Raw genomic sequence first — 288,358 nt, forward strand, 5'->3', positions numbered from 1 at the left:
GCTATGAAAATCTTGCTCCTTTTGGTTCTGCAAAGAAGTGATTTCATCATATATCTCATAATTCCAAATAACAACTGCCACCTCTTCCCTTTGGCAGTTTTAGACCTAGTCCATTTTTATCTGTTGACACTACTAGTCTCACCATCCCTACTGACCATAAATGGAACTCCCGCATTTTTGTTGCTCGATCAGCCTCCAAGATGCTTTATTTTCTCTTTCATGCCAAACACATATTTTCCCTTCAACAATTCAGCTCTCTGAAAAGCCCAAGTCGATCCACAACTCGAAGACTGTTACTATATCTGGGGATGTTCTTCAAAACATTGCTCTTACACTTCAGGAAAGGATAAAATAAAAACATTGACATCCTATAAACAATCCCTTGTTCCTCTACTAGTTTCAAACCTCTCTCTCTCTTTGCAACCTTTCTTGTCTTTGTTTTACTGACAGTACTGTGATCAGTGCTCCTCTGAACATTCCTCTCATTTCTCCTAAACTCCAAATATGCTGTTCGACACATTCTTCATCCTCACTGTGTTGAAATCAAGAGTCATCACAAAGTCTTGTCATTTCCCAGGAACTCAAAACCATGGACCTCCTTAAACTCTCTCAGACTTTCCTTCCTTCTTCTATACCCAGGCTTTCAAAATCCAAGCAATCCAATCTCTGAAGAGCATTACAAACATATATTTTCTCCAAAGACCATAAAGAAATTGTTGAAACCATTGTCATAGGACAAAATTTTCTTCGAAGAGTCTGTTCCTTTCCCAAATAATACATTGGTTGCTCCAGTAATGTCCCTTCCAGTTTAAAAGCATGGATAGGGGAGTAACTACAATTATGCTGCCAGTTTGTGCAGTCTAAAGTGTTAATTTAGCAATCATCTTTGTTTAGTAGAATCAAAGATGGCAGATGAAATGTGACTTTGACACAATTTTTACAAAAGTGATGTAACATGAAAAGCCTACTTTGGAAATTTTCCAAAAGTGTACATCCACAGCATTTTAATAACTAAGACTGTGGTTTCTTAGCAGAATTTCTGAATTGCACAAAAATAATGTCTTGATAATGTAAACAGTGTCTTTAATGTGTCTTGGAAGCAAGCAAAGCATCCCTTTTTTCCGCTGATTCCTACTAGGAAGGCACTGTATGAGGTTCCCCCAATGGCCTAGTGGGTAAAGGTACTGCCTCTTGCTCTCAGGCCTCTGCTAATGTGCTGGTTTGGCTCCGTTGGAAACACTCTCATCTGTCAGAAAGTCATGGTTTCAAGCCTCACTTCAAGATCTTGAGTACATAATCTAAACTGACACTTCAGTGCAGTATGGAGAGAGTGCTGCATTGTCAGAATTGCCATCTTTCAGATGAAATGTTAAACAGAGGTTCTGTCTGGTTCTCCAGATATAAAAGTTCCCCTATCACTATTTGAAGAAGAGCAGGGGAGTTCTCCACATGTCCTGTCCAACATTCCTCTCTCAATCAGTACCACTGAAACAGATTAACTGGTCAGTTTGTGGGATCTTGCTGTGTGCAAATTGGCGACTGCATTTCTCCACATTTCAAATTAATTCATTAGCTGCAAAGCGTTTTGGGATGTCCTGCGGATGTTAAAGGCTGAACTGAAAGTACTTTCTTATTGAATAGCCTGCCAATAGAAGGTATTCAAAAGTAGCCAATTATGAGTGGACCATTTATGTCTCTCTCCCTTCATGTGGGTAATATCTGGCCTCTGCTTTGTCACATCACAAATGGGACGATTATCATTGGAAAACTTGTCATGTGGGAAATCCCATTTCTGAATTTGAAACTTACCATCTGTGATGCAGCATGTGCTGAATCACCAAGTCACCCAACAGGATCCTCCTTCTTAATTACTCTGGTGTACTGACAAAAGAGTGCCTCTTATTTAGTTTTTCAACATGGTTAGAAAATTCATCTACTGGGCAAAACTGTCATGTAATATTTCACACAATCTTCCTTGTGGTGTCCCACTGAAATAAGCATTTTGAACAATATCGCAGAATCTGAGATAGAGTTTACCTATCTGCGAAATCTGCTGTCAGACAAAAACGACATACACGAAAATGTGCCATTGCATTTAATTTGCGCCTAGAGTGGAATGCCTTCTGGAAACACTTTTCCAGCACCATGTTGTTCAAATTTTAACCAAAACGCCTGTACTGTCATCTCACATAGCAACTGCCAATATACTGCTTTCATTACTTTGACGTGGTCTCAGTTTGAGATATAGTGCATAAGATATATCTTGGCAATGTTGTGCAAAGACCACATATGAAATAAAGACCTGTTGTGTAAACATAGTACATTGCCAGTACCAGTGCTGTTTACAATCATTTGGGCACATATGGCTGCTGCCCCTAAATAGTCTTCCTGCAACAGTCTCACAATATTCAGATATTGGTGTTCTTGCATGATCTATGTACTGATAGCCATCAATTTGGTATCTAGACACTGGCAAGGATGATCTATGAGTCGTAGCATTGGTGGTCAATGACAAGAAGGCACTAACCTAAGTCAGAAGGCATCGGAGAACAGCTGTCGTGAAGGCTGCCTGTCCCACTTGGCCAAACTGGGAACAGACTCACTGCTAACATTACAGATTGTAAAAATAATAATGTTTTATACAGATACAGTGTGACCTTTTACTCCATAGCTAAGTTAACTGTAATGTTAACATCACTCCAGAGTAAGAACTAATGGAAAAATCTGTATTTGCGGTTTATTTTGTACTTATGATATATCTCAGACTTTCTTTTATTTATTGTTCAAAGTTCTGTAACAGGTTTAACCCAGCAGATGCTTGTGAATCAGTGATATGAAAAATCATTTCAGTTGCTATTTACTCAAACTGTTAACGAAGATACAGAAAAATACAATGAGGCTTGAAGACAAAAAGAAATTAACTGAGGCTGCATATACATAAACAAAGAGCTTTAAAAGTCATTTATTTTTCTTATTACGGCAGTATGATAGTTTAATGACTCTTACAAAGAATTAAATAATCAGAGTCGTTTCTTACATAATTTTGATTTGTGAGTGATGCTTAGCTAAAGCTGGAAAAATGAACTTATCCAGTTTTCTTTGTGAATTGCTAATGAATTGGATTGGAATATCACATTCTGCAAACACAAATCAAACAACCAAATATAATAGATGATGGAGAGAAAGTATTATTCCGGAATGGGTGGGCAATTTCGCCGTAAAAGAATAAATGTTCAATTGATTTGTTTTCGTTTGAGAAAAAATTATATGAGGAATCAATATGTTAGAAAATTTAAAAAAAATAGTTATGGTTGGCTATGAAAACTATATGATGCATTTAAAGGATTACTTCAAGAGGAAGTTAATAAAGGCCTTATCCTAGAGTATTCCTAGTACTGTAAAACATATTCATGTTTTTTTCTATTTTATAAATACCATTGGGTCTCATCCAAATTGAAGTCGCCAGTTCCCAAGTCTACAAAGGCTGAGTGCTGAGGCTTAACAGTATGAGCACCCCACCTCTCCCTATATTCAGTGTAGACACTGACTGACTGCTGTATACAGTAAACAGTCTATTTGCAGCATAATTTCCTCAAGATTTGGATTCTCATTATAGCTGGCTATGTTCAGAAAAATTGTCCTCAACATTATGGCAGTTGAAAATTGATAAAATACTCTGGGGGTGTATTCTGATCCAGCCACCAGGACAATGCCACCGTGCTCCTAATCTCCCGGGACCTTGACAATTGAAAGTAGCAGTTCCAATGACCAACTGACGGAGGAGACGGAGAAAGAAAACTATTGCCAATCAATATTAATGTGAATAATCAATAAAGCAACACAAACTGAAGATATGGTTTCAAACGAAATATATACTCAGTGATGAAGCCATTACATAAAGCTGTGTGGAACTTTTCTGTAAAGTGTTTCTTTTACCTTAAATAAGGGCATGGTTTAAATATTCAGGCTAGCCTGAATTTCCTTGGCGTGTTCTGAAATGTCAGTGGTTGATGACATCACCAAATGACGCCATATATCACCAGGAGAGTGACGTCATTCCAGGGGGGGCTCCCAGAGCGACGTCACTCTTTTCCCAGGGCTGTGACCTCGGCAGAAAGTTCAGGACAATAAAATCCTGCCTGGGAGTTCTCGTCCTGGGCGGGGAATCGGAGGAAGAATGAACGAAATAGCGCGCAGGGCTGTATCCTAAATAGATCAATGCAGGGACGGTTGTTACAGCGGCAACATAATCAGAACATTAAATCCCCCCCAAAAAGCAGATGAGCTTTAGAAAGTAAACCATAATCAGAATAATCCTTGACGTGTGTCAATTTTATTTTTAATCTGTGGTTTCTTCTTGAAAGGCACGGGGGTTGGGGGAGGGTGCTGCTTTTATCGTAGTTGTGAATATTGGGATCCCAACAAGGGCCGAGTTTAGGAAGTTTGGAGAATTGCAGCTTCTCTTCTGATCAGAGAATTAGGAATTTGAAGAAAAAAAACATTCTCCGCCCCCACCCAAAAAAAAACAAATATCGACAGCCACAACAAAACCGTGGCGGAGGCGCCGGGCTTTGAAACAAAGGGAGCGGGGCTGCCTGGCTAAAGCGGGGACACTAGAACTGGGGGAAAGCGGAGAGGATCTGGAAAAGAGATTAGATTTCGCTTCTCTCTCATCAATTTTATGGTTAATGTCAAGCGGCTCCATTGTGGGAGAAAAGGCACGTCAGCTAAGCCATAAATTTGTGAGGAGAGTGGCAGCGCAGAGCGCATCTGTTTGACCGAGTTCATTCCCTCTCATACTGTATTGGAGACAGGTAGAATCCTGTTCGGGCACCATCTATCAGCAAAACAGAGTCAACCCGGGACAAAATACAAACCTACCAAATATTTACAGCGGGAGTTTCTCTAGGAAACCTTCTCGATCTCCGCCTGCGCCGTCTCGGTATGTCCTTTTGTGTTTTTTTTGATGGGGGGGGGGGGGGGGATTTATTTCCCCGTCGGCTGTTTATAAATAAACACTACAATGTATGGGAGGGAGAAAATAAACAGGAATGAAACGGCCCACTGTGTTATAAAACATCTGAACCCCGTCTAAATGATAAGATGTTCTAAAATCATTTGACCACACGGTCTCCTAATAACAAGCAATATAGGCTTATCATTACAATACTTGCAAGGGGCTCGCCTTTTACTCTGCAAAGGAATGTAAGGTGACCGATTCCTTTTATCATCAAAAATAACTTTCCCCCCCAATTCTAACCTAGAGTGCAACATGCGCACACATTTGAAACCATGATGAAAGAGACAAGGATATGGTTTTAGATTTCCTGGAAATCTAGAAAAAGAAATGTACAATTTGGAACTGGGTTTTGAAGGCAGTTGTATATTTCATACATGCTTGGTTTATTTTTGTTTCCGTTCGAAATGTTAGGGTGTATAAAGTGGCTGAGAATGGCGGAGCCCATGATTCTAGCCTTGGAATGTGATAAGTGCCCTTATTACTGAATTTAAACTTCAGATTCCGAGAACAATGTTTTTTTTTTGTACTTTAAAAGACGAGCCAAATGTTACGTTGGTGGAAATCTGAAGTAAATGCGCGAGTTTTCATTTATTGATGGTTTTGCTGTGCTAATTTGAAAGGATTATTTCGCCCGTGATATATATATTTAAATTATTGTTCCTGCCTTTCCATTACTGTCGGGACATGTTGATGCATTGGGAATCAAGGCAAAGGAACCCGTAACAAATAGCTGCCGAACAAAACGCCTGATATATATATATATAAAATCTCATGCCGGCGAAAATGTAGTTGATGCAATTCACACAATTAGGTCACATTTATGACAAATCCAGCAGGATGTGTGTGTGTATGGGGGGTATTTTTGCTAAGGTCCTATCCCGAGTTCTTATCCGGTACTGTGCACTCCTGCCATGTCATGCACTGCCTGTTTGGGTATATCCTATTATTTTAAAAAAGTGTAAAAAGCTGACAGCGCTTCAGTTGCCGGATTACAAATACATTGCCAATTAGATCTTGTTTTGCAGGCTTAAAGCAAATAGATTAAACTCTTTGGGTACTCGCAGTACATTTAGAACCTCAAAAGTCTTTTGTTTTTTAATCAAATTATAGCCAGAAATTCGAGTATTTTCTTTGGCGATGAACAGATAGTGAGTTGGTTGGCATGGGGGAAGTCAAACCATGCACAACGCTGTAATCCCTTCTCTATCTGCCCTGTCCCTTTAAAAAAAAACAGGTTCACATTGGTGAATAAAATGCAATCTTGATTGTAGGCACATTACGGGGAAAGAGAGGGGTGTCGGGTTGTAAAAGCAAAACATCTTTACCCTTTTCATTTATTTATTTTATTGCTTATTGTGTCTTAAACAACAAAAGAGGTGGAAGAAAGGCAAGCTTGAAAGGGATAGCCGGCGGTCGGGGAACTGTTTGTGATGGGGGTTGGGTGCAATCAGCTCTCATCTTATTGTATTCCGCTGACTGAAGGCTGGCTTGCTAATTATCGCCTTAAAATGCAGGGGGAAAAACACTAAAACAAAAAGCTTGCTAGGCAATGGAGGTTGCGTTTTCTTTAGCGCCTATGTGGGAACTAATAAAAGGCGGCTTTGCAAGCTGTATGGGATAGGATTCGGACAACCCATGGCTACTAATCTATGGAAGCAGTTTAGCATTAAGTAAACCTGTATAAATAAAATATGTGTGATAGATTTCATCTTGGTATTATTGCAGTTTGAAAAAGAATGATCATTGCAACACGTGCAAGGGTGCCCCAGCAGACTGTTGTTACAGGTTATATAAAATAACTTTGCTATCGAGGTATTTGTGTTTAAGAGATGGAGAGAGTCGAGTCTGTACGAGTGTGTGTGTGTGTATTTTAGGATTTTATTCCCGGAGTTCTGCCGTGTGGAAATGGTGTGGGGGACTTCTCCAGCGAGTAGCCGGCTCGGAGCCCACTCAAAGCGGGGTAGAGAATCTGCAGCGGCCGGGCGACACTGGGAGCAGGCTGCAACTCCACAAACAAGCGCTGTCAGCTTACAGGGCCGCTCCGTCAGATCAAACATCACGAGGATCTACTTATATTGTAAATCAGAGTGTTATTCAATTGTAAACAGGGGCTGCGTTTTTGCCATTTTACATTCGCAGCTTTGCAATTCATGTCCGTGATCCACTCTGCAAAAGCATTATGTCTCTTTAAAATAGATGGCAAAAAAAAATCTGGCGCATAGTCCCAGATAATGGTGAAATGTAGCGATCTTTTAGCACATGAGCTGAGACACTGATGTTGCAAAGATCTTGCTCTTTGTTTAACGTTTCAATATGTGCAAGCATTTATCGCATAGACACATATATAAACACACACCTATATATAGAGAACATATACACACACACCTATATATAGAGAACATATACACACACCATATATATATATATATATATATATAGAGAGAGAGAGAACATAGAGTACAAACACACCTATAGAGAGAGAGAGAGAACATATATACACACCTATATATAGAGAACAAATTGTGTGTATCGTTGACATTGTTTTTCTCCACTTTAGGAGAAAGAGGTTAAATAGTAATTGCAGAGGAATGAGTTATCATTCGGACAAATAGTTCGATAGATGCACGGGCACCTCACTCCTCGCAGACCCCAAAGAACACTTTACACTTTCCCCCCTTTGGCTCTGTGTCATATCATGTTGGATTAAAAGAAACCCTTCGCCCTTTCAGTGCAGAAAACGAAGTGGGCATTGGGACTGCAGCCTTGCCCCAGCTTCCCCTGCTTAGTCGCTGCAATCAATGTCTTTCGCTCTCTCTTGGCTTTTTCTGCCTGCTCTACAGTTTTTTTTTCTCTCGTGTCTTTTTTCTGCCTCTATCTCCTTTCTAGTTCTCTCTCTCTCTCTCTTTCTCGTGCTCCCACTCCAATTTGCTCTATAAAATAAACACCTTTTACTGTGATAAACTGCAGATTTCTAGCCACAGCCTCCACATCTTCCGATTGATAAGATCTGAAACAGAAAGTACATTCAGGCGGCGCGGCGCCCGGCGAGTTCAGCTCCCCGTCCGTTCCGCAGATTTACACCCTGTCACCGAGTTTCAGTGTCTGATGGGTGGTATATTCCCAAAATAAACTGAAACCCCATCAAGTCATTTTACAATTGCCTGGAAAATATCGGTCCCGGAGAGCTGCGGGGGGGAGGGGGGGGTGGTGTAATTTAAAATATGTTTTAAGTCGGGGGGGGGGTTTGCAGCAGCAGACAAAAATAGAGAATGTTGATTTTCCAAGTCCTTGTATGTGGTAGAATAACTTGGGGATTTTATATTCACAAACACACAGTCACTTCGGCTCCTTATTCAGATATCGCTTCTTGAAATATGAGCCGTCCCCGAATGTTTTAGGGAAAGTCACTCAAAGGACGCGGCCATCACCACCCGACTGGCTTCGGCTGCAATTCGAACCGGGTGCAGGGCTTCTTATCCGGGGGGAAGCGCTCACGATTCGCCGCTCTCAGAAACGTCCCAGCAGCCTCCGGCTTGGGATTAAAAAAACGCGGAATAACCCGATACAATATTAAAATGACCATCTGCGTGCAGCGTATATCATTTATTTAGGTTCGGTAATTAAATTCATCACAATACATAAATTCATCAGCAGATAGCGATTGCTAATGGCCACCTTACATCGATTGTGTTTTCGTCATAATGTTGAATAGTAAATTGATAATTAACAACTATGACAAGTCAGAAAATGCTTTTAGTTTGAGCACGAACCCTTCGGAAAAGTTGGTGATGGGAACCCTGAAGTTTATTTCCCTACAATTTTAAAAGTAGCGACCAATAAAGTGTTATGTACATTGAGCGAGAGTCCCTATTAAAAACTGACATATCGTCAGAAATAGGACCTTCGATTGTAAAACAATATTTCAATTAATTACCCATGGGTGCGTAGAAAAATTATATTCAAAGCACAAATCTGTATCTGAATTGTTAGCCCACCTCGCATATATTTGGAACACATGGATCCTCCCAGAAATGGTCGCGCACGTAAGGGTTTATTCAGAAAACGCCAAATCCATTTGAACAAATCTGCCATATTCACACACAACGTAAATGGCAACCACGTATTCGAATGCCCGAGGCTACCCTGCTGTTGGCTCGCTCTCTGCATATAATGGTCATCAGACTTTGTAATGAGGAACTAAACACAACTGACCAAGCTAGCAACAATTGTATCTCGGAGAATAGGAGAGTCTGCTTGTAAATGTATGGCAAACTTAATTGCTAGAGCTGGGGAGAGTTAAAACTATTTTACACTGCTGGACTTCAAACATAGGTGAAACTCTTGTTTTGAGGGGTTCGGGTTGTTTGAATATTAACTGGAGAAATTATTATATACGCCTGAAAGTAAACATTCTCGACAATGAAACTTAGCAACGAAGGTGTGAGTTCTAACAGTGAATATCAGATGAGCGAGCGGGTCTAATTTTCTATGGGAAATATATGGCAAAGGAATCCGGATTGGAAACCATGTAATTTATTTTAAATAAATATATAGTCCCAGAATTTGCTGGAGAGGGGATCTCACCTTCTCGAGTTGGTTCGGAAGCTCACCGTCGAGTTCACATTGTAGTAAACTCCCATTACTTTGTGCTTATTTAAGCAGCAGGGCGATCAGGCAGTGTGCGTGGTGGATCCTTTACCACATTCGAACTTAGAATTCAGCCCTGGCATCAAAAATCAGCCGGCAGACATGCCCATGTCAAGGGAGAGATACTGATAAAAAATTCACCGTCACACCATGTTCATCTGTTTTTGCGGTTTTTTGTTCATTGACTGTATCCACGTGTACTGTGTTCTTAAATGTGGAAACTTGCTACATGAAGAAAACGGGGAGTGGGGAAGAAAGTGAACTATTTCAGCAGAAATAGACCAAACTGCGCTTAAAATGGAATTGATTCAGTTCTGCATGATTTGATCTCTTTGCACGTCTGCTTTCTACTCCCCTTAGAAATACTCATTTTGAAAGAAATTACCAGATATCTGGGTTCCTGGTTTTAAAAAAACCCTTCACCGTTTTAGCAAATTGTCGCGTGCTTTACAGATTAATTTCTAAAATAAATAAGGCAGAATTTAGTACAACGTCGTTTCAAAGACGCCGAAAGAAAGGGTTTCTCAGCCCTGGAAAGGAATTGCTGTCTTTATTATTTTCAATCATTTTGGCAAGTTTCCTACATGCGTTTACACGTTAAGTTACTTTATGATACCGTGTGAGAGCACCACAGTACAATAAAAGGCCCACTGTGCAAATTGTATTCTTTATTTTTTTTGATAAAAGCTGTTCGAGCCTAAAGAAGGAAATGTCTGACCTTATGAGGTATTTCGGGTTTTATGTGTTTTCTTTGATTTGCCGTTACAGTCACTTAGAATTGTAATACTAAGTACGGGCAGACATCTGGTTTACCTTTGGAACACTTTCTCTTAATTGAGGTTTAAAAGTGGTCTTTATGGCTATCGGTAGGTTCCAACTTATTAAAGCTAAAACCAGATTCCCCCCCCACCCACCCCCACTCCAAAAAAATGCACCACTTTCTGCACAGATTAAAATCTCCGAAAATTCCACTTAAACACACGATTAAAGAAAGCAAAAAAATTAAAATAAAAGCCCGGACTAAACGTCCGCTGACTGTAGACCGCTTTCCAGTTTTTTCGAGCCCTGTTTACTTTTACGTTTTTCTTCAATAAAATGCCTCGTAATGAAGCAGCCGTGCCAATAGTTTCTACCATTTACGAGCGACCTCAACAGCTTATAATTCAACACAGATGCAGTACCCTATTAGAGAGATTTCTCACATTCGCTCAAAGCTAGGCGGATTAAAGTAACAGTCTCCCTCTTTCCGAGGCTCTTTTACAACCTGTGTTGAAATCGCACAGCAAAAATAACGGGCTTTTGCCTTTCGCCATTTGAATTTGTCATTTTGTTTTGACCGGACGCTACTTTCCCTCTGAAATGCACTGCCATTTTATTGCAGTAAGCTGCTTTCTGACGGTCACGCTTCCGAATCAGATCCAAAGCCCAGGGATCACTGGTTGGTTGGTTCTGAATTCATGAAACCGGACTAAAATTGACAATTTATGACAGGGGAGAAAACGAGATGTTGGCACTGTGGATTTTAACGCGTTTAATTCGTATTTATCTCAGTAGATCAGATCTGTGCAGTCAATCTATACAATCGGGTGCTTACTGCAAACCCTTGTGAACTATAGACTGAAAAGTTTCTAAAATATATACGTACATTAAATACAACATACAATATCTGCAAACAGTTATTTCCATTCTCTCAGATGTAACTACTTTTTATACCTATCGTTTCCTCTTGTGTTCTCTTTTTTTGTAAAATTGCGTTTTTAAGAAGCGTCCTGTTTCTCTTCCCCTTTTTTTGTGTTTTTCCTTGCATGGCAAGCATGTATAGAGTAGCCTCCGGCCTCTGGTGGCAAATCCTCGTTCCGGTAGTTGGATCTGGGTGTAAGATTGAAGCAAACTGTCAGTCAGTGATGCTTCATTGATCACGCACAATCCTCTTTGCAGGACTTGCCTTCTTCAACAGCCATCAGTCATTTTGCATTAATTATCCTATCCACTGGTCCTCCAGGCTTCAACAGGGCGCCTCTGTGCACTGTCGGTGTAAAGTGAGAGAGCGAGAGAGAGAAAAGGCATAAAAGAGAGGATTACAAGTTAGAAAAAAGGAGAGAGAGAATCAAACAGATGCACAGGTTTACACATACACACACACAGAACTATATATGAACGAGACTGGTATTGCTTCAGAAGTAGGGGGGGCGGGGGAGAATGACGGACAAAAATAGAATTTGAAAAATAAAATAAACCCACCTCGAGTAGTCTTTTTCCTCTTTCTTGAAACTCCTGTAGTGAAGAATGAAGTATGTCCACGCGGATGCCAGCAAACAGCACCATGTGTTTTCTACATGCACATTGCCTTCCAAACTTGCTCTTCGCGCCAGGCATCTTGTATTGAATTTCTTCACCCTATCGAGCACAATTGGTTATTCTTCCAACTTGTTCAGATCTCACATTCTTTTCCCTTCTTTTCGATCTCATGTCTTGTGTCTCTCCATTTAAGCTGCAGCAGTAAACTCTGAAATCACAAGCTTCCTTTTTGGTCATATTTATCCCTGTTCTTTAAAAAAAAATCTTTCTCACACTCACCCTCAAATATGTTAAATTACTTTAAAGAATTCGTCTATTCTAACCCTTTGTTGTTTCTCTGGTCATTTCATTCAGTCGCAGTAATCTTTGTACCTCCTTCCTGGTGTTGGAAAAGTCTGCTACCTCGCTCTTCCTGTTTCCTTTCAAGCACCTCTTTTTGTCTTGTAATTGTTCTTTCACATTCTATCCTTGTCTTCCACGTTGCTTATCACTCTGACTCCCTCTCTGTTCTGAAATCCTGCTGCTTTATGCTTCCACTTTTTTTTTTCTCCATGTAATTGCTTTTTTTTCCCCCCTCACTCAGTATTTCTCTGTAAAGATCACCTTCCTCCTGCACTACAACTCCACTCTTTCACTCTTCCCCTTTTCTGCTCTAGGGCCATTTGGGTCTCTTTCGAGGCCGCCGCGAAACCGTCACTTCCCTTTATATCTCGCTCCTTCAACTCTGAGCAAGGGGCGCCCCGAAACCGTCGCCGCGCCCTAATTGCTTTTCATGCAGCCCGGTGCGGACTGGCCGCCAGCCAATCAGAGGCTTGTTTACACAGTTTGATTGACAGGAATCTGGCAAGCCGCCAGCCAATGGGAGTCTTGTTTACACAGTTTGATTGACAAGAGCCCAGGATTGCTAGCAGTGCGTGCCTCATTGTACAGACAAGTTGTTGAAGCAAAGAAATCTTTTACTGCTCGTGCTCCACTGCAACCTTTTCAGAAGTGTAGCATGTCACATAGCGTCCAGATAATTAAAAATTAGTATTTTCTTTTGCTTTTTTTCACAATAAGGCAGTGTATACTCGGAACTCCAGTAAGTACACGTTTTTGCTACATATATACAATAAAAGTCAAAATACAAACATAAAAATTAAAATATTTGTTATTTTAAGTGTAACCTAATGTATTTCCGTCTTTGTTTGTTATTAAAGCAATGTAATCAATAAACCGTATTTTTTTTTTGGGGGGGGGGGGTTGTGAAATCCCACTTTTGTCTGCAAAAAAAAAACCGGAGGCAGAAGCTCCAAGCGGCACGCTGTGGTTGTGTAGCCGCTCTGTGCGCTCTCTAGCCCGGTTGCAATCGTGAGGACAGTGCGCTCTTAGATCAGATACCATTCACCTATAGCTTCACCCCAAAACACCTTCTCAAATGCTTCCCGAATTCTCAAAAATGAATCAATCTATAAAGTCTCGGTAACGGCCGCAGTGCCGTTGATATTATCAGGAAGACATTGAGCAGAGGGAGCGGGTCTTAGCCGAAGCAGCCTTATTATCGCGCTGTGGTGATACGGAATGTCTCATTCATATTCGGTATTTTGAGAGACGGCATCATTTTTAAAAAAAATCCTAAACATGCAAGAGCAGTAAGATCAAGTGCTAACTTTCAGCGCTGTTTTGTCGGCGAGAAGCAAAACGCCTCGATTTTAATTTTAAAGCACGGCAATGCTAGATGGAGAATGAGCCGGAACACACCGGAGAAAACAGTGGTCATGTTGTGCTGTGAATTGACAACTCGACTCCCCACATTACAAACAACGGGCAATTTGGTACACAATCCCACTCTAATTATTTTTAAAATGTATACCGTGATCGGTCGATTAATTGCTACACCTTTGCGGCCAATACTTTAAATTGCAATCTATGTAGAGTGGGTAAGAGCATGCATTCGTGTTAGCTGTAGGACGCATAATACAGTCTACTTTTTAGGGTTTATATGCATATTTTACAGTCTCGAATTTTATAAATAAAAAGCGACATTTGAGATCATTTTGGTTGAGATGAGTAATCTTCCATTTAATTTCTTTAATAACATCTCCATTTAGTATTAAAATATTTCAATCTATGTAATTATTAGCGTGTTGTGGCAGTGGTAACTTCATCTTGAAATTAATGTCAGATGGAAACAGAAGAAAGAGGGCAAGAGAGGGAAAATGCTGGAAAATAAAGAGGGAGAATGAACGACAAATTACGAGCATCCGAATAAACGATAGCTCTTGTACTAAATTGCCAATACAACACAGTCTTGCCTAAAAGCGGGCGTGTAAATATATGGTGCACATATAACTGGACAAAATGGCAAAGAAAAATACAGGAGAAATTCTGCTGCATAAACCAATTCGTCTTAGAAACAGGGGCCGCCTTTAATAAACATTTCATTGTTTAATCCTCTGAATGTCATGAGTAATTTATGTCCCCGGGAGTCGTGCGCTGAATGCAGGCTCTGTAAGTGTAGATATTTGGTTTAATTTTCTTGTTGGAACTGCTAAGTGTAGAGGTAAATTGGTGTGATTTACAAGGGAGTGGGCATTTAAAAAATATATATATTATTCAAATGGTCTCGGGCGGTCGTTCTGCTGTTGTTAAAATGTCTGGTTGAAGAGAGACTGTGAGTTTATCTGTGCATATTCTCTGTTATTAGAAGGGAGCTGGAAGTGGAGTGATTTTGAATGATCAAGAAGGCTGTGAGTTTTCATTTGATCTTATTGTACTTGTTGGTGCAGTATGGCGGCTGCGAAAAAGACAGGAAGGAGCCGGCAATGGTTCTCCGCTCTGGGCTTGAAGTACGGTGTATAGATGTGCGATTGATGGCTGATTCTCCCTCTCTTGCAGAGCATGGGAGACCCGGCTGGCTGGAAAGCAAGGACACTCAGATGAGCTTGGATCCGCCTGATTCCCTCCCGGAGACTCGTTGGGCTTTGTGGATCTGTACACTGGGGTGATCTCGGCCCGTTATGGACGGCAGGGAATTCGCTCCTCCTCCCCACCTCCTCTCTCATGCGCTCGGCGTGGAGGCGGCCAGGGAGCGGGGCGCCCTGGCGCATCGAGCCGTCGGACGGATCGCCTCGACCGGCCACAGCACCGCACCGCACCCGGCTCACTTCCAACCTGCAAAATACTTCCCATCTCCCCTCCCCATGGCTACACATTCAGGTTAGTGAATCTCAACACGAACTCGCATGTGTGTGTGGGTATATATATATATATACACACACAGACACACAAGTCTAGACTGATCGAAATAAATAATTTTGCAAATAGCCCTGAATTTTTCTTTTACCCAACGCATGGTCTCGTGAAGACTCTTGTTAAATAGCATTTATCATTGTCGCAGAACAGCAACGACGTTTAGTATAAAAGGAATCGATGTCTTATTGGCATTAAATGCTAAAATGTTCCTCGGATAACGCTTAGTTTGAACAATAATGCTTTATAGTGTTTAAAAAAAACCCTGATAAGCGTATCACATTCTATAGAAAAGTAAGCAAGAGTGCATATTCCAGTACAAAGAGACTGTAGTCACCTTGAATACCGAGGCTGTTCGCAGGAGATGTGTATATTGATACAGGGTAATGCAATAGGAAAATTCTGACCGTTATATGTTCTGCATATTCTGCAGAAATGTAATAGTGCAACCCCCATATTGAATGGAGCTATTGAACAAGAGATGATCGTCACGTTTCGCGTTAAGCTAAGTGGCAGTGTATCTGTCTGCGGGGTGTGCAATGCTGTGTGGTGTAATGCTCGAAAATCCGGTTTCTAAAATGGTTTGCGAAGTGTGAGGGTGAAAATGGGTTCACTCGACATTCAGAGGCTTGGTCAAGTGTTTCTGGTATTCTGTTAAACAAATACTGCACAGGCGTTGGAGCAAGAAAAAAAAAGTATTCTACCGTCTGCTGTGCAAAAAGGAAACAGAAGGCAGAATACTGAGCTTGGGTTGGTGTGGAAATGCACGCCATGTCCTTGGAATGGTACTAATTATATATATATATATATATATATATTTATAGTTTTATTCATATAGGACATTATTGTGGAAGTCACAGGCACAGAATTCCACTGTACCATTCCAAGTCACTTTTTCCAAGGAGAAATTCAGATTCAAGCATAGCAGTACTTCACAAATGTTGGTACTCGGCATTCCTGCGTAGTAACAGCAGTAACAATAATAAAGAGGTTGTCAGTTCTTGGTTTTGTCAGAGCAGATGTTTTGAATGTCGGTGTTTCTGATTTTTTCTCAGTGATGGTTTCTAAGTATATAGTTTGGATCAAGTTTCATCTTAAAAAAGAAAAAAAAGCACACACGCGTTCCTCCTGGTGCTGGCGAGTGCAGGGGTTCGGCGGGGCTTGCTAACATTTCTGGGAGGGAAAAAAGCACATAACTTCAGTCACCGCCGAGAATAGTCAGTGAAGATCTTCCCCCCCACCCCTTCACACACCCCAACCCCACCCCCAGCCCCTGAACAACAAGCCACTCACCGCTACCTTTGCGTGCATTGACAAGTTTGGGAGATAAATAATACATTTGCTGGGGTTTAGGAGTGTATAAGAGGTGACGTGATTCTTCATGTGTTACATAGGAAAATGCTTAAATTGCCATCATTGAGGTAGCCTACAATAACACCCGGTCACCGTCTGCACTGCGAGACTTCTGGTGAGTTGCAGAGTTTTAGTAAACCACATGGAAATTAAAAAGCAACATTTCGAGACCTAAAAAAACAAGTCATTTTCGATTCCATGTTATTTTCGCTTGGAGGCAAATGCCGAGCAGGTATTGCATTAGTCAAATGAGAAGGAAGATTGTTGCCTGTAAGTGTTTGGATTGATAGATCACTCTTAGTTGGAACATATTTAATACCGTGTGATGTGAGTTATAATGTGGCGGCAAATTCGTGTTTGGAAATGGTCAAATCGGTGGATTAAACTCCCAATTGTGAATCAGGGTCTTTCATTGGGGATTTAGCCAGCAAGATGACAAGGTTGTGAGGAATATTGAAATCTCGACCGTGTTTGAGAAGACACGGATTCTGAATAGACCAAGTCCTGTAATGTGTGTGTTTTTTTAACGTTTCGCTTGATGCACTTGGCACCGAGTCAAGACGTTTTATTAATCTAACTGCAATATAAACCAATCTAAGCAGGCGGGCTCTACACTTACACTAAAGTGACCGGGCGCTCGCCATTGATTCAACCTGAATAGCCTGTCCATTTTCACCAATGCACGTTACGTAAAGATCAGAAGCGAATGGTGTGCGGAAATTTTAAGAGATATGAGTTTTTAAATATCTCTTTGTTCAGGATTTTAACGAGCAATTGATCTTTGTACTGATGAACAATAATCGCATCACGTCGAATGAAGCCGTTCAGAGTAAATACTTGCTTCCTTTTTAACAAAATGTAACAACATAAAATTAGGCCAATTCACTTGAATTTTGTGCACAATCCCTCCTTTCCTGTTGGGTTATAGATTTCAGTGGAGTTTTACCAAAGTTTTTTTTTAATACATGTCCCCAAACCTGACTTCTTTCGAATGAACTATTAACAGATTTTGTTTTTTTTTAATCACCGGGCAATATCTTGAATAAAACGCTATTCCTATTGCCCAAATGTTCAGTGAGCTGAATTCGATCGTTGATGTTCCGAATCTTCCCCACCTCACACTTTACTAAACGTTATTAAATACCAGGGACCAAAAGTATCCCGGAATTTGATCAGCATGCCCATCGCAGCGAGTCGTGCAGCTGATAAAATGGGAATCTGCGAAAACAGAACCGAAAAGTTGTGCCCCAACTGAATTGTCTGAGGAAAAGTTCTTGCCATTATTGGCAGCTACCTGTTTTCGGGTCAGTTCCGGTTCAGCATGCACCCCAGACACACAGATATCAATGCCCGATTGATTGCCAGCCTCCACAAAGTATGTTTGCCATTTCTGCACGGCGTTTGCAGACCTTTGCTAACAGGAATAGTAATGCTATATTCAGAGGCGGGGAATGTGCGCATATACTGACACTGTCACACATGCAGTTCTTTCCAAAATGGAAACAGCGGGAACGGTCTGCGGTTACATGGCGGGGGAACGTTTAATGCAGTTTTTTTGGAAATGATTAATTTTTATTCCATCTTAGGTTAAAACTGTAAACCCGCACATTTCTCCTATCACTAGATCATTGCAAACGAGATTGTACAAGAATGAAACTAAATCTTTAAATCCACCATTTACACACACGAAGCCAAGTGGCTTCACCAGGTTAAATCAAGCGATCTCTCGATCTCTCTGACAAACAGACAGAAGGAACTTCAATCGCGCCTATTTTATCTCAACACAATTTTCATCTTTGCCCTATTGTTTTTGACAATTTCTGTACTTTATTTTGTTAATGTCCCCATCAGCTTTTGTTCATGTCGATACAAAGAATCTCAGTTTCCACCACTCGTTCCCCCTGCTTTCTCTCTCCTATATCTTTAGTCAGCCTCCAGTCATTATTTCTCTCTCTGTTTCTGCACCGGTGTTGTCAGTCTCTCTGGTTTTGTTTCTCACTGGCCGACAACACACTGCCCGCTTGTAAAGGTTTCCCATTTTATTTGTGAAATTGCCTGTCAATGGAAAAGTAGATCAATATTTAGATAGTTTTATTAGTCAAATAGATTTATTGGACAGACAAGTCGATAGACGAGTTGATTTATTACTTTTATCAGATGAAACAGATAATGGAGCGATGCAGATAGATAGGTATGTTAGTGTGTATGTTGTACCTTTCAGAGAGATATGTACATAAAGCTAACGTTTCATTTAAACCCAGCAGAAACAATAATGGGTACAGGTATGTACACAGGCAGGCAAATCTTTGTTTAATATCACGAACGGATAGGTCGTATCTACCCAATATATTGACTTAGAAATATAAATATAGCCGATTACTAATATAGATACTGGACTTTAAAGACGGGAGCCATTGGTTGGATAGGTATAAGTTTAGGTTATGCTTAACATGAAGCAAATACTGATATTATCCATTTGGGAGAACTAGGCAGTACATGTAAGTGAAATAGACGGAGTTGAAGCAGGCAGTTTGACTGTTCTGGGAGTACAGGGTCCCCTGCCTTTCTTCGGGTTGTGCTTCACTCAGTAGCTTTCCTCAGTAGCTGGGCGATTGGACACGAACGCCTCTCTATCACTGGGTTGTGAAGTGTCCCGTCGCTATATTTTGCCTTTTGTGTTGGTGCTGATTTATCGAAGGGTTTTGCCAAGCCCTGAATAACCCCCACGCCCCAATCTTCCAATATATCCTCAGCCCCTTCTTCAAGTAAAAACGATTTGGGGCATTTAAAACATAGATTGCCTTGGATGTTTTGACACTTGGCAAAGATGAAACAATGGTCGCATTGAAAAATAAAAGTTGGTAAATTTAGATTCGATGCTGGAAAAGCCACCATCCGATTCTGATGGTAATTGCGCGTCTGAATTACACCGTTTGCTCATGAAACCTTCCTGGTCTAAAGGGTTAATTGCTTCTGGAAACATAAATACGCTCAGGCGTTTGAAAAGTTTTGGAAGGAGGAGGGACAGAAAGCAAAAGAAACATCAAATAGTGACGTAATTTCTTTCATATTTTTAAATGAGAAAGATTACAAATGAAGATCACGCCATTGAAAGACTCATTTACTTCATTCTTGTTTGCGGCATTTACTTTATTATGGACAATGAAGCATCTGCTGAGGAGAATTTCGTTTTGCTTTCTAATGCTTAAACGGCCAGTACTCGAACCTATTGATGCAGTAAGCGAAGGCGTGCAGAATCAACACACATATCAAGAAATGCCATACATGAAAGTAGCTAGCAACTATTATATAGATATAAAAATCCGGTGTTGCACATCGGAGGAGGTCATTCGCAAAAGGCGGGGGAATGTCTGACTGAAACTGACCGATTAACCAATTTCGGTCTAATTTCCAAAACACATTAAGAAAGCGCCTCGCCCTGACGGGACGATCAGAGGACACTGTTTATCTTCTAGTCTGAATCTTACTGTACTGCAAACACCTAAATAGAGCCGGGCTGTTTTTATTTTGTCTGTGCTTTACCTATGGACCGAGTTTGCAAAAACTAAACAATTAAAAAAAAAAGACGCCCGGGATTGTTTGAGATTCTTAATTCTTCTGGGTTCTGGAATCAACTCAAGGATTAGATAAGAGATTCCGAAAGTGTATTACAACTAGTCTTTTCTTTTTACAGCTGTAACATTCAGCATTTATCCCTTAATCATTCTTTTCATTTCGCAATTACTGTACTTCCTTTGGAGATACGACTTGAGACTCAATTCTGGCATTAAACCGTGCAAACTCGTCAAGTCCCCAAACCAGAGGCTGTGCTATCGATTTTACAGCTTTCCAACCTATCGCGTACTCGAGAGACTAAAATATATGATGAAGTATGGCATAAAGCAGAAATGAAAGATACAGGCTGAAATTAGACAGCACAGGCTGCGGCGTGCTGTGGGATTGAATGGCTAATTCAGTTAACGAACAATATCATAAACGGAGGGAGTGGAGGTTATCCTAGATTTCTACCTCGGATTACCAAGTCAAACACTAGAGATATTTAACTTCCAATTGTTAAATAATCCGACGTTGTGTTAAATAAGAAGAAATCCCCTCAGCTCCCAGCTTCTACAGCGAACCGCTTTTGATTTAAAAGAAATTTAAAAAAAATAAACCATCCTTGGTCAAACCCTAAAGGGATTCTCCTCCCAGTTAAAATCTTTTGCCGCTTTTAGATAAGACTCGAGCGTGTTAAAGCGGTTACATGTCTTTCTGCTTTATCCCGCCGAGGCAGGCGATGCACCGAACTGCTAATTTGAATTTTCTTTGGAATATACTGTTTAAAAAAAAAAAGTGAGGTCCTGGCGGCCGGTAAAGCTTCTGAACTGTTGTATTGTGCTGGGTTTGAATTGATATCCCCGCTTTCTCTAATCTCACTATTTATTTACTCTCCAGCTCCTGCTGATCTTATTCACTCAGTCTGTTTAGAAAAGCATCGGCTGTTTTATTTTCTCCCTCATTTACAACAGCCTGCCCCCCATTATATATCTCATTTAAAGGGGCTTTAATGAGCACATTCTTATATTGGTTTCTTCTGATGCAGTTTAATCGGCGCCTTTACTTTTTAAATTAAAACACATTTTTACTTCAAATTGTCCAACCGGAGCGAGAATATCCGAGCGAATTTCTTTTCCGAGCCATCTCCAATCGCGATCATTCCAATCGCAACTCGATTCAAACGAGAGGCTGAGATTTTTTTTTAAACACTAAAATGTTTAACACAATTTGCCAGTTTTAAAAGGCGTCACTAAACGTCCAAACCTTTCGTTGCAACAAATTGTAGACATTGGGGGCAAATGTGGCCAATGGTTAGCATATTTACTGTTTACAATATTTAGACATGTACTCGACAAGGGGCTGTACACTTTAATCATTGTAATCCAATCTATCCACTTATCCGTATTAGTAAATTAATTGCAAATTGTTCTACAACATAAGCACAATTATGTTTGGAGGCAAAGGCTTTTGTAACATATGAGATTATAATTCTGAGATTTTTGGTGGTCGTTATCATTTTGCAACAACACAGGCTTTAAAGTCAGTGTGTAGTTCAGACTTCAATCCTCAACTCTTCAAACTGATTGCAGCAGTTGAAGACAGCAGCAGGTTTCTGAACAGGGGGAGGGAATTGGCAGAAAAAAAGCTAAAATCTTTAGCTATTTTGTTCTCCTTTTCAAATGACATCCTCTTACAGTGATCTCGAAATCCTATATTCTTGATTAGAATCTGTAAACAATATTATGTTAGATTCACCTAGCTTTAGAAATCTCTAAATTATTTAATTCTGATTTTTATACATGTTAAAAGTTTTGCTAGAATGCCTTCAATGATTCCATTTCAACCTTGGCTTCAGATAACACATAGATAATAAACTTGCCTGGGTATTTCTTAGAAGGCTTTAATACAGATAAACTGAATGTGGTGTTCAAATGGTTATACAGTTATCCAAGGCATGAGAATATGTCCCAGCCTTGAGTTATTTCCAAATATGTCTTTTTAAAATCATATAAATGACTCTTTCATTATTTTATAGTTTTCTGAGATTTTATTTATTGGGCATTCATCATTGCATTTTGTATTGCCAATTACTATGGTTAACTACTGCCATTATACCTCTTAATTTTTTTCATGTCATGTGACAGGAAGAGGGCGTGTTTTCGTATATGGTGCCAGGGTATGATGAGGTCTGCAGACAGGAAGAGAACATTTTATAGAGAAATAATCACATTTTCAGGATTAAATGATTTTGAATAAACTATATATATTTCTATTTACAGTGACATTTCTATGATTGTTTGCTGTTTTCATTATTTGCCAACAAACCACCTGTGACTGTACTGTAAAAGTGATTCATTGACTGTGAAGCACTTTGGGATGTCCTGAGGATGTGAAAGAGGCTATATAGTGCAAATTCTTTTTTTCAATACTGCTTCTGAAGAGCATTTTCAAAAGTACCATCATTTTGTAGTTGCTTTTTATCAGTGTTGATGCTTCTATTTCATAAATGTCTTGAAATTGGTGATACCATTACAAAAATAACATTGTTTCTGTAATTTATCCCCAAACTAATCTCCCTTTACAACTTTCAGAACGCATCCATTTCTTGACTTAATGTATTTACCAAAATGACTTTTGGATGCTGGATATCATAAATATGAAAGCATCATGGGCAACAAAGCCATTCTCTATCTGAAATGTTACTGAAATCTGAAAAGAAACCTTTGTAACCTTGCTATATTGACTCTTTTGGAAAAAAACATTTGACTTAGTTTTCACAAATTACGGTCTGTTATTACAAGATTTCAGTTCTTCCTGAGTGCATTTTGAGCTGTAAATGGACTGTGTTGGGAGTTGACTTCAGATAATTGTTGGGAGCTGTTTTTGGAGTGTGTGTGGGGAGTTGGGGATGCACATTGAGAGCTGTACTGGGATGAATTTTGGGATCTGTGTTGGAGTTGTGTTGGCCATTTTACCATTAGCTGTGTTGGCAGCTGTGCTGCGCCAGTATTGGGAGTCCGTTTTGGGAGCTGGGATCTGTGGCAGTAGCAGTTCTGTAACCTTGCTGGAACCCAGGCAACTGACTGCATAAACATCTACCACATATCACACGACATGTATAGCACATAAAGTATTCATTGACACAAAACACCTAATACTGTTAGACCTATTATGCTGTGGTTTTCCTTGGGGGCCAGAGTGACCGACTATTTGATTTAGAGTGTTTACATGAGTGTGATTTGAATTACTTTGATTTGCAGCTGGTTTTAAGCTCGTATCAGGAAATGAACATTTTACTCCAAACTAAGGTAGGAGTAAATAATTCGGCACTGTTTGCACTTATAATTTTACTCGGAACTAGTTAGCTAATCACAATATAGATTTAGAGTTGCAGCATAAATGATGCTTAATGCTTCTCTGATGACTTGAGGATAAATGGTACGGTCATAGAGATTAGGAAGGGCCCAGTTTGATCTTTTGTCTACACTGAATTAGTTGTTCTCAGCAGACGGTGACTGTGCAGGAGATACAGTTGGCCCCACTATCTCTAGGCTAGGAGGTAGGCGGGGGGGGGGAATTTGCCAGTGTTCCCATTCATGATCACTGTCGAGTGACCCCTCTTGGAAAGTGCTTGTGGGTGGACATTGGGGAAGGAAGAATTGAGCTCAGTTGGTTGCCTCTTCGGGTCAAATGGACTGCGAACACTTATTGAATTGGTGAATGCCGATACCCATTATATAGGATGGCCTCTTGGGTGAGGTATTGGAGGGTTGCCAGGGTCTGTGAAACCACACCCCAGAATGAACGGCCACCGTTAGTTGATGAGGGGAGAAAATGAGAAAACAAATGGACTTCACACTGCAGCATTCAATTCTATTTGCTGTGAATTAATGTCTGAAGATTCACTTAAGACTGATTCATTAAAATAAACTTGTTAAATTTTGTATGTAGTTATAATTGCTTCATATTCACAGTGTGCCACACAGGCACAAAATGTTACTGTTTGCACAAAATAAGTCAGATTTTGCCTCAAACCATATATGGATCATCATGCGCGAGCCAGGAATTGTCTCATTTTCAAATCCATGTACATGCAGAAAAGCATCACTTTTAGACAATAATCTTAGTTGGTTTGGGCACTGTTGTTGACAGTACAGGAGCTAAATTCAGAGGCGTGCCTAGAAAGATAACTGGCAAAGTTGATCAATAATGTGACTGGGAAGACCTTGATTACTGAATAAAATTAGCAGAGATATTTTACCGGAGAAGTCTGAAAATCATTGATAGAAGTCAGTAGCTTTTTAACTAACTTTCCCGGTCAGTGTCCTATTCTGCAATATACAACACATTTTTGAGTTATTAGCTTTTGCACGGATCTGTTGCACTTTGTGTGACATTGTGATCTCTGAAGTTTAAATTCCGTAATGGACCTGAGAATGGCCTGAGTGGAGGAGAAGTGGGATGACTTGGAAGCAATCTGGTAAGATTGCTGCTACAGCAATATATCCGTTTTATTTAATAACAGAACATTTAATTGGTGGAGGAACAGTGCTGTGATTTTGTCAAAAATGACTGGGCAGATACGCAGTGATCTGTGATATACTAGCTGATCTCCATTGTTGTAGCTCAAGCACAAAACATTAAAAAAGTTTTGTGCATCTCTTTCTGGGACCTCTCTTTCCTTCTACTTTCTAATTCTTGCTAAACCCTTTCTGTTTGTTTCTCTCGCTGCATGTGTCAAAGATATTTTCTTTTGTTGACATTGCTGTATTTATTTGTACCAACACTGTTTTTTACTCTCTCTTGGTGTAAATCTTCGTTGTCTCTGTCTCCTCGCTTCTGTAACTCTGTGCACGTGTATCATGCAGTTTCTGTCTTTCTCTCTGTGTGTCACTCTCTGCAGGTCTTTCCCACTTTCTTTATGTTTGGCAGTCTTCACACACCTCTCGCACATTTTCTCTCCATTTCTTTCTGAATGTCCTGTTGTCTATTTGTATTTAATGATCTTTCTCTTGTCATAAGTCATGGAGATCAAGCTCAGTGCCTCGCCAAAATAATCTCTCTCTGTGAGTGGGGAATTACCATTTAGCATATTGCTGCTTTAATTTGAGGGAGTGTGAGGCAGGGCATGGGTTGGGAAGGACCGGTGGGCTCAGCCTCAAAGGGAGTGGGGAGAAGGACAGAGAGAGCAGATGCTTTCTGGAGATTATGGAGCAAAGTACAGATCAGGATATGGCTGTTCAGCAGAGCTAAGGTTGGGCTTACAGCACGGGCCAGAAGAAAAGCTGGACCTTATACCAGGAAGCTGATCAGAGACTGGGCCCATGTAGAGGAGCATAATTTGACCAAGCCCATTGAGGAGAAGTGCTAAATCTTGGACAATGGGGATATGGGTAGCTGACAATGGGAAAGCTGGAGGCACACCGAACATATGGGAAATGGCAAGAGGGTGAAAAGAGCGCAGTCGGAGGCCCAAGGCTCTCGAGGCAGAGACTGATGGTCCCACATCAGTGACGTGAAGGCAGGAATGGGGCCCAGGGCTTGGGAGCGCTCAAAGCGGGTGTGCAGTCTGGGAGTACTCTGTTGGCAGATTATTTTCCTTGTGCAGGCACAAAAGGCAGCCAGCCAAGAGAGGGAATAATGAGGTCTTTGTGCATATGTGCTTTCTTTTATGTGCCACATAAATTGGGCCAATGCTGAGGGAACCAGGCTTGTGCCATGAAGTATTGGGGAAGGACATACCACAGTTCAGGGTTATTGGTGAGGGATAATGGGTCATGTGGGAAAAATCATATAAGCAGTTGCAAGATGCAATGGATAAGTTTGTGATTTTTTATGAATTGTTGATTTCTTTAATGTGTTTATGCTACAAATATTTTTAATGGTATATCGTGGGATGATGAGAAACTGTCATGGTAGCTGTATCTTTGTTTTACATTTTTCAAAACATTTTTGCTTATCAAAGCGAGGGATGTTCAAGATAAAGGAATATAAATTCCCATTTCAGCACCCAGTGCCAGTATCTAGAACTTCCAGGTCAAGTATAGAACAAGCAGATGCAGAGGAAAGTTCTCACTACTCTGCTCCAACAATGAACCTCAACCCCACACTAAGAAGAACATCCTCTACTGCACCAGAGCAACATTTTTCTATTCTTCACATCACCCAACCTGTGGTTCCTTTGGAACGACAGTGCCAATTAGTGCTGAATTAGGAGCAGTTTAGTGCTGTATGCCCACACCCACTAGGAACTGGATCGAGATTGTCCAAAATCATTTCACTTAGATCACTTACAGCCAGAAAATAGAGGGAACCTCCATCCTATCAGCAGTCTGGTCTAGACTTATGCTCAGGCCTGACCCCTGAGGGGTGAAAGGTCAGCATCTAACCAACTGTGTCACTAGTTCTCCAGAAAGATTTTCTTTTGCTACAATGAGATTGGATAGAATTTTATTTCAGTGCAAGGTGATTTGAGAGAGAGGTTATTAGTGAATAACAAAAGTGGAAAATAATTAGACTAACCAATTAGTAAGAAGAACAACAAAAAGGCATAACCGATGAGGAAGAAGAAAATTGAACTGTCATGACAGACACAAAAATTGTTATTTTGAATTACATGGAGATTACAGCACAGAAGCAAGCCTTTCAGCCCAACTGGTCTATGTTTATGCCACCCTGCTTCACCCAATCCTATCAGCTATATATGAAGATATATTCATAGATACATAGATCGTAATACAGATTCTGATATAGAACTATATCAGGACTTGACAACTATCCTTTCTATTATTTGTTTTAGGGAGTGAAAAGGGAATAAATAGATACTCGGGCTATGGGGAGAGGGCAGTGGGAGTAGTTTTGGATTGCTCCAGCAAACAATCTGTTTGATATGATGGGCTGAATGCCCTCCTTCTGTAAACTCTTATTGTTCTAAATAATAAGAATAATCGTTGTCTGGATTAAGTTAAATCTTAGATCAATTGGGGTAAAGGTGGATACATTTCCTTCGATCAGGATTAATGTAAAAACGTATCATGACATTGGGACATTTGCACAGCCTTTTATTTTTAAGCTTCTTTTAAAATCTGTCCATTTGTTTAAACATTGATGGAAGGAAGGATCAATGGTTAACTTCATTTTTCTCAATGTACAGCACCATATTGAGTAAAAGAAAGTCAGTTATATTGAACTGTAAATCGACAAGAAAAAGTATACTTTAATTGTTGGAAATGCAGTTCAATATTTAGACACTCAGTCAGAGTCGGAAAATAGCATTGCTGTTGTTAGTTGGGTGCTGTCTGAATTGTGTACAGTAACAGATGGGTACAAGTAACTTACACAATCAGGGGTTCTAGTTACATTACACACTATGAGGACATGGTTTGAGAATCACTGAGTGTGAAACTAATGGATTGCAGTCATGTATTTGAAAGGAATCGTCAGGACAATGCACAACCAATGAAGATAAGACCCTCTAAACATCGTTATAGACCTTTATATATGAAAACTACTGTAAATTCATATTATTTCAGACATTAATGGAAACTGTTGCTGCACATTTTACTGTGATAGAATGCACTATATACCTAGGCAGAAACTTTTCGTACTTAAATGCTGTTTTTACTTTTAATTATTGAAGGTCACTTTGTCTCCCCAAACCAAGTACCTCAATACTCAAAGTATCACTCTTTGCAAACCATACATTGAATTATATTAGAGTGCACTCATGTGGGATGCATAGAACAAGTAACTTAGGTTCAAAATGTACTGAATGTAGGATTATCCTTTGTAAAGCTACTCATTGTGATTAATTTTTTTTTAGAGATTCATGAATGAAGCTTACAGAAAATGCTTGAGTCACTTCTGACAAAAAAGAGCGTAGAATGAATACACAACCCAGTGGGTGGTGCTGATTTTTGTCATTACCTGACCTTCGATGAATGCCCTCATGTCATCAGGAATTTCTTGCTAGCGAGCAGGATAGTTCTGTGAACATGCTGTTTCTGGAGCAGCATGTTTAGTTGTAGTAAATGCGACACACATATCTAATCTGCCATGATATTACAACCAGACTCAGTGAGAGTATCATTTGTAACAATGAAAACATTACCTTAACTTTGAATATTCACGTGAAATTCCTGGCAATATAAAGAGCTTTAGTGCTTGTGCAATCCTCTTGTGAATAATTCCCAATCATAAATGATGTAACGGTAAAATATACTATTGCTGCCTGTTGAATAACATACAACCAACATATGTTTGAATCTTAAAGGGAATTGTTACATGCACATCCTTGACATTTGATATGTACTTCCTTATAGAAAAGGGGACATTCCTTCTATTCCATTCGGAGATTTGTAACAAGAAATCCCACTAAAATATTAGTGAGACAACAAAATAATTTGAAGAATATCTTTGCATTCTTCAGAAATACTGTAAACGTTTTGTGCAATGACCAGTTTTCCATGTGAACTAAAAGTGGGAGCTGTCTGGACCCAAATGGAAGGTTGTGTCCTCAAGGACAGCTTTATGTATTGAAAGCGGAAAATCCTATGAAAGCTGAACACAGTTTAAAAATCTTTTATTAATCAGAAATACTTTCTTTCAAGTAAAATTGGGCATTAGAAAATAGAACTTCTGCCTCCAGCAATTGTGAACAGCTGCAGAAATCGAATGGGAGAAGAGGCATTACTTTGTGCGACGTTTAATGACCACACTTCTGTTTGTAAATTGTATGAGACAAACTTGGTTGTTGAGCATCGCATCACTATCAGGAATTTGATGATCTGACTTACTATGGCAAGTTTCTTTTTTATGTTTGGCAAAATTTTATACAAAAGAGATTTCTTTTTCAATTGTAATGTGCTTATTGATTTGTGGCCTTTATTGAAGACTTCAATATCCTTTCCCATATGTCTATCTCTTCATCTTAGGTTGGTTTCATATTTTCTAAGAATATTGTATGCGCGGATCAGCCCCACGTGTGTTACTGAGCTGCCCCTTGACCACTGAATCCAAATTTTAACCCTCCCAAAAATGATTATAACAAATCCCGTTACTATTCTCCAAGTTACTTTGCAATATTCAGAATTGTAGTTCTTTAATCGTTACTGTATGATATCAGTTACAGATACTTTGAAAGGGAAAAAAAAGCATATACAGTGCCCAAAGGGTTACTAATATCATTTAGTTGCTGAAGCTGATTAACTGCTTTTGAAATTTAGCAAAACAAACTTTTTTTTTACAATCTATCCATTTCTTTAATTTAAAAAAAATTCCACTCTCCTGAAGGCATTGGCTCTTTGCTGTGGGTTAGTTTCTGATACTTTGTTTATTTGTGTATTAGCCATGACAGTAAGTCTCTTTGACCGTGAGGGATATCAGAGTAGATAGAGAGCAATTTTGTCTGGATCCAGCATCTAAACACACAACAGTGCTCGCTGGACAGAGACCAGGTGCAGGTACTTTGGCTGATACACTCTTCTTCGATGCAGGCCACTAGGGCCAATTGTAACGTCTCTCCTGCTGCTTGGCTGCAAATAGCTAACTCAGCACAGCTCAGACCTGGAGCCTTCCTGATCTGTATCGCTGGCTAAGCTCACCGAGTCCAGGGAATCTGGAGACCTGTTTGTTTTGTAATTTCATTTAAAAGAATAAAGCCTGAAATTTACAAATGGACCAAACCGGAAAACATTTGGTGGTTTGTGAATCACTGTGAAGTTAGCAGCACTGTGACGTTAATAAAGAGGACATTACCAGGTTTTAGAAGTACTGACTATGTAAATAAATTGTACTATCACAGTATCCCTTCCTTTTAAAAAAAAACGTAATGTAACAATTTGAGGAGATTCTTGTAATTTAACTGGCAGTGCACGGTTTTTGTATCAGTGTTCCCTTCGATTCTCTGTGATTCAACACTGCAATTAGGTAACGTGTTTAAAGAAAGAAGGGTCTGGACTTACTTCATTCCACGGCAGATGCAAAGCTTATACAGATTTCAAATGATAATTATGGCTTTGAACAGGTCTCACACATGACATAATTAGAACTGAAAATATAAACATTTAAAATATATAGCAAGTCATTATTTCTGTCAACAATGCAACCCATTTTAGTTTTTAATCAAAACAAAACTGCAAATGACCACATTTATCAATGTGATGATGTAAAACAAAAATAATCTTGAACCTTTTTTTTCAAGGCATGTCGTCTTGGGTTCCCTTGGGTTTTCTGTTAAAAGTATAACGTCACAAAATGACATCCTTTGTCTCCTGTATGAATCCCTTTAATTGCCGTCTGTGGATCATTTCTCATTTTACCCTCTGAGTACTGAATATTTCTACCAACTTTCAGAATCCAGTACACCAGCATTCTCCATAGTAGTGTATAGGAGACAGATAGCCAGTGCTCTTATTTTTAACCAATGCACTTAAAAATAATGTTGCATGTGTATTGGGGTGGGGGTCAGGGGGAGGAAAACATTATCCAAAGCGTTTCAGATCATGTTTATCTGTCAATAAATGTTTAAATGTGTTAATTGCAGTTATGACCTTTTAATCATTTTTTAAAATACAATATTGACAGAAAAATAATAAAATATTTCAAGTAATATTATCCACTATACTAAAATCTCATATAGTCACCGCTAGTAACTGTTGCTCTCGCCCTTTCTATTTTGTTGGGTGAATGCTCATTTGCACTCTTTCTGTTTATTTGCACTATATTTTCTATGGAGACTTTGACTCGAGTCATAAAATATTCTGAACCAACCCTAACCAGCGTTCTGAGTTATATACACTTTAGCAGGCATGACATCGTTCTCACGAGCTTTTGGGTGTTTTTGCTTTATCCATTGTTAATATCGTGCATGGCCCTGAATAGAAGTTCAACTTTTTAAACCAAGAAAATTACAAAAATGTAGGAGGTGCAGCATTTAAAATGGTATTATGGTCCAGCAAACCTATGTACAATGGAGGACCAGATTCTGTCATGATAGGTGATGATAACACCTGTCAGTAGTCTATCAAATCTTCTGCCGAGCTACATGTTGAATACAGATTGTATGAACCAAAAGGAAGCTTATGATGAAATGGATTTTTTTTTTTGCTGAATCAAAGGATACTGTAAAGTGCGAAGTGTATTGAGCTACATTCTAATATTTTGCATGGCAGACACGCAGACAACCATTTTTTTTGCAGATGTTACATGACAGCAAATATGTGTACACTGACTGTAACAAGGGCCACTCAGCACGCAGAGAATTATTAGCCAAGATAAGTACCATCAATGCAATCTACAGTCAAATTCAGCTGTAAGATAAATAGGGAAAAAAAAATGTTGGCCTTTCTTTTTGCCTGTTCCTTCCCACCATGAATTCATAACAGTGTTTATGCATAACCGCCAACATATTTAAATGAGAAATGCTGGCGCTCAATATCAGACCAGATAACGAGAACATTTAAATTGGGTCTTTTTGAAAAAGCATAAAAAATGTGATTATTTAGTGTTTTGCATTTCATGACCCAAGTTGTGGAATTACATCCATTCCAAGATCATCAGTTAGTTCTGTTGAATACATCTTTTATAAATGCATCTCTGAAGTATATAAATGCAATTGTGAATAGAATGCTTCAGAAATAAATTACAGCTTTTATTTTTATGTGCAGTCTTTGATTTTGTTTTAATGTTATTTTATTATTTTGTTTGTCATTCCTCTGGTGCAAGGTCGGAATGGAAATCAGTTGCTCTTGACTAATTGGGTTATTACATTTCTTTTGAATGCAAACTCTGTATACATATCTTTAAATATAATAAAATATGTGAGGATTTAAAAAATAAAAATGAATGTCTTGGCAGTGTTGCTGTCTTCATTTGAATAAATTAATTTAACCTCCTCCCACTCAGAAGAGCTGAAAGCAAACCGTGAACAGTAGTTCCAGATAACTCCAGCACCACCTAGATTTGTGTGTTTTTTACATATAAACTTTCTTATACAATCAGTTGGAATTGTGCATCATTGTAAAGCAGAACCTTGCAGCTACTAGTTATTTAATTGCAGGTTCTGGGCATTTTACTATTTGCTATTGATGCTGTGAAACCACATTGAGCTCCTTGTATGCATTCCAGGAATAAGAAAAGGTGCAATTGGAAAATCACTAAGAAGGGGGTGGGGAGAAGGTTAAATGATCCCAGATTTAAAGGAACAGTTGAAATATGGAAATGATGCTGTACATGTTTTACTGCTGTTCGATTTTATCCCAGCGTGTGTAGAAGAAAACCAATCCAAAACAGGTAGCGTCTAGACGGTTTTGACTGCATTTTTACATTTTTCATTACAAAATCATGTGAAACACCAACTTTGATTCTATTGTATTAAAACAGAAAACGCTGGCAATGCGCACCAGGAAAAGAGAAACGGCAGCTTCATGTTTTGGGTATGAACATTCGTCAGAAGCTTGCAATTCTGACGAAGGGTTTACACCAAAAACATTCACTTGTCTTGGCCCGTTTCAGATTCTGCTTGTGCATTTGTAGAATTTTCTGTTTTATTTCAAAATTCCACAATTCATTTTTTTTTTCTCCCCTTTTTATTTCAACCTGTTAAAATTGTAAAATAAATAACGCGGGGAAAAAAAATCCTGGAAATACGCAGAAGGTCAATCGCCATCTGGAAGAAAACTGCATTAGCACTAGCATTTTGTGTTCTTTTTTTTCCAAATGTTTTACACTCACAGCTTTCCTTTTCATCTTCCCCTTGTTAAAATGTGCCAGCCACACATTTCAAAAGAAATTCATATTCGACTGACTTTTTTTTTTAAACAAAAGCTTTCCAAACATTTTCATGTGTCATCTCATTTGTAAAATTATTCGTGATATTCCTTCAGAGAGCAGAATTGAAGTTGGTGTTGTGGTTCTGATATATTGAAAGCAGTTAAAGGAGATTCATTATTCATAGGCTAAAATGTGGCTAGTCGGCTTTGACAGTGTGTTGGTTTTGAACTACAAGATAGCTGTTTTTCTGTCTGTTCAAGAACCCAGCTGTTACCACTGGTGGGTATCCAGATCAAAATAAAAAAACTCCTGGCGAATCCCCTTCGCCATTACACAAGGAGGTTAAAAAAGAAGAAAATAAAAAAGCTTAATTTCCCTTCAGAAGTCAATGTTTCCTTCTGTCCCAAGACTGTGGGCTTGAGCGGCAGATACACAGCACACACATACACTTGTGTTCCGATTGAAAAAAGAAGTTCAGAATATTGCAGGAAAAACAGGATATCGTTTGCAGAGGATGGGAAACTGGCAGCGAACTCTGGACTGCTGGAGTTAAGTGAGTGTTGGGAATGAGATTGGTGCCAGGAGTTTGAGTCAGATGTTCAGTGGAGGCAGGAGAGAGTGTGAGAGACTACAGATGCAATTTGTCTCAGGGCTCGAGCCAGGATCCCGGAATTAATTCAGCAGAGTCAAAATCATTTGGGATGGAATGATAGGGCTGTACTCATTCCTAAAATGAACTGTGCTGTATTAGCAAGACTGTGGTAACCGAATCAAACTGGACATGTAGAAGTAATCCAGACTTGTTTGGAGGTTTTTTGATTGCATGAAGGTACGTTGTACCTTTTATTCTTGAGACAGTCATCCTTGAAACGAGGATGTGCATTTATATAAGAGAGTGTGGAGGAGTGCGGAGCATCTCGTCTGCAATAACCCTGTGAGCACTTGTCAAACAAATGCAAAGAATCTGAAAGACTAACAAAGAACACTTCTTATGTGTTGAAGTGCTGTGTGATATTAGCAATAAATGTATTAAACCATCCGATGAAATTCCTGTTTTAACAAAGGCATCAAACCATTTAATTTATACAATTTAGTCTTTTATTAAATTAGCAGAGGGATTTCGTACTAGCACGCTATTGTGTTTGTCACTAATATTACACAGCAAAGCTTGAAGCATAAAAGTCCTTTCTTCCAATTATATTTTTTAAATGTCTTTTTAACTTTTACAAAGAAACAACAACATTTTATAACGCAGTTTAATCTTAGAAGTAAGTGACAAACTGAGATGCTCTGCGGTTATACAGTTGTGGCCACAAACCCATGTGGTCTCTCTGCATCATGCACTGTCCCTGGCTCAGAAGGTGGCAATCCCTGATCACATGTGTATTGCCCAAGCTGCTCTAAACCTAGCCACCAATAAGCGTGGTAGCATCCCAGGACGGATCTCACTGTGAACGAGGTCCTGGCTTCTGCTCAGTGGCCTCTGCATGACGGCTTGGCGGGTTCAGGAATGGTTCTTGCGGGGAATTCTATAGGGAGCTAATTTGCACCCTCCCACTCCGTGGCACAGACCGCAATGTGTTGCACCACCCACAGCTGAGCAATTCTATACATGCAAAGAAAGTTGAGGGAAAGCACTGTAAACAAAAGAAAGATGGTAAATTGCACCAAAAATAAAACTTTCTACAATTTGTATTTAATTGTGAAAAAAGGCAGCTGGGGTTGACATTCCTATCTTCACTAATTTTAACCAAATAATTAGACCAGAGTATAAAGTGCTGGTCCACAAGTTATTACTCAAATCTAGCTTTTGGCTAAAGTAAGGAACGACAGCCCCATGGAGACTAATAGATGGGTGGGAGAGAAAATAATCTTATTTGGTGTTTTTCTAACATCAGAATCATGAGTGAAGCTGAAGCAATTTTTTTGCCATTGTAATCGCTCCTAACCTCCACTATCCATCCCATCTGTATAGATCCAGATTTTCCTGGAGACTTGTGCCATATAATGTAAGGATCCTTGAAAATCTGGAGTACGTGACTTGCCCTGTTAATTACGTCACTCTATATTGTCTTTGTACTTTTACACCACTCCGCCATTACCCTCGCCGAAAATAATTAGGAGGTAATCATCATAGCTCCACCCTTATTACAATTAATAGCGATTGCGATCTTCCTGCCTTTTGAGACAGTTTTCACGCTGCTGCCATTTAGACTGAAAAATAATAGCACTGCTGGCCTGGCAGCAGAATGATTTATTGATTTTAAATGTATTCTCTGATTGCATTTAAATGACATGCTAATGTGTTTGCTGATCGGGACTTGTAGGAAGACAGGTTCTTAAACCTGTCATGTCAATGTCATGTCAATAAAACAATTCTTTTCTGTATTTTCTAAACTATGTTTCCTTTTTGAGCATTTATTGATGCTAATTTGCTACTTTACAAATTTGTTTAACTAAAAGCTACATTGAAATAAATAAATGCCAAAAAAAAAATCAACAATTGTGTGTCCAAATGTTTAATCTATGGTAGGCAAAGCCAAGCACCGCGCGACAGTTTTAAGTGAAGTTACCAGGAATCCTCTATAGAATGATGGCAGTAGAGTGACCATTGGCTGCACTGCTTCTGATTTGCCATTATACTCTAGCAAATCAGGAAACTATGGAGGAAGTTATCACTGGTCAGATCAGCATGCTAGATGCTGAAATTTATGGTCTATGTCACTCATCTCGTCATTGCAGTAAAGTCTGGGCCATAATCACTCGCACTGTCTATTGTTGGTCTGTCTATATAATCACTCCCACTGTCCATTGGTCTATCTATATAATCACTCCCCCTATGTATTGTTGGTCTATCTATATAATCACTCCCACTGTCTATTGTTGGTCTTTCTATACAAACAAAGAAAGATTGTCACCCTCCAAACATCATACTTGATTGTGTCAAAAGTATTAACCAGTATAAAAAGTATTAGAAAGAAAGGACACTTTTTTCTGACCTGGAAGCTGAAATGTACAAGCGCCTGCCAGTCTGCTTGATCGCAGGACATATTTCGGACAGTTCTCACTTGGGGCACCGGAGCATTGGCTTAAAGGGAGAGACGCGGTTAGCAGCTAAACATCATAATAATGTTCGTGATCCCAGGCTACCGCTGAGCGATGCCATGGGAGAAACATATGGGTGGTTATTCATTGTACCCTCTCTTTTTTTTAATCAATTCTCTCCTGAGTTCTCCCAAACGTGCTAACTCTTTGCTTTAGTTTGCTGCCATGGGCACCAGTCATGCGTTGATACCTCTCCCAAGGAGCAATTATCCATGTGTGAGCCGTGGCTGTGAGAATCAACAGGCTACTGAATCACAGAGGTGTGATTCTATCCTCAACTGACATGTGGAAATGCGTAGTTACAGCAAGAGGCTCTGGATGGTGATTAGGAGCAAGAACTCTGTATGGTTTCCCTTCCTATCTAAGTGCTGCTTTGGCTGAGAGCAGCTAACTTGACACAGATTGCGGATTATATCTGGGACCTTCCTGCTCTGTCTGCCTCAGCTATTGACTGGATAATACCATGGGGCCCTTGGGGAAGCCTTTACCTTTACCTGTTACCTTTAACCAGAAAATATGAGTCGCAGCTTCCCATATCGCTCAGTTGATTTAGGAAACCTGTATCTGAGCCACACAGACTGAAAGGTCTCAGATTTAATGCCAGTCTATGCCAGGTTAGTTGATTTTACCCAGGTTGGCAGTGGCTGTACTGCAGTTTGTCTCGCCTCCCTGCGATAGAGGGTAAAATCACCCAGAGTTCCTGTTCCTGAGTGCGATTCCGTGAACTCTGCTGGATCGTGCGCAAGTGTGGACTATCGGGTGACAACAGGATCAGGCTCACTCTGACAATCCCCGTGCTCAAATTCACCAGAATCGTACCAAGGCTTCAAGGGTTACATTTTGAGGACAGGTTGCATAAACTTCATTTGTATTGACTTGAATTTAGAAGGTTGAGGGGTGATCCAATTGAGGCCTTTAAAATGGTAGAGGAATTCGATAGAGTAGTTACAGAAAAACGATTTCCTCTGGTGGGAGAATCCAGAACACAAGGGCATAATCTTAGAATTAGAGTTAGGACATTTAGAAGTGAGAAACCGGTTTTCACACAATGCGTAGTGGCAATCTGGAACTCGTCTCCAAAATACTACTGGATCAAATGAATCTTCAAGACTGAAATCAATAAATTTTATTCTCTAAGGGTCTCAAGGGATATGAAGCAGAGGTGGGTAAATGGAGTTGAGGTATAGATCAGCCATGAATGAATTGAATGGCAGAACTGGCTCAATGGTCTATATCTGTTCCTACCATCCTACACTTAAAAACCCCACTGACTCACATTGTCACAAGTGCTCACAACTGAAGAATGGTCAAAGAGGAATCAGTTGGCGAATGGTCCCAATTGAACTGTAACTCAGCAGCGGGCAATGTCTCCGGGAGAGGACGAAGAGGGGAAAAGGGAAGAAAATTGTGTCTGATCTGTCACAGTCACCAATGATATCCCGACAATTCATTCAGTTAATGCGTGATGATATCCTCACTAAGATTACATTTGTGAAACAATCATTGCGTGATTACTGGAATTCAATCTGCAGTTGATGACTAAGATATAACACTGCTCTATATATTACAGTTTGTGAATTTGAAGCCTGCACTAGTTCATCACATCACAATATATTACATCAAATTGTGGTTCCTTTTGAGAAAGCAGCAATTGATATAGTCCTGTGGTTCTTGCACAGTAATACAAACATGTGGTGTGGAGTGGAGTGCGTTACATCTTGACTGAACGGAGTGGGGTTATTGGCAGAGGCCCAGGAACAGGTTGGCTGGTTAGTCGGCTGGTTGGTAAATGGTGCATGGCATAAGGAGAACTGAGAAAGGGGCAGGAAAAATATGGAAGAAAAATTGAGTGCTGTCATGTGCAACAAATGGATGTGTCTGATTGGTAGGGGTAGATAGATGATTTATAGGACACTGATGGGTTTTGGAACCTGCCTTTGATCTCAAGCCTACGCTGAAATGAGCTCAGTTGGGTTCAGTTTATTTGTCCATAGCCTTGAGTCTTAGAGAATTTACAGATGCAAATGGTGGTTGTCATCCAAACAAATAACATGTCATGTGATCCTATTCCCATCAGCAAGTCTGGGAGTCAAGATGCCATTCACTTTAATAGCAGCAAGGGAGATCAAAGTGATTCTCAAAGAAGAAGGAAAAGCTGAGTGACGTTTTAAATATATACCCGTCAGGTATTCTGTTTTTAACACTAGGCGTCTGATTTTGTTACTTGTCTCCTGATTGCCACCGTGTGTAAAAATTCAGTTATAGTGCTCTCATCTTAAAAAAAAAACTTGTTACCTGCCTGTGTGGGGCAAGGGGAGTGAGAAATCGAACTTGTCAATCTGGAATGATAAATCTGGGTGGGGTGATCCAACTGTCACAACCTTTATAAAATATTTGACGAAAGCGAGCACTTAACTTTGGTTTGGCAGTATTCCTTCAGGCAGAGCTTTGCCAGTTTTGTTTCTGTGCCAGGTTTTACGAGGTTTTTGTTGTTGCCCTTTCTCTGTTGCGAACCCTTGCTCCTTTACTGCGCTGTCACCTTTCACTTTTGCCAATTCTTCTCCTCAATACTCTGCTGATTTTCTGTTTCTTTTTTTTACTCCAGTTTCCTCCCTCCCTCTTCGAAACATGCTACCCAACAGCCGATGTAGTGTCCCAGCAATCCTGTTCAAGTGTCCATTCTTGGTGACTGAGCACAGGCATCGAGTGCATCTAAGGTACTCCACTGTAGGGACATCCTTGCCAAGCCTAACCCTATCCTCACATAGGGGCAAATCTTGACTTTGTGTGATAATGTAAACCTGGTGCTAGCGAGTCAGTAGGCCGTTTTACATTGACTTAGGAACAAAGGAACAGGAGAAGGTCATTCGACCCCTCAAGCTTGTTCCGCTCGTGGAACCTCAAAGGAATTAAAAATCGGGAAAGATGTAACATGAGCTGCCAACTCGCTTTCACCCATTTTACACTGTTGCACAAAGTCAAGATCTATACCCATACACTGGTACTTCTAAGAGGGGTTATCGTGCAATGATCAGGAGTGGGGAAACCTGACTGATCGTTTTCCCTCCAGGGCTGCTGAAACCCCTATAGCTGCCACAGATAAAGTCGGCTGTCGCAGTACAGATCAGTTATCGAAGCTGGGATTCTCCAGGTGTCTCAGTGCCAAACTGGATGATACCTTTACCCACTGAGCCACATGGTCCATGTCCTGATAGCCCTGCTGCTTTGCTTGTTTTTTCTTTGTCCTATTGTCCTGCACACCATTCCCCCAGCTTTCTGCTCCTTTCCTTTTATATTTGCGGGTTCAAGACCCACTCCAGGGACTTGAGCACAAAATTTTAGGCTGATACTCCAGTGCAGTGCTGAGGGAGCACTGCACTGTCAGAGGTGCCGTCTTTCAGATTAGATGTTAAACAAAGTTTGCCCTCTCAGATGGACGTAAACAATCCCATGGCACTATTTTGAAGAAGAGCAAGGGAGTTATCCCCAGTGTCTTGGCCAATATTTATCCCTCAATCAACATCACTAAAAAAACAGATTACCTAGTTATTATCACACTGCTGTTTGTGGGAGCACAAATTGGCTGCTGCCTTTCCCACATTACAACAGTGACTACACACCAAAAGTACTTCATTGGCTGTAAATGCATCAAGACGTCCGGTGGTCGTGATAGGTGCTATATGTCTTTCTTTCTTTACTGCACATCACCACGAATTCTTTTTTGATACCTCCTTTGCCACTATTTTTTTCTGACTGCTCCTTGGTACAGAGCAAGAAATGGGCAGTAAAGGAAATGGCACTGCAATAGAACAAAAGAAGAGATTTGACTTGAGAGGAAGTATAAACATTCACGACAGAGAAAGGCAATGCAAATGTGCAAAAATTTTAAAAAAGGAGAAGAAAGATGGAAAGTAACCATGGAAAAAGATTTCAAGATCAGAGAACAATGAAAAAAATGTTAACATAGAAAATAGGTGCAGGAGCAGGCCATTCAGCCCTTCTAGCCTGCACCGCCATTCAATGAGTTCATGGCTGAACATGAAACTTCAGTACCCCATTCCTGCTTTCTCGCCATAACCCTTGATCCCCCGAGTAGTAAGGACTTCATCTAACTCCCTTTTGAATATATTTAGTGAATTGGCCTCAACTACTTTCTGTGGTAGAGAATTCCACAGGTTCACCACTCTCTGGGTGAAGAAGTTTCTCCTCATCTCGGTCCTAAATGGCTTACCCCTTATCCTCAGACTGTGACCCCTGGTTCTGGACTTCCCCAACATTGGGAACATTCTTTCTGCATCTAACCTGTCTAAACCCGTCAGAATTTTAAACGTTTCTATGAGGTCCCCTCTCATTCTTCTGAACTCCAGTGAATACAAGCCCAGTTGATCCAATCTTTCTTGATAGGTCAGTCCCGCCATCCCGGGAATCAGTCTGGTGAACCTTCGCTGCACTCCCTCAATAGCAAGAATGTCCTTCCTCAAGTTAGGAGACCAAAACTGTACACAATACTCCAGGTGTGGCCTCACCAAGGCCCTGTACAACTGTAGCAACACCTCCCTGCCCCTGTATTCAAATCCCCTCGCTATGAAGGCCAACATGCCATTTGCTTTCTTAACCGCCTGCTGTACCTGCATGCCAACCTTCAATGACTGATGTACCATGACACCCAGGTCTCGTTGCACCTTCCCTTTTCCTAATCTGTCACCATTCAGATAATAGTCTGTCTCTCTGTTTTTACCACCAAAGTGGATAACCTCACATTTATCCACATTATACTTCATCTGCCATGCATTTGCCCACTCACCTAACCTATCCAAGTCACTCTGCAGCCTAATAGCATCCTCCTCGCAGCTCACACTGCCACCCAACTTAGTATCATCCGCAAATTTGGAGATACTGCATTTAATCCCCTCGTCTAAATCATTAATGTACAATGTAAACAGCTGGGGCCCCAGCACAGAACCTTGCGGCACTCCACTAGTCACTGCCTGCCATTCTGAAAAGTACCCGTTTACTCCTACTCTTTGCTTCCTGTCTGACAACCAGTTCTCAATCCACGTCAGCACACTACCCCCAATCCCATGTGCTTTAACTTTGCACATTAATCTCTTGTGTGGGACCTTGTCGAAAGCCTTCTGAAAGTCCAAATATACCACATCAACTGGTTCTCCTTTGTCCACTTTACTGGAAACATCCTCAAAAAATTCCAGAAGATTTGTCAAGCATGATTTCCCTTTCACAAATCCATGCTGACTTGGACCTATCATGTCACCATTTTCCAGATGCACTGCTATGACATCCTTAATAATTGATTCCATCATTTTACCCACTACTGAGGTCAGGCTGACCGGTCTATAATTCCCTGTTTTCTCTCTCCCTCCTTTTTTAAAAAGTGGGGTTACATTGGCTACCCTCCACTCCATAGGAACTGATCCAGAGTCAATGGAATGTTGGAAAATGACTGTCAATGCATCCGCTATTTCCAAGGCCACCTCCTTAAGTACTCTAGGATGCAGTCCATCAGGCCCTGGGGATTTATCGGCCTTCAATCCCATCAATTTCCCCAACACAATTTCCCGACTAATAAAGATTTCCCTCAGTTCCCCTTCCTTACTAGACCCTCTGACCCCTTTTATATCCGGAAGGTTGTTTGTATCCTCCTTAGTGAATACCGAACCAAAGTACTTGTTCAATTGGTCCGCCATTTCTTTGTTCCCCGTTATGACTTCCCCTGATTCTGACTGCAGGGGACCTACGTTTGTCTTCACCAACCTTTTTCTCTTTACATACCTATAGAAACTTTTGCAATCCGCCTTAATGTTCCCTGCAAGCTTCTTCTCGTACTCCATTTTCCCTGTCCTAATCAAACCCTTTGTCCTCCTCTGCTGAGTTCTAAATTTCTCCCAGTCCCCAGGTTCGCTGCTATTTCTGGCCAATTTGTATGCCACTTCCTTGGCTTTAATACTATCCCTGATTTCCCTAGATAGCCACGGTTGAGCCACCTTCCCCTTTTTATTTTTACGCCAGACAGGAATGTACAATTGTTGTACTTCATCCATGCGGTCTCTAAATGTCTGCCATTGCCCATCCACAGTCAACCCCCTAAGTATCATTCGCCAATCTATCCTAGCCAATTCACGCCTCATACCTTCAAAGTTACCCTTCTTTAAGTTCTGGACCATGGTCTCTGAAATTACTGTTTCATTCTCCATCCTAATGCAGAATTCCACCATATTATGGTCACTCTTCCCCAAGGGGCCTCGCACAATGAGATTGCTAATTAATCCTCTCTCATTACACAACACCCAGTCTAAGATGGCCTCCCCCCTAGTTGGTTCCTCAACATATTGGTCTAGAAAACCATCCCTTATGCACTCCAGGAAATCCTCCTCCACCGTATTGCTTCCAGTTTGGCTAGCCCAATCTATGTGCATATTAAAGTCACCCATTATAACTGCTACACCTTTATTGCATGCACCCCTAATTTCCTGTTTGATACCCTCCCCAACATCCCTATTACTGTTTGGAGGTCTGTACACAACTCCTACTAACGTTTTTTGCCCTTTGGTGTTCTGCAGCTCTACCCATATAGATTCCACATCATCCAAGCTAATGTCTTTCCTAACTATTGCATTAATCTCCTCTTTAACCAGCAATGCTACCCCACCTCCTTTTCCTTTTATTCTATCCTTCCTGAATGTTGAATACCCCTGAATGTTGAGTTCCCAGCCTTGATCATCCTGGAGCCACGTCTCCGTAATCCCAATCACATCATATTTGTTAACATCTATTTGCACAATTAATTCATCCACCTTATTGCGGATACTCCTTGCATTAAGACACAAAGCCTTCAGGCTTGTTTTATTAACACCCTTTGTCCTTTTAGAATTTTGCTGTACAGTGGCCTTTTTTGTTCTTTGCCTTGGGTTTCTCTGCCCTCCACTTTTCCTCATCTCCTTTCTGTCTTTTGCTTTTGTCTCCTTTTTGTTTCCCTCTGTCTCCCTGCATTGCTTCCCATCCCCCTGCCATATTAGTTTAAATCTTCCCCAACAGCACTAGCAAACACTCCCCCTAGGACATTGGTTCCAGTCCTGCCCAGGTGCAGACCGTCCGGTTTGTACTGGTCCCACCTCCCCCAGAACCGGTCCCAATGCCCCAGGAATTTGAATCCCTCCCTGCTGCACCACTGCTCAAGCCACGTATTCATCTGCGCTATCCTGCGATTCCTACTCTGACTATCACGTGGCACTGGTAGCAATCCCGAGATTACTACTTTTGAGGTCCTACTTTTTAATTTAGCTCCTAGAAAAGAGAAAGTGTAAGTGTAAGCAACAGGACGGCGCAGTTGCTGAACAATAATATCCTCACATAATATGCTGGTTTGCCTAACCTGTTGCATTGGGGGTAATGTTATAATTCCATCCCACTAGCAGGGGGTCAACCCTCTGGAGCGTGTTGTAAATTTGAGCACATTCTACCCATGATCTTCCGACCATTAAAATGAATGGTTAGAAAAACATGTGCAGTGCAGCCAATGCAATCCCGCCCGGTAAGGCTCAACGCAAGCAGTGCGGACTGACAAAATTACTCTCGTAATGAGAGTAATATTAACTTTTGGCGAGTTTGACTCCAACTGAAACAAAAATGGGGAGGTGTATAATGGGTGGCCGATCTGATATCGTCCCATTTACATTATCGGCAACATTTAAGACGAACCTGAATGACATAAAAATGCTCCTGGATGACCTCCTACACCCCCATTCCCTTACATGCACCTAGGGACTGCCTATGACAATGATGATGACACACCCACGCCAGACACACTCACACACCTACACCAGACACACATACACACCTACACCAGACACACACCTACACACGCCTACAACAGACACACTCACACACCTAAACTAGACAAACACACACACACCAGACACACTCACACACACACCCACACACACTTACTCTAGGCACACACATTCTCTCTCACACACATCCACACACATCTACCCACACACACCAGGCACACACACACACCTACACCAGACACACTCTCTCTCACACACACACACACACACACACACACACACACACACCTACACTAGGCACACTCTCTCTCTCTCTATCACACACACACACCCACACACGCCTACACCAGGCACACACACACAGACACACACATGCACCTATACCAGGCACGCACGCGCACACACACACATACACTAGGCACACATACTCTCTCCCACACACACCTACACCAGGCGCACACACGCACACACACCTACACTAGGCACACTCTCTCTCTCTCACTCACACACACACACACACACACACACCTATATACTCACACACACCCATACACACCTACACCAGACACACTCACACACACCCACACACACCTACACCAGACACACACACTCTAACATACACACACACACACACACACACTTACACTAGGCACACACATATACACACACACACACATACACACATACATACATACACACACACACACACACACACACCAGGCACACACTCACATACGCACACACACCTACACTAGGCACACATATACACACACACACACACACACACACACACTCTTACACTAGGCACACGCATATACACACACACACCTCCATATATACATACATATACACACACACACACACACACACACACACCTACACCAGGCACACTCTCACACACACACACACACACCAGGCACACACACCTACACTAGACACACATATACACACACACACACACATAGTTGGCCCCAACTTCTCCCTTCCACTCTGCCCTTACCCGAGCCACATCCAGATCTTTCCTTCCAAAAAATTGGCAAGTACACCAACCGGGATAACGTTCCAATCGAGACTTACTGAAACATTACAACAATCTGTGAAGTTCATTAGTTAAAAGAACATTCCCTTCAGTCTCCAGCCACTGTTAAAATGACCAGGAATGTTCCTCTAATGTAACAAATAAATGTTTGGCTGGGATATTGCACCATCGTTTAAAAAAAAAACCTACTCACATTGCCTTGTGTCTATTGATGTTATATGGTTTTAAACACTGTGGGAACAGAGCTTACTGATGCATCTCACTGTTGCAAGAATCTGGAATCACTCTGGCTGAAGAAAGTGAATGTTCCCTTTAGAAATGCTGCAAGTCTTGGACATTGCAATGGAAAAAACACAACCGTATGAATTTAGGCATTTCTACAATGGCGAACTGGTGGTCTCTAAGCTCTGGATAAGGAGTCCTTTCCTTATCTGGCATGTTTGTAATAGAGAAGCATTGAAGAGCAATGTGTATAATATTGTAAGGCTTGTGATTTAAAGTACTACTGCATTCATAACTGCAGTGTCTGATAGCTTTAGCCATGTCTTTATTCCAGTCATATCTAAAAGTATGTATTACTAAACATGACTGCATCATTGTGGCTCTAATGGTTTCAAATAATTTCTCATCTAAGTAATGAATTGAGTGAAGAATTGGGTGTGGTCAGTGTGGAATAACATTTCAATCTGAATGCATTACCACACATTCTTTATGCCATACTCCTTGTCATCCCACTCCTCTTTCCTTTATATAATTCATCTCCCACTCCTGTAACCCCAGCTCCCTGTCATACCCTGTCCATACTTTGATGCCCTAAGTTCATTGTACAATATTTAAGTAAGATATTAGACTATATTTAATAATTCTAATTTAAATAGTGTCAGCTGTGGCTCAGTGGGTAGCACTCTCGCCTCTGAGTCAGAAGGTTGTGGGTTCATAGTCCCACAGCTACTTGAGCACCAAAAAAATCTAAGTTGGCACTCCAGTGCAGTGCTGTACTGTTAGAGGTGCAGTCTTTTGGATTAGAAGTTAAATCGAGGTCATGTCTGCTCTCTCAGTTGGACGTAAAAGATCCCATGACATTATTTCGAAGAAGAGCAGGGGAGTTATCCCCAGTGTCCTGGCCAATATTTATCCCTCAATCAACATAACAAAAAACAGATTATCTGGTCATTATTACATTGCTGTATGTGGGAGCTTGCTTGTGTGCAAATTGACTGCTGCGGTTTCCACATTACAACAGTGACTACACTCCAAAAGTACTTCATTGGCTGTTAAGTGCTTTGGGACATCCGGTGGTCGTGAAAGGCACTATACAAATGCAAGTGTTTCTTTTTTAACATAAAAGGTATGTTTTAAAGTCTGCGTCAATACCAGAAGGGGCAGGAGCAGCAGTGGCAGCTGTGGTGACACAATTGTGCTTTCTGTGTTATTCATTAGAACCATTTGTTTTGCTTGTTATTTTTAGCATTGTACAGCCGTTGTGGCTTTTCTTAGTTGAGAGCAGAAAGGCAACTATCTAGTTATAAAGGGCGCTATACTAGGAGCACAACCTCCGCGCGTCTGAGAAGAATGTAATTACGGCAGTGCAACCCACCCACTCCTGATTTAACAGAACAAGTTGGCGGATAGTTTGTCCGTAACTTTCTGCATTTCCACGTTGTTGTTGTTGTATTCAGACTAGCAGTGTCACCACACATTGCCACACGCCCATACTCCTGTGTTTTCCACCCACTCCTCATCCTTTTCCTGACTTCTGTAATCCTCCTCCTGCCCCTGTAACTCCTACTGCTCGTCCCACCCTTTATTCCTACTTTTCCTTTCATTCTTATGGACATAAGCCAGATTGATTACAGATTCGTAAAACAGTGGGGATGCATCAGCAATCTCTATTCCCGTTAATGTATTTCGGTGCCAATACCCCAAGCAATATATCGGCCATATGCTGAATTATTATTAATTACTCATTTCAGATCTTCCAGTAGCGGGTGAACATTGGCTCAGGCTGGCTGCTGTTTATCGGCATGTCCTTCGAGGGAATATCCTACACTGTAGAATGAAAGCAAAATCTAGTTATTTTTGAGATATTGCGCTTTGGTCTCTAAAAGTGCGTTTTAATATTGTCTTTATATTTGTGATTGTATAAAATGCGTGAAAGTCTGCAATACCCTGTACAATAAAGTATCTTTATTCATGGGCAAAGTAGTACCAGAAACCAGCATAATTCCAGTTTTGAAAAAAAATCAGGCCCTGTACGTCTCGTAAAGAAGGAATGGAGATTTGGATATTGGCTTTTTAATGGACGTCAAGCATTAGAATGAAGATTGTTTCAAGGGGCTACATTACAGAAAAATAAAAATATTAATATTGTAGGAAAACCGAGCTTTAATATAGGTACTGGAATTGACAAGTCATCAGAGAACAATTCCAATATGAATACTACACTACAAATTTTATTTTTATTTAAAAAAATAGAATGTGGATGAAGCATTTACTGGATGTCAGTGGATTTTGAATTCATTTCTTGCAACACTACCTGTATTCTAATATCAGAAAGTTGTTATTTTGCAGCTGATAGTTTAACCAATGCCTTTTACAAGCCATTTCCCATGCTTCTGCCGGTAATCTGAGTAATGGCTTTCTCCATGACTGTAACCACTGTTGTTACATTATTGGCTGACAGAAGGCATGATTCAAGGTGGTGTGTCGGATAATGTCACTTTTTCCTCCTTTCTTCTCTACTTTCTGGCCGTTTGACAAAAAAAAGCAGATAAAACTCACCTGATTGAGATGGGAGGATTTAAGTACCAGGCAGCCCTTCTGGTCAACAGGCCAATTAAAATACTGGCCATTCCTAGCTGTTTATTAGTAATAATATAAAAATAGATTCAGCACAAAGCTCAGACCAGTAACCCGTGGTTTACAAAACCTCCACTGTTGTGGCTTGTAACTCAATCGCATGTGGGACGTGTGTTAGAAGATAGACTGCCCCTCGGTCAAATTTCTTTTGCAATTCGCTGCTTATTGATGTGCATCATCTGCATAACTCATTTTTATGTCATATGTTTCTCTGTATTTTTAAGGGTACCAGTAACTGGGAATTGGAAGGTTAAAAGGAATTCTCAGAAACTCGTGAATGAATCAGTATTTGTGGCATGAAATTCTAAACCCAAGAAAACCTGAATTCAATTTTGTAATTGAACACATATACTGTAGTAATGTGAAGAATCCAATGTTCATGTTTTTTAAAAACCTGATCTATCCTTTGTGGTGTACATTTGAAGAAGTATTATATATATTTAATATGACAGTTTTCCTTTCCAGGCTCCCAGAGCAGCCTGTAGAATCCTCCCCCACCCCCACCCCCCCCACCCAAAACTGGGGTATCATAAAGAGGGATATTGTGTGGTATATTTTCAGGACGAATTAACAGAACGTCTCCAGATTGGCAAAGGCTAAAGTTGAGATTTGCACTTCTTTCTTTTTTTCTGCACACAGCGATATTTTTCTTTCACGCAGAATTTTAGAACAGGCCCATCGTATCCAGTTATCTTCACTCATTTTGGTGAAAGATATGACTTATTTCCGTACATGTCACATTCTTTAGAGGTAAAATTTGCTCGAGTATCACCATTTCTCTTACTGGGTTTATCTCACATCTGATCCTGGCAAAGGTCGCTCCTTAATATATTTACTGTGATTTAATGATTCTAGCCTAGAATTTACAGTTCGGCGGATATTAGCACAGCAACACTTTGTATGACATTCCTCTGTCCACTATGTTAATGAGGGCATTAACCTGTTTATTTTAAATGGTTTAACACCGCTGCTGAAATAATGGATAGAAGAGTGTCATCCAAGTGTTCACCCGCTAATGCTCGGCAACACTCATTTCTAGGCCCATATCTAAAAGAAATGGCATTTTACAAAGACTGTGACAACATTTACTCTTGAGTCATAAAGTGGGTACAATTAATACGCCAGCAGCTTGAGCGCCTCGGTGTGCAAAATGGTTTGGTGAAAGCAGGTACTTTAAAGGCTGGGGTGGGGCTACAGGAGCCTTGATCGTATTGATTTCTAATGGGGAGGGAATGTAGACGTCTCCCTCTATCCTTGCAAATAGTGACGATGGAGTTAATTGATCATTTCTTTTTCCTGCACAGTTAGTGTTTCTAAATTAGCTGCTGTAGAGCCTACAGGGCTGTTTTAGACATGTCTTAAGCAAATGGCTTTGTATGGAAATCAGACACTATTCAGTAGGGAAGGATTCAGTATACTCGAGTCTCACATCTAATGGGTGAGACTTGAAATATGGGTCTGTAGAGAGATTGTATACAAACTCAGGGTATATAGCTTCCTGTGTTTGGTAAAGTTATACATTCTTTTGCTGAAATGTTTCTGGTTTATAATGACAGATAAGTCAAAAAATGTTTCCTGAATTTTATACACAGAGGGAAATATAATCACTTAGTAAGTACTTTTCATGTTTACCCTGCCCAGGGTGAGCGCGGGGTGTCTGCAAGACCTACAGACTGCAGAAAGACAGGGGAGCAGCCACTCATTCAATAAATCGATCAGCAACCATGAAAAAATTATCTTAAAAATTACTTTCAACATGAAAATCTGAAATGAAAGGCCTCTCAGACAATGAGCAAAACAAGAACCAATTCTCCTAGTTCTACATCTACATTCCAAGTTCAGTTCACATAATGGGATTGGACTCTTGTTTTCTGGGATAGGGCACTGGGCAGGGTAGCATTGCCCTGTTATGCCTGCGAGATGGGTTTGAATTCCGTTCCTGATGGGAGAGACAAAGGTCTTCAGGGCTGGATTTTCGGTTCTGCTCGCTAATGGCGGCGGGGCGGTAAAGTTTGCGCCCGGGAACAGTTTGCGCCTCAGTCAGCAAAGTTGATTGGCTGGGCCCTGAGTGTGAGGGTGTAGCGCTAAGGGAGGCGTTGCACACCTCACTGCGGCCGATACAGCTCGGACCGCCAGCTTTCACGGGCGGTCCCAGCATGGACGGCAGCCAAAAATCGAACCGGTGTCGCAACCAAGTGTGTTGCACACCGGCTCGTCTCTTCCAGGCGGGTAATGCTCCGCGCCCCACCAAAACCAAATGTCCCGGCGGGGTGCTGGATGCTGGCCGCCCGTCCAGAAGTGCTTACCACCGCCATTGCCGCCCCTCTGGGGCGCTAACGGGTGCGACAGAAGACCGAAAATCCCAGCCCCTGATGTTTCAGTCAATACGGGTTTTATTCAACGAACACAACATAAAGTTAACAAAAGAAGTCTTAAGGATATGGCAGCAAGATAGTTAACAGGGATGACTTATTCCAGGGCTCTACTTTCCAGCTTTTTAACGCTGAGTCATCTGCTGCTTCCAAGTCCTGTCAGGGGCTGGCACAGAATGGAAAGGGCTGGTGATCACATTGGGGCTTGTAGACAGCAGAGCCAGGTGTGGAGACTGCTGTGTCTGTAGGTGTAGGAATGTAACCACATCCAGTAGAATCATCTCATTGCTATTCAGCAGGCACAAGGCCTGATGTGGGCGGTAGCTGGCAACAGGTCCACAAAACTCAGATCACTTCCTTACTTCTATACTGAATTAATCTCAGACTCTTAAAGCCGCATGAGTCCGTAGGAAGTTATTATTAACATTCGCTGCAAATGGTGTGTGCCATATTAACACTTTCAAGACCAAAACAGCACTTTTGGGCTAAGATAAAAATAGAAACATGCGAATACATCTTTTTTCAGTTTATTAAGACAATGTTGTGAGTTGGTGCATTCTCTGGCTCTCATCGCTGAGAGCGTGCAGAAATCAAGCGCAGGCAGCGGAAAGAGCGTGCGGTAACCCTGTCCCACCCACCCCTTCCCTCAACGACTATCTGTCCCACCTGTGACAGAGTCTGTGGTTCTCATTTTGGACTGTTCAGCCACCTAAGGACTCATTTTAAGAGTGGAAGCAAGTCTTCATCGATTCCGAGAGACTGCCTATGACGGTGACTCATGTTTATCTTAAATCTGCTTTACAATATTCAGTACTAGAAATGTGACAACACTTATTTTCTCGGGTATAATATTTTCTAATTAAATATTTTCAAAAGTTACTCCGCATTCAAAGAGTTAAAGCAGTCCTGACTATTGGCAAGCCAGGTGAGTTGGGTGGGTGTTTGACAAGGCAGCCCCTCGAATGGGGGAGGGGAAAATAGCTGCGGTTACTTTTCATTGCAATGTTATCACAGGCAGGCAAGACAATGATATGTTTGTGATGCAGGGGCTCATGTGGCCTGCAGAGACCCAGGAGACTGGTATTTAAAACATGGGAGCAATCAGTAGCATTTTGGACAACATAGAGGTTACAATATCTCAAATTATTTAACATCATTCGCTTTATATTGCAGCTGTGATGTTACCAATTTTCAGATTGCATCCAAAAGAAAGACTTGCATTTATATAGCACCTTTCACCACCACCGGTCGCCCCAAAGCACTTTACAGTCAATGAAGTACTTTTTGAAGTATATTCACTGTTGTAATCCAGCCTGTATTCATACCACATTCAGTGTTCAGACTACATCCAAGCCTATATTCAGACTACATGGCTGTGAAACATACACTATCCTCTTAAACCAGTGACTGTAGTGGAAAAGATGATAAATGACATATTTTGTAGTGAATGAGTTAAGAGTAATTCATCCTGATGCAATCTGATTGAGATCAAATAGCAACATTGAAAGGCAGAAGTATTCTTAGAATATTTGTTTTGTGGAGAATCCTTTTGCACAAAAGGAAATATAAAGATGTAAAAATATGTTTATAAAATGCAAAGTTCATCTCAAGAGGCAGTAGTCTAACTTATAGACAAATTGGTATTAAGAATCTAAGAATTAACAATCTAAAAAGATCAGAATATAATTGCATTTACTATCACAGAAACATTGGCAATATTCATCTTGAGATGCTACTGATCTTATCAGAAGCAAGCTTAATTACTGAAATACTGGGCAGAAAATGAGCAATATACTAGAGTACTGTGAAATATAAATCCATTGAGATTGTCATATTTGTGTCTCTTATCGTGACCATTGTAAACTGGAGTGATTTTGACAGTAATACGGGATGGATTAGACAGATCATGAGAAAACTAATTTACTTGAACAAAGAAGGTTCAAGTTACTAAAAGACTGCAGAACTGATTGTATTTGTAGAACCACAAAAAATAGTATTTCACAGAACTTCAAAATAATGATCGTGCCAGCATCCATAAGTCAGTCAAATGTGATCAAATTCATTCATATTTTTCAAACTTTTGTTAATGGCACACTCTCTTTGTGATAACACACAGCGGCAGATACTCCTACAGGCCAACAGTATCTTAAATGCGAGGGGATTAATTTTAAAATGTCATGTTAATAATTAAAGTTTTGTGGAAATGCATTTAATTGACTTAATTTGTGTCCTTACCACTTTAATAACAACTTGTAGGTCTGGCATCCTTAGTACAAATGGTATGCTGTAGTACAGTAATTATAGACAAGGGCTGGATAATAGATATACAATGAATACAGAGGAGGGAGGTTTCTGGATTGGAAAGATACACGTGCGACCCTGAAGACTTTAAGTATTAATGAATATTATGATGCTGTTTCAAGGAGCAAAGGTGGTTGAAACAGGTGTTCGGGGTGAATTTTTTAATTGGTCTCTAGTTCTTCAGGGATGAGCTCTGAGTAAAAAGGGTCCATGTTCTTCATTTAACATTGCACTCAAATCAATAACAAGCCATTTATTTGCTAATTTATTTTCTTTCTTTATGTAGAATGCGTCTGGGAAATTGCCCAGCACGACTAAAAGTTATTCAATTTGTCTTCTACAGAAGTCTAACTTTAAAATTTGTCTTGCTTCCATTTTAATCTGATACCAAACGTTCATTTTCCTTTCAATGTTCAGCATTTGAATAGCGTTGGCAACAAACAGTTAACAGATACAGTTGACTGGATGGGGAGTGGTGTCGGCAAAGCTTCTTATGGATTCAGGAATTTAGAAATGGTGGGCAGGGAAGGCACAGAATAGTACAAATTCAAAATTCCTGAATCTCAAAAGAACTCACTTAACAAGTCCTGATATGGGCCATACTGTCTAGCAACCATCTGCGATATAGTAAACATTAACTATAGTCATATAGTGAAGCTGTTGGTAATACATAAGGGACTACTTTTAAGTGTAAATTATGAATTTGAGGAGAAGTTTTTAGTAGTAATTCTATAATTTGAACCCAGAAACAGTTTGAATTCTGGATGAGGACAATTCTTTTCCTGGCAGTTTCTCCCTATCTCTTACTGAGCTGTAATTACACAGACACTGACAGTCCTCGCTTGGCTCGCTCAACAGGTTATTCTACATGTGGTAGTCCAGGCAATTTGACTATGGTGTGTGTCCACACATACGCATGCTCGAGGACTGGATAACAATCGGGGTGCTTTAATCTGTAGGCCAGACATGTTTTGGTCAATCGTAGCATACAGCTTACTGCCTTTGCAGAGATCAGCAAAGTTATGTGGACAGTTCTAATCAAATCCTCTTGATATATACTACGATTGGTGTCTTGATATGGATAACTGCAGGAGTTTGTAATGCATTGTTGTAATCATTTAACCTATTTGATGACATTAAAAAGGATGTGATTAAAAAAAGCTAAAGGAGAATACGAAAAAGTGACAGCACTTTAAGGACGACCAACATAGGCCATTCTGGGGAAAGTCTTGTAAGATTATTGCCAGACTTCACCTGAAATGTATTCTGTCTGGACTAAAACACGTAACTTTTGGGATCAGGAGCTCTACATCCTGAAGATTCTACTTCGGCCCTATGGTTTAAATTTTACATTTGGTGGCTCATGGAATATATAGCTCGTGCACTGATACTCTACATTGCTGGAGGCTCAAGCAACCACCACTTGTGCCAACTAGGTCGAGGCGACTGCTGGCTGTAGCAGCGTACCATCAATGCATGACTAGGCCTGTATTCACTAAAGTTTAGAAGAATGAGAGGGGATCTCATTGAAACATATAAAATTCTGACTGGGTTGGATAGACGGGATGCGGGGAGGATGTTTCCCCTGGCTGGGAAGTCTAGAACAAGGGGTCACAGTCTCAGGATACGGGATAGGAAATTTAGGACCGAAATGAGGAAAACATTTTTCACTCAGAGGGTGGTGAACCTGTGGAATTCTCTACCACAGAAGGCTGTGGAGGCCAAGTCACTGAATATAGTTAAGAGGGAGATAGATCCCTGGAAACAAAAGACATCAAGGGGTATGGGGAAAAAGCGGGACTATGGTGTTGAGATAGAGGATCAGCCATGATCATATTGAATGACGGTGCAGACTCGAAGGGCCGAATGGCCTACTATTTTCCATGCTCCTATTTTCTATGTTTCTATGTTTATATGCACAGAAGCTTTGCTGTGTAGCGCAACGTTCTGCTACTGATGCCCAGGAAAGGAAGCCAGGATTGCAAACCTAAACATAGATTAATCCCGAGATGGAGACGCTTTGTTCGAGGGCTTTATCTGCCCAGCTGGAGTCCCTTATCTCAGATTTGATATTCTCGAGGTTTCCTCCCGCGCTTTTATGCTGCGGGGTTCCGCAGTTGAGTGCAGCACTGAGAGTCGGTACTATCAGATCAGTGGAGAGCCTTTAGCAGCACACGTAAACCTTTTAAACTTATTATCGTCTGCTCAGGAACAAGGAGTGGTGCGACCGCTTTCCAAAGCCAATCCTTTTAGTGATAAGAAACATTACTGTCTCCCTCAAAACAAAGCAGGCTTATAATGAGGGGACAGTCCCAGCACTTAGTGTAGAATGCAGCCTGTTTGTTGCTTAAATGCCTGTTATCTGCATATGTATCTTAACTAAGAAGCTCATCTGCATAACAACCTGTATTTTGCTTTATGTTGGTGGTGGAAGATTTCACGACAGCTCTGAAAACTTACTGTAGCTGCACGTCTGCCCCCAATAGCTAGATGGGTACATTTACCATGTGCTACTCAGCCTTGCAGGCCAGGAGGGTCAGTAGATTGAGTCTATGGTCTGTACTGAGTCAGCCGGGGCTGCAGAAGGGGTCATAGAATTGGGCTGGGGAGGGAAAATGATCCCAGTGATTTACACCAGGAAGTACATGTATCTGGTCTGTAGGTGAGGATGGGATCAGAGCCCATCTTCGTGGGGGTTGGGGGTGTGGTTGGGGGGTGGGGGGGTTGCAGTGAGTTACTTGTTCTTATAATGTACCGCACAACTGACACAGGAGACCTTTACTCCATCTGTTTGGGCTCGACGTGAAGCTAGATACCAATGGTCAAAAGATGTTGTTCACTCCATTTGTGTTCACTACTCCTGGATTTAATTATTGTGAAGTTACCTGCAAGTACCTGTAATATATGCACCTATGATGATGCTCACAGATTTGCAGAGCTGTTGCACTGTGAGTGGCTTAGCCAGTCACATGATGTTCACAAGACTCAATAAAACCCCAGTCAGTTGGGTCTGGGTCATCCACAATGAGGTATGCAGTTGTGAGCCTAGTGGGTGAACTGGTAATGTGTAGTGTGATTGTTAAATCTTTGTTAATAAACCAACTAGTTCTTAATAGCGATGTGTTGCTATGAATTCTTAAGCAAAGAACCCATGAAGCAAATACATTACAGTACCCTTCATGTTACCTCTTAAAATTACTCTGTTCAACGAGATTTACAACAACGTAACCAAATAGTATAAACTCTGGTAAATGTTATTCATCCAGTAGTTGTAAGTTATTATCCAGCGTCACAAACAGCCTGTCTAAAACGGGTTGGCTTGCAACATGTGCGGAATAAGAAAAGTTTGAAAAATAGTTTAAATACCTGTTGGGAGCATACCAATGAAGAGATGGTGTTTGATGTGTGAGATTCACGAATGAATGCCTGCGTGCCCATTTAAACAGCCAGAACACTCTCTAATCGACCTGCAGTGACAGACCTTGAAATGTTGCCAGCTGCCTTGGCAAGATTCAAGCAACTTTTGAGTTCAGGTGCACTGGTCCTTTAGTATTCCAAACAGATTCAGCAAATCACCTCGAAACTCGGGTATCCGTTCATAGTAACTAAGTCCAGGAGTACGGAACACGCCTGGTGTGAACACTTCCTTTTGACCATTGGGGTATAGCTTCACATCGAGCCCAAACAGATGGAATAAAGGTTTCCCGTCTCAGTGGAGCAGTGCGATATAAGGACAGTGCCCTTTGCCTCCACTTGACCTGTCTTAAAATCCAGCCCAAAGAGGGAGAATAAATATATCCTTTTGCTGATGGCTATTAACCCCTTGAACATTAAAGAGGTAATATTTCCCCATTTGATTATTTTAACGAGAAGGTTGCCACGATTTGCCACTTTGACATTTACCAAAACTATTCAGGGGAAGGAACTCACCCACACATGTCATGTACCGCCGTGGACATATTTTACTGTTTAGACGTGACTTTCTGTAAATTGTTGAATATTATAATTGTGTTAGAAAAATTTACATATGCAAATTTTAAGGGGCGAAATTTGCCCTCCGCCCGAAATGGGGCGCACCTTCTGTTTTTTTAAGTGTTCTGGCTGCCACAATGCATGGGGTGGAGAATCTGGGAAAATTCAGTTATTTGGCTTTTTTTTGGAGTATGGCGGATGTGGGGTGGTCAGCGGGGCAGAAGTTTGGGTGGGTCGTAGCGGCTGTTGCTCCGGGTCATCTGCGTCGCACTGACGCATCACAATGTCCTTCCCCTTTAATTAAACTCTACAGCCACTTTAGTGGCAAACACTGTGCCACCAGGGAAGGTTTCGGCTGACTGCCAGGTCGGCCCGGCCGAACCCGTGGCCACCATTGTTGGGCCGACCTAGCAGTCGGCCGACAATTAAAATAAAAATGGCGGCCGCGGCAGTGTGCCCTCCCCTTTAAGGGCGGACGCGCCACCCAGCCACAAGAAGCTTGCTGTCGGGGGCACCGAATGGTGGCCGCTCCGCTCCCGCGGGACAATTTCCCTACGCGCGGCAGATAGGGGGTTGCCACCGGTTGGCAAGGGGTCAGCGCATGCCCGATAGGGTGGGTGGATGGGCCGGGCGGTCCTGTACATCGTCCAAAAATAAAGGAGAGCAATTTTCTAAATGGCGGCCCCTGCGGGCCAACCGAGTGGTGAGTCCTCACCGACCCCTGGCCATCTCTTTGAGGCAGTTCCGACTCTTATAGAAAGGGGCAATTTCGGCCCCTAAATGTACTTGCCACAAAAAATATTTCTCCTGGCCTTAAGATTAAACCATTGGTGAAATGTCTTTGGGCAGCTTCAACCCTGTTCAATGGCACAAACCACAGGTGGAAAAGGCTCGAGGGGCTGAATGGCCTACTCCTGTTCCCAAGTTGCCGGGTACAGTAGCATAGTGGTTATGTTACTAGACTAGTAGCATAGTGGTTATGTTACTGGACTAGTAGCATAGTGGTTATGTTACTGGACTAGTAATCCAGAGAGCTGCACTAATAATCTGGAGACGTGAGTTCAAATTCCACCATGGCAGCTGGGGGAAATTTAAATTGAGTTAATTAAATAAATCTGGAATAAAAAGCTTGCATCAGTAATGGTGACCGTGAAACTACCGGATTGTCTTAAAAACCCAACTGGTTCACTAATATCCTTTTAAGGAAGGAAATCTTACCTGGTTTGGCCTATATGTGACTCCAGAACCACACAGTAATCTGGTTGACTCTTAACAGCCCTCTGAAATAGCCGAGCAAGCCATTCTGTTGTACCCAACCGCTACGACAAAGTCAGCGCTGTGGGAGTACCGCCACCACACGGACTGCAGTGGTTCAAGAAGGCGGCTCACCACCACCTGCTCAAGGGTAATTGGGGATGGACAATAAATGCCGGCCTGGCCAGCGACGCCCACATCCCGTGAACGAATAAATAAAAATAAAAAAATTTCCTCAAAACATCCCTCAAAATTTAAGGCTAGCACAAAAACTAAATATTTCAGATGCTTTTTAAAAAAAAAAATTCCACCAAATCGAGTATCGCCTTTAAAAGAAGATTAAACTTTCTGTGTCACATTCAAGGCAGATATCATGCAAGCATTGCTGACAGCCGGGGTCAGTTTTCTTGGATGGAAATGAGCTGTGAATAGTGAGAAATCATTTCTCGGCAGAAACCTGACAAAACAGATAGCAGATAATTGCTGTTTCTTTATCGTCTAAGTTCAAATGTGTAGTTTGTGCAATTAAGTGAGTACAAATGCACAAAATTCACAGGATTTGATACCTGCACTGCCAGTGAAAATAAGTAACATTAAGAAGAGATGTACCTCAAGGCTGCGTTATTGGAAAGGGTTCGCATAAATCCAACAATTTAGCACTCAATAGTTTTCAAATCTGTATCTGAATTTTTTGAATGGATTTTCTCCACTCCAAAAATAACGACTGTTTTTAAATTGAATCAGACATTGTCATCTGAAATTAAATGTATCTTTTAAAAACACAGAGCGAGAGAGAGAGAGAGAAAGCTGTTTTGTCCATTTTGCTAACCAGCCCCAGAGGAGTTTTGTGTTTTTCTTCCATTGGGAACAATGGGCGAATTGACTGTGCTTGGTAACATGTAGTTCGTTGTGTAGCATTTGCTCAATGTCTCCTCCTCCTTCTGTTTGCACTGTGAGTTGAGACATATTCTTTGTTTATTTATAGAAAAGGCCTTCAGTCTACAATGAAGGATGAGTGAACTGTATGTATTTGATTTTGGGGAGGGGGAATCCCTTTGCTTCTGTACTTCCAAACCACAGAACTATACTCAGTAAAATAATATTGATCTGTGATAAATCTTTTAAGGAGTCTATTGTGAAGTTAGGCAGGCACAGCACTGCTTTGAGATAACGGCAGCAAGATAAAACGTGTTTCTCCACGGTGCTTTCCACTTACAGCACTAATCACTGTGTTGCGGTGGGGTTATCGTTTATTCAGTAGGGTTAGGTTAAAGAAGGAAATCAAAATGGCACCGTTTGGTTGTCCAGGTAAACTGAGGCTCAGATTTCCATTTGAGAGCTGTAGTATTCTTGATGTACAGTGATGCTCAGGCCATCCGTCCTAATGACTTAGATTGCTGATTCCCCATACGCTGCATTGCTGAGGATGAGGCAGAGAATAAAGGGACACACCATCAGTCGGTAAAATCAAGAAACGGCACAGTAGGGGGTTCCGCTACCTTTTTTTAATCTCCCTATAACTGACTGTTGAAAGTGAAGCAAATTGTTATTGCTTTAAAAATAACTAAATGGTAAATGGGTAATAGCATGTCCTCTTGTGGTACTGAACCGCACAGACGAAGTGGTCCCAGATTTGACCCATACTTAGTTGATGTCAGTCATAGCAGGAGTTTGGGCATTACAGTCCTGCTCATTTGACTGGGATGATGAAAAACAGCCAGGTTTCCTACTTCTGATTGCTATCCACAGACTCCTGTTGGAAAGTGTGCAAGCGTGAATGTACCGGAATCTTGGTGGTTTATTTGTGGCATGTACCTGAGACCTGGTGGTCTAGTTATGGAGTGCATCAGATACTTGGTCCAGTTGTGTGGTGTATCTGATACACAGTGGTCCAGTTGTGGGGTGTATCTGATATACAGTGGTCCAGTTGTTGGGTGTATCTGATACACAGTGGTCCAGTTGTGGGGTGTATCTGATACCAGGTGGTCCAGTTGTGGGGTGTATCTGATATACAGTGGTCCAGTTGTGGGGTGTATCTGATACACAGTGGTCCAGTTGTGGGGTGTATCTTATACCAGGTGGTCCAGTGTGGGGTGTATCTGATACCAGGTGGTGTAACAGTAGGATTGTATCCAGTTACCTGGTCTAATGATGGAGGAGCTGCAGGTCTTGACTTGTTGACTGATTGATTTATGATGGGTAGAGAGAGTTTATGCACGATACTTGGCCAGCTAGAAGTGAATAGGTGCTGGTGTTTTATGTTATAAAGTGTGTATTTTGGAGATGAAGGGATTGCATTTATATTTCCTGAAATATAGGGAAGTTTGTTTTGGTAATTGGCAATGTGTTCACAGTCAATTCACAGGTTTGAACTTTACCAAGAACCAAAACTTATTATAATCTTCATACTTTCTGCATCTCTAATAGCATTAGGTTTTTAATTATAAAAGTAAAATTATTGATATTTTTTGCATAAAATTGGAAGCAGCCAGAATTAAAACAAGAAGGTATCAGCTCTGATTTTGATTGATGTTAGCTGATGGGATTGATTATGGGAAGCTCTGAGTTTCTCTTGCTTCCTGCTTTCCTTTTGATAGCCAGCAGTTGGGGATGTTGCATGTTTTGTGTGCGAAGAGGAACAGGCTTGGGAAAATCACAAGTAAAGATAAGATAAAGAGAAGTGACAAAAGAATGCCTATCCCTAAAGATGTTCCCTATACATTAGGTGATCACTGCACAACGTGGATGATTTTAATATCTGAGCACGCACTCGGTCAATTTAACTAAATTAATTTGGAACTTGTCTAATCAGAATAACCACAGCCAGAATTGGTGTATATTGAATATGACAAAAATGCATTTTATGTTAAATAGCAAAATAGTAGAAGCCATTGACCTTTGCTGGTACATGGTAGGATAGTCACTTACTGCCATGTACTATGAAATGCCAGTGATGTTTACCATTTCACTGTTCAACATAAAAGACTCTTTCATTATAACATAGTCATTACTATTCAACGGCAGTGCACAGTGCACCTCAGCACCGCTAGGCACAATTTAAAGGTTGTGGCTGGTTTTTAGTGCAACATCTGCTCAGACCTGCGAATGCCTTGGATCCGAGTTGTAGATATTTTCACTGTAAATGAGTCTGCTGCATCGCTAAATTAAACACACACAGCGGAAATGCAGACTTTATTTTTTATCCCCAGGTTAAGTTATAGTCTTGCAGCAGTGATGAAGAATGTATTTAATGAGGAGTAATAAAAATATCAGGCGCAATTCAAAATCGGGGAGTCATAAAAACAAATTGGTGATGAATGTATTTGTGCAATCTCAAAGCTAAACGTATTGCTGTGACTGCACATTGCGATGAATGGAAACAGTAGCTGGGAACACGGGCCGTTGGGAATGTTGGCAAGTCTTCCTTTATAATTACTTCATGAAAAAATCTCAAATTGGTTAATATTTAGTTACCACATGATTGACATTTTTCAAATATCAAATTACATGTTATAAGATGTATTTTCAACTCACAATCTATATTGAATGCACTAAATAAAACTTTTGATTCAGTAGCAATTGAACATGTGCGTTGCGATTACAATTATATTTTCTATATATATATATATTTGTAGCAATAGACCAACAGTAAATGGACTTTCACAGACTCGGGACAATATAAGGCAGATAAAATATATAGACACGCATTTGCATAGTTTCTGTCTACATTCGAGATTGCTGCATCAGAGAAAGTTCAGAACAATCAAGAATGTATTTTCAGTATATAGAATATAATTGCACTTGGCACCAAAACACACAACCTAAGATGAGCAGAATTTCCTAGGATCTATAAATGTCACGTACATGTGGATTAAGGTAATATGCGTCTGAACTTTGTAATTATCAGAGACAGGTTCTAAAATGCAGTCTTTGGGAGCATTACATAAAGTATGCTGTGTGGTGAAGGGGTGTCACGAAGATTATGTTTCATACGGTCTCCTTATTAGCCATAAATAATGTTATACCAGTAATCGGGGTATATTAGAGAGTATTAGTAAAGGACCACAGCGCTACCGTTTTTCAGAGAAATTGGATAGAGGTTATTGCTTCAGGGGCTGCCTCTTCTTGTCTCACCACCTGCATCTAATTTCTTGAGCTTGAGCTACCAGGCCGGGATTGCTATTTTAAAGATCCCATCGGGACACCTTTTCCATGGATTTCTTTTTGTACTTTTTCACAGAAGGTCCATAATGAAATCCCTGTAACTAGTCAGACGCAAGGCTGTAGTAGCTAATATAACTAATTTAATCATTGGCTTGAGCATCTGACGTCAAAATATCTAACATGAAGCCATCTGATATGGATCCTGCCAATCAGGCTGCAAGGCAAACTGCAATTCATTCTGAGCAGAAGCCCGAGAGGCAGATCGAGATGATGGCGCGATGAGGTAGATCCAGATAGTACGACTGCTGAGGCAATTAAATGGATTAATGCATCCATGGACATGGATGGCTAGTGACCATTATAAGCATTGCAACCTTCAGCTTCAAGGGGCGTCGAAACAAATGAGAGGCAATAAAGATCGTGAACTCTAGACGGACAAAAAACAGATTGGGCGAAGAAATATTGGCGCGCGAAGCAAGAGGCACAAAGTAAAGAGACGGGTTGAGAGTCGGTGGGATAGACGGGAGCAGAACAGAACCCTCACACGAGGATGCAAGTACAATGGCAGAAAAGGGAAGACATTTGAGCAGTCACCGAGGAAACTGTGCGAGGAGGAACAGGAGAATAGTTAGGAGAGATCAGAAGAGACTTTTCTTTGAAAAATTAATCAAGTTGCTTGCAGAATATTAGTGGTTTTTGTCAAATTTAAATTTGCTTTGAATCGCCCTTCCAGCCGCATTGAGCAGACGCAGTTTCCCAGGTAACAGCAGAGAGATTAGACAATGCCGCAGTGCAGGCTTCTCCAGTGGTTCCACCGATCTGGAACTGAGCTGTACCATTCACCAAAGTTTCAGGTTCACTCCGAGGCCTGCGTGGAGTTACCTGCTTTCAGCTAAGGGTGGTGGTGGGGTTAAAGTTGGCATCGGCGCCTCCAGCGAAAAATCAGCCCTGGTTGCTCGCACCTGGTAGATTATAGACCGAGCCCCGCTGTAGGCTGTACACGGGTGAAAGTTGGGCAAGAACAGGAGCGAGCGGGATGTGATGCTTCCACAGTTGAACAGCCGACTAACACTTATTATCCAAGCTTACACATAAGAATGGCCACATAGGTGCTAGCTGCTTGTACCTGTGCAACCATACAGAGGTCACCATGTTTGGCAAAGGAAAGGACAATGTTTAAAAATAAAAGACTGGATTTCAGTGACCTTGCTAATGATAACCATGATGCTACGTTCAGGCCTGTTATCAGTTTCAAAGAGGTAACTGTACAATGGTTGACAAGTACAAGGAAATGTCAGAACTGCCAGCATCAGGAAATTTCAGGATCTCACTTTACTTTTTGTCGTGATTTAGTGTTGGGGACGAGTGCCAAACTGAATTACAAATTCAAAATGGCCTGAATAGCCATTTCAGTTTGATTCCAAGACACTGGCTTAGTTCAGACCATGGGTCTAGTGTGCCTGGCCCTTTGAAGTTCCCTTCTGGACATGCACAGTACCACTTTCCTCTGGGACCTTACTTCTGTCACCAGGGCTAGAGGAGCAAAGGTGGGAAGGAGGGTTTTATATTTATGAATTAATGAAAGAATATATATTCCTGATAGCCTTGCTGTTTGATGGGAGGATGTATGTTACACTGTTGTGTAAAAAGCTTTGCATGCGGCTCCTTGTTGTTGAACTTTACAATGAGCTGACTCTTAGGTTAGTTCATCCTGACTGACAATGAGCCTGTGGATCTGCATCTGTGACAGACTGTGCTTGCAATTTGGATACATCTCTTATACAAGAACATAAGAAATAGGAGTAGGCCATACGCACCCCTCCCCCCCCCGCCCACCACAATCCCACTCCCCGAGCCTGCTCCGCCATTCAATAAGATCATGGCTGATCTTTGACCTCAACTCCACCTGCCCACACTATCCCCATATCCCTTGATTCCCTGATTGCTCAAAAATCTATCGATCTCCGTCTTGAATATACTCAACGAATCAGCATCCAAGCCCTCTCGGGTAGAGAATTCCAAAGATTCACAACCCTCTGAGTAGAGACATTTCTCCTCATCTCCGTCCTAAATGGCCCCTTATCCTGAGACACTGACCCCTAGTTCTAGACTCCCCAGACAGGGGAAATATCCTCCCTGCAGCTACCCTATCAAGCCCTCTTAAGAATTTTATATGTTTCAATGAGATGAACATCCATGATGTCAAGCAAATTGTTAGAACACTGCAATAATGATTGCTTCTTATTAAATCTGAGGCCACTCTGTTGCAAGGAACTTTATTTTTTCAAGTACAACAATAGCACTGAAATTCATTAGGTGTCATGAGAAGATAGTTAATGTGCTGCGTTCTGTATTCCTTTGTCCATTTTCCTCCCCAGTTCGGAATGCGCTCACTCATGCTGACGTATGGTTGCACAGGTGCCGGTCATCCTCTGGTACGTCATCATTCTTTATGTGTGAGCTTAGACAGTGAATGCTGGCAGGAGTTTCGACCATGGATGGATTACGGGTCACTGATAGAAATCATGAGTAAGAACCCTGGCAGCAATGTCCCCTCTAATTGTTTTAGGGGCTGCGCAGCCATTCAAAATGCCACGCATGCGCGGTTTTCCTATTTAAAAGTCGGATGCGCGTGAGCTCCAGAGCTCTGCTTAAAGGGAACATCGCCTGGCAGTGCCGATTGTACCCTGTTTAGCTTGGGTACTGCAATGTATGTACTTGTATGTATGCTCACAGGTTTGGCCCTGCCTCTCTTCCACGGTTACGTTCGAGCCAGGGTGTCCCTGGAGATGGAGCACGCGGTGTCCACCGGTACGCTCACGGCCTTCTGCGAGAGGTGGGCACCGGAGCGAGTGGAGTGCATCATCACCCCTGGCAACCACATTTTAATTTGACCATAGTTTTCAAAAAAGTATAATGTGTTAATTTGTCAGTTCGGGTGCCTCTTTAACAAGGGGCACTTGATTTAAAGTTTACTTAAAATAGTTGTAGGGCTGTTGCCCCCAGCAACCAAATTTTAATTTGATCGGTTAAAGTTCCTTTAAAGTTTTATTGTTAATTTGTGGGTTCTAGTATCCCTTTAATAAGGCTCCCAAAGCAAGCGCTCTACTCGGAATTCCTACACGGCAAGCGAGCCCCAGGTGGGCAGAGGAAACGCTTCAAGGACACCCTCAAAGCCTCCTTGATAAAGTGCAACATCCCCACCGGTACTTAGGAATCCCTGGCCCAACACCGCCCTAAGTGGAGGAAGAGCATCCGGGAGGGCGCTGAGCACCTTGAGTCCCGTCGCCGAGAGCATGCAGAAAACAAGCGCAGCCAGTGGAAGGAGTGTGCGGCAAACCAGACTCCCCACCCACCCTTTCCTTCAACAGTGTCTGTCCCACCTGTAACAGAGACTGTAATTCCCGTGTTGGACTATACAGTCACCTGAGAACTCACTTTTAGAGTGGAAGCAATCCTTCCTCGATTTCGAGGGACTGTCTATGATGGTGATGAATAAGGGGGCATTTGGCTTTAACTGTTAATTAAAATAGTTGTAGTTGCTGTTGCATTGTGAGTGGCTTAGTCACGTGATGTTCACAAGACTCAATAAAACTCCAGTCAGTTGGGTCTAGCTCATCTATGATGAGGTATGCAGTTGTGAGCCTAGCAGATGAACTGGTAATGTGGAGTGTGATTGTTAATCCTTGGTTAATAAACCAACTAGTTCTTAATAGCAATGTGGTGCTATGAATTCTTAAGCAAACAACCCTTAAAACAAATACATTACAGGTACTGAGGCCAATTCTGGCGACGCAGCCTAGGGAGAGAAAATGTGGTATGAACGAACTCAGAAATTGAACCTGGAACCATCTGATCTACCATGCAGTTGCCTTTACATTGCCTTTACCAATTACCACAATGGAAAAGCCCACACTGTATGGTTGAGCCCCATCCACAACATGTTGGGCTCACAGTGGTGTCATACGCCCCTCACTACAGTCTTGCTCCAGTTCACTTCATCCATTTTTCCACGGCTTGCTGTCACCTCAGACTGCAAACTGCAGATGTGTGTTACTACTGTACCAGCAAACAGTAAAGCGTCTGTACAACTGGCTCAATGTGCCTGTGTCTTCAGCATCTGCATTCTGTGGAAAACTGTAATGGGTGTACGAACTGGCAAAGTTGGATTCCTTCATGCCCTGTACCCGCTGACCCTCTCCCTCATTAACAATCACTCACAGTCTTGCAGTGAAATGATAATTACTTAAATTGTTCAGCAAAAAAGCATTTGGTGTGTCCTGCATGTGTGAGCGCTGACTACGCATCATTGGATAGAGCAGATACTGTCTGACAAATGCTACATACAAAGAGGTTCTGCTGGGGGCCCGAAGGCATGCTTCCCACAAACATTCTTAAAATATTGCATGGTTGTAAAAACTGGCTGATGTATTTTAGAGTACCAGTTTAGCCTGAGGCTACATGAAGAATGGACGCCTGAATCTAGCTAAACACGTTCTTCCCCTGTGTATCCATGCTGAAACAATGCCAGCAAAAGTAGGACATATGATACCAGCTACACTTCATTTTATTCATTAACCATGTAGTGTCTGCAGTATTGTCTGGTGGTGACATGACCTTTTTTATACTTAAAGCGGATTTATTTTTCCTTCCTGTTTTTCTCTCCATTGTAAGCCGTCTGTCATAACACAGCTTCCTCCAAAAGGGATACAGAAGGAACGTGCATTTATATAGTGCCTTATCACATCTTGACAGATTCCCAAACCACTCTTCAACCAATGTGTTAACTTTGAAGTGCAGTCAGTCACTGTTGTGACATGGCAACCAATTTGTGCACAGCAAGGTCCCACAAACAGCAATGAGACAAATGGCCAGTTAATCCGTTTTTGATGTTGCCACATGAGAAAGGAGTGTCAACCAGATAACCAAGAAAACTATTGACTCACTGGTAGCACTCTTGCCTCTTGCCGCAAAGTTAATGGGTTCGAACCCCACTTGAGCACATGCTTGTCAAACACCTCAGTGGGAATGCTACATTGCCAGAAGTGCTGTCTTTCAGATAAGATGTTAAACTGAGGTAAAAGATACCATGGCACTCGAAGAGCAGGGGATTTTTCCTGCTCTCCCAGACAACATTTATCCCACAACCAGCAAAACAGATGAACTGGTCATATGTCTCATTGCTGCTAGTGGGAATTATAGATTAGTTTCTGTGCTTGTCTCCATAACAACAATGAGTAAAAGTGCGAGATGCTTTGGGAAGTGTTTCCCGGATCCTCTTCAAACGGTGCCAGGGAGTCCTTTCACCTGAACGGGCCTTGGTTTTAATACCTTATCCAAAAATTGGCACCTCATACACTCCTTTAATACGTTTATATGCTCAAGTCAGCCTTGAACCCACACGCTTCTGACGATGAGGCACAAAGTTCCCAACTGAGCCAAACTGAGATTTGGGCTGGATAGTCCTGGATGCAGATTTTTTTAGGTCCACAAATAATATTGGTCAATAGCTACAACTCATTTCGGACAATTTGATCCTGAATAAAAATGATGTCAATGTCCAGATGCCTGTTGGTTATATCCAGCAATTTTTGTTTTTAGATTTTCACCATTCGCAGTTTTTTTTGTTTAGTATTTAGACCGTGTAAATGTGGGCTGGAGTCGTTTCTCACATTCAGATCTACAGTACACTTATTCATCTGGCTTTCAAGGGAGCTCTTTAAACTTGTGCCGTGGCCAAAAAGGAGCAAGCCAGCGACCCCAATAGTTATGGCCAGGTAGACTCTGCTGCTGACCACATCAGGGTATGTGGCATCAGGGGGATGGTCACCCAATTTAAGTACCATCAGTGGACACCCGAGACGTACCCGGGCACACCAGACTTGCCAAGGGGACTGGTCTAAATAATTTATTTAAACTTTGCAGGAACCTCCTCTGGTGTCGGGGGTGGGGAAAAGGCTGGCCACCACCCAAAGTGGACCTCACAACTGCACTCCTGAGGCCAGAATATTAATTCCTTCTGGGCATACTGGCCATCAATCCCTTGACTGCCATTTTCTAGGCCGGGGCTGTGAGAACTCCCAGACTTGGGAGGTCCCCGTTCCCAGCCCTACCCCGACCCAACTTCAATAGCCTTATTTAAGATGGACGGAAGCTCTGCCCCAAACATGGACCAAAGGAAACTCCTGGGCAATGTCAGTACGCAGTGTCTCCGGACCCAGTCTAGTTTATGGCACTTCTGGGAGTGAGTCAGAAGGGCCCAGGATTTTCGGCCCCCGAGTTTGAATCTTAATTTTGCTGCCTAATTTACATGTTATTGGCTCTGCGTTTTTCCTTAAATCCCACAATATTGACCGCCTGGTGCATCGTTTCTGCTGAATATACAATGTGTATGTGTTGTGCTCATCAAAGAGAGGGATGTCAGTGTGAGGGAATTAAATACATTTCCATTTTAGCCACTCGGGGTCAGCATCAAACTCTCCCAGTTCAGATTTAGCCCAGACAGATGCAAAACAAAGCTCCTTTTTCTCTGCCCCATGTTGCCTTAACCCCAACCACAGGAAAAAACGATCTTCCAATCCCAGCCATCGTTACGGTCTCTCTGAATGAGAATGCAAATTTGTGCCAAGTTGTGGGCAGTTTTGTGCTGTGGGCCACACGAAGATCTGGGCTGAAAGTGCCCAAACTCATTTCAAGTAGGACCCTTGAGAGCTGGCTTTCATCCCAGAACTGTGCAATTTTAAATACAAATACAGACTCAGATCAAATAGTGAAGCAGAAGTTAGATTTGGTGTTTACAGAACCTAAAAAGAACAGTGGTCATATAATTTAATGCAGTGGTTAATAGTTAGAGGTGGCAGCAACCCACCTCACCTCAACTTACTTGCGCTAAATGCTCCACGCTTGCCTTGGGCTGTTTGCATGTGACAAACCCATTAAGATAGCAGCAATATAAACATTTGATAAAGATTGCTCAAAGAAAGTTTGTAGGGGAAAAGAAATGTACGATTGAACGACTGAACTAATCTCGTCGCTGTTTTTCTTTGCTTTGGTTGGATCAGGCAACGCACTGATGGGAAACTCATCAGCCACATTCATGGGAAGTTTCCTCGCGAGCAGCTTGGGGTCAGCACCTGCTCATCCTGCAGGACCCACGTCTTCCCCCTCGGAGCCCGCCTTCCGAAGTCCCCACTCGGCGACATCACAGATCTGGTTTTCCCACTCCCACGAAGGTAAGAAACACGGCCGAGGAGCATCCCAAGCGGCCCAGCAAATCTTGCGCATTAGTCTAAATTTAAAGCAAGCTTCCCACTTTCAGCTGGAGCGATCCTGTGTGCATCACTGTGTGGAAGTCTGGGTGGTAAGACAGCTGGTGGCCCAGGGCCTAATAATATTACTCTCAGTGGGATTCCCCAAACACATTCACAACAGAGGCTGGAAACAGAGAACTTGGAAGATTTATTCTTAGCATGACTGTGGTGTGGAGTCCTTTGAACTGCGAGCTTGTGTGTGCTGAGCCTTCCTCATTGATGCTTAATAGAGTGATGTCACAGGCAGCAGTGTCCAGGAATACAGGAATGCATAAGTATGGTGCGAATATCAGTAAAACATTATCAACGTAACTAGCAATAATTTTCAAACGATAATTTTTTTTTACAAGTCAGCGACAATCCTGATAATGTAAAAAGCAGTACTTCTTTCTGTCATTTATTCAGGTATCATTTCCATAAAAAACTCTAGTCTTGAAACTGCATTTGGTCCTCTTACTGATCAAAAATCAATACATTTGCAGGACATTCACTGTTCAATGTTTTAATTCAGTCTCTGCTAATATATATTTATTTATTTATATATATATATATATATATATATAATTTAAAAATATAATAATTGGGTAAACCTATAGAGCAGTGACAAGAATGGGAATTTATTTTCCTAAAATGCACCTCATTACACAATTTAATTAGAAAATGTACATAAGACTCATAATGTGGTTTCATATCATTGAAACCCGTTCTGTATCCCTATTTTGGCCAAAATCCCAATCTATAGTGATGCAAGCACATTTGGGTGAATAAGTGACTCATTCATTAACATTTGTATAGTTGCTGAGCATTTGAACACACACCACTTGCTCTGGAGGCCACCATCTGACTGTTTAACTGCAGATACCATCACTTGATCAACAGACCTGCAGTTAGTAGCCTACATCATATTTTCATTCATATTAAATTAATTCCTTTGCTGCATAATACATTTAAATAGCTGGTGTTGACATTGTATTGGAGCACCTGACTGAGGCTGATTTACAGTGACGTGTAGCTTACGTAAATCCATTGATAACCGTTTATTTCATAGTACATGGATATATTCATGTCATTTACCTAGCTTGGTAAAGAAAACTAATTTTCAATGCCTGAGATCACAGTAAAATGTATTGTATGGCCTCGCCCCTCCCTATCTCTGTAATCTCCTCCAGCCCCACAATCCCCCGAGATATCTGCACTCCTCTAATTCTGCCCTCTTGAGCATCCCTGATTATAATCGCGGAACCATTGGTGGCCGTGCCTTCTATTGCCTCGGCCCCAAACTCTGGAACTCTGGAATTTCTACTTATGCGGCTCAGTGTCAATACTCCTGTGAAGTGCCTTGAGACGTTTCACTACGTTAAAAGTGCTATATAAATACAAGTTGTTGTTGTTGTTGTTAAATCATCAAAATTTCAAAGTGGAACAAGTTCTTGGAACAGAGGAGGCTGAGGGAAGATTTAATTGAGGTGTATAAAATTAGGAGCGGCCTAGATACAGTGGATAGGAAGGATTTATTTTCCCTGGCAGAGAGGTCATTAACCAGGGAGCATAGATTTAAAGTAATTGGTAGAAGGATTAGAGGGGAGTTGAAGGGAAGTGTTTTCACATAGAGGGTGGTGGGGGTTTGGAACTCACTGCCTGGAAGGGTGGAAGAGGCAGAAACCCTCACCACATTTAAAAAGTACTTGGATATGCACTTGAAGTGCCGCAACCTACAGGGCTACAGAACAAGAGTGGAAAGTGGGATTAGGCTGGATAGATCTTTGTCAGCCGACACTGACACAATAGTCGAATGGCCTCCTTCTGTGCAGTAAACTTCTCTGATTCTATATGAAGGTCATTTGGCATGTCTGGTCTGTGCTGGTGCCAACTGTTCAACTATGGTTGAATTAATTCCATTTCCCTGCCGTTTCCCTGTAGCCGCCTTCCTTTTTAAAATTGAGCTGCAGTCTCTGCTTCAATAGATACATGTGGCAAATCGTTTCATTTCTAAAATCTCTCAGTATGAAAACATTTCTTTTAATTTTCCCCTTATTCTTCTAGTGATAATTACAGAATTACCTAGAAATTCCAATGTGGGAACCAGCCGTTCTGCCCAGCCAGTCCATGATAGTGTTTATAAGAACATAAGAACTAGGGGCAGGAGAAGGCCCCTCGAGCCTGCTCCGCCATTTAATAAGATCATGGCTGATCTGATCATGGACTCAGCTCCACTTCCCTGCCCGCTCCCCATAACCCCTTATTCCCTTTTCGTTCAAAAATCTGACTATCTCCACCTTAAATACATTCAATGACCCAGCCTCCACAGCTCTTTGGGGCAGAGAATTCCACAGATTTACAACCCTCTGAGAGAAGAAATTCCTCCTCATCTCAGTTTTAAATGGGTGGCCCCTTATTCTGAGACTATGTCCCCTAGTTTTAGTTTCTCCAATGTGGAAATCTGCATCCACCTTGGCACGCCCCCTCATTATCTTATATGTTTCGATAAGATCACCTCTCATTCTTCTGAACTCCAATGTTTATAGGCCCAACCTACTCAACCTATCTTCGTAAGTCAACCCCCGCATCTCCGGAATCAACCTAGTGAACCTTCTCTGAACAGCCTCCAATGCAAGTATATCCTTCCTTAAATACGGAGACCAAAACTATACGCAGTACTCTAGGTGTGGCCTCACCAGTAACCTGTACAGTTGTAGCAGGACTTCTCTGCTTTTACACTCTATCCCCCTTTCAATGAAGACCAACATTCCATTTGCTTTCCTGATTACTTGCTGTACCTGCATACTCACATTCATGCACAAGGACCCCCATGTTATGGTCACTCATTCCTAGAGGATCCTTTAATACGAGATCATTTATTAATCCTGTCTCATTACACAGTACCAGATCTAAGATAGCCTGCTCCCTGGTTGGTTCCGCAATGTACTGTTAAAAGGAAAATATCCCGGATACATTCTTATCAACTCTTCCTCAAGGCTACCCTGGCTAATTTGCTTTGTCCAATCAATATGAAAGTAAAAATCGCCCATGATTATTGCCGTTCCTTTATTACAAACCTCCATTAGTTCTTGATTTATACCCCGTCCAACAGTGTAGCTACTGTTTGGCGGCGTATAGACTACGCCCACCAGCGACTTTTTCCCTAATTCAACATCTTGATCCTCTGAGCCAATATCGTTTCTCACTAACGCACATCCTTTATTAACAGTGCTACCCCACCTCCTTTTCCTTTCTGTCTGTCCTTCCAAATTGTCAAATACCCCTGAATATTTAGTTCCCAGTCCTGGTCACCTTGCAACCACGTCTCTGTAATGGCTATAAGATCATACCCATTTGTATCTATTTGTGCTGTCAACTCATGTATTTTGTTACGAATGCTACGTGCATTCAGATAAAAAGCTTTCAAATTTGTGTTTTTACCATTTTTTCCTGCTTTGACCCCACTTCCTGATTAACCTTTATGTTTATACATTCTGTCCTTTCCTGGCACGCTCCAGTTCTGAGTCTAAGCTCTGTTGGTGATTCGGCAACCAGTGGAGACAGTCTTTCACTATTTACTCTCTCAAAACCTTTCCTAATTTTGAAAACTTCTATTTGACCTGCCCTTAACCATCTCTGTTCCTGTGAAACTTTTCCTAGTTTTTTCCAGTTTTTCTTTATAACTAACCTCTTATTTCCTGATACAATTCTAGTGAATCTTTGTTGTACCTTTTCCATGATTCTGATATTCTTCTTATAATCACATGCCCAGAGTTGTCTGCAATACTCCAACTTGACCAAGTTTAATATCACTTGGAGTGTGATGGAATACTCTCCACTTGCCTGGATGAGTGCAGCTCCAACAACACTCAAGAAGCTCGACACCATCCTAGACAAAGCAGCCCGCTTGATTGGCACCCCATCCACCACCTCAAACATTCACTCCCTCCACCACCGGCGCACCGTGGCTGCAGTGTGTACCATCTACAAGGTGCACCGCAGCAACTCGCCAAGGCTTCTTCGGCAGCACCTCCTAGAACTCTTTGCTCCTCCATTCTGTTAAAGAAGCTTACGATTTAGGGTATAGTTAGTGCTTCACGTTTCTCTGCATTGATCCTGTTCACTTCTGCTACAAAGGGTTGCACTGGCATACTGCAGAATACATTGAACTGCATTCACTACCTATCTGCCCACTCCACAAACCTGCCTGTGACCTCCTGCAATCTCCTGCATTCTTCCTTATGGTTTGCCATGGCCTCTATTTTGGCATTGTCAAGAAACTTCAATATAATTCCTTTTGTGCCTAATTCCAAATCATTTATATAAATGGAAAATAAGAGACATCCAAGCACAGATCCCTGGGGCATGTGACACCCACATTCCATCAATCTGAAAAACATCCATTTACTCCCACTCTTTGTTTTCTGTCCCCTTGCCATTCCTCTAACCATGCAGCTGCCTTCCCGTTCACACACTCTCTGCTATTGCAGTACAGAGATATCATAAATATGGATCGAATGTCATAACTAATATTCTATCGGAAGTTTCCTGTAAGTTTTATGTTAGCCAACTAACCCATGAGGATAAATGGAGAAATAGTAGCATGTGAGAAAGAAAACCCAAATAAAATCTTATCTCACTTAATACTATTTTTGAATTGTACTTTAACCTGATTATAATTATTCAACCATCGTTGGCCGTGCCTTCAGCTGCCTGGGCCCTAAGCTCTGGAATTCCCTCACTAAACCTCTCTACTTCTCTCCTCCTTTTAGACTTTCCTTAAAACCTATCTCTTTGACCAAGCTCTGCAGTAATTTCTTCTTGTGTGGCTCGGTGTCAAATTTTTGTCTTATAACACTCTTGTGAAGCGTCTTGGGACGTTTTACTATGTTAAAGGCGCTGTATAAATACAAGTTGTTGTTGTAGCCTTATTCTTGATGGAATCAATTCTGCATATTGGCCCTCATATTAATGGGGAGTTGGGGAGAGTGCTGGAAACCGAAATTGACCAAAGAACCCGGCCAGGCCAGGGGCGTGGAGGCCCTGCTGGTCTTAACGCCGAGGCCTTATTTGCATAATGTAGGCCCGCCTCCTGCCCAGCCAAATGACAGCCTGGTCGACGGTGTGTGGGAACATAGACATTTGGCCAGGGACGGTCCCCGGCACTGGGAAAGGAGAATCAGGTCCATGCCGTGATCGGGGCGGGGAGGGTATAGCGGGAGGGAGGCTGGCTATTGGGAGCCAGGGAGGTTCCCCATCACTCACTGCTAAATTTAACTTGCTGCTTCATTGATGTCATCAGGCTGCGACATGGTATGTTAATTAGGCCCCCGTCTGCTTTTTGTAGGAACCTCGTCCATTGCCTGATTTCTTCATGTTGAAATATAAAGGGACAAGAATGGGATCGGGTTGCCCTACCCTGATACTTTAACCCCCTGACCCTCTCCGGCCCATCAGTGGGAGTTAAAATCAAGGCCATTGATTCATTCACCGGAGCGCTCGAATCACGCCTATCCAGGGTTGCCAAAACAGCTGAAAACTATCTCCAGAACACTGGAAATTCCTGATATTTCTAAGCCTCAATCGTTGGGGTTTAAACATATTGCCGGTCAAAGCAACAGAGGATACTCTTCACCATCACTGATTTATTATAACATTTTTCTTATTGTGTCTTAAGCATAACTAATATAATTTGAAACTTTATTAGTAAATGCTGCAGACAATTCCAAGATATATTAGAATTGAATATCAGTGCACAGAAACAACGAGCACCAGCATTAATTTTACAAACTAAACTACTTTTCTTGGGCAGTAAAATACAAATTGACATTGAACAGGGTGGAAAGGACACTTGCTACAGCTCTTACTGAATAGGGATTTATTTCAGATAAGGATGGGTCTGCACGAATGCACTGTACATGCTTTAGGGGGAGCAACTGTTACAGAACCAGATTCTCGTATATGTAGCCAGCAGGGATCCCTCTGGAATGACAGATCAGTGACAACATTGAAATTTAATTTCAGGTAAGTCAAAAGCACATTTCTCATGATGCAGGGTAATTCTGTGCTGATACAAAATCATGTTTAATATGAAGCATTGCAGCTTTCTCTTCCCACTCACATAAGCCTGGTAATGACTGTAAGCGATGTTATCATCTGAACACTTAACACACTTGTATCAAGTTCCTCTTCTATTTTAATGGAAGCGTTAATTCATTTAAAATATATTGTTCACGCCTCCAGTACAAAAGCAGAGAGAGGAATTTGATTCGAGCACATTAAGCATTTGTCATTTCCAGGCAATCATCCTTGTATTTTATAAAAATTAATTCACAATCTATAATTGATCTGTATCAAACAATGAACAAGAAATCAATATTTTGAAAACACAAAAGGCCAATCAACCTCATTGTTCTCACTGAGCTAAAGGTCTGATACAACCATACCTCTCATAATTTCCCTACCATGAAGCTTTAACTTACAGGTATTTTTTTTATCCCTCCGAAGATTGATAAGCCCAGCTGCCTTAAATTTTGGGAATGTATTTCCACTCCATTGTTACAGCCAAAACGATCTTCTGCTAAATACAGTGCTTGTTTGTGTGTGATTGTGTAAATGTGTGTGTGTGTGTGTGTGTGTGTGAATGTGTGAGTGTGCATATGTGTGAATGTGTATGTGTATGTGTAAGTATGTGTGTGGGTGTGTATGTGTTATTCCCAGTGGTTTTTGCTGGGGATTCTGATAAACGCCTGTCAAAACCCCCATGCTTTGCCAGTGCCACAAGTGCACCATGTGACATTTCTGGTCAAACTGATGAGAACGTCTCACTTCCTGTGAAACCAACTGACTTTCCGAAACAGTTCCCATTTAACAGCTTTAAAGAAGCATGCCTCCCTGTGAATGACCCAGGTTGTATCCCGAACCTACAGGACCCCTTTTGTCCAACCGTCTCCTTGTCAGTTTAAAGGGGAACTTGATCTTATCTACGGGATAGTGCATTTTAATAGTTTACTAACAAACACAATTCTCTGCCAAACATTCTTATGTTTCTGTGTTGTGGAAATATCAGGATGGTAATGTTGTGCCTGTGTGGGAAACCATTGTTGCTTCTTACTGTGGAAAATTCATTTCTGACATGTTAAACTTCTAAATGTATTTGCAATTTTGAATGGAGAAATGCATCCATTTACATTCATTTTATGAGCCAAGGATTCTGTGGAAAGTTGTATGGCAACATTACAGACCACATGCAGTCATGCCATCACTCTGGAGTATTACTAGCAATAGCAAGGCAGCAGTGTCACCCGGGACTAGACACTGGCAGAGGATTTGTGTGAGTAAATGAATGAAAAATGCTGTTTTTCAAAATCGGCTTGAGTTCCCCCCTTTAAGGTTAGTGCCAGAAACATATACTCAGCCAAGTAGTGAACCCTACGCATTCGGGCTGATTTACAAGTGAAACCATAAATCTTTACATTTATAAAGTTTGCTGGAGAATCTCACATTCATTTCGGGAAGTGCATTCTCTTGGCTCTCTCCTGTACTTGAAAAACGATTTTATAAATCATTACTGCGTACCCGGAAAGTAAATGTGCAGATGAAAAGGTTCATTAACAAGACATTTCAGATTGAATTTTAGATTAGCAGTGCAATAAAGAGACCCCACCCAATGCATATAGTGAGTAGATTCTTGGAGTGGTTTACAGTACGTAAATGCATAATGCGAGTGCATGAAGGATTTCACAATGCATTCTCATGTTGCAAAAGGTCACTTACTAATTGCCTTGGTGTGACATGGTGATTTGTAAAACATTACTGCTATAACAAGCTTCACATAATAAATTAAAATACACAATAGTTAATAAATTAAAAACATTTCTAATAAAAGTTTTCTCATAGTTTTGAAATCACTTAAATGAAAAACTGTATCATAAGGTTCTGACTCCTTTAGAGGTTGCTATTGGTTATTATTTTCATTTCGGAATGTCGTGTGCGGGTCGTTTAAAGGGGCGATGGTGCCGTACTAGGGATTTTGAGTAGGCCCAGATCCTAGAAGAGCCAGGCACAGCCTATGCCTGACAACTTCCCGCTGCAGCATTGTCCTGTTGGCTGTGACAGCACGCTCACGATGATGACCACACTAGATGCTGTATCTGCTGCAATACAGGCGTTTACAATGCGGCATTAATATTTGTTGGACTTCGTCATCAACCAACACTGCCTTCAGTGCGCCAGTGCAGCCTTCGGTCGCCTGAGGAAGAGAGTGTTTGAAGACCAGGACCTCAAACCCGACACCTGAGGATCCTTGGCCCAAGACCACTCAAAGTGGAGACCCACCTGTCCCTTCAACCACCGTCTGCCCCACCTGTGACAGAGTCTGTAGGTCCTACATTGGACTAGTCAGGCATCTGAGAACTCATATTAGTGCGGAAGCAAGTCATCCTCGACTCCGAGGAGCTGCCTAAGAAGAATAATATTTGTGCAACACATTGTAATCACCGCATGTCATTTCTTCACGTCAGCACTGCTAGAAAAGGGGATCAGATAAAAGTAAATGCTGTGCTGCTTGAGAATGAAAGGGAAGGACAAAAGAGGAACCAAAAGAGAGCTTGTTAATTGTGATTGTTAGTCGTAAAAGAGAAGTGTGAATTGTACGAGGATGATCAGTAAGTGCACATGGTGATGACATTGGTCCTGTATACAATGATGCATAAAAACCAGTGGGTCCGAACAAGGGCAGCACCTATACAGTCTGAAGGACTAAAATAACTCATCTCTCTTGTTCCATTTTAAAGAACTATTACCACATATCGCTGTAGGCTTTTACAAACAATGCTTGAAAATCAACCCCTGCAATGTGCATGGCACCCGAAGCATGTAGTAAAGACGCTGATGCAATCATTTTTCCATGTTTGTCACTTACCCATTTTAATTTAAGAGCCGAAAAAAGTGTGGGATAAGGACAAGAAATTTAGTCCATCGTGCTTGCTTTCTCTGCAGATCATGGACAATCTATCCATGGATTCTGACACTGGCTCTACTCCTTCTGTTTAATCTCCATATGGAGAGTCCTGCATAACGGTTCCTCGACTCTGAGAAATGATCAGGCAAAACTCCAGTGTACCTACTCACAGCTCAACTATTCATCTCTGGCTGCCTGCTCTCCACAGGCAACATCCTCTCCCCAACACCAGAAATGTAGGAACCATTGCGCCCCATGGAGTGTTTGATAATCTCAGTTTATACACACCCCTATAACCCTCAATCTCATTCCCAACCCGATATTGGTCCTGCTAATTTTTGAAGGAGTTAATTAAGAAATCATTAACTGCATTTTGCTGAGAGTCTGTTTCAGATCTTTATTACTCATTGGGGGAAAAAAATCTAATGTACAGCCTTGTCTATCTACACTCTGGTTTTGTGTTTACTGTGCAAGCTAAATCATCTGCTCACATCTATATCACCTGCACTTCTTAACATTATAAAGACTGTGATCATGTTTCCCTCAGTGGCCTTTCCTCCAGTGAAAACAATTTCTCTTGTGCAAGTATCCCTATGTAATTTAAAGCTCTAAGTCCGTCACTCTAGTCAGAATTGTGTCTAATGAGCCAATGTGCTTTTGAATATTCAGCACCTAAGCCTGCAGACATATTGCACATGTGTCCTCTCCACTGATCAAAACAAGGTCAGAATAATGTATTTGGATCTACAGAGATTAAACAACAACAACAACTTTTATTTATATAGTGCCTTTAATATAGTAAAGCATCCCAAGGCGTGTTACAAGACAAAACTGATAAATTTGACACCGAGCCACATAAGAAGAAATTAAGGCAGATGACCAAAAGCTTTTAGAATTTAAGGAGCATCTTAAAGGAGAAGTAGCGAGGCGGAGAGGTTTAGGCAGGGAGTTCCAGAGTTTAGGGCCCAAACAGCTGAAGGCACAGCCACCGATGGTTGAGCAGTTATAATGAGGGATGTTCAAGGGGGCAGAATTTGAGGAGCGCAGGCACCTTGTGGGGTTGTGAGGCTGAAAAAGATTACAGAGATAGGGAGGGGCAAGGCCATGGAGTGATTTATACACAAGGATGAGAATTTTGAAATTGAGGTATTGTTTAACCGGGAGCTAATGTAGGTCAGAAAGCACAGGGGTGATGGGTGATCACGACTTGGTGCGGGTTAGGACATGGGCTGCTGAGTTTTGGATGACCTCAAGTTTACGTAGTGTCATCATCATAGGCAGTCCCTCGAAATCGAGGAAGACTTGCTTCCACTCTAAAAGTGAGTTCTCAAGTGGGAATTATAGTCTCTGTAAAAGGTGGGACAAACAGTGGTTGAAGGAAAGGGTGGGTGGGGGGCCTGGTTTGCTGCATGCTCCTTCCGCTGTCTGCGCTTGATTTCTGCATGCTCTCGGCGACGAGACTCGAGGTGCTCAGCACCCTCCTGGATGCTCTTCCTCCGCTTTGGGCGGTCTTGGGCCAGGGATTCCCAGGTGCCGGTGGGGATGTTGCACTTTATCAAGGAGGCTTTGAGGGTGTCCTTGAAACATTTCCTCTGCTCACCTGGGGCTTGCTTGCCGAGTAGGAGTTCCAAGTAGAGTGCTTGCTTAGGGAGTCTCGTATCGGACATGCGGATGATGTGGCCTGCCCAACGGAGCTGGTCGAGTGTGGTCAGTGCTTTGATGCTGGGGATGTTGGCCTGATCGAGAACACTGACGTTGGTGCATCTATCCTCCCAATGAATTTGCAGGATCTTGCGGAGGCAGCACTGGTGGTACTTCTCCAGCGCATTGAGATGTCTGCTGTATATAGTCCATGTCTCTGAGCCATATAGGAGGACAGGTATGACTACTGCCTTGTAGACCATAAGCTTGGTGCCAGATTTGAGGTCCTAGTCTTCAAACACACTCTTCCTCAGGCGACCGAAGGCTGCGCTGGCACACTGGAGGCAGTGATGGACCTCGTCATCGATGTCTGCCCTTGTTGATAGTAGGCTCCTGAGGCATGGAAAGTTGTCCAAGGTCGGGCCATGTTTTTTGATGACCGGGGAGCAGTGCTGTGAGGCGGGGTCAGGTTGGTGGAGGACCTTTGTCTTACAGATGTTTAGTGTAAGGCCCATGCTTTCGTATGCCTCGGTGAAGGTGTTGATGATGGCTTGGAGTTCGGCCTCTGAGTGTGTGCAGACGCAAGCATTGTCCGAGTACTGTAGTTCAATGACAGAGGATGGAACGACCTTGGATCTAGCCTGAAGGCAGTGAAGGTTGAACAGGTTCCCATTGGTTCTATAGTTTAGTTGCACTCCAGCGAGGAGCTTGTTGAGAGTGAGATGGAGCTTTGCAACAAGGAAGATTGAGAAAAGTGTTGGTGCGATGACGCAGCCCTGCTTGACCCTGGTCAGGACGTGGAATGGGTCTGTGGTGGATCCATTGGTCAGGATCACGGCTTGCATGTCGTCGTGGAGCTGGCGGAGGATGGCGACAAACTTTTGGGGGCAGCCGAAACGGAGGAGGATGCTCCATAGTCCCTCGCGGTTGTCAGCTCAAAGAAGGCCATGTACAAGGGTTGGTGCTCTTCCCTGCATTTCTGTTGTAGTTGTCGCGTGGTGAAGATCATGTCATAGTGTAGAATGTGAGAGGCCAGCCAGGAATGAGTTGGAGTAGTCAAGTTTAGAGGTAACAAAGGCATGGATAAGGGTTTCAGCAGCAGAAGAGCTGAAATATTCACCCTAATAGTTGATCAGCTTCGACTTGGCTGGAAAGTTTCAGTGAATGATCGATAGTCACACCCAAATCCTTTTTGCGTTCTACATTTGCATGTGGGCAGTACTGTTTCAATATGCAGTACCTTGCATTTATATTTATAAAAACATACATATGTCATTTCTTAGCTCATCTACTTAATTGTTCCAGATCTCCTTGAATGCAACCCCTTGTCCCCAATACTTGTCACCTGCCAATGCTGTTTGGTAATAGTCAGCAGATATACTATTCATCATCATCTTCATCATAGGCAGTCTCTCGGAGTTGAGGATGACTTGCTTCCACACTAAAAATGAGTTCTCAGGTGGCTGTACAGTTCAATGCAGGACCTACAGCTTCTGTCACAGGTGGGGCAGACAGTGGTTGAAGGAACGGGTGGGTGGGGAGCCTGGGTTGCTGCTTGCTCCTTCCGCTGTCGACGCTTGGCTCCAGCTTGCTCTTTAGATATACTATTATTATAAGAAGCACTCTTTTTAAACTATTCATCAACAGTGGGAGCAGCAGAGACTTCAGACAGACCCCTGTGGAGCCCCACTAGTCACTGCTGTTCCCCACCCCCCACCAGCTCAGTGTTTTACATTTAGCATCACCTTCTTTGCCAAACCGGTTTTCAATTCAGCAAGCTAATTTAGCATTAATTCCACGAGCCTTAAGAGACACACTTGAGACATTTTATCAAATGTCTTCTGAAAATCCAAGTAAATTATAACCTTTGGCTATTCCTCATCCCGTAGTTTAATTATATCTTCGAAAAAAATTCAAAACTGTGATTAAAAACTACAAATGTTACAATATTATTATCACTGATAGTTTCATTGTGCTCTTCTCTATGTATTAGTTTGTACAGTGGCTTGCAAGATATGCTACAAAGTGTTATACTAGACATATTGGTAACAAAGCACTAAAGGAAACATCTCACTTAAGCCAAAATCCTTTAATGCTTTGATATAGACTTCTTGTGCAATACACCTAGTTCACAATCTCAATTTGCTTCCATCACTGTCACCAACAGTGACAGACCTGTAACCACCGTGTTGCATTAAAATGGGGAGGTCATCCATAACTCTGCTACCCGTGCGTGTCCTAACTTGCACCAATTCCCATTCACTCATCACACCTGTGCTCACTGGCCTACATTGGCTCCTGGTTAAGCAACGCCTCAATTTAAAAAATCTCATCCTTGTTTTCAAACCCCTCCATGGTCTCAGCCCCTCTTTAGCTCTGCAATCTCCTGCAGCCCTACAACCCTTCAAGATATATGTGCTCCTCCAATTCTGGCCTCTTGAGCATCCCCGATTTTAATCGCTCGACCATTGGCGGCCGTGCCTTCAGCTGCCAAGGCCCTAAACTCTGGAATTCTCTCCCTAAACATCTCTGCCTCGCTATCTCTTTTTCCTCCTTTAAGATGCTCCTTAAAACCTCCCTCTTTGCCCATCATTTGCCCTAATATCTTCTTATGTGGCTTGGTGTCAAATTTTGTTTCATAACGCTCCTGTGAAGCGCCTTGGGACATTTTACTGTGCTAAAGGCGCTATATAAATATGGAAAGCAACATTTGGTCAGGCAGAGTCAGCATGGATTTATGAAGGGGAAGTCATGTTTGACAAATTTGCTGGAATTCTTTGAGGATGTAACGAACAGGGTGGATAAAGGGGAACCAGTGGATGTGGTGTATTTGGACTTCCAGAAGGCATTTGACAAGGTGCCACACAAAAGGTTACTGCATAAGATAAAAGTTCACGGGGTTGGGGGTAATATATTAGCATGGATAGAAGATTGGCTAACAAACAGAAAACAGAGTCGGGATAAATGGTTCATTCTCTGGTTGGCAATCAGTAATGAGTGGGGTGCCGCAGGGATCAGTGCTGGGACCCCAACTATTTACAATCTATATTAACGACTTGGAAGAAGGGACTGAGTATAACATAGCCAAGTTTGCTGACGATACAAAGATGGGAGAAAAAGCAATGTGTGAGGAGGACATAAAAAATCTGCAAAAGAACATAGACAGGCTAAGTGAGTGGGCAAAAATTTGGCAGGTGGAGTATAATGTTGGAAAGTGTGAGGTCATGCACTTTGACAGAAAAAAAATCAAAGAGCAAGTTATTATTTAAATGGGGAAAGATTGCAAAGTGCTGCAGTACAGCGGGACCTGGGAGTACTTGTGCATGAAACACAGAAGGATAGTGTGCAGGTGCAGCAAGTGATGAGGAAGGCCAATGGAATCTTGGCCTTTGTTGCAAAGGGGATGGAGTATAAAAGCAGGGAAGTCTTGTTACAGCTTTACAGGGTACTGGTGAGGCAATGGTTGCAGTTTTGGTTTCCATATTTATGAAAGGATATGCTTGCTTTGGAGGCAGTTCAGAGAAGGTTCACTAGGTTGATTCCGGGGATGAGGGAGTTGACTTGTGAGGAAAGATTGCGTAGGTTGGGCCTCTACTCATTGGAATTCAGAAGAATGAGAGGTGATCTTATCGAAATGTCTAAGATTATAGGGGGCTTGACAAGGTGGATGCAGAGAGGATGTTTCCACTGGTGGGGGAGACTAGAACTAGAGGGCATGATCTTAGAATAAGGGGCCATCCATTTAGAACTGAGATGAGGAGAAATTTCTTCTGAGGGTTGTAAATCTGTGGAATTCTCTGCCTCAGAGAGCTGTGGAAGCATTAAATAAATTTAAGACAGAAATGGACAGTTTCTTAAATGATAAGTGGATAAGGGGTTATGGGGAGCGGGCAGGGAAGTGGAGCTGAGTCCATGATCAGATCAGCCATGATCTTATTGAATGGCGGAGCAGGCTCGAGGTGCCGTATGGCCTACTCCTGCTCCTATTTCTTATGTTCTTATAAGTTGTTGGTAGGAAGCAGGTTGCAATCTCGTGCATGACACAATGGTAATCTCTCACCACCATGAATTAAATTTAGCTAAAGGCTAGTTTTAAAATGTAAATCCGGTTTTTAAATGCTTTGGAAGATGTTTATTAACCCGTTTGAGCAAAGACAGGTGTGTTGGAAAGCCTGTTGTTTGGCCTGAGTGTAGTACTCAGAGGAAGCAGGCCCGTTGCTCACTGTCACAGGACGGGAGAGTGGAGAGCACCAGTTCCCACTGTCACAGGACGGGAGAGTGGAGAGCACCAGTTCCCACTGTCACAGGACGGGAGAGTGGAGAGCACCAGTTCCCACTGTCACAGGACGGGAGAGTGGAGAGCACCAGTTCCCACTGTCACAGGACGGGAGAGTGGAGAGCACCAGTTCCCACTGTCACAGGACGGGAGAGTGGAGAGCACCAGTTCCCACTGTCACAGGATGGAGAGTGGAGAGCACCAGTTCCCACTGTCACAGGAGGGAGAGTGGAGAGCACCAGTTCCCACTGTCACAGGAGAGAGAGTGGAGAGCACCAGTTCAAACTGTCACAGGACGGAGAGTGGCGAGCACCAGTTCCCACTGTCACAGGACGGAGAGTGGCGAGCACCAGTTCCCACTGTCACAGGACGGAGAGTGGCGAGCACCAGTTCCCACTGTCACAGGACGGGAGAGTGGAGAGCACCAGTTCCCACTGTCACAGGACGGAGAGTGGCGAGCACCAGTTCCCACTGTCACAGGACGAGAGAGTGGCGAGCACCAGTTCCCACTGTCACAGGACGGGAGAGTGGAGAGCACTAGTTCCCACTATCACAGGACGGGAGAGTGGAGAGCACCAGTTCCCACTATCACAGGACAGAGAGTGGAGAGCACCAGTTCCCACTGTCACAGGACGGGAGAGTGGAGAGCACCAGTTCCAACTGTCACAGGACGGGAGAGTGGAGAGCACCAGTTCCCACTGTCACAGGAGAGAGAGTGGAGAGCACCAGTTCAAACTGTCACAGGAGCATCCAGTCGTGCCCCGCTAACTGCCCCCAAAGGAAGTGGAGTGTGGGAAATTGCACTCTTCTTCCATTGAGGGGTGGTAAGGCCAATTCTGCAGCGGGAGCTAAAATTCCCTGCCCCAGAAGGTTACCGCCCCCAAGATGGGGGCCTGTGCGGGGAGGCAGAGGGAAGATGAGGGGAGACGGGAGCGGGGAATGGAGGGGAGAGTGGTGGAGGTGGGGGGTGGAGAAACCCAGGGCGGGGGACAGGAGGGGCCACATTGCAGCGGAGATCTGGGGGGGCGAAGTGTGTTGGAGGGGCGGGCCTGGGGGCTCTGTGCCTCGGTGCGGAGAGTGTTCAGAGTGGGGTGGACGGGTTGACTGCGCAGATGGCGGTTGGTGGATGTGGTGTGGTTGGCGTCGCGGGGGCGTGGCTCCGGGGTGGCCGGTGCTGGGGGCTCGACATCCGGGGGTGTTCGGCATTTGGGAAGGATTCTGACGGGACGGGGCAGGTTGGGTGCGGGGGGGAGGAGTGTTCCCGGTGTTGGGTGGGTCCGGAGCCAGGGGGGGGGCGGGGCATGCCACGCTCTTGGGATGGGGGGGTGGGCTGTTTGGGGCTGGGATTAGGAGAGTTGTTGGCCTGTGGGGTTCCCTGCCGCAGAGATTGGTTGATGCCAGTTCATTGGATGTGTTCGGGAGGGAGTTGGATGTGGTTCTTGCGGCTGGGGTGGGTGATCAGCCATGATCTTGTTGAATGGCGGTGCAGGCTCGAAGGGCCGAATGGCCTACTCCTGCACCTATTTTCTATGTTTCTATGTTTCATCTCATCCTTTCAGAATAATAACCGTAGCTTATTATTTTCTTTAAATTCCTGTGGGTTACATGTTAGGTAAATATACATGATCTCTATGAATATAAAGATCACATTGTTTGGTTGTAACCATCGTATTTCAGTGTGTCAGAAATCTGGTTTCAGGAGTCACCTCCACCATGCCTCAATTAACTTGCATCTGATTGGCTCAGCTGACGACCTTTGATCTTGGTGAACCAGGGTTAATAGTGTTTCTTTGTTCACAAGTTCCTTTTTCCTTCATTTTTGCTTCAACTTCTTTCGTTTGGTTTTTTTTCTTATTTGCTTTATGCCAGTTTTCTTTTACTGTTGTTTCCCTTATTCATCCTTTTATTTTATCCTTTGTTTCCCCTGCATGTTATTTTTAATCTCTTCTCTCATCATCTTTTTTCTTTCATCCATTGTTCATACTTTGTGCTGCAACCTTTGTTGGACTATCCCGTTCGCTTTAAAATGAGCGCTGCCTATGACAGATGTTCCTTTCATTTGTTGTGCTGTTTACTTAATCGTCAGGAAAAGAACAGTTTATGTACTTAAGCCCTGCCCACTGCATTCAAATGTAATTCAAGGGCGGCACACCTTCCAACATCCCTTTTCATTGATGCAGTCCCAGAATGAATAGCTGCTTGATTTTTCGGAGTTTTTAAAATGTAGTTATGTTTAATCCATGACTGGGAGAGATTACCATTGTTGTTAACCTTGTTTCACAAGATCACAAGATAAATACTGATGAGATTGCCTGCATGGCCCACTTTAGCTAATCCATCCAGAAAAAGTGACAATTCCCCTCAGCACGGTCTCTTAAACGATTCCAAGATTTTCCCCCCTCTCTGTCCTATCCAGAAGTCCATTGTAAATGTTGATCACTCTTTGTTAGAAAAACAACTTTTTAACACCAATGACATTATTTGCCTTTTACCAGGTTGAACCTATGCCCCCTTGTCCTACTGTCTCAGTTTAACTTGAAGTAGTTACACGCACATATCCAGAACACCCCACACCTTCACATATATATGGAAATGTTTACTCGATGAATTGACTTGAGAGTTTCTAATTGGCCGATTTTGTGCAGTTTGATGTGAGGTGAAAAAGTGGCATTGTTCAAAGTCATTTTTGCTGCAAAACTGCACAGTAAGGCTTTGCCCAGACTGTTTCCTTAATAAGTTAATCTTCCCCACCAGCCATTCATTTACAGAATAAATGAAACTATTTGAAAGGAAACATTGTGGCTTATTATTCTGTTTCCTTTAATTAGGAATTTATTTAAATTGTAAGCAGTTCTGACATGTAAACATCTTGGTGTCATGAAGACATCAGACTATTCAATTTTACAGCTCTGTTAGAGTATTTTAGAGTTCTCTTGTCATTTGGTTATTCAATGTAGCATTTTATCTTTTTAAATAGTGACTTTTTTAAACAAGTAGAACAATGAATATAAAATGGCTTGTCTTATGAGGAAAGGTTGAGCAGGTTGTGCCTGTACTCATTGGAGTTTAGAAGAATGAGAGGTGATCTTATTGAAACGTATAAGATTCTGAGGGGGCTTGACAGGTTAGATGCTGAGAGGATGTTTCCCCTTGTGGGGAATCTAGAACTTTCAGAATAAGGGGTCGCCCATTTAAGACGGAGATGAAGAGGAATTTCTTCTCTGAGGGTCGTGAGTCTTTGGAATTCTCTACCCCAGAAAGTTGTGGAGGCTGAGTCATTGAATATATTCAAGGCTGAGGTAGACAGATTCTTGAACTATAGGGGAGTCAAGGGTTATGAGGAACAGGCAGGAAAGTGGAGTTGAGGCCAAGATCAGATTAGCCTTGATCTTACCTCAGGCTCGAGGGACCATTTGACCTACTCCTGCACCTACATCTTATGTTCTTAAAACTGTTCTGAACAACACAAGCTGCTGTACTTTTTGCACAACTAACTGTGACACATATATAAAAGTAGAAATGACTGGGAAAGATGTTATCATATGAATATTTAATACCATCATCAAATGCCTCTCTGCTATTTTAATGCAGAGATTAAGTCATTTGAAATAAATGGTAACACCTGCATTAAAATTAAAAAAATATGGGCATGAGCATTTTTACAAGAACATTTTTCGCAGTCACTTCGATGTTGTCGGGTTACGTTGATAGATAAAAACCTCGGTAGATTTCGTGTCAGATTCAGAGGAAATATTGCTGAACCATTTTAAAGTGCTTGAAGTACATTGTTGAACACACACAGTTCTTACACACAGAGCCTCACGTTTGCACATATGACAAAAGTAATCAATACTCACTAGGAACTGTCTTCTGGAAACCTGCACTAGTACAAGTGGTGCAGTATCTAGTGCTTCTTTTCGTGCAATTTTGCACTATTTTCAAGTCTCTATGAGATGAGGGAAACCCTTTAGCAATGGTTTAGGATGTCAGCTGTGGCTCAGTTGGTGGCACTCTTGCTTCTGAGTCAGAAGGTTGTGGGTTCATCGTCCCACTGTGGAGACTTGAGCACACATTTTAGGCTGACACTCCAGGGCAGCCCTGTTGATGGTGCTGGCTTTCGGATGAGATGCCAAACTGAAGCCCTGTCTGTCTGCCCTCTCAGCTGGACGTAAAAGAACACATGGCAATATTTTAAGAACAAGCCAGGGGAGCTGTCCCTGTGGCCTGGCTCATACTTATCTTTCAACCAACATCACTAAAAAAAACAGATTATCTTGGACCTTGCTGTGCGCAAATTGTCTGCCGTGTTTCATTCATTACAACAGTGATGACACTTCAGAAGTACTTCATTGGCTATGAAGGACTTTAGGACGCATGAAAGACACTGTAGAAATGCAAGCCTTTCCTTTCAGATAAAGGAGAGCTGCCAATAGAGCTGGGACCCACTGATTTTAAAAGGTCTGTGCTGCCACAAAGACAATTTTCTCCTGTTTTAGTTCTGGAAGAGTAGCTTTAGAGTCAGTGAAGCATAAGCCAATTTAAAAGCTGAAAAAGAACCAGAAACCTTTTGAAAAGCATTTAAATTTAATTTCTCAATGTAAATCTGTTTTTGAAATGCTCTAGTTGATGTTTATTAACCCACTTGGGAGCGAGGGATAACTCAAAAATGCCATTTGAAATTTGTTTGACAGTCTGTCGGGAAAGACCAGAATTCCCTGTTTGTACAATTTTCAGCCGTCACAATGACACATTTGTTCCAGGTCAGCATATCATGTAGAATTTAAACATCATTTTTATGTCATGCCTGACAGGTCAAGCAGAAATTTACAATTCTGCAAAGGTAGCAACCCCCACTGAAAATAGAAATTTTACACATTTATGCTTTTTTAAAAAATGTTTTATTTTTATAATAATTGCTGTTTCAAGGTAAACATAAATTATGTTTGAGCCACAGTAAATTGACAAAGATCCATGATTTAGAATATCTTCTTGGAGTGAACTTTTTAACATTTCCCATATTTCCCCAAACTCGGCCACTCATCCACCACCCCCTGTGCTCGCTGACCTACATTGGCTTCCAGTTAAGCAATGCCTCGATTTCAAAATTTTCATCCTTATTTTCAAATCCCTCCATGGCCTTCGCCCCCTCCCTATCTCTGTAATCTCCGCCAGCCCCACAAGCCCCCGAGATGTCTGCGCTCCTCTAATTCTGCCCCTCTTGAACATCCCTGATTATAATCGCTCAACCATTGGTGACCGTACCTTCTGTTGCCTTGGCCCCAAGCTCTGGAACTCCCTGCCTAAACCAATCCGCCTCTCTACCTCTCTTTCCTCCTCCAAGACCCTTCTTAAAACCTACCTCTTTGATCAAACCCTGCCCAAAATTCTACTTATGCGGCTCGATGTCAAATTTTTTATCTCACAAGACCATGTTGCTACTGTTGGCGGGTGCCGTTTCTATTAGCAAGTTACCTGGTACCGAGTCCTTGATAACACTGACACAATCTGACTGTGTCGTTTCACTACGTTAAGGGCGCTATATAAATACAAGTTGTTGTTGCTGTTGGGGTTTACCTGATTACTGGTTCATAAGACTAGATTTCCCACACACTTGCAGCCTGAGGTCAATGTGCCCTGTAATTTTTTTTTGGTGCATGGCCCTTTAACTGGCTGCGCGGCCCATTCTATTTTTTGTGCATGCGTGGTTATTTACATTGAAAAGCCGTGAATAGCCTGCACGGTATCTCCAGATGGCCACGCAGCTTGCCCGAGGTATGTTGTAATTTCCCACCTTGAAATATTTGCAAATTCCTTTTATCAACTAAACTTTCAAATAGACAGAAATAATGAGTAGAAAAGTGGTATCCTCCAGAGAAAGTGTAGAAAGTGTATTTTTCGTCATCATCTATACATTACAATCCAAAACCTATATTTGTTTCAAAATAAAGGAATGAAAAAAAAGTGAGGGAGCAACAAAAATGTTTAAGAATAACAAATCAAAGAAATTGCATTTATATAGTGCCTTTCACGACCACTGGACGTCTCAAAAGGCCTTACAGCCAATGAAGTACTTTTGGAGGGTAGTCACTGTTGTAATGTGGGAAACGCGGCAGCCAATTTGCGCACAGCAAGCTCCTACAAACAGCAGTGTGATAATGACCAGATAATCTGTTTTTGTTATGTTGATTGAGGGATAAATATTGGCCAGGATACTGGGGATAACCCCCCTGCTCTTCTTTGAAATAGTGCCATGGGATCTTTTACGTCCAGCTGAGAGAGCAGATGGCGCCTCAGTTTCACATCTCATCCGAAAGACGGCACCTCCGACATTGCAGCACTCCCTCAGCACTGCACTGGAGTGTCAGCCTGGATTTATGTGCTGTACCAAGGTATTGAAGTTTACAGCACAGAAGGAGGCCACTTAACCGTTTGTAACAGTGAGAAGTATTTCATCCTCACGACAAAGCCAGACGGCCAGCTGGACAGAGAAAGAAAATGCTATGAAATTTGAAAATCACCCAAATAAAAGAGTAGAAATAAACCACCAGAAATAATAGGCTCAATTCCTGTGTAAACACTATCCTATATTCAGCTTGTGTGTAATAGGAATTGCTGATCAGTTTGGAGAAGTGTACCACAGCGGCATGCACACACCTGCTTGCGGCAGTCCTTTGATGCCTGTTCCTTTCCTTCCACAATGCATTTTTCAGCCACTACAGTAGGAAATACGATCAGACAGCAGTAATCAGCTTGTTATATTCCTATAGAATGTAAAACAAAACCGTCCGAAACAACACAAAACACAGCAGGACACACAAAAGGAACTGACTCCCATACCCAACCAACAGCTAAACAATGTTCGAAACATCACCTAAATTACCAGAGCTTCAGACCCAGGCAATACAGCGCAGAGCAGCATATTCAGAGCTCTCAACTTCCCCGATTCTGCCTTCCAGTTTAACTCTTTTTCCAGATGTCTTTTGAAACTCTCTAGCCGGATTGTCTATATAAAAAACAGAGCCATCAGAAAACACATTATGGGTACCTGTGGGGACAGTTACCCAATCTCAGAAATGATCTGATAGACACTGGATAAATGATGTCCCCGTAACCAATGGAAAGACGAGTGAGTTGGTTCCCTTTGTGGTGCGGCAGCTGATCCAGTTTTTAAAAGTCAAGCAATTGACAGCAACAAAATGTTTCTTCTTTTTTTGGAAGCTGCACTTCATTTCCCAATGGATTGGATCGGTTTGGGCAGGTTTCGATGACAGCATGTTTATCCCTAGCTCCTGCTGCACCAGTCCCTGATTTGATTTAAAAGGGGTTAAAGAGCAGTAACATCAGCAGGGAAATAATTTTTTATTATTGATGATATTGCGTCAAAGTCACCCTCATGTAGAGAGACTAAAACATCTGGCAAATAATCTGCTCCACAAAATTGTGCAATTGTAACCCACTTGCAGTAAAATAAAAGCCAATTGAAATGATCAAAGGCTGGTATATCAAAGCAAATTCCCCAATTCTGAAGGCTGTAGCCTAATTTTGCACACCCTTCGCCACAGGCATTTAAGAAGAATAAACAGTGCCACATCTAAAAATCAAACTACAGATCAGAAGAATTATAAGGTATGTGACTATAGACATGCAAATAAATGACTTGCCTTTCTGCACATGTGCAAATAATGCCCATCCCTCAAGGTAATATATCATTCCTGCAGCTCAATTTCTAAATTAAGGAAAAGAAAATGGACTAAAGGGTGAGGTAAGTTCCGTCAGGCATGTGCCAAGTGCAGTTAGTGCATAAAGCCTACAAACCATTTTTTGGCTAATACGTCTCCTTATTCATGTATGTGGGGATTGTATGTGTGACCTTTTAGGGTGGATAAGTGGCTGGCACATCAGATGACTTGTCTTAATTGGACAAGTCAAAAACTAACCATTTGCCTATCGCCACCAGATTTACTAACTAGGTGTACTAGACTGATGAATATTAGGAGCAGCTTATCACTGGTATTTTTCCTATTGTAAGATCTTAGGGCATCTCAAATCTTAGACTGTGTCCTTTTTCTTTATTTCTATATACAAAACTCAGTGAATCTTAATCACCTCTGTTCCCCACTGAAGCATGTCATCATTAACACTAGGGCGCTGACTGCCCCATTCAGGATGATTACTCTCCACTGCTCCGACAGACTGGGATTCAATGAGGACTCCACTAATACAGTTTAGGCAGCCACATGCCTCATACGAGCAGGCCCGGCATGTAGGAGCCAGCTGGCAAATTGTCAAACTGGATTTGGGCACATTGCCAGTGCTCAGTGCACCGTGCCAACATTGCCTGTCTTTCTGTCTATCAGTGAACTCATTTCAGGGGGTAGCGTGTCTGAGGTGTTAAGGGCATTGTGTTGATCCCTTAACTCTTTGGTGACCAATATCAAAATAGCCAATAGGATATAAGAAAAAAAAATCCTATGAAATGTAGGATTGAACTAAATCCATTGCTCCTCATCATCATAGGCAGTCCCTCGGAATCGAGGAAGATTTGCTTCCACTCTTAAAATGAGTTCTCAGGTGGTGGCTTAATGCTCTTACATGGCAAGTAACTAAACGTTGTTGAATTTCTAGTTTGATTGGCTCTACGTAAGCGAGTTGTAAAATTTATAGCACATTTCCTGTATCTTAAATAAGTGTATAAATATACTGTATCACAAATAAAAAAGAACATAGAGTTTCTACTATATCTTATCCAAGTCTAAATCTGTAAGATTTTATAATGGGCTAGCAAACATGATCGCAAATATAGTAGCACCCCTGTCTCCCAACCAGATGAGTCTCAGGGCCACTCGTCACTTAGTCAACCTGTCATTATTGGGAGAGATCCTTTTGGTTTTCAGCTGAACTTTGGGATGGAACACTTCGCTAATGCAGGACCTCTTCTTAGTGAAGTAGAACTGACTTAACCCACCGCATTGCAAGATTACCTTCTGTCAACTGATTGATGGCAGTTGTGAAGTATGCAGTGCAACACAAGTATCGAGTGTAGGGAAGGGGTCTCTGCTGACAATGGGTCAGTGGGCAGTTTGGATTCAACTTGTGATGTTTCATGTGGGTCACTTTGATCTTTCACCCACATTTTTCAAACTGGAGCTATTACTATTAACACGGAAGTAGTTAGGACTACATTATATTTTCAGCAGCATCTTTATTTTTGAACATGCAGTTAAGTCACTTAAGGGGAAGAAATCGTATCTAGTAATCTGACTGCAAATTATTGTGAAGTAACAATAGTGCCTTAGATTTGGAAGAATACAAAAGTGCTTGGTCCTGAGCCCTGAGAAATGTGACAGCACCACCGGCAGTATAGATATTGGTAAATCAATGGATCGAGATAATAATATTAACTTTGTTAAATAAACTGAGAATTATATTATTTCAGTGAAAGATAACAATTCGATCAAAATGTGGTATACTAATAAAATGCATTTTGTTCAGAGTGCATGTTTTTAGTTCTAAGTGATGGGTTCGGACCATAGTCCAGTGGACCAATACCTTCTAATTCAGTTAGTCATGGATTAGTGACAGAAAAGTGAAGTCTTTTTAACCATCTTTCACATGACCACCTCTCAGGTGGACATAAAAGATCTCATGGCACTATTTCGAAGAAGAGCAGGGGAGTTATTCCCAGTGTCCTGGCCAATTTTTATCCTTCAATCAACATAACAAAAACTTATTATCTGGTCATTATCACATTGCTGTTTGTGGGAGCTTGCTGTGCGCAAATTGGCTGCCGCGTTTCCCACATTACAACAGTGACTACACTCCAAAAGTACTTCCTTGGCTGTAAAGCGTTTTGAGATGGCCGGTGATCATGAAAGGTGCTATATGTTGGGGCCAGTTCGCTGGGTGTATTCGGGAAGGAGTTAGATGTGGTCCTTGCTACTGGGAGGATCGGGGGGTGTGGCGGGAGGGCAGGAATGGGGTATTGAAGTTGCATGTTCAGCCTTTAACTCATTGAATGGCGGTGCAGGCTCGAAGGGCCGAATGGCCTACTCCTGCACCTATTTTCTATATTTCTATAAGACCTGGGTGTCATGGTAATCAGTCATTGAAGGTTGGCATGCAAGTACAGCAGGCGGTTAAGAAAGCAAATGGCATGTTGGCCTTCATAGCGAGGGGATTTGAGTACAGGGGCAGGGAGGTGTTACTACAGTTGTACAGGGCCTTGATGAGGCCACACCTGGAGTATTGTGTACAGTTTTAGTCTCCTAATTTGAGGAAGGACATTGTTGCTATTGAGGGAGTGCAGCGAAGGTTCACCAGACTGATTCCCGGGATAGCGGGACTGACATATCAAGAAAGACTGGATCAACTGGGCTGTATTCACTGGAGTTCAGAAGAATGAGAGGGGATCTCACAGAAACGTTTAAAATTCTGGCGGGTTTAGACAGATTAGATGCAGGAAGAATGTTCCCAATGTTGGGGAAGTCCAGAACCAGGGGTCACAGTCTAAGGATAAGGGGTAAGCCATTTAGGACCGAAATGAGGAGAACTTCTTCACCCAGAGAGTGGTGAACCTGTGGAATTCTCTACCACAGAAAGTTGTTGAGGCCAATTCACTAAATATATTCAAAAAGGAGTTAGATGTAGTCCTTACTACTAGGGGGATCAAGGGGTATGGTGAGAAAGCAGGAATGGGGTACTGAAGTTGCATGTTCAGCCATGAACTCATTGAATGGCGGTGCAGGCTCGAAGGGCCGCATGGCCTACTCCTGCACCTATTTTCTATGTTTCTATATAAATCTAAGTCTTTCTTTCTACTTTTTATCAAGGAAACAGAACATGATTCGTTATCTCGAGCCCAGTTATTGTTTGTACTGAGCATTCTTGTCTTCTGCAGTCCTAAAAGGGGTTAAACGTGTCACCAGTGCAAAGATATTTCAGACCCGTGGAAAATTCTGAGTGTTATTATAACATTAGTACTCTAGTGACTGACTGTCATTGTGAACATGTGTCGAGCACTGGAGCAGTCCTGCAGAGTAAATCGTGGATTGAATCTAATAACGGTGCATTCGAACTCGGGCTTTGAGGTTTTTCTATTGCACTTATATCAATCTTTACAAAATCATAACGAATGTTCAGTCAGGCTAGCATTCAAAAGATTCAACTTGAAAAAATATTTTGCTGCGCAAATTTAATTTAGCTTTGTTTAAACCGCTTGTTGTTTTAAATTTTTTTAGATATAATTGAATCATTTTTGCCCTGGACGTATTTATCTAGCATTCAAAGAACAATAAACAAACTGGTTGCTGCTCCTGCTTTAAAGTAAAACCCTGCTAGTTTCTCCAATTTGGCACAGTGGAAAGGAGATAGGGAAGTGAAGCCGTTTTGTGGGAATACAGTGGGGCTGTGCATTTGCCAGTTTATACCTGACCTCCGAATGCTTTTCACCGGGTGCAGAATGAATCAATGTATTGAAGGAACTGAACAGCCACCAAAAGCACAAATAGAGCAATGTTGAACAAGTAAATATTTAGTGAAATGAACAGTTAGATAACTCCCTTGTAGTAACTTCTCTGAATCTCTAATACATACAAAACCTCTGCTTTGCTGATAGTGAAGGAATTGATAAATATTGTTCTGCTTAAGCTTCGAAAGTATAGCGGCTTTTCAAGATTAGATCTAATATATGAAATGGTGACAATTGAAGGAATGTCATGTTATATCTCAAAGTGGCAATGACACTTCTTTAGACATTTTAGAAACTTGTATAATATTAAAAATGACTGAAAACAAATACATTTTTCTTAAACTGAGCACTGTCTGCACACATTCCTCAAATGTCTGAGGAATATGTTTCTTATTGACTGGCACTGCACTAAGTTATCATCGTGGCCAGTTTCATTGTATATATCTGATACTTTATTGGATTTTTCCACATCCGAGTTAGATGATACTGTAATTTGTACCATTCTATGTCATTTTGTTCTGCAACTTGAGTGGAATGGCTATGTGCCCGTTTATAAAGGGATCATTCAATCTTGATTAAAAAAATATATGTTTAATAATGAAAATAGTAATTATTGGGCTCTTGTTCCTCTGGGATGGATCTCTTTACAGAAACTTTGATAGCATTACTACCAAAATCTGGTTTTATTAAAGTTGTTGTACAATCCTTTGCACGACTTCCTCGCCAAGATCTCCATCTTTCTCTCCTTCCTGAGCCGCTTTTCCAAGCAACTCCTTATCCTCTGTGATTTTAAGCTACTGCCAAAATTCCCCTTCTCCCTGTCCATTGAATTCTCTGTCCTCCAGACTGCGCTGAATGTCACCCTTCACGAAAACCCTCTCATCCATATCCAGGGCTCACAAGACTTCTGCAGGAGGAATAGGAGTGCAAGAGAACTGGTGTTATCTGTCTCTTCCAGCTACATCTGCCAGTTCACATGCACATAGGATGGCATTAACAGCAGCTTTCGAAGGCATTCTCAGCCTGACCTCCGCTGCCTCCTAGATAAATGTGATTTTGGACACAAGAAAGGCTTTTATTAGTAAGACTGGCAAAAAGCAAGGTCAAAAAGTAATGAAAGAGAAATGAGTGATGTATGTCTGCCAAAGCATTTTGGTTCTGAAGCAGTTAAAATCTTTGACATGATTGAGAATATTTTCAATAGAAAATTCAGTCCTCAAAAGGTTAATTGAATTTTCGTTCTATAATCTCCATCTTGTCTAAAATATGTTCATTGTGAGGAGACAGGGGCAGAGGGTTAGATTTCAGTTATAAGTTTTCCATCCGAATGCCCCTGGCTCTTGGTGAAAGGGATTTTTTTTGTTGGGGTTGGCACTTCACTTGGCAGACTTTAGTGCAGTTATAGTAAATAATAACCTCCTTTAGTTTTATAAATATTAAGCTGAATGTTCTCTTGCTGTACTTCTTATTACCGTTTCTGTGAATCAGAAACCCAGTTTAAACAGAGACGATAGTTTATATGTGGTTCAAATTAATAGTTGATTGCGATTCAGGAACAGTGTGTAGCAGGTCAGAGTTAGTAGATTGAGGACGTGCAAATTAAAATGCGCCCTGGAGCAGTGATAGGCTTCCCTTTAAAGTGACAGAGCACCTTGTAATTAGCATTTAAGATTTACAGTAAATCTTATGAAAGAATGTTTTTTAAAAAAAAGTCCACATTACAAGTGGCTAATTAAATTATAGCTGATTGGGATATAGTTAAACAGAAATATACCACCTTACAGTTTCTAAACATGCACTAAACAAAAAACAAAGTGCTGTTTGTACACATTGCTGCACTGGTCCAGTCAGCGACTGAAGGCTCAGCAGGTTGTTGCAATCAGAAGGTACCTTTGTGTTTGCAAACTGCGATATATTTCAATTTTTAACATTTTCTTCGCACTCTTTCTTCCTTCCACACTGTGCGTCTCTCTCTCTCAGCTTTCATGTGGTGCTGCAAGCACTTTGACTGCGCTGCTATGTAACCCCGCCACTAGGAGGTGCCCACCAATGTTTGAAGTTGATTTCTCCCCCTTCCTCACGGGGAAACGCCTTGAATTTGTGCCATACCCTGCCTTGATGGCACAGTTGAGGTCATTCAGCCCCTCGAGCCTGTTCCACCATTCAGTTAGATCAAGGCTGATCTGTATCTTAACTCCATTTACCTGCCTTGGTTCCATAGCCTTTAATACCCTCACCGCACAAATATCTATCAATCAAACTTTTGACTGTGGGAAAATTATTAGGGACACAGATCCAAGTTCTATTACTCTGGCATGTTGTCATGACAACCTGATGGTCACTGGGATAATTTATACAAGATTTCTCAATTTTGAAGATCTCCAAATTCGGTGCAACTATTCTTTTTTGGGAGGATTCTTTGACTGCCTATTTTTCAGACATGATATTAATTTGTTAGTCTTCCTGGTGGGAGGTTCATTGCCTTTTCAGCAAATTTGGATCAAATTCATGAAAACCCTGGATCTGAATCAATTCTTAAATTCAATCTGCAAAGTATTGAGGACCATTTCAATGGGAGCAATACAACACCTACGAAACTCATAGTAATGGAGATGTGGACAAGTATAGGACCTGGAACCTGCATAAAAATTGGATTTGCTTGTTCTGATTCTTCCAATTTAAACAGGGATTCCCAGAAATCTGTGTTTTTTTTATATGGCGTTTCCACAAAGCTCCCTGGGAATTAAACGGGCAGATCGACCACAAGAATAACGACAGTGATAGGCGAATTGAGAATGGCGCCAGAAATGCTTCTGCGTGTACCACTTGGCAACGCACACAGGAACTGCAGTGAAGGTTGGGGAGAAATGAAATTGAAAACAGAGATCTCTGGGTCAGTCATTTCTGGAATGGTGGCTGAGTCAGGATTTGTGGTGAGCAACGGGTGAGCAACTCTGGATCTGTGGTGGTTGAAGGGAACAAACTGGGATCAAACAACAGGATTACATTTGCTAATTTCTCAGCATACGGAGGAAGGAAGTAAAATCGGCAGAGAAAAGGGGCATGCAAAAGAGAGATCGATAGAAAGATCCCTGCTTAAACACGCTAAGATGGTGCAAGGGGATTAGTTGGTTATAATTATAGAGACTTGAGAACTTTTTTTTTAACCACTGGAGCTGAGGTTCGGGGGTGTGGCAATAGAGAACTTGAAGATTAGGAAGGGTCAAATAATGATTTCCTCTGATCGGCAGGATAGCAAACTTAAGATGATCAATAAGTTCACTTGTTCCTACTGATTGGGAGAACGAGATCCAGGAGTTTCTGATGCGCGTTGCTCTTTAGTCAACACGTTGTGCCTAAATGCCCCTCTTTTTACCTTGGAAGTTTTCCCTCCAATCCAACGTGTCATGTATTCAACTGTCATTGTAACCCATGTATAAACTGACCTAAGTTGTACACCGTGAGAACATTGACCACTCGGTGGTGAACTTGTGGGAGACACTCCTAACCTGGACTTTCAGGTATAAAAGGGGAAGCTCCACCCATCTTCATCACTTCACTGCTGGCTAATAAAGGTTACTGGTCACACAGTGACCTTCTCTCAAGTATGGGCCTCGTATGCATTTATACTGTATAGTAAGGACATATTGGCGACGAGAAACTGGGATTTAAACCATGCGAGCATGGCCACTAGCAGCACAAACGAGAGGTACTGTGTTGGTGATGATTGGGACGACTTTATTGAGAGACTACAGCAAAGTTTCGTCACCAAGGAATGGTTGGGACAGGATTCGGCCGACCAATGCAGGGCTCATCTCCTGACGGTTTGTGGGTCCAGGACGTACTCCCTGATGAAGGACCTTCTAGCGCCAGAGAAGCCGGCGGACAAGACTTTTGAAGAGCTCAGTAAGTTGATCGGGGAACACTTTAAACCGGCGAGCAGCATGCACATGGCGAGACACTGGTTTTACACGCACCGGCGGCGAGAAGGGCAAAGCGTTCCAGACTTCGTGGCAGACCTCCGGCGACTGGCGAGCCTATGTAAGTTCCCAGATGCATGCAGAGTGGAGATGCTGCGAGACTTTTTTATTGAGGGCATCGGGCACGCTGGGATTTTCAGGAAACTGATTGAGACCAAAGACTTGACCCTGGAAACGACGGCTTTGATGGCCCAGACATTTATCTCAGGGGAGGAAGAGACCAGAATGATATTTGACAAAAATCTTGGCTTAAATGCAGCAAATGGACAGGGAGTCAACATTGTTAACGCGGTACACAGTTCTCCAGGCAGGCAAAGGACAATGCGGCCAGTAATGGGGCCATCAACACCTGTTAATGGTGCACTTAAGGACAGTTACAGAGACAGTCAGAGACGATCGACTGGTAATGGACCTTTTGTTTCCAACAACGGGGCCTCCAGCTCATGTTGGAGATGTGGAGGCAAACACCCAGTCAGAGCTTGCAGGTATCAGCAATATACCTGCAGAAACTGCAACATCAGCGGTCACTTGGCGTGTATGTGCAGGAAGCCTGCAGCCAGGTTGATGTACGAGGAGGATGGGCCCGATGTAAGCCCTACGAGGCCAAATGAACACTGGGGGAAACCGCTGGAAGCTGAAATTTAGCGAATTCATGTGGAGCACATATACAGTTCATACACCAGGACGCCACCAATAATGATGAAAGTGCTCCTCAATGGCATCCCAGTACAGACACAGGGGCCAGCCAGTCCCTGATGAATATCAAACAGTTCGACAAGTTGTGGGCGTCCAAGGCCAGGAGGCCAAAATTATTGCCGATTGACGCACAGCTAGGGACATATAAAAAGGAGATCATTCCGGTGCTAGGCAGCGCCACGGTAGTCGTGACCCACAAAGATTTGGAGAACAGATTGCCACTCTGGATTGTCCCGGGGGTCGGTCCTGCACTACTGGGGAGGAGTTGGCTTGCTGTCATGAACTGGAAATGGGGCGATGTCAATGCAATTTCTTCTGTGGAGTGAGTATCATGCTCACAGGTCCTGGACAAATTTGACTCATTATTTCAACCCGGCATTGGCACTTTCATGGGAACCAAGGTAGTGATTCACATAAACCTGGACGCCAGGCCAGTGCACCACAAGGCCAGAGCGGTGCCGTACGTGATGCGGGAAAAGATAGAAGGCGAATTGGACCGTCTGCTGAGGGAAGACATCATCTCACCAGTCGAATTCAGTGACTGGGCGAGCCCTATTGTGCCTGTGCTCAAGGTGGATGGTCGGTCAGGATATGTGGTGATTACAAGGCCACCATCAATCATGTGTCACTCCAAGACCAGTACCTGCTACCGAGAGCGGAGGACCTCTTTGCGACACTATCTGGTGGCAAATTTTTTTCAAAGTTGGACCTGACCTCAGCTTACATGACCCAAGAGCTGCCGAGTGAGTCGAAGAAGCCGACCACCATCACGACACACAAGGGGTTGTTTGAGTACAACAGATATCCATTCGGGATTCACTCGGCCGCCGTGATCTTTCAACGAAATATGGAAAGCCTCCTCAAGTCGATTCCAAGGATGGTGGTTTTTCAAGACGACATCCTCATCACAGGTTGCGATACTGAAAAACACCACCACAACCTGGATGAGGTGCTACGCAGACTGGACCGGATAGGGCTGCGACTGAAAAAAGCGAAGTGCGTCTGCCTAGCTCCAGAGGTAGAATTCCTGGGGAGGAGGGTAGCAGCAGACGGGATTAGACCTACTGTGTCCAAAACGGAAGCGATCCAGAGAGCACCCAGACTCCGTAACACGATGGAGCTGCGTTTGTTCCTGGGGCTCCTGAACTATTTTGGTAACTTTCTTCCCAAATTGAGCACGCTGTTAGAGACGCTACACGTGCTCCTATGCAAAGGTCACACTTGGGTCTGGGGGGACAGCCAGGATAAGGCTTTTGATCGAGCACGCAATTTGTTATGCTCCTACAATCTGTTAGCGCTATATGACCCATGTAAGAAACTTGTTTTAACGTGCGATGCGTCGTCCTATGGTGTTGGGTGTGTGTTGCAGCATGTTAATGCCAAGGGTCAGTTACAGCCGGTAGCTTATGCCTCCAGAAGTCTGTCCCAGGCAGAAAGGGGCTACGGGATGGTAGAAAAGGAAGTGCTTGCAGTATATGCAGTAAAAAAAATACATCAGTACCTGTTTGACAGGAAATTTGAGCTGGAGACAGATCACAAACCCCTAATGTCCCTTTTGGCCGACAACAAGGCCATAAATACAAATGCATCGGCCCGTATACAGAGGTGGGCACTCACATTAGCCACCTATGACTATACAATTAGGCACAGGCCAGGCACTGAAAACTGCGCCGATGCACTCAGCAGGCTCCCACTAACCACCACCGAGGGGGGGCTGCTGAGATGGTCATGGCTGTTGAAGCTTTCGAAAGCGAAGGCTCACCCATGACAGCCCGTCAGATCAAAGTCTGGACAAGTAGAGACCTGCTACTGTCTTTAGTCAAGAAATGTGTCCTGAATGGGGACTGGGCAGAAAGGTATGGGGCATGCACTGAGGAATTTAAACCATTTCACAGGCGCAAGGATGAACTGTCGATTCAGGCCGATTGTCTACTGTGGGGAAACCGCGTAGTCGTGCCCCAGATGGGCAGAGAGGTGTTCATCAGAGAACTTCACAATGAGCACCCGGGCACTGTCATGATGAAGGCAGTTGTCAGGTCACACATTTGGTGGCCAGGGATAGATGCAGACCTGGAACTTTGTGTTCACAGGTGCAACACGTGTGCCCAGTTGTGCAATGCGCCCAGGGAAGCCCCCCTTAGCCCCTGGTCCTGGCCCGCCAAGCCATGGTCACACATCCATGTGGACTACACAGATCCTTTCATGGGAAAAATGTTTTTGGTTGCAGTAGACGCCTACTCCAAATGGATCGAGTGTGACATTCTTAATTCAAGCACATCCTCTGCCACGGTAGAAAGTCTATGGGCAATGTTCGCCGCCCATGGTCTACCGGATGTCTTGGTCAGCGACAATGGCCCGTGCTTTACAAGCATTGAATTCCAGGACTTTGTGGCAGGAAATGATATCAACCTTGTCAGAACGGCACCGTTCAAGCCGGTCTCAAACGGCCAGGCAGAATGAGCAGTGCCGATAATCAAACAGGGGATGCTCAGAATCCAAGGGGGTTCCCTACAAAGCCACGTATCATACCACCTGTTGGCCAATAGATCCCGACCACACTCGCCCACGGGTTCCACCCGCAGAGCTGCTAATGAAAAGGATGCTCAAAACCAGGTTATCCCTTATACACCCCACCATGAAAGAAATTGTTGAGAGCAGGCACCGGTCACAGTATGACTACCATGACAGGAATGCGAGGGCGCGATGTATTGATGTCAATGACCCTGTCTTTGTCCTCAACTACACTGCAGGGCCTAAATGGCTCGCAGGCACTGTGATTGCCAAAGAGGGGAATAGGATTCTGGTAGTTAAACTTACCAATGGACAAATCTGCCGCAAACACGTGGATCAAACAAAAAGGAGGTTCAGCAACCCCATAGAAGAAGCAGAGGAAGAACACGATGTAGAGTTCACTCCACCACAGGTGACCGAACACCGGAACCAAAGGGAGGAGAGCCCAGTCACTGTGGGCAGTCCAGACAGGCCTGAGGCACCACAAACAGCAGACACTCAGGCCAGCGCCCAACAACCAGAGCCCCAACTCAGGCGCTCTACAAGAGAGCGTAAACCACCAGAGAGACTTAACCTGTGATCCCAATAAGACTTTGGAGGGGGGAGGTGATGTCATGTATTCAACTGTCATTGTAACCCATGTATAAACTGACTTGAGTTGTACACCGTGAGAACATTGACCACTAGGTGGTGAACTTGTGGGAGACGCTCCTAACCTGGACTTTCAGGTATAAAAGGGGAAGCTCCACCCACCTTCATCACTTAAGTGCTGACTAATAAAGGTTACTGGTCACAGAGTGACCTTCTCTCAAGTATGGGCCTCGTGTGCATTTATACTGTATAGTAAGGACATATTACAATGCTTGCTGGTTGGAGGCACTTAACAACAATGTAAATCACGTGGTAGTAGTGCCACTGAAGGAGGGGAGGCTGCCTGATGGTGTGTCTCTACCGCCAGTGCCTTCAATCCGATGCATGGGGCGCAGCTCGTGGCCCTTCCACACATCATCATGCTCGCGGCACTGCTGCGTGCTCCCAAGTGCGACAGACTGATGGCAGGGAAACATTTTGTTGGGCGAAGGTTTTGGTACACGCAGGTCTCTTCTAGTCGGATCAGGTTTTGTTTGCTCACTTCTTCCGATTTCCAGGTGAGCGGGAGTTTATTGTGCGATCTAAACGATGCGGAGACACAGGAAGTGGTGTGTCAAACGCCTCCTCTTGGGAGCGACTTTGGAGGTGTGGTGTAAAAGGGGATTAAGACACGTTATAACCAGGAATACAATAAACTGTTCTACCAGTGGGATGTAGACTTGAGTGCTGGTCGTCGTACCCTGAGTGTGAGAGCAGGCAACATTCTTGGTCCGCTTGAGTGAGTTCAACGCTGGGGCTGGTGTAAAATCCTGACGTGAATGTGCAGCACATGTTTCTTTTCTGACTGTTGCACTGGTCCTCTGAGTAATTCCAAATGAAAGACACAATCCCTGTTTACGGTGCAGCTGCAAACTTACCTTTGTTCTAAATGTACAGCTGTTTCACATCACTTGTGTAAATGTAAAGGATGCAGTGAGCACTCTATCCTCTGGTCCTGGTTGTGTGATGCCAGTATAAAGGCAGAGAGCAGCAGCAAGATTTCTTTCAAAGTGATACAGGCAATCTGGTTCAAATCCCTGGTCACTGAGCACAGTCGCTGACCACAGCACATGTCGAGCTGATAATATGGTATTGTCGCACACACTGGGTCAGAAGAGATGCACGTGAAAGCAAAGAGTTTGTGGTCAGTTCAGGTCCATGTAATGTGAACTAAATGAGATCTCTCAGGGTAAAAGAGGGTTTAAGATAATTTAAGGTATGACCAAAAAAAGGTCTTTGGAAATATCCATTGTTCTGTCGTGGCTTATCCAGATTCACCTTTAAAACTCTCTTCCTACTTTGGAAGGTCCCTGAAATCAAAGAAGGATTTTATCTTTAGATTTTTAGTCCAAACTGAGAGGCAAAAGAGGCACAAGGCTTGGAGAGAATTTTTCCTATCAACACTGATGGGGGAGACTAGAACTAGAGGGCATGATCTTAGAAGGGGCCGCCCATTTAAAACAGAGATGAGGAGAAATTTTGAGGGTTATAAATCTGTGGAATTAGCTACCTTAGAGAGCTGGGACATTGAATAAATTTAAGACAGAAATAGACAGTTTCTTAAACGATAAGAGAATAAGGGGTTATGGGGAGCGGGCGAGGAAGTGGAGCTGAGTCCATGATCAGATCAGCCATGATCTTATTGAATGGCAGAGCAGGCTCGAGGGGCCGTATGGCCTACTCCTGTTCCTATTTCTTATGTTCTTATGTTCTAACAGAATCATTTGTCTTACTGTTTCAAATTTGGCTTTGCTAACAGCCTCTAGGGCTGCCCTTTACCAGTCGCAACTTCATTCACTGCATCAATATATTAAAAGTATTAATCAGCTTGTTACACTCTATATCACTCATGTGGCCTTTAGGCATATGGATTAAAAAGTTGTTTTTTGTTACTTGTCAGGTAATATTACAACTCCTTTCATCCTTAAGCCGCTGTTTGAATAAAATATTGAAAATCCCCTAATGCTGAATTTAGATGGAGACCTATGAATTTGACAGACCCGAGTGTAAGATTGTTTATATATCAAATATTAGGTGATCATACAGCAAATAAGTGTGTTTATTTCCCTTACTCAATACAAGTTAAAAAATTTGCCAATGATCATTCAAGATGTGGGTGCTATAAACACTGACAGTGCTGTGTTTGTACTGGCATATACAGAGTTTATTTTGAAAGCAGCATCAACATTAAAAGCATCTGCATTTTGGAACCATAGAACCATAGAAATTTGCAGTACAGAAGACGGATATTCGCCCCATCGTGTCTGTGCAGATTCTTTGCTGGAGCAAGTCGAGATTAAGGCCTGCTGCCTCTCCATAGTTCCACAACTTCTCTGCTTCAAATGTTTATCTGCTCTTCCCATAAGAGATGCAATGGTCGCTGCCTCAACCACTGCCCGTGGCAAAGAATGCCATGCTCTGACAACTCTTTGAGTAAAGATGTGGAAGTTGTTCATCCAATTTCAAATTATTTTGGTAAGCTACTGCAATATGTTTCCTGAGTCAGGCTTTCCTGTTAACGGTTTCTTTGTCGAAGTGTCAAATAGCTTGTATTTTACCCCCCAGCAACCAGATCCATGGTGCTAGCATCGATGGAATGATCACACTTCTACTGTCTGCTCCCTCCCCTTTCTGCCTGCTGATTCTATTCCCCATACTGAAAACTAATTAGGATTAAAATGGAACTGGTAGCGTGCTCGTGTACGAGCCCAGAAGACAATGTTAACATCGTTTTCATTTTTCATGTTTATTACAACCAGCTGGTGTAGCAGGGGGTAATGATACAGAGGAGAGGTAATGGATGAGAGTTTGGTAGGAGCAAGGTTGCACGTTCAATTGCCAGCTCTTACTGCCAGTTGCACATTAGGGCTGAACTGGCATGAGGCTGAGGCCTATACGTTAGGTCGAGCTCACTGATGTTCGGAGCAATGGTAAACACGTAGCAACAAACGGAGCTCGGATTTTCAGACGGACTCCAGTTCACTTTGCCCCGCTCAACAAAGCCCTTGTTGGTGATTGGTTCAGAACTTGTTAACAGTGTGTGGATTCAAAAAGTTCAGCCCAGTGTGTGTTGGTCTTTGCAAATGGGGCAGTTTCAAGTGCTTTTATAGTCTGGTCTGCAAAGGACGGAAAAGTGGGTCAGAGTTTTCCCAGCGCGCACCATCCATGTCAGATTCTGTCAGGCTGCGGTGGTTTAAGAGCAGTTTGTGGGGACACCCAGCTGCAGTGAAACCACAGTAAAACTGAGCTGGTTTCTCTATTCTGTTTTGCCCCCCGCAGTATGGCTGTTATAATCAACACAATTTGAACTCGACAACAGCTGAAATTTTAAGAGAATGCCTTTGAGGAAAAATGAAATGTTTTGTTCTGTAATGCCATGTTTCAAGCAGGTTTCTTAATAGGGGCAGCTGTATTCTGGGGAGGAGTGCTCCATTTTTGTGCGAGGTGTCTTTCTTTAAAAGTATAATGGATGCACGGTGCACTGGCTGCACCGTTAGGAACAGCCTTTGCTTTGCACAATCCACCCAATGCCTTTGCAGGGGCTGGAAAAATATTACATTTCTCTCAATAAACAATTAATGTTTGCATGACCCCACCTCCCCAAGGTGCCCACGAGCAAATGTTTCTGCACAGGTACTTCTAGTAAACAATGGTGTTTGAAATCCTTCAATGTTAAAAACCTTGTACACAGTCAAACTCTCAAATGTGTTTCTTTCTCCTCCACTTAAAAAGCACAGTCACTAACTAAGGCTGTGCTAGAGGGAGTTTGCTTTGCCCGACTCTTGAAATTCAACGAGAAAAATTGGAAAAGCAGAGATGACTTTTTTTCTGTGAGATTTACTGAAGGGAGTACCAAGCTATTTTGCTCACTAAAGCCACTAACTGAAGGGCACTGCCTTGAGAGAACATGTTGCTCACTACTCCCAGACTTGACGTGAGTCAGAGTTCCTGAGTGGTTTACTAGTTCCATTTGAAATAAACTACAGGCATAAGTTAAACAAAGAAGTACACGTGTGCATTGAAAGATTCAGCCTGACTTGGAATGGGCTTGAAATTGATTGGGGCAGATGGACATCATCCAGACGTGAGCTGAGATGAGCACCAGCCCCACCCCGAAGCTACCTCCAATGCCACATGTGATGGACTGGAACCAGGGGGTCAGTGCTGCCCTGAGAAAATTGGCGTAGAGTTAAAGGTCAATTTATTGGGAGGTTCGCTTGGAGCTGCAGGGGTAATGTTGCTGCAAACGTGTTCACTAAAATCATAAAAGAGGAGTGCAGCAATGAAATTCAATGTATGAAATAATAATGGATCAGCTAAACAAATTTGTGTCTTAGCTCTCACGAACTCGCTCTTAATTTCAAACTGGCTAGAGTTTGCCTTTGTGGAGAAAAATATTCTTCTGCAGGGAAAAGTTACTTTTTTTTTCGACAGCCAAAATCTACGCTTAGTCAATTAAATCTTGAAGTCTTGTTACTTGGGAACAACTGTGTTTTATCAGGTTTTTCCTCCAGTGGCAAATAACAAGTTCAGAGGTAATGTGGCCCACATAACTGGCAACGAAGTAAGAGTTTAATTGAAAATATATAGAGTTTCTGAGTTGGCAATGAGTGAATTCTAACAACAGACCCGTGCCAATTATGTCTAGGTTGCTAGTCGAGACCCAGTACCAGTGTGTGCGATCCCAGCTCTGGTCTAGATTCAGTAATGACAGCATGTAACTAATTGCTTCTAAAAGTATCATATTTTTACAGACTAGTCTCCAAATATTATGATAATTCTACCTCAAGCCCAAACACCGGACCAACCCTCGGGCTGACTGCTGAAGAGACAGGCCCTAGTGCCCTGCTCAACACCAACATGGACACACTGCTGCCTCAACCTAATGTGAAGCTCACACACCCCCTGCCTACTCCAGTGAACCTCCAGTTCGCTTGACAAGGAATGACCGTGCCCTGTCACTGAGCACTCAGAGCCTAAAGCGTAAAGCTGTATAACAATATACAACCCTCGTTGTATTAAGTAATTGCAGCTGGACTGGGTATCAAGCCATGTGCTTAAAAAACATGTTAAAAAAAAGTTGGAAAAGTATATGCAAGGTTTCCTCCTGGTAGTCCTAAATGAGTGCATGATTGCAGTTATACTGCCACTTTTATGTTGCTGGGAGGCTCAGTCGTCCGATCCCAATCCGAAACCAAATGACGTGGGACCTCCCTTATATGCTGTTTCACACCACCGAGTTTTGTTTTTATTCGTTCATGGGATTTGGGCATCGCTGGCAAGGCCAGCATTTATTGCCCATCCCTTTGCATTGGGTGGTATAACTCTAGCCCAGTGCAAAGCTACATTTAAATATACACACATGACCCCAACCTACTTTTAGATATTTTTAATATGAAGAGAAAATGAATGCTCCTTATCTTCTCCCTTTCCTGCCCCAACTTACTCCCCACTATCATCCCACCACCCTTTCTCCCTACCTTCCCCTTCTCCACTCCTACTTTCTATCTTCCTCCCCACCTTGAGTTCTCAACTTTAAACAATGAGCTAACTGGGGAGTGCAACACAGAGGTGGCTTGAGTGCTTGCGACAGTGATGTGTACTTTGCAGTCTATTCCTGAGTGCACATCACACTTGTCAAACACCGCTTTATGACCATGGGCTGCAGTACAACTGGTACAGGTAGAACTTCCCTTATCCGGAACCCTCGGGACCTGGCCTGTTCTGGATAAGGGATTTTTCCGGACGAGGGGTGGTCACGTTAAATTCGATGGTACAGGTACTGAGCAAGGGGATAGCGAGGCCAGCTGGCTTGGGGCTGGGAGTGCGGCAGAGAGGAAGGACTTTGGCGGGGGGGGGAGGGGAGGCGGCTGTGGATCGCGAGGTCAGGCCAGCGACTGCGGGAGTCGGCAGCGAGGAAGGACATCAATTTATTCATGTCGGAGTTCTGCGCATGCGCCGCCCAGTGGCCTGGAATGGTTCTGGCTGAGGGCTGATTCTGGATAAGGGAGTTCTGGATAAGGGAGGTTCAACCTGTACAAATGAGTTAACAGTATTTCTAAAGAAAACATATTTGCAATACAACCTCAGTTGTAACATTTTATTTGTCCAATTGTTTTAGCGGATGTGCAGTCCTTTAAGGAATGTTAGCGTGATTGTTAAAATGGTTCCGGAACACTGCAGGCAGCTGAGGTGTTAAGTGATAATTCACTCTAATGTATTTTTCTTTTTAAATAATGAAGGGTTTTGTATTTTAATTTGCATTTAGTTGTAGAGGTACACATTTTGCAATTATTTATTTTTCCTTTGAAAACAGTCTGTAGAAGTTTTGATCTGACAATTCTTGACTAGCTAATTTAACTTGTCAGGATTAACGTTTTGAAGACATTTTTAAACGAGATTATTTTTCCTCTTCAGTTACATAGCGAAAACAAATATCAATCAGAAAATCTGCTGCAAACTTCTTGGGAATCCTTGTTATCCTCTCCCCACTAAAAAGAGACTCAGAAAGCATTTGAATCCAGTTTCCAGTGTATTATTGCTCCAGTATTTTCATGAGTATATAATCACTTGTCCAGATGATGAAAATAATCATCACTCCCACAGAAAAAAAGATTTCTTTGGTATCTAGGGAACAGGGATTTTTTTTCTTCTAACGGTTCTGTTATCCCTGCTACTTGAACAATTTCATCATTTTATGGGGAAATGGAATTGCAGTCCTTCCCGAATTCTTTTCTGGAACATAATGATGGGAACACTTTATTTAAAAAGGGGATTTCTTCAGTGTCTGGGGAAAAGTGAATTTCTCGCGCATGTTCTGGTCAGCGTTGGCAGTTTTATCAACTTTAGTCATTTATGAGTCAAAGATTCTTAATAGAACTCCAGCAGTTTTATTTTCCAGAACAAAAGAACATTGAAGCAATTAGGGACTAGCACAGTATTATTATCTTGCCTAAGAGGAGGCAAAATGAAGAACAAGATTAAAGGACAGGACTCTCCTACTTGTCCTGTCTTAAATTTGGTACGAAGCAGTCCAATAAAGCTATCAATATTTAAAAAAAATGGTTGCATAAATGGTGTACTTTATAATTCTGCCGACTTATTTTAGATGAATCTCTCCTTTGGTTCATGCATGACTTTTAAATAGCTCAATTATGGACACGTTTAACTAGTTACCATTTGACATGAATTGGAGTCAAATGTGTAAATTCTTTTATTTTAAAACTTGTCCAGTTAAATTATTCTCCACTGCTGGTGTAGACGCATATAATTTCATCCAGAATTTTCTCCCTCCTCTGAAGTTCTAACTTATGCCAGGAGTTCAGTTCCTTCGCCAGCAGTCCTCCGGCACTTCACCCATGTGGCCATCCATTACGCTCGAGTCAGGGCAGTAGAGCTTAAATGTTCTAAGTATGTGCTGGTGGTGAGCAGCCTCACTGGCCACTCTCACATAGAGGAAAATCACAGGTGTGTTGAGCGCCACTTTCTGATATGCAAAGGCAATGAGCGAGATTCTTCACCTTGATTGCATGCTCATAAAATGTACCCCTAAAGTGCAGGCAAGCTGTTCTGCAGTTGGGAGCCTCAGAACCAGGTGCAACTATGTCCTCACCCAATCTTCGCCATAGGCACCTTCCAGCTGATTCACTATCAGGAACAGCCCAGGAGGTACTCCACCTATCACCCTCCGTATGAACCAGGCATCAAACCCAGGACTTTTTCAATCCAGCTGGCTCCATGCCACGCTGGATTGTGCATTTATCACCGAACCATTGGGGTGTCTATCCCTATACGAGTACAGGTACAGCGTTGAGAATCCGGAACCCTCGGGACCGAGGCCATTCCGAAGTCCGGAAACCGGAACGTCTTGCTGACGTCACTAATCTGGAAATACCCAAGCCGCCGAGGAGGTGTTCGGGCGGGCCCCGTCGTGGAGGTGTTTGGGCGGGGCTGACGAGGTGGTGTTCGGGTGGGCGGGCCCTACCGTAGAGGTGTTCGGGTGGGCGGGCCCTGTCGTGGAGGTGTTGGGGCGGGGCCGGTGAGGAGGTGTTTGGGCAGGGCCGGCGAGGAGGTGTTCGGGCAGGGCTGACGAGGAGGTGTTCGGGCAGGGCCGACGAGGAGGTGTGTTCGGGTGGGCGGGCCCTGTCGTGGAGGTGTTGGGGCGGGGCCGACGAGGAGGTGTTCGGGCAGGGCTGACGAGGAGGTGTTCGGGCAGGGCCGACGAGGAGGTGTGTTCGGGTGGGCGGGCCCTGTCGTGGAGGTGTTGGGGCGAGCCCTGTCGTGGAGGTGTTGGGGCGGGGCCGACGAGGAGGTGTTCGGGCAGGGCCGGCGAGGAGGTGTTCGGGCAGGGCCGACGAGGAGGTGTGTGCGGGTGGGCGGGCCCTGTCGTGGAGGTGTTTGGGCAGGGCCGGTGAGGAGGTGTTCGGGCAGGGCCGACGAGGAGGTGTTCGGGCAGGGCCGGCGAGGAGGTGTTCGGGCAGGGCCGACGAGGAGGTGTTCGGGCAGGGCCGGCGAGGAGGTGTTCGGGCAGGGCCGACGAGGAGGCATCGAGGTAAGAATAGCAGTGGCGAGGCGAGGCCCAAGGTTGGCAATGGCGGCGGGCCCAGATTCCAGAACATTTTATGGATTGCGGACAACCCTGCCACCGATCGTCCCGGAGTCCAGATTCTAGAACATTCTGGATTCTGGAACTCCGGAATTTTGACGCTGTACCTATACAACATTATTCATTTAAAGATTCCTGTTTTTTTTAATGACTTTGTCCGTCCGTCCGTCAATCCATCCATCCATCCATCCTATCTATCGTTATACAGTGGACTGCATTGAATCCAGGACGTTACACAGCTCTGCACAAACCGAGGCACCACAGCTGTCTATGAGCAGGGGTTGTGGAGGCTGTCATGTGCCGAGAGCCAAAGGAGCTATTTTATTGCAGTGATGACTGGTGTTCTACAAGCGGAAGATTTTCTGTGTGATTCCGATGCATGCCCCTATTTGTAGAGCTGTTTCTGAAGTTCTGTGTTTTGTAATTGTCTACATAGAATAAATCTTTGATACTATTGTCTGTAAATATCCATCGACAAACAAATACTATTTTAATAAATGCTTTGTGAAAAGACGTCTGTAGCGGAGTTGCTTTAGGTACCAAATGGAAGATTTGTTGAAAAAACGTCAAATGGTTTGGCTGCTGTTTGACTTTGTGTGTGTGAGTTTCTCATACTCCAAATGCATTAAGTACAGATCTTCCACCAGTATCGATGCTGCTGTGCTCCAACTACTGAGATCGTGGCGGTGAAATATCCTGGCCACAGACACCGTGCCAGTCTGTCTGCTGCCCTCCCACTTAGCATCCACTCTGAATATGAATCAGCCTTTCCTTCTCATCATATAAGAATTCAGGGGAGAAAGTGGGAATTTAAAAAAATGATACCTGCCAATGCACAATGTCGACGCATTACCTGTTGTCACATGCAGTCCATTTGCTTTTTAGCATTTTTCTCTCCACTCTTTTTGCCTCTTGATTGTAACATGGCCAACAAAGAAAAGTTAATTTAAAATAAGAATGATTAACTTTGACCTGAGTACAGGAGTGAGAGGGCTGGAGATGGGTAAACTCGCAACAGACATTTTTCTCCTGTTGACTGTATAAAAGAGGGATTTTTCATATGTATGAGAGAGGTGGCACCTTCAAATGCTCAGGACCAGATTCCAGGTTATCTCGGAGGCTGTTGATGTTACTGGAGGTGCATGACAAAAGGGGCGACCAGGGAGAATTACTGCCTTGAGTTGTATCAGCATGAGCAATGGATCCTGTGAGGGTGTTTTTGTTTAAAGCATTTTCCGACAGGTTACTTCTGGGATGATGAAAATTTAAAAAGAGTAGTTTGATGCTATTTTTGGAATAATTTTTGTTACAGAGTGACAAAGCTTTAATTTGTTTCTAGTATGCTGTGAATAAGCAGGTTGTGGATGCCAAATTATATAGTATTAGGGGCCTATACATATCTATTATACGATCACTAAGTGGAAAAAGTACATATATTGTCAACAAGTATGATGAGATCATGATTCAGTTGTCGTATGGATCTTGTACAGGGTACTACAATCAAATCTTTCATCGCGTAAGTTGAAAACAAACTGTTGTAATGCAGTGAAAGGAATAGTTATTTTGTAGTTTTGGTTGTTTTCAAAACCAACAACACAAGATCAAGATAAAAAGTGATCAGTCCCTACATCAAAGATACAAAAATTGCTGTCACAGTTTGGGTCTATTGAACAAGCAGCGTGATCTATGTGTTCTGTTTTTGGACCCAGACATTGCTCACATTGTACTGGGAAGTGCAAAGTTATCCTTTCACACTGATCTTAATCTTACTCAGAATTCTGATAGAATTAAACGAGATGTAACCACATTGGCTTGTTAAGATGTCACATGTAAATCATGCAAAAAAAATCGTACAGCTTGTTTTTAGCCTCTCGTTACATTTTGTATGGTGTTATGGCATGTTCCCTCCATCAGAATTCTTGGATCCGAGGACTATGCGCGAGCAGTTTGCCTGTGTGCCTGTTGAGAAGCATCATTAATCATAGGATTAACCTGTTGAACGTTGAATTTTTGTCAGTTTTCAAATCTCTGTGTTTTAAATCATGTTACGCAAATAAAATCATTTTCTGTGCCACTGTACGACCCAGCTCCACCTCATAATCTGGTTTTCTAATGGTGGACATTGTTATGAAATAGAATTGAAGAAATGTGCAGAATATTACTGGTTTATGCATACAAGCACATATATATATATAAACACACACACATACATACACACACACACATATATACTCATACACATATATACATACACACAAATGCGCATATATATATAGTCACACACACACACACACACACACACACATACATAGACACACATACACTTGCATATATGTACACACATACACACACATGCGCGCACACACACATACAACTATTGAAATGCCTCTCCAGTACTCAAAATCACACTGATAAGTTAATTGGAAAAAGTCCTATTTATGGCCTGGATGGGCCCAGGGATGTTTGCACACTTGTGTGTCGTTATTCTTCTGTGTTAGAATTATTTTGACCCCTAAGAGTTAATCTTTGGCTTCCGTAAATCAAAATTCTTGTCTCCTATTCAGGACATGTGCGTTAATCTGCCTGAACTGTAAATGAGTTCCCTTGCACAGCTGCATCGGTGCTTATTCTGTCACTCCTTGAAAGAACTTCAGTGTTCCAACGTTGTGAGGGTCACGGCTCCAGGGACAGCTGTTACTATTAAAAATGAATTTTTTTGATGCAGACTTGTTCTCTCTCGCACTCTCCCTGTTTGAATACAGAAGTCATTGTTCTCTGGTGTGTTAGTGGCTGCCAGTGAGTGCTGGAGCATGCTCTTGGCAGGGCTTGTGCATCATACAGTTTCTCTTCACTCTTAAAGCTGTAGTGCTCTCTCGTGGGAAAAAAAACTTTAAAATGACAAACGTGTTAATTATAGGTCATGATTCTCTATTAGTCATTGTAAAATAGCGGTTAAGTCATTGTATGAGAATGTAACCATTTTGTTACGATTTGCCAGCAAACCTGATGTGTGACTTTCTGTATGTGTGATCTGGGGCAGTTGAAGACATTCAACTTGAATGTACAGCTTATTCTGAATTTCTGATTGTTTTGATAGCTTTTGAATTATTTAGGGATATTGATGCTTTTCCACCTACTATTCCTCCCCCCCACCCCCCTCCACCCCACAATTAGACCTGTTGTAATGTAAGAGAGTCTTAGATGTGCACTGCTGGATGCAACCATGGCCATCTCTCTCTGTCTCATAAATAACGTTGGATTGGACAAACTAGGGCCAAAGTTGCAGTAAAAATGGATTCAACACAGCAGTAATGAAAAATGTTATCACTGATTGATTGAAACTAGGGCCCAGAATTTGCTGTCGGAGGCTTACCGCGGATGGATGCCTCCAACCGCAAACATTTCTATGAAAATACCTGTTGTTCCCGGAGTTTCGGAGACTTGTGGTCCTGGCCCTCTACTCGAAGGCCTGCGAAGACGCCCACGTATCCCAGCAACGTATGTGCTTCGTACGTATCACTGGGATCACTGGACCCGCCCAACCTATCAGAGTAGTGGTATTCCCATTCATAATTATGGTGACGGAATCACCAATGGAAATACCACCAAAAACACACAAGCACAAAATCACATAAATGAATCAGAATGGAATTTAATTAATTATTTAAAACAAAAATACATTTACATACTTTAAAGGGTCTAAAAATAAACTTACCTTATTTAATAGGATTTTAACTGTTTCAGTTATTTAAAAACTGTTTAAATTATTCTGTGTTTTAAAAGTCTTACACTGACAAAAGCGGGCCTTACGCCTGCTTTTGTTAGTCATAAGAATTGCAAGGACATTCACTGGTCGGGTGTTGGCAAATAACCAAACTCTGCGCCCACAGAGGCCCTTTTATTTTGGATGGGTGCGATCTGTCAAGAGAATTCTTGACAGATTGCAAGTTCCGGGTTTAAGTGTGTGCGCTTCGCAAACCTAAATCCGGAACTTGTGGGGCCCCTACAGGCGCGTGCACACCTTGTACAGTCCGTATGGGCTGTGAATTCAGGGTTTTTTTCCCTAAAAGGAAGAAAGATACATTCCAATCATTAAAGAGAACAAATGAAATCCTACTGTTTTGCCAAGCTTCCATATTAGAAGCATGAGATGGTTGGAATCTGCTTTTCCGTCAATCGGCAGACTGTCCAAATTCACATTATTCACCAACAGCCATCCCTGCCACTTGATTTAGATCCTTTAACAATGAGCAGCTCAGTGTTGAAAGTTTAAAACAACATAGATAGGGGACCAGACTACATTTTCAAACATAAAAAGCTGGGATTGAATAGTAGGGTTTGCAGTGCATAATAACCTCGATAAGTTGCATCCTCATCCCTATTGTGCCCTATTACACATCTGTTTACAAATTAACCCGCTTGTTCAAATGTGCCAATGTATACTCTCAACCATTATTAACCCCATTAAGAATACTTTAAACAAATCGGTAAGGGTCAGTCTTCCCCAAAAGGTTGTGTAGTTATCCCATCCACAATTCCAATCATCATCACATCTACAGCTTGTTTGTAACATACCTTCACATTAAGTTTAGAAATTACAGTTAATGGTGCATCAACTACAGTTTCACTGTGGAACTGGTGCCTTGTATGTCTTATGGTACTTAGAGATGGAGTTGTTACATTGTGCTTTGAATGTAGCAGCACAGATGTTTAATGTCCAGCTGTCACAATGGGAGTGACTTTCTGAGGGGGAAAGATGACTCCATGTGGGAGTCAGGAATTTACAGACTCTCATTTACTTTAGTGGAACTAGTTAAACTTTTAACAACCCTAATTAAAGGAGACAGCTTTAATACAACAACTGCGCATTAACCCTTTCAGCACGTGGATTTAACTGCAACATGTGAATGAATACCCATTGGCTTGGAAGCTGCTCATTTTGGAATCATTTTCATCATATTTTCACCCCCACACATCACAGCACAGCTGCTGCTTAAGCTACACACCAGATGAGATGGAGCAAGATTGGCTCAGTTGAGGTTTCACAAGTGTAACTATTTAGACATAAATATAATTTTTTTTAAAGAAATGCACATATGTTAAAATAATTAATATATTAACTTTTAATGGATTGTTCAGCTGATAGTAAATTGAATCCAAAGCATGCACAGTTTATGTCAACGTATAACAGACTGTCCAAAGGTGGGCGGAGAGAGTCGATGAGCATCATTTGGACAATGTAACCTGTGGTATAAATCGAGAATTGTGAATCTTAGGGCTTTGGGTCTTGCCTCGATCAAAAATATCTAGTTCTGGTCATACCTGTGCTTTTTGAGCAGATCTAAATTATGAAGTTACTACACATTTTGATTTAGTTTGTTAATTATTGATATCGTTATCATTTTGTTAAAATTAATATTGAATTGTTTAAAGGAAATTATTATCAAGTAGCTTAACGAGAAAGATGAAAGCAATGGTGCAAACATGTGGCTAGATGCTGCACAGTGACAAAAATTACAAGTATTTTCCATGATGGATTACTTATTTGATACCGTCTTGCTGATTACAGTGCTCACAGGATTAAAATGAAGTGCTGATTCATCAAGTTGTGGACAATATGCATTACATATGCATGCTACAATATTAATATTCATCCGTACCTTCTTTATGTGGAACAAAAGATAGTTTAATATGCTCATGCAAGTTAACTGCAGAACTATTAATGTCACCTTGTTCGGCAGTATCCCTGCTTGCTGTCTGAATAAGTATAAATGTCCAAAATTACAAGCCTCGAGCTTCAAAGAGTGCTGGAGATGACTGTGATCAGGAAATATCCTTTGTATCTGCAATCCTGGGAATGGCGGATGTAACTACAGGAGATACAGTTTTTAATGTCCCTTTGTTCCAAAATATTTTCAAAGAAATCTGAGAGTTCGTTTGAGGTCATTAGATGCATGAGGTTAATCGGAGGATGTGTGGTAACAGATAGCCATGTCTGAAATATGCAACTGCGCCTCAAGGGGCACTTTTATGTTGAAGATTAGCACAGGAAAGCATCTGTTGTTTTAGCTATTTCAAGAATAGTAAAGTTTGTACTTACTGTAAATATACTTTACGTTGAGTGCTGTACCTGTTTAATATTCAACAAACCTGACTTGTAGCTTATAGCTTAAACCGCACTTTTTATTCTTCTGCCTTGCAAAGTGCAGAAGATCATGAGGCAACATCCCGGAAGCGGGAAAACTGTGACAAGGATGTTCTGTTCAACCCTTGTGTCTCACAACATGCACCTAAATAGCAGGCAGGTGAAGACACCCTCTGGTTCACGGGGGTGAGCAGTCTGGTCATACTAGTTGTCAGTGATGTTGTAACCAAGGAAAATATCTAGAGCAAAAACTCAAAAAGCATACTGTACATGTCAGCCAAAAGCATTTTGTCACCCATCAATCTGTCAATTTATGTGAACACTTTGCAGTTTGTGTTGTAACATTCCTGCAGTTTTAAACCCAAAGTTTTCAAAAAGCTTTGGTACGAATGAAGATCGGCTTAAATGCTTCGTTTATTTATTGATAATTAAGGCAAAATTATCTCTGGATTGCAATAAGACAGTACAAGTTCCATCTTGAAAATAACACAAAACTACACATTCATGTCAGTGAAAGGGTTAATAGGAGACCCATTAGTGCTCAATAAGAATCATGTTTTAATCTTGGGGAGTAATGGTATAGAACAAATGTGAAAATGAGGTGGATTATTGTAAATTTGGAATTCATCCAGATGAAAATGAATCCCAAAAGATGGTGTTCCTACAAATTAACAAGAGAGTGAGTTGAGGTGAAACCTGGCCAACTAACTCATTGACCCACATAAATTGAGTTGCCACGATTGGATATCTTAATATGCTATTGTAAATAACATTTCTGCTGGTGCTTTTTAAAAGGGCAACAAAGCCTGAATTCTAACTATGTGTGGGCTGAACAGTCTTTTAGCATTATAATCATTTTTCTGTTCCTGTCCAGCTGAGTAATGTTGCTGGCGCATGAAACTGCAGACAACTGGCCCAGGATTTTGAAATGTACAACACTTCTACTGAGCCTTCTTGATAGTGATGTAGCAGAGGACAGGAAATTCCAAATGCAAGTACTTACTGTGGTAGACAGGAAATCTTTTTTCAATGATTTCCTCAAATTCCTTGTTCATAAATTTTATTTGTGCAGTCATTTATGAAAATGAACTTAGAATTCAATCATTTTTCATAACTATTGCCAGTAGAGGGAATGTCTGTAAAATGAGCTTCCTGTCTACTCTTAGATCACCACTCACCCTCCCCATCCCTCCCCAGGAAGATGACTTGCTAATTCTAATTTTATACATTCAGGTGAACTGCTGGTAATTTCAATGGCTTGTATTTAAACTAGGTGTGAGTTTAAACTTGTAAGCTCTAAGGGTGGAATGAAAAGATTTACTGTAAGAACATAAGTGGAGGAGTTATGACTAAGCATAGTTAAGGACAAAGAAGTCTCAATAATTAAGTTGAAGGGTGGTTAAAAGGATAATGGTGGAAAGATTAATAAAATGAAGGCAAAGCGATACTGAGGAATGTGAATGGATCAGAATTGCAGTGTTTATATGCAGATGCACAAAGCATTAGAAATGAAATTAGGAATTAGAGGCACTAATTAGAGTGGAGGGATTTGATGTTATGTCCTTTACTGAAATTTTGCTTCAGCTGGGGTGGGATTGGAAACAAAATATTCCTGGCTATAAACAGGAGAGATACCAAAGGAAGAAATTGCCTTGCTAATTACAGAACTGTTTGCAGCCATTGAAGGAAAATAAACATTTTTATCAATGGGAATGCTTAGATGTGCTCTGTCTGGGATGCGTTAAGAAATAATAAAGGAGTATGTTGCCATATTAGGAGTACATTATAAACCCTCAAATGGTGGAAAAGAAATTGAGGATATGATTTGTAGCCAAGATGTTTGCAGCAGGAGCATCTAGATAAAATTGCATTTAAAATTGTTGTAGGAGCGGTGTTGTAGGGCTGGAGGAGGTTACAGAGATAAGGAGAAACAAGTCATGAAGGGATTTAACTTTGAATTTGAAGCACTGAAAAACTGGGAGCCATTGAGAACAGGGACAAAGGAACAACAGGACTTGGTATAGGAGGATATGGGTAGCAGAGTTTTGAATGAGTTGAAGTATACAGGGCATTGGAGGCTGGCCAGGAGAGCATTGGAATAGCCAAATCTAGAGGTGACAAAGACATGTACGGATGTCGGACAAGCAGTCTAACAGCCAAAAGAAGATGGAAAGGGCAGGAGAAGCGGTGGAGAGATAGAACTGAGTATCATCAGTGTACAAACACCTTTTTATAAGCAGATTGAAGTAAAGGAATAATCAAAAAGGATGGGACCACTTAGATATGAAGAGAACCATCTTGTAGTTGAGCGTGGGGAAGTGGCAGTGATAAGTACTTTGCCTCAATTTTTATACAGGAGGGTGAAATTAGGCCTGTAAGAGTGCCTGTGCAGGATGTGGAAGAGCCGCTACTAGGGATCACTACCCGGAAGAAAACTGCATTGAATATAGTTAAGGAGACTGATAGTAGAAAAGTAGGCTCAGGTAGAAAGCACCCAGAATACTGAGTGACATGGGTGTGGGGTGGAGGGGGGGTCGGCGGGAGATGGGGTGGATGTGGGGGAGGGGAAGAGTTAACGGAAACATTAACCATCATTTTCCCCAAAAAGTTTGGAAATGGAAGCTATGCCAAAGGACTTGAGGGTGGCAAAGGTCAGGAAAGGGGAAATGGATAAGCCGGAAATTAAAGGCCAGGTAAGGATAAGCTTCTAGGGCTGCATTTCCCTGCACGTTGCCAGAGGTGAGGAGGACTTGCCACAGCTCCCTTCCCTCCACGACCCTGATCCATTTTCCTGGTCCGGGGTTTGTCATACATGCAGGGAGTGCTCCCTGGTGGCATTGCGCTCCATAGGGGGAGCTCACCGCCCCCAACATGTAAAATCCAGCGATGGTGTGGCTGTGCACTCAGTGCGGCATCAGAAGGAGGAGGAGCTGAAGTTAAAGGGGGCACGGGCTCCTTGAAAATGAAAAGATCTTTCACTGTTGAAGCATGTGCCGGGCCCACACAAAAGCTGCAGGGCCTTGCCCTCCTTAAGTGCCTTTTGCACTACTTCTGCCGCTGACTGTGCAAGTACTGCACCCTCCCCTTGTGTTCTTGCTTGCGGTCAGCAGCGCACTGGTGGGAAAAGCTGGGAAATTGACTGGTTCCCATAGCCCTGTCTCCAGCTCTCCCTTAAATACAGCGGGCAGCCAAGGAACGTGTAATCTTTGTGGTGGGGAGAGGGGCGAAAGAACATTTCAAACAACGTTTTTAGCTGGTAGGTCCCCCTCCCCAATTTTCCCAGCTCCACTGCCTCTTTGCCACTCATATTTTCAGGTTGTATAGTGGAGGCAAATCTAAGCCGCTGAGCCCATTCTGCGAGATGAAATAAATGAACATTTATCCAGGCATGGGCTAATTGGGGACAGTTAGCATGGACTTGCAAAGGGCAACTAACAATTGCATTTTTTAAAGAAATTACAGAAAGATTAGATAAAGGGAATGCAGTAGATGTTGTATCGATGAATTTTCAGGAGGAATTTGATTTGGTGTCACACATGAAACTCGTTACAGAAAGTAAGGCAAATGGTGTTAAAAGTGCATGAAGATGCAGGGATAGAAAACAAAAATCTAAATTGACCGGATGTGGATCATGGTGTGTCCTAAGGATCCCTTGTTTTCTATTTATAAAACATAATTTAAAAGGGAATTAGGTAAGTATTTGAAAATGAAGAATATGAAGAGGAACAGTACAGCGAATGGATTAGAGTAGCTTGCTTCAGTGAAGGAGCTGGCACCAGTACAGGCACTGTGGGCCAAATGGCCTCTTTCTGTCTGTAATCTCTATGATTTTACCAGCATAGATAAGAACAGATTATAATGGCCAGTAGATTTTTAACTTGCCCTTAATTATAATTTATTGTTCGTTGCCATTCGGTATTCTTCCGAGAGAACGAGAAGTGACCTTTTTGATAAATCATCCCCAGTTGAACTGAGTTTCAGGCTCTCAAAGTGAAGGGCAACATGCCAGACTGCTCTGTGGAAGTACAGTAGTTGAATCCACTGTATCGGTCATAAATAAAATACAGGGACTGATGAGATGATATCTTTTGTTATTCTTTTTCTTCTTACACAGAAGCATTAGAAACTTCAGTGGTTTCTTTTTCATGGTCTGTTTGCAATTACGAGACATTTGTTTGAAAACCACTTTATTGCTTGAACTATGATAACTGAAGTATAGTCTAAAAGGAAATATTGGTACCCTCTCTTAAACTGTCCTATTCAACTCTAACCTTCTATTTTCTTTAGTTCCAGGATATTCCAGGTTTTCAAGCAGTTTGGCCTCCACTTTCCTTCCCATGAGCCACCTGGATCACCATGGAAACAGCAACGGTGTACTTTATGGCCAGCACAGGTTCTATGATACCCAAAAAGGCGAGTTAAATATCCAGCATAACAAATGTATTTTATAATTAGCTTACATAGTAGTAATGCCAATAACATTTCTATGTTTTAATTTTACTTTGTTTCAATTTAACAGAAGTAACACTTAACTATTTCAATTATGACCATTTATTTGTCTAGCAGAGTACTGTGGTATAAATCATTCTCATATTTCGAATAAGTTGAGAGCCTAATTTTGCTCTGCAACGTGGCACTTTGTTTTAACCAGAAATATTCAGCTGAAGTACAGTTGCAGGGTGTGTTACTGAACGATGGACTATTTCATAGAGCTGTAGTTGTTACCTTGCATTTTAATATTTATTTCAAATAAAATCCAAGATTCTTTGGAAAAAAACAATCAGAAGAAAATCTTATTGATTCATATTACATAGTGAACATTAAAGTTAGAGTTTAATCCTGATATTTATGATAATACACCACATATGGATGTAAATTCAAAGAAACCCATTGAACATTTGTACCAGGCCTTTAGCTAAATACCATCCTGGCTGGTGTCATTGCGTTGATAGGGCCATTTTAACCCCCCCACCCCCCCCACCCCATAAAGGCAGAATCTCTATTATTTTCTAAATGCTGACGGTAAATTTTACCACCGTGTACAGTGCCTCTGAAATCCTTGGATTTTCCCCCTTTCTTTTACCCCATATCTACTGACAGAGGTGATTCATGTTGTGGGACTGTCCTGCAGTGTGTCATCCTCCAGTGCCTTACCCAAATGTCCACCTTGCATGAGTGTCTCTGGATAGTGACTGGTGCTGAGCTGTTTCATCTTGGGGTAGAGGGGTGGGGGGGGAAGGGGAGGGATGCGGGGGGAGAAGGGAGGGGTGGGGGAGGAGGGGAGAGGCGTGGGGGGGGTTCAGTGCTGGGACCCCAGCTATTTACAATATACATCAATTATTTAGATGAATGAATTGAGTGTAATATCTCCAAGGTTGCAGATGACACTCAGCTGGGTGGCGGTGTGAGCTGTGAGGAGGATGCTAAGAGGCTGCAGGGTGACTTGGACAGGTTAGGTGAATGGGCAAATGCATGGCAGATGCAGTATAATGTGGATAAATGTGAGGTTATCCACTTTGGTGGCAAAAACACAAAGGCAGAATATTATCTGAATGGCGGCAGATTAGGAAAAGGGGAGGTGCAATGAGACCTGGGTGTCATGGTACATCAGTCATTGAAAGTTGGCATGCAGATACAGCAGGCGGTGAAGAAGGCAAATGGTATGTTGGCCTTCATAGCTGGGGGGTTTGAGTATAGGAGCAGGGAGGTCTTACAGTAGTTGTACAGGGCCTTGGTGAGGCTTCACCTGGAATATTGTGTTCAGTTTTGGTCTCCTAATCTGAGGAAGGATGTTCTTGCTATTGAGGGAGTGCAGCGAAGGTTCACCAGACTGATTCCCGGGATGGCAGGACTGACATGAGGAGAGACTGGATTGACTGGGCCTGTATTCACTGGAGTTTAGAAGAATGAGAGGGGATCTCATATAGAAACATATAAAATTCTGACGGGACTGGACAGGTTAGATGCAGGAAGAATGTTCCTGATGTTGGGGGAGTCCAGAACCAGGGGTCACAGTCTAAGGATAAGGGGTAAGCCATTTAGGAGCAAGATGAGGAGAAACTTCTTCACTCAGAGAGTTGTTAACCTGCGGAATTCTCTACTGCAGAGAGTTGTTGATGCCAGTTCGTTAGATATATTCAAGGGGAAGTTAGATATGGCCCTGATGGCTAAAGAGATCAAGGGATATGGTGAGAAAGCAGGAAAGGGGTACTGAGGTGAATGATCAGCCATGATCATATTGAATGGTGGTGCAGTCTCGAAGGGCCGAATGGTACTCCTGCATCTATTTTCTATGTTTCTATGGTGGGAGGGAGAGGGGAGGGGTAGGAGGGTAGGGAAGGGTGGGGGTAGAGGGGTGGGAGAGAGGGGGGAGGGGTGGGGGGGAGGGGAGGGATGAGAGGGAGAGGGAGTGGGGAGAAGGGTGGGAGAGAGAGGGGAAGGGTGGGAGAGAGAGGAGAAGGGTGGGGGGAGAGGGGGGTTGAGGGATAGGGAGGGAGAGGGAAGGATGGGGGGAGAGGCGTGGGGAGGGATGGGGGGAGGGGAGGAGAGGGAAGGGTTGGGAGGAAGAGGGGTGGGAGGGAGGGGTAGGAGGGGGAGAGAGTTGGAGGAGGGGGGGGAAGAGTTGGAGGAGAGGGGTGGGGGGGAGAGGGGGGTGAGGCATGGGAGTGAGGGGTAGGAGGGGAGGGGTGGGGTGGGGTGGATGGGTGGGAGGGAGGTGTGGCATTGTGGCTGAACTCACCTTGTTCTTACTTGACATTCCACCCCCTTAACACACACACACACACACACACACACACATCACTATTGCATAGCCACCAGTGAGCTGGAACCCTTTCTTCTCCCTAGCTCAGGGACACCTAAGCACCTTCATTGTTATCCAGACTGAGAGCAACACAAACCAAGACGGAACATGGACCCTTCCTGGGCTCTCTGGTTATCACTCACAAAACGCAGTAGTTCACAGTCAATTGTTAATACAAAGTTGTCATTTGCATTAACACAATTTTTTTTCCATTAATTCAATCTAAGCAATGCAAATAAAACAGCACTGTGCAAAAAGAATTTCAAATGAACAAATTATTCAAATGAAGTGACTTTATATTAACAATAGACTGTACCTACCGAGCCATTCGGGGAGGCAGAATGAATGAATTCCCTGATCAGAATTGAAACCAAGCCATGGCAGTGAGTTGCCAAATCTTATCCACAAGGCCACTAGGAATGAATAGCTCTAACAGGGCTCTGCACTTACAGCAAAACAAAATTATTCAGTGTGATTATTATCCACTTCATCGAGAAGGAATGGCACCGAACGATGAGAGAGACAAATACAGAGAAAAAGATAAAGCCAAAAAGGATAAGAGAGAGATGAAGCACGGAGAGAAAGAGAGAGAGAGAAGGAAACAGATGTAGAAAGAAAGGGGAAAATCAAGTCAGGAAGAAAAATGAAAGATTTTTTTTAAAGGAAAGTAGTAGTGAGTGAAAACATTATCATGTTGCACCCTGAGAACGAGTTTGTGCCAGTGATGTTTCTCACCTGGCCATGAATTAGAATAATCGAATCATAGAATGATCCCGCACAGAAGGAGGTCATTCGGCCCATCGTGCCTGTTGCGGCTCTGTGAAAAAGCGATCCAGTTACTCCCAGACCCTCGTTCTTTCCCCAGAACCCTCCAAATGTTTCCTTCTCAAGTATTGATCTTATTCCCTTTTGCGAGTTACTATTGATTCTGTTTCCTCCACCATTCCAGGCAGCGCATTCCAGATCATAGCAGCTTGCTGCGTGAAAACAAATTCCCATCTCCCCTCGGATTCCTTTGCCAATGACCTTAAATCTGTTTCCTTTGGTTACCAATCCTCCTGCCAGTGGAAACAGTTTATCACTCTAACAAAAGCAATCATAATTTTGAACACCTCCAAAAATCTCCCCTTAACCTCTCTGCTCGAAGGAGTGCAAGCCCAACTTCTCTAATTTCTCCACATAACTAAAATCCCCCATTGGTGGAGGAAGAGAATTCAAGATGGCTGCTTTACGAAATGGAGAGAGGGCAGACTATCCCTTGACTAGAACATATATGATCTGTCTTTGGCATACTGAGAGATACATTCTGGCCTCTGAAGTTTAACAAGTTTGATCTAGGGTATTAGAGCCTGGGGCATTTCCTTGGTAGGTGATAATATCGAATGGATCAAATTCATTCCTAAATGTTCAGTTTAACTTTGTCCTTTAAATACTTAAAAAGAACAGAGCAAAACATTAGAGGCATTTTTCATCTAATCATTTGATAATTCCTGCTATACAAAATCTTCAATGTTAATTTTATTTTCACACCTCTGCTTTATGCTGCTTTTTTTTAACCAAGCCACAGTCTTACAACAACAACTTCTATTTATATAGTGCCTTTATTGTAGTAAAACGTCCCAAGGTGCTTCACAGGAGCGTTATCAAGCAAAATTTGGTACTGAGCCACTTAAGGAGATTAGGACAGATACCCAAATGCTTGATCAATGAGGTAGGTTTTACAGAGAAAAATTGGAGAAGGAGAGAGAGAGAGGCAGAGAGGTTTAGGGAGGAATTTCCAGAGCATAGGGTCTAGACAGCTGAAGGCATGGCCGCCAATGGTGGAGCGATTAAAATCAGGAATGCTCAAGTGGCCAGAATTGGAGGAGCACAGATATCTCGGAGAGTTGTAGGGCTGGAGGAGATTAGAGACATCGGGAGGGGGAGAGGCCATGGAGAGATTTGAAAGCAAGGATGAGATTTTTATGTCAGGCCCTTCTCCATTAAACAAAAATTAATTACAACGTGCGGCAGGAAGATCCAAGGTTCAAATCCTAGTGTGTGCTGAATTAGCTGAGCGAGGCCGGGCAGCAGTGCATCATTACCCTTACTGTCCCGGGTTAGGAAAGGACAAATCAACTCGGCTTCCCGCTCGTGTTGCAGCTGCTGAAAACAGGATTAGGCTTGGCTGTGATGCCTTCTGTGGCCAAATAACCTGTTATAACCTTCAGGGCTGATTTTCTAAATGCACACCCTTAACACTGGACCTTGCTGGTCTGGAGCATATTTTATGCACTAGCGGGCATGCTCCCTGTGATATTTCTGTCCATAATGAACAGAAGGTTTTGAGGAGTACCCCCATGATTCCCCAGTTTGTGCTCCCAGTCCTGGCAGAAGCACACATTCGGAAATCAACCCTTTACTGTCAAAGCTCACACATGAATAATGGTCACTTGGGTGAGATACTAGACGGTGACTGGTGTTTTCGAATTGTCCTCCAGCACAAAGAGTCAGTGTCTTCAAGAGAGGAAGAAAGGGAAGCAAAATGGCAGAGAAAATTTTCAGGCAAAATATGTTGTATATAAAAAAAACTATTCATCGTATTTTATAGAGTGACATAAATCGAAATGTGGGTTTTGAGTTGAACAAGGTTTTTGAGGTGTACAAGAAAATAGGAGGTATGATTATTGACGGTGATATAATATAATGTACTGATCTTATGAGGGTCTTTCTCAACTTGTAGATGGTTTCTATCTGAGGAACTTGCCTGGACAGCCAACTCTGCTCTCAACCAATCATGGTTTTCCTTCCATTTCCCGTGCCGCACCCAGCCATCCCATTGGTTCCTGCAGCCGAGACAGAGAGATGAGCCACTCCCACAAAACCATCAAGGAAACTGACAGACTCCAAGCTGCTAAGGAACCGAGTAAAGAAAGAATGAGTAAAAATGAAGCCAATTCTATGAACAGTCAAAGGACACACAAGGAGAGACATGCAGAAGAAGATGGAAAAGACAGACATAAAATAGTGCTGCCTCTGATGCCAGATGTTAGATGCAAAGAAGACATAACAAATATGCACAATAGCATGTGTGAAAACAGAAATAAACACTTCAATAGCTGTTTAACAAACTCCAAAGTTATGAATGGAGATTCCAGTAAGACTTTATTAGCAAGCTGCACTAATATTGGTGGGATTCTACCGAGGCAGATGGACATCCATACTCCAGGCAGGTGTACCAAAGAGAGCTTAAGGTTTGAGAGGGAGTTCAGAGAAAATGGTCCCTCTGGTCCAGTGCATATCGAGTGCTCGGACAGTTGGCAAACACCGCACCATTCTGTTGCATACTCTGTTCCTTCTTCACTGTCCAACATTCCTCCATCATCTAGCACAGCCTCCGGAACATTCCCCTGTTTGCAGGTTCATTCCAACTTAGACCTTTTTTACCCTACTCAAGATAAGGCGGGCCGGGAGCTCAAGGTCACTGGGCCTACGTACGTGCCTTCAGTGGGACACTTCAGCGACAAAAGTAGACCTTTTCAAGTCGCTGCAGAGAACTGCAAGGTCAACAGAAACATAGGGAAGGAGAAGACGCATGACAAAAGCACAGAGCGGTCTGATATTGGGACGGTTCCTAATTCTCACACACATCTGAAGTTAGATGGGAAAGGAATGGACTGGCCCCACAATTCAGCCATCAAATCCAAACAACAGTGTGGTAGCAGCACTGGTGCACAGTTGGTGATGCCGTTCACACCTCAGGCAGCCAAGGGCCCCTCAGGGAAAGGTAGCACTTATGTTATGCCGCAGTCTCAGGATTGTTTCTGTTCGAAGGAGCTGGAGACATGCTGTGCCAAACTCACCCACCCCAGTTATATGCTGGACCGGGAGCACGGCAGTGACGCACATGAGAAAGCTTCTAAAGACTCGCAGGGGCAGAAAGTGGCCAGGATACGTCACCAACACCATAAGCTTCCTGAGGTGGAGCACATAGGAAGTGGTTCAGAAATGAAGCGAAGGCCCCCGGAGCTCAGTTGTATGAGCTACAATGGATCTCACATGCCATCGTGGCAGGGCCCTCAGATTCCAATGGGTGAAGACAGGAAAAACTCCTATCTTGACCCCTTTAGTTCAAGTTTACAGCAGGCGGCAATGTTGTCACAAGGCTCTGTGCTAAACCAAGACATGTTAGGTCAAACTGATGAGGTCTCAGCCATGAAGAGTTTGTTAAAATACAGCAGCTCTTTCCCTCCAGGCACGCAGGCCTTGATTGTTGGGCAGAAGACCCCTTTTGGAGGTCTGGGAAACATTCGGGCCAGCTGTGTCCATCAGGAGATTAAATTCCAAGGTGGGAAATCGAGCCTAGATTTGGAGCGTCTAGACTGTGCCAAAGGAAGGGAAAATGAGTCATCTCAGGGCGACGGAGAGGTACGGCAGCCTCCAGTTGGGATCGCCGTGGCGGTTGCAAGGCAAAAGGACAACCAGAACAAGCATGAACTGCCTTGTAACACTGAGTCCAGCAGGCAGCACAGGCATCTCCCCGGTTTGAAAGGTGAGATACTGTTAAAGACCCAAATAAGTAGTTAAACAGGGCTTCTGTTAACAACCCTGATTTCTTTTTTTAACTGTTTTCACGACATGATTATTGTCAGAAGTATTGTGTTATGGGACGACTGGTAACAGCTGGCCAGTAAGTCACCTTTCTTTCTTGGTATGGGTGACAAGTCACATGGGAATGTTTTAAGTGCAGTGTTGTTACTAAACGACAATGGTAGGACAGTATTTAATTCCCAGAATAGTTACATATTCGCGTTGCAGGTTAGCCTGTAATTCATATGGCCTTGCTTTGCTTGCTTCAGCTTCAACTTCAGCCAGGCTTGTTTGTTAAACTGAAGTGTTTCATTTGTGGCTAAGAAAACTTGACATTGGCCAACTCGGTCTAGTTGAGTCACTGGTTCCAGTAGCTGATCATGTACTGTAATGTTAGCAGTTTGGAGAAGCCCTTGACTTTGACTGTCCTCACTTTAGGGGTAGCACGGTGGTTATGTTTCTAGACTAGTAATCCAGAAGCCGGAACTAATGATCCGCAGACATGAGTTCAAATCCCACCACGGCAGCTGGGGGAATTTAAATTCAGTTAATTAAATAAATCTGGAACAAAAAGTTAGTGACAGTAATGGTGACCATGAAACTACGGGATTGTTGTAAAAACCCATCTGGTTCACTAATGTCCTTTAGGGAAGGAAATCTGCCGTCCTTACCCAGTCTGGCCGATATGTGACTCCAGACCCACAGCAATGTGGTTGGCTTTTAACGGCCCTCTGAAATGGCCCAGCAAGCCAGTTGTATAAGACGGCTCACCACCACCTTCTCAAGGGCAACTAGGGATAGGCAATAAATGCCGGCCTTGCCAGCGACGCCCACATCCGATGAATATCAAAACACTTTCAGTATGAATATGATTTGTGCTGAATACTGCTAATGCTGACCCCAAAGTATCCAAAATCAGACCCAAAAAAAGTGGTGATATGCCTGTTTGAATGTCACCTACTTTAAGTTATCACTTAGAGGAGGACTTCAGACATCCAGATGAAAATATAAATGATCAGAATTTTTCGAGCACTTCAAGCTGTCCCCACATATGTTTGCAGTTCCATGTTATTATCAATTCCCTATTAGTTTTCAACTTTTATGACTTTGTGCAGATGTTTGACCCAACATGTACTTAAAATAAAATGTGAAAATGATCTCAGTACTAAAAAGTTAATTCCTTCATCCTCTATGTCATTTAAGTATTTTATCCAGCAAAAACCGGAAGTAGAAGTTGAAATTTTCTCTGAAAGGCTATAAATGAAGTAGCCCCCTCAAACATCAAAAGTAAATAGTTTGCCACAAGACATCACATACGTGCACGGTTTTCTTGTGAATGACCCAGAAATATGTTAGTGCAGTTGCTGATCACACAGTGCAGTTTAAATGTTTGAAAATGGAGACATTTTACGTTGTATTTCTTTATTTGGCAATTAGAACAGTTGATTTTAACATGGATTTGCTTTGACTAGATTGCATATTATGCTGTACTACTGTAATAAACTTGGTGTGAGTCATCATCATCATAGGCAGTCCCTCGGAATCGAGGAAGACTTGCTTCCGTGTGAGTGCATGGGTGCTGGTTTTTGATGTGAGTGCATGGGGTGCTGGCTAGCTTCAAATAATCCTTTCTCGTCAACAGGATCATCGCGCTCTGCCTACGTCATCGACCTGGAAGCAGAGGAAGAAAACAATCATTTTCGTGAGGAAAGAATGGGACTGGCACGTTTGGATAGGGAAAGGGACCACTTACTTCGGTAAGATCTTTCGCGGATTAATACAGCATAAAATGAGTCTTTGATAATACACTTTTTATTGTCCTGTCCCAAAACCTGAGCCCAAATCATCAGAATTGGTTACTTGGGATGTTGTGATTCGTGAAATAGTTTGCGAGCTTGGGCGACTTTTACAGTTCCACTTTGCTCCAACATTCATCCATAGAAACTATATAATCTGACTGGATTATCTAACATAACGAAGCACAGTACTTTTAATCCTGAATTAAGAATTGTTAATACGTCCATATGTTTATTTCATTCAACATTATTATATTTAACATCAGAGAGAGATACGTTTAAAAAAAGAAGAACTTCAGAGTTAATACTCAGAGACCTGGTTATGCACTGGACTTGTGGATCGTGATGTTCATATCCCAGGGCGCTGCTGGTTGCTTGTACATTTGGCCAGAAGACCAAAAGTGGAACAAGATTTGTCAGTTCTCTGCAAGGCAGCTAAAATGGATGTTCCACCTCATGGAGAATAAGACAATGAACATTTAGCTAACCTGACTCACATAAATCAGACTTTTGGCTTACAGATCATGAAATGGAAGTCCTTGAAGGGGAGGGGAGGTCCACAGACCAGGCTACTCCAGCTATTGAGTGGAGGAAGCTGTTTCGTGGCAAATAACCGACAGGCGTAAAGAATAAGAGAAAATGGGGAAACAATATATATGTATTAAAAAAAAAATTGGGTTATTGAAGTGAAGTAAACACTTTTGGTCTGCTTGGTGCCTCATTACTGAAGCAGGACTTAGATGTAAAGATTAAAGGGTACCACGACAGTGATGTCACACAAAAAGTGTGTGGCTGGATTCAAAATCTATTAAAGTTATGAAAAGGAAACTTGAGATACATATTTTTTAATTAATTCTTGGGATGTGGGCATTGCTCGTAATTGACTAGCTGCCCTTGAGAAGGTGGTGGTGAACCTTCTCCTTGAACTGTGACAGTCCATGTTGTGAAGGCTCTCCTTGTGGGAAAAAGATGTTGCGACTGTCACTAATTCAAAATATTTCCATTGAATTCAGAGAAAACAAAGAACTTGTGGAGTTTGCACGAATCCGTCCATCAAATGGTTGTCCTGGAGATCTAAATCCAAACCTGATGGTCACTGGAGGTTCGTCTTTACAAACCAACCAACTGGGAACTGATCCCAATGCACATCCTCACCTTACTCCTCCGCATTGGCTTCCAAGGACGGGCAGCCCCTCAGTGTGGATGGGTGGGCATTCATACGGTCAGTCTTCCAATCTTTCATTTATTGAGCAGCAACGTACACATTTATGGGTTCAGGTTTTCTATGACCGGCACACCTTGCACATTGATAACCAATGCATAGTTAACACAACAGACATCTTATTTTCTATTCTTTACCCCTAAAGCACAATAGCAAGGTTTACTTTTTTCCAACTCTTGGCTTGTTTACATGAAAATATATTTCAAGTAATATTTGAAAGAGAAAAATCAACAATAACAAGTTTGAGAAATGCACTGCAAAAAATGTAGCAATGCTGCACTTACTGCCCAGATATAAACCTTGAATACATCTGTATTGTTCATATTTTTTTTCTCATTTTCATCCGACCAGCAATCCATCCATCTATCTAGGTTTGGATATACACTGACTCATCTGCCCATCTATAATTCTATCCAAGTACTGATGGAAGAAGTTTAAGAATTGAAAGTACAACATATCGTATTATTCTCTAAATGAGAGGGTGCTTTGGTGTAGGTAGATAGGAGAGTTACCACACATGTGTGTTACTGAGAGTAGAATATAAAAGCACAAATCAACCAGTCATGGGAGATTGCCAGTGCTGAAATAGTGTGCGGTTACAACAGGCCAAGAAAACATTCTGACATCTGATGCAGCTGTCGAGATGAGCAACTTTATTGGAGAATTATAGTTAGGATGGAACAAAAATAAAACTTTGCATTTTGAAAGTGAATAATGTATTATTCATGCTTCAGTCACAAAATGAAAGACATCCTTTGTCAAGTGAAAGTCTGGAGTTACACTTTAAATGCATAAATGTGAAGGAAACTAGGAAGTTCACTTGGTACTGTCAGCTGTTTAGAATGTACACAGGCTAATTTCCACATGAAAACAGTTGCACAAATACCGAAATTGTCTACAACCACTGAAATTAGGTGTTGGGGACATCTTGTGACTTCAAACTTGATATTTGCCGTAATTCTATCCAGACAACTGAGATTGCCAGAATATATACACGTTCCAATGGAATTATTCACAGGAGTTCCGAACCAAACTACTGAAAAATCAGCAGGGGTCCAGTTTCTGCTTGCCTAATGTAGAGGGCACAACTATTTACCCAAGTCCAGGCTTTGGAAGTCCCAAGGGTGTGCAAGGGTATCGAAGAATGCAGAAGCCAAATATACCCTGTGGAGTAAAGAAAGGAGGCAGCCTCAAAAGGAATGATTCTTGACATCTACTGCTCCTCATTAAAGTAAATGTCCCTGTAAAATGTCGCTCCATCGTGTTACGTGTAAAACTAAAATGGTGCTGATATCCACCCTTCTCAGTTCTTTATAGACTGTTTGGAATATATTGCCATTATATGAACATTCCCATTTTCAAGTCACGGTCAAATACATGCATGTATTTTTACTCTTTACTCAGTGTTGAAAACTTCACAAACATAACATCAAGCATATACGTTTCTTACAGAAACATAATGGCTGAATATTATTATACAGGAAGGCCAACTGACAGGAGAAAAGAAAAGGAGAAGGGTTTGTCAAAATCAGTTACTGACCTAACCCATCACCATCTCTAGTAATAAAAGTAGTATCTCATTCCCAAAGGAAAAGCATAAAAGGCTGTTATATTTGATCGAGCTGTTCAATGAATTCTAGATTTCCAAAATGGGTCCTTTCATATCCCACTACATCTGCCGCCAAAGTAATCCAGTCATTAGAATCGGGGAGTATCTGATTACTACTCCTGCGGGATAATCCTTTTTGCCGGAGCACACAATAAATAATAAGTAAGGCAGTTCTCATTATTCAGTTTGGAAATGCAGCATCTGGAACGTCTAAAATGAATCCGGCAATAGAGTTAGCTGTGCTTAAAATCTGAACAGTACCCTAAACAGATCATTAGAATATGTCTTGGATTTTACCACAGTATAAAGAATCATCAAATGTTCCTGCACAGAAACAGGCCATTTGACACATCCAGTCTGCGCTGCCGTTTTTCTCTGAATGAACCATTTAATTCTGAATCCGCGCTCTCCATATACTCTAATATTCCTCTGTTCAAGAAACAATCTAATTTCCTTTTAAAAGAATTTATGGGCTCTGCTTCAACAAAGGTTTGTGGCAGAGAATTACAAAAACTAATCTCTATGTAAAGGCATTTCCTAATTTCCCCCTTAATTCTATTGGTGATTATTTTAAATTTATGTAGTACTGCTTGAGTTTCTTGTCCCCCATATTCATCAGTTAATAATCCAAGACATTAAAAATCAGAGCAGACAAGCGTAACAATATTTCTAGTTTTAAACTGATTTATGCGTTCTACTCCAAATATTTCTCCAATCTAAGTGAGAATTTTAAGTTCTGCTCCTCATTAAAGTAGATTTATTTTCCTGCTGCATTATGGATAGTCACTGCCTTTCATAGCCATTTCTGATTCGCTGACAATCACTGCCTTTCATAGCCATTTCTGATTCGCTAAGTGTCCTTGAGCTTTCCCAAGGAGTGTGACTACATGGTGCTAGTATCATCTTTAAATGTCAGTGGAAATTTCATTTCGATTGGATTGACAACCTTTTCATTTATCTCCCTTAAACTCTTTATTCGACAGTTGGAACCAAGTCCATCTCTTGTGGTGGATGGAATAATCCAATACCAAAGCCAGGCCGGTCTCTGGTACTTAATGTACTGCGGACGATTAAGCACCCAGCCTGGCTCACTGATGGAACCTGGAGAGGTAGACCCATCACTGAGAGCTGTGAATCTTCAGTAACGGCTCCAGATAACCCTGTACACCAGTGCCCTACTGGGTAATGTGGTCCTGGTTGAACAAACAGCAGGGAAGCTTTGCATTTCTCTGTACTGGTAGAGTACATGGGTTTTAACTGGTAAAACTCTCATCGAAACCCCTGCACACGCTTGGGACTCTCCAAGCCTAGGCTCTTCCAAGCTCTCTGGATTTGGGTAAGTGGGGTGTGCCCTCTATGTTAGCAAACAGAAACTATACCCATGCAGATTTTTCTGTAATTTGGTTTGGAAACGCATCAGCATGTGATGGCTTGCTGTACATGTCAGATTCATCACTGACCAAAATATATTTTTTAAGTGGTGCCTCGCCTCTACATTGAAGTATAATTCACCCAAATCTGCTACAGCAGAATAGACATAAATATCATTAAATTATTCATAAAAATGAAAATTATTCCAGAATATCAGTACCAGTTGTATTTTCGTTCACACCACCCAATAGCAATAACCCACCCACTGTGTTATTACAACTGATCGCAGCAATTTCCAGAAGATTCCGACAGTGCAGTGTTACCAAATCCTTCCAATTATTATTGTTGGTAGTTAAAAATAATTAGATCAAATTGCTGATGTGCATTTATTTATGGTTAGGAACTAACCTGTTTTCAGGGTAGTTACATTCACTTGTGAAAAATATTCAGTTGAAAGTGGTTATGCTGAACTACCGTTTCACCTGTTTAAAAAGCAAAACCTGCAGTCTACTTTCAACTACAGCCACAAGAAATGTTAAGGGTAGCACTTTCCTATTATTTTAGTTTTCATTCTCTGTATTTTGGGAGCCTGTCAAAATAATCTCACAGAAACCATATAAGGGATTCTGCAGAACAGAATTATGTGTGACTTGGACAGTAAACAGGATAAATTCTATAATTGCTGCGTGACTCATTCTGGGTTTTCCCTATTTTTATACGGCTCCTTTTTCTAATTATATTTGCTTATTTCATCAGTCTTGCATTTCGTTTTTTTTATAAGAACATTTTCTTGTCTGATTTTTATAGGATTATACAGCAATTTGTTTTTCTTTCGTTTTGATTTATTCCTGTCATTCCTTTTCGTTTTCCCCTTCTAATTCTTTTTGTTTTTTTAATTATTTGTGGAATGTGGGCGTCGCTGGCAAGGCCGGCATTTATTGCCCATCCCTAGGAAACTTTAGCGGACAGTTATAGGCCAGACTGAGTCAGCAGGCAGGCTTCCTTCCCATAAGGACATTAGTAAATCAGTTGAATCAGACAGCTTCATTTTCACTTTTACTGATACCAGCTTTATCCCAGTTTTTAAAAATAATGTTCAGATTCTTAAACGGCCATGGTGGATTTGAACTTGCATACTCAAGATGATGCCCAGTCTCTGGATTGCTAGTCCAGCACCATAACCAATAAAGTACACAATGGTCTCCAGTATAAAGACCATTTGTTATCAAAACTTTTTTGTTTTCCACAAAAAAAATTACATTACACACAAAGTGGCCAGTCTGGAATATGGAAACCACCAAAGGAATTGGCAGTCCACATATTATTTACGACAGAATTCTTTCTTCAAATAGTTTGAAACTGTTGGGGAAGAAATGTTATTGCATGGATTTTGGTTGGATTTTCACTTTCTGGCGTTTCCAGTTTTAGCCGCAGCAACAACAACAAGCATTTATATAGTGCCTTTAAAGTAGAAACATGTCCCAAGGCACTTCACAGAAGCATAGTCAGACAAACATTGTGGCTGAGCCAATGAACATAAGAACATAAGAAATAGGAACAGAAGTAGGCCCCTCGAGCCTACTCCGCCATTCATGACTGATCTGATCATGGATTCAGCTCCACTTCCCCGCCCGCTCCCCATAACCCCTTATCCCCTTATCGTTTAAGAAACTGTCTATTTCTGTCTTAAATTTATTCAATGTCCCAGCTTCCACAGCTCTCTGAGGCAGCAACTTCCACAGATTTGCTGCCTCAGTGAAGAAATTTCTCCTCATCTCTGTTTTAAATGGGTGACCCCTTATTCTAAGATCATGCCCTCTAGTTCTAGTTTTCCCCATCAGTGGAAACATCCTCTCTGCATCCACCCTGTCAAGCCCCCTCATAATCTTATATGTTTCGATAAGATCTCCTCTCATTCTTCTGAACTCCAATGAGTAGAGGCCCAATCTACTCGACCTTTCCTCATAAGTCAACACCCTCATTCCCGGAATCAACCTAGTGAACCTTCTCTGAACTGCCTCCAAAGCAAGTATATCCTTTTGTAAATATGGAAACCAAAACTGCGCACAGTATTCAAGGTGTGGCCTCACCAAAATCTTGTATAACTGTAGCAAGACTTCCCTGCTTTTATACTCCATCCCCTTTGCAAAAAAGGCCAAGATTCCATTGGCCTTCCTGATCACTTGCTGTACCTGCATACTATCCTTTTGTGTTTCATGCACAAGTACCCCCAGATCCCGCTGTACTGCGACACTTTGCAATCTTTTTCCATTTAAATAATAACTTGCTCTTTGATTTTTTTCTGCCAAAGTGTATGACCTCACACTTTCCAATATTATACTCCATCTGCCAAATTTTTGCCCATTCACTTAGCTTGTCTATGTCCTTTTGCAGATTTTTTGTGTCCTCACACATTGCTTTTCCTCCCATCTTTGTATCATTAGCAAACTTGGCTACGTTACACTCAGTCCCTTCTTCCGCCCCTAATCTGCACAACATGAATACAATGCATTCCCGAGGTGATGAGGAGTTGGATGAGGAGGAGGAGATAGTGGGAGTGGTAATTAAAAGCTTGGTCAAAGAGATGGGTTTTAGTAGGAGTAGGAGGTGGAGAGGTAAAAAAGGCACGATTGCAGTGGTAACATGATCCCATAATTTGCTGTTAATCTGTGGAAGGATATATTTCTCTAGTCCTTCTTAATTACTTTCATTCTAGTTTTACTCCCCTTCTCAGATTTATCAAATGAGTAAACCTAATTGACCTTAAATGATATGGAGGAGGAACATTCTTGTAATATTAAATTTGCTGATGTCACATGGCCAGCAGTTTAATGAAGTTTGGTGAAACTCAAAGTGAACTAGACAACCAAGTGGAAAGGTTGTGACACCCATCTTGTGTGCACATTTGAGGTTTCCTGTTCCAGAATGCATAACCTAGCATTCATCCACATTTGAATTCCATTTGCGCCATCTGTTTATGTTAGAGTATTGCAATACCCATCTCCTATTTTGTTTATAACTAATGTGAACACCATTGAAACTCAGGAATACACTTTGCATAACTTCCCTCAGTGAGGAACCAAGGGAGACAGCAGAGTGTCCATCATCTGTGGAAGGAGTGGGTTTTGATAGATCAAATGTCCTTTGTTTCTTCCCATGCTTCCTTTTGTGTTACTGCTGAGACATTTTATCAGCGGTGTGCTCAGGAAGAACAAGTACTGTACTAGTTAGTGAGTGATGGTTAAAGATGAGGAGGCGATGCAACTGCTAGAATACGTGAGAGAAGAATTGTTCTGGTTGCTTTGTACAGTGACACTGTAAATGCATTAAAAAAAATAAGTGCTCAAGACTTCACCACAAATAATGACCAGAGCACTTGGTTCCCTATAATTGTGCATCACAATATTTACATTTTAACATTTCTTTGCTCAGTTTGTTTTTACAAATGATCTGTTTTATATTCTCGAACACAGGAATCGGTCACCCAGCTCTGCATTCAAATCTACCACCTGGATTTCCAGCATCGATGCCAAGTGCCATGCAGACAGTATTCCCGCTTTCCCAAGATCCCTCAGCCCAGCTGGTTATCCTTCCCACTGAACCACCAGCTCCTCACCCAACTCCTCATCACCTCGGTAATGCATTGTATTCATGTTGTGCAGATTAGGGGCGGAATATTAATTTGTTACATTGACTATATTTTTTATATGATCTATTCTACTTTATACATTATTTGAACAAGATAAATAGATAAAACTTGATGAAATTCAACTAGTATCACAAATCACTGTGGCTGAAAATTCGCAATTTCCTATCTCCAAACATTTTGTTATGGATACATATTGCTTGATTTCACTGTAAATAGATATGGCTGTGGGATGTCTTCAGGATGTCTTAAAACATTTTTAAAAACAAGTTTAGTCTTTTTCTTTCTTTTATTCTATTTTCTCTCCCTCACACTCACACACACACACACACACACACACACACACACACACACGCTGTTCTGTTTAAAAAAAAGAAAGATGTGCCCTATAATAAGGGAAACCTCAATGTGAAAGAGATACAATGATAAAACAATAAATTTGATATTTCCTTTCCTTTTTATAATTTAGAACAATAAAATTAAATGTATTTAAAAATGTCTATATAATAAGGACCAGATGGGAAGAGATGTCCTTCCTGGAGAATATTAGTCATGTGAACCCTTGCATGTTATTAGATTTGATAAAAGCTTTATTATTTCTCTGCTGATTGTATCATTTTAGTCCAGGTAAATTGGACTTATTGTGGTCTTCCTATTGTCCTCTGTATTAAGGGTCACAATGAACATAGCAAATAGCAATTGAGTGAAAAGTGCCAGGACGACTATTAGTTCACGATGTCATGAAGAGGTGAAACATATTCCCTTTCAAATCCCGGAATGGCTGAATACTTCTCCTTTTGCTGGATTTAATTCTATATCATTTCGGGTTGGCATGTTTAATTGGAACATATTTAGAAATGCATTGAAAATCAGATCCATATGTTTTGTGTTTAACATCATCACAACCTTCACAAACACATCTTTATTAAAAGTATAAATAGATTAAGTAAAATAACTTTGAACAGAAAGATATGATTTTTCATATGGTTTAAGATCATAGTATCCATTTTGAATATATTTTTTCCAATCAATTTGTGTCATATATTCCCTAATCAGTGACTTCTGCATATTGGCTTTGAGAGGAGGAGGAAGGAGGGGCTTGAGTCTGAATCCAAACTCAAATCCAGAGGGTGCAAGTCATGACTTTATTGGGAGGATGAAGACCAGTGCTTCCATTGAGTTCCCAGTAAAACAGGAATCCCTATCAAAACTGCCTGTACTTTGCCTCTAATTAACATAAGTTCTGCAATCTCATTCAGCCAGCCTCGAATGATAGAAACTCGACACTGCAAAAAACATTTGCTCAACCTGACTTGGTAGTAAGTGCAACCAGTTCCATAAAGGAAAAAGATTTTCCATTCCTCAGTGTTTATCTTAATGCACAAACAAATTCACCAAGATACTCTGTCATAAAACAAACAGGTAAACTCAGCAATCCTACACACTCAGTGAGGAGCCATGCTCAAAGGGAGCATTGCGCCTTGAGAGTCAGGACTACAGCTCTCTGCTTCCTTTGCGTACGGCTCCCGATGGGAGCCTGGGGCTGCTGAATTTATACTAATATAGTCCATCTAAAAATGTATCCAAGCAGGTGATTTACATTGTTGTGGAAGTTGCTAATATAGGGGTTCTTGATACCAATCTGTAAAACATAATAGCATACTAATGGATGTCTTGTGGCAATGCTCTGGCAAGTCAGGTGATGCGCTGCTCGATAAGAGTTTTATATCAACTATGCACAATGCATTATTCTGCTAAGTTGGGTAGTGTCGCTTTAAGGTCATGAAAGTCTAAGTGTTGTTAAGTAAACAGAGGTTTCGGTCAGTTGGTGTCCCATTGTTTGGACAGGGAATTTTATAGATTGCGATGTGCTTGCCAATTTCAGATTGTGGTTCAGAGGCACTCAGCATTTTAAGATTGTAACAAAAAGCATGCCATCTCAAGGGTGACATCTCGGCATGACATCTGAGTTCACCATAGATATTGTTTTTAATATTTTATCGATATGAAAAATGTCTCGACATAAACACTGCTTGCTGTGGCGTGATGTTCCCTTTACATTTGAAATTTGGGTTCAAATTGAGTTGAAATATGTGGATGAAAATTCCCACTCTAGTGGCCATAAAAGTCCAAACAGCAATTAGTTTCACCAGTCTTAATGGGCACTGTACAAAACCATTCATATTTTGGCAGTAAATTCTCTCAAATTATCACTTGAATGAATGTTTTAGAAAATTGAAATGTTGTATTAATAAAGTAAGGGGTGTTATTTTTACTGAGAGATCGAAGTGAAGGATCAAGGTCCATGATTAACAAGGTGAATGCATCATTAGTGATTGGGTGGCTCTAAGCCTGGGTTTTAACAGCCTGTAGATTGCAGGAGTAGGGAAAGACTGAGGGAGATCAGGAGTTCTACAATGTTCAGGCCCTGAGGAAAAATTAAGTTAGAGCATGTGCAGTTTTAGATCAGCCATGATCTTATTGAATGGCGGAGCAGGCTCGATGGGCCAAATGGCTTAATCCTGCTCTTATTTCTTATGATTCAACTCAGTGGGGTTGTGGAGAAGCGGAACAACATGTCGGGCAACTTATTTGCAGTTTAGAAGAAGTGTGGAAGAAATGTTCAGGAGCGTACTGACTGTGGTAATGTTGAGAACCTAGAGAAAAATGGTGCAACAAAGATTGCAAAAACTGGAGGCCATAAACAAGGGAGAGATTGTCTCAGATAATAAGTTTCTTTGTCCACCTTCCATTTTTGATAGGAAAGTTGAATCCAAGTATCTTGGAGGAAGCTTTAGTAATGGAGGACATTGGGAGTTCCATTTGAGGGCAGATAATAAAAGAAAGAAAAGGTAGACTTGGATTTATATAGCGCCTTTCACAACCACTCAAAGCGCTTTACAGCTAATTAAGTACTTTTGGAGTGTAATCACTGTTGTAATCTGGGAAACACAGCAACTAATTTGCGCATAGCAAGCTCCCACAAACAACAATGTGATAATGATCAGATTTTTTTTTGTTAAGTTGATTGAGAGATAAATATTGGCCAGGACACTGGGGATAACTCCCCTGCTTTTCTTTGAAATAGTGCCATGGGATCTTTTACGTTCATTTGAGAGAGCAGACGACCTCGGTTTTACCTCTCATCTGAAAGACGGCAACTCCGACAGTGCAGCACTCCCTCAGCACTTCACTGGAATGTCAGCCTAGATTTTTTTTTAGTGCTCAAATGCTTAAATGTTGATAGATGAAGAAGGACCTAGCGTAGACTCATCAAATAGAGGTCACAGCTCTTGGTTAGACTTGAGGGATACCTGAAGAAACTGACTTTGTAGAATTGAAAGAACCCAGATGTTCATTGTCCATTGAAGGAGAGCAAACGATCTAGCTGTAGTGGATTAGCATGTGCGCTGAACGAGAATTGGAGGTGGTGAGCAGCGAGGTTGTATGATCGGAAGGAAGTTCATGAATGTGAAGTGAAATCAGCAGCAGAAATCTAGATAGGGCTGAATGATTTGTGAAAAAGGAACAGATTGGGAGAGAAGACCGAGCCCTGGGGACTTCTGAGTTAATGATGAAAAAAAAACAGAGGATGAGCAGCAAAGATAGAACAATTTGAGAGAAAACTAGATAGTTATGTACATAGTTCTGGTTGGAGGCCATATGGTAGTAACCTATTCAGAAGTATACAGTGCCAGATTTTTCAACGGTTGGGTATAATACACGTTGTTTGACCAGTGTTGTGTGAATGCTACATCGAACACATACTGATTATCATCATAGGCAGTCCCTCGGAATCGATAATTAATCTGGCTGCGGGTATCGGCTGCAACTCAGTGCAGCAATAGAAAGATGAGCTATAATTCAGCATTGCAATTTCTCCTATTGTCTCACCATTCAAGACAAGGTCATTAAAATTCTGCTGTGATATGAATGTCAAGAATCTCTGACATGCTCCCCATACAACATGACTGATGATGTCCACTGGGTACTAGATTGAGATAGACTTTGTATTTGGTTCTGAAGCTCAGCCTTTTGTTTTTGGCAAATTTTTATATCAAATCACTCAATTTTAATAGGAACTAAGTTGGTTTCTACATTAAGTTGTATATTTTGATAATTTCTTCATTGATTGTAATGTAAAATGATCTCAAAACGATAGCTGCAATATGTCGGAACAACAGGGTGTCTTTTGAATGAGGAAGATGCTGCCGTGAAATTAACTAAATGTAATTTGTTCTTTTCTGGGGGGGCCTTGCAGCTGAAGTGATGGATCCCGCACACTCTCTCTGGCCACCTATTTATCCAGCACGAGCGCCCGCATCTCACATGCAGCACCCAGGCCAGCTTTCAGTATACCCTCGCTCCCAGCTTCTTCGGCAGCAGGAACTCTACATGCTGCAGCAACAGCATCAGCAGCATCAACAGCATCAGCAGCAGCAACAACGGGCACAAGCACTTGAACTCCAGCGGCACTCACAACTAGTGGTGAGAAAAGGATGCAATGAATGAACTTTGCTTGCGTAGCTTTTTCCTTTCACGCTTTATATTTTGTCCTCCATTCCCTTGCTCCCCACATTTTTCACAGCACCCTATGCTCCGCTGGAAATCTTTTATGAGGAGTGACTCTCCTTTGGTAGCTGTAAATTTATTCTGAATAAATATTCTGGTGACCGACGAGGGTCATACGATATTTTACCCGAGATTGCTAACATAGCTCTAATCTCAGCTGGAGGTCCGTACCTCCGATTTGGTCGTGTCTGTCTTCTCTCCGCTCCCTCCCATGCTACCAAACGACAGTAACTGAGTGGTGCCGAGAGTACAAGAGGAAGTTTTGAGAAGGCACTATCAAAACTGGAGGTGAGAGTCCCCAATGTCAGTGTCAGCTGTGGCTCAGTGGGTAGCCGTCTCACCTCTGAGCCAGAAGGTCGTTGGTTCAAGTCCCACTCCAGGGACTTGAGCACAAATAACCTAGGCTGACACTCCAGTGCAGTGCTGAGGGAGTGCTGCACTATCGGAGGTGCCGTCTTTCGAATGAGACGTCTGCTCCATCAAGTGGGTGTAAAAGATCCCATAGCACTTTTTTGAAGAAGAGCAGGGGAATGATTCCCCATGTCCAGGGGCCAATATTTAACCCTCAATCAACATAACAAAAACAGATCATCTGGTCATTATCACATTGCTGTTTGTGGAAGCTTGCTGTGTGCAAATTGGCTGCTGCGTTTCCCTCATTATAACACTGACTACACTCCAAAATACTTAATTGGCTGTAAAACACTTTGAGACGTCCAGTGGTAGTGAAAGGCGCTATATAAATGTAAATCATTGGGCTCAATTTTGCCCAACCCCTTTTTTCGGCACACTTACCTTAAGTGTGCCGACTTTGCGTGCTGGAAACGACGCCGGAAAAAAGTCACCCCATCCCGGCCGCTCTTCCTGGAGTCCCAGCGTGGCGTGCATTGTGAAGTGGGGGGTGGAGCAACAGGCCAGTGCCGAAAACGGTGCCCGCACCTGCGCGCATGCGCAGTGAAGCCTGCGCGCATGTTCCTGCCCTCCCAGCGTGTCCTGCGGGTTGTGAGCAGGACCTGATGCTCGCCGCACCCTATCCCCGGCTGAGTGGCCTCCGGCACCGGCCAGCCCGCTGAGTTCCCAGGCCGAGGTAGGACTTCAGTTTTATTTTTTATTCATTGGTGGTTGTGCTTGAGAGTTTTGATTGGGGGGTGGGGAGGAGAGAGAAAGAGTGTTTTCGGTGGGTGAGGGTGGGAAGAGAGAAAGAGTGTTTTGCACGGGAGGGGGGAGGGGGGGGGACCTTTTTTAAAAAAAAAAAACTTGATTCTGGCATAAAGGTAGGACTTCTATTTTTTATTTGTTATTGATTGATTGCTTATTACTTTTTGTGCTTTGTTTAGTGCTTTGTAAGTCTTGGTGCTTTAAATGTACTAATCTGCGCCAATTTCTTCACTGCCCGCAAGGTTTTTCAGAGCTGGCCACATACGCTGACCTAAGTGGATTTGGAGTAAGTTTTAGCTGGCCAAAGTGGCATAAGTGGCCAAAACTGGCCTAAGTGTCTGGGAACGCCAGCTTTTGAAAAAAAAAGGAACTAAAAAAAATCGTACCTGACTGACTTACTCTGGAGCAAATATTTTGGGGAAAATGGCATTTTTTAACTTATGCCAGAAAAAACAACTTATTCCAAAAAAATTGTTGCAAGTCATGGCCAAAATTGAGCCCTTTCTATCAATGGAGTTTGTAAACTTAAGATATAAATGCACATTTCATTGATAAAGTATAGCTCTATTTGAGTTGGATAGCTGTCTCTCTGTTACCAGTTTAAGATTTAACCTATTTTTGCTAGGCAAGGTTATTAAGGGCTACGGAAATAAGATGGGTAGATGGAGTTAAAATACAGATCAACCATGGTCTAATTGAATGGCGGAACAGGCTCGAGGGGCTGAATGGCTTACTCCTCTTCCCACATAACCTAATGTTTAGATTTGATCTAACATACTTGAAGGAAAATAGAATGAAACAAGCTTGACTCTTTAAGATAGAAATCTCAGTTAATCACCTGAATTCTCTCTTTTCCTCAGGATCATCGGAAGGCAGAGGAGCGTCGGATAGAAGCAGAAGAACATACTCTAGAGAGGAATAGGAGATCACACAAAACAGTTGCCTTAAACTCTCCCAAGAGTCTTTCTTCACCTGTCATACTGCCATCTGGCATGTGTTCTGCCAAACTCTCACCATGCCACCATTCTCCTTCTCTAAGACCCAAGTCAGGGTGCCCCACCCCCCAGCCCACTGCTATATGTCCTTTACCCTCTTGTCCTTCTTCTGGTCCTTCCATCATCTCACAGTCCTCAGCAGTCAGCCCTCCTTCTTCCCAGAATTCCACAGGAAATCGAACAGCTGAAAAGAGAATAGAAGGACAGCCACCTCAACATTATCCAGAATCCTTTGAGCCAGGTATGGACACAATTATCCCAACAACACAAATAAGGTATTTAATGTCTTTCACAACTTTGAAAGGCTCCAGTTATTGCGAGTCGTGGTACTGCAAAACCTGACAGGATCACTATAATGCAGATATTTCAGTGTGGCAGTGACCGACTGACCAGTGGGTTAGTAAATACGATAAAAAAGATAGACTTCTTGATATTTCCTACAATGAAAGAGCACTGGTGTAAAGGTGTATGACTCTGTGTTCCAACAAAAGCTCCTCTCTATTTTCTCCTTTCTGGCAATAGAACTACCGGTGTTTGGAAGAAGACCATTGAGAGACTGATATAAAGATTGATCAATACATCAATGGCAAATGGATACAGACTGTGTGCCAGTTTATCCAGCTCACACTGTCCCCTTTTCTCAGAGGCAACACTCTAGTTGTGCGTTCTGGCGATAATTGGTAGAAACTAATGCAAATAATAAAACCTCGGGGAACGTGCAGAAAAAGCAGCGGTCCAACATTACTGCACATAGGGATATTCGATCAACAACTCGAGTGTATTTGCTGGGCATTTATACATTTACATTTTGTGGACACGACCAGGAAAATATTGATCAACAGACAGTTTTGAGTCACTACCAGCTATTGAGTGGACAATCCGATAAACACTACATTGTTTGCCACTCAGAACAGGGTGTTAAAGTCACCAGGTTTCAGCACGTTATCTGCCAGCTTTCACCTGGGCTCTTGGATGAAGCACTTTGTGACAATAAAGTACTCAACCCCACGTGTGTGGAAAAATCCATGACTCAGACCTCCCAATTTCTCTGGAGTAAAGAAATGTGAAATAATCATAAAAGGAAAATATTCTATAGACATCCCTTGTTCTGTTTTCTTTAAAATCTCAAAGTACTTTACATGATGCTTAAATCTTACAACTTGTCAAATAAAAATCATCTGGTAGTGCCTTACAGGCCCCCTCAAGCCCCGCTATTATGTCTAACTACACACAAGACACTAAAATCCAATATATTTCCGTATAATTTTCAAGGTTAGATGATATGCAGCTGTTGAAATTCTTTTGTTTTATGTTGGGAGAGAAAAGGAGGGAAAAGCCCAAGCAGCCTGGGAGATAGAAACCTCTTTATCCTTCAGCAGTCCTTGGGAAGGAAGCAGTTTGGTGGAAGGCTACATATTCATCTGGTGGTTGTGTCAAAGAGGCGGATGGATACCATTAATTACACTCAGTTGATGACACAGTAGTCAGGATGCTGCCAACCAGGATAAAGTCAGGGGCACCTTCAGAGTTCTTGGGGAAGGCAGAGTAATAACATTTGTTTTGTTGCTTGAGCTCCGTGTCGGCTATACAATCAGGCGTCAGGGTGATTATCGGTTCAGGGTGGAGGGCGTTGCAGTGGCGAGGCTTAACCCTTTCACCCTTGTAAACACATTGATAACCTCGCACAATGTTTTCGAGTGTAGCACAACCTCCGTTCCCACTGCAATATGGTTTTATTTCAGTTAATAAACTGTCACATTTTTGTAATCGTTTATGAACATCTGAACAGCAAAGATTTTCGATGGTGGTTTCAAAGGTTGATGTAGAGTGTGCATCATGGCATTATGATTACAGTCACTATAAGTGATGATTCGTGCACTCAGGCATGTTCAATTTATCACCATGAAAAGGAGAATAAATTAAAACGGACTTAACACAGCAACTGCATTGAGCTATAGGCCCTACAGGTCATGCTTCCTGTTTTGTAGAACAGGATCAAACACCCAAAAATCGCCATGGAGAGTTACATACCAGAAAGATCTGAGCAATTTCAATGGAGTTGGCCCCATCATGGTAGAAAGGAAGTCGAAATCATTAGAAAACTATCTCTGCTGGTAAAACCACGTTAAAACACACAAAATTCCGACAGGGTCTGACAGGGTAGATGCAGAAAGAATGTTTCCCCTGGCTGAGGAGTCTAGAACCAGGGGTCACCGCCTCCAAATAAGGGCTTGACCACTTCAGACTGAGATGAGGAGAAATTTCTTCACTCAGAGGGTGGTGAATCTTTGGAATTCTCTACCCCAGAGGGTTGTGGAGGCTCAGTCGTTGAGTATATTCAAGACAGAGATCGATAGATTTTTTTGATATTAAGGAATCAAAGGATATGATGATAATGCAGGAAAGTGGAGTTGAGGTAGAAGATCAGCCATGATCCCATTGAATGGCAGAGCAGGCTCGAGGGGCCGAATGGCCTATTCCTGCTCCTAATTCTTATATTCTTATTATGAATATTCTCAAATTCTGGTGAACTGAGGGGGGTTAGAGATAGTTGTGTTGGATTAAACACGTTCCTTCTCGCTCTCTGTTCCAGATCTTCCACCTGGCTACACATACACCACCGTCGCCATGGGCTACAGCTCCCCTACTCCACTTGTGCACTCTGCCGATCCCGCAGACCCTGAAACTATGCAACCCGTCACCACGGCGGCTGAACCAGAGCAGTCCAGAACCTTTACGCCTGGTGCGAAAATTCACTGTGATACTCGGTCGAGCATGGTGGCGGAGGCAAGCCCCACCGACAAACAGATCGCCACTAACGACCTGGATGTTGTCGAGCAAAATACACACAAGGTTCTCTGCACCTCAGAAGAAAAGGAGACAGTAAATGCATTGCCAGCAGAGAATTCAGCTGTGGAGCAACTTGAGTCATCTGTGAAAGAAAACATGGATTGCTCAAGGCATTTGATTGCTTCTCAGGGAATTGTCGCTGATGGGGGACTTACAAGTGAAGGAGGACAAGAAATTTCAGTGACGGAGTCACCTCACTCAACCAGTAAGACCACAACTTTAACCAATGACGCATTGGACGTAAGGAACTCTGATCACTTGGGTTCAGTAGCTGAGACTGACTTAAACCAGGAGTGCAAAATTGTTGAGGAAGCCAAGCAAGTGAATCAAGACGAGGATTCAGAAATTCGCCATGATGCCTCAGAGAGGGATGAAGTGTTCAAGTGGCGGTTGGACTGCGTGGCAGGGATGAATGCCCTGGTGGCAGCTGGCCTCAGCATGGGAGAGCTCCTTGTTTTAGAGCCTGAGGTTCCCAGCACCCCCGTGCCACCTTCTCGCCCGACAACCGCGACCGTTTACCCCTGCTCAGGGATGCATGGAATAGCTCTGCTGAGTGAACTGGCTGAACTCGAACAGCGGCGACAAAACTATGACGGCACCGGCCAAGGTAATTGCTTTAACTTGCACATCTCTACTCTGCTTTGGTATCACTGTATGCGTAATGACTTTTCAATTAGTCCATTATAGTTTCTCTCAATCTTTTGCTTTGATGGTTCCTACAATTGGAAAACATACTCGCATCCCCCAAAAAGTTACTTAACTGGAAGAACCTGGGTGATGGCAAAATTTATGGGGGTGAGGGGAAATTGCCCCCTTCTTTAAGGCCCATCACCGCCTCTTAAGTGAAGGGGAGGGACGTTGCGATGCATCAGCACGACGCGGCACATCCTTGTCGTGCTGACTTCATCATCGCCCCGTTCCCTCGCAAACCCGCCCCGATACCGCCTCAAACAGTGTCACAGTTCCGGCTGCCACTTACTACTCAGTGACGTGTGTTGGAAGTGTGTGTGTGTGAGGTCGGAATTGTGCTTGGCTCTCGTGTTGCGTAGCCTGTCAACACGCACTATCATGACTCACGCAATAAATAACAGACACTTGTCTATGGGACTCGGCACCACCAAGTAGTCAACACCTTCGAGGAGAGCAGAGGAGAACATTTGATGAAAAAAGGAGCAAATATATTATCTTAAATTTTCATGAATTCCTAATGGAGGGAATTGCCAAATTTCTGAAATTCAGAGATTGTGGTTTTACAATATTTGAATCAGAAAGTGGAACTGCAGGGGTGCATTTAATAAAATGTTGTTGTTTACTATTGTTGAAGTTCAAGTTATAATAGAATGCGACTTCTAACTAAATATTCTATTTCAATTAAAGGTAAGATTTGTGATGATACTTTACACTGAATAGGGCTTATTACTCAATGACAAAGCTGCCAGGTATCATCCTTGGCTCAGTGGTACCACTCTCGTCTCTAAGCCGGAAGCTCATGGGTTCAAGCCCGATTCCAAAGACTTGAGCACGTAATCTAGGCTGGCACTCCAGTGTGATACTGAGGGAGTGCTGCACTCTCAGAGTTGCCATTTTACAGATGAGACGTTAAACTGAAGCCCTGTCTGCCCCCTCAGGTGAACATAAAATATGTCATGGTTACTCAAAGATGAGCAAGAGAGTTCCCCTGGTGTCCTGGCCAACAATTATCCCTCAATCAACAGATAATATGGTTGTGTATTTCATTGATATTTGTGGAACCTGACTGTGCACAAATTGGCTGCCACATTTGCTACATTACCACACCTTGAAAATGCTTCGATGGCTGTAAAGCACTTTGGGTCGTGCTAAATGCAAGTTCTTTCTTGTACAAAATGAATGCATATAAGTTGAAAAGCACTTCTTTAGTTGGGACATATGTGTAAGGGAATCATTGCCCAATAACTTGTGTAGCGCCTCAAATGTAACACAATTCCTATGAAGCTTCACAAAGAGAGATAGGAAAATGGACACTGACCAGAAGTTAAAAGATTTTACATAGGATTACATTACATGGGATATACAGCACAGAAACAGGCCATTCGGCCCAACCAGTCCATGCCGGCGTTTATGCTCCACTCGAGCCTCCTCCCGTCTTTCCTCATCTAAATCTATCAGCATAACCCTCTATTCCCTTCTCCATCATATGCCTCTCCTTACATGCATCTATACTATTCGCTTCAACCACTCCCTGTGGTAGCGAGTTCCACGTTCTCACCACTCTTTGGGTAAAGAAGTTTCTTCTGAATTACCGATTGGATTTCTTGGTGACTGTCTTATATTGATGGCCCCTAGTTATGCTCTTCCCCACAAGTGGAAACATTCTCTGTCTGTACAAAGTATCCACTCTACAAAGAGTTAAAGAGACGGTTGAAAATGTAAGTTTTCAGGACATTTTTGAAAGTGGAGAACGATGTAATCATGCAGAGGGGTTTAGGAAGAGAAGGCCATGCCACCAAAAGGAAGGGACAATTGTTCAGATTCAATGGAGAGAAGGTTGCAAGCTGGGATGTAGGCCAATGGGAAGTATCAGAGACAGGGTGGGGCAAGGGCTTTTGAGGGCAATTTATAACTGAGGATAAGAACTTTGAGATGATATCAATTCATTCACATATTTGGAAGTGTTTGCTGAATAAAAGCTATTTCACAATGAGATACTTTTGCTTGCCAGACCCAGTTGAAATACATGTCGTGGTTTGTAACCTAGTTATGGAGCACATGATTAGTTGTAGTACCCGCCTAAGCTTTTCACTATGATTGATTGTTTCCCTCAACCTTGTTCAAAACAATTTGGTCATTACTATTCACCAATGATACTAAAATGCTAGATATATTTTAACTGGAATAATATAATCCATTTAAAATGAAGTTACTTTGGAACTGAAGCTGGGAATGTATTCATGTAAAAACAGACCATTTAAAAAGAAAAAATATTTTTTTATTGCAGCACAGTCCACAAAAGGATGTGGTGCGAGGGATCAACTTAGTGTATCTTTTCTTTTTTGGTATTTATAGAACAAACACGGGCACAATGCAACAATGACTTATTTCCTGTATATCAAAACCTTCAAACTGTGCCAAAAAAAATCCTCAGTGCCTGAAGCCCCCCTCTCTTTGTGTTACCAAAAGATAAAGAGTTCGTCTTGTATAACAAATCTCCCCAAAGGCCTGTATTTCACTCTGGTCTCAAAACACAGAGAGGAAACAATGGCAAACGTCTGTGATGTTGGCCCAGCACAATCAAACGCTTCCTCCTGCCCCCATTAGCATGGCAGAAGCCCTCTCTGATCACTTCCTGCAGCTTTCGTGCGGCAGTTTCACACAGGGAGCGACTTTCCCGTGAAATCGCCACTTTACAAGCAAAGCAAGAAGTAAAAGACTCGTTTGGAAAGCTGAGCAAGAGGCAGGCGAGCTAATCGTTTAGATTTAACTAGTGTACAGAATGAGTGGTGACTGTTTAGTGGAGCTTAAATAAATGTAGCCAGATGCAACGGGGAGCGGGACAGTGTTTTGTCAAAAGATGTGATTGCAAGTGAGTTTAGAGTGTGGTCAGTGTTCTCGCTCAGGCCAACATCCCCAGCATCGAAGCACTGACCACACTCAACCAGCTCCATTGGTTACTTTTTGTTGAAACTACCTCTCCTTTATTTAAATATAATCATTCGCCAGGAGATGCATTAATCTGCTGCAGGTTGCTGAAGGCCCACATTCTTGTTCATTAGCTATGGGAACCTTATGGTGAAAAGCAATTTTTTTTTTAAAAAGCCTCGCAGGTTACCTATAAGCTTGTGCTATGTAAATGTCACCTTTAGGTTTGATACATTTTAGGAGTTTTCGAATATTGCTACACTGTCCCTAACCCCTCCGCCCTCCACCCTTATGTTACATGTAACAGAAGTCAGGGCTGCCATTGGTGGCAACATTTCAATATAAGCACCTTTCATGATCTCTGTATTTCCCAAAGTGCTTCCCAGCCATTGAAGATGCTTTGCAGCTTAATCATTGTTGTAATGTGGGGAAACACTTTGCACGCAACAAGTCCCGCAAACAGCAATGAGATAAATGACCAGATAATCTGTTTTAATGGTGTTGTTTGAGGGGTAAATGCTGGCCAAGATACCTCCCTTGCCCTGCTTCACATAGAAACATAGAAATTTACAGCGCGGAAGGAGGCCATTTCGGCCCATCGCGTCCACGCCGGCCGACAAAGAGCCGCACGACCCTTGGTCAGCAGCCCTGAAGGTTACATATAAACCTATGAACAATGACGGAAAGGCAAAGAGCACTCAGCCAAACCAGTCCGCCCCACACAACTGCAACACCCCTCATACTGAAACATTCTACGTTCCACCTCAACCGGAGCCATGTGATCTCCTAGGAGAGGCGAAAACCAGATAAAAACCCAGGCCAATTTAGGGAGAACAAATTTGGTAAAATTCCTCTCGACCCATCCAGGCGATCGAAACTAGTCCTGGAGATCACCCTGGCCATATTCTATTCCCTGCAGTACTTACCATTATATCTGCGCCATCCAACAAAAGGTCATCCAGTCCAATCCCAATTACTAGCTCCAGGTCCGTAACCCTGCAGGTTACTGCACTTTAAGTGCTCATCCAACCATCTCTTAAAAGTGGTGAGGGTTTCTGCATCCACCACTCTTCCAGGCAGAGAGTTCCAGATCCCCACAACCTTCTGCATAAAGAAGCCCCCCCTCAAATCCCCTCTAAACCTTCCACCAACCACCTTGAAACTATCACCCCTCCACCAATGGAAATAGACCCTTACTATCCACAATGTTCAGGCCCTCAATATTTTGTTCATCTCAATGAGGTCTCCTCTCAACCTCCTCTGTTCCAATGAGAACAAACCCAGCCTATCCAATCTGTCCTCATAACTAAGGTTCTCCAATCCAGGCAGCATCCTAGTAAATCCCCTCTGCACCCTCTCTAATGCAATCATGTCCTTCCTATAATACGGCAACCAGAACTGCTCACAGTACTCCAGCTGTGGCCTAACCAAAGTATTATACAATTTATGCATAATCTCCCTGCTCTTATATTCTATGCCTTGGCCAATAAAGGCAAGCATTCCGTATGCCTTCTTAACCACCTTATCCACCTGGCCTGCTACTTTCAGGGATCTGTAGACAAGCACTCCAAGGTCCCTTTGTTCATCTACACTATTAAGTGGACTATCATTTAATGTGTATACCCTTTCCTTATTAGCCCTCCCAAAGTGCATCACCTCACACTTCTCTGAATTAAATTCTATTTGCCACTGCTCTGCCCACCTGACCAGTAGATTGATGTCCTCCTGCAGCCCATGACTTTCCTCTACATTATCAACCACAATTTTAGTGTCGTCTGTAAACTTCTTAATCGTACTCCCTATATTCAAATCTAAATCATTGATATATACCACAAAAAGCAAGGGACCCAGTACTGAGCCCTGCGGAACCTCACTGGAAACATCCTTCCGGGCACAAAAACATCCATCAATGATTGCCCTTTGCTTCCTACCTCCAAGCCAATGTTGGATCCAATTTGCCACTTTGCCCTATATCCTATGGCCTTCATGACCAGACTACTGTGTGGGACCTTATCAAAAGCCTTGCTAAAGTCCATATAAGCCCTGTTTCCTCTGTCTTACAGATTTGCTTTCTAGATACTTGCTATCCAATTTCTGCTTTACTTGCTTCCCTTTTGAATTTGTTCTCGGGTTCCCATCCCCCTGCCCAACTAGTTTAAACTCTCCCCAACAGCACTAGTAAAACTCCCCGCGAGGATATTGGTCCTGGCGCTGTTGAGGTGCAACCCGTCTGGTTTGTACAGGTCCCATCTCCCCCAGAAGTGGTCCCAATGCCTCAAGAATTTAAAGCCCTCCCTCCTACACCAACTTTACAGCCACGTGTTCATCCTCTCTATCCTTCCATTCTTATTCTCATTAGCACATGGAACCGGTAGTAACCCGGAGATTATTACCTTTGAGGTCCTACCTTTTAATTTTCTTCCTAGCTCCCTGAATTATTTTTCATCCCTCATTTTACCTATGTCGTTGGTCCCGATATGGACCATGACCTCTAGCTGTTTACCCTCCCCCCACCCCCCTCCCCGCCCCCCACCCCCCTCTCCAGGATGTCCTGCGTCTGCTCTGTGACATCTGTGACCCTGGCACCATGCAGGCACAAAACCATTCGGGAGTCACGTCTACGGCCGCAGAAATGCCTGTCTGTTCCCCGAACTATAGGATCCCCTGTCACTAGGGCACTTTTGTTCTTCCTGTGGAGCTGAGCCCACCCATGGTGCCTTAGAATTGGCTCTGGCTGCACTCCCCAAAGGCACCGTCGTCCTTACCGATACTCAGAAGTGCATATCGGTTTGAAAGCAAGATGGACTCACGGGGGGGAGGGGGGGGGTGGCTTCTGCGTTACCTGCCTCGCACACTTAGTACGTCTGGTGGTCACCCATTTCCCCTCCAGCTGCACGCCTTTAAGCTGCGGGGTGACCACCTCCTGAAACGTACTATCCACGTAGCTCTCAGCCTCGCGGATGCACCGTATTGACTCCACCCTCTGCTCCAGCTCCAAAACACGGAGCTCGAGCAGTTGAAACTGGAGACACCTCCTGCACGCACAATGCCATGGAATATTTTACATCCAACAGAGGACAGGTGGGGTTTGGGTTTAACATCTCATCTGAAACCAGCACCCCTTCAGTATTGCACTAAATTGTCAGCTTAAATGATCTACTTAAGTCTTGGGAGTCAGGCTTGAACACGCAAACTTCTGATTCAGAGGCAAAAGTGCGACTGACCACTGAGCTATGGCTGACGTTTAGGAGGTGGTTTTCAGAGGTTTCTTGAGAGGCTGTAGTATTGCTGACATCAACCAGATTCAACAAGTGACGTTGCAAGCTTCCTCTGACTGCGGATGGACACAAACTGTCAATGCGATTTGGCCTTCAGACAGTTCCTCAGATCTCAAGCATGCAACAGTTGTTTTTTAGTTGCCACCAGTGCTCAGAAATCCAAGCCACAATGTAAACGGGCTGGTCATCAGGGATTAACATGTGGTGCCATGGAATGGTAGAACACAAAGTTATAGCCATTGTTCCTTGTAAAGCAAGTCCCCAATTCTGGCAAGCACAGTACTTGATGCTCCAAGTGGAGTCCACCTGCATCTTAACCAACAGGGATAGTCATCCAAGACCAATATCACATAACTCTTAGAAACCAGTCAGTAAAAGCTCGCTCAAACCCACTCACTTAGCCAAGGGATGGTGCATTCTATAGAAAATAGCAAGAAGGGGAAACTATGACGGAGAAATTCACTGTCGCCCCGTTTGGGGCGCTAACTTTTAAAAGTTTCAAAAGTTAACGCCAGGTGCAAACGATTTCAAACTTTAAAAAAAAATTGTCGTTTGCGCTCCAAGAAGGAAGTGAAGCGCTAAATCAAGCGTTTCACTTCCTTCCTGGAGCGCAGGCGGCAGCAGGCGGGGTGGTGAGTGGAGCAGTGCAGCACACTGGGCCGTACAGTGCTGCCGCGTTGAATGGCTCCTTCCCTCCTGTAAAGGGAAGGACATCGCTGCAGGCTCTGCAAAATGAAAAGTACCTACCTGGACCAGCACGGCAGCTGCGATCCCGTGCGATCAGGCCCAGCGCTCAAGCAGGGTGCCGAGCTGATCGATTGCGGGCAGGAATCGGCAAAAAACCTGGCCACCTCGCCTTTGAGCATCACCCCCGAAGCAGCCGACCGCCCGATGCATGGCTCCTGCAGCTGTCGGTGTTTTCCACCGGCGCTGCTGCAGGGAGTGGAACTCAATTTCGGGACCAGGGCGATGCACATGGCGATGACGTCAGGATCCCCGGGCGAAGGAGATCGGGATGCAATGCTGTCGCGCCGTCGCAAAACATGCAGCGAGTTTGGCGGGAGTCGATGTCATCGCCGCGCCCGGTCGCAAATCTATTTGTGCCCTGGGGGCGCTAATGGGAGGCACAAAGACACCCAATTTTGCCCCCGATGAATCTAGTCTTCAGTGCTATTCGATGGTAACGTTGGATTGTGCAACAGCAGGACAGGCTGAGACCAAAGTTAATCTCTTCAGCAGCCATTTGTCTTTATTCTTTTTAGAACATTATATACTAATATAAGATAACACTTTTGGAAATTCTGACACCCAGTACTCTCCAAATGCCAGCAAAAGACTGGAATACTCACACAACAGGTCTTTTGCAACATAACATTTTCAAATTTATCTCTCTGGTATATTTAAAAACATACTATTGTGCAGCCTGACACCTTTTTATAATTAATTTGATAATGATGGGTTTTGTTACATAAATGTTGGTATAAAAGCAGATTTGTATTAAAAAATAATGCAATAAATATACTGCCAGATATGATTCCTGCTATAGATGGAAATATAAGCATGTTCACATATAGATTGCCATATACACGTACTCAGCAGATTAATCACCAAAGCTATCATATAATATGTATCTACACACACAGATTATCAAACAATATGTAGCCAATCACACAAATGTATCTTATGATACACACAGTATCTTGTAATAGATATGTATACACACACTGATTATCATTTAGTGGCCTAGATATTCCTGGTGATTGGCACCATTGCAATGGCCCGTCCAAGACATAGGGACTCTTGAAATTACACCATGCCATATTTTCCTGGTACTTTGAGCTGCTCCTCCATTACCCTCTGTGTAAACAGTGAGAAGTTAATTATCATAGCTCCGCTCCCCATTAAAATAAATGCCGAGCGCCAGTTTTCCTGGATTAACGCCAGTTTTCACGCCGCTGCCACTTAGACTGACAAGTAATTACACTGGGGACCTGGCAGCAGTAAAATTGACAATAATCAGGAAACTAGAAAAGGGACACTACAGCTTAAAGTAAATCATAACTAGCAAACATTGTGTCACTTAATAGCAAAATGTGTAAAGTGCCGTCTAAAATTAATTGTACCTACTTCCCGATAATTTTTTTAACAAAAGTAAACATCTGCGGAGTCCGGTTTCCAGGTCTCCTCAGAACAGATAAACAAATGTGGATCATTAATCCTTGTCTCATTGTTCATTAGAAAAAGGTTCCGTTTCTAGTTTTCCATTTCTTTCCTTCAGAGTTAGATGAAGCAGGGTGGGAGGAGGCTCGTGTGGAGCATAAACTCCGGCACAGAACAGTTGGGCTGAAGATAATTCTAGGTCAGGAATACAGACTTACAGAAAGACCAAGAAAGGACAGCGCCATATGCTTGCACTCCCAGACAGGGCAAAATAAAATCTCTCAAAAGAGGCGGCTGGGTTACTTAACACTTTGAACTCCACGTGTCGGTCATTGGCTGAAAATAACGTCCTTTCCCCCAAATACACCCAGTTATTTCCCGTGACGTTCACGTGTGGTAGGTTCATTTCATGGTGGTTGTAACTGACTGCAAATTCCCACCTAAAAATGAAGTTCAACACCAACAACCCCCTCAAAAATTCACAAACCTACAAGTGAGGCTTTCTGTGGGGGACAGTTAGGTCAGTGGCGTGTGCAGTGTATTTGCGTGATGATGCACTCCAGTCCCTCCAGTGCCCACCTCTCGCGGAAGGCCATGAGCGTACCGGTGGACACCACATGCTCCATCTCCAGGGACACCCTGGCGCGAATGTAGCCGCAGAAGAGAGACAGGCACCCAAGCTGGGATTTGAACTTCAGATCATTCATCCAGGTTGATCAGATCACTGGTAACATTACCACTGCACCATAAACCTGTGAACATTCTCACAGGTGCATACATTGTACATGCATTACAGGGTTGATGAAAGAGACAGACATCGCAAACCCTCTGCTCCCAAAATGGGCGCAACATTACAGCTGCTGTACTCGAGTGTGCACTATTCGACACGAGTTTAGGTTTCTGATGTGCTCAATAATGAGTTTATCATCATCATAGGCAGTCCCTCGGTATTGAGGAAGACTTGCTTCCACCCCTGAAGTGAGTTCTTTGGTGGCTGTACAGTCCAATACTAGAGCCACAGTCCCTGTCACAGGTGGGGGAAGAGGTGGGTGGGACAGGTTTGCCACACGCACCTTCTGCTGCCTGCGCGTGACCTCTGCACGCTCTCAGCATTGAGACTCAAAGTGCTCAACGCCCTCCCGGATGCACTTTCTCCACTTAAGGCGGTCTTTGGCCAGGGACTCCCAGGTGTCAGTGGTGATGTCGCACTTTATCAGGGAGGTTTTGAGGGTGTCCTTGTAACGTTTCTGCTGCCCACCTTTGGCTCATTTACCATGAAGGAGCTCCGCACAGAGCACTTGCTTTGGAGTCCCGTGTCTGGCATGCGAACTACATGGCCTGCCCAGCGAAGTTGATCGAGTGTGGTCAGCACTTCAATACTGGGGATGTTAGCCTGGATGAGGACACTGATGTTGGTGCACTTGTCCTCCCAGGGGATTTACAGGATCTTGCGGAGACATCGTTGGTGATCTACCTCCAGCTACTTGAGGTGTCTTCTGTACATCATCCATGCCTCTGAGCCATACAGGAGGGCGGGTATTACTACAGCCCTGTAAACCATGAGCTTGGTGGTAGATTTGAGGTCTTCGAACACTCTTTTCCTCGGGTGCCCGAAGGCTGCTCTGGTGTACTGGAGGAGGTGTTGAATCTCTGCATCAATGTCTGCTTTTGTTGACAAGAGGCTCCCGAGGTATGGGAAATGGTCCATGTTGTCGAGGGCCGCGCCGTGGATCCACTTTGGTGGTTATCCACTTTGGTGATAAAAACAGAGAGACAGACTATTATCTGAATGGTGACAGATTAGGAAAAGGGCAGGTGCAAAGAGACCTGGGTGTCATGGTACATCAGTCATTGAAGGTTGGCATGCAGGTACAGCAGGCGGTTAAGAAAGCAAATGGCATGTTGGCCTTCATAGCGAGGGGATTTGAGTACAAGGGCAGGGAGGTGTTGCTACAATTGTACAGGGCCTTGGTGAGGCCACACCTGGACTATTGTGTACAGTTTTGGTCTCCTAACCTGAGGAAGGACATTCTTGCTATTGAGGGAGTGCAGCGAAGGTTCACCACTCTGATTCCCGGGATGGCGGGACTGACATATCAAGAAAGACTGGATCAACTGGGCTTGTATTCACTGGAGTTCAGAAGAATGAGAGGGGACCTCATAGAAACGTTTAAAATTCTGACGGGGTTAGACAGGTTAGATGCAGGAAGAATGTTCCCAATGTTGGGGAAGTCCAGAACCAGGGGTCACAGTCTAAGGATAAGGGGGAAGCCATTTAGGACCGAGATGAGGAGGAATTTCTTCACCCAGAGAGTGGTGAACCTGTGGAATTCTCTACCACAGAAAGTTGTTGAGGCCAATTCACTAAATATATTCAAAAAGGAGTTAGATGAAGTCCTTACTACTCGGGGGATCAAGGGGTATGGCGTGAAAGCAGGAAGTGGGTACTGAAGTTTCATGTTCAGCCATGAACTCATTGAATGGCGGTGCAGGCTAGAAGGGCCGAATGGCTTACTCCTGCACCTATTTTCTATGTTTCTATGTTTCTATGATGACTGGAGGGCAGTGCAGTGCGACGAGGACAGGCTGGTGGAGGACCTTTGCCTTACGGACGATTAGCGTATGGCCCATGCTTTCTTATGCCTCAGTGAATACATTGACTATATCCTGGAGTTCAGCCTCTGTGTGTGCACAGACGCAGGCGTCGTCCGCGTACTGTAGCTCAACGACAGAGGTTTGGGTGATCGTGGACCTGGCCTGGAGGCGGCGTAGGTTAAACAGCTTCCCACTGGTTCTGTAGTTTAGTTCCACTCCAGCAGGGAGCTTGTTGACTGTAAGGTGGAGCATGGCAGCGAGGAAGATTGAGAAAAGGGTTGGAGCGATGGCGCAGCCCTGTTTGAGCCCAGTCCGGACGTGGATTGGGTCTGTATGGATCCGTGGGTAAGGATCACGGCCTGCATGTCGTCATGGAGCAGGCAAAGGATGTTGACAAACTTTTGGGGGCATCCGAAACGGAGGAGGACGCTCCATAGACCCTCACGGTTGACAGTGTCAAAGGCCTTTGTAAGGTTGAAGAAGGCCATGTATAAGGGCTGGTGCTGCTCCCTGCATTTTTTCTGTAGCTGTCGCACTGCAAAGATCATGTCCGTTGTGCCCCATAGGGAACAAAATCCACACTGCGACTCCGGGAGGAGCTCCTCGACCACAGGGAGAAGATGGTTGAGGAGAAACTCCAGCGACAACTTTCCCAGTGGCTGATAGCAGGGAGATTCACCTGTAGTTGCCGCAGTCGGACTTGTCCTCTTCTTTAAAGATGGTCACGATCGCTGCATCTCTGAGATCTCCCAGCATGCTCTCCTCCCTCCAGATGAGAGAGATGAGGTCATGTATCAGCGCCTCCCCGCCATACTTTAGCACCTCAGCAGGGATTCCATCCGCACCCATAGCCTTTTTGTTCTTGAGCTGTTTTATGGCTTTTTCTACCTCGTGCAACGTTGGGGTCTCACTGAGGTGGTGGCGGGTCGCATGCTGCGGGATGGAGTCGAGAACACTCGAGTCAAAGGCAGAGTCTCGATTGAGGAGATCTTCGAAGCGTTCCTTCCAGCGGTGTCCTTGATGAGTGTTTCCCTGTTTTTGGCCAGCAGGGGTGTGGGGCCTTGGGAGTTTGGATCATAGATGGCCTTGACTGCGATGAAGAATCCTCGCATATCATGGCTGTCGGCCAGTTGTTGTATCTCCTGTGCTTTCTCCATCCACCACCTGTTCTTTAGGTCCTGGATTTTTTGTTGGACCTCGGCCTTGAGCCAGCTGTAAGGTTGCATTGCTGCTCTTGAGTTGGGTTGTTGCTTGAGGCTCAGAAATGCTCTGTGCTTGCGATCTATTAGTTCTTGGATCTCCTGATCATTTTCATCAAACCAGTCCTGGTGTTTTCTGGTTGAGTGACCAAGTGCCTCTTCACAGGCACTGGTTATGGAGTCCTGGAGGGCAGAACAAGCGCTGTGGGCTTTCAGTATCTCTGGGTCATCAAGGCGCGCCACGTTAGCTGTGAGGCGCTGGCTGTATAGGGTTCTCTTAGCTGGGTCTTTAAGTGCCCCGGCATTGACTTTTTTGCGGCACTGCTTCTGCTGTCCCCTCTGCTTTGGGGCTATGTTAATGTCGATGATGGATCGGATTAGGCGGTGGTCCGTCCAGCAGTCGTCAGCTCCTGTCATGGCATGGGTGACATGCACATCCTTGGAACCCCTGGTTCAGATGATGACATAATCGAGCAGGTGCCAGTGTTTGGAGCGAGGGTGTTGCCACGATGTATTTGTCCCTCTGGCGGAACAAGGTGTTGGTGATGAGGAGTTCATGTTCTAGACATTTTGTCAGGAGTAGGGTACCACTGGAGTTGGCTTTCCCTACCCCCTCTCTGCCAATCACACCTCCCCAGAGGGCTGTGTCTTTGCCGACCCTGGCGTTGAAGTCACCTAGGAGGCTCAATTTATCGCCCGTGGGGACGCGGGACAGGGATGTTTGGAGGTTCGAATAAAAACCCTCTTTGGTCTCATCCATTGCATCAAGTGTTGGGGTGTACACACTGATGACTGTGTCACATTAGTTCCAGGATAGGGTGAGTCGGAGAGTCATGAGGCGTTTGTTAACCCTGCAGGGGGAGTCTTTGAGGCGGTCGACCAGCTCATTTTTGTTGGCGAAGCTGATTCCGTGAAGGCGGTGTTCTTCCTCTGGTTTCCCTTTCCAGAAATGGGTGTAACCTCCACCTTGTTCCTTGAGCTGGCCTTCCCTTGCCCGTCGGGTCTCGCTTAGGGCGGCGATGTCGATGTCAAAGTGTCTCAAGTTCCCAGGCGACTATGGCGGTGCGGCGTTCCGGCCAATCGCTGTTGGTGTTGTCCATGAGGGTCCTGACATTCCAGGTCCCAACATGTTAATGAAGTGGACGATGCCTGTGCGTGAGTTCTTTTAACGTGGGGTGGCCGGTGCACATCGGCAACCACACGGGCTTGACAGAGCTAGGTCTTGGTCCAGTGGCAAGGGGGTCCAAGACGACTGGAGACCTGACACTGCTGTATGAGCCTCGTTGCCTACGGCGCGATGTTGGCTGCAAGCTCGGCGCCAAGTAACGCCCTTGATGGTAGATGGCCCGAGGCTTGGTTGGGGGCAGGCAGTAGGAAGGTCAGTTGTCCACTGGAGTTCCGAGGAATGTTTTAAACGTTACTTCCAAAGTTTTTCAAAGTTATTTAAAAGTTTCTCCGGAGGTTTCAAAAGAAAAATTCTCCAAGTTGTTTAAATCTTTAAAAATTTTCCCAAATTGTTTAAAAAGTTTCTCAAGTTGATTAAAAGTTTAAAAGTAGATTAAAAGTTAATTAAAAGTTGATTAAAAGTCTAAAATGTAAGTCAATAGTTTACAGCCCAGTCAGTGTTCACCGCTAATGGCCTCGGGTAGGTCCGACTGGCTGGCTGAAGAGACCCAGAGTGCAAGGCTGGGCCGGGCCCTCTGGCCGAAGGGACCTGGAGTGGGAGGCTCGGTCAGACCAACTGGCTGAAGGGACCCAGAGTGCATCGTTGGGCCGGGCTGGCTGGCCGAAGGGACCTGGAGTGCGTATTTGGGTCAGGCCCTCCGGCCGAAGGGACCTGGAGTGCGTTGTTGGGTCAGACCGGCTGGCTGAAGGGACCCAGAGTGCGTAGTTGGGTCAGATCAGCTGGCCGAAGGCACCTGGAGTGCGTTGTTGGGCCGGGCCGGCTGGCCGAAGGCACCTGGAGTGCGTTGTTGGGCCGGGCCGGCTGGCCGAAGGGACCCAGAGTGCGCTGTTGGGCTGGGCCGTCTGGCCAACGAGCTCTTCTACCAGCTATCGGCTGCCTCTCTGCAATTGGCGAATGAGTTTAATAAAAAGCTGTGACACATATAGGAAGAGAGCCCATTCAGATTCAGTGGGATTTTAAAATCGAGATCATGTAGCCTATTAATTAAAGTTGCTTACAGTTATTGGAGTCATGCCTTGTGCATTAAAAACAAATTAAGGTAAAAAGTTATATTTCTTTAGCCGCTAGGAGGTTTGATTTATTTATTGCAGTTTTTCAGTTCGAGAATATATTGTTCACACTCAGCTATTGTCCCTCTTTAATTACTTCAGGATCGCATTTGCAACTGATCGGAAAGACACTAAATCAACGCCGACAGCCTGTGAACACTTGTTGTTCGATGGCCATTGGCTGCGTTGCTTATGTTTTGTTGTGTGCTCGCTGTATTCGAATTAGAAATACAGGAAAATCTAGAGTAAGTTATCAACAGTGAGATGGGCACGCTAGGCAGCAAAATTTAGTGTACATCACCGATCTCGTCATTGCAAGAAAATTTTGGGCCAATATCTACACACACGCATGTAAGATGTACCCAGCAACACATGCATGATCGTTTAATATGTACCCATCACACTATTGAGTATTATATTTTATGTGTACACTACCTGGAAAACACACTTGAGTTTTCAGTTACTCACACTTAACAGAATATAAATCGCATTATATGTTTATACACAGGCTATTAAATTATTGAATCCATGTCGTCTCATTACTTTTTTTAATCAATAAAAACTTTTACCTACTCAATTGATCATTTCTGGCCAAAATGATTGACTGTTCCTGAAGTATCTTAGGACATATTGAATCCATTAGTGATTCTTCTTTGGGGAAAAAGATGATGTCATTCCTATAGGATGACCAGGGAATCTGAGAACAGGCATTGTGTTGCAATGTTTTATGACATCATGCCGGTTGTCTTTTTTAAGACTAGATGACATAAATTGCTTATTTTAGTCAATGACCCTTTTGAAGAGCTACACCAGCACTTCCCTGAAATTTGATTTTAACTCTTTGAGGACAGCTGCAGTTTCCACAAGAAAACTGGACTAAGATTACTCTTCGTGAGTTTCTTCAGAGAGTTCTGCAGATCAAAAATTATTCTGTGGTTCTGTGCATTTTCTAACACTGGCTGTCTAGTACCACGTGTCAGCCTTGGCTTAGTGATAGCACTCTTGCCTCTGAGGGATTTGAACACATAAATAATCCACGCTGAGGGAGCGCTGCACTGTCAGAGGTGCCATCTTACAGATGAGACGTAAAACCAAGGCCCCGTCTGCTCTCTCAGGTGGACTAGCTGTAATGAAGATGTGTTCCTTACATACACCTCCAGGTGCTTTCTACCATTTGATATTAAACAAATGCTGTTACACTGTTATTTGGGACTGTGATCAAAGATGGAGTCCTTTATCGGGGGGGTGAGGGTGGTGGGGGAGTTTTGTACTGAACACCTTGGAGTTTTTTTTCAATCTGAAGGTGTAACTGGATAGTGAAACATTCTTCTATATTTATCCAAAAAAGTTACTGTAGACAGAAGATTTTCCTGACTTTGACCCCGTGGGGGCATCCATTTTCCTGGGAACAAAGGACAGGATAAAGGGACGAAGTTTCATTTCACCAGGACTCTGCCCCCTTTTAGTTCCCCTTGCTTGAGGTTTTCCAGAGCTTCCTTGAGGTTTCTGACTTCCCGTCTCACTTTCCCAGGAGACTGTTCACTCATGCCCAATGAAACATGGTGCTGTGGTCTGGCCAGGGAGTTCTGGAAACAGGAAAATAGATATTCTCTTTTGTTGGTTTAACCAGCCCGCCCCCGAGAGATGTTACGCAATTGGGCTTTTCTGACAGCTGATTGCCATTACGGCAGCAAACCTGAAAGGCCTGCAATAGCCTTTAAAGGTCCTGCCACTTCTGCCAGTGCTAAGCCCTGCCAGGGAATGTGCCCACACTTTAGGTCTGATACGAATACTGAAGATTCATTTATTTCAGGCACCAACATTGATGGTCTTGTCTGTACGTCACACTGGAGGTTTTATGTCTAGGCTCTATTGGTCTGGCTAGACTGGCTAGAGGAATGTTTGTCACATTCAACAGGGTTTTAGGGACTGAAAAGTATCAGCCTTCAATCAGTGGTAGCACTCTCGGTTCTGAGTCACCAGGTTGTGGGTTCATTGCGTTACTCCAGGGACTTGAGCACATATCCGAGGCTAACATTTTAGTGCAGTGTTGCTCTGTTGCTCAGAGGTGCCATCTTTCGGATGAGGCATTAAATCGAGACCATGTCTGCCCTCGAAGGTGGATGTAAAAATCCCAGGGCACGGTACAAAGAAGAGCAAGGGAGTTCTACAGTCCTGGCCAAATTTTATCCATCAAGCAACATCATTAAAAACAAATTACCTGGTTGCTTATCACATTGTTGCTGGTGGAACTGTGTGGTGTGCCAATTGGCTGCCAAGTTTGCCAACTTTACAACAGGGTTTTTTTTTTAGGATGTCCTGAGCTCCTGAAAGGCACCATATTAATGCAAGTCCTGCCTTTTAAATGGGGAAATGCAAGAAAAATAGTAATGCTGTTTCTGGAAAATGACATGGTGCAGACTGTATTGCCAGAGAAATGCCAAAGGTGATATTTAGTGTTTCGCAGGTTGCCAGGGGCTTGTGGAGTGTGGCCAAGCTACTTGGAACAGGTGAAAGAGTGAGGTTAAGTTAGCAGGAGAATGCTGAAGATGAAAAGGATTGTACAGTGTTTGATATATTGGCTGGAAATAAGGATGTTGTGACCTGATTTTTAGATTGAGAGGAAAGTTATCCAGTGTAGAATATTGATACTTCAGCATGCCATTATGTTTCTCCGTCTTTCCCATCCAAGAACGTAGCCTCCATTTTCAAAGGTAAAAGACTTTATTTGCTTTTGAATCTTTTAATCTTCTTGCCTGGTAGTTTTCCAAAATGGGTGCTCTGAATATTTATTCAGCTTCCAGCAGTTCCCTGTTCAATAGCAGCAAGTAAAGAATAAAATCCCGAAATGACTCGATTGAATAACTGGTATAAGTTAAAAGGAACTACTTTTAGTCATTACGCAGTGAAAGAGACTGATGGTGAACATGTGGCCACTTATAAAATGCGTGACTGCTGCCTTTTGTTAGGCGTTTCGAGAGGGAGAGCGCTGAAGCTCGAATTGGACACCAGCGAGGTTGTATTGCAAAAGATAGTCTACAAGATAATGTATCAGTGCTAATGAAATATGAAAATGTTTCTTTTACACAGGGGAGGACGAGGCTGCGCTTACTCACGATCTCCAAAGCTTGGCAACTATTGCGGCCGCCCGCTCATTGGTAGAAGCAGTACCCATAGAAATGGGTGACCCCCATAATGACACAGGGTCAAGCAGATCCTATATAGTTCGAATCCCGCGGGTGCTGAATTTACGGAGGAAGTACTCATGGAGTCCAAAAGCAGAAACGGTGAGTTTTATTTAAAAAAAACAGCCCGACATTATTAGGTCTCAGCCTCATTGGGTCACATTATCCATCTCCTTTCCTACAAAATGAAGAACCTAACTCGTTGCTCAGTGTGGTTCCCCAGCACTGGTCGTCCCCTGGAATCTCACCCATCTCAGTCTTCCTGCATGAGCCTAGACCATAGGTTATTCAACTGCAGAAGGCATCAAGGCCAACAAATCCTGGGCCAAATGTTTCAAGGCTCTACATACAGCTACAGACTCGCACAGGAGCTGGGCGCAGTGGGAAATGGGGCCTCCGACCACTTGCAGGACATTACGTGCGAAGAGCCCATTCAAATTGAGGGAAGAGACTAAAATCAGAAAGCGGATCAAGACAGTGCCCAATGGTACTGATTCTGCCAGGACTGCGACGTTTGGCATTCCTGCTCTCACCCAATGCATGCGAATCATGGTAATGTGATCCAGAAACACAGATAAAACAAATGTAAACGGGCTGATCCGGGTTACATGTAGGACAACTTATTGAAGTACCAATCTGTGACCTGCTTCAGCGACAAAGTGAACAACTGGGTAGAAGAGAGAATTTCGGCTGGACTTGTATAACTATTTTATTTATTGTTTGCATGTTAACTTTGTGAGAAAAGACTTTCATGCAGGATGTTTTTAAATTTGGATTTAAAAATGAAGAAACAGGAAAGCCAGCAGATTATTATGACATTTGCTTCCACGTACATGGTGTGAAGTCGATATTTTTACACCAGTAAAAAAGGATATGTGTAGGATGTAGTCAGTATAGTAAGAATATATCAATAATTATCATTAAATGATTTTAAGTTGGAAGCATAACCCTTTAGCAGTACGGTTAATTATTTTATAATCGACTCTTTATCTTCAAGGTTTGTCCTCTAAAGGCTGCAATCGATGGAATGGATACACAGGAGCTGGAGATGAGAATGAGGCTAGCTGAGCTACAACGCCGCTACAAGGAAAAACAACGAGAACTGGCAAAACTTCAGAGGAGACATGATCACGAGTGGGTGCTTTCTCACATCACCCATTCAAACATGTGATATAGCTGGAATCAGAAATACAGTGAGAGATAGAACATTGCTCCCAGGGAACTGCTGCTGCACTTTTGAGTGTTTTGACACAGTTTTGTTTTGCCAGTGGTATTGAAGAATAAGATCCTGTTCAGATCAGATTCATTCTGCTAAAGTGTACTTTCCCCTAGTTAACTCGGCCTTTGTATCTTTCTCCACCAACCCTCGCCCCCCCAGTCGCTCCCCAATTTCCTTCCCTGTCTCTCCCTGCTCCGTTGCCCTTTTGATTCCCAGACATTTGAACTGACGGTGTTGCCGGCTCCTGCATGACCTCATTGAGTGGTTAGCCAGTTTGGGGTGTGCTCGAACCTTGGCGTGTTATGTCTCCGCACGCAGCATCGTCTGCACAAGAGCAACTTGCGCAGGCTGCGATCCAACAACCACAAATTTATTATTCTTCATATAAAAGGGAATTAACTTCACACAAAGGCATAAGAATATGATGAGAGGGCGTGATGCAGCACTATTTTTAACAAAAATAGCTGAAAGGTATTGGATGGAATTATCAAAGCAGCCACATCAAATCAGCCGATATCTGCATGTGAGAACTCCGAAATACTTGCTAATTTTATACAGAACGAAGGCTGCAGTTGGAAAAATATTACGACACACTTAAGTTTAAAAAAAAGTACTTAACTAGACTGTTGTCATTCATGGAATTCGATCAAATTTTTATGAACCATTTCAGTTTCCCATTTAAGCAAACACCAGTTGAGGGAGTAAGCACATTACATTGTAGGATGCTGAGCTCCTCAGACCATCCAGATCCAAAGGCGGAGCTAAATTGCTGCTCCCAGATAAGTGGCAATGGGCTGTTACAGTTGGACTCAGTGTCGTCCAGCTCGGGAGGGGACAGTCAGCCAGGATTCCCACTTGTGATCCCCATTATACATGTGCGCATCAGATGTGAACAGGATCAGGCTCTCGACTGGGACGCCTGAGCCCAGAGCCTGCTGTCACTCTCTGTCGCAGCTCATCAACAAAAAAATGCGATGCACCCAAAGACATTCCCTGCCCATGGAGGACACCGTTGAGTAGAGGAGGGGAAAACTGCATAAAACACTTGCACCACGCAAACATATGACAATGACAGACAGGAAAAGACCCACTGGCCAGTCCCACACACAACTGCGATGCCCCGCACATCACGATATATACACCCGGCATTGTTTCCCAATTTTCACCGTTTCCCTCCAAAAGCCAGTGACTCCTGCTGGGCTACGGTTCCATCGGCACCAGTGGCCCTCTGATACCTCTCCGAGGTGACCATTGTTCACCTGTGAACCCAGCCAATGCAGTTGTAACTGTTTGGCAAGATCTCTCCGACAATAAGGTTGAGCAGTGTTGAATTCCTTTCATCTTTTCATTACCTCTCTATTAATCGACTTACAGTAAATATATTTTTCCTCATATTACATGAAAGCCATCTTGGGCTTGCTACTTAAATTGCAAATGACCTTCATTCTCATAGGGTCAGATGCATCTTACCTTGTAGTAATTTGAGTATATACGATTTGTTATGGTATAATGTTCATGCAGAATTGCTTGCTCATTGCATGACGTCAGTGTCTCTCGCTTTGTCTCCACCTGCCAACTAAATTTCTTGATGCTATTGCCTTGAAGCAGAAAACGCACTTGAAATTTGTGAACATTATCTTGAGTGGATTTGAGTTTTGAATTGCAGGCTGGGGAAAAAGGATCACGTTAAAAATATTAAGCTTCTGTCTGTCAAAGTGTCCCAAGTGGCTGAGAACTTGATGTCATATGGTTGAGTCCCAGGACTTTGTTTCACTCTTAACTTGCCTGCTTCAGTTGATATCATTTCATCAGCTTTCTCCTTGGCAGCTAGCTAAAGCACAGCAAAATAATGAGGTATTCCATCTCATGGTGGGAAAAAAAATGGCCATAATTCATCTCAACTTACCAAATCATGCTTTTTCCTAGTCAATCACAGTGCCAGTTCATTTACAGTGATGGAAGGGGTCACGGCCCAGATAATATCACCATCCTGTTGGAGGATGCTTGGTGGTTGCTAAATGGCCTGTAAAAGGAGATGATGGGGAGACACATAAATGAAAACATGAGGTGAAAATCTGGAGATGGCAAGTTGATGGCTTTATTTGTATTCCGGTTGATAGGAGGGATGAAAACTCAAGGAGCCCAGCAAGGCGAGGACCTGGGCGACCAAGAAAACGCAAGCATCTTTCCACTGTCCTGTCATCCCTTGGACAGCTTAGTGAACTAGAAAAATGTGACAGCAAAAAAGCTAAGTAAGTGCATTATTTACTGTTTTAAAAATTCCTTTTCCATGGTGTATTCTGGGCAATGCCAAGTGCTCCAGATCAGATGAAATTCTGGTCCATCATGCTGCTTCACTCAGCCTCGAATTGTGGAATATTCTAATCGGAACTTACATGGAAATTAAGCAAAATAAGAACTTTCTCCTGTGATAATACAATAAACAAGCGTCACTTCCAGTTCTAGAATATAGCCACCAGAAGCTAGACTTAAATGAAAGCACAAATACAGAGTTCAGAAAATTCGGACTCAATCCATTCAAATACTGATTTCTGTTTAGGACAGTGGTCACTTAGAACTCCTTACAATCCAACATAATCAACTTAATGAATAAACTTGGCAAAGTATTCGAGAGCTGCTTAGCTCACTAACAGCCAGAGCACATGGTGGCAACCAATGGCAAGCTGCTTTGGAATTATTTTGCCATTAGAATCAGCACTAATGTTAGCTGAAATGCCGATGCAATGTAAATGTAATTGACAGCATAGGCAAATTGAAATTTCTTTGGGACCAATCAGATGGAATTCATACTGATTTAAACAGAGTTGAGCTGGGTTGGACTGGGGCTGTTTTTGTTTTATTGATTGGATGTGAACATCGCAGGCAAGGCCAGCATTTATTGCCCATTCCTAATTGGCCAGACCGGGTAAGGACAGCAGATTTCCTTCCCTAAAAGACATTAGTGAACCGGATGGGTTTTTACAACAATCCAGTAGTTTCACAGTCACCATAACTGGTACTACTTTTTTATTCCAGATTTATTTAATTAACTGAATTTAAATTCCCCTGTTGCCGTGGTGGGATTTGAACTCATTAGTCCAGGCCTCGGGATTACTAGTTACAAGATGAAACAATCTATTGTTAAGGAATTCATTAACATAAGGATTTAGACATTTTATGCTGTCAATATGGTTTGCAGGACATTAGTTTGTTTCCATTCGATCCTGTATTCAAATCACAAAAGATTGTTGGTATTTATTTCCAAGTCACATCTTAGCTTACCTATCCAGGAAACCCTACAATTCCTCTATCATAGCATTTAATTGTTTCTTAATCGATTGCCGGGCTTTGTCTCCAATTTTCCATCCTGAAGTCTATCTCCTGTATTGATCACAATTTGTTTGATAAAGATCTTCCCAATAACCGTCTCAAATTTGTCTTTTACCCGTCTGAACCAGCGTCACTTGGTCCTACTCTCACAGTTTGAAGTAACAAAGTAACTTTCTGGCATCAATCTTTTCCACACATAGAAACATAGAAAGTAGGTGCAGGAGTAGGCCATTTGGCCCTTCGAGCCTGCACCACCATTCAATATGATCATGGCTGATCATTTTTACTACTTCAGTACCCCATTCCTGCTTTCTCTCCATACCCCTTGATCCCTTTAGCCGTAAGGGCTACATCTAACTCCCTTTTTGAATATATCTAACGAACTGGCCTCAACAACTTTCTGTGGCAGAGAATTCCACAGGTTCACAATTCTCTGAGTGAAGAAGTTTCTCCTCATCTCGGTCCTAAATGGCTTACCCCTTATCCTCAGACTGTGACCCCTGGTTCTGGACTTCCCCAACATCGGGAACATTCTTCCTGCATCTAACCTGTCCAATCCCGTCAGAATTTTATATGTTTCTATGAGAACCCCTCTCATTCTTCTAAATTACAGTGAATATAAGCTCAGTCGATCCAGTCTTTCTTCATATGTCAGTCCTGCCATCCCGGGAATCAGTCTGGTGAACATTCGCTGCACTCCCTCAATAGCAAGAATGTCCTTCCTCAGATTAGGAGACCAAAATTGTACACAATATTCAAGGTGTGGCCTCACCAAGGCCCTGTACAACTGCAGTAAGACCTCCCTGCTCCTATACTCAAATCCTCTCGCGATGAAGGTCAACATGCCATTTGCCGCCTTCACCGCCTGTTGTACCTGCATGCCAACTTTCAATGACTGATGTACCATGACACCCAGGTCTCGTTGCACCTCCCCTTTTCCTAATCTGTCACCATTCAGATAATATTCTGCCTTCCTGTTTTTGCCACCAAGGTGGATAACCTCACATTTATCTACAGTATTCTGCATGTGCCATGCATTTGCCCACTCACCTAACCTGTCCAAGTCACCCTGCAGGCTCACAGCTCACACTGCCACCCAGCTTAGTGTCATCTGCAAACTTGGATATATTACATTCAATTCCTTCATCCAAATCATTAATGTATATTGTCAATAGCTGGGACCCCAGCACTGAACCTTGCGGTACCACAATAGTCACTGCCTGCCATTCTGAAAAGGACCCGTTTATTCCCACTCTTTGCTTCCTGTCTGCCAACCAGTTTTCTATTCACGTCAATACATTATCCCCAATACAATGTGCTTTAATTTTGCACACTAATCTCATTTACTATCTTGTATACTTCTGTAAGAATTTCTCTCTATCCACTCCTTTCCAAACTGAACGTTTTCCTATTCTTTCCTCATACATCTGTTTCCTGATGCTAGGGCTCTTTCCGAACTGCCTCCTTGGCTTCAGCATCCCCCTCGTGCCTCAGTGACCAGTACTGGCTCAGTACTCTAGGTGTGGTCTGACTAGCACACTATACAGTTTGAGTATGACTTCCACTGGTCTGTACTCCTTTTTTGGCTATATAAATGTATTGTGTTGTATGGCTTTCCACAATCCACTTGCTGCCTTAAAAGAGTCAAGGGCATTGGTCAAATAGAATCTTCTCCTTCTGAATTCACATTGGCTGTTGTTTACGAGGTTTAACATTGTGTGTTATACAAGTAATCCTCACGTTTACACCTGATTGCACTGATTCAGGACTGCACCCCGTTTTTTGACTTAAATCGAAAAGGCAGATTAATATCATGCTTTTCCTTCTCAGTACAAATAAACAGATTGTCACGCCATTTTCATTGCTAATTATTTTAATTGACTTGACCACAAAATTTGTAAGCATTCCAATCTTAGAAAGTGATGGTACTTGTATCGGTGATCCAGGGTTAATACGGCGATGTGGCAATCCTCTGATGATTGCACCTCTGCCTGTGATATAGCTTGTTATGTCGAATTCAGGATTATGAACTTTTGCATTGCCAGATTAGTTGAAAAGTAAAACTGATTTTGGCTAAAGTCTGCAACGGAATCTGTAGTGTATCATAGTACGACTCAGTTGTACCAGTAACAAAACTCTTCGACTGTGATGGATTTTATTGATGTCGGAGAATGTAAACAAATACCAGGAGCAACAATAAAGTTTACTTTTGATCTATGCTGCCAGGCAACAGGGATATCAGTGCACTGATCCTTCCTGCATGTCTGGATGAACAAACTACAGAAGGTCAGAGGTCAGCAGTTGTGTAAATGCCACAGACCTTGGTTCTTATCGCAGGCACACCTGGGATGAGAGCTCGAGTTGCTCCTTATACACTGCTGCTAATGGCTGTTAATGCAGCATTTCTTTCTGAAGTCCACCAAGTCAGCTGCCTCGGCCCTAAGCTCTGGAATTCCCTCCCTAAACCTCTCCCTCTCTCTTCCTCGTTTTCCTCCTTCAAGACGCCTCTTAAAATCTATCTCTTTGACCAAGTATTAATGTCTCTTTATGTGGCTCAGTGTCAAATTTTGTTTGATAACGTTTCTATGAAGCACCTTGGGATGTTTTACTACATTAAAGGCGCTGTATAAATGCAAGTTGTTATGTTGAGTTTTACAGATTTTCAGCTCAGACTAAGAGCTGAAACCTCATTTATCTTGTTCAGCAGCAAAGATACCTCCTGACTAAAGAAATAACATTAATTTTGCTGCACAGCTTTCCAATAACTAATCTGAGAGAGAACAGGATAAAACTTAACCCACTGAAGGAGAATGAGTTTAAACTGTCCTTGGTGGCAGCTTGGTACTTACAGCCCTTGAAGCTGGAAGTTCATTGCTCAGGTCCTCTATACATGATTAGTTAACAGCTATGACTTATTCCAGTTTATGGGAATTACTGATAAATATAATATTACCTGTAGTAATTTTGTCACGAGTTATTGTAATTAACCTCATCATAATATCAAATTAACGTTTGCACACCCTCATTATGATGGAAGCTTTGACAACACACACAATCTGGAAATGAAGCTTTTTTTAGAACAAATATTTAGAAGCTAAGTTGCTACAAACTGGAAAAAAAGTCTTTTACTCTTTTGGGAGTAAACGACGTGTCCAATGTGCTGTTGGCACACTCATCACACTGCTCGATAATGTAACTTGGAAACAGTGACCAATCTTGCATAAAGCCCCCAGCACTGCAGAAGATAAAGCCATTGGTTACGCTGTGGTAGTGCTCATTATCACAGGGACTCATTATCATTCATTATCTACGCAGGGATGGCATTCCCACACTGGAAGACCCTCTTTGATTGGATCTTTTCTGATACAAATTGCCCCTCTTCCCACCCACCCCCACCACCCAGCAGGCTTATTTGCATAATTCCTTAAAGCTAGTCAGTAATGTGATTGGTGTATGCAATGTATCAAACTCACTGATTCAATGAAGATAGTGCAATTTGTACAAAACGGCCAATCACATTAAAGCTGAACAAATGGTTTAGTTTCCCAGTAGGAGACTTTGTCAAAAGTAATAGTTCAGGGAAAACAAACCTCAGTAAGCATAAGACCACAGAATCTCAATGACTAATTACTTTATTTTATTGTCAATAAATGCAATCTTGCTTGAGATTCTGAAAGAGCTTCCAACAGATAGTGGTTTACAACTCTTGGGATAATTTTGAAATTATTTTCACAATATTTTGAATCACGAGATTCTGAAACGTCTGTTTAACAACTACAAAGGTAATGTTTGAGACTCTCATTGGTGTTCATTACAGTTGGTCATAGCCACCTTATTAAAAGATTAGGACCAAAAAGTTGAGATAAGTTTGTGGATAATTTTAGTGTCGTACTACATCCAACTCTTAGCTCGGCAACCTCATTTCTTGGGGCTCTTTCTTGTAGAGCCTTGGTAAGATTGAACGCAGTATCAGAGATAGGGTTGCAATGTTGTAACGCTGGCTTTCCGACCCATGATCACCATTAGTGAGACTCCACTTCTGGACCAGACAAATGTATTCTCCCCAGTTTCAGCTGGCTTGAGTTTCTATTTAGGGTGCATTTTGCAGCCACAGTAAGGAGGGGAAGGAAATCAAACTGGTTAGGGAGGGATCCCTTTTCACAATGCTGGCACTTATCTACTGGCAATTCAGAACCATGATTATCCATGGAAATATCCGGTTGCTGGAATGTCCCGATCTCCCAGGCAACCAAGGTAACATGGGTATGGCTGGGCTAAATGCATGGGAAAAACATATGGCTACACAGCGGGCAAAAATATTTCAATATCAGATTTGTTTTCAGATGGAATTGAAAGAATATGGTTATTAATGGCAGAAATTGTGATTTGCTCCAGTCTGCTGCGCATTGGTAAATTGTATCGGAATGAGTTAGCATTATAAGAAAAGTTTTAAATGATGCAGAATGGGATAAAGATTTTAAATACATTTCCTTAAGTTCATCCCCTTCCCTCCAAGCGGTCTAGAGCAAGCTAACAAGCGCAAAACCAGAAAATAACTCCCAACATGTCTGAAATTGAACTTTGACCTCTTGGATCTGCAGTTGAGTCCAGATCAGGCATGGGAGGTGAAAGTTTTAGCATTTTCTAATGGCTCTTAACAAGATTAGTGAGCTGGATCTTCAATCAACACAGGCATAAGGCACAAAACCTACTCGGGACACATTTGCCTAGAAATTCTTTTCCTGTCAAAGCATGTAAATTGTGCAAACCTTTGATTAGTTTGTGGTAGGACACAGTTACGTCAGGTAGACACAACCTTTGCTTGTTCAGGGCTCCATTGAAGTGGGGCCAGGTAGTTTACCTGCCTGGCCCCTCCTGTGTGGGTATCAGAGAAAGCGGTGAGTGACAGGATGCCACAATTTGCCTCACTTGCCCCCACGTGTGCCAGGACCTGATCCCGGCAGACACAGGGCATATTTTAAGTTTCAGTGGATGGTCTTCCTATGGCAGTGGATCGCAGAGCGATCAATTATAAATAGACCATATGGCTGACAGAAACACCCACTTATAGTTAGTATTGAAAGTGGTGCAGGTGCCAACCCAGAATATGCTAATGCCCCTGATCACCGGATTTGGGATAGGCTCGATGGAGTGCATGAAAGATCTGCCCTACCCCAGATCAGTCACCAGGAGGCGGTCACAGAACATTATAGTTTAAAATAATTCCTCTTGTGCATGATATTTTGACTCCCAACATTCGGGAATGAATTTGGCTTGATTCAACTCCAGAACTAAAATGATTGTTCTAATAGCCATAGCATTAACTTGCGTGCTCTGTAGGCCAAACCTCTTCAGTGGTGGCCTTGTGCTAGTATTTCTCTGAGGTGAGGGATATGTAAACTCTCTTGCCTGCCCTTTAGTGTTTCAGGTTTGGCATGTGAGATAGACTAGCAACACAGAGCTTTTTGGCAGCTGCTCATAGGCATTGATGCACTACAAGATGTTACTAGCCTGTGTGGCCTGTAATTTGAATCGTGAGACAATATGTAAAAGGGAGTACCTATGAACTTTTATCAACCCTGTTACCTGGAATGGGCTCTGGTGTAGTCATGCTGGGTTTTAATGTAGAAGTGCTTTATATGACTAATTAAAAACCATATCTGGATGACATGGCTATCCTTAACCAGCTGACTAACGTGTTTCTGGGTAGCACTTCACTGTCTTCCCAAAGGAAAGCCTGTCAGGATGAGCAAGCAGCAAGCTACAATAGTCTCCTTTTTGTTGTGTTTCAGTAGTAATTTGTATTGGAAGCACAAAGATGCCTGACCTGGAATATTCTGCCCAACCTGCTAATGGAGTGAGCTCCTCGGAGACCTGCTCCACAAAGTTGTATGATAGAGTAGCCTTTGAACTTTGACCCCGGGCTAGGGAAGATAAGAATGGGAAGTCTGCTTTTGTGAATTCTAGCGGTATAGACTTGGTGAAAACCTAATAATTAAAATTTAATTGATTGCATTCAGTCTGGTGTTTCTGAGCCCTCGTTTATGTGGAGAGCTTGAACCCTTCTGCCCTCAGCAGAAATAAAACTTCCTTCAAAGCAAAAGGCTTTTTATCCAACAACAAAAATCTCCCAGTGAGGACAAAGGGTTCACTCTTGCAGCATCTGAATTAGAGCAGTCTCGATGTGAGTTTCGGGTCAGTTTTCAAATGAACATAACCAGTGATAGATAACAAGTGATATAATTTACCACCTACTGAGCGGTTATGGTGCTTGGTTGCCTGTTTTTACTTTTTTTTTTTAAGTAAATGCTTTAAGACTTTATTGTCTTCCTTACTATCCTTCAGTCTTTGATTTAACTTGAACTGGTCAGATTTTGATTTATGTATTTACATTCTCCAAAAAGAACCAAGCAGTGTTATAAATGCTAGGTGCTTTTATATTGTTGTTTGGCCGCCGACTCCTGTAGCATGTTTTAGACGCAAGCAGCCACCACATCAACATAAACTGATTGTATTTATTTAGACCAGTAGCAAGGAAGACCCACACTTCACTGCATGGTTCTTGTCTTGCTAGACGTACTGCTGCAGTGACAGTCACCTGTTCAGGTAGTCATGACATTATCTTGCACAGATGTGTCTATTATCTCCATATTGACACAATGGCAACGTCATTGCTCTGGAAATTGGATTGCACTGTGTCTTGTTTTTCAGGCAAGGAATGGGCTCCGAAGGGTCCAATATGGCATGTGGTGTGTGCGCCACATTCTGCGACAGGTATGCACGGGCATGCTATTCCCGAATGTAGTCGTACAGAGCGCCCACCTGAAGTAGGCGCTGTGCCCATTGACGATGCAAATCAGGGGCCTAATCCCTATTTCAGGCTCCTTTTCGATAATGGACCACGACCGAGTGGAAGAAGCGGCTAGGTCTCCGCTCCAACCACATGACACCATCTGCCCACAACATGGTGAATATATAGCACTGGGATCAATTCCAAATCTTCCACAGGAAAGATTCCAATCATTTCTACATGCCAACATTTTCTAACAACAACGCACTCAAATAACAACGCACCCGAGATCGCAATCGCTTTCGATCAGGATATTATGCAATAAAAACAGTTTTTAAATTGAAGGGTATTGAACACTGAGATATAAAGCTTGCCACAAGGTAATTGGCAAAAGATCCAGAGGGTGGAGAGGATTTTTTTATTTATGTCGTGAGTTGTTAGGATCTGGAACGCACTGTCTGAACGGGTATTGGGAGCAGATTCAGTAGTAACTTTCAGAAAGAATTGGATAAATACTTGAACAGCAAAAAAATGCAGGGGTATGGGGAAAGAGCAGGGGAGTGGGACTAATAGGACGGGTCTTTTAATGAGCCAGCACAGGCACAATGGGTGGAATAGCTTCCTTCTGTACTCTATGATTCTATGAAGTGTTCTAATATCATTAACCTTCTTCAGAGCCACTACAGAGCAAATACAACAGGGAGGAGTGGACTGCATTAATGACAGAAATAAAATCAACAGACTGATGCTGTATCAGTGAACTTACTGACAATTGAGTTGCCAAATACTGTATTTCATTAGCAACAGAATTGGAGATAATAGTCATAGCAAAAGACTGAAATGATGAAATAGTGCATGCGCATGGTTGTACTGTTGGACGCAGTCTGCATATCAAGATTGACCATTGGGGGTACAGGAATGGATCATTATTCTGGAGTTCTTGATTACCTTTGGGGACCTGGGAACAATTTCCTTGAGGAAATTAAATTGGTGGGTTAGAGTCCCTCACGACCAGGCACATTGCATGTGATCTGTGGAAGGAAAAGGTTTGAGAAGCAAACTGGACTTTTCTCATTCTATACTTCCGTTCTTTTCCTTATTGCAAATTTAGTTTATGCAACAGCGCAACATCGGGTAAGGCCAGTTAATGTTAAATACATGGAAGAGTTTGTAACAGCCTGTAGCTGCAATGGTGAGCACTGGACTCAAGACCACAGGGTCAAAAGTTCAAATTCCTGGCTTGCCTTGACATTCTGACCGATTGCCCTGACTTGGTAGCTTTTGCTGATTATTAGCCAGACCACTAACTTGAATGATGTGCAACAGCAAAGTGGTGCATCTCACCTGACCAATGCCACCCTGCATAAAGTGGGTCTTCTGTAAAATAATTGTGAGAGTGTGATAACAGCGGCTATCAGGAGAGGTGCTTTCCCAGCCAAACAAGTTAGAATGGGCGGGAGGGAGGAGGCAGAGTACGGACCTAAAAAGGTGGAAAACAAGTGTTGACACTGGCGCAGGAAGGGGAGTGAGACGACTTTTGGATCAAGCTGATTTCAATTTGCTTCATGCACTCCTTGTTGTCAGCACTTCAATTTAGATCAGTGTTCCTACATCTCAGAAGCAGCAGGGTTTGCATTTGTAGGTAGGAACGATGGGAGGTGTTATCTGAAAGCTAATTACTCTGCTGGGATAGATGAAGTCAACACTTCCCTGATTTCTCACATCTGCTGGCATCCAAGTAATTGGAAAGCAAAATGACAAACCCAGGGAGGGTAGGAAGGGAGGTTTCATGCAACTCATTTAGGACCAAGTGGGGGGAGGGTGATATATGTGTCACAACATACTCCCTTCTGCTGTTGAACACGTATAAAACCCCTCAGGTCATAAAGAATGTCATGTCTCCCCATGGAACTCTATTTTGTAATTGAAGAGACAGGACAGTCAAATCCTATTTGACAAATTTTCTGTTTGACACCAAATATGTGTTCAGTTATCATGACCTGAGCCTTTCACTGGTACTGCAGGAGCCGGGGAATGGTGACTTGTTTGGATGTGACTTGACCCCTTTTCCGAGTAAGTGTTTTAATGTACTGGCTCTATTTCATGATCTTTTCATTCAAGGCTTTTCAACCTCAAGCACTGCCGTTTTTGCAAAAATTGCTCACATTACTGTATTACCCTCCGACTGTATTTTGTGAGGAATTGAAAAAGCTAGGAAATAACTCTAGTGTGTGAATCAGTGCCGTTGTGGTTTACAAAAATAGATGCCAAAAAAAATTAAAAAGAACTTAGCTGTTAAAAAAAAAATTGGGGGTGAGACTATATTCAAGGTGATATAAAGCTATAGGTTTACTCTGCTAATGTTTTGTAAAATCAATCAACCTCTTTGTTTCTGTGGTGTTACTTCAATGGAGACTTCAATTAACAAAATAGGACTAATCACATGTACTAAAAATAAGTGGACAATAAACCTTAAACTTAACTTCAACATAGCCAAAAAGTAGCACTTTACCAAGAGGCGAATGGGTGTGAAGCTACAGCATCCATGTTGGACCAAGCTTTTGGTCACCTGTATGATCATAGATCTGTACAGCACAGAAGGAGGCCTTTTGGCCCATCGTGCCCGTGTCGGCTCTTTGAAAGAGCTGTCCAATTAATCCTGCTCCCTCGCTCTTTCCCCATAGCCCTGCAAATGTTTTACCCGTCAAATATTCATCCAATTCCCTTTTGAAAGTTGCTCTTTAATTTACTTTCAACACCTTTTCAGGCAGTGCATTCCAGATCAGAACAACTTGCTGTGTAAAAAAAAAATCTCATTTCCCCCAAGGTTCTTTTGGCAATTTCCTTAAATCGCCATCCCTTGGTTACCGACCCTCCTGTCAATGGAAACCGTTTCTCCCTCTTTATTCTCATAACCCCTCATCATTTTGAACATCTCTATTAAATCTCCCCCTAATCTCTGCTCTAAGAAGAACAATCCCAGATACCCTAGTCTCTACACATAACTGAAATCCCTCATCCCTTTTCCTTGAGTTTCTGTAAAATAAAGGTGCCAGAATTACTTTTCATCCCCAGTGAACTTCTGAAGGCGAGGTAAAATGGCAGGTTCCATATAACTCTCATACTACCACTGAAAGTGAAATTCTAGGATGTTGCACTGATCTCCATCAATCTTAGGCCAGTTTCATAAATTCAAATGAACTGGTTATCATTTCTAATAGCTCACGTTGATCTAGAGGTGACTCTCGTGCTATAAAATTTGGTTTCCATATCGGTTACCTGTAAGCACCTGTGACAATCTGACTAAGGCTTGACTATGTCGCCTGTAGCTTCCATTAGAACAATGTTATGGCCTATCTTTGCTAATGATCCACCAACTATAAAGTTTATGTTATACACAACAGATCAAAATTGTGCAATTATTTCTTGTATTGTAAAATTTGTTTAGATTGAATTTGGTCCGAAACATTTTGCTCTGAAGATATGTAGAGCTCATGTAGGTTTCTGCAGAGTGCTGCAGTTTCTGAAGATTAACTTCGAGCTTATAATGAATTCAATGCTATTCATTTTAATATTTAAGGTACTACTCACAACATTACCTGTGCTAAATGAACTTAAAATTGCATAATAACGAGTATGAAAGCGGCACCAATAATGATGTGAAGCTAAGGAAGTAATTGGTCAAATTGAGAAATTACGAATGCCTTGATTATTATCCCGCTGTAGAAACTGAATTTAACAATGTCTTTCCTATATGAATGACATTTGGGATGATGGTAACTTATAAATGTAATGTGGGGGTTAAATATGAATCAGTTTTCACATTAGCAGTATAAAAAAAAAACACTTGCATTGGAGGACAGCCAACATATTCTTCATTGATACTCCTGTTAGAAGGTTTAAAATTAACTTTGATCATTTTTTTCCTGTATCAGCTTGTTGACATTATGAATTTTGCCCTCAAGGAGTGAATGCTGATAACCTACCAAGAGAACTAGCTGAAAGGAGTTACTAAACTATATGAGAAAGTCAAAGTAATAGGCCGAAAACTCCGGCCTTGCCGGGTCCATATAAAGTGCGCTGGACCCAGCGAGGCCTCGCAAAAGCCGGTTTTCCGATCTGTCAAGATTTCTGTGTACAGAATCTCCGCATCCCCAGGAGAAGGACATCCACGCGGGAGAGATTGGGCTATTTGCCCAACTCATGCCCAGTGAATATCCTTCAAACTTTTACACCTGGTAAAAGCAAGGGAAAAACCTTTTACCAGTGTAAGAGATTTAAAACATATAATAAAAAGTAAATTTAACCACTCATGTTTATATTAAAAATCCTGTCCATTAAGGTAAGTTAATTTTTAACACTATTAAAACACATTTTTTTTTTAATTCCCCCCAACTTTTTTTTTCTAAAACATTTAATTGCATTTAATTTCGATTAATTTTAAATATGTGAGGTAATTTATTTATTTATTATGCTGTGTTTGGGTGTTTTAGTGGGGTTTTCACATTGATAGTAATGGGAGCCTGTACAAACAGAGTTCCCATTTTTATCAATGACAATATTGCATTGTGATTAGTGGTCCAGGCCCACATGACTCCAGCTTGCACGTATGTATCTCGAAGACAGGTCCCCGTGCGCTGCGCAGTGAATCTAGGCCTCCAACCGGAATCCTACGTTCCTGCGGGACCACCAGGTACTTTTGTAGATTTTTGGGGGGGTCGGATGTGTTCATACAAAGGAAGCCTCCGACCACATTGTTTCCCTAAATATTAGCTGTGGCTCAGTGGGTAGCACCTCGCCCAAAAATCTAGACTGAGGGAGAGCTTTTGGAGGAAACGTTAAACCAAGATCCTGTCTGCTCTCTCGGGTGGATGTAAAAGATCCCATGGTGCTATTTCGAATAAGAGCAGGGGAGTTATCCCCGGTGTCCTGGCCAATATTTATCCCTCAATCAACATCACTAAAAAAATAGATTATCTGGCATTATCACATTGCATTTCCCACATTACAACAGTGACGACACTTCAAATGTACGTCATTGGCTGTAAAGCACTGAGACGTCCAGTGGTCATGAAAGGCACTATATGATGCAAGTCTTTCTTTCAATGAAGCAAGAACTTCCCAGTCAGCTACTAATGGCAGACGTGGAAACGGAGTTTTTGGAGCAGATTCTGGTTGTCCCAGAATTGAGCATCTTCAAAAAGGGGATGATACCACTTTAACATAAAACAAGATTCACGGTTGCTTCAGCAGGTTATAAGAAATGTTGTAGTTGTTGATCTTAGTGCAGTAAAAGCAGTGAAATTGCTGAAAACTGCGAAGAAGAGCGGAAATTTAATCTACACCATTATACTTGTACACCTGGCTACTGGGAGTTACATTCAAGTCCACAGGGTTTTTGCTCACGCCATTTCTGGAAAGTCTGCTCCATTTAAACAGAGTGCAGCTTTTCGCTTATGAGTAATGTTTTTTAAGTCCATAAAATACTCAGACAACTGATAACTGGTCCCTGTTCACTATTGCACGTCTCCGTTAACTATCCATCTAATTAGGTCAACTCAACATCTCATTACTCATGGCATAGACCAGATAGCCAATATAAATGATGTGCATCTTAAGTTTATAATTGCCATATTGTAAATATAACACAGAAATAAATTAGGATATATTCCACAGCATCATTTGTACATGGTTTCGAGAAGAGTCCGAGGTTGAGCCTTGGAGGATGGCACAGTTTAGGGCTGTTTATTTTCAAAGAGTGAGACTGGAAAGAATAAATTATTCTTATCAAACATCTTTACTCAGAATAACTAAAACTTGACAAGATGCAAGGATTACAGTGCAGTTTCTTGCCCCTTAAACTTTCTGTTTTTGTTGTGCTAACTGTACACACTTTATTCCGTCGAGTTAGTGCTCCTATAGTTGAACAGGGGTCTCTTCCCTCCCTCTCCACCCCCCCCCCCCCCCCCCCCACACTCCCGGTCACATGCATGAGCAACTTTGGACATTGGTGACACTTGGCTCTGAGGTCAGGAAAGGGCAGCAGGTCTTAAGGTCAGCATGAAAGCAGTCATGTGAGATTTGCTAACTGAACCAATGCTGACCGTGCAATTTAAACCCAGGATCATGACCCAGTTTGCTCAGAATCAGATTACAGGCTGCTCATGCACTAAATTAAATAAATAAAAGTTAAAATTATAGAGACAGTTTCTCTTTTGTTGGTCCGAGCTGGGATTTAATTAAGCAATAATTTGCCCTAAAGAGTAGTAGGTTTTGTCTGATTGAAAGAAGGGCTCAGAACACTGAACCTCCAGTCAAGGAGAGAGTTTGCCAGTTTTATGCACAACACAACTGCACGTTTAAAATAATGGAGCATATTGTGATTTAACCGTTCTACGCAGGTTATTCAATCCTTTCCAAGTCATATAATTACAAACTCCGATGTTAGCCCTGCACTTGAAAAACTGCTACTTACAAAACTGCTTCGATTGACTAAAGGAGGTGAGCTGATTCTGATTCAGCTCAGCATATATTTGATCTATTTCTCAGATATCTGTGCAATGTTATTACCACTGGTACGATGCTGTGGTGGTACCTGCTTATGAGGCTGGTAGCCCGAGTTATACTGATAGCTCTAAACCCTCCTCTGGCCGTGGAAAATGAAGTGTGTGGCTCCACTACCCAGCATCCAAATGCCAAATACAGCACATTAGTTGGCTGTTTGTGAACAACAAGATGATTAGCAATTTTTCTTTTTAAAGCTGGCAATATTTTAAAGCTCACTTGATACCGGATTTGCAGCAGCCTACCTTCTCAGGATGGTCTCACGCTTTCTGCCTAACTCAGATTGGAGTTATACTGTACACTGCACATCGCCACAAAGCCAACACAGTTGTGTATCAGCACAAAATGTGTGGTATAATTGTCTTTACAGCTCCTTCTGGAAGCATTAAATGTATGGTACAGTTGTCCTGACAACCCCTTCTGATAGCATTCAATACTTTTTTTTGAAAAGACAAGCTAATTTTATACACAATATTTAAAGCTATCACCTGAATTAGGAGCTCCTAGTGCTGCCACTGTTAACTGAATTAGTAAAACAAAAGCTCTAACTTTTATTTATATGATTTACTTGTAACCAAAACATTCCACGGACATTTTTGGAGGATCCGCATCTCTTCGGCCTGCAGGTAAAACAAGAGCCTGTCAACACGGGAATTAAATCGTGGACAATGCACAAGGCAGTATTACCAGCACAGATAGTTTTCCCCACAGCAATGATACGTGGCTGTTGTGGGCCCAGGTGAAGTGCCCACAGACTGCAGCACCTGAAGTATGGCCTTTCCCTCCCCATTACCCAATGATTTAGCTTTGCTTCACTGTTTTCTTACTCCTGTGTGATCACTGACATTTCCAATCTGTGCATTAACCTTGCTACGAAAATGCACAAAAAACAGATGCAACTGAACAGGAGTTTTAACAAAATTATGAGGCAAATAGCAAACAGATGGAAAGTTGAAACGCAACATCAAAATAACAAGAGGTCACATTTCAGTTCCTTGACCTTACCTACCCAAATCTTGGAAAAAGTCGATTTTTTTTTTGTGTGTTGGCTGCTATCCTATATGAGATTGTTCTGATAGAATCCAGATGAGATCATGCAGCTATGGTTTCACTGCAAAGCAACAAATCTCAGGTTCCACCAGCAAAGCTGAGGCTCCTTCACAGGCTGTCAGTGTGAGGAAACGGTCACTGAGGATGGAACAACCAGCTCAGATTTGACTTTCCCGATTATACTCTGACCATACCGCATCTGAACACTAGATTAAAATTGTTCACATTCTCCAAAAGTCCTGCGTACAAGGCTTTACAGCAGGAAATCGCGGCGAAAAATGTTAGTGCAAATCACCATAGCTATTTCCTCTCATTTTGCAAACCTATTGTCACTTTCTGCTTGAAAGAGAACTGCCACACGTGCACCAGGATGGTAATTAAATATTGCTTGGCGCATGAACTGACTCGAGAGCAGAGGTGAGTGGAAATGCTGAGGGAGCATTTCTAGTCATCATAATGAATTTGACCCTGAATTGAATATGTTCTTTCAGAGTAAAGGGGATTAAAATTTATGGAAAGTGGAGCTCTTACCATCTGGTCTGCACATTTTGCTCATTGTCTTACAATATCCATCACTGTACTTTTGTGAGATCGAGTTTTGGGGGGGGTGGGGCAGAAAAAAAATCAATGAAAAATATACATGATGCTCGGAAAGTAGCAAATTCCTCAGAGTTAATGTTCCAGTGGTCAATTAGAAAATTAATGCTCAATGGCTCAGTGTAGAAATCTATCTATTGAACTGTTTGAAAGCAGCAGTGAATAGTCTAATGGTAATCTAGTTTAATTAGTGATTCAGAGATTATCACATCAAGCCGGGTCCTCACTCAACAAGCCCAAACTGGCCCTGTCAGGATGTGTTTGTTACAGTGATTGCCTTAGACAATGCCGTGCACTGAAGGCAGCCTTTGCTTTGTTTCTTTCTAGATCCATCAGGACAGGCCTGAGCCTTCTGTGTGAGGAACTGAGGAACGAAGAGGAGCCCAAGAAGAAGAAGTGCAAACTTTCTGGGAGGGACGGCAAAGAACAGGAATATGGTGGCAATAAAACTGGGTCCGAGGTCAGTAAATGTTCCTTTATTGTGTTTCAAATAAAAGCGTGTCTAGTGTGCAGACTGGGCTCTTGTGGCAGCTCAGTTCATCAAGTCCTGTGTGGAGCTGAACCATGCTGACCAGACATGGTCCTCCAGCCTCACCCGCTAGTCCGTGCTGAGCTGGCTGATCTCCGCTGGTAACTGGTGACAGAGGTGCTGCAATGAGGCTCAGCACCCTCCGCTAGGGAGGGAGAAATCAGCCATCAAATCTGTCATGTATTCAACTGTCATTGTACCCTTAGCTGACCTAAGTTGTACACCTTGAGAACACTGACCACAGGGGGTGAACTTGTGGGAGACACTCCTAACCTGGACTTTCCGGTATAAAAGGGGAAGCTCCACCCACCATCTGTCTCTTGAGGTTTTGATAATAAAGGTAACTGGTCACATTGTGATCTTCTCTCGAGTATGGGCCTCGTGTGCATTTATACTGTATAGTAAGGACATATTATTGGCGACGGGAAACTGGGATTTAAACCACGCGAGCATGGCCACTAGCAGCACAGAAGAGAGGTACTGTGTTGGTGATGATTGGGACGACTTTATTGAGAGACTACAGCAAAGTTTTGTCACTAAGGAATGGTTGGGACAGGATTCGGCCGACAAATGCAGGGCTCATCTCCTGACGGTTTGTGGATCCAGAACGTACTCCCTGATGAAGGACCTTCTAGCGCTAGAGAAGCTGGCAGACAAGACGTTCGAAGAGCTCAGTAAGTTGATCGGGGAACACCTTAAACTGGCGAGCAGCATGCACATGGCGAGACACCGGTTTTACACGCACTGGCGGCGAGAAGGGCAATGCGTTCCTGACTTCACGGCAGATCTCCGGCGAATGGCAAGCCTATGTAAGTTCCCAGATGCATGCAGTACGGAGATGCTGCGAGACGTTTTTACTGAGGGCATCGGGCACGTTGGGGTTTTCAGGAAACTGATTGAGACCAAAGACTTGACCTTGGAAGCGGCGGCTCTGATAGCCCAGACAATTATCCCAGGGGACCAGAATGATTTATGGCAAAAATCTTGGCTCAAATGCGGCAAACAACCAGGGAGTCAACATTGTTAACGCGCACACGGTTCTCGAGGCAGACGAGGGCAATCGGACATGCCCCAGCATGCAGTCGAACCCAAAAGGGAAATTCAACAGAGACAATGGCTAGCTGAATGGCAATTCATGCCATCACAATGGACAATGCGGCCATCAACACCTGTTAATGGTGCGCTTAAGGACAGTTACAGAGACAATCAGAGACGATCGACTGGTAATGGATCTTTTGTTTCCAACAATGGGGCCTCGAGCTCATGCTGGAGGTGTGGAGGCAAACACCCAGCTAGAGCTTGCATGTATCAGCAATATACCTGCAGAAACTGCAACATCAGTGGTCACTTGGCGCGTATGTGCAGGAAGCCTGCAGCCAGGTTGATGTACGAGGAGGACGGGCCCGATGTAAGCCCTACGAGGCCAAATGAATACTGGGGGAAATCGCTGGAAACTGAAGTTCAGCGAGTTCATGTGGAGCACACACACAGTTCATATACCAGGACGCCACCGATAATGATGAAAGTGCTCCTCAATGGCATCCCAGTATTAATGGAGCTGGACACGGGGGTCAGCCAGTCCCTGATGAGTATCAAACAGTTTGAAAGATTGTGGGTGTCCAAGGCCAGGAGGCCAGAATTATTGCCGATTGACACAGCTACGAACATATACAAAGGAGATCATTTCGGTGTTGGGCAGCGCCACGGCAATCGTGACCCACAAAGATTCGGATAACAGGTTGTCACTCTGGATTGTCCCGAGGGACGGTCCTGCACTACTGGGGAGGAGTTGGCTTGCTGTCATGAACTGGAAATGGGGCGATGTCAATGCAATTTCTTCTGTGGAGCGAGTATCATGCTCACAGGTCCTGGACAAATTTGACTCATTATTTCAACCCGGCATCAGCACTTCCATGGGGGCCAAGGTAGTGATTCACATAAACCCAGACACCAGGCCAGTACACCACAAGGCCAGAGCAGTGCCGTACGTGATGCGGGAAAAGATAGAAGGCGAATTGGACCGCCTGCTGAGGGAAGGCATCATCTCGCCAGTCGAATTTAGTGACTGGGCGAGCCCGATCGTGCCGGTGCTCAAGGCGGATGGGTCGGTCAGGATATGTGGCGATTACAAGGCCACCATCAATCGGGTGTTACTCCAAGACCAGTACCTGTAACCGAGAGCGGAGGCTATCCGGTTGCTCTTTGCGACGCTATCCGGTGGCAAACTTTTTTCAAAATTGGACCTGACCTCAGCTTACATGACCCAGGAGTTGGTGAGTGAGTCGAAGAAGCTGACCACCATCACGATACACAAGGGATTGTTTGAGTATAACCGATGTCCGTTCGGGATTCGTTCGGACGCCGCGATCTTTCAGCGAAATATGGAAAGCCTCCTCAAGTCGATTCCAAGGACGGTGGTTTTTCAAGACGACATCCTCATCACTGTCACGATACTGAAGAACACCTCCACAATCTGGAGGAGGTGCTACGCAGACTGGACCGGGTAGGGCTGTGACTGAAAAAGGCGAAGTGCGTCTTCTTAGCTCCAGAGGTAGAATTCCTGGGAGGAGGGTAGCAGCAGACGGGATCAGACCACCTGCGTCCAAAACAGAAGCGATCCAGAGAGCACCCAGAGCCCGTAATACAACGGAGCTGCGTTCGTTCCTGGGGCTCCTGAACTATTTTGGCAACTTTCTTCCCAAATTGAGCACGCTGTTAGAGCCACTACACATGCTCCTACGCAAAGGTCACACTTGGGTCTGGGGGGACAGCCAGGAAAGGGCTTTTGATAGAGCACGCAATTTGTTATGCTCCAACAAACTGTTAACGTAAAATGATCCGTGTAAGAAACTAGTTTTAATGTGTGATGCGTCGTCCCACGGGGTCGGGCATGTGTTGCAGTAAGTGAATGCCAATGGTCAGTTACAGCCGGTAGCTTATGCCTCCAGAAGTCTGTCCCGGGCAGAAAGGGGCTATGGAATGGTAGAAAAGGAAGTGCTAGCATGTGTATATGCAGTAAAATAAAATGCACCAGGGTAGCTGTTTGGCAGGAAATTTGAGCTGGAGATAGATCACAAACCCCTTTTGGTCGACAACAAGGCCATAAATGTGAATGCATCGGCCCGCATACAGAGGTGGACACTTATGTTAGCCGCCTATAACTACACAATTCGGCACAGACCGGGCACTGAAAACTGCGCCGATGCACTCAGCAGGCTCCCACTAGCCACCACTAAGGGAGCAGTTGAGCATGATGCTGAGATGGTCATGGCTGTTGAAGTTTTCGAAAGCGAAGGCTCACCTGTGACAGCCCGTCAGATTAAAGTCTGGACAAATAAAGACCCGCTACTGTCTTTAGTTAAGAAATGTGTCCTGAATGGGGACTGGACAGCCACGTACGGGACATGCCCTGAGGAGTTTAAACCATTTCATAGGCGCAAGAATGAACTCTCGATTCAGGCTGATTGCCTACTGTGGGGAAACCGAATAGTCATGCCCCAGAAGGGCAGAGAGGTGTTTATCAGAGAACTTCACAATGAGCACCCAGGCAATGTCATGATAAAGGCAATTGCCAGGTCACATGTTTGGTGGCCAGGGATAGATGCAGACCTGGAACTTTGTGTTCGCAGGTGCAACACGTGCGTTCAGCTGGGCAACGCACCCAGGGAAGCCCCCCTTAGCCCCTGGTCCTGGCCCACCAAGCCATGGTCACGCATCCATGTGGACTACGCAGGTCCTTTCATGGGAAAAATGTTTTTGATTTTCGTAGACGCCGACTCCAAATAGATTGAGTGTGCCATTTTAAATTCAAGCACATCCTCTGCCACAGTAGAAAGTCTACGGGCAATGTTCGCCGCCCATGGTCTACCGGACATCTTGGTCAGCGACAATGGCCCCTGCTTCACAAGCACTGAATTCCAGGACTTCATGGCAGGCAATGGAATCAACCATGTCAGAACAGCACCGTTCAAGACGGCCTCAAACGGCCAGGCGGAGCGAGCAGTGTAGATAATCAAACAGGGGATGCTCAGAATCCAAGGGGGTTCCCTACAAAGCCGCTTATCACGCCTCCTGTTGGCCAATAGATCCCGACCACACTCGCTCACAGGAGTTCCACCCGCAGAGCTGCTAATGAAAAGGACACTCTGAACCAGGTTATCCCTTATACAACCTACTATGAAAGAAATTGTTGAGTGCAGGTGTCAATCACAATATGACTACCATGACAGGAATGCGAGGGCGCGATGTATTGATGTCAATGACCCTGTTTTTGTCCTTAATTACGCCGCAGGGCCCAAATGGCTTGTAGGCACTGTGATTGCCAAAGAGGGGAATAGGGTTTTGGTAGTTAAACTTACCACTGGACAAATCTGCCGCAAACACGTGGATCAAACTAAAAGGAGGTTCAGCAACCCCATAGAAGAACCAGAGGAAGAATACAACATAGAGTTTACTCCACCACAGGTGACCAAACACCGGAACCAAGTGGAGGAGAACCCAGTCACTGTGGGCAGTCCGGACAGGCCTGAGGCACCGCAAATAGCAGACACTCAGGCCAGCGCCCAACAACCGGAGCCCCAACTCAGGCGCTGTACAAGGGAGCGTAAACCACCAGAGAGACTTAACCTGTGATCCCAATAAGACTTTGGGGGGGAGGTGATGTCACGTATTCAACTGTCATTGTAACCATGTATAAGCTGACCTAAATTGTATACCTTGAGAACACTGATCACAGAGGGCGAACTTGTGGGAGACACTCCTAACCTGGACTTTCCGATATAAAAGGGGAAGCTCCACCCACCATCTGTCTCTTGAGGCCTTTGTAATAAAGGTAACTGGTCACAGAGTGACCTTCTCTTGAGTATGGGCCTTGTGTGATTTATACCGTACAGTAAGGACATATTAAAATCCACGCATGATCACTATCCCCCGATTCCTACTGGGAAGTACATGCATGTGGACATCAGGCCCCTGGATTGGGCTTGGCATTGATGGCTCCCCTCCGCCCCCCCCCCGTCAGCCACGATTGTCATATCTACCAATGGTCCCTGTCCAGGTGGATACATAGTCACTTGGGCAAGATACTGGAGGGTGGACAACACCTACATTACAACAGTGACTACACTTCAAAAGTACTTCATTGTCTGCAAAGCGCTTTGAGATGCCTGGAGGTCATGAAAGGCACTTTAAAAATGCAAGTCTTTCTTTCAAGAGGAAGAGCTTTGTGGGGAAGAGGGGAGGATATTGAGCAAATCTATGTTACTGCAACAATAAATCCTTCTTTTGAGATTTTAAGAAAACGTATGATACCAAGGCTGGGATCTCTTTTAAAAGTTAAAGCAATAATGTTTGCTGACAAAGCTTGATGCAGTTTACTGTGTATTTAGTTTTTATTTCATGAATGAAGCCGCAGATTTAAAGACATCGTTTACCAAAAATGAGCGCTGCAAGCCACACTGAGCAGAGTGCATGTGATCAGGTTGACGGGCAGGATACGCTGCCACTGGATTAAATGTAAACCGACAAATGCCTGTTGAGGCAACAGCGCAGTGCAGCGAGCGAGAATGCATTGGGTGTGGGACAGGATGCAGGATGGCGGGGCGGGGGGCAGAACAATGACGGTTTGGGAGTCCATTTCAGTCTTATCGATTTAACTGAAAACAAGTTTTGAAAGACCAGACCCAAAATTTTAAAAAGTAAAAAAAAAAATCTCCCGTTGTTCATTCAGGAATATATAATCACAAGTCACCGAAAAATTCCCAGACTGTGCTATACCATTTATATCGCTCCTCAAGTTGACGTCTGATGATCAATTCCATTATTTTATAGGGTATTGAAGTACAACTAATCAATAAATGAATGACAGGTGTCTGTTTTGCCACCTTTTTTTTTTAAAGTGGGCACCTTGTTAGCCTGTTTCCAAATACACTGGTCCCTCCCCAGTGTCTAGTAATTTCATTATAATCATCATAAATGCCTCACAAATCTCTTCCCTCGTCTCTCTCTGTACTCAAGGATGGATACCACCTGTCTCTGGGGATTTGTTTCTTTTGAGTGCATTTAGTCTGTCTTATGACTTCCATCTCACATATATCAGAAAGTTAGCATGAACATATAAAATTAACAGGCAGGGAAAGACCAGCTGGACCATCAAGCCTGCCCCACATATGATGGCTGGAGCATCAACAACAACTTGTATTTATATAGCACCTTTAACGTAGTAAAACGTCCCAAGGTGCTTCACAGGAGTGTTATGAGACAAAACAAATAAATTTGACACCGAGCCTCACAAGATGAAATTAGGGCAAATGACCAAAAGCTTGGTCAAAGAGGTAGGTTTTAAGGAGCGTCTTAAAGGGGAATAAGGCGGAAAAGTTTAGGGAGGGAGCTCCAGAGCTTGGGGCCCAGGCAGCTGAAGGCACGGCCACCAATGGTTGAGCAGTTATAATCAGGGATGCTCAAGAGGGTAGAATTTGAGGAGCGCAGATATCTTGTGAGGGGGGGAAGGGGGGTTTGTGAGGCTGAAGGAGATTATAGTGAAGGGGCTATCATGACTAAACAGTTCTTCCCTCCACCCCACCTGCTTCTCTCCTCCCTCCAGCCATGTAATCTCTGAGGAGAGGCAAAAAAAAGAGAGATTAATTCTGCTTTGGTCACCTTTGCTTGTAGAGGGCATGTTGCTCATGTCTCCCCTCGTGAATACTTGTTCCTGCCTCATGTTCCTCTTTTTTCAGCACAGACAGCGGGGAGGAATGTGCACAAGCCATTCTCATCCTGTATTCTACATATTAAAACACTTGTATTTTCTTCAGGAAATAGCTCAGACGCCTCACGGACTTTGGGTCCATCAGGGAATGATATCATGGGTCAGCAGCCCAGTGGAGCAATCCATTTGACAGCAGGGGGGCAGACAGCATAAAATGGGGGAGTATCATTTAACAGATAGATTCAAACTGTTGAACATTACGGTTTTAAGTAGAAACAGGGTAGCTTTCAGTAGTATTGTTGTCAAATTGGAATATGAGATAGACACTGGCGGTGCGGTAATGAAATGGTTCTCAAAATAAACACTGGCAGTATACATCAATATAAATAAATGACTGCATTTTTTAATCTTGCATATAATTTGGGTTTCTTTTAGATTAAATCAAGAACAAAAAAGGACACCCCTCAAACCAACCTCACGTCTAAGTTGGGAAAGTACAGCACGGGACCAAAGCAGAAGGTACTGGGTAAAGCTGCAAATAAGTCGCACACGGCAGCCATCCTGAAATCCGCCAACACCAGCCACTTCAGGGGGAAAACATCAGCCCTGCCTGGCAAGATTCAGAAACAATTGGCAAAAGTAAAGACTTCCTCAATACCACACAGCCAAGATAGAACAAAGCATATGACAGCAACTTCGGAAATGGGTAAGTGCGCTGTTAGCGGATCTGGAGCTCGGTCAGGAGTTTCACAAAATAATAACGTACACGAGGACGTAAAACCACATGCACTCGCTTCATGATTTGAAAAATAAACTGGTAATCTGAAACAGATACACTAAAGGCTAGAAATACACTGCAGGTTAGTCAACACCTGAGAGCACAGACTAGTTAATAATTACAAGTGTAACCCTTCATCAGGACTGGAGGAATGAACAGCATTTATATCGAAACAGAACCAAGGGAAGAGGTGCAAATAAGCACACACTTCCTCATTTGTATAAATTTAAAAAAAATTAAGCTAAACTTATTAGGATAAGTTCTCTTCCTCTCCCCGCCCCCATACATCACTACAAGTGCCAAAGAGTGCCGTGCTTAGCACATGTGTAACAAATAATTGTTCATGAGTGCCAATATTGTGTCCTGATTGGTGCTTTCAAATTATTCTAACCACAGACGACTCACATAGGCTTTGCCCCACATCCACATGTTTGGAGAATTGTATGACTTTGAAATGCTTGTTCCAGAACAAACTTACAGATGACAGAAGCTTAATTTTAAATCCAGGTCATTTTGTACACACAATCCTTTTTTAGATGCTGAAGAACTTATAGACTACCTGTAATTGCTCGTGAGAAACATGGAAAAATGAGGCGATTTTACAAGAATGTTCCTGCCGTACACCTCCGACATAGACTGATAGCTGACTTAGAGATCAGTTTCGTAAGGTGCACATTTGTAAAATATTCAGTTTAACTAGTCAGTCTCCTGTGGCTTAGCATATGGGGAGTCAAGCAGTCTTCTGGTGAAATAGAGGGCAGGGGTAATTAGACCAGAGCATGCTGAAGTAATTCTGTTCCCATTTTTAAAAATCATACATCGTGCCCCTAATTTTATAAATAATGCTTTGATTTTGTGTTATTATTGATAGTGGCTTAGAAAAATTTACAGACTCATAGAGAAGTAGAGTCGGCTGGAACAAAGGAGTACTCTGCAGTACAGGCTGGGGAGAGAGAGAGAGAGAGAGAGACGCGAATCTAAGACACAACGGGCTAGAATTTCAGTTGTCGACGAAAATGGTAGTTTTACGCCAAAATTACCGGTTTCGCTGCGCTACCGTTTTTAGGCCTAAATTTCGGTCTTTATGTCATGCATCGGTAAAATCGGCATTGCACGAGGATTCACGGCGCAAACCACGAGTTTCAGCAACTTTAGTCCGAGGCCGGTAACGCTGCAAGAGAGGCCTTGGGCTGGACACACACACACACACAAAAAAAAAACACATTCACAAAAGCCTTACCTACTAAATCGCTGAAAAATAATTTTAAAAATAAAAACTGTAACTTACCTTTTTTGCAGATCTTCATACTTACCGCTGCTGGCAGGGCTGCACAACAGGTTTGACCCTGTCGGTATTCTGGGCGTGGCGGAGAGTGCCGAAAGTATGACGGTAACGCAATCCGCAGCGTTTCATGTCGGCCCTCCTCTCCCTGGCGGTACGTGGAAGTGCTGCAGCAAAAAGGTGCCCGACGATCCTGCCGACCGGGTTTTCGCCACGGACGGTCAAATCGTGGCAAAACCCCGGTCGCAAAGTCGCCGAAAACCTGGCCCAACGAGTGGGAGGCCATAACTACAGTGTGACAGGATTACATAGGCAGTTTCCATTCTGAATATGGACACAAAAGTCAGACAAAAACACGACAACAGGAAGTAGAGTTTTGTAGACAGGAGGTGCATGTAGGCGCTAGCTTTTTAATATTTTATTGGAATAATAATTGAAGATTCCAACTTTGTTTTAAATTGCAGCCTTGAAAATGGAATCAGGAGAAGAAGATGGTTTATCGAGTAGTAAAGCTACTTTTGCAAAAAACAAAGTGGCTCAGAAGGCGAACTCTGTCATTAAAAAGAAGCCTGGTATTCAACAAAAGAGGAGGGCTGTTGGGGTCAAAGTGCAGAAAACCAGCAGCAAGAAGCAGAAGCAGGAAGTTCAGGCCACGGTGAATGAAAAGGAATGGATGTCCACAGAGAGTGATGGTTTCTCTTCAGATGCTGGTATGCCACTTCCGGGTACAATGGCTCATAGAATCACTCAGCAATTACATGGAAAGATGCCATGCAGCACAACCAATCTGGTGTTGGTACCTATCCTCTACACAAGCAATAGTCCTAATCCCATATGCCCACCTTGTTCGCATATTTCCTTACCCCCCCTTCGTTCAACCACCCATGTCGATATGGTCTCGGCTTAAGTCATTAATTCTGGAAGTGCATTGCACAGCCTCACACCCCTCTGTGTAAATGCTTTCCACCCTAAATCTCGTATCTTATTTTATGTCCCTGGACAATGCCAGCTGTGGCTCAGTGGGTAGCACACTCGCCTCTGAGTCAGAAGGTTTGTGGGTTCAGGTCCCACTCCAGTTATCCCCGGTGTCCTTGGCCAATATTTATCTCTCAATCAGCATAACAAAAAACAGATTATCTGGTCATCGTCACGTTGCTGTTTGTGGGAGCTTGCTGTGTGCAAATTGGCTGCTGCGTTTCCTACGTTACAACAGTGATTACATTCCAAAGTACTTCATTGGCTGTAAAGTGCCTTGAGACATCCGATGGTCATGAAAGGCGCTATATAAATCCAAATCTTTTTCTTTTTATCTCTTTGTGAGCGGTCTGTTCCTATTTACAAGGCCCCATCCCTTTCAGAGTGTTAAACCCCTCTATCAAATCGCCCCATAATCTCTCCTGTTCCAATGAAAACAGACCCCAAATTTTCAAGACTTTTCTCCTGTTCAAAAAATGTGCTTTTGAAATTAAAAAAGGCCTTTCCAGAACTGTACCAATTCGACATAGATGGATTAATATAGGTCCCTAACACAGTGCCTCAGTGGCGCAAAACTGATTGATCAATATTTTTAGGATACTGACATTGCTGGATGTGCATGAATTTATAATTCTTCATAAGGTGGGTTGCAGATATCAGCATTGCTCTAACAAGGGATTGCTGACAAAAGGTGAGGTGCCTCAACACAGTGAGAGAAACTATTTAAAGGGCGAGTTCATCTGGCCTCTGTCACGTTATTGCTGGGGTACTTGGCAATAGTGGCAGAGACCTGGAAGCTGACTGACTGGCTATTATCTTTAAGGCCAGGAAATTAGAATTACAGGTTTCTCATCAACGAAAACCCATTGTAACTGGAATTCTAGCCTTGCTTCCCAAATGGTAAATATAGGCCTAAAAATCCGCCTCCTTTGCGCCTTCCGATAGCGCCTCCGTGGGGAGCGCTAACGGGACGCTGCCGGCTTTGCGACCGGGTGCGGCGAGAGTACCAACGGCTGTGAAATTCCCGTGGAGGTTTGTGGCGGTGGTAAACCCTAGCGCCACGATGTCCGGAGATCGTGACGTCATCGTGTTGCGTGGCGCCCCAGACCCAAAGTTCTGTTCCGCGTATCCCAGGCAACCCAAAAGTGCAAGAGACAGCACAGTTACCTCTACAGTGAGGACTGCATTAGTCAACAGGAGAACCACTGCAAAATGAGACCATCCATTTTGGAGATGGGAACAACTGACATCTTTAAATTGTGCATCTCGTTGACAGTTTGCGACGTGATGTGCAAAGTTCTGGAACCCAGATTGGCTGAAGTATAATGCAGGGTGATGAATCTTTGCCCACCTGTTTGACTTCACATTGGCCCATTGTCAGAACAAACACTGCTGTGCTAAAACCGGCTTAAACGCAGTATTTTGTCCAAATGCTCAAAAGTATTAAGGAATAACCGAGTGGCCACCTGCATAAACCCGTTGGCTAACTTGTTTTTTTTTTCCCATCTGTCTCTGGTCCAGATATGAGTGAGGATGACAACGACTACAATAGTGCTGATGGCAGTGATGGCATCACTGAACTGCCAATCAAAGACCCCAACCTGGGGCTCCGCACAGAATACTCGACGACACTCGCTGCAACTGAGATTGGCCCGTCGCCTTCCTCTGTTGTGAAGCTGGAAGCCAATCAGAAAGCAAAGAAAAAAAAGGAAAGACAAGGCCTTCTGGGTAAGTAACCACGGATGCGTGACCTCGCCTGACCATTACGGGTTGGGTAACACAAGTGGTGACGATTCAAAGCAGGAGAAGTAAGCACATTAAAGGATGCCCTTGGGTCTGACTCTACATTTTCTGTCACTTACACAATCGGACATTACTTCTAAAGTAAATTATAATACAGCCATGTGCTGTAGGCACCATTGAGTGTTGTTCTGGGTCAGTAGAGAGAGAAACACTGAGGTCAGTGAGATTATTCATTTCCCTCCCCTCCCCCTTCCTCAAATGTTACTTTGTATTATTAGAAGGATGAGTTCCCTGTTTTTCTCCCCCTGCCCCACCCAACGTAAAAACCTAAAGCTGAGTGAAAGATTACCTGCAAAATGCAGTCTCTCACTGGCCATGATATTTGGCTGCAACATTAATCTGTGCTTCTGTTGCTGTTCATGACTGGGAGAGTGGGTGAGCTGAAATGGCAATAACTTATAAAGTAAATCACTTTGGTGACCGTGTGATCAATAACACTTGGATTTTGATCATTTTATTTGTTGGGGATATTGTGGGGGGGGCGGGGGGGAGGGAACAGGTTGTATTGATGCACCCTTTATCTCCCTGAGAGGGGAGGCACAGAGCTCACTCCTGGCTTGTAACCACAGGCATCAGGAACCGCCCAGACACTCGATAGACAAGTCATTGCCGACCAACCCAGGTCAGCACAATCTCAAAACTGAGTGGAGTGCAGACTTTGACTTTTAAAAGCTTAGCTGATGTTAAGTCTCTCCTCTTAAAAATGTTCTTCTCACAGGCCATTCAAACAAGTATTGCGTCGACCCAAGAATGAGAGCCAACTGTCAAACACACGCATAAAAGTTCCAAACAAAAGCCTCATAAACGTACCTTGCAATAAAATTGTTAATGGAGACCACCTGTCACATGTAACCACAACGACATATTTCCAAACCCAGTGATATTATTAGATAAAAAGCACATCCATAGGAAACTTGCATGATCAGCACGTGGCTTAGGACTGCTTCCAAATGGCTATTGCAAAGTTTGCCAAGCTGCTGCTGCTGGTAAACAATGGTAGAGGGATTTAGTTTGCTCAAATCTCATTTTACTTCACAGCTGTGCAGAGGGACCACCTACAAGTAAGGGCTAATTCTGGAGTCGCCTTGAATGGTCACTGCCGACTGTATGAAGACAATAGCCCCTCGTGATACAAACCACCTCAGGGAAGCTCGCAATGTTGGGATAAATACCTCCAATGATCTAACTACCTCAAACCTCGAGTCTCTACTGTACCGCCTTTGTTAAGTGTCTGGTGATTCTCCAACACATTTGTTCTCCCAGGAGCCGAAATGGATTAAAGACCACAGGAGACATTCCTTGTGTTGATGAATGGGGAGGGCTGGATTCGGATGAGGGGAATGGGCAAGGTTCTGCTGTACTTCCTGGATTGGCCAGTCCGTGAATTGTAAATTCCTCTTCTTGTGTTTCCAGGAACGCTTGGATTTTCCAGCACAGATGGAGACGTGAAGATTAAGAAACGCCCTGCCAAGCATGGCCTGGAATCTAGCAGTGCAGTGAAAAAGATTGAGAAGCTCCCAGCAATTAAGAAAAAAGGACTGAAAGCAGGAGAAAAGACTAAAAAGCTGAAGAACACCAAGGGGGGAGCAGGGGTGACAATTTGGCGGCGTTTTGAGTCTGATCTGCGGCCCCTCCTGCATGGTGAGAGATTATTTCCCAGTGATTCTTCTGTACCTGCAAAAATGGCATCTAGAAGTCAGGCCAAGAAAGGCTCGGCTAACAGGTGTAAAAATGTCACCAGAACAAGCGAAGTACTGCAGGCTACTTTCAAGGTAGGTTTAGAATAAGCAATGCAGGGGGTACTTCAAATCCAAACTAAATGTTCTACATGGTTCTCTGACTGTTGTGCATTAGCCAGCATTCTGTGACTTCAGGCATTTTGCTGATCAGTTGTTTAACCTTAAAGGTTTCTGTAATTCTCCGTTTTATTTCAAAGCGGCACTCTCCTCTAACCAGTTCCATTATCACTACTTGGTTTTACTCTATCCCTGTACAAAATATATTTTTTTAAAAGGCCCCTATAATATTTCCACTTTCAGTCTCTACCACTTTGCTGCCCTTGTTCAGCCGACAGACTGGAACAGTATTAACTAGTCACGTCTGCAGCTGCCGTCATTGTTTCTTCATGGCAGATGACAGGAAACCACTTTGCAAAGCATTATGGGTTTCCTTGAGGATTGATTCTTTCCTGAGGCACCATGCGATGTCACCACAAGCCCCTCAATCACTGACCAGCAACACTCATCCATCGAGAGTTACCAAATCTGAAAGTTAGTTAATGTGCCACTAAAAATCCAACTTAGAATTGTATTTTTTTTTACCTTAGCCCTGAATTCCCTCCCATCCCCCCACTTTAAGTCCTATGTCATGAGTGACAGTCGCAGGACAGATTTTCCTCTGAATTTTCCTGACTCCCACTGTTCAAGCAGCAGTCCTCAATTCTGTGTTTCGCTGTGATAGCTCAGCCATGACCGGAGGCTAGCAGTGCAGGGACTCTCTGGCCTGATGCCAAGGCCTGCTACTGTGCGATAGTGTATTACTACAGCAGTCTTCTGTGCTTATAGGATTGCCAGAATTTTAAAGCTAAACTGCCTGCAATTCAACAAAAAAAATAGCATTTTAAAAGTTTCACCAAATGTTTTGCAAACAATTGCCCATCTGCATGCTGTCGATATATAAGGGCTGATTTCAACCTGGGGCAGGAATCGGTGCTGCGAGGGCTGAAGCAGGCAATGAGGCCCCCTCCCCACTCCTCACTTCTGGGACTTATTGACACCAGCCGAAGCCGGTGGGAATGACATCACCATTGGCAGGTAGGCGGGATCAAAATGGGGGGGTGGGTTCAGGCCGTTGCCCAGGACCTATGGAAACGATGCCCGGCAAGGCAAGCAGTGATTGGTGGGGGGGGGGGAGACAAATCTGCGATCGGGTGGATGGATTCAATTCCGGGGTAGAGAAGACCCAAGGTATACTTGTGGGGCCAGGAGGAGCATTCCTGTTGCTTCTGGCACACTAGGAAACTTTCAAAATCAAAATCAAGACACTTAACCTGATCACCCGAGGCCATTATCCCTGCTGCTTCTAGCTTTCACTCACGGGTTAAAATCGGCCCTGTAGATTTGATGTATATTAAAACATCTTCAAATTTTAAATTCTTGCCATCACCTTTAAATGGGCTGCTCTCCTTCCCCATTTCCATTAGCCCTACTGCCCACCACCCCCGGAACGCCCTGTTCTTCTGACTCCAGCCACTTTTGCATTTTATTTCCCTTCATCCCACCATTGGTAGCCAACTTGGTCCCACTCTCTGGAATTTCCTCCCTAAATGACTCCATCTCGCCATCTCCCTTTCCTCCTTCAAAAGCCTCCTTAAAATCAACCTCTTTGACTTAGCTTTTGGTCCCTCCTTCTTACATCTCCATCTTTAGTTCAGCATTCATTTTTCCTCAGTTCCATGTGAAATGCTTTGAGACGTTTATCTACGTTATAAGTGCTATATAAATGCAAGTTATTATTGCTGTTATACTTGATAATGATTGTGTCCTTTGCTCCAGTCTACAGCAAGGAGACTGGCTTCTATGTCTGTGTCGCTGTCTTGTCCGTGACTGTAGACGTATTCATTTTTGACTGCAGTTTATTTGACGGCAAATTCTTAAAATATTTATTTGTTTAAAAAATCTCACTGCTCCGTACTGACTGAGCAGAGTGCCGAGGTGTAACGGTGAACTGAATTATGTGATGGCATATTTGTGGTAGACTTTACTCCGTGCTCACTAGCAACATTTTCATCTTAAATAAATAAGTTTTAAAAACCGCTTTCAAATAATTAGCAGCCAAAATTGAGCTGGCTGTCTGTATAGCAGCGGGAGAGAGGGCGAGCAAAGGCGTAGAAGTGAGATCAGATCTCCTTGCAGATAAACAAAATATGTGGCTGCTATTGAGTATATTTCTGACTGCACAATAGTGTTTCGGTGCGAGCACAAAACAGAATTTCCCATTTTCAGCTGAGCACTTCATCGGGCAAAGTTCTGACATATGGTACTATTTTAAAGTTATGTTCATTTTAAAACTTGAATAATTTTATGTAGCTCTGCAGCTTTTAAATCACTGAATGTATGTAAGATAATTAGTGCAGATGTTGGATGACAGAAACCAGCCTGTTTAGTATACTCCAAGCAATACTGACCCCTGCCAGGAGTTTTACATTGGGAGGTCCTTCGCAGACCTGTCATGCGCTCCTCGTTTTGATATATTTTTTTATTTAATGGACTAGTTGTTGCACTGGTGCTGGGCCCCCATCTTACATCACCGTGGTCAAGAAATTAAGTTCCAGCAATCTGTCAGAAATATGAGTAGCTTAAAGCCTTATCAGCAGCTTTCAAAACACATCATACCGTCATCAGGAAAACTGACTCCCATCACCTGCTTCAGCAGACACACAACTTGCAATTCGGCTAACCTCCTAATCCCATGACCTGACAATCCCACTTTCAATGTTGGGAGAGGTAACAGTAGGAGTCACGAGGAATAATGAACCATCACTCGTCAAGTAACTCCAGTGTGTATGTAACCCTCTGAGTATTGAGAGAAGATTTGAATGCCAATGTGGAGATAGAGCAAAATTACAGCTCGTATTACTCTGAAAATATTGCAGCGGAAGGAAGAAATAAGCACATAGGAATTGTTAACGAAAAAAGACCACAGTCCATCTGGTTCGCCTTCCACCATCCTGGCACGCTATAATGATAATGGAGTTGTTAACTTATCGTAGCAATCAATCTCTTATCAATTAGTCTACATCAGAGCCAGAAATTACACAAGATAAACCCCAGTGGTAGAGGACCAAAAGCACCTTTTTCTTCCCAAGGAGGCTATCAAGAATGTTCTTTGCTTCTGTCCATTTCAGTAACTCTTCATTAGAATTTGTGGACAATTGGTTTTGTAGATGTAGTACCTGTGTACTAGAGCATGTATATGTAATTAGAAATTTGAAAATATTCAATACTCACATGGTTATTAAAGAAAGGCACAGCTATGGAACAGTTGACTGCTGTGGTGTGACTGAATGTGCTCCCAAGTCCAATGAGGTGCATTGGACTGCAATTTTCTATTTAACATTTGTAGCCACAAAGCCCATTTCACACAATTCACGAATCTGAAAAATGCAACATTTACATTGGTGTATGCCTTAAGAGAAGAACTTTAGCCAGCTAGCTCCTTGGATGAACAGGCCTGTGGTGTCTCCGCACAACCACCTTGTTACCTTTAGTCAGGGACCTCTGATCAGATGGGCATCGCCCTCATTTTGGTCTACATTTACCTGTGTAACTCATGGCTGGAGAGTAGAGTTTTTTTCCACTGGTAAGAATGGCTGCCTATGGCTCACTCAATTACTTCATCCTAGATTCACTCTGGAACAGAGCTTTTCTGTAAATGAGGCTTCCATGTGGGATTTGATTTTACTTTGTAATTGGATCCAGGCCTCGTGTACTGACACATTTTTGCTTTTCCCACGTCAGAAATCAAGTGGACTGTGCCTTTCACAAAAAGGAGCAAACCCCATTGACTATCAACGGAATAGGCTGAACAAGCTAAAGAGCAAAGCACCAGTGAAAGAGGTGAGGGGACTGAGCAGCCAGCCGACTTGTGCTATTGCAAACTGCCTCGGTAAACAGATCACTAGCCCTGAATACACTGAGGAAACAGGAGCAGGTTCATTTTCAGCTATTGTTTATTTGAATAAAAGGTTTAAAAATGATTTGAAAAGTACTGGGAGGGATTGATGATGATTAAATAAGAACTGGTTCTTCATCAAAAGATGGAACAAAATGTTTGAACTGCCCTCGTGAAATGCACAAAAACTATGAAAGGTTGACATACAATTCTGAGCACAAAACCAAAAATTTGGTAATTTATTAAAATAACATTTTTTTAATAAACTTATTGCTTGTTCACCTGTATAGTTTTGAAACCATGCATTTAAAGAGAATAGTGTTTGAAAATGCTAGATAACAAGACAGTTTCCCCATTGTGGTCTCATCCCTGAAGAAATATTAATCTTTCATAAAATATGTGATAATTAGTAAGAGTCAGCATTGAATTAGATGCAGAACCTGAAATGTGTAAAATGGGACTAATGTTTGCAAATAGCTACATTTTGCCCAGCTCACATCCTTTTGTACTCAGCTTACCCCGTTTTCTTGTGTCCCTCCGCAAGTATTGTGCCATCACTCTACGGACCTCAGCAATCATTTCCCATAACTTGCTAGAAGATTAGAAAAATATAGGTAATTTTTTGTGAATTTGAAATCATTTTCCTAGCTCTTTAATCAATTTACAGTCTAGAAAACAGCATCCAGTTCATTAAGGTAGTCAACTAAGGAGCACTCAAATCCTCCAATCTAATCTGCGTTGTCCATGTGTAGGAGAGCATCCAATCCTCGGTGTTCTGGTTGGTCTATGTGTGGTAGTCTAGTGGTAGAATTGATAGTTTCCCCTGGTTGAATGATCTAGGGTAAAGTGATGAGGGGTGTACTAATGATCTGCTAATGATAGAGCTAATACAAATATTTGTCTCAACAATATAATGGGGAAATTAGTCCTTACTCCATGACAGTTAAGGGAAACTATTGTATCACCTGCGAAGGTTAAGCTCCTGTCTTTAGTTTCACATACACCTGAGTATTGGGGCCCCCAAAACCAATCCAAAACAATCAATTCTCACCTTTAATAATTAGAGATTAATTAGGAATAAACAATACCAACTTGCATTTATATAGCGCCATTAGCATAGTAACATGTTCCAAGACGCTGCACAAGAGCGTTATCAAACAAAATGTGACACTGAGACACAGGAGATATTAGAACAGGTGACCAAAGGCTTAGTCAAAGAGGTGGGTTGTAGGAATGCCTTCAAATAGGGTAGAGAGGCAGAGAGGTTCAGGAAGGGAATTCCTGAGCTTGGGGTCTAGGGAGTAGAAGGCGCGACTGCCAATGGTGGAACGATTAAAATCAAGGATGCGCAAGAGGACAGAATTGGAGGAGCACAGAGATCTCGGAGGGTTGTAGTGCTGGAGGAGGCAATAGAGAGGGGCGAGGACATGGAGGGATTTGAAAACAGGGATGAGAATTTTAAAATCGAGGCGTTGCCGGACCAGGAGCCAATATAGGTCAGCGAGCACAGGGGTGATGGGTGAACGGGACTTGGTGCAAGTTAGGATACAAGCAGGTGGGCCGTTAATGTAATCCCTGTTACACTGACATTGGGAGCAGTAAGTTTCACTAAAATCACAGCCACACACTGAGAGGAAAGATGAATTAGAATGTGCATTTTAAAGAGCGTTGTTCTTGTTTCATGCAGTCAAAGGGACGGGCTGTCAGTAAACTATTGGAAAGCTTTGCTGCAGAGGATGATTTTGCATTTGATGAAGACAGCAGCTTTTCCGAGGAAGATGAGAATGTTTCTGTGAGCTGCTCAACGGAATTGTACGGTAGGGGCTATTTTTATTGCTAAGTGCTGCATAGTGGGCGAACAAATTTGTAAGCCAACAGTTCAATATAAAGCGGGAACTCATTGAAGAGATCACTCAGGCCGCTTTTTAAAAAACTTCCAGAGATAGAATAATCCAGACATTTTACAGGACTCACACTGCAATTCTTCTCTACATCAAGAAACAACGTGTGGGTGATGCCCACATCCCATGAACGAATAAACAAAGAATTATTGGCAGATAGTCACATTCTCGTGAATAATGCAACTTTTGTGATTTTAGTTAAAGGTCAAATTGATCATAGGCCAGAACATCAGAGACTTGCCATTTAAAGGGACGTTCCATATATTGTCCAGATTCTACCAATAAAATGTTTCAGTATAATGATTATACCTGCTTCATTATTCCTGCTCTCGGCTTCATACAACCATGCTCACTCAGGCTAGCCTAATCCTTTTTCCTAGTTTTTGTCATGGGTGAGATAACCTGCACCTTATTATAACTGATTTCTAATCACTACACCAGTGGAAGGTGAAGATTTACTCTAAATTATGCTTTTTTTTAAAGTTTAAAAAAAGTTGAACCATCAACAAAAAGGCATTTACATCACAACAAATGCAGTTGGCAAACATTTCCTTGAAACGTCATAAATATCTCCTTTGAAGACACAAGTCAAAACCAAAACTGGCCTAGTCTCGGTCTTTGGTTTCTCCTGTTTGTTTTTGACATTAACTTTCCTTGAAACCAATGTTTGGAAATGGAATAAGGCAATTCTTTATCAGTCTAATTGAGTAAAATAAAGACAGGACTGGAGCAAATTAATCCAATAAGGACAATTCTGTGCCAAGCCATTCCAGTGAATTAAGGACCCGACCACATCAGTTCCTAACTTAAGTTTGACATTAAACCATCGAGAAACAATCTAAGCTACAATATTGTTTGTTCTTCTTCTCTCTCAGTCCCTCAATCTTGTGCCATCAGCAAGGAGGATCTCAAAGAAGGACTTCACATTCTCATACCAAAGGAAGACAAACTGCTGTATGCAGGATGTGTCAAAATTCTACAATCACCCGACATGTAAGATGCCGTTTTTCTTTTTTTCCATTTCACAGTAATTGAGTGACTCCTTCCTTGATAGCCCCAATTTTTTTTTAAGTAGATAAGATTTTGCCGTGCTATACAACACTCCCCAATGCAATCTCGTCCACCTCAACTGCTTCCTCTAGTTAATGGAACAACTCTATCAGAAATCAGAGTCATGAGCAAGAAGAGGTTTTGCCTGAAGCATTGTTTAAAAACCCAGTTTCTCCTCAAAACTGAATTTATAGAATTCAGACAATCTCAATCTATAGAATGAATTTGACCTGTGTTTGAATAGTCAGTGAGACTTGTTGAACAAACATTTTCTGTTGAAAGTGTGTTACTGATTGATTTCGGGCTGAGCTTATCATTGCATTTACTTCAGATTGGATTTTTTTGACATAGAATACTTGCTACAGAACAGAAAAATGCTCATCAATCACCTCGCTTCTGTCGGGACCACAGAATTTCAGGGGGTTCCAAAATCGTCAAGGTCATTTGAAAAAAAACACAAACAGCTGACAAAGGCCATTAGTTCATACTCACGATTACAGCAGAAATGACCTGAACTACATTTCATTCAGACTCCCCAGTTCCCTGTAACTTAGTAACTGTGGTTCATGTGGACTGAGCAACAGCAGCAGAAGCAGGGCCAAGGGCAGATTCATTCATTCAGAAGAGAAACTAATACCTTGTGTATACAGGTGCAGCGTCGAGAACCGAAACACCTCGGGACCGAGGCCTTTCCGGATTCCAGGCTTTTCCAGGCTTTCGATCGTCTTTCTGACGTCACGAATCTGGAAAAACCCGAGCCCAGGTTTGGGTATTTCCAGATTTCAGAACGTCAGAAAGTGGGGGTGGGAGGGTGCTGAGAAGAGAGGGTCAGGGCTCCACTGAAGAGGTGTTCAATCCGGCCGGCGAGGAGGTGCAGAGGTAAGGGCAGTGGCGGTGGCCCCATGGTCGGTGGGTCCAGATTCCAGAACATTATACGGATTCCGGACGACCCTGCCACCGATTGTCCTGGATTCCGGAACATTCCGTATTCCAGAACTCCAGATTTTCGACGCTGCACCTGTAGTATGAAACAGGTGCCGACATAGCTATAAAAGAGTGATTTATCTTATATTTGCAGATATAAATTTTATGGATTTAATCTACTTTGGGGTGGGTTCTGGACTCAAGTTCCTGTCAATATGGTTGCTGTCAGGCTCCAGATATCAAAACGATCGCCACCAGTCTGCCTGCTTGTTCTTTAGCTCTTAAAATGGACACAAGAGAAAGCTGATTATAGATAAGAGTCGTCAGGGGGACTGGATGGCAGAGTATGTTGGACCACTGCCCCTCCACCTAAGGGCATTAATGCGGGCTGCGTCCAAGGCAGCTCAATTTTGCAAAGGAGGCCTCAAACTGGCCAATTTTGCAAAGGGCCTAAAGCCTGTTTCAGGCGAAGGTCCAGGACGCCTTTTTTCTGCCTTTAACAATATGGTGGGTAGCACACTTCCGTTGCATCCACCCCCCCTATTGGATGTTTTGGTGCCCATCTTGCGGCTGAAAAACAGGCGTGGCGCCATCGATTTTCTAGCCTGTTGTCTTTTTAAATTGTGGCTTGTTGCTTCTTGTCTAATAAATAAAATACTTTTGGTAACATAAATACCAATGAAATTGCATAACTACAGTGCTTATGCCCGAAATGTGTATTTACTGCCTTAGCTACTAGCCAGTACTTTCTGACAACAACATATGCCAGACTGAAATTAACTGTAGAGCCCCATGACTCTATTGTGCACTTGTTGGCAACACAGGGAAACGCCATTGCTTTAGCATTAAGTACAGATAATCAAAAAAACACACGCTAAGGTCCCAGCAATTCCCCAACCCACTAATTGAACGTTAATGCCCATTTTTACACTCATTAAAGTGCCTTCACATTGGTGTTCTAGATGCAGACACAAATGTTTGGCCAGCCTTCCTGCGCTATGCTCATGTTTGCTCTCCCGCCCAGTACTGTTCTTCATCCAGAGGCAGGGCCGGTGAATCCAGCAGTAATTCACAAGACGCACAGATAAAGTGTTTTTCCTCTGCCCCGTAACAAGGCTAGTTAGGCTGACAGCTGGAGAATTGTGTGCTGGACATGGCTGCACTCTGCTCCGGTAAAAGTGCACACAGTCTTATTGGCTCACAGGAGTTCTGCATTCCTCCAAATAAGAAAACCATTTAAAGGGCTGCCCCATGTCTCCTATACTATCCTATCCGATTACAGAATTTGTAAATATTTCCATGCATGGACCTATCAACACTGTAACTAGCCTTTCCTTGCCTTCGTACAGCTACAGTGTTGTGATTGAAGGGGAAAGAGGAAACCGACAAAGAATCTACTCCCTGGAGCAACTGCTACAGGAAGCGGTGAGTTCCATTTGCAATCATTCCCCACTGCCCACTACAGACAGTTCAAACCTTGTCCAGTCTAACTCCTTTTTCCTGTGAATGATAATTAAAGATGAGATTATGCAATATTTTATTACACCATAACCTTGTAGTTTCAGTATGTGATATCGATAGACAAAATTTATGTTTAATGTTGGGATGCAATTTGCAGCAAACGGAGACAGCTAGTAACCTATAACCTGGTACAAGGGGTGGGTGGGGGGGGGGGGCGGGGGGAGGGAATTGTGCTAAGGGAATGGCATCAAAATATGGTGATGTGGTTTGAATTTGGAATATCTCACACTTTCTACCCTACTGTTATATTTCCGGCATGTAAGGTCATTGGCAAAAGTACGAGAGGGCAGATGAGCCATTTTGTTATGCAGCGAGTTGTTATGATCTGCAGTGCACTGCCAGAAAGGGTGGTGCAAGCAGATTCAACAATGACTTTCAAAAGAGAATTGGATAAATACTTGGAAGGGGAAAAGTTTTTCAGGCCTATGGGGAAAGAGCAGGGGCAGGGCGGTGGGATGGGACTAATTGGAAAAGCTCTTTCAAAGAGCTGGCATAGGCACGATGGGCTGAATAGCCACCTGCTTTGTTGTATCATTCTATGATTCTATGCCTAATCCACAGGGTGGAGACAAGCAAGAAAAGCAGTTTTTTTAAAGCACTTGCTGTTCCTCTAATATTATTCAACTGAGTTGGGGAGAGAGAAAATGTGAATATCTGGGAGGGAGCGGGTGCCCATTACCAGATCCGAGCATTCCTTTTAATTAAATGGGGATTTGAGTTTTACCACCTGGAATTGATAACTGCCTCAATTTGGTATTAAAGGCTTAATCCGATCATTTATTTTGAAGGTTTAGTTTTGTGAGGGCACTTCTAAAATATGATGTCTCAACAATGTTACTTAACGACGGTTTAAAATTAAAAAAAATACATTGCACACAGGTACTCGATGTCAGACCACCCTCAACGCAGTTCCTGCCACCAGCTACCAGGGTGTGTGCTTATTGGAGTCAGAAATCCCGCTGTCTCTACCCAGGAACCATCATTCAAAGTAGGTGTCACGTCTTTACTCAAAAGTTGTGTACATACCATATGGAATAAGGGGCTGAAATGGGTGTATTCGAAGAATAAATTGATCGACAGTCACAGCAGCCCTTTGGCTAATAAACCAAAATGTGGACCGTGTTAATATAATCAAGATTTTGGTGGAGACTTTTGAAATGTGAAAAAGGTTATTAAAAGCTGTAAGCTGCAAAGGCAGCAAACTTACTGGAACCCCACGCCTTCCAAAAAAAACCCAACCAACTTATCTCCCAAAATATGATCTTTCATTCCCACCAGTATAACATCATAGCTGGCCAGCTTCCTACATCTGCCAGAGTCCAGTTCTGTTATGTACACCCTTTATTGAACTAATTAAATTCAATCCATTTTGTCACCATGGTGAAAGCACCATTAAAAGGCCCCAGCTGACAACAGTTCTGGAGATGGTTAAATGAGTACCTTTTTACTGTCGAATATTTCATGCACCGTTTAACAGATTTCTCCCCAGTCAGCTGGGAGCCATTGGGACACTTTAATGTGACACATGCTATTGGTGAGTGAAGTAGTAACGTGAGATTGAAGGTTTCAAGATATCGGCACAGAAACAAAAGGGGTGTTTCTGGAAATTCTGTCTTGCCCGGTTCCCCCTCAACACACAATATAACCTTGTTACTTTCCTTCACCGGTTCCCTCTGTAACCTAAGCAAACAGTTCCGATCTATGTGTCCGTGTTAATGATTATTAGTCAGCTTTGCGGTTTCAAATTTTGTTTTTAATTCTCCAAAACCAAAAGTAGCTTCCCAAAATAGAATTTCTTTGCAGGTTTCCTCATCAGTTTTGTTCAACCTAAACCTTGAGCTCATCTCTAGCCGTGATGTCATTGCTTCCTGGTGCAGTATTGTGACTGCTGTTGTACACTAATACCATGTTCCTATTTTTCTCCACTGATCTTTTCTTCTGTTTGTATTCTGGCGCAATTGCTTTCCTGTGCTGCACTGTGAGCTCATTGTCTTCCTGGACATTATTGTGATGACTTGGATTCCCCTTGGAGTATTATGATATTACTGTTTCTCATTGTGCATTGTGTCATTGCGTCCCCCATGGCATTACTGCTTCAGTTGTGCATCATTGTGCTGTTAACAGTTACAATGTTCTGGAAAGCTCCCAGTTAGATTACTGCAGAAAAAGCAAAGTGTTTTGCTTAAACAATGGACTGGATTTTCTCTTCGCGTCCCGCCTCCCCCCCACCCCCCCCCCCCCGCCCCGTTCATGTGGTGTAGTCAAGGGCAGAAAATTGGTGAGAGACATGCTCGCCTGTCCTCACCTTGCTGTGTGTCCCCACTACTTCCTGTTCCCCAGGCCCAGCAGCAGACCATATGCCCGCCCGTAAATGCGAATGAGAGACATAAACTTCTCCAATTTATTTCCACCCACGCGCATCGCGTCTGCACAGGAGGCAAGGGAAGCCGCTTAGTCCCAAGGGCCCAGTGTACCAAAGGCAGCGGAGGAGGGCCTCAAGAACTTGTATTGCTTTCAGGATCTGTGCGGTCGTTCTGAGAGTGAAGGCAAATCTCAGCCCCGTTACAGCGGTACTCCTTGGTAGAGGCGTGGGAGCCCGATTCCATGACTAAAATGTCCCCAAGGCCGGAAGCTCAGCTGGGTTAGGGGTGCACCTCAATGGTGAGCAGTTGTTTCCTTCCACCCAGCCCACCCACCCCACACCAGTTAAGAGATACACCCCGTGACAGAAAGGTCTGAAATCTAGGTCTATCTGTACAGCCAACGTTTAATGTATAGAAAAAAAATTGATATTTTTACATGTATAAGATACGTCACGTATTGCTCATGTCCTACATGCCTACCATCCGCAGTTTGGGAGACTGGTCTGCAGACCAGCTTTTGCTGACCAAAAGCAACCCAGACCCCTCAGTACCACTCTTCCCCGATTTAGGCTACTAATGGAAGATTTTCTAGCCACTACACACTGTACAGAGGAATTCTTACAGGAATTTCCACCTGCAGTATGCAACATCTTCCATTATTCGGAGGACTCAGGCAGGAGTGCTGCTGAGGGGAGAGGAAAGGGAAGAAGCGGATGGCAATGAAGGGGAGATGGAAGGGGGAAATGATGGGAAGAGGATGGGGGGAACAAATAGCAGATAATGGGAGAAGGAAGGAGGATTGTTTGGCAATGGAACAGAGAGGTTATAGGGAAATGAAGAGAAGAGGGAATGAAGGCAGGAGGGAAGGGGGAAAGGGTAATAATGGAATAGTGGGGAAATGAATGACAATGAAAGGGAGGGAAGGAGGGTGATAATGAAAGGAATAGGTGGGAATAGATGGCAATGAAGGGGAAAGGGTGGGGTGGGGTGGGGTTGGGGGGGGATGGGGAGGAGGAAGGGACCATAAGTGGGGAATGGTGCTTTGGAGTACGAAAGGAGAATCTGGAAGCATTGCTTTGGGATGGTGGAGGAAGGAGCGTGTCGACATTAACTGGGAGGGAGAACAGCAGCCTGAACTGAACGTGCTCGCATGAACTTTTGCTTTTCCTATCGAGCTGTCCTTGAGTGATCAGCCATTTGGGGGCTGTCTCAGCTATTTTGAAGCTGTTGGTCAGATTTTGCAGCGTTCCATTGACGGCGCGACACATTGACTTCTTTCTGCAACTTTTACTGTAGAATCAAAGATTTACAGCCACATCTGCAGTTCGTGCAATCTCCAGTTAGCAGCTGAGCCCATTTGTGTGTTAAAAGTTACGCATCACCTGGCACATCGGGTCATTTTGTGTGTGCTTAAACTTTTCAAGCACTAAAAACTGTTACTTGAACTCTAACCAGATGAAATGAATCCTAACAAAAGGAGGGCGAGGACCCAGGGGGACAAAAAACAGTATGAGACAAAGGATCAGATCCAGCAAGAAAGCAGGTATTGAAGTAAAATAAATGGAGATTGAGCAATTATGTCTGAATAACTTGCGAGCTAGCAAGCTTCGCCGATTCCTAACATTGAGCAGTAACTGATTTCATGAGAGTTGTGGAGTTGACATTTCCAGCTCTAATAAACTGCATACATACACATATATATATAACTGCTGGAAGGGCCTCTTCTTATGTCAACTTAATGGTGACCCAAGGCAGGACCTTGTAAATGACTATGCTGCACGGTAAACATTTGGTGACTGTGTATAAATGTAGCAATTGATTCACAAACCTCGACGTTCGGCCATTTTGGGTGCACGAGGGGGAAAGGCTGCGGCCTAGTGCTGCTGCTTTGATCGCAGACAACTACTGCTCACACTTTTTTAAAAAAAAAACAATGTTGTATTTTACCAGCAAAGTCAATTTACTCATACTGTACAGAAATCCGGCAAAACCCAAAATCCGGCACGGATTCAGTCTGCGGCGAGGTCGGGAATCCGGCACAGATTCAGTCCCGAATGTTCCGGATTTCAGGCTCTTGATTTTCTTGTCTGAAATCCGGTAAAACCCAAAACCGGCACGGACTCGGTCCGAGGATTCCGGATTACAGACGTTGTACCTGTGTTTGATTATTACTGTACTTTGTTCATCAGAAATGATGTTCGTTTGATAGTTAAGCAGATCTCTGAATGTAACACTCAACCAGCTTACTTACTATCAGTGATCCAAGCTGGGGAAGGTTTCCATTACTGAGTTCCATCTGCCGCAGGGGAAAAGGGCAAGGTACTCGGAGAAAAAAATCAGGTCGGTGCGCTAAGAGGAAATAAAAGAAGGCCCAGCACTTGCAAAAAGGCCTGAGTTACATCACCGAGAAAATTACATGGAATTTGGTAAAAGGGTACGGCATTTGGAAAGATGCCAGAGCACTTTATAAAAATGGTAAGTCAGTGCACCATGCTGTGACACATTAGCAAAATCACTATCATTTGTTTGAGTGCTGAAATGACTCGGCTAAATAATGTGGAAGGTGGAGATGCAACTTGATGCAGTGAAAAATGTTCTTTTGTGTTTGAGGTGGAGGTTGTATTGTTTGGCTAATACAATGGAGGCTCAGTTTTCTTAGATACTTAATATTATTTCCACATACTCATTTAGCAGTTTTGTCATTCATTTCATTTGGGCTTCTCTGAGGTTGTAGTGGCACTTACACTAAAATAAAAATGATCACACATTTTAGATCATTTAGATCATAGAATATGAAGAAGCTATCGCTCTGGAGAGGAGGGGGGCTAAGTGCGACGGGGATAAATTATCTGGACCTGTGGTGCTTTTACTACAAGAGCATAACTGGCTAAAGGCACGCAAGACTCTCCCTTTCAATATCCATAGTGTAACAGTCCCAGGTTCCAGGAATCATAGAATGTGGGTCAGTCATTCCGCAGTAAGGTTAACGTTGCCTCTTGGGAGTAAAGTAAGTGATGGGAGCCAGTTCTATGTGTTTGCTACCTGTGTCTCTGTGTTGCATATTAACGCATAAAAGCAGGACGAGAAAAGACCATCAGGCCCATCAAGTCCATCTTATCTGGACAGTGGTGCAAACCCTGATCCACCCTCGAAGCATTTCCTGGAAAGGCAAAAAAACAGAAATAAAGTATGCCCAATTCAGGAAAAACTGGGAAATTCTTCTCCTTTTCTCTAAGTCAATCAAAGAAGGCTCCAGGAGATTGCTCATAACTCTTCATAATCACTGCTATCTGGAAGCTTACCCTCTATAACTAGGAATATCCTCTTAGGAACTTGTTACATTCCTTTTTAACAGACTGTAGCAACTCATTACCTACTTCATCTTTCAGTAGTCAGTTTTGAAAAGATGTACTTCCCAGGATCTAACCTACTTCTTTGCCGAAGTATTTTATATGCATGTCTTCTACTCCTACTGTCTCTATCCATCTCAAATAATCTGTCCAATCAGACTGAATCAAAACCCTCCATTGCTTTAAAAACCGCAATCATATCCTATCTAACCCTGCGTTTCTCGAAAGTAAATAGCACTAACTCTTGAAGCCTGAAAGATTAAGAACTCAAAGGCTACGTATCATTCTGTTAGCCCTTCTCTGCACTCATAGGGAAACTAAAACTAGGGGACATAGTCTCAGAATAAGGGGCCATCCATTTAAAACTGAGATGAGGAGGAATTTCTATGAGGGTTGTAAATCTGTGGATTTCTCTGCCCCAGAGAGCTGTGGAGGCTGGGTCATTGAATATACTTAAGGCAGAGATAGACAGATTTTTGAGTGATAAGGGAGTAAAGCGTTAGGAGGAGCAGGCAGTGAAGTGAAGCTGAGTCCATGATCAGATCAGCCATGATCATATTGAATGGCGGAGCAGGCTCGGGGGGCCAAATGGCCTACTCTAGCTCCTATTTCTTATGTTCTTATTCAGAACCTTATTATCCTGGAAATTGTGCAGAGGAAAAGACTGGACACAACATTCCCATGTGCAAACGCACCAGGGTCTTTTATGACAATTTTGTACTTAATGATCCAACCTAAAACCCTACTTGATTTCCCTTCAGCCACCTCCACTGCTTGTGCTCTTTAATGAGCAATCAGCTATTACCCCCAGGTATTGTTTGACTCGATCTGTAACATTTAACAGGTACCCCTGCCTGGGGTTTCCGAGCCGCAAATGCATTACACTATATTTATCCATGTTAAAGGATATCTGCCACACATAGGCCCATTCTCCTAATTTGTCTGAATCAAGCTGCAACTCATTGATTTGGTCCGAATTACCAACCCGTGTGCACATTTTCGTGTCATCAGCAAATTTAAGAATGGTTCCATTCATGTCCTCATGTAAATCATTAATGAAAGTGAAAACAATAAACAACAACTTGCATTTATATAGCACATGTAACGTCCAAAGGTGCTTCACAGGAGCGTTATCAAACAAAATTTGACACCAAGCCACATAAGGTGATATTAAGGCAGATGACCAAAAAATTGGTTAAATAGGTAGGTTTTAAGGAGCGTCTTAAAGGAGGAAAGAGAGACAAAGAGGTTTAGGGAGGGAATTCCAGAGCTTAGGGGCTAGGCAGCTAAAGGCATGGCCACCAATGGTGGAGCGATTAAAATTGGGGGTGCGCAAGAGACCAAAATTGGAGGAGCGCAGATATCTCTGAAGGTTGTAGGGCTGGAGGAGGTTGGAGAGATAGGGAGGGGTAAGGCCATGGTCTTAACATGAAGCATTTCCAAGTCTTTTCCTTGTACAAGAAGAATGGCAGTGGCACGGAGCTCATGGTTAAGTTGTCCCCTCCTGCTGCAGCTTAAAATGAGGACCACGATGAGCATTTTGTCTGAAGTGGTGCTCAGGAGTCATATTCTGGCTGACACTGTCTCAGAGCCCCACACGTTTCTTTGATCTGTGGAAATAATTGCAAATGCTAAGTGCATTGGCAGGGGTGCTGCATAAAGACCGATGTTTGTCAGGTACAGAAGTGACAGCAAGATTTAGTTTATGTGCAAAACCACACACGTTATTATAGTTACCTTCCTGCATGACCTTCACCACGTTCATCCTGCAGTCAGTTGCAATCACTCCCAAAGACAAATTAAATGGATAGGCCTACTCATCACTGAAAACGGGGGAAACTTTGGAGCACCAGTTGCTGTGTGATCCCTCTCTAACTGTGCAACATTTAGAGGTGCAAGTCCGCAATAGGTTTCCACAGAGCAGCCATAGGTATGTGGTGTGAAAGTAACCTAGCATGTCATTAGTCGAGGATAGATGTTCATTGCGGAGTTGTTCCATGTGTGACTGGTGAGATGAATGACTCCCCTCTCTCTCCCTCTCAGTCTTCCTAACAAAAGACCTTTTTCTCAAATTGGCCAGAGTAAATTGAATGTGAAAACATAAAGCACAAGAAATATATTGATTGCAAACGAATAAGTCATCTTTGGAATCTAATATATTAAATACAACTTTACCTCAAGTGCAGCAATTTTACTTAGCAATTGTAAAATGTAAAGCCAAAGCACAGTAACTTAAAAATATGGACCTTTTGATTAACTTGGAGAATTAGCCAGCTGGGAATAGATTGGCAATCCCTTTTAAATGCTGTAATGTTGCTTTGTTGGACTGATTGGAATGAGTGGGAGGTAAGTAAACTTCCAATTTCATGAAGTGGCCTTAGGGTCACTGTTTGATTTGAGATTTCAGAGCATATAGTCACCATCCTCACTGGCACTTTCTGCGGCTGCTTTGCGCGTGTTATGCTCGTGTTTCAAGGTGGGTTGAGCCGGTTCCGACTAATGTTGGTCTTGCAGCAAATCCAACAGCTTTAAAAGGATCATTGGGATAAATAAAAAAATGAGTCCCCACACGTGTCTCCTGCATCAGTATTAATGTTCCAAAAACAATTTTAACTCCTGGGTGGACGCACGGGTCACCCAGTGGGACAAGTGGTCCATTTTAACAGTCGGGCATCATTAACATTCTGCCGGCTATTGAACATCCAAATATCTTCAAATTTACCTAAAGGACGCAGATAATACTCGTTGAGAATTTCCCAGCAGTGAGAAGGCAGTTTCTGATTTTCCCCATACAGAGAATCATCAGCAAAATCATATTCTGAGATGAAGAAAGGAAAGCCATATTGTTGGGACAATGATCCCACAAATCCTAAAGTTAGCAGCCGTAGTGAACGCTTGGGCGGGAGCAACATCACAAATTCTGTCAGATTTATTTTTCAGCACTTTCTGAAGAGAACGGTTGAACTTTGGTAAGCTGAAGCTGCATCATTTTCACAATCTTACGTTTACTATTTGGTGGCATGTGTGCCAAAAAACTCGTGGAACTGGAACCATCACTGCTAATCCTTTATTGTCATAACGAGTTACTGATCACGCACTGTGTCTGAGCAGCTGGATTCTGAAACCAGATTGTGCTTTCTCGGTCCAACAATGCTTCCAGCTCAGATCACTTTTATGGCAGAAGAAGATGGTGTTGACGTACCTCCATCGTTATGGTTACTGCTACAGATGCTCTCTGCTGAATAAAAGTACAGCCTCGGGCAATGCAGCAAAGCAATGACAGCCACAACAGGACACATCTTTTGTTGCAGTTGGGGGAAAAACTTTAGAATTGGATGTGAGAGAGATGTTAAGACTCTTTTTATAATGTACATACTTCACGGAGCTATCCCAGCCCCATACTACAATAGGCACATAGGAGTGGAAATTCATCCCGGTTCCTTTCCGGGCCCAGAATTGGGGCTGGGCAGACAGCCATGCCCCATCCGGGAGGCCAGAAACCGGCCAGAAATTGGACCTCGGGCCTCTGTTAAAATAAATGTGCCTGCCACGCCTCTACAGCCAGCTCGCGCGATAGTAATTCACATTTTTGAGCAAAAAAAGACTTTGAATTAATAGGGGTAGACTATATTATTTGCCCAAAATAAATTACAATACTCTACGCAGCCGATGATAATAAAATTGGCAATGATCTGATTTTTAAATTACAGTGATGACACTGATTTGTTGCAGAGTGAGCCACAGTTTATTGAATCATCAAACAATGCATCATCATCATCATCATCATCATAGGCAGTCCCTCGGAATCGAGGAAGACTTGCTTCCACTCTTAACATGAGTTCTTAGGTGGCTGTACAGTCCAATACGAGAACCACAGTCTCTGTCACAGGTGGGACAGATAGTCGTTGAGGGAAAGGGTGGGTGGGACTGGTTTGCCGCATGCTCTTTCCGCTGCCTGCGCTTGATTTCTGCATGCTCTCGGCGATGAGATTCGAGGTGCTCAGCGCCCTTCCGGATGCACTTCCTCCACTTAGGGCGGTCTTTGGCCAGGGTCTCCCAGGTGTCAGTGGTGATGGTGCACTTTATCAGGGAGGCTTTGAGGGTGTCCTTGTAACGTTTCCACTGCCCACTTTTGGCTCGTTTGCCGTGAAGGAGTTCCAAGTAGAGCGCTTGCTTTGGGAGTCTCGTGTCTGGCATGCGAACTATGTGGTCTGCCCAGCGGAGCTGATCAAGTGTGGTCAGTGCTTCAATGCTGGGGATGTTGAGGATGCTAACATCGATGCGTCTGTCCTCCCAGGGGATTTGTAGGATCTTGCGGAGATATCGTTGGTGGTATTTCTCCAGCGACTTGAGGTGTCTACTGTACATGGTCCACGTCTCTGAGCCATACAGGAGAGCGGATATTACTACGGCCCCATAGACCATGAGCTTGGTGGCAGATTTGAGGGACTGATCTTCACAAACACTCTTTTCCTCAGGCGGCCGAAGGCTGCACTGGCGCACTGGAGGCGGTGTTGGATCTCGTCATAAATGCCTGTTCTTGTTGATAGGAAGCTCCCGAGATAAGGCAAGTGGTCCACGTTGTCCAGGGCCACGCCGTGGATCTTGATGATTGGGGGGCAGTGCTGTGCGGCAAGGACAGGTTGGTGAAGGACCTTTGTCTTACTGATGTTTAGAGTAAGGCCCAAGCTTTCGTACGCCTCAGTAAATACGTCGACTATGTCCTGGAGCTCAGCCTCTGTATGTGCAACAAACAATTGAATGCGGATGGCCCTGCACCAAAGCAGGGTAAAAAAAAAAAGTCAAATAAAATGCTCCAAGTGCACAAATTGTCGGCTAACAACGTCACAGCTGAGTAAGGAGGTAGCAATGAACAGCTGCTAGTATTCACTTTTAGCCCAAATGCATTTCCTCCACCAGCGTTCTCACCACTCACAAAGGATGTACGTCAAAAGTGCCATTTGAACAACAGCAGAGCCCGCAGGAGCCATTTTCAGCAGTTTTGCTTTACTGACTTCAGCTGAAAGTGTATATTTCTTGCTGAAGACGAGGGGGAAAACTACAGCGTAGGAAAATCCAGGCTCAGTCCACAGTGTTCTTCGGGTAGCTTGACGATAACTCAGCTCATTCAAACTGTCAAAATGAGAGTGAATTCAGATTTGTGAGCGAGTTTGACAATCGTTGTTGGGCGCCATGATGATCGCTGCATTCCCACTTAAGTCAAGGAGATCATAATTGGCTCAGCATGGATCTCTGCATCTCACGTGTGTGACCAACCACTTGAGTGGAAGTCAGGCTGCAACTGGCTGAAACACTGTAAACGACTGGAAAGAGCCGAGTACATTCCTATTTAATTAACAATAAGTGGAAACAGCACCTTAAGTGGTTCAAATTGGGCCAAGTCGATTTTCTTAATTAACGTATAAATGAAGCAAACTCATCTCTCAGCCCAACATAGAACAAGAGGGGGCTCAGGACGCATTCCAGCAATAATATGAACACAACAATGAACAACATAAAATACTGTAGAGCAGACATTCTGATTGGCAAAGCTCACGTATGAACACTTAACGCACTTAAACTACAATCCTGCGGGTGCCGTTTTAATGCAGGCATGAAAGCTCAACACTTAACGTAAAAATAGCCCCACACACACAAGCACATTAAGTGTCCATATGTGAAATTCACTGATCAAAATCTCTACCTTCATTTGTGATTTATTCTGGATATGCATCCTACGGTCAGTTCAGGGAGCTGCAGTGTGGTAACAGTGACATATCTGTGACCAGGGTGGCTGAATAAGATCAATTCCGTTTTTGTTCTGTGGACTGCCGGGATTTTTACCGGTGCTTTAGGGATCATATTCCACAGTGCTGTTCATTTTTAATTAAATCTCCGAGTTTATAGTGACTGAATTAGTCAGATTCCTTCATTTGTGCCCGCATTCTCCACCAAGGGAGAGCGCACGGAATTGAAGGTGACTTTATGATGTGGTCGGTAATTGGTTAAGAGGTAGGAGACAGCGGATCTAGATCAAGGGAGCGTTCTCTGATTGGCAGGATATGACAAGTGGTGGTCCCCAGAGATCTGTACTGGGCCCCTCACTTTTCACCAAATATATCAACAATTTGGATGAAGGAATTAAAAGTTGTACATCCGGGTTTGCAGATGAGTTGGGAGGCACAGTAAGTTGCGTAAATGGGAGCAGGAAGTTACAAAGGGAGATGGATAGACTGAGTGAGTGAACAAAACAGTGGCAGAGCGGAGTTCAATGTCGGGAAGTGCAAGGTCATCCACTTTGGATCTGAGAAAGACAGATTAGAATGTTTTCTGAATGGGGAGAGATTAGGAACTCTGAAGGGGCAAAGGAATGTGGGTGTTCATGTGCAAAAATCATCAAAAGCTAGTGCACAGGTACACAACGTAATCAAAAAGGCTGATGGAATGTTGGCCTGTGGCTCAAAGGGATTGGAATACTAAGGTGAGGTAGTGATTGTACAGTTGTACATAGCCTTGGTCAGACCCCACCTGGAGTACTGTGTTCAACTTTGGGCACCGCATATCAAGAAGGATATATTGGCCTTGGAGTGCAGCGCACATTCCCCAGAATGATACCATGGGTTAAATAATGAGGACAGGTTGCATAAACTTGGTTTGTAGTCTCTTGAGTTTACCAGGTTGAAGGGTGATCTAATCGAGGTGTTTAAAATGATTAAGAGATTTGATAGGTTACAGAGAAACTATTTCTTCTGGCGGAGGAATCCAGAATAAGGGAGCACAATCTTAAAATTAGAGCTGGACCATTTGGGAGCAAAATCAGGAAGACCTTTTCAGGCAAAGGGTAGTGGAAATCTGGAAAACTCTTCCCCCCAAGATGCTGTGGGTCTCAGCCAATTGACATTTCAAGACTGGGACTGATAGATTTTTGTTAATTAAGGGGTATCAAGCGATATGGAGCAAATGCGGATGTGAAGTTGAGATACAGATCAGCCATGATCTTACTGGAATGGCAGAACAGGCTCGAGGGGCTGAATGGCCTATTCCTGTTCATATTCATGATGTGTTTTTGTGTTATAGGTGTTTTGGAGATTGTTTTCTGTGATATTGTCTATTTTAACTGCGTATCAGTGGCCCTGCCCATGAATCACTCTCCTGCTGTGCTGAGTGGATTAGTGTGACGCGCAATCAAGCAACATTTGAGGAGTAAAAGGGGGGGAAAAAAGATCTGGTTAACTTGAATATTTCACAAAGAGATAAGGGGAGCCATGGGTCAGTTGTACGGCTTTGCTACAATTGTCAGCAGGAAAAAACAATATCATATAATTATCTACCGAAGGCCACTTCCACAGCCGCTGCGCAAACATTTAAATTTGAATTAGTACTCCATTAAGGTGATGGATTTGTGGAGCATGCTGAATATTGCAAGCTGTGTAAATGATGCTGCTACTCACATTGAGAGAGGGGTGATGGATGTTGATAATATTGGAGTGAAGTGGAGAGAAATGCCGCTGGTATGAATGTTTGAGATGAGAACAGACTGGTCATATCCGTCACTGACGAGCTCCAAGGTCGAATGTGACTGGGGAGTACAAGATCCAGATGTCGTTTATCAAAGCCTAGTGGGAAGTTGTGCTATTAACTCCCTCTGACTCAGGACTTTTGTCTGAAATAAGAGTAGTAGTTCAGACGACGAGGTATTTGCAGGCCCTCTCGATCTGTTTTGCTTTTTTTTAAATAATATCTCGTCCTCAAGTCAAAATATTCTGTTTTATTCTCGTTGGCAATGACCATAGGCAGCCAGCCTTCTGTGGATGTAATGGTATGAGTCACAGATGACTCCGTGACTGCCACAATTGGCCATTGGGAGGATTAATTTGCCTCTGGCAAAGATAATGGGATAGGAATTGGACCTTGTTCCGCATGTTTTACGGGTGTAAAATAGGTCCAATGAGGCCTAATTTTATGGACCAACGTTCGGCACCCCAAGGACACTTTGGGGAAAAAAGTCTGACCTGAAATTGGGTCAGGTCACTTTTCAGGCATCCCTGGCAACCGCCTAAAACAGGCTTCCCTCACATATGTAAATGAGGAGCTTAACACCTGTTTTAGGTCCCCTCACAGAAATTCGGCAGCGATGAGCGGGACTGGCATTTCTGCAAAGGGTCAGGTTTTTCAAAACTTCCTGTGGAGCCAAGAGCAAGCGTGCATCCCCGACGCAACAGTCCTTGCGATTGGTCCGAGCCATTGCCCGCTGCAAACCCCCCTCCTGGGACGTACCTTTGGACTGCTGTTGGAGAAGCAAGAAACCCAATATTCTTCTAAGTAAAATGAGCGAGCTGCTTATGGAGACATGAGAGGCAGCTCACACACAAAAGTATTCATGCGGCCCGATGCCGAACTTTGGGCCGGCCTCAGACCTCTCCGTTGGGGCCTACGTTTCGAGGCCTGAAAACGGGCCCAGACTCATTTCTATCCCAATATGTCAATTTTCTCCTCTCATCTGAGATGTGTCCCGCCAAAGTACATTGCTTCATCTTGTGCTCTAAACAAGAGCAGGTGAAATACATTCGCTCTGTCAAAAGGTTGTAACTGAAATTCAAGTCTGTAACCATCTGACTGAGAGACAGATGCTCCAATGCTGGTGTGATTGGGCACAGATCAATCCTCTGACACTCATCAACACTGACCATCAGTCTACCTTGTTAAAAGGTTAACTAAAATCTGGCCATTTGTATTTTCCAATTCAATGAGGTCTAGTTATTAGCGTTATTATGGTCATTTTATTAATTATTTGGCAATAAGTTTCAGATTTTTTTTTAAACGTTAATGATTCTTACCCCACAGATACAGTATATACTGAGAAAAGATGGCTATGTTTGTATTTCCTCTGTCAGTGAAAGGTGACAGCTTATTGAATCAGAAATATGTTGCGACCTGTAACTTTCAGGACAGTTTTTTTTAAAAAGTTTAATCGATTAGCAACTACTTATCCAGGTAGTGAAGTTGAATATTTATTATTTAGAACATGTGTCAGTATGCTTTTCTGTACATTATAGTCCTTGAGTAATTTTCAGCTTGACAAAGGTAATTTCATGCAGGAAAGGATCACAACTGGAATTAACTTACTCTGGGTTTTTTTTGCAGTGCAGTAATAGATCACTCACCACTAAAACACCATCAGAGTGTATCCTTACTTGGTGTCTATGCCATAGCTGCAACAGGTTAAAAAATAAAGTCAAATCCACAGTCTATCCATTTGCTTTACCTGCAGCAACTTGAAAATGTCGCTTATAATCAGAACTGCATATAATTAGTCATGACGCCAATACCCAATAAGAGATCAATCGGGTAGTATTTAGGGATTTTGTAAAATTTAGCACTAATCAATAGCAACTGGTGCTGCTGTCAAAAAGTGCTATATCTATCTGCACTGACTGAATACTTAATTACACTACAAAAATGCATTCATTCCAGCTGAGCTTGAGGAAATGCCACCATCACATGTAAATGTGTACAATACCAGCCTGTAACTAAATTCAGCATTCCTAATATAATATTTTCTCCATTTTATTAAGTGCGTCATTTGTGATGCTGAACCAGCCATCTTATATGGTGTGATCCAGGGAAAGAAAGGAAGGCTTGTATTTATATAGCGCCTTTCATGACCTCAGGCTGTCCTGAAGCGTTTCACAGCCAATGAAGTACTTTTGAATTGTAGTCACTGTTGTAATTCAGGAAATGCGGCAGCCAATTTTCACACAGCGAGGTTCCGCAAACAGCAATGTGATAATGACCAGATAATCTGTTTTTAGTGATGTGGGTCGAGGGATGAATATTCGCCAATGAAGTCTCCAAGAACATTAACATTTTGATGACAAACCCATTGTAGCAGATATATGAGAGAGAGATCGATCTATAGATAGATAGATAGAAAGGGAATCTATTAAACAAACCAAAAAAAAACCCTGCTACTTCCTCCACCATTTCAGTAACTGGGAAGGAGTGAGATTTCTTCTGTGTACTATGTGCAGTGAAATTGGAAAGTGTTTTTTAGAAACAGAATAACAAGTCTTTTAAACGTACAGTCCACAGAGGAAATCCCTCTCTCCCCCAGGTATTGCCGAGGATCAATGCAGTTTTGGTGTTCGAACACAACCTTGCAACCCGGAATTAAAATATTTATATGCATAGTAATTAAATATTATGTTACAGGAAAACCACTGATGATGTATGAGCAGATCTTTACTTACACTCTTTCTCCCCGACTTAGTAAAGACTGGTTGAGAAAATTTTGCTATAAATAACTTCTTTGTCTCAACATGTTACACATAGTCGGAGTCTGGATTTTCGTATGTACTCTGTTGCAGAGTTCTTCTGCTGAAATTTAAAACGATTGGATCAGGACTCATTTGAAAAGTTGCACATTTAAGATAAATAATTGGTGGCTTAATGGTGCTGAATGTTGCAATTTGCGTTAAACGGCACACATAACTTTATTTTACCGAAAAGGAAACCACGGAGAGTCAGCAACTGATGCACATTGTAGTCATCTCTTGTTGCCTATATCCTCCCTATAACCAGAGCCTCTCCTGTGCTTTTTGTCTAGCAGGCAGCTCCAGTGATGAGGAAGAAGAGGAGGATGGAGATGATTTTGTCACGGTGGAGTTTGATGATGGCGACGTGGGACGAATTTCTCTGTCAAACATCCGTCTCCTCCCTCCAGATTATAAAATACAGTGTGAGTAATCATGGGATACAGAATTACCATTTCTTCTTACTGCAGTTTGGTCACGGAATGTTTACATGCAAAAACGTTTTTGAACTTGGGGAACCTCTCAAATATCTAATGCCAGAGAAATGTTTCGTAAATTATAAATTTATATTATGTATTATGTAAATCTAGCCAAACACCAACAAAATATTACTTGGGTGCTTCATAAAAATCTTATTTTACACTGAAAATGCAAAGCCCCAAGCTCTGGAACTTCCTGCCTAAACCTCTCTGCCTCTTTTCCTCTCTTTCCTCCTTAAAGACGCTCCTTAAAACCTACCTCTTGCTCTACTTTCTACCTGTGCGGCGCGATGTCAAATTTTTATCGCATAATACTCCTGTGAAGCACCTTGGGACGTTTCACTACATTAAAGGCGCTATCTAAATACAAGCTGTTATTGTTGAAAATAAAATTACCTTTAGGTTTAAGACAAAAACAACTCATCCAAGATACTGTACAGGCTCTTTATACCATTGTCTTCCTTTTACTCCCCAATTTCCTTCCCTCCCTCTTGAAGGTGTTGATTCCCCTACTGAGGTATAGTTCCGCTGTCATCCATTGCCCAGTGACCAATATTCATGTGTATAACAGTAGCTGTTGGCAAGGTATCTGATCTTGGTGAGAGCATCACCCATCCCCTCACCCAGAACCCAAACATGTGCAGTTCCAGCAGGGAGCACAGGACAGCGACTAAGAACAGGCACCTTGACCAATGTGTACCTCTCCTCTAACTCAAGGGGAGCATTAATTGTAATACAGGCGCAGCGTCGAGAATCCGGAACCCTCTAGACCGAGGCAGTTCCGGATTCCGGGCTTTTCCAGACTTTCGATCGTCTTTCTGACGTCACGAATCGGGAAACACCCGTGCCCAAGGTCGGGTATTTCCGGATTTCTGATCGTCAGAAAGGGGGGGAGGGCCCTGTCGCCGAGGAGGTGTTCGGGCAGGCCCCACAGTCGAGGAACTGTTTGGGCGGGCCCCGCCATGGAGGAGGTGTTCGGGCAGGCCCCTCTGTCGAGGAGCTGTCCAGGCGGGCCTCATAAGAACATAAGAATTAGGAACAGGAGTAGGCCATCTAGCCCCTCGAGCCTGCTCCGCCATTCAAAAAGATCATGGCTGATCTGGCCGTGGACTCGGCTCCAATTACCCGCCCGCTTCCCATAACCCTTAATTCCCTTATCGCCATGGAGGAGCTGTTCGGGCAGGCCCCTCCATGGAGGAGCTGTTCGGGCAGGCCCCTCCATGGAGGAGCTGTTCGGGCGGGCCCCGTCGCGAAGGAGCTGTTCGGGCGGGCCGTACCGCGGAGGAAGTGTTCGGGCAGGCCCCGCCATGAAGGAGCTGTTCGGGCGGGCCCCGTCGCGGAGGAAGTGTTCGGGCAGGCCCCGCCATGGAGGAGCTGTTCGGGCAGGCCCCTCCATGGAGGAGCTGTTCGGGCGGGCCCCGTCGCGAAGGAGCTGTTCGGGCGGGCCGTACCGCGGAGGAAGTGTTCGGGCAGGCCCCGCCATGAAGGAGCTGTTCGGGCGGGCCCTATCGCGGAAGAAGTGTTCGGGCGGGCAGGCAGCGAGGCCCCGAGGTCGGGCAGCGGCGGGGCCCCAGGGTCGGTGGGTCCGGATTCCGGAACATTTTACGGATTCCAGATGATCCTGCTACCGATCAGTCCGGATTCCACAACTCTGGATTTTTGACGCTGCACCTATACAACTGTCTGCTTCCAGGCTGAGGCCAGTGACTCAGAACACACTGGGAATTGCATCTGGGACCTTCTCAGCCTGAGTGGCTCAGAGACAGTGATTTAAAAAAAAAATATCTCAACCATCATGATAGTCTTTACCGTATCTTTGAAAGATAAGTCCTGAATTTTACAGAACAATACTGAAAAAATTCCATCCCAAAATACACATGTCGAAAGCAATTTATATACAAGAAGTGAATGGGAGAATCTTTTACAAGTATGAAGAGCTATAATTCATGAGTACTGCAAGTGTGTGTGTGAGTTATGTGGCTCATTCAACCGAGTGAAAGATCACCTGTGTTTCCCACTCCCCAGTGAGTTAATTATTCTTGTTTGCTGAAATATTGAAAAAAAAATCCATTATTTAGAGGATATAAAAATGTATCATGCACTTGTGAGCTGTTCAAATCATGTTTGCTTAGTACATTGTTTAATATACTGATGAGTACAGCAATGATATTAAAATATTACAATAATGCACACTAGGAAATAAAGTTGAAAAATTCATCTTCTTTAGCAATCCGAAGCTGAATTTTTTTTCTAGTTTTCTCTGTCTCCTTTCCCCTTCCCCGCCAAGGTGTTAAGTCTTTACTGGAGTAGGGTTCTATGGGTGCTGGGAATCCACAGGTAATTCACCCAAATACAACTATACAGGATATTGATGAGGCCACAGCTGGAGTACTGTGTACAGTTTTGGTCTCCGTATTTAAGGAAGGATATACTTGCATTGGAGGCTGTTCAGAGAAGATTCACCAGATTGATTCCGGAGATGAGGGGGTTGACTTATGAAGATAGGTTGAGTAGGTTGGGCCTATCCTCATTGGAGTGCCGAAGAATGAGAGGTGATCTTATTGAAACATATAAGATAACGAGGGGGCTAGATAAGGTGGATGCAGAGAGGATGTTTCCGCTCATAGGGGAAACTAAAACTAGGGGACATAGTCTCAGAATAAGGGGCCGCCCATTTAAAACTGAGATGAGGAGCAATTTCTTCTCTTAAGGGTTACAAATCTATGGAATTCTTTGCCCCAGAGAGCTGTGGAGGCTGAGACATTGAATGGGCTCAAAATAGGCCAGGAATTGCTCCCTTTTTTTTGGAGCAACGATTTTTCTGGAGTATCTTAAAAATCCCCATTTTGCACATTCAATTTGCGCTTGTGTAAGTGATTATGATGTATTTGAAAATATTTTCTATTAACTTGGTTAGGAAAGTATTTTCATCAACAGGGTTAAGGAAAGTCTTGAGTACGCTCATTAAAATTACTGGCTACACAGTTATCACCCCCCCACCCACCCCCGGATCAAAACTCTCCCCAGCGCCCTGGCTTGGGCCCCGCACCAACCTGTTTGTTGTGGCCTTCTAGCCCGGGAAGGCAGCGGGCCAGCCTGTGCGGGAGGCCACTAGGAGCGGGACACATCGGGTCCCACGCTGCAGCACACACACACACAGGCTGGAGGCGGGAGCTACTGCGCATGCACGCACACTCCAACGCGCATGTGCAGAGCTGCCGGCACTGTTTCTGGCGCAGGGTCCTAGCTCCACCCCCCAATCGACTGGCCATGCCGTGCCACGCCCCAGGAGAGGCAACACAGCGGCCTGAATCAGGGGAGATTTTATTGGTGCCCTTTTCAGCCCACATCTCTGGTGAGTGCGCCGAAAAAAGGGTGGGCTAATTTTGAGCCCAATATAATTAAGGCGGTGGTAGACAGACTTTTGAGTGATCAGGGAATAAAGGGTTATGGGGAGTGGGCAGGGAAGTGGAGCTGAGTCTATGTTCAGATCAGCCATGATCTTATTAAATGGCGGAGCAGGTGGCCTACTCCTGCTCGTATTTCTTATGTTCTTATGTCTCCATGTAGAAGCCTAGGCTGTGAATATCAGCAGGCTATTGTACCTTGAGGTGCATCATTACAAAGCCCAGTGCTAGCCTCGTGCTCATGCTTTCCAGCAGGTGTCAGTAGATAGTGATCAGGAGCAGGAAACATGTCTGATTTCCCCCCACGCACCGAGGGAACCCGAGGTCAATTTTCATGTTTTGACTGCCACTCTGGCTGTGATCAGCTCATGGCAGCAAAAGCCCAACAATTAATTCAGGGACCTGTTAATCTGTACAGGTCAGTTTGTGGTTATGTGTCAGTTTCTGAAGTCTTGTCAGTCTAGAAAATTGAAATAGTTAGCATGCTGAGTTAGATTGAGGTGCTGAGTTAGATTGAGGTACTGAGTTTGTTTAGGCACTACATTAATTTGGGTTGCTAATTGGGTTAATTTCCATACCTCGGGAGCCTACTATCTGCAAGGGCAGACATCGACGACGAGGTCCAACACCGCCTCCAGTGCGCCAGCGCAGCCTTCAGTTGCCTGAGGAAGAGAGTGTTTGAAGACGAGGACCTCAAATCTGGCACCAAGCTTATGGTCTACAGCGCAGTCGTGATATCCGTCCTCCTATACTGCTCAGAGACGTGGACCATATACAGCAGACAGCTCAAAGCGCTGGAGAAATACCACCAACGTTGCCTCCGCAAGATCCTGCAAATCTCCTGGGAGGATAGATGCACCAACGTCAGTGTCCTCGCTTAGGCCAACATCCCCAGCATCAAAGCACTGACCACGCTCGACCAGCTCCATTGGGCGGGCCACATTGTCCGCATGCCCGGCACGAGACTCCCTAAGCAAGCGCTCTACTCTGAACTGCTACACGGCAAGCAAGCCCCAGTTGGGCAGAGGAAACGTTTCAAAGACACCCTCAAAGTCTCCATGATAAAATGCAACATCCCCACTGACACCTGGGAATCCCTGGCCCAAGACCACCTAAAATAGAGGAAGAGCATCCGAGAGGGCGCTGAGCACCTCGAGTCTCGTCGCCGAGAGCATGCAGAAATCAAGCGCAGACAGCGGAAGGAGCGTGCGGCAAACCAGGCTCCCCACCCACCCTTTCCTTCAATGACTGTCTGCCCCACCTGTGACAGAGACTGTAATTCCTGCATTGGACTGTACAGCCACCTGAGAACTCACTTTTAGAGTGGAAGCAAGTCTTCTTCGATTTTGAGGGACTGCCTATGATGATGAGTTTGGGTTCTGGGTTAGTTCAGGTACAGGTTTCCAAGGGGTGCTGGATTAGTTTGTGGTGATTTGTCAGTTTGTAAAAGAATCGTTTTTTATTTAGAAGATAGAACAGGTGCATAGCTGAGGAGTTCTTTTTAGATTGTGGAAAAAAGCTACATTTCTTTAAGCTCCACTTGAGCTTGAATCCAGGAAAGGCAGTAGAATTGTACAAACATCAAAAGCAATAAATTCTACAATATATTTTTTTAAATGAGCACATTTCAATATAAATCTTCCTTTTACAGGTACAGAACCTTCCACTGCACTGCTGGTATCCAATGGGAGACTTCGAGTTCGGAGATTCCCCAGTGGGAAGCGAGAAGGTGCAGAAAGCAGCCAGAATTCCTTGGAATTGAGAAAAAACTCCGGCAAGAAGACTTCAGCGCAAGGGAAAGCTGGTGGGTTTATCTTAAAAGATTGTTGTTATTTTCTCAGCGTGAGGCACAGTGTAACACTCGATATAAACGCTGCAACAACAGTCCTCAACACTGTACTAAGTGCCCCCCCACCCCCCCCCACTTGCTTTCATAATTTCCTTTAAGCATGGGGTGTTCTGAACTTGGATCACCAGCAAGAATTCTTAATTCTTTGGTGACTTGTAGCAAACAAGCACTTTCTTCTTGACAAACGATTCTGCTCATTGATGTGCTGCGACAAATCTTGGATTTTATGGACCAGTTCTAAAACTTGTCGACAACACGTCAGTGGCTAGCATTGTTTTTTGGTCTAGGAAATTGTATCAGTAGGAAGACATATCTGAGGGATTCTCTGTACCAGAATTTCTCGTAGATTCGAGTCCCATGCAAATGTCAATTGTTAATAGATTTCAAAATTCTTATCCTTATTTTCAAATCCCTCCATGGCTTTGCCCCTCCCTATCTCTGTCATCTCCTCCAGCCCCACAACCCCCCCGAGATATCTGCACTCCTCTAATTCTGCCCTGCTGAACATCCCTGATTGTAATCGCTCCACCATCGGTGGCCGTGCCTTCTGTTGCCTAGGCCCCAAGCTCTGGAACTCCCTACCTAAATCTCTCTGCCTCTCTACCTCTCTTTCCTCCTTCAAGACGCTCCTTAAAACATACCTCTTTGACCAAGCTTTGGGTCAATTGCACTGATTTCAACTTATGCGGCTCGGTGTAAAATGTTTTATCGCATAATACTCCTGTGAAGCGCCATTTGAGGCACTAACTGTCAAAGTGGAGCACTCCCAAGGTGAGCGGAGCCCAGTTAGATGCATCCTGCGCCTCGCCTCCAACCTCCGAAGATTTCTACTCCCTACATCTGTGTGAGATTGTCAGTTTAATGCCAAATTAGGAACAGGAATATGCTGCAGGCTGTTCACCTCGAAGAACTAGACTGAAACTTGCCCTAAATGTCATGTAGGACCCTCACAGCAATCAGTCAGAGGAGATTTGCATCTCATTGTTCGCCGGGTTTTGAACCCGGATGCCTAAGGTGAAACACCTGTGTCTAATCTCCTGCACCACCCAGTCCCCCGAAAGAGAAAGCTTAATGGGAGCTGAAATGTAACCCAAGCCCTCTATTAGTTACACAAGTTTGTTCAACAAAGTTGGATTCATTTTAAAGTCCAACCTCACTCCCCTGTTAGCATTTGAGTTCTTGCTGCCAATTAAGGAAGTGACAATATTATGATGTGCAATAATTCACAATGTATAAAACCTGTAATATTGCTGTAATTCTGTTATGATAACTATGAGCAGACCAAAAGTAGATCAGCAAATAAGTCCACAGTGAAACCTTTTTAAAGAAAAGAAGTACTGATTAAATGTGCATTGAGCAATAGTGGGATTTGGCATTTTCTTGAATGTTGTGACGTTATTACTGTGCCAGCACAAGTCGGTTTACAGCGGAACTAGTATAATGTAAACAAAGGGCTGGAAATGTGTTGGAGTTTCTACAATGGAGTGGAATCAAATCGGACAACAGACTTGACAAAATCATTGTGGGGAAGGAAGTAACAAATCTTCTTCTGGCAGTGTGCATGATTCACTCCATTGCACTGGCCAGGACCGCAGATAATGTTCAGTTTATACAGGCAGCTCTGCACAGCCTCACTCTGACTCTGTGTATACAGCAAGACTATTTTAGCAGTCAAACAACTGCAATAAATGTAAATTAAGTCAAGGTTGTAAGAGGTAGTTGGCTTGAATGTACAACAGAAGGGAATAGTCACTCCTGCACTCACTTCATCAGGCCAAGCTGGCTGACATAACAAACAGACAGTAGTGCCTGTAAAAGGCACATGAAAGGGTGGCTCAATATTAAATGCACTTTGTGTCCAAACAGCTAAACAAATTCAGTTGAACAGTTAAAGGGACCTTATAGTATCAAACGTTGCATTTAATTAACCGATAAGCTGCTTTGAATACAAACTAGTTCTCGCTGTTGTCCATAATTGACATGAGCTAACTATAGTCTTCAGCGAATGATGGTGGGTAATAGGATAGAAACTCTTTTACAATGACAGCACAAAAAGCAGATCGTTGTTGCAAACCACAGCTGTGCTCAGTAACACAATATTAAAATCCCATGATCATTATTCAGTATTTCCTTCCCATTGTGATTGGTGTAAAGCAGGTGAGTCATGCCCTGTTGCAGGATATGCCCCCCATTAAATCTATATATTTTTTTCTTTTTACCAAGTGGAGCGCAGAATAAAAATGAACGCAAAACAAATCTGGTTTATTTGAAATATGGGCAAAACAGGTCTATTCACTTTCTATTCAGGGCAGACACGTGCTGTACCGCCAGTTATTCAATGACACACAACGCTGCACATAGTCTTATTGTTACATATTTACACGACTGCCTCCTCGGAATCAAATACAGGCCAATAGGCCCCGATTTTAACTCCGGGACAGATTTCTGCGGCTGAACAGCAGTGCCAGTTAGAAACTCAGCCAATGCCCCAGAGTGGTCAGCCCAGAGCATGTCAACTCTCGCCGGCTGACCATTCCGGGTGGGAAGACAGTGGGAAACGGTGGAGAATTAAGTAGCCTATAGACCACCCACTGACAGCAGGTAGTGTACTATTTAATACCCTCCTAACAGAGCTTATGTAGTGTTCAAATTAACATTTTGAAATATAAAATTTCTCAATATTAAATTTCATATTTTATCCAAGTGATTACAGTGGCAGAGTGGAAAATGGGGTAAGTAGACTGTAACAAGGTCTGTTTACCAGGAAACATAAGCGCTACAAATAATAACAGGATTGATGTTGTTTCTCTGTAAGGATTCTGAATGTGTGGTGATACTTTTTAATAAACAGGTAGCATATCTATTTATAGTTTTACACTATTCTAATGTGTGCAGAGGGTAGATTGAGCACCTTGCATTAAAGTGACCTGATTCTCAGTCAAAATGATACAAGAATAATCATTTCTTTTTTTTAAAGGAAAAGGAGTTTTAAACTCCGAGGTATCGACGTTATTGAGAGCGGGGCACATGCTCAGTAAAAAGACAGATGCACTGATAAATTGGCCAGGAATCGTCCAGACAAAGAAAAAGAATTCCAACAAGAGCAGCGCTGTTTTAGAAAACCTGTTTCAGTTGAATGGAAGCACAAAGAGGATGAAGGGTAAAGAGCGCTTGCTCCCAGTGCACAGCCTCCCTCCTCCTGTCTTCAGTGGTGGGTTTGAAGTTGACTCCTTCAGTAGCATTGCCAACACCTTTGCATCCTTTGGAAGCAGTCCAAGTCTAGCACCAAACCCTAAGCCCCTGAAGTACAGGAGGATGGACAAAATGGACGCATCAGTTCCAAAAGGTGGGAAGAGGAAAGCAGGAACAGAATATCTTGTGAAATTAGATCATGAAGGTGTGATGTCTCCGAAAACAAAAAACGGAAAGGCCTTGCTTATGAGCGAGGAGTTTGGAGTGAAAGTTGATGCTGGCTACTCCCAGTCAGCTTTGATTAGCAAAGACCGAAATGGAAGGATCGAACTTCTAAAAGGAAAACATGCTCAACTTCAAAACCTTCCCATCAGCTTAGCCATGAACGACTACACTGGCCAATCAGAGTTTGGCATGGAGTGTGACAGTGACAGCCATAGTTCGTACTCTGACATGGATGATGAGGATGACAATCGAAACTTACAACAGAGTGTCACGTCGAGGTTTATGTCTAGGCTGTCTGTCTCCTCTTCATCTTCGGCATCTTCGTCATCGTCAACATCTGGTTCTACCTCCACATCCAGCTTGTGTTCATCCGACAATGATGACTCATCATACAGCTCTGATGATGACTCAACACTCTTGCTTCAAACTTGTATGACACACCCTGTGCCTGCAATGCTGACCCCCTCAGATCCACGCCAAACCGAGACAAAAATGTCCCCTCACTCCTTTTCAGTCAAGTCTGTGATGTCTGATAATAAGATCAAACTAAAGAGGCAGGAAGAACTAAGACTTCAAAAGGCCAAGGAGTTATCAAAGAGACAGAGATTACCGTCTGTGGAAAATCGCCCCAAAATCTCCTCCTTTCTCCCAGCACGACAGCTCTGGAAATGGTCTGGGAAGCCAACTCAGGTATGGTGTCAGCAACATTTCTAATGCTGCTACTAATCTCTCCCCTCCCCACTGCAGTGCTATGCAACGGGGGGGCCCATGGATGTGCGGAGCTTGGCCTGAGGTTTTTTCTTTCAAGTCAGCCTCTATGTTCCCTCCAGCCAGGAGGGCAGCTGGTTAGGAACACATGTACCAATAATGTTGTTCTGAGATGGGCCAATATTCATACATATTAAAATTGACTGATCCGCATAGAGACACTTTTTCCTCTTCCTTCCCCATCTCATGAGGTGGACTGTCCCTCTTATGTGTAGTACTCCATTTAAAGGCCTTGCCATAAATTGATGATGTTCGCACAACTGAGGCAGATATATGTTGGTGATAACCGCGGAACCTAAATATGAGTCAAGCAATCCACTATTTGAACTACAAGGCTCCTTTGTTAAGTACTTTTTAAAAAATGTAATATATTTGATCGATGGTCTGTGTTGGGTTAGTTAATCTCAGCAGGACCTAGCGATTGGAATCTGTGTTCACAAGGCAATGGGGGGAAATCAGCAATGGTCTCATTCCTGATCATGATTCATCATTATGTGCTGAAACCTTTATAGAAAGAACAATTTTAGATGTCTTATGAGGACAAAATTGGGTTTGGCTGTGACTCTCATGCCTCCCCTCCCTGTTGTCACATGCCATGATCTGCCTATATCTACTCTAGTGTCAGCCGTGGCCCAGTGGGGAGCACTCTCCCCTCAGTCAGAAGGTTGTGGGTTCAAGCCCCACTCCAGAGACTTGAGCACAAAAATCTAGGCTGACACTCCAGTGCAGTGCTGAGGGAGTGCTGCATTGTCAGAGGTGCTGTCTTTCAGATGAGACATTAAACTGAGGCCCCTTCTGCTCTCTCAGGTGGATGTAAAAGATCCCAGGGCACTATTTCAAAGATGAGGAGGGGATTTATCCCCCGGTGTCCTGGCCAATATTTATCCCTCAATCAACATCACTTAAAAGAAGATTTTCTGGTCATTATCACATTGCAGTTTATGGGAGCTTGCTGTGTTTCCTACATTACAACAGTGACTGCACTCCCAAAGTACTTAATTGGCTGTAAAGTGCTTTGGGACATTTGGAGGTCATGAAAGGCGCTATGTAAATAAGAACGTAAGAAATAAGAGCAGGAGTAGGCCATATGGCCCCTTGAGCCTGCTCCATGACTGATCCGATCATGGACTCAGTTCCACTTCCCTGCCCGCTCCCCATAACCCCTTAATTCCCTTATCAGTTAAGAAACTGTATTTCTGTCTTAAATTTATTCAATGACCCAGCTTCCACAGCTCTCTGAGACAGTGAATTCCATGGATTTACAACCCTCTGAGAGGAGAAATTCCTCCTCATCTCAGTTCTAAATGGGCGGCCCCTTATTCTAAGATCGTGCCCTCTAGTTCTAGTCTCCCCCATCAGTGGAAACATCCTCTCTGCATCCACCTTGTCAAGCCCCCTCATAATCTTATATGTTTCGATAAGATCACCTCTCATTCTTCTGAATTCCAATGAGTAGAGGCCCAACCTACTCAACCTTTCCTCATAAGTCAACCCCCTCATCTCCAGAATCAACCTAGTGAACCTTCTCTGAAACGCCTCCATAGCAAGTATGTCTTTCTACAGACTCATATAAGAACAGCCACTTTGACAAGTTACTGCTGCCCTGCAATACTGCCCTGATGACAACTTACTGTGCTGAATGCAGAGACTTTGGGTTTTTCAGTAAAAGTTTGCTGTCTAAATTTTCCATGTTTGTGCAGGAAAACACAGGGGTCTCTAAACTGACATGTAGAAGTCACCACCTTCAGAAACAAGCTGGGTAATTTGAACTTTTATCACCAGGCAAAAAACAGATGACAGCAGTCCCTTTTACACCTCGCCTCGATTTCCTTCCAGTCGAAGTCAGTGGACAGAAGATGGGGCCTGGTGTAAAACGGGCAGCCAATTAGCTATCACCCACTTTTCTCCCGGCGCTAAAAGTTCCAATTATTCCCAAGGGGAGAAAATTCAAAACAAAAGTAAGATGATAATTTAGCGGCACCACACTAAGACTGAAAAGGTCATCGACCTTCCTCTCTCCAAGATGCTGCCTGACCAGCTGAATGTTTCCAGCCTTTTCCATTTTATTTCTTAACCAAGACTGTGATTGTTTTCCCACAGAGACGCGGCATGAAAGGAAAAGCAAAGAAACTTTATTACAAAGCCATTGTGAGAGGGAAGGAGACAATCTGTGTTGGAGATTGTGCGGTGTTCCTTTCTGTTGGGCGCCCAAATCTTCCGTACATTGGTCGGATAGAAAGCATGTGGGAATCATGGGGAAACAACATGGTGGTTAAAGTGAAATGGTTTTATCATCCTGAAGAAACAAAACTGGGCAAAAAATGCAACGACGGCAAGGTGAGACATAATACAGTAACAGGCAAATCATGATTGTAATTGTGACAATTAATGGTTCACTTTATGAAAACCCAATGTTAAAGTCCTGAATCCACCATCTTAGTACATTTTCTTTGCTTGGTATTGCACAAACACTAATTCAGATGCAAGAGGCTATTACATGCACCTGGATGCAATATTCTGATTTTCCAGTTAAGTGCAATAGTGTAATTATATGAGGATATGGTACACTTCTGCCTTTGTTCCATTGACTTTGTTGATCTGGGAGCATTAACTGAATGTTATTGTTACAATATGTGGCTATCTCCCAAACTTAACATTCTAGTTTCAAATGTTATTTTTATTCTTTTATTCAAAAATGATTTTGTGTGTAGACTCGTGTTGTGCCACGGCGGGGACTTGTGTTTGATTATTTAACAACTATTTACGTTGTCGTTTAGCAGAATGTAAACCTCAGCACTCAGCTCATGTTCTAATAAGAGTTTCCCTTGCTGTTCCAGAAAGCATTGTACCAATCTTGTCATGAAGATGAAAATGATGTACAGACTATTTCCCACAAGTGTCAGGTGGTCAGTCTGGAACAGTATGAACAAATGATAAAAACCAAGAAGTACCAGGATAGTCAGGACTTGTACTATCTGGCAGGAACCTACGACCCTACGATAGGCAGAATTCTCAATGCAGATGGAGTACCCAGTCTCTGTTAAAACTAAATGTATGAATTAATATAAAGCCTGGATTTGCACCACACTAACGGGGATTGAGAAACCATTCTGTTTTTTTTTAAAAAACTAACTAACCTAATGAACTTTTCAAATGATGCAAGATGGACCGGATCTGGAAATTTGTTAACAGTACCTTGAGGCTCAAGCACATAGTCCTGGAATCATTAGCAGTCAGACCTTAAGCGGTCAAGCAGAATGGTTTTTGGATACATAAGAACTAAGCCTTCTGGGGATCAGTAATACTGGATTTACCAAAGTGGAACCCTTGGGGCATCAAGTAGGCTGGAATTGCAACGTCTGACTTCTAGGCATCAATGGGTCGACCAGGCTGAATTTGCACACGAGAGAACTAGGCCTCAAACAATGGAGGAGGCAAGATTTTGAGATGTGAGAGCTGGGCCTCAAAGAATCAAGGAAGCTGGAATGGACACATGGGAACTAGACCTTGATCAGAGTAGGTTTCAACCATGGGTCAAACAGCATGGAATTTATTTCAGTGCGTGTGTGTGTGTGTGTGTGTGTGTGCATGTGTGCGTGGGTAGATTGGAGAAAGAAGAAAAATGAGAGCATCATACAAGCCATACACTCCCAGTACCTCTGTCTGCTTTCAACTTTGCAAAGCAGAATCAGGTCTAACGTGTTTTTGTTGTTACTTTGTTTCCTGGAGAGTTTTGTAAAAACCCGGGATTTATTTTTAATGCACTGCATTACTCAGCTCAGCTGAGACTGCTTGTTGGCTGGAACTTCTGAAGAAGAAAAAAAGAAAGGAAAAAAAAAGACTTGACTTTGAAGAAGACTGTTTTCTTATACAAGACAGTTTGTGGCATCATTCTGTCAGACTAATTCTAACCTCCTAACTGAACAGTTGTTGAGTGATTCGCTCTGCGTTAAATGTTCCTTTTTTTTAAGTGATTGGTGAAGAGAATTATAATCCCTATTGCTGAAAATTGTACAGAATTCTGCACACATTTAGGGAATGGTCAGCAATGTTTGTTCCCTCTCTGTTGCACAGATGTTAACGAGACAGTCTCCCTTTTATTGGCCTATGCCGGCTTTGTATAAAAGCTTCTAACACTGTTACGAAGAGCAAATCCCACATGCAGCAATTTGGTTCCACGCTTTGGAGAAAATCCCTTTATAACGCACCTCTTACCTTCTCTCATGTAAACAATGGGAATCTGCTTACTGTAGGAGGTGCAGGATAAAAACAAATGTGGTGATTAGTTTACGAAAAATATACCAGTGAATGACGACAAGAATGTTTAACCCATGAAGGCTAAAGCTGAGTGTGATACGCTGGACCCATCCCATGAGGTATTACGTTTTCTTTCGGAAACAAGCATTTCATTTATCCGGTTTATAAAGGTTTTTTTTAACTAGAATTGATAGGGAGTTCCAGCAATGGCTCATTGCAAACATAAACTCGAGAAAATAAACCATGTACAACATAAATGTTGATACCAAACAGTCTTTGGGTCCTTTCGTTCCTAATTTAAGCATTCGCTTTAGAAGATCAGCAAAATGTGATACTGCCTCTTTAAAGCCCAGATGTGCTGTGACGTCCAGGAGTGCTATGATGCATTACCTGTTGAGTTACGATCTGTGATTGTTCCATGGTAGCTTCTCTGTGTGTTCTCCTTTACAGCAGAGGCATTGAATCCACAAGTAAACCCCATGGAGATCATGTTTTCCTAATTTGCTAGTTTTATGGTAATTAGATATGTAAAACCCATCAAACTACATCATAAACTCTTATTTTTTGAGGCATATCTAGATTTGGAACAAGACTTACGGGTGGGATGGAAATCAATGCAATAGGTTGGTATGGACGAATACAAGGCAAATAATAACATTTTTAGTTCTCTATTGATGCTCTTATGGCCTAAATGTAATAACTGAGAGCGAAAAGGTGTCACTGAGCTTTACGTAACCCAAGCTTCCTCAGGCTGCATGCTTGTTAGTTTTAATTGCAGCTTTATTCCATGACGGCAAGTTCACCGCTATCGAAAGTAATGGCCGGGGTTCTCCGCTCCTGGGCCAGGCAACACGCGGTTTTCCGCCTATTCACTTTACTGGGCAGAAAATCACGTAGCAGGGAAGCACAGAAGGCCCCGGCCATAGACAAAGAGATAACTGAAAGAATGGAAATCTGAAATAGGAGCAGCTCATGCTACAAATGCACAGCAGACTAATGGGAATCTGAAAGAGAAGGAAAAGCCGGCATTTCAGGTGTGGCAGTGTATTCCAACACGAGGATCTGATGAAGCCCCCAAATATGAAACGATCTTTCTCTTTCAGGCCTGCTGTGCATTTGCAATATTTTCTGTTAAGTCTGTACCAGACCCACTTTTATTAGATCATTTCAGTCTTTTTACGTATCAATTTGTGATTCTATATAATGATCACTTCAAAATATTTCAGATTTTTCCAGACACAACAAATACTTAATGCCAAATCTATCCTGATGGTTAAGCTGGCCGTGATTTGTGGCTTCTTCCGAGCGTTGTGCTGTAATTGGTGTTTGTGGTATTTAGCATGAAAATAGTGCTGACTGAAAAACTGCTCTCAAAAAGGAAATGTTTGTTGATTATCAGCCAAGGAACTTTCTTAATCAGGTAACGAAGCCGAGATCCATTAATCGAGAAATCTCATAAATCCTCACGTTATTATCACTTACATCAGGAAAAAGGGCCTTTTGAATGTTTTGAAACTATTCATTCAGTGGGATGAGTATTATTCCCCCATGCAGTTGATTATTCACTCTAGTGAAACAGAAAGTAATCCACCCAGGTGAACTTTTATGTAATGGGTGCCAGCTGCATCTAACATTCCAGAATTAATTCAATCATCACCTCACGCCAACAAACATAGCTCCTAATGTAAGCAGATTCTTTTCAACGGTGAAGATGAGTTCAAGACAACAGTCTTTATAACTCACTTGCACCTGTGGTGCTCGCAAATTAAGGGTTTTTCACAAGTCGATAACACGCAGTAAAAAACGAGATATTCTGTAAGCCTACAAACCCATAACACTATCTTCTCCTGCCTCCATAGTTCCCCGTACCATCGGCAACTCCTTCTCCATCCAGGTTCCTCTTAAAACACTTAGTGACAGAGGCATGTGAGTGACGTGGATTGACTCATCTCCAAAAGTCGAAGTCTGAACTTTACTTGCGCTAATACCGCACTTCTCCTCAGCACTTCCCCCGATGGGATTGGGAATTCATCAGGTGAGGGAGGCAAGAGAACCTATGTTCTGCCACTCCATGGATCCACAAGTCAGCACACAAATGCACTACATCACATGGCTGCCTATCAGCAAAGTTGTGATTTCGTTTGATATTACATAGTGTTCATTCACCATTAGTACAGCCTCAGGTACAGGGCTGAAAGAACTTTGGTAGCAATATAAAGCAATGTTCGATTTACATGCTCTGGACTGAGGCTGTGATATCCTCACATGCAGTGCCTGCACTGGCGCTGATCTGGCATTTACCCCATCTGTTGCTGTCATTAACCTCACCTCATGACTGTTTTCAATAAAATCCTCATAGGGGATATCCTTAAAACAAAACTGAAGCACACCAAAGTGGATGTTAGGTAAATTTGGGTCCAAGTAAAGCAAAGGAATCCAAAAAGATATTTCACTGCTTTAAAAACCAAAGCACTTTGTGGCTGGTATCTAGCACCATAGAGACACCCCTATCACTGGCGTAGGCAGAGCCGAGAGATGAGCCGTTTGGCTTTAAAAGCAAAACAAAATTAAAATAAGCACTTCAGCATTGCTATCAATCATGGAAGAAATAGCTCTAAGTAAAGGACAATCAGTGCAAGGAAATGGGTTCTCTTTAAAGCCCTTTCACGTTATGTCATTTATATTTTATTGTTAAACTGTTCTTCACGTTTAGTGTGAGTTCACTGTTGCACCACGTCTTCTTGAAACTGCATTCAGGAAGGGGAGACAATAATCCGAGGTGTTAAGATGGCTGAGTGATTGCTGGAAAGTGAGTTCAAGTGATAGAAGTTTGGAGGGTCCTACAACTTATCTTGTAAAACCACAAGGGAGTGCTCGGATTGATCTTTAATTAGCTGCAAGCGGGCAAATTTATGCCATCATAATAAGATCAAGACTAGTAATAAAATCATTTAGATACTGCACTATCATCAAAATCGATTGCAAAACTGGAAGTAATAGTGTGAAAGTTAGACTATAAAGATCAGCCCTGCAGTAGTATCACAGTGATTGCTGAAAATTCAGTGCCTGTACTGTACTGGCACAATATTGCCTGCCTGTCTCCAGGAACAAGAAGTTGCGCCCAAAAGGCCCTTCATGTGTATTTTGTAATATACCATGGTGGCTTTCTAGCGAGGTCAAGTAACTATTTGTTAGTAATGGTTTAACTTTGGAAAGGTGCTAGCAATAGCCTTTTTTCTGGCTGTTTATGCCGACTGCAAAAAAAACCCATGGCATTTTAATAAAAGAGGCAATGTCATCCTGTTTGGGGGTGGGGGGGTAGAGGGGTGGGCGAACTATAAGCGGAATAATGGTTAGAAAAGCTGAGCATCGACACTGTTTAATATCGTGATGGTCCCATGTGGTTTCTCCATCTATCACTTTCCACATGTGCGTTGTGGTTTCATGCTGATGTTATGGCATTAGAATGTTTGGAAGGAAAGATTTGACTTGACCCTTGTTGTAGACTGGCACTACATGCCAATGTGTCAGTAAGTTTATAAACCTGCATAGTTACCATAAAAGGGACACTGTCTCCATCAAAAAGATCACAACCACAGTTTACAAAGGTGTTTAAAAGTTTGAGTTCATGTTGTTTGTTATTGCTTGACACAGGTTATCAATGTAGTATTTTGTTTTGTTGCTTTGAAACACTAATACGTTGTAAAAAGTTTTTTTTATATACAGTACATATTACTGTTGCATCTCAGTTCTTGGGGATTTATTTTTTATTTCCTTAACGCTTTGGTGTGAGCACCATGCAGTGACGCACATAGGTACCATGGTTTCTAACAATACCATGTTGCAGAAAACCAACATGGTCTTCATTTTGTTTTATGTAACATGGCTGCCCTCCAGAAGGATTATTTGAGTTTGCCTGTTTATATATCAAAAATGTATTTAAGATAAATTGCCGTTTGCTTTTGTTTTTTTTTGTGAGACTAACCTTTGACATCTGAACTTTCACTTTGTGACCTTTTTGCATATAGACTGGTGCAGTGTGACATCACAATCACATATCCTGTATTTTCAATAGGTCAACCTCATCAATCAACTGGGTGTTTTAGTGAAACATGGGAATCTGTTGGTTCCATAGCAACAGCTGAAAGATAAAGAGAACCAGATTCCCATGACGCTTCGGGCTCTTTTCGATATACTGAATGAAGAACTTTTTTATACAAGAACAAATAACGGGAAGGTTTTTTTTCTTTTTTTTTGTTAAATTAAACTGTATAATATTCCTGGGCAAAATAATTATTGACCTTTTGGCTAGAAAGGTCAACGGTCAGCTCAAGGGTTTAAAGAAGTAGTTTTAGGAATTTCTGGCTTGCAAGTCAGATATTCATCATGCATTTATAAAAAGTGGTTAGGTGGGTACATCACAGGTGACTGGAGTAAAGACATATGAGGACAGTTTTAAAAGTGTTTGTTGCATAACCTTTGAAGTTGCAACTTTTGAAACAAAAAAAATATAAAAAAGAAATGAGGTGGATTTTAATCTCCATCATCGTCTGAGCTGATCCATATTGGCTATTATTTGTAGGCAAGAATCTCTTGCATGTGCATCGCAGAATTTCCTGTTACATTCTGTACTTCAAATGATGAAAGAAAAAGACAGTACTAACCGAGACCTAACCTTAGGGACCCAGCCCTTTGTCAAAGGGATTGATTTAGGGTGACCTTGTATTTAAGGCTTAAAAAAAATAGAATGCACAGTGGAGAATAATGGGAGCACAACCACCCCCCCCTCTCCCCCCCCCCCCCCGACCCCTTCAAAGGAGATCCAGCTGTGCTCCATCTGATACTTCATGTGATGTCACCATTGGACCAATCTGCTTGGCGTTCTGTTACCTATTTGTTCAGTCCAGTGACACAAGTGCAATACTTCCTCACTGATGGCTGAGGTTTCACCATTTTTTTTTTGCTTGTAAAGTGAAAGCTTCTGGGGACTGGAATTGTGATGCATCATGGGAAATAAATGGGCAAGTGAGACGCAGGCCCGTCTGAGTCTTGCTCAATAGCATTTTAATCCTACAAGTGGTTAGGAGAAGTTTTAAAAAAATTATACAATAAAAAAAACTACAATATTACAGAGTTATTTACTAGATATTAAAATATTTTGAAACTGAAAACCCAGGAGAGCTTTTTTTTTTAAGCTTGTTGATTTTTGTTTTGTATTTTGTTTTCAGTTTTTGTTGAAATGGAAGGAACTGTTATTCTAAAAAAAAAGTGTTTAAATGTAGTAAAAACCCTATTGTAAATGTGTAAAGTATGACTATGGTCTCAGTTTTTGTGTAAACACTAAAAAAAAATAAGTTTTATGGACACGATCTCTATGTAAAAGCATTTTAGTATTAAGATTTTTATAGATAACTTGGCTTCTGAATAAATATTTTAAAAAAAGGTTTGGCAAGTGTGTCATTGTTTCGAGGTATTGCAGTAAATACCGGCTGGAGCAGTTCGGAGGATACGCCATGCTGCTGATGTGGAAGCTTTTTACTTGACGGTTCATGCATCATAAAATTCGGTGTGTAAATCATCTCAATATGCAAGCTACTTGCCTGCCGACACTGCAGCAACATACACTGGACATGGATGCTGGACATCAGTTCTTTAGCACAAGGTGCGCCCGTTAAAATACTCCTGATAAAAGTAAGTGGCCTGAGTGCTTAGTTCCTGAACATCGTGCTCGAGATTTGCATAATGAAACCAAGTTTTGCTGTTACGTACACAGTGTATATTGGGGGGGGGGGGGGGGGGGGGAAACCTTCTCCTGTAATTAGCCTGATCTATTGAGAAGGAAATACTGGGATGTGATGGGTCATGCTATAGATAGGTCTGATTAAAAACAGATGTGCCTTTTCAGTTTTGAAAATTAGCTCCGCCCCCTCCCCTCCCCCTTCCCTCCCAACCTCTGCTGAAAACATCAACGACCTCTTGCATCCATGAGCACTGGAGTGGTCTCCCTCCACTCCCCTGCCCGGGAGGCCAGTGTCCACCTGCCATTGCGTCTCAGCGTGCTGCTTTATCACCGAGGGCATGGTAACCAATCCCAACCCTGTTCTCACCTGACGCCCACATGTGTGACCTTCCAGTGAGGTCACTGGATAGCGATCAGGAGCAGAACACCGGGCCAATCTTCCCCCTCATTAACCTAGGGGCACTGAGGCTAATTGTAGCGCCTCTGTTGCCACCCTGGCTGAACTCAGCAAATATTGCTTATATGACACAGCGACTTATTGGATTAACCTGCTGAGCTAATGAGGGAGCTTTTACTTTTTACTTTCCATCAAATATACACAATTGCTCAATTTGTTGTTCAATTCCCATCCCTTTTGAGATAGGAATCCAACCAAAAATAAATCGAAGTGTAAAATATAATTTACACCATGGCTTAAAAAGTAGCACATTGAAAATAACAATTTAATGCTTGGATCACTAATAAGCGCTGATATTTTTGATGTGCCTTTTGCTGTGCACTACACAGATACTCTGTACCATCATTAAAGGTAGAACTCATTATGTAATGTCCTTTCTTTCAGTAACTGCTATCAAATAGCGTTTGCATTGGTGCAATAATTAACCAAGTTGAGGCCGAGGCCTTTCTAAATGAGCAGAATGTTCTCAAATGGCATCTTCCATAAAATACCTGTTACCTCACAAGTCATCATCATCGTTTGGGACCCTCCATCCATATTGTTTTGAGAGTGGCTGTAAGTGAAGAAAGCAAAAGGTTGTTTTGTCAGGTAAAAATTTGCTGCATTGTTGTTTTAAAAAACTTTTATGGTCAACATTCTTCCCAATGGCGTTGACTGCTCTGCGAGCATGGTCCTCAGGCACCAGTAACCTTCCACTATATCACTCAATTGACCGTGTGTGAACCTGACAGTGTGTCAACAGAGTATTTGGCTCTGGAAGGGCAGCCAAACTAAGTGCTGTTCTCCAGTAGCCAAACCTGCATTTTCCAGCGTGGATTATTGGACATTGAGTGGGAATTCTGCCTTTTATTTCCCCTCTCTCTCGGCGAAGTGTCTGCCCATCTGCTTTCTTCGGTAGCCTGGGCCCTTGAAGTCTGCAGCTAAATCCTCTGCAGCAGAGCTCATGTGTGATCGTGCCCTCCGGTGAGCTGGCAGCTGTGGTATTCCATCGCCCCATCCTAATTCCTGCACACTTTTGCCTGGTTGTTCACCACATTAAAACTCCCCCATCCCCCCACCCCCCCGTCCTCCCAGCCTACCCTCTAAAGAAAGACTTGCATTTATATAGTGCCTTTCACGAACTCAGGATGTGTCAAAGTGCTTTACAGCTAATTTTGTACTTTTTGAAGTGTAGTCACTGTTGTAATGCAGGAAACACAGCAGCCACGATCTCACAGTAAGTGTGGTGCCAATCTCCCAGCTGGTGCTTGCTATGGTAAGATCAAATGAAGGTGCATCTTCAGAAAGGATCGCCTTCTCTTCCTGAAGTGCCATAGGGGCCTTGACATTTTCAGCAGAAATTAAAATTCTACTCCCAAAGAGTGGTGAGAATGTGGAACTCGTTACCACAGGGAGTGGTTGAAGCGAATAGTATCTATGCATTTAAGGGGAGGCTGGACAAGCATTTAAGGGAGAAGGGAATAGAGGGTTATGCTGATAGGTTTAGATGAGGAAAGATGGGAGGTGGCTCGAGTGGAGCATAAACGCCGGCATGGACTGGTTGGGCCAAATGGCCTGTTTCTGTGCTGTATATCCTATGTAATCTTGTGAAAGAGGGACAAGGGTTAGCTTTTAGTGTGAAGGGAGGGCAGAGAGCGATAAGTGGCTGCTAAAAGTAGCTGCAGTTTGTCATGTGGAGTGTGTAGGGTGAGATACAAGGGACTACCACTGAGCCAAGACTGGCATCTTGTTCCGATCTTTGGTGGGCCCCATAATGTCACTTTTAACTGTCAGCCATGGCTCACGTGGTAGCCTTTGAATCAGGTTGTGGGTTCAAGTCCCACTCCACAGATTTGAGCATAAAATCTCAGCTGACACTCCAGCCCAGTGCTGAGGGAGTGCTACACTGTCGCAGGTGCCGTCTTTCAGATGAGACTTTAAAACAAAGCCCCATTTGCTCTCTCAGATGAACGTAAAAGGTCCTATCGCATTATTTCGAAGAAGAGCAGGGAACTTCTCCCCGGTGTCCTGGCCAATATTTATTCCTCAACCAACATCATTAAAACAGAGATCTCATTTATTTCATTGCTGTCTGTGAGATCTTGGCTGCTGTGTTTCCTACATTACAACAGTGACTACACTTCAAAAAGTACAAAATTGGCATTAAAGCGCTTTGAGACGCCCTGAGTTCATGAAAGGCGCTATAAAAATGCAAGTCTTTCTTCATAATGAATAAACCTTGCACCTCCCCACTCCATCTCTGCACATTATCACCTGTGAAGTCACCAGAGATGAGGCCACTTATGCCAAGAAATTCGCTGCAATCATCACAGCGGAGAATTTTGTCCTCATTAGATTAGCACTCTAGCTTTCCAAGGTAGACTACTTTTTAAATATACCAGTATTCAAAGAAAATGACTTCTGGTTCACAGAAAGTCCCTTAGAACTCAGCAGATGGGGAGAAGAAGGTTATTTTGTTATTAGGGAAAAAATTGTGATTTTTATTTGAAATAGATTAGCCATCAACAAAAATGGATGTAGTGCGTCGCTGCCACGGGGTAATTGGTGGTACTTTCAGCAGAGAAGTTGAAATGGTTGCCATATATGTCAATATATTTTGATTAAAAATTTCCTTCAACATATAGAAACAAGAGAAAAGGATGTATAATTCAATTTGAATACATCGAGTCCAGGGAATGTCTTATAAATAGTCTAGTGGTATAATTGCCTACAGTGGCGAAGCTATTCAGTTTTCTGAATTTGTAATATTATGGCTAATCTGATCTGGGCTAATATATCCTGTCAGATCGGTTCCTATGAGTTTTTTAAGCTCCTTGAAATGCAATAAACTGGAAAATACAATTTATATCCAGAGTGGTTGAGGTTGGATTGCAGTGCGATGCTCATTTTCGGAATGACGGGATATGGGTAATAGTATGTCCCTTGATATGCGCTGGAAGCCCTTTAGTTTTCCATTTGTGTCAATAATTTAGATGTAGAGGGGGTAATTCTCACCATCACCGCCTAGGCAGCAGATTGCCCACCCATGGTAGAACCTGCCTGATTTCTTTCCATCCCATTGCTTTCCAATGGAATGAAAATTGGGTAGATTCCACAATCGGTGCTTTGCCAGGTTACTGCCCAGGCATTGAAGGTGGCAATTATCCTGATGGTAAGAATCATAACTAAGTGGAGGAAGAGATCTAGGAGTAGAGCTCAGTTTGGGTGCGGGCAGAAAACTGCTGGTTGTACAATGCCTGCCAGTTGCACACCCCACCAAAATACCCCTCCATTGACAATTACCACCACAGCTCTTTAAAGATGGGAATGGAGGTAGAAAAGGCCACACAAAAAAGCCACATTGGTAACAGGCTTCATAAATAGGGGCGCTGACAACAAACACGGGGAAGCGATGTTGAATTTGAGGATGATACTGGCTGTTGGGAGTATTGTGGGCAGCTCGATGCACTGATTAAAGGAAGGATATTACAGCAAAGGATGGGGTAAAACTGAAGTTTACTAGAAAGCTACCAGGAATAAGAGGTGATAGTTATAACTAAAGGCTCAAAAATGAGGGCTTTGTTTACTGGAAGAGAGACGATTAAGGGAAGCTCTAATAAAGGTGCCCCAAGGTATGGAAGACTGTGAAAGGATAAATGGGGAAATACTGTTTTCACTGGTTAGCTTATTGGCAATAAGCTCAGCATTATTGTCCGAACAATGAAGGGGAAAGCTGGAAGATTATATTCACACTGAGGGCTTAGAACATGGAATAGTTTACCACAAGTGGTTAAGAAGACAGACTTGTATTTGAAAGGAAGAATGTAAAAGACATGGAGACAGGGCAGGCAAAAAGATTAATTGTAGATGGCACTAGTCAAAGAACTATCACTGAGCAATGCGCAATGGGACAAATGGCCTCCTTCTGTATCATCATTGATATCATTTTATGATTTTTACCTTTCTCCCTTTAGTTCAGCCTTGTATCCCATCGGAGCCTGTGCTGCTGTCTCTACCAAGTGGAAATCTCATCCAATTCCCAGCATTGCTATCCTTCACATTGATGTACGCGATTGTGCACAACACTACAGTAAAGGAAATGATCAAGCACAGTATAACTGTCAATGGGTAAGTAGCACAGGGGTTGGAATGGTTTCCAACCATGACTGACACTCAGAACCAGAAGCCATGTTCTTGATGGTTCTTTGCCTCCAAGCTGGTTCACTGAGAGAGATTCCTATTGAGCAAAATCTGTTTCAAATTAATATTCTCTGCTACAGTTCAAAATCAAAATGAAATCTTGAATCAACTCCAAGTTACAATCTCACTACTAAGCAAAGGGTAAATTCCAAGTTTCATCCCTACCCTGAACCAAGAACATTCAGTTTTGACTTCTGGTGAACTGTCCAACTTTGGATAAACTTTCATCCGCAGTATATGATTGTTCCCATTCCCTGTGCTTGCAGAAGCAGGGACTGGAAACTGGGAATTGAAAGAACTCATCCTCAAACACGACCACAAACATTGTTAAGTATTCCATGATGTATTCAACCATTTTCCTGCCCGTGTTGAGCAGGACGTGTTAGCGGGTGCAGTCAAGGTGAGAGAATGGGAAAATATGAAAAATGAAAGCAAAAGAAAGAAAGACTTACATTTATATAGCGCCTTTCACTACCACTGGTTGTCTCAAAGCACTTTACAGCCAATGAAGTACTTTTGGAGTGTAGTCACTGTTGTAATGTGGGAAACACAGCAGCCAATTTGTGCACAGCAAGCTCCCACAAACAGCAATGTGATAATGACCAGATAAATTGTTTTTATGTTATGTTAATTGAGGGATAAATATTGACCAGGACACTGGGAATAACTCCCCTGCTCTTCTTCAAAATAGTGTCATGGGATATTTTACGTCCACTTGAGAGAGCAAATCGGGCTTTGTTTTAACTTCTGATCTGAAAGACAGCATCTCCGAAAGTGCAACATTCCCTCAGCACTGCACTGGACTGGACTGGACTGGAGTGTCAAGCCGAGATTTATGTGCTCAAGTCCCTGGAGTAGGACTGTAACCCACAACCTTCTGACTCAGAAGCGAGTGTGCTACCCACTGAGCCACAGCTGATGCAGTAGCTGTGGCAAATATGTTAATGAAAATGTATTGAGAAATGCTTTTGTAGTTTAACATGCTTCAAGATTTCCATATCTTTTGACCTGCTCAGTGTCATGGAACATAGCCACAAGACTGTGTAACTTGAAGATGGACAGGATTTTCCTCATTGACATGCCTTGGAAATGCTCAGTTTCCAGGTGCATCCGTACTGGCATAGGCGGCCATTGACATGCTAATGAGAGACCCTCTCCATGATCTCAAAGACTAGCCTGGCTGGTGTTGGAGGTTCCCAGAGGGCGCATTCCGGCACTTGGTTCACTCGGTTGATTCCGTGGATGAGGGAGTTGACTTATGAGGAAAGGTTGAGTAGGTTGGGCCTCTACTCATCGGAATTCAGAAGAATGAGAGGTGATCTTATCGAAATGTATAAGATTATGAGGGGGCTTAACAAGGTGGATGCAGAGAGGATGTTTCCACTGATGGGGGAGATTAGAATTAGAGGGCACGATCTTAGAATAAGTGGCTGCCCATTTAAAACAGAGATAAGGAGAAATTTCTTCTCTGAGGATTGTGGATCTGGAATTTGCTGCTTCAGAGAGCTGTGGAAGCTGGGACATTGAATACATTTAAGACAGAAATAGACAGTTTCTTAAACGATAAGGGGATAGGAGCGGGCGGGGAAGTGGAGCTGAGTCCATGATCAGATCAGCCATGATCCTATTGAATGGTGGAGCAGGCTCGAGGGGCCGTATAGCCTACTCCTGCTCCTATTTCTTATGTTCTTATGTTCTTATGTCAGGCCATCGGACTGGAAGATCTTCGACCCTATTGTTCCCGTCTTTAAAAAAAGCAAAGTCCCTGGAGTGAGGGTAATACTGACCCACTTCCAACTCCGAGGTGAGAGTGCCACCACTGCACTGAGGCAGACGCCTTATTTGAATGTTTTTGGTGTACTCTATCTATTTTCTTTTAACTTTATAGTTCTGAAATCGAAGAATAAACAGGTTACTTTGGCAAGTCTTAAACTGTTCTTCCCCACTTATAATAAGACAAGCACCATTGCAGGTTTTTCACGTTTTGTTCTCCTTGCTGTTTCGGTCTAACGACACAACACACCAGCTGGTTAAGGAAGCCGCCCTTGGCACTGCCAGCACCCTTAGAGATGTTCAAGACGAGAGAGGCCCATTGTGACTCACCCTATGATTTGATTCTCCTCTCTCTCTAGGGGCGGGGCCTGAGCTCTGCTCCGCTTTGCACCTCCCTTGATAGCGTAGCTGGGATCGCAAATTCACCTTGTGGAATATTGAGTGCCCCACTGCTCTGGGGCACAGTTGCACAGGGGCCTCGATGCACTAACACACAAAACAAGCAGAGGCAATCAACGACGGATCGCAGGCTGAAAGAGACACATTCTGTCGATGCAGCCTGAACCTTTTCTCTGGAGTCAAGTCAGTTAACCCCAGCAGAGATTTGTCCCATGGAAAAGTAGGAGACAGTCTGCGGGGTATGGGGTGGTTGTAGCCATCTTGTCTGAACAATGATCAGTGTCTTCTTCAACAACACAAGCGATAGCTGTTTCTAATCTATCTGCAGCACTGCTGAGTGGATATAAAAGCATATTTTCAATTCCAGTGATTTGGCAAGACATTTCAAAACCTATGTATGGGAGCATGACTGCGGTTGGGAATTCATGAATCGTGTGCTTAATATGTGGCTGGTATACTGTCGACTCTGTGCTGTGCACGCAGCAAATGAATATCACTCTTGGATTCTTGTCCCAACAGGTTTGCGGTTGCCTGGCAACAGAAAAACAAATCGGGTGGCATCATTCAGCACTGTCTCGCACTGACTCATTAGCACTTTCTGCATTTTGGAACTGTCCGGGTATCTGTTGGTTATTTTATTGTCAGGGACGCCTTGCTGTGGGGAACAGTATAAATAGGGCGAGTAGTGACTGCGTTCAGACGCAGCTCAAGTCAACTCCCACCATCTGTAGAGCTTACTTTCTGAAGGCGCTTTATATTGTTCAAGATGTAAGGGAAGCACCACTCAAATTGCTTTCATGATACAAGCACACAGATGACGCCATTCCTTTCGTGAGCCAGTCGAGAAGGCGCCTAATCTGACAACAGCTTTCAAGAGCAACAAAAAAATCTGGATCTGTGATGCCATCAGATCTCCGAAGTCGCCCCCCCTTTATATTGATGGAAGGATGAACTGGGCATCTGCCATTAACACCCCTCCCTCAAACAAAAAATGCCTTCAAATGGGCAAATAGGAGCCAATTTCAGCTGCACATGCACTGCTGATTGGGTGCAGGGGCCAACACAGAGTTGCTGGGTTGGTTGCCTCAGTAAACGAACCATGATCCCTGGAGCCAAGCCCTTCTTCAATTCAGAACTGTAGCTGGTTTGTGATGATCTTCCTGACCCCTCCTTTTCTTGTTAGTCAATCAAGCATTGATTGTATGTATAGCCAGTCATGTGTGTGTGAGAGAGATCACAAACACTATAAGCTCCAGTCGGTGATGTAAATTACAGCAGGTTACCTAGAATGAAACATTAAATACTATTGGCCTCAAAATGGCTGCTTTGAAACTAAAGGATGTATCTATTTGATTGTAACCATCTGCCCACCACCGATTTGGTTTAACAGTTTAACAGTAGATCAGGAGGTATTTGCCAAAAGGAAATAAAATGCCTTTCAGTCTCCCATTACAGAATACGGAGAATATTGTAAAACTCCTTAACCTTTGACCTTAGCCTCAAAATGACCTTAACATGCAGGTCACCAGTGATTTTATTTTATGTCTAGTTTTCTGCTCATTACAGCAGAGCATTTGGTTAAAATACTGTACTATAAAACCATACATGGACTTAAACTGCCATAAAGCATTTTTATTTGATTGCATTTGCTCCCATTAGAGTGTGCACCAGCCTTTAACTACTGCAGGTCCTTTGCTGCAGTTTCAAAAAAAAATTTCTACCATGTAAAACCCAAAAGCATTATTCTGTACATTTCTCACGCTAAAGGGCAGAGTGTGGAAAGAGATAAATGTGCGGAAGTACGGAATAGTTCTCAAGTCAATTGTCTTTAACAACAATAACTCTGAAATATTTCTGTTTGATATATACTTGGATTTTTGGTGTAAAACTGTCAGCAATAGCCTCCGAGAGTAAGGTATGCATTTATTCTGGTTTTATGCTGTTATTATTTTATGATTATGACAGACTGTTAGTCCCGGTGGGTGATGTAAACTTTAGAGGAGCAACGAGCAACGGTTCATTAAACAGCTACAGCTGCAGTTGATTAAAATTTATCACAGTTGGTTAACCATAGAAATAACTGTTTCCGCCTCTAACCTTTGCTGTAGTCACTCTGCTCTCTGTCGATCCCTTGCTTTGCATAAGGGGGCGGGCTCTAGTGGTCAATCTTATGTGTACATTATATCTAGCATATATATTATGGTGTAGCACACCTTAAGAATAACTATATCAAATATCCTAAAACTTTACATATTCTCACTTGTTAAAGGGTTCATTCTGGATAAATGCATATCCCAGTGCAAGTGTATTGTACTGATGCCCCCTTTTGTGCTGCAGAACCACTCCCATTTGAAGTGTTTCTCCCAGTGTAGAAGAGCTATATGTTTTTCTTCCAATGAAAGATGTTTTAACAAGATTATTGACAGGGCGCATTGCCTTAGATAACAAATGGAGCGCGAACAGGGCTCCCCATGGGAACACTTAAAGTGCGATTATTTTTCGATAACATTTTTGAAAAACACAAATAGGTGTGATGGTCAGGTCCAGAGTATCCTATTCAAATTCACAGTGGCCTTATACATTGGAATGCCAAGATACCGTGCTGTGGTAACCGGGTCTGGACCGACAAACTACTGAGTTGCTGATCTCGCTCACATGCCTTTTGGGAGCTGCAGATCAGGGGCCGTGCCCAATGTTCCCTGTGTGTTTTTTGGGCCCTGTGCGCGGCCCCTTTAAAATACCTCACGTGTGTGGTTTTTACGTTGAAAAGCTGGCTGCACGGGTTCCCGGAAGCGCTTCGCTTAGTGCTTGGTCATGCCATCGTATCCTGACTGGCTCACAATAGCATTGGCAGAAGCCAGGGTCTAAAACAACAACAACTTGTATTTATATAGCACCTTTAATGTCGTAAAACGTCCCAAGGCGCTTCACAGGAGTATTATGAGAAGAAAGAACTTGCATTTCTATATTTTTTTTATTCACTTTCAGGCTGCAGGTGTCGCTGGCAAGGCTGCTATTTATTACCCATCCCTTAGTTGCCCAACTGAATGGTTTGATACGACACTTCTAAGGGCAGTTAAGAGTCAACCACACTGGTGTGGGGCTGGAGTCAAATGTAGGCCAGATCAGGGAAGGACAGCAGGTTTCCTTCCTGTGTTTATGACAGACAGCTTCACGGTCACTTTACTGATACCAGTTTTTAAAATTTCCAGATAGTCCCTAAGCATGTCCCAAAGTGCTTCACAGCGAACAAAGTACTTTTGAAGTGTAGTCACTGTTGTAATGAAGAGAAACACTGCAGTTAATTTGTACATACCAGGTCCCACAAAAAGCAAGAAGATAAATAAACAAACTATTAGCTTTTGGTGGTTTTTGTTTGAGGGATAAATGTTGGCTAGGACGAAGGGAGAACAACATCCATGGTGCCGTACTCAGTCAAATATTACCTTGATGTCGAGGGTAGCTACTCTCACTTCTTCTCTAGAATTCAGCTCTTCATCCAAGTCTGGATCAAGGCCGTGATGAGGTTCTGGAGCCAAGCAGTTCTGGCCAAACCTGAACTGAGAGACGATAAGTAGATTGTTGGCAATAGGTGTCACTTGATGGCACTATTGATAACTCCTTCCATCATTTTACTAATGATTAATGACGGAGGCTGATAGGGCAGTAATCATCCAGGTTATACTGCTTTGTGTGGATAGGCGTATTCTTCCAAATTGTCAGCTAGGTGCCAGTGTCATAGCTGAACTAGAACAGCTTAGCTGGCAGCTTGGGCAAGCTCTAGTGCACAGATCTACAGCACTACAGACAGGATATTGTCAGGGCCCATAGACTTTTCCGTGTTCGGTGCATTCAGCCACTTCTTAATATCGCATGGTCTGCAGCAAATTGATTGGATACTGGCTTTGTTAAGGTGGGGACTTCAGGAGAAGGCCGAGTAGGATTATTCACTCGGCACTTCTGGCTGAAAACATTAGTGAACAGTTCAGCCTTCTCTGTTGCAGAAACAGAAAATGGTGAAAATACTCGGCAGGTCAGGCGACATCTGTGGAGAGAGAAAAGAGTTACCGTTTCAGGTCGATCACAGCCTTCTATGTTGCTGGACTCCAACACCACTGGGGATGGGAATATTCACAGAGCTGCCCTTTCCTTCTCCTGTTGGTTGCCTAGTTGTCCAGAACACAAGACCGTATCCAAGTGTTACCCAGGCTAACTGTTTATGTTTGTTTGCTGCTGATGGTAACCAATGGTCAGGACCACCTGCACCCCTAAAAACACCCTGCAGGAATCTTGGTGCCTCCAGTTATAGAGACATTATAAAGTAATTGGGCCATTAGGCTCATCATTAAGGGAATCAAGTATTTGCCTCGTTAAATAAAAACAGAAAATGCTGGAAATACTCCAAGTCAGGCAGCATCTGTGGGGAGAGAGAAACAGAGTTAACGTTTCAGGGCGATGATCTTTCATCAACTTTTGTGCTTGTCTCATTGTTTTCTTTCACCTAAAAATAGTTTAAGCGTCAACCCCCTCCCCCCCGTTTAATTACCAAGATCTTGATTTTATGAACTAATTTAAAAACACCTCAAATACTGACACTTGGAGTTGTACAATTAGTTAACTGTAGCAAACAGTGTGAGAACCTCGTGAAACAAATCTGTCCATTGGCTGGTTTCTGTCAGTGGAACTATTCACTTGAAACTGGTCTTTCCTATTTAGTGAGATGATAGAAATGAATTGCTGCCAGGAACTAGATACTAAAGGAGTGATTTTTTATATTGGGAAAAAATCAACTCACAACAGTTCCATGGAAATAAAGTGGACAATCATTATATCTTAATCCAGATTCAATGGGCAAATCAACATTTGAAGATTAAGTGTAGCTGCCCTTTTTACACTGCTGACCACCAACAAGGCTGTTCTGTGAGTTCAATATGTCGTACATATCTATGTCTATGTGTCAGATCCTGTGTGGTTGTGAAATGTTGCATTTGTACGAAACATATACGTATGCCTGTTGTGTGCAATGATCGGAATCAGATAGATGAACTGGGGAAGGGACTGGAATTGTATGGATGTGTTGGCTGACCCACTGACCATTTATGTTGAACTGCATCCAAATTGATTAAAACATGAAAGCTACCAAAACTGAAGGAGTATTTACTTTCTGCCAAGACTGATTTGGAGCAGGGAATTCAAAGCCTTTAAATGAGTGAATGACGGCTAACCTTGGGCAAATGTAAATATATCAACATCAAGGAAATGTTATGAGTGAAATTTATGATCAAAAAGGGTGAGATAGACCACAGATCAGTTACATTTTTGAAATGGAATGAATTGACTTGATAGGTTTGCTTCACAATGTTTGGTATAAAGGATTTATACTTCAGCCTTGTTGACTTAGTGTGATTGAAGGTTTATTTCAGGGTTTAAGGTGGTTTCTGTGAGTGCCTCATTAATACCCTGGCCTTTGTCAGAAGTGTGCTTGGCCATAAACATACTAGTGAAAATCGCAGTCACTGAAAGTGACTGTTTTCAACACTGTTTCTCTTATTGGATTGGATTAAAACTAATGGGGAGTCCATTTTTTCTCTGACTTGGAATCTCATAAGGCCTAAAAAATTTACAATTTCTGGTCCTCAGTAACATGTGATATTCTGCCATGAAGAGTGCATTTATAAATGTTGCACTTTATCAAGGAGGCTTTGAGGGTATCCTTGAAATGTTTCCTCTGCCTACCTGGGGATCGCTTACCATGTAGGAGTTCCGAATAGAGCGCTTGCTTTGGGAGTCTTGTGTTGGGCATGCGGACAATGTGGCCCACCCAACGGAGCTGGTCGAGTGTGGTCATTGCTTCGATGCTGGAGATGTTGGCCTGATTGAGAACGCTGATGTGCATCTATCATTAGTGGTATTTCTCCAGCGATTTGAGGTGTCTACTGTATATGGTGCACATCTCTGAGCCATACAGGAGGGCGGGTATCACTACAGCCCTGTAGACCATGAGCTTGGTGGCAGATTTGAGGGTCTGATCTTCAAACACACTCTCCCTCAGGTGGCCGAAGGCTGCACTGGAGGCAGTGTTGAAACTCATCGTCGATGTCTGCCCTTGCTGATAATAGGCTCCCGAGGTATGGAAAATGGTCTACGTTGTTCGGTGCCACACTGTGGATCTTGATGATTGGGGGCAGTGCTGTGTGACGGGGTCAGGTTGGTGGAAGACCTTTGTCTTACGGATGTTTAGTGTAAGGCCTGTGCTTTCGTACGCCTCGGTGAAGATGTTGACGATGGCTTGGAGTTCGGCCTCTGAACGTGTACAGATGCAAGTGCGTTCACGTCCTGTAGTACGACGACAGATGATGGGACGGTCTTGGATCTAGCCTGGAGGCGTGGAAGGTTGAACAGGTTCCCACTGGTTTATTGTTTTGTTCCGCTCCAGCGGGGAGCTTGTTGAGCGTGAGGTGGAGCATTGCAGCGAGGAAGATCGAGAAGAGAACATCGACACTTAGGAATCCCTGGCCAAAGACCGCCCTAAGTGGAGGAAGAACATCCGGGAGGGTGCTGAGCACCTCGAGTCTCATCGCCGAGAGCATGCAGAAAACAAGCGCAGGCAGCGGAAGGAGCGTGCGGCAAACCAGACTCTCCACCCACCCTTTCCTTCAACCATTGTCTGTCCTACCTGAGACAGAGACTATAATTCCTGCATTGGACTGTGCAGTCACCTGAGAACTCACTTTTAGAGTGGAAGCAAGTCTTCCTCGATTTCAAGGGACTGCCTATGATGACTGATAAATGGCACAGGATTATTTTAATTGCCTGAGTTACTTTAATGGTGAAACATTTCTTGGAATCAGGCTGAAATCTGTTGAGTAAACACAAATTTGTTTCTTCCATCCTGGCCCACCAATATTTAGTGCTTTTCTCTGGGAATAAGGTTGAGAGAATCATTGTGGCTACATTTAATCGACCGCCAACTTTCTCAAATCCATATCCGAGAATTGAAAGGAAAGTCATTTCTAATGCACTTGGTTTGTCACACAGTTCCTACCTTTGATATCTGGGTTCAAGTTGAAATCATATACCAGAGATGATCAGATGTGTTCTAATAAACACAATTTGGTGCAAAGTCCATTTACCTTACAAAAACAGTTCAGTAAATGCAAGATTTTGTGAACACTACCTTTTTTGGAATGTTTGTAATGTAAGCTTGGTATTGGATGTGAAGTACCATAACCTACAGGGCTACAGACCAAGAGCTGGAAAGTGGGATTAGGCTGGATAGCTCTTTATCAGCCAGTGCGGACACGATTGGCCGAAATAGCTTCCTTCCGTGCTGTAAATTTCTATGATTCTATTCTTATCATCGTCATAGGCAGTCCCTCGAAACGAGGATGACTTGCTTCCACGCCAAAAAAGGATGAGTTCACAGGTGTTTCAATGAAGGACCTAATATTCCAGGTCCTGAACTACATGTTAAAGGGTGGAAGATGCCTGTGCGTGGATTTTTTTAACGTGTGGTGATCGTTGCACACCAGCCACCGCACGGGCTTGACAGAGCTAGGTCTTGGTCCAGTAGCAAGGGTTATCCAAGACGACTGGAGATCTGCTCTGCTGCACGGGCCTAGTACGCACACATATCGCAGTGTGGGCTGGCCCGTGCTGCCCCTGGGCCCCTGGCCTCAAACTCACGTTCCACAGTCACATCCCTCCACAGTCTCTCGCCGCTCCTTCTATACCTGCCCATGCTCCAATCACCGACCTGGACCTTGATGACGTCACTCTTCACTGGGAGGCGGGGCTAAAAAATTGGAGAAGAGTGATGGACTGGTGAGGCGTTCGATGTCCTTGGTCATACAACACAAGCTGAGTTGTTGACAGTCTGAAGAAGCAATCAAATAGAGAGGAAAAGAATTTCCCCACAGATACAGAAAGAAAATCAGAAAGTAAATCAATACATACTACACTTGTGAACTTCCCAGGAGCTATCCTGAGAACTGCAACAGCAGAGGCCTCGACAGAAAAGCATGGAAGAAGATAAAACTCCAGGAGAGCTTGTGAACTTTTCATAAACTATTACTATTTGCTTGAAATCTCTGTAGAATCATTTAGAGCAATCGGATATTCGCCCAAATTGAAGCTTTAAAATGCTATTATGCTAAAAGTGAATTTGTGTTCTGCTTCCCTACCCCCACCATTCTTGCAGCAGGCCACAGGTTTAGAATGTGTAACATATGGTCTTCTCTTGGTAATGTCTACTCATGCAAACACAGGTCACTAGTGATGGGTCAGCAGTAATGTAATGATTGATAATGCAAATTGAGTGCAACTACACACAGAGAATGCTGGTTGGTCGATTTTGGAGTTCAAAGATAATCCATGGGAAATTCAGTTTGGGTGCTTGGATTGAGATTATCACAAAATGGCCAATTTCCCCTCCCCCCCCCCCCCCCCCCACTACTTTGACAACTTCACTATATTTTTGGGTCAGTTTTTATCTTACTCGGTCACTGCATGTAATTACCATCACAATTGTGCTGTTCCTATGAATGGCACTAGCCTGTGGTCTTTCAAAGTGCATTTTACTATGTTCTTCAACGGAAGATTTTGCATTTTCTTTTAGTGATTCGTCAGGGTTTTATTTATTTTTGGCTCGGAGACAATACATGCCTCTTTGCCCAGTTTCTTCTTGATTCTGAGCATGAAGCATATTCATTATGGTGCCTGTGATGTCATGATATTTGCGCACTCACATCTGTTCCACATCTGCCTACAAACCTGGGGACTTTTAGAAGGAAAAAATTTTAATTTTTTTTTAACATGATGAAACAAAAGGAAATTGGAGCCTTCTGGATCCCAGCAGCAGCACTTTATATTGTTGTAGCCTTAAATCCAGATTAATACAGAGCTAGACTACAATAAAGGGTTATTGTTGGCAAAAAGTTCTAATTTGTATGTTAGAAATTTCTGTGCGAAAACGGCAATCGATTCAGGATCATTAAGGATGTCAGTGGACATGCCAATTTTTATAGTATTGATGTTTTGGGGTAGTAAAGGTGAGGGCTGGATATTTGGTTCTGGTCATTTCGGGGCGGTAATGGTGGTGGGACGGTAAAGTTTGTGCCAGGAAATGGTTTGCGTCCTCGGCCACAAAATTCATCAGCTGGGCCCTGGGTGTTGAGTGTAGCGCTAAGGGAGGCGCCCCACACCTCTTTTAGGGCGCTAGGCCGGCTGAGCAACTGAAAATCCCGAGCTAATGAGCCGGCCTCGGAGTGCCCTAAGAGAGGCTTGAAGAAAAAAGAATCGGCACTAAACACACACAAAACATCCTCGATACCGTGACCACCCCACATTAGGATAAAATAAACAGAACCATCCCACTTCCCTCATTCATGACTGACTTCACTCATCACCGCTGGGACAGCTCTGACCATTTAATATTCCAGGCGATCCCACTAGGGCGCGCGCTGCAGGGCGCTAGAGGCTCAGCATCAGTTCAAAATCGAAGCGCAGTCGAAACCGGAGGCGTTCCACGCCGGCTCGATGCTCCCGGGCGGTGCTGCTCAGCACCTTCGCAAACCCGGCAACGAATTTCACAGCGGGGCACTGCAAGCTTGCCGTCTGCCCAGAAACCATTTCCGCTGCCCTTGCTGCCCCTCCGGAGCGCTAACAGGGGCGGCAGAAGACGGAAAATCCAGCCCACAATCTGTATAGAAAATATGTTTTATGTAGATTGCACTTTGATACGGTTCAAAAACTGCACCACTGTAAGATCTGTGGTGGGCTGTGTCCATCAGGACTGCCATTCCAATGTCTGATTATAAGATTAGACAGGGGCCCTTCAAAATTGGCCACAACACAAGTTTTGCATTTTACTTCATTTACGTATGCATTCTGAAAGGGAATATTAAAAATGAGGAAAAATGAAACACTCAAGCTCTCAATTTCTAAAGTTTATTTTCTAGATGTCCCCCTGCGATGCAGCACATGGAGAAGGTGAGTTGGTGCTTATTTTCTCTGCCAGTTTTTTCTCCCCTCTTGACTGACATGGGCTTCTTGCTGACTTGCCTTTCCACGGATGCTGGGCTCCCTCTGGTACCTTGCAAATTGAGTGTAAACTATTCAACCATAGTAGGCACTGCTCACTTTCTGTGCGCGTGTATGCACTGTCTAATCCGTGTTGGTGGGCAGTAATGAGGAGCGGGAATCCTAATTGTCTTCTCCCTGTCTGTCCTCACTCCCCAGAACAGCTCACTCAGCACAAACTGAGGACTGAACTAAGGGAGCCTCCGTGTGTGTGACTCAGTACCTCGTTCAGTAAACTGACTGAGGCACCCACTCGTTGCTATTTTCAACTGAGGTGAGGCAGATTTATGTAATTCAAAATGTTACAGGACTAAAGAGCACGGGCAAATGGAGATTGATGTAAATCAAAATAATTAGCAAGGGAGCGAAAGATGAACTAAAATGAATGAATGGAATTAATACAGTGCCTTATCACATCTCTCTCTGTGTTTCATGTACACTGAATTACATTGTAGTCAAGTGATTGTATTATGTTCACAACCTCAGCCACCATTTTGTGTACCGCAATAAGATGAACGACCAGTTAACTTATATTTGTGGTGATGTGGATGGGAGATAAATGTTGACCAGAGCACAGGATGAATTTCCAGCTCTATTTCAGAATAATGCCACAGGTGGACAACTGGTAAGGACAGGAACAGGCTTGGCTGTGGTTCACACTATAGTGGAATAGTGAGCAGAGAAATGCTTCAAGAACACCCTCAAAACCTCCTTGAAAAAGTGCAACATCCCCACCAAAACCTGGGAATCCCTGGCCCAAGATTGCTCAAAATGGAGGAGAAGCGTTCGGGAAGGCGCCGAACACCTCGAGTCTCTTTGGCGGGAGCATGTGGAAGCCAAGCGCAAACAGCGGAAGGAGCGCATGAGACGTCACACCCACCCCACCCTCCAACCACCGTCTGCCCCACCTTTGACAGAGATTGTAGGTCCCATATGGACTCATCAGTCACCTGAGAACTCATGTTAGTGTGGAAGCAAGTCATCCTCGACTCCGAGGGACTGCCTAAGAAGAAGAAAAGAATGGAATAGTTCATGGACACTCACTGTTATGATCACTTGGCAAAGTACCAACATCCATGGAAGTGCAAATCAGCCAAATGTGGCCTTGCCAGAAAAGCCCACATCCCAAAAACAAATATTTACAAAAACTTCTTCGGAAACATATTGGGTATTAGGATCGTAAGTTATGAGGAAAAATTAAGGAAGTCGGGTTTGTTTATCTTGGAAAAGGAATTTCAAAGTAATCTAATTGAAGTTTTTAAGATATTTTAAAAGGAATTGACAGAATTGTTCCAGGCAAATTGTTCTCTGTGGTGAAGAGATCAAATACCAAGGGAACCAAATAAAAACCGGGAAATGTTTACCCAGAATTGAATAGGCTAAGCTATTCGGGAAATAATGAAGCAGGTTCAAGAGTCAATTGAATATGTCTCTGGAGAGAATTTTAAAAATATATGTTTTTGGGATGTGGGCTTTGCTGGCAAGGCCACACTTATTGACCATCCCAGTAGCCCTAAGAAGGTGATGGTGAGCCTTCTCGTTGAACCACCGCAGAGCTGTTCCCACTGGCAGGAGGGTCGAGGACCAGAGGACACAGATTTAATTGGCAGTACAACCAAAGGCGACATGAGAAAAAACTTTTTTTATGCAGCGAGTGGTTAAGATCTGGAATGCACTGCCTGAAAGGGTGGTGGAGGCAGATTCAATCGTGACTTTCATAAGGGAATTGGATAAGTACCTGAAGGGAAAAAAATTGCAGGGCTACGGGGAAAGGGCGGGGGACTGGGACTAGCTGAAGTGCTCTTGCAGAGAGCCGGCACGGGCTCGACAGGCCAAATGGCCGCCTTCTGTACTGTAACCATTCTATGATTCTATGAGAAGGTTGGGTTGATCTATGAAAAAAGGTTGTGTTTGCAGCTAATAATCTTTTCCTGTTACTAAAAAAATGATCTTTATTCCTCTTTATTTCAAAGCAGTTATATGAGATTTCTGTGAAAATCAAAAGTGACATTGTCCAGATAGAGGGAAATACAGGATAATCCTCAGAGGAGGGAAATTTCAGTGTTTACATGACAATAAGCAGAACAGCTAAGCACTTAATAATAAAACCACAAAAGGGTAATGCAAAGTGATTCTCATTGTCATAAAATGTTCTAATAAATGCTGTTCAGTTGTAAGATGAGCTTTATACCCGTGTAATGTAGGCCAAATTGGTGACTGCCCTTGTCTTATTCTCAGTTATACACAGAAAGCAAACAGGCCTCATAAACAACCATTGTTTTGCGTGATAAGGTCATATGGTGAAACATTCATATACTTCATTTTAATTTATTTTAACTGACTGCATTTTAATTTTAATAATATTTTATGTTACTGTTTCCCAGCTCTTTCAGTGGGGAGGAATTCTGAAACAGCATATTTTCTAGCTCACTTTAATGGAGAACAGTCCTTGAATACAATGGGGATGATGACCAGTGTTTGTTTGAGCTAACAGGAATAGTGCAAGTTACACAACAATATTATTGTGGGATACTTTTTCCCAATAGCTGGAGAATATCATAAATGTGCAATGCTGCAAGTTGGGACCACACTCGTGTTTTGATTTGCATAAATGGCCTGGATTTGGAAACTCAATGTGGTCAAATTTGCATATGATTCCAAACTGGGAGGGACAGTGGAATCAGAGGAGGCAGTTCAGCAAGTTCACCACAGCTGAACAAAATATGTATCGCGGCAAAACAAAGGCAGTGAAATGTAATGCAGACAGATGCAAAATACTCCCTCACGGAAGGAAAAATACGTGATACACGTACACCGCGAAAGGTTTTTTTCATAAGAGTTGATGCTAAACATACATAGCCAATAGAATACTGAACTACATAACTTTGAGGGTGTCCTTGAAGCATTTCCTCCACCCACCTGGGGCTCGCCTGCCGTGCCGAAGCTCCGCATAGAGCGCTTGCTTTGGGAGTCTCGTGTCGGGCATGTGGACGATGTGGCCCGTCCAACGGAGCTGATCGAGTGTGGTCAATGCTTTGATGCTGGGGATGTTGGCTTGAGCGAGAACACGGATGGTGCATCTATCCTGCCAGTGGAGGCAGTGCTGGTAGTACTTCTCCAGCGTTTTGAGGTGTCTGCTGTATATGGTCCACGTCTCTGAGCCATATGGGAAGGCGGGTATCACTGCTGCCCTGTAGACCATGAGCTTGGTGCTGGATTTGAGGTCCTGGTCTTCAAACACTCTCTTCCTGGACTCCTCAGTCACATGCGAACTCACGTTTAGACTGGAAGCAAGTCATCCTTGACTCTGACAGCCTATGATGATGATGAACTACATAACCAAATTAGTAGAATATTAGTTAAGGTAAGTCATGATCAAACTGTACAGTGCCCTGGTCAGACTATGTCTGGAGTGCCATGTCCAGTTCAGGTCATCAAGACCTGGGTGGACATTCAGGCACGAGAGGCAGTGCAGAGAGAAAGGCTAATCCCTAGTGTCCAATATCTCACTTATGATCAAAAGCTGGAGAAACCTGGAGGTTGAAATTGGGCTTGGGAGCGGCCATTTTTTGGTCATGACGCCATGAGGCCCCTTAGGGTTCCAAAATGGCGTCTGCAGCACGCACGCACACTTCTGACGTGAAGTGCGCTGGGCGCCATATTGGTAAAGGGGTTAACACGTGTGCACCTAATGCCCGTCAGAAGCATGCAGAGCAGGCAGATCATGACGTCAATCAGTGTGCGATGCACTGCCATTCATGCTCCAGTTCATGTCCTCTCTTAACCTCACACAGCTGAACATGATGCTAAGCAGCATGAAGCACCCCCTCCCCTCCGCCCCCCCCCCCCCCGTGCAAATTTAAAGGGATCATCTACTTATAAGTTAGTTGCTGGTTTATTTCTTCTGGCTGTTGCTACAACTTTACACGTTTCTGGTGCTTTCCATAGTTGTTTCAAAAGTCTTTTACAGGGAGTGGTAGAGCAAATGCTGAAGTACTTTTTGCTTACTTCAAGGTTTCTGCACAAGCCAGTTGCTGCAAGAGATGGGTCCAATAGAAATAGGCCTTTATCTTGGAATCGAGCGTGACTGGGAAAATGAACAGAGGCCATGCAGAGCATGACAAAGGGGGAGGAGGAGGGGGAGAAGGGCTCTTCGCAGGAGGTCGCATCCCTCCAGGGTGTTCAGGGAGCAATTCCCCCACCTGAATTTCAGCAACGACCAATGTTTGAGACGTCTGTGCTTCACTAAAGAGCACGACGCTGAAATCTGCCAACTGCTGCAGCCACAACTCCACCCTCAGAGCAGGGCGAGGCCTGCATTGCCAGTGGCTGTGAAGGTGACCGTGGCTCTGAACTTTTGTGCGTCTGGCTCCTTCCAGGCTGGTGCTGGAGATATTAGCAACCTCTCGCAGTTTGCCGTGCACTGTTGCATAAGAGACGTCACTGAGGCTCTCTATGCAAAGAGAGATCATTTCATTTCATTCCCACTTTCCAGAGAGAAGCAGGCCAAGCGACCACGAGGGTTTGTAAGGATTGCAGGCTTTCCCATGGTGCAGGGTGCCATTGACTGCACGCACATTGCGTTGCGTGTGCCTCATGTCAACTATGCCATGTATCGGAACCTAAAGGGATTCTACTCCCTCAACGTGCAGCTTGTGTGTGACCATAGGCAGCGCATTATACAGGTCAATGCCCGGGATCCCGGCACCAGTAATTTTATGTCAGCCTGCAGTGCAAATTATCTTTCAGCCACCATGACAAACCAGAAGGCACTAGCGACAAGGGCTATCCACTAACGGCATGGCTCCTGACTCCGGCTCATAACTCTTACATGTGTGTGCAGCAGGCATACAATGAGAGCCATGTTGTCACAATAACTCTGATAGAGCAGACCATTGGAGTCCCGAAGCAACAATTCTTTTGACTGCATCCCTCTGGAGGACCTCTGCAGTACTTGGCTGAGCGGGTCTCAAGATTTGTGGTGGTATGCTGCATGCTGCACAAACTTGCCATCATGAGGGAACAGCCTTTGCCATCACCAATCAGGTGAGAAGTTGAGGAAGATGAGGAAGAGGAAAAAGAGGAGGATGAGGAAGAGGAAGGGAGGCTGCAACCTAGACTTTCTGCCCAAGCTGTACGTGAACAACTAATTCAAGTATGATACCAGTAACCTCAAACTCAATTCGCCATCCACCAACAGTCCCACACATCTTACCTTCCGTCTTTCACAGACCATCACCATCCTCATGCCCATAATGCAAATATAAAAGCCAACACAAAATACATATTCCAATCCAAATTTATAAATTTAATCCTGCCATAGTGCATACAAAAATAAACAACTCAACCTTGTGCATTCCCTTAGCACCTGTCTTCCGTATGCCTTTGCTTGTCCTCGTGCTCCTGTGATGTGCTACCCCTTTGGTTGCAGCATGGCTGGTGGAAGTCTGCTGACTTTCAGTGGGGGAGACTGCAGATGGCTTTGGAGGACGACCTCCAGCAGCTCTCGGCCCAGAAGTCCCGGCTGCGGAGCGTACCATCTTGGCATTGGCGGCAGCAGTCTGGGCTAGCGGGCTGACGGGCAAGGGCACTGGCGGAGTGGCAGGGGTGCATGCACAAATGCTGTCATCCTGAGAGATGACAGCGGGTTCATGCTCCATGGAGCCACTAACCGAGGTGGTGCCTCAGCGAGTCTAGCAATCGGTTGGAGGACTGCTGTGACATTAAGGATAGTGTTAAATCCAAGGAAGAGGCATAAAAATTGGCCAGAAAAAGCAACATACCTGAGGACTGGGAGAAATTTAGAATTCAGCAGAGGAGGACAAAGGGTTTACTTAAGAGGGGGAAAATAGAGTATGAGAAGAAGTTTGCTGGGAACATAAAAACTGACTGCAAAAGCTTCTATAGATATGTGAAGAGAAAAAGATTCGTGAAGACAAACGTAGGTCCCGTGCAGTCGGATTCAGGTGAATTTATAATGGAGAACAAAGAAATGGCAGACCAATTGAACAAATACTTTGGTCCTGTCTTCACGAAGGAAGGCACAACTAACCTTCCGGAAGTACTAGAGGACCGAGGGTCTAGTGAGAAGGAGGAACTGAAGGATATCCTTATTAGGCAGGAAATTGATGGGATTGAAGGCCGATAAATCCCCGGGGCCTAATAGTCTGCATCCCAGAGTACTTAAGGAAGTGGTCCTAGAAATAGTGGATGCATTGGTGATCATTTTCCAGCAGTCTATCGACTCTGGATCAGTTCCTATGGACTGGAGGGTAGCTAATGTAACACCACTTTTTAAAAAGGGAGGGAGAGAGAAAATGGGTAATTATAGACTGGCTAGCCTGACATCAGTAGTGGGGAAAATGTTGGAATCAATTATTAAGGATGAAATAGCAGCGCATTTGGAAAGCAGTGACAGGATTGGTCTAAGTCAGCACGGATTTATGAAAAGGAAATCATGCTTGACAAATCTTCTGGAATTTTTTTGAGGATGTAACTAGTAGAGTGGACAAGGGAGAACCAGTGGATGTGGTGTATTTGGACTTTCAAAAGGCTTTTGACAAGGTCCCACACAAGAGATTGGTGTGCAAAATCAAAGCACATGGTATTGGGGGTAATATACTGACGTGGATAGAGAAATGGTTGGCAGACAGGAAGCAGAGAGTCGGGATAAACGGATCCTTTTCAGAATGGCAGGCAGTGACTAGTGGAGTGCCGCAGGGCTCAGTGCTGGGACCTCAGCTCTTTACAATATACATCAATGATTTGGATGAAGGAATTGAGTGTAATATTCCAAGTTTGCAGATGACACTAAACTGGGTGGCGGTGTGAGCTGTAAGGGGGACGCTAGGAGGCTGCAGGGTGACTTGGATAGGTTAGATGAGTGGGGAAATGCATGGCACTTGGAGTATAATGTGGATAAAGTGAGGTTATCCATTTTGGGGGCAAAAACGCGAAGTCAGAACATTATCTGGATGGCGGCAGATTAGGAAAAGGGGAGGTGCAACGAGACCTGGGTGTCATGGTTCATCAGTCATTGAAAGTTGGCATACAGGTACAGCAGGCGTTGAAGAAGGCAAATAGTATGTTGGCCGTAATAGCTAGGGGATTTGAGTATAGGAGCAGGGAGGTCTTACTGCAGTTGTACAGGCCTTGATGAGGCCTCACCTGGAATATTGTGTTCAGTTTTGGTCTCCCCTAACCTGAGGAAGGACGTTCTTGCTATTGAGGGAGTGCAGCGAAGGTTGACCAGACTGATTCCCGGGATGGCAGGACTGACATATGAGGAGAGACTGGATCAACTGGGCCTTTATACATTGGAGTTTAGAAGGATGAGGGGGGATCTCATAGAAACATATAAGATTCTGATGGGACGGGACAGGTTAGATGCGGGTCGAATGTTCCCGAAGTTGGGGAAGTCCAGAACCAGGGGACACAGTCTTAGAATAAGGGGTAGGCCATTTAGGACTGAGATGAGGAAAGAGGTACTGAGGGAATGATCAGCCATGATCTTATTGAGTGTTGATGCAAACTCGAAGGGCCGAATGGCGTACACCTGCACCTATTTTCTATGTTTCTAAGGCAGCGAATGTACCGGTGGGCACCGCGTGCTCCATCTCCAGGGTCACCCTGGCTCAGATGTAACTGCGGAAGAGAGGCAGGCAGTCAGGCTGAACGAGAGAGGCCTACAAAAGGCCGTGAGGTCGGGAGGTGCGTCGCTGAGTCGGGAGTCCGTGAGTCAGAGAGGCCGACAAAAGGCGTGCTTGTGCAGCTACAGAGAGAAGGCAAAAAAGAAGTAGAAAGAAATAGAAAGGTGACGTCACAGGCAAGGGGGTAAGTGATTGGCAGGTGATTGGTAAGTAGTTTTTATTTTTTCTCTTCTATATCAGTGAGCAACTTTTAGCACTGTTGTTGCCAATTTAAGTTAATCTAAGGGTTAAGTCATGGCAGGCGAGCTCGGACAAGTGTTATGCTGCTCCTGTACTATGTGATGACTACGTGTGCAGGAAGTGTATCCGCCTCCAGTTCTTGACGGTCCGCGTTGCGGAATTCGACCTGAGGGTGGATTCACTCTGGAGCATCCACGATGCTGAGAATGACGTGAGTAGCACGTGTAGCGAGTTGGTCTTACCGCAGGTGAAGGGTCCACAGCCAGTTAGGGAATGGAAGACCAGCAGGAAGAGCAGTGCAAGGAAGGTAGTGCAGGGGTCCCCTGCGGTCATCGCCCTGAAAAACAGATACACCGTTTTGAATACTGTTGAGGGGGATGACTCATCAGGGGAGGGCAGCAGCAGCCAAGTTCATGGCACCGTGGCTGGCTCTGCTGCACAGGTGGGCAGGAAAAAGAGTGGGAAAGCAATAGTGATAGGGAATTCAATTGTAAGGGGAATAGATAGGCGTTTCTGTGGCCGCAACCGAGACTCCAGGATGGTATGTTGTCTCCCTGGTGCAAGGGTCAAGGATGTCTCGGATCGGGTGCAGGACCTTCTGAAAAGGGAAGGTGAACAGCCAGTTGTCGTAGTGCACATTGGTACCAACGATATAGGTAAAAAAAAAGGGATGAGGTCTTACGAGACGAATTTAAGGAGCTAGAAGCTAAATTAAAATGTAGGACCTCAAAGGCAGTAATCTCAAGATTGCTCCCAGTGTCACGTGCTATTTAGAGTAGGATTCGCAGGATAGCTCAGATGAATACATGGCTTGAGCAGTGGTGCAGCAGGGAGGGATTCAAATTCCTGGGGATTGGAACTGGTTCTGGAGGAGGTGGGACCAGTACAAACCGGACAGTCTGCACCTAGGCAGGACCGGAACCAATGTCCTAGGGGGAGTGTTTGCTAGTGCTGTTGGGGAGGAGTTAAACTAATATGGCAGGGGAATGTGAACCAATGCAGGGAGACAGAGGGAAACAAAATGGAGACAAAAGCAAAAGACAGAAAGGAGATGAGTAAAAGTGGAGGGCAGAGAAACCCAAGGCAAAAAACAAAAAGGGCCACGGTACAACAAAATTCTAAAGGGTCAAAGTGTAATAAAAAGGCAAGCATGAAAGCTTGGTGCCTCAATGCAAGGAGTATTCGGAACCCAGGTGATGGCTCTGAGCTAGTTAGAGTGGGTGAGAGCGCAGATGAACAGGACATAAGAACATAAGAACATAAGAATTAGGAACAGGAGCAGGCCATCTAGCCCCTCGAGCCTGCTCCGCCATTCAACAAGATCATGGCTGATCTGGCCATGGACTCAGCTCCACTTACTCGCCCGCTCCCCATAACCCTTAATTCCCTTATTGGTTAAAAATCTATCTATCTGTGATTTGAATACATTCAATGAGCTAGCCTCAACTGCTTCCTTGGGCAGAGAATTCCACAGATTCACAACCCTCTGGGAGAAGAAATTCCTTCTCAACTCAGTTTTAAATTAGCTCCTCCGTATTTTGAGGCTGTGCCCCCTAGTTCTAGTCTCCCCGACCAGTGGAAACAACCTCTCTGCCTCTATCTTGTCTATCCCTTTCATTATTTTAAATGTTTCTGTAAGATCACCCTTCATCCTTCTGAACTCCAACAAGTAATGACCCAGTCTGCTCAATCTATCATCATAAGGTAACCCTCTCATCTCTGGAATCAGCCTAGTGAATCATCTCTGTACCCCCTCCAAAGCTAGTATATCCTTCCTTAAGTAAGGTGACCAAAACTGCACGCAGTACTCCAGGTGCGGCCTTACTAATACTTTATACAGTTGCAGCAGGATCTCCCTGCTTTTGTACTCCATCCCTGTCGCAATGAAGGCCAACATTCCATTCGCCTTCCTGATTACCTGATGCATCTGCAAACTAACTTTTTGAGATTCATGCATAAGGAGCCCCAGGTCCCTCTGCACTGCAGCATGTTCTAATTTCTCCCCATTCAAATAATATTCCCTTTTACTGCTTTTTTTTCCAAGGTGGATGACCTCACATTTTCTGACATTGTATTCCATCTGCCAAACCTTAGCCCATTCGCTTAACCTATCTAAATCTCTTTGTAGCCTCTCTGTGTCCTCTACACAACCCGCTTTCCCACTAATCTTTGTGTCATCTGCAAATTTTGTTACACTGCACTCTGTCCCCTCTTCCAGGTCATCCATGTATATTGTAAACAGTTGTGGTCCCAGCAATGATCCCTGTGGCACACCACTAACCACCGATTTCCAACCCGAAAAGGACCCATTTATCCCGACTCTCTGCTTTCTGTTAGCCAGCCAATTCTCTATGCATGCTAATACATTTCCTCTGACTCCGCGTACCTTTATCTTCTGCAGTAACCTTTTGTGTGGCACTTTATCGAATGCCTTTTGGAAATCTAAATACACCACATCCATCGGTACACCTCTATCCACCATGCTCGTTATATCCTCAAAGAATTCCAGTCAAATAGTTAAACATGATTTCCCCTTCATGAATCCATGTTGCGTCTGCTTGATTGCACTATTCCTATCTAGATGTCCCGCTATTTCTTCCTTAATGATAGCTTCAAGCATTTTCCCCACTACAGATGTTAAACTAACTGGCCTCTAGTTACCTGCCTTTTGTCTGTCCCCTTTTTTAAACAGAGGTGTTACATTAGCTGCTTTCCAATCTGCTGGTACCTCCCCAGAGTCCAGAGAATTTTGGTAGATTATAACGAATGCATCTGCTATAACTTCCGTCATCTCTTTTAATACCCGAGGATGCATTTCATCAGGACCCGGGGACTTGTCTACCTTGAGTCCCATTAGCCTATCCAGCACTACCCCCCCTAGTTATAGTGATTATCTCAAGGTCCTCCCTTCCACATTCCTGTGACCAGCAATTTTTGGCATGGTATTTGTGTCTTCCACTGTGAAGACCGAAGCAAAATACTTGTTTAAGGTCTCAGCCATTTCCACATTTCCCATTATTAAATCCCCTTTCTCATCTTCTAAGGGACCAACATTTACTTTAGTCATTCTTTTCCGTTTTATATATCGGTAAAAGCTTTTACTATCTGTTTTTATGTTTTGCGCAGGTTTACTTTCATAATCTATCTTTCCTTTCTTTATTGCTTTCTTAGTCATTCTTTGCTGTCATTTAAAATTTTCCCAATCTTCTAGTTTCCCACTAACCTTGGCCACCTTATACGCATTGGTTTTTAATTTGATACTCTCCCTGATTTCCTTGGTTATCCACGGCTGGCTTTCCCTTCTCTTACCGCCCTTCTCTTTCACTGAAATATATTTTTGTTTAGCACTATGAAAGAGCTCCTGAAAAGTCCTCCACTGTTCCTCAATTGTGCCACCGTTTAGTCTGTGTTTCCAGTCTACTTTAGCCAACTCTGCCCTCATCCTACTGTAGTCCCCTTTGTTTAAGCATAGTACGTTCGTTTGAGACACTACTTCCTCACCCTCAATCTGTATTACAAATTCAACCATACCCCAAGAAAGAATGCAAAAGGCAGGAGGCAATAGAGCAGAGTAGCACTGGGGTAAGTGTAAACCACAAGTTGATAGGAAGGGACGATATGTGTGAATATAAAGGGGCTGCAGGAGGAGTCAAAACTAAAAATCATGGTTTAAAAACTAGTATTAAAACACTCTACCTAAACGCACGCAGCATTCGAAATAAAGTAAATGAGTTCACGGCACAAATCATTACAAATGGGTATGATTTGGTGGCCATTACAGAAACATGGTTGCAGGGTGGCCAAGACTGGGCATTAAACATACAGGGGTATCTGACAATTCGGAAAGATAGACAAGAAGGGAAAGGAGGTGGGGTAGCTCTGTTAATAAAGGATGATATCAGGGCAGTTGTGAGAGACGATATTGGCTCTAATGACAAAATGTTGAATCATTGTGGGTGGAGATTAGAGATAGTAAGGGGAAAAAGTCACTGGTGGGCGTAGTTTATCGGCCCCCAAATAATAACTTCACGGTGGGGCAGGCAATAATCAAGGGAATAATGGAGGCATGTGAAAAAGGAACGGCAGTAATCATGGAGGATTTTAACATTCATATCGATTGATCAAATCAAATCACACGGGGTAGCCTTGAGGAGGAATTCATAGAATGCATACGGGATTGTTTCTTAGAACAGTATGTTACAGAACCTACAAGGGAGCAAGCTATCTTAGATCTGGTCCTGTGTAATGAGACAGGAATAATAAACAATCTCCTCGTAAAAGATCCTCTAGGAATGAGTGATCACAGTATGGTTGAATTTGTAAAACAGATTGAGGGTGAGGAAGTAGTGTCTCAAACGGGACTACAGTGGGATGAGGGCAGAGTTGGCTAAAGTAGACTGGAAACACAGACTAAACGGTGGCACAATTGAGGAACAGTGGAGGACTTTTAAGGAGCTCTTTCATAGTGCTCAACAAAAATATATTCCAGTGAAAAAGAAGGACGGTAAGAGAAGGGATAACCAAGGAAATAAAGGAGAGTATCAAATTAAAAACCAATGCGTATAAGGTGGCCAAGGTTAGTGGGAAACTAGAAGATTGGGAAAATTTTAAACGACAGCAAAGAATGACTAAGAAAGCAATAAAGAAAGGAAAGATAGATTATGAAAGTAAACTTGCGCAAAACATAAAAACAGATAGTAAAAGCTTTAACCGATATATAAAATGGAAAAGAGTGACTAAAGTAAATGTTGGTCCCTTCGAAGATGAAAAGGGGGATTTAATAATGGGAAATGTGGAAATGGCTGAGACCTTAAACAAGTATTTTGCTTCGGTCTTCACAGTGGAAGACACAAAAACCATGCCAAAAATTGCTGGTCACGGGAATATGGGAAGGGAGGACCTTGAGATAATCACTATCACTAGCGGGGTAGTGCTGGACAGGCTCATGGGACTCAAGGTAGACAAGTCCCCTGGTCCTGATGAAATGCATCCTCGGGTATTAAAAGAGATGGCGGAAGTTATAGCTGATGCATTCGTTATAATCTACCAAAATTCTCTGGACTCTGGGGAGGTACGAGCAGATTGGAAAGCGCTAATGTAACGCCTCTGTTTAAAAAGGGGGGCAGACAAAAGGCAGTTAACTATAGGCCGGTTAGTTTAACATCTGTAGTGGGGAAAATGCTTGAAGCTATCATTAAGGAAGAAATAGCAGGACATCTAGATAGGAATAGTGCAATCAAGCAGACGCAACATGGATTCATGAAGGGGAAATCATGTTAAACTAATTTATTGGAATTCTTTGAGGATGTAACGAGCATGGTGGATAGAGGTGTACCGATGGATGTGGTGTATTTAGATTTCCAAAAGGCATTCGATAAGGTGCCACACAAAAGGTTACTGCAGAAGATAAAGGTACACGGAGTCAGAGGAATGTTTTAACATGGATAGAGAATTGGCTGGCTAACAGAAAGCAGAGAGTCGGGATAAATGGGTCCTTTTCGGGTTGGAAATCGGTGGTTAGTGGTGTGCCACAGGGATCATTGCTGGGACCACAACTGTTTACAATATACATAGATGACCTGGAAGAGGGGACAGAGTGTAGTGTAACAAAATTTGCAGATGACACAAAGATTAGTGGGAAAGCGGGTTGTGTAGAGGACACAGAGAGGCTGCAAAGAGATTTAGATAGGTTAAGCGAATGGGCTAAGGTTTGGCAGATGGAATACAATGTCGGAAAATGTGAGGTCATCCACCTTGGAAAAAAAGCAGTAAAAGGGAATATTATTTGAATGGGGAGAAATTAGAACATGCTGCAGTGCAGAGGGACCTGGGGGCTCCTTGTGCATGAATCCCAAAAAGTTAGTTTGCATGTGCAGCAGGTAATCAGGAAGGCGAATGGAATGTTGGCCTTCATTGCGAGAGGGATGGAGTGCAAAAGCAGGGAGGTCCTGCTGTAACTGTATAGGATATTGGTGAGGCTGCACCTGGAGTACTGCGTGCAGTTTTGGTCACCTTACTTAAGGAAGGATATACTAGCTTTGGAGGGGGTACAGAGACGATTCACTAGGCTGATTCTGGAGATGAGGGGGTTACCTTATGATGATAGATTGAGTAGACTTGGTCATTGCTCATTGGAGTTCAGAAGGATGAGGGGTGATCTTATAGAAACATTTAAAATAATGAAAGGGATAGACAAGATAGAGGCAGAGAGGTTGTTTCCACTGGTCGGAGAGACTAGAACTAGGGGGCACAGCCTCAAAATACGGGGGAGCTAATTTAAAACCAAGTTGAGAAGGAATTTCTTCTCCCAGAGGGTTGTGAATCTGTGGAATTCTCTGCCCAAGGAAGCAGTTGAGGCTAGCTCATTGAATGTATTCAAATCACAGATAGATAGATTTTTAACCAATAAGGGAATTAAGGGTTATGGGGAGCGGGTGGGTAAGTGGAGCTGAGTCCACTGCCAGATCAGCCATGATCTTGTTGAATGGTGGAGCAGGCTTGAGGGGCTAGATGGCCTATTCCTGTTCCTAATTCTTATGTTCTTATGTTCTTATGACCCCCTCGACCGCCCGCTGCCTGAACTGGCTGATGGCCCCCTTGGCCGTGCCCAGGAGCAGTCCTACGAGGAGGCCCTCGGACCTACCCGCTCCCCTCCGCACAGGATGCCCAAAGATCAGGAGTGTGGGACTGAAGTGCAACCAGAATTTGAGGAGCAGCCCCTTCAAATATTGGAAGAGGGGCTGCAACATCATACACTCAATAAAAACATGGAACACGGACTCTTCCAGACCGCAGAAATTGCAGGCAGCCTGGGAGCCTGTGAACCGACTTAAAAACTTATTGCATTGGGCTGCTCTATGCATCACTCTCCAGGCCAAGTCCACAATAAATAAGGGGAGGACTCCATTGGGGACCCCTGCCTCCTCTCCACAGCTCTACAAACCTGTGAGCATACTTACAGTTGCATACATTACAGATATCTGAAATGAAAAAGGAACGAAAGTTGGGTGTGGTGAGCCAAGAGGAGACAGTAAGATGTGTATGCTTACACCATCAGCGGCTTGTAAGAAAGAAAGACTTGCATTTATATAGCGCCTTTAACGACCACCGGACATCTCAAAGCACTTTACAGCTAATGATGTACTTTTTGAAGTGTAGTCAATGTTGTAATGTAGGAAACGCGGCAGCAAATTTGCGCACAGCAAGCTCCCTCAAAGAGCAATGTGATAATGACCAGATAATCTGTTTTTGTTCTGTTGATTGAGGGATAAATTTTGTCCAGGACACAGGGGATAACTCCTTCGAAATAATGCCATGGGATCTTTTACGTCCATCTGAGAGAGGAGATGGGGCCTTGGTTTAACATCTCATCTGAAAGACGGCACCTCCAACAGTGCAGCAGTGCACTGGAATGTCAGTCTAGATTTATGTGCTCAAGTCTCTGGAGTGGGACTTGAACCCACAGCCTTGTGACTCGGAAGCGAGGGTGCGACTAACTGCTAACTATCTCAGTAAGCCAGAAGAAGGCTTTAGATGAGGGAGAAGTGTGATGTGAGAAGGAGATTAGGTATGAGGATACCGTCATTTTCAATGGATTCAGCCCTGCAAGTGGCCACAGCCTCAGCAATGGCCCTTCCCTTAATGGCCAGCACCATCTTCTCCATGAGGGTTAGAACATTTAGGCATGCCTCTCTCTCTCCCGGTTAGGTTCTGCTGCCTCTGGTTGTGCACCACTTTGTCCTGCAAGAGAAAGGGAAGTGTGTCAGTGAGGGTCATGCAATATGTTTGGATGATATGGCTGTTATGGTTGAATAGCTGGCAGTGTGTGCAAGCTATCGTGGTTCTGATGCTTGCAGTGGTATGTGAGAGTGAGGTGAAGCATATGAATGTTAGGTATGAGTCCTGATTGATAGAGATTGCTGGTAGGTGAGTGATGGGGGAGTTGCATTGAGTAGAGTGTGAGGCTAGTGGTGCAGTTGGTAGGATATGGCATTTGACGATACATTCACTGACCTTGACCATTCATGTGAGATTATTAAACTGTTTGCGACACTGCATCCAGAGCCTTGGGGCTAAACTCCTGGGATTGACCTCCGCAGCTGTATGTTCCTACTGCCTTCTCATCGTGTGTCTGAAGGGCCTCCCACAACCGTGAGGATACAGGACATCTCTCCTCCTTTCCACATCCTTCACCAAGACCTCCAGTGTAACGTCCAAAAACCCGAGTGCCCCCTCTCTCCCATGGTCAGCCATTTTTCACTCTTTCCCAGGTCATATTCTGTTGCAGACTGACTCCCAGCACATGCTCCAGCCACAATGCACCGCCCCCTTTTAAGATGTGCAAGCTAGCTTTAAGATGTGCAAGCTAGCTTTAAGATGTGCAGGCTAGCTTTAAGTGGTGCAGGCTAGCTTTAAGTAGTGCACGTTATTAACAATATTGAGCCCCCTGCTAGTGCATGCAGCCAATGAACAGCACAGTGAGCACTGGCTACACACAGAAATCATTATAATGAGCAGGCAGCACGAAGTTGAGGTGCTGCCTGCATTAAGCTGAATGGATGCGGATTAATTGTGCATCTTGATTCCAGCGCTTATTTTCTGGCGCTATCCAATTTAACCCTCCCTGGGCTTTTCAGCTTAGAAAGGAGGCATCTGTGAGGTGATTTTATTAAAGTATATGAAATAATTTAGGGAATGGAAAAGATAAAATCTGGAATAAATCATGCAAATTAAATTGTAAGAGTAGGATAAGTTTCGGATGAGACATTAAACTGAGGCTCCGTCTGCTCTCTCAGGTGGTTGTAAAAGATGCCATGGCATTATTTCGGAGAGGAGGAGAAGTATCACTGGTATCCTGGCCAATATTTATCCCTCAATCATCATCACTAAAACAGATTATCTGGGTCATTATCACATTGTTGTTTGTGGGAGCTTGCTGTGTGCAAATTGGCTGCCGTGTTTCCTACATTATAACAGTGACTACACTTCAAAAAGTACTTAATTGGCTGTAAAGCACTTTGGGACATCCGGAAGTCATGAAAGGCGCTCTATAAATGCAAGTCTTTCTTTCTTTAACTTGTAAAAGGTGAATTTAAGGCTGGTATCAAGGAATTCTTATTCATACAGAGAGTGACCAATGTATGGCATGAACTTCCAGATAGAATAGTAGTGGGAAAAACCTGAAAGCATTTAAAAAGCAATTGGATTCTGCAATTGGAGGATTTTAGGAGTTTTCTTGACGGATGAATTTAGATGGGTCGAACGGCTTTCCTGTAACTATCTTACGAACCATATCTAGGGATTTAAAAACCTGACAGACACAAGGTTTTGTCCTATGTGTCTATATTTCCATTTGAACTTTCGGTTGGGCTAATGTACTTTAAATCTAACTGTGCTGGGTTCTGAAAGGATCCACTTAGTTTCTGAGCCTGAGGATACAGCAACACACGATACTGTGGAGAATAACTGCTTGGTGCAGGAGGAGGTTAGAGAAAAGCTGGGTGTTTTTGTGTTGTTGCCCAGGAACAATACCTAATAAGACCAAGGTTGGCGGGTGAAAATCACCAGCTTGTGGAATGTTAATGCGAGCAAGTCGGGCAGTGTGAGGATAAATGGAGCTCTCTGTCAGAGTTGTCACAACTATTAAATGGGTATTATACCTGACGGAAATTCCAAAAAGCTTTGTTTCAGGCTGATCTTATTAACATCTCTCCAGTTGGGGCTGTGATCCATATTTCCATTGACTTGCTGATAGAATTAATTTAAAATTATAATTAATGGTCTGTTGGGAAAGAACTGGAAGCTTCTTCAAAGAAGCAATGCTCCACTTCAAAGGACATGAGGGTGCATCTGGGCTGCAGCACTGGGCTGTTCAGTTCATTATGTTTAACCGTTGCTTTCCATATCATGGCGATGAGATAAAACTCTGAGGACAAGGGTGTTTCACGTCTCACATAAGAATCATCATCACTGACTCCAGTGGCTCAAACGTTTTGATATTTTGGTTTTGGAAACAGTTTAAAGTCATCATCATCATAGGCAGGCCCTCGAAACGAGTATGATTTGCTTCCACGCCAAAAAAGGATGAGTTCACAGGTGTTTCAATGAAGGACCTAATATTCCAGGTCCCGTACTACATGTTGAAGGTTGGAAGATGCCTGTGCTTGGATTTGTTTAACGTGTGGTGGTCGTTGCACACCAGCCACCTGGGCTTGACAGAGCTAGGTCTTGGTCCGGTGGCAAGGATTAACCAAGACAACTGGAGACCTGCTCTGCCTAGTGCGTACACATATCGCAGTGTGGGCTGGCCCGTGCTGCTCCTGGGCCCACACCTCTTCTGGCCCCGAATTCTCGTCTCGCCTGGGCCCCGATCACATCCCTCTACAGTCTCTCGTCGCTCCTTCGCCCCGACCTCGCCGTTCCTGCTGTACCTGCCCACGCTCCAATCATCGACCTGGACCTTGATGACGTCGCTCTTCGCTGCCGTCGCCCTCCTGCACCAGCTCGCACTGTACCTTGCCGTGGTACACTGCCACGCTGCCCATGGCCGCCGCTCCTTTTGTGGCCCCAACCTGCCGCTGATGGCGAAGTATCGATGTGAGGTATCGGCGTTTGCTGGATTGTTTTGTTTCTGTGTAAATTTATTTCAGTAATATAAATCTAATTTCTAGTTTTAAACCTATTATCCGTAGTTTATGTTCATCATTTCTAAACTGCAACAGTGACTACACTTCAAAAAGTACTTCTTTGGCTGTAAAATGCTTTGGGACGTCCAGTAGTCGTGAAAGGTGCTATATAAATGCAGGTTTTTTTTTTCCTGTTCCGGTGCATAACATATTAGTGCAAGGAGCAGTTGTTCAGTCTGAGTCATGTTACTTCCATTCACCACATGCTTTAATCAAGCGGCAGCCATGGGCAGCGTGGCAGTGTACCACTGCAAGGTAGGTCTCGCCTCACCAGGAAACACGGGTTCACCTATGGAAACGACAGTTGCTGTGAACATGAATAAAGCAAGTTGTGAGAGGGCCTGAATTATAATGGTTGACAGCAACTAAAGTGGGGATAAATACTAAAACACACTGTTCAAAGTACAATTAAAATAAATTACCAGAAGCAAACAACAGTAAATATAACTAGTCGAGCTCAAAATGACAGACAGAATGCTAAAATTAGTACATCTGGCAGCACAGGAAAAGGATTAGGACTGAGCGTACCAATTAAAAGCACTTAAAACTGTAGGCTGCGCGGGCTGGGCTTGGCACGGCACTGCACAAAGAGCTTGAAAATGAACAAGAAGGAAGCAATGGAGTATCAGGTGAAGTATGAGGTGAGAAACTCGAGAATCAATGGGAGGTTCCATGTAAATGTAAGCCTGAGGAAAAGAAGAAATGGCGATGGCAACACTTGAACTGGCAAAGAAAAGCGTATCCACTACAAGACCAATCAAGTTGATTCAGCCCATAATTCTTCATCTACTTTCATCCGCAATCTTCATCAAACTCATCTTCCAACCAATCGACTATATATCCGCAACCCAATGCTCATAAACATGCTGCTTGTCTGACATTAAGTCAACTCCACTCTTGCCTTGATTCATTTCCCTTCTTGGCTGCTCACTGACGGTGAACCCAACCGTACATAACTTCAGCTTTAACCCTGAGCTAGGTTCCAAAACTACACGTTCAGTCTATCTCCAAGACTGCCTATTTCCATCTCCAACACTTTTGCCTATCTTGCCCCTACTGCCACCACTGCTGAAATCCTTATCCATCACCTCCAGGCTTCAACTTCCCAATGTTCTCCCATGCTCCACCCTCGACAAATTCAATATATTCAGAACTCCACAGCCTATTGTGTTTTGCTCACCTATCACTCTAGCCCTCACCTCCACTGTTGCTCCATTCTCTAGCGCATTGATTTCAAATTCCTTGCCTTTGTTCACAAATCCCTCTGGGGCCTCACCCCACTCTACCTCTGCAATCTCCTCTAGCTCCGTGTCCCAGCTCATAAATGTCACGCCTTTGACTTTATACCACTGAGTTTTATTTCACCCGTTCTGCTCTCACATCAGTGGCTGAAGCCTTCAGTCACCATGCCCCCTGTGGTGTATGAAAAGATACAATGAACTCCGTAATGTGAGCCAGTGACCCTGGTCACTCTTTAATGGCTTCCAGAAGTGAAGTTCAGGTTATATACCGGGCCCAGCACGAGTGTACCTGTGACCCTAGGACCTCCGACGGTAGTGCCCCCTATTGGTGGGCAGACCTTATGTACATACATTACATCCCCGCATTCTGAAATCCTCATTCTAAACCCTTTCACCTTGCAGCCTCTCTCCCCAACTTCAAAACATTCGTCAAAACCCACCTCTTTCACTGCACCTTTAGTCATCTCCATGAATCTTCTCGATATTCCTGCTGAATGTCTGATCTCCTACATTTATTAAAATGTTTGCTACGTTTGAAGCTGCTGCCCCGGAGCAAGGCATTGTTTTTAAAAAAAAATAATTGGTCAGAAAATAGCTAATTTTGAAGGACTGAAGATCAAGAATTCAACACTTGGAAAATAATATATTTTCAAGACTGAAAGCTCTGTTGTAAATCAGATTGCACGTTACACAATCATTGAAAGACAAAGTCACAAACTTTCTGAAAAAAGCACTTAATTATTTTTAATTGAATTTTATGGAGATTTCAACTATAACTATATTATGCACACAAAATGTACACATTTTAATGTGACCTCCTCCAAAAATGTCTATCTCTTGACTCACTTCTCTGACTCCAAATTAATGCTTCTCCCTGGCTCTATCTGCTTGACCATTACAGGCTTGAAAGTTCAGTCCCTTTCTCTTTCTCCCCCTGCCCTTAATCTTTTCAGTCACTTGTTTGGAATTGGCTCCCACCCCTCCTCCCACCGTCATAAAGAATGTTGTTGAAATATAAACAGTTGAGGGTTTACCCCCCAAAAATGTAATTTGTGAAAAAGTACATTGTATACTGGCATTTGGAAATTGGATGGAGTCAAAGATTACCAAATTCCAACTGCCAGTTACTGCTGTCAATCTAGTTTTTGACCAGTTCCTAACTCCTACAGTAGGCTTCATTTTAGGCCGAACTTCAAAGCAGAGTTAGTTGCTTTATTCTGTCTGCTGGTTGCTATGCCTGCCAAAGCAAAACCAAGATGTTGTGTATATACACACACTGTTAGAATCATGGGCTTGCTAGTGTTAAAAGTAAACCAAACTGTCCATGCATACAGCCACTGTAATCTAGGGTTGCCACTGTAATTTAGGCAACCAATGTCAGCGTTCTCACTCAGGCCAACATCGCCAGCATCGAAGCACTGACCACACTCGATCAGCTCCGCTGGACGGGCCACATCGTCTGCATGCCCGATACGGGACTCCCAAAACCACTGCTCTACTCGGAACTCCAACACGACAAGCGAGCCCGAGGTGGGCAGAGGAAATGTTTCAAGGACACCCTCAAAGCCTCCTTGAAAAAATGCAATGTCCCCACCGACACCTGGGAGTTCCTGGCACTAGACCGCACAAAGTGGAGGAAAAGCATCCGGGAAGGTGCCGAATACCTCTAGTCTCGACACTGAGAGCAAGCTGAAGCCAAGCATAAACAGCGGGAGGAGTGCACGGCAGCCCAGACACCCCACCCACCCGTTCCTTCAACCACCCTCTGCCCCACCTGTGCCAGCGACTGTAGGTCCCGCATAGGACTCACCAGCCACATGAGAACTCACTTTTAGTGTGGAAGCAAGAACTCCTCGACTCCGAGGGACTGCCTAAGAAGAGAATAAGGGCTGCCAATTCTCAATCTGCTTTGAATATACCAGCTGCATTGGGATCCATCCACTGTGGTAGTCTATAGGTGAGGTCGAAGTATGTGGGGCGACAGTCCAACAAGTGGAGCTGACAGAGCATTCCAGTATCAAAAGTACATCACGATATCCTTAACTAATAGAAACATAGAAACATAGAAAATAGGTGCAGGAGTAGGCCATTCGGCCCTTCTAGCCTGCACCGCCATTCAATGTGTTCATGGCTGAACACGCAACTTCAGTATCCCATTCCCGCTTTCTCGCCATACCCCTTGATCCCCCTAGTAGTAAGGACATCATCCAACTCCTTTTTGAATATATTTAGTGAATTGGCCTCAACAACTTTCTGTGGTAGAGAATTCCACAGGTTCACCACTCTCTGGGTGAAGAAGTTTCTCCTCATCTCGGTCCTAAATGGCTTACCCCTTATCCTTAGACTGTGACCCCTGGTTCTGGACTTCCCCAACATTGGGAACATTCTTCCTGCATCTAACCTGTCTAAACTCATCAGAATTTTAAACGTTTCTATGAGGTCCCCTCTCACTCTTCTGAACTCCAGTGAATACAAGCCCAGTTGATCCAGTCTTTCCTGATAGGTCAATCCCGCCATCCCAGGAATCAGTCTGGTGAATCTTCGCTGCACTCCATCAATAGCAAGAATGTCCTTCCTCAGGTTAGGAGACCAAAACTGTACACAATACTCCAGGTGTGGCCTCACCAAGACCCTGTACAACTGTAGCAACACCCTACTGCCCCTGTACTCAAATCCCCTCGCTATGAAGGCCGACATGCCATTTGCTTTCTTAACCGCCTGCTGTACCTGCATGCCAACCTTCAATGACTGATGTACCATGACACCCAGGTCTTGTTGCACCTCCCCTTTTCCTAATCTGTCACCATTCAGATAATAGTCTGTCTCTCTGTTTTTACCACCAAAGTGGATAACCTCACATTTATCCACATTAAACTTCATCTGCCATGCATTTGCCCACTCACCTAACCTATCCAAGTCGCTCTGCAGCCTCATAGCATCCTCCTCGCAGCTCACGTTGCCACCCAACTTAGTGTCATCCGCAAATTTGGAGATACTACATTTAATCCCCTCATCTAAATCATTAATTTACAGTGTAAACAGCTGGGGCCCTAGCACAGAACCTTGCGGTACCCCACTAGTCACTGCCTGCCATTCTGAAAAGTATCCATTTACTCCTACTCTTTGCTTCCTGTCTGACAACCAGTTCTCAATCCATGTCAGCACAGTACCCCCAATCCCATGTGCTTTAACTTTGCACATTAATCTCTTGTGTGGGACCTTGTCGAAAGCCTTCTGAAAGTCCAAATATGCCACATCAACTGGTTCTCCCTTGTCCACTCTACTGGAAACATCCTCAAAAAATTCCAGAAGATTTGTCAAGCATGATTTCCCTTTCACAAATCCATGCTGACTTGGACCTATCATGTCACCTCTTTCCAAATGCGCTGCTATGACATCCTTAATAATTGATTCCATCATTTTACCCACTACCGATGTCAGGATGACCGGTCTATAATTCCCTGTTTTCTCTCTCCCTCCTTTTTTAAAAAGTGGGGTTACATTGGCTACCCTCCACTCGATAGGAACTGATCCAGAGTCAATGGAATGTTGGAAAATGACTGTCAATGCATCCGCTATTTCCAAGGCCACCTCCTTAAATACTCTAGAATGCAGTCCATCAGGCCCTGGGGATTTATCGGCCTTCAATCCCATCAATTTCCCCAACACAATTTCCCGACTAATAAAGATTTCCCTCAGTTCCTCCTCCTTACTAGATCCTCTGACCCCTTTTATATCCGGAAGGTTGTTTGTGTCCTCCTTAGTGAATACCGAACCAAAGTACTTATTCAATTGGTCCGCCATTTCTTTGTTCCCCGTTATGAATTCCCCTGATTCTGACTACAGGGGACCTACGTTTGTCTTTACTAACCTTTTTCTCTTTACATATCTAAAGAAACTTTTGCAACCCGTCTTAATGTTCCCTGCAAGCTTCTTCTCGTATTCCACTTTCCCTGCCCTAATCAAACCCTTTGTCCTCCTCTGCTGAGTTCTAAATTTCTCCCAGTCCCCGGGTTCGCTGCTATTTCTGGCCAATTTGTATACCACTTCCTTGGCTTTAATACTATCCCTGATTTCCCTTGATAGCCACGGTTGAGCCACCTTCCCTTTTTTATTTTTACGCCAGACAGGAATGTACAATTGTTGTATTTCATCCATGCGGTCTCTAAATGTCTGCCATTGCCCATCCACAGTCAACCCCTTCAGTATCATTCGCCAATCTATCCTAGCCAATTCACGCCTCATACCTTCAAAGTTACCCTTCTTTAAGTTCTGGACCATGGTCTCTGATTAACTGTTTTATTCTCCATCCTAATGCAAAATTCCACCATATTATGGTCACTCTTTCCCAAGGGGCCTCGCACAATGAGATTGCTAATTAATCCTCTCTCATTACACAACACCCAGTCTAAGATGGCCTCCCCCCTAGTTGGTTCCTCGACATATTGGTCTAGAAAACCATCCCTTATGCACTCCAGGAAATCCTCCTCCACCGTATTGCTTCCAGTTTGGTTAGCCCAATCTATGTGCATATTAAAGTCACCCATTATAACTGCTGCACCCTTATTGCATGCACCCCTAATTTCCTGTTTGATGCCCTCCCCAACATCACTACTACTGTTTGGAGGTCTGTACACAACTCCCACTAACGTTTTTTGCCCTTTGGTGTTCTGCAGCTCCACCCATATAGATTCCACATCATCCAAGCTAATGTCCTTCCTAACTATTGCATTAATCTCCTCTTTAACCAGCAATGCTACCCCACCTCCTTTTCCTTTTATTCTATCCTTCTTAAATGTTGAATACCCCTGGATGTTGAGTTCCCAGCCCTGATCATCCTGGAGCCACGTCTCTGTAATCCCAATCACATCATATTTGTTAACATCTATTTGCACAGTTAATTCATCCAGCTTATTATGGATACTCCTTGCATTAAGACACAAAGCCTTCAGTCTTGTTTTTTTAACACCCTTTGTCCTTTTAGAAATTTGCGTTACAGTGGCCCTTTTTGTTCTTTGCCTTGGGTTTCTCTGCCCTCCACTTTTCCTCATCTCCTTTCTGTCTTTTGCTTTTGTCTCCTTTTTGTTTCCCTCTGTCTCCCTGCATTGGTTCCCATCCCCCTGCCATATTAGTTTAACTCCTCCCCAACATCACTCGCAAACACTCCCCCGAGGACATTGGTTCCGGTCCTGCCCAGGTGCAGACCGTCCGGTTTGTACTGGTCCCACCGCCCCCAGAACCGATTCCAATGCCCCAGGAATTTGAATCCCTCCCTGCTGCACCACTGCTCAAGCCACGTATTCATCTGTGCTATCCTGCGATTCCTACTCTGACTAGCATGTGGCACTTGTAGCAATCCCGAGATTACTACTTTTGAGGTCCTACTTTTTAATTTAGCTCCTAGCTCCTTAAATTCGTTTCGTAGGACCTCATCCCTTTTTTTACCTATGTCGTTGGTACCAATGTGCACCATGACAACTGGCTGTTCTCCCTCCCTTTTTAGAATGTCCTGCACCCGCTCCGAGACATCCTTGACCCTTGCACCAGGGAGGCAACATACCATCCTGGAGTCTCGGTTGCGGCCGCAGAAATGCCTATCTATTCCCCTTACAATTGAATCCCCTATCACTATCGCTCTCCCACTCTTTTTCCTGCCCTCCTGTGCAACAGAGCCAGCCACGGTGCCATGAACTTGGCTGCTGCTGCCCTCCCCTGATGAGTCATCCCCCTCAACAGTACTCAAAGCAGTGTATCTGTTTTGCAGGGGGATGACCACAGGGGACCCCTGCACTACTTTCCTTGCACTGCTCTTCCTGCTGGTCTTCCATTCCCTATCTGGCTGTGGACCCTTTACCTGCGGTACGACCAACTCGCTACACGTGCTACTCACATCATTCTCAGCATCGTGGATGCTCCAGAGTGAATCCACCCTCAGCTCCAACGCGGTCCGTCAGGAGCTGGAGGCGGATACACTTCCTGCACACGTAGTCGTCAGGAACACTGGAGTCGTCCCTGAGTTCCCACATGGTACAGGAGGAGCATAACACGTGACCGAGCTGTCCTGCCATGACTTAACCCTTAGATAAGCAACAACAATGCTAAAGTTTACTCACTGTTATGGAAGAGAAAAAAGAAAAACTACTCACCAATCACCAGCCAATCACTTACCCCCGTTGGCTGTGACGTCACCTTTCTGTTTCTTTCTA

At 43.2% G+C, this 288,358-nt stretch overlaps 1 protein-coding gene and 1 long non-coding RNA gene across 4 annotated transcripts; one reads left to right on the top strand and one right to left on the bottom strand.

Annotated features, from left to right (window-relative positions):
• Positions 1-8,496: 8,496 nt before the first annotated feature.
• On the bottom strand, positions 8,497-12,642 carry LOC139227144 (uncharacterized). Of its 2 annotated transcripts, XR_011587393.1 has the most exons (4): positions 11,909-12,642; positions 11,381-11,693; positions 9,605-9,892; positions 8,497-8,552 (listed from the first exon to the last, which is right to left on the bottom strand). It is a non-coding gene; the product is annotated as an uncharacterized lncRNA (long non-coding RNA). The 2 variants fall into 2 exon arrangements; XR_011587392.1 differs by lacking the exon at positions 8,497-8,552 and having other exon boundaries at positions 8,609-9,892.
• A 289-nt stretch (positions 12,643-12,931) lies between these two features.
• bahcc1b (BAH domain and coiled-coil containing 1b) lies at positions 12,932-239,441 on the top strand. 2 transcript variants are annotated; one of them, XM_070857695.1, is made up of 29 exons: positions 12,932-13,046; positions 14,843-15,163; positions 68,814-68,984; positions 122,242-122,367; positions 127,479-129,287; positions 130,968-131,082; positions 132,135-132,343; positions 138,797-138,958; positions 143,231-143,457; positions 145,560-145,935; positions 148,288-149,151; positions 166,720-166,916; positions 167,812-167,948; positions 170,154-170,285; positions 186,692-186,824; positions 194,035-194,305; positions 196,124-196,369; positions 198,156-198,362; positions 199,851-200,209; positions 203,957-204,055; positions 205,798-205,927; positions 206,887-207,004; positions 209,335-209,410; positions 210,386-210,494; positions 225,826-225,957; positions 231,070-231,222; positions 234,245-235,374; positions 237,553-237,789; positions 238,290-239,441. In XM_070857695.1, exons 2-29 carry the CDS (start codon positions 14,965-14,967, stop codon positions 238,494-238,496), a joined length of 8,331 nt encoding a protein of 2,776 aa, XP_070713796.1. In that variant the 5' UTR covers positions 12,932-13,046; positions 14,843-14,964; the 3' UTR covers positions 238,497-239,441. The 2 variants fall into 2 exon arrangements, with proteins under 2 accessions (XP_070713796.1, XP_070713797.1); XM_070857696.1 differs by lacking the exon at positions 12,932-13,046 and having other exon boundaries at positions 14,815-15,163.
• Positions 239,442-288,358: the final 48,917 nt, after the last annotated feature.

This window comes from Pristiophorus japonicus, chromosome 16, assembly GCF_044704955.1.
Source record: "Pristiophorus japonicus isolate sPriJap1 chromosome 16, sPriJap1.hap1, whole genome shotgun sequence".
In the NCBI taxonomy this organism is placed as follows: Eukaryota; Metazoa; Chordata; class Chondrichthyes; family Pristiophoridae; genus Pristiophorus; species Pristiophorus japonicus.

Excerpts from the sequence above, each read along its gene's own strand:
- bahcc1b (XM_070857695.1), top strand. The coding sequence starts at position 14,965 with ATGGACGGCAGGGAATTCGCTCCTCCTCCCCACCTCCTCTCTCATGCG. Across the intron at positions 149,152-166,719 it reads CTATGACGGCACCGGCCAAG|GGGAGGACGAGGCTGCGCTT; the intron begins GTAATTGCTTTA and ends TCTTTTACACAG. Across the intron at positions 235,375-237,552 it reads GGTCTGGGAAGCCAACTCAG|AGACGCGGCATGAAAGGAAA; the intron begins GTATGGTGTCAG and ends GTTTTCCCACAG.